Below are 272,122 nucleotides of genomic sequence, written 5' to 3'. Positions count from 1 at the left end.
TTGGTGCCAGAAGGGCTGGTCTGAGTATTTCAGAAACTGCTGATCTACTGGGATTTTCACGCACAACCATCTCTAGGGTTTACAGAGAATGGTCCGAAAAAGAAAAAAAATCCAGTGAGCGGCAGTTCTGTGGGCGGAAATGCCTTGTTGATGCCAGAGGTCAGAGGAGAATGGGCAGACTGGTTCGAGCTGATAGAAAGGCAACAGTGACTCAAATCGCCACCCGTTACAACCAAGGTAGGCCTAAGAGCATCTCTGAACGCACAGTGCGTCGAACTTTGAGGCAGATGGGCTACAGCAGCAGAAGACCACACCGGGTACCACTCCTTTCAGCTAAGAACAGGAAACTGAGGCTACAATTTGTACAAGCTCATCGAAATTGGACAGTAGAAGATTGGAAAAACGTTGCTTGGTCTGATGAGTCTCGATTTCTGCTGCGACATTCGGATGGTAGGGTCAGAATTTGGCGTAAACAACATGAAAGCAGGGATCCATCCTGCCTTGTATGGAGCATCTTTGGGATGTGCAGCCGACAAATCTGCGGCAACTGTGTGATGCCATCATGTCAATATGGACCAAAATCTATGAGGAATGCTTCCAGCACCTTGTTGAATCTATGCCACGAAGAATTGAGGCAGTTCTGAAGGCAAAAGGGGGTCCAACCCGTTACTAGCATGGTGTACCTAATAAAGTGGCCGGTGAGTGTATATATTTTTATGGCAAAAGTTTCAGTATAAGGCCAGGGTCACACTTGCGAGTGCAATGCGAGAAACTCGCGCCTCAATACCCGACACTGCCCCCAGCACTCGGGACCGAAGTGTCGGCGGCAGTGCCGGGTATGACGCAAGAGTTTCTCCCATGGCACTCTAAGTGTGACCCTGGCCTTATCTGTATCTTATTCCAGTTTATTCTATGCTTACGGGTCCTAGGTTGTGATTAACAGCTGTGTCTTTATGCACAATTAAGCAGGGAAGACAGTCAGTTATTTGCTAGGACGACCAAATACACTTTGAAGCACATAAGAAGAAACTTAAGACAATAAAGTTCAAGTTAAACTACATATTTTCTCTTTAAAACAATATATCAACTAATCTCATCAGTTCCTCCTCTATAACATGAGTAACACAACATAGACACTGGAATCTATCTTCATCATAATAGGCTGCCTTCAACATACAGTTTAACACTTCAACGCACTACCTACACATACGAGAGCATCGGATGCGATATGCTAATGACACTCGGCTCCTGCTCGCAGCAGAGCAGGAGCCGAGTGTCATGCGTCTGTGCTCTGATTCTCTCGCACAGGGAGGATCGGAGCACAGCTGCGGAGGAGGCGGAGAAATGAATTTCTCCATCTCCTCCATTGCTGGGGTCCGCTTATAGCGCACATCACTCGGATGATATCCAAGTGATGTGTGTTGTCTCACTCGCACCCATAGGCTTATATGGGTGCGAGTGAGCAGAGAGTTTTCCTCGGTCCGAGACAATCGCAGCATGTTGCGATTGTCTCGGACCTAGGAAAACGGCCGACAAAAGGTCGGCTGGTGGGAGCTGCCCCATAGCTTAACCCCTTCCTGACATCAGACGTACTATCCCGTCGAGGTGGGGTGGGCCCGTATGACCGCCGACGGGATAGTACGTCATCATCGATCAGCGGCGCTCACGGGGGGGAGCGCGGCCGATCGCGGCCGGGTGTCAGCTGCATATCGCAGCTGACATCCGGCACTATGTGCCAGGAGCGGTCACGGACCGCCCCCGGCACATTAACCCCCGGCACACCGCGATCAAACATGATCGCAGTGTACCGGCGGTATAGGGAAGCATCGCGCAGGGAGGGGGCTCCCTGCGGGCTTCCCTGAGACCCCCGGAGCAACGCGATGTGATCGCGTTGCTCTGAGGGTCTCCTACCTCCCTCCTCGCCGCAGGTCCCGGATCCAAGATGGCCGCGGCATCCGGGTCCTGCAGGGAGGGAGGTGGCTTACCGAGTGTCTGCTCAGAGCAGACACTTCGTAAGCCTGCAGCCCTGCACAGCAGATCGTCGATCTGGCAGAGTGCTGTGCACACTGCCAGATCAATGATCTGTGATGTCCCCCCCTGGGACAAAGTAAAAAAGTAAAAAAAAAAATTTTCCACATGTGTAAAAAAAAAAAAAAAATTCCTAAATAAATAATGATAAAAAAATATATATTATTCCCATAAATACATTTCTTTATCTAAATAAAAAAAACAAAACAATAAAAGTACACATATTTAGCATCGCCGCGTCCGTAACGACCCAACCTATAAAACTGCCCCACTAGTTAACCCCTTCAGTAAACACCGTAAGAAAAAAAAAAAAAAAAACGAGGCAAAAAACAACGCTTTATTACCATACCGCCGAACAAAAAGTGGAATAACACGCGATCAAAAAGACTGATATAAATAACCATGGCACCGCTGAAAACGTCATCTTGTCCCGCAAAAAACAAGCCGCCATACAGCATCATCAGCAAAAAAATAAAAAAGTTATAGTCCTGAGAATAAAGCGATACCAAAATAATTATTTTTTCTATATTTTAGTTTTTATCGTATAAAAGCGCCAAAACATAAAAAAATGATATAAATGAGATATCGCTGTAATCGTACTGACCCGACGAATAAAACTGCTTTATCAATTTTACCAAACGCGGAACGGTATAAACGCCTCTCCCAAAAGAAATTCATGAATAGCAGGTTTTTGGTCATTCTGCCTCACAAAAATCGGAATAAAAAGCGATCAAAAATGGTCACGTGTCCGAAAATGTTACCAATAAAAACGTCAACTCGTCCCGCAAAAAAACAAGACCTCACATGACTCTGTGGAGCAAAATGTGGAAAAATTATAGGTCTCAAAATGTGGAGACGCAAAAACTTTTTTGCTATAAAAAGCGTCGCTGGTTTCACACTTGCGTTTTTGTCTGCAGCGTTTTTTGCACAAAAAAACACATGCGTTTTTTCCCTATATTTAACATTGAAAACGCATGCGGTTTTTTTGTACGCGTTTGGTCGCGTTTTCAAACGCATGCGGTTTTTTTCTGCATGCGTTCATTTTCAGAAATACAACCTGCAGTATTTTCTTGCGTTTTTAAGCACATGCGTTTGTTTGCGTTAAAAACGCATGCATTTTTATCGAAAAAAAACAGAAAACACACTGAAAAGCCACCCACCACCATCAAGGTGATAAAGGGATCCTAACCCTAACTCTACCCCTAACCTCACCCCTAACCGTTTAATGAACATTTTCTGACAGTCATAGTGCCACGTATTTCAGTGCCACGTATTTCAGTGCCACGTATTTCAGTGCCACGTATTTCAGTGCCACGTATTTCAGTGCCACGTATTTCAGTGCCACGTATCACGTATTTCAGTGCCACGTGTTTCAGTGCCACGTATTTCAGTGCCACGTATCATGTATTTCAGTGCCACGTATTTCAGTGCCACGTATTTCAGTGCCACGTGTTTCAGTGCCACGTATTTCAGTGCCACGTATTTAAGTGCCACGTATTTAAGTGCCACGTATCACATATTTCAGTGCCACGTATTTCAGTGCCACGTATTTCAGTGCCACGTATTTCAGTGCCACGTATTTCAGTGCCACGTATTTCAGTGCCACGTATCACGTATTTCAGTGCCACGTGTTTCAGTGCCACGTATCACGTATTTCAGTGCCACGTATTTCAGTGCCACGTATTTCAGTGCCACGTATTTCAGTGCCACGTATTTCAGTGCCACGTATCACATATTTCAGTGCCACGTATTTCAGTGCCACGTATCACGTATTTCAGTGCCACGTGTTTCAGTGCCACGTATTTCAGTGCCACGTATCACGTATTTCAGTGCCACGTATTTCAGTGCCACGTATTTCAGTGCCACGTATTTCAGTGCCACGTATTTCAGTGCCACGTATTTCAGTGCCACGTATTTCAGTGCCACGTATTTCAGTCACGTTTAGGGTTAGGGGTAGGGTTAGGGTTAGGGTTGGAGGTAAAGTTAGGGTTAGGGTTTGGATTACATTTACGTTTGGATTAGGGTTGGGATTAGAATTATGGGTGTGTCAGGGCTAGGGGTGTGGTTAGGGTTACCGTTGGGATTAGGGTTAGGGGTGTGTTTGGGTTAGGGTTTCAGGTAGAATTGGGAAGTTTCCACTGTCCAGGCACATCAGGGGCTCTCCAAGCGCGACATGGCGTCCAATCTCAATTCCAGCCAATTCTGCGTTGAAAAAGTAAAACAGTGCTCCTTCCCTTCCGAGCTCTCCCGTGCGCCCAAAAAGGGGTTTACCCCAACATATGTGTTATCAGCGTACTCGGGACAAATTGAACAACAACTTCTGGGGTCCAAGTTCTCTTGTTATCCTTAGGAAAATAAAAATTTGGGGGGCTAAAAATCATTTTTGTGGGAAAAAAAAGATGTTTTATTTTCACGGCTCTGCGTTATAAACTGTAGTGAAACACTTGGGGGTTCAAAGTTCTCACAACACATCTAGATAAGTTCCTTGGGAGGTCTAGTTTCCAATATGGGGTCACTTGTGGGGGGTTTGTACTGTTTGGGTACATCAGGGGCTCTGCAAATGCAACGTGACGCCTGCAGACCAATCCATTTAAGGCTGCATTCCAAATGGCGCTCCTTCCCTTCCGAGCTCTGTCATGCACCCAAACAGTGGTTCCCCCCCACATATGGGGTATCAGCGTACTCAGGACAAATTGGAAAACAAATTTTGGGGTCCAATTTATTCTGTTACCCTTGTAAAAATACAAAGCTGGGTGCTAAAAAATCATTTTTGAGAAAAAAAATAAAAATTATTTTCACGGCTCTGCGTTATAATCTGTAGTGAAACACTTGGGGGTTCAAAGCTCTCAAAACACATCTAGATAAGTTCCTTAGGGGGTCTACTTTCCAAAATGGTGTCACTTTTAGGGAGTTTCAATGTTTAGGCACATCAGGGGCTCTCCAAACGCAACATGGCGTCCCATCTCAATTCCAGTCAATTTTGCATTGAAAAGTCAAATGGCGCTCCTTCCCTTCCAAGCTCTGCCATGCGCCCAAACAATGGTTTACACCCACATATGGGGTATCAGCGTACTCAGGACAAATTGGCCAACATTTTTTGGGGTCCAATTTCTTCTCTTACCCTTGGGAAAATAAAAAATTGGGGGCGAAAAGATCATTTTTGTGAAAAAATATGATTTTTTATTTTTACGGCTCTGCATTATAAACTTCTGTGAAGCACTTGGTGGGTCAAAGTGCTCACCACACATCTAGATAAGTTCCTTAGGGGGTCTACTTTCCAAAATGGTGTCACTTGTAGGGAGTTTCAATGTTTAGGCACATCAGGGGCTCTCCAAACGCAACATGGCGTCCCATCTCAATTCCAGTCAATTTTGCATTGAAAAGTCAAATGGCGCTCCTTCCCTTCCAAGCTCTGCCATGCGCCCAAACAATGGTTTACACCCACATATGGGGTATCAGCGTACTCAGGACAAATTGGCCAACATTTTTTGGGGTCCAATTTCTTCTCTTACCCTTGGGAAAATAAAAAATTGGGGGCGAAAAGATCATTTTTGTGAAAAAATATGATTTTTTATTTTTACGGCTCTGCATTATAAACTTCTGTGAAGCACTTGGTGGGTCAAAGTGCTCACCACACATCAAGATAAGTTCCTTAGGGGGTCTACTTTCTAAAATGGTGTCACTTGTAGGGGGTTTCAGTGTTTAGGCACATCAGGGGCTCTCCAAACGCAACATGGCGTCCCATCTCAATTCCAGTCAATTTTGCATTGAAAAGTCAAATGGCGCTCCTTCCCTTCCAAGCTCTGCCATGCGCCCAAACAATGGTTTACACCCACATATGGGGTATCAGCGTACTCAGGACAAATTGGCCAACATTTTTTGGGGTCCAATTTCTTCTCTTACCCTTGGGAAAATAAAAAATTGGGGGCGAAAAGATCATTTTTGTGAAAAAATATGATTTTTTATTTTTACGGCTCTGCATTATAAACTTCTGTGAAGCACTTGGTGGGTCAAAGTGCTCACCACACATCAAGATAAGTTCCTTAGGGGGTCTACTTTCCAAAATGGTGTCACTTGTAGGGGGTTTCAGTGTTTAGGCACATCAGGGGCTCTCCAAACGCAACATGGCGTCCCATCTCAATTCCAGTCAATTTTGCATTGAAAAGTCAAATGGCGCTCCTTTCCTTCCGAGCTCTGCCATATGCCCAAACAGTGGTTTACCCCCACATATGGGGTATCAGCGTACTCAGGACAAATTGTACAACAACTTTGGGGGTCCATTTTCTCCTGTTACCCTTGGTAAAATAAAACAAATTGGAGCTGAAATAAATTTTGTGTGAAAAAAAGTTAAATGTTCATTTTTATTTAAACATTCCAAAAATTCCTGTGAAACACCTGAAGGGTTAATAAACTTCTTGAATGTGGTTTTGAGCACCTTGAGGGGTGCAGTTTTTAGAATGGTGTCACACTTGAGTATTTTCTATCATATAGACCCCTCAAAATGACTTCAAATGAGATGTGGTCCCTAAAAAAAAATGGTGTTGTAAAAATGAGAAATTGCTGGTCAACTTTTAACCCTTATAACTCCGTCACAAAAAAAAATTTTGGTTCCAAAATTGTACTGATGTAAAGTAGACATGTGGGAAATGTTACTTATTAAGTATTTTGCGTGACATATGTCTGTGATTTAAGGGCATAAAAATTCAAAGTTGGAAAATTGCAAAATTTTCAAAATTTTCGCCAAATTTCCATTTTTTTCACAAATAAACGCAAGTTATATCGAATAAATTTTACCACTAACATGAAGTACAATATGTCACGAGAAAACAATGTCAGAATCGCCAAGATCCGTCAAAGCGTTCCAGAGTTATAGCCTCATAAAGGGACAGTGGTCAGAATTGTAAAAATTGGCCCGGTCATTAACGTGCAAACCACCCTTGGGGGTGAAGGGGTTAACATTGGTCTGAGTGCAATTTTTTTTTTTTTTTAATCGCATTGCACTCGGCTGTTTAAAACGCCAGTGTGACGCCGGCCTTAAATCCATTGCTGCAATTGCCAGAAATGTGTTTTGTTTTTTGTTTGTTTTTTTTAAATATGCAAAGGAGGCGCTTGGTGCACCCTTAGCATTGCCAAGGAGTTCAGAGCACCTTTGTACCTCAATTATTTTTTTTTCCCCATCTAAAACCTTAATTCCCCCAAAGTTTTGAAATTGTAAAGGAAACAAGAATGCAATCAATTGTAAATCTCTTATTGCTATATTTTAGTCATAACAGAACATAGAAAGCTTTCAACTTCTGATATGCAATCAGTGGTTCACCAATCTGTGAACCGTTGTCTTAAAAACTTATAGAACTTTTTCAGAAAAATTTTCCTCAAAGTAAAATTGTAAAGACTTTCTAGAGAAATTCATGTGCACAAGGGATAGGGTTGATGGTTAGTATTGGATATCCATAATCTACAATCCCTCAGGCAGAACTGCATTAAAAAGAGGCATGATTACGTTGTGCAAATTTGCTGCATGGCCTCAGGAAATATTAACAGAACCCAGTTCACTGTACAATCCACAGATGCAAATTAAAGCTCTATGGTACAAAGAAGACCTACCGTATTTTTCGGACTATAAGACGCACCTAGGCTTTAGAGGAGGAAATTGGAAAAAAAAATTGAAGCAAAAAATTTGGTAAATTCTATACTTGATATCCCCCATCCTGTTATACATGCCCCCCCATATCTCTATCCTGGTATGCATAGCCCCCATCTGTCGTGCTATCCATGGCCCCCTCATCCCCATCCTGGTATGCAGAGCCCCCATCTCTGTCCTGGTATGAATGTCCCATCCTTATCCTGGTACGCTGGCCCCCTCATCCCCATCCTGGTATGCAAGGCCTCCCTCTCCTTCCTGGAATGCATATCCCCAATCCCTGTCCTGGTATGCAGGGACCCCATCTCCATCCTGGTATACATGGCCCCATCCTTATCCTGGTATGATTGGCCCCCCCATCCTGGTATGCATGGTCCCATCCTTATCCTGGTATAATTGGCCCCAATCCCTATCCTGGTATGCAGGCACCCCATCTCCATCCTGGTATGCATGGCCCCAACCTTATCCTGGTATGCATGGCCCCATCCTTATCCTGGTATGAATGGCCCCATCCTTATCTTGGTATGATTGTCCTTATCCTGTTATTATTGGCCCCAACATTATCATGGTATGCATGGCCCCATCCTTATTCTGGTATACATGGTGCCATCTTTATCTTGGTATGATTGGCCCCAATCCCTATCATGGTATGTAGGGACCCCATCTCCGTCCTGGTATGCATGGCCCCAGGCTTACCCTGGTATGCATGGCCCCAATCTTATCCTGGTATGCATGGCCCCAATCCCTATCCTGGTATGCATGGCCCCATCCTTATTCTGGTATGCATGGCGCCCTCCTTATCCTGGTATGATTGGCCCCAATCCCTATCGTGGTATGCATGGCCCCAATCCCTATCGTGGTATGCATGGCCCCATCCTTATCTTGGTATGGTTGTCCTTATCATTATCCTGTTATGATTGGCCCCAACATTATCCTGGTATGCATGGTCCCATCCTTATCCTGGTATGATTTACTCCAATCCCTATCGTGGTATGCAGAGCCCCCATCTTCATCCTGGTATGCATGGCCCCATCCTTATCCAGGTATGATTGTCCCCCTTCCCCATCCTGTTATGCATGGCCCCAGCAGAAAAAAAAAAATTCTTACCTTCCCTGCACGCCCTCACAGCGTCCTGCTCCGGTGCCAGCAGCAGATGTCATGCGCTGCTTACAAGCCGCCGAGGACAGCTGCCGGAATACTCACTGTTCTCCACGCCAGTACTGTGTGCGTGGAGTGCAGTGAGGATTAATTGCTCTTTAGCAAGCACAGTATCAGCTGCAGCCGCCGAGTTCCTGCAGCTTCCGGGCTTCCACTTCTGCAGCTACTAAAGGGATGGAATATTCATTGCATTCCACGCCTATGGGAGTGAAATGCAGTGAATATTAATTGCCTTAACCCCTTTCTGACAGTATACGTACTATCCCGTTCAAGTGCACATTGGCCCGCCTGACCATGGACAGGATAGTACGTCATAGCCGATAGGCTGCGCGCACGTGTGATGTAGGGCCGGGTGTCAGCTAATTCTCACAGCTGACACCTGGCACTAAGTGCCAGGAGCGGTCACGGACCGCTCCCGGCACTTTAACCCCTGGAACAATGTGATCAAACATGATTGAAGCGTTCCGGAGCAGGCACAGGGTCTGACAGCCCCTCTGCCTTAGGATCAGAGACCCCGCTGCATGCTGCGTGTTTCTGCTCACTGCCATGGAGACCCGATGTTGTCATGAAGACTTCCTGGTCTCCAGAGCTGACAGACTTCCTGTCATGCACAGTGCATGTCAGGAAATCTCTGAGTCAGTGTACAGAAGCTGCAGCGCTGACAGCTTCTGTAGCATGCAGATCTGCATGCTATAGAAACGATCAGCTGCACAAAATGAGTGTCCCATAGTGGGACACAGTGTAAAAGTAAGAATGAAATTATTTTTTTAAAATTAATTGTAAAGATACTTAAAATAATAAAAAAATCAATATTTATTCCATCAATAAATATTTTAAATAAAAAAATCTAAACAATAAAAGTACACAATAAAAGTACACATATTTGGTATCACTGCATCCGTAACGACCCGACCTATAAAACTGTCCTACTAGTTAACCCCTTTAGTGAACACCATTAAAAAAAAAAAAAAATGCTTTATCATCAGACCGCCGAACAAAAAGTGGAATAACACGCAATCAAAAACACATATAAATAAATGTGGTACCGCTAAAAACGTCATCTTGTGCCGCAAAAAACAAGCCACCATCACCGGAAAATTAAAAAAGTTATAGCTCTCAGAATAAAGCAATGCAAAAATTATTTTTTATGTAAAATAGTTTTTATTATATAAAAGCACCAAAACGTAAAAAAATATAAATGCGGTATCGCTGTCATCGTACTGACCCGAATAATAAAACTGCTTTATCAATTTTTACCACATGCGGAACGGTGTAAATACCATCCGCTCCCCAAAAAAGAAATTCATGAATTGCTGGTTTTTGTTCATTCATCCTCCCAAAAATCGGAAAAAAAAAAGCGATCAAAAAATGTCATGTGCCCGAAAATAGTACCAATAAAAAACGTCAACTCGTCCCGCAAACACCAAGACCTCACATGACTCTGTGGGCCAAAATATTGAAAAATTATAGCTCTCAAAATGTGGTGATGCAAAAACTATTTTTTTGCAATAAAAAAGCATCTTTTAGTGTGACAGCTGCCAAACATTAAAACCTGCTGTAAATAGTAAATCAAACACCCCTTTATCACCTCCTTAGGGAAAAATAATAAAATTTAAAAAAATGTATTTTTCCGGTTAGGGTTGGGCCTAAAGTTGGGGTTGGGATTAGGGTTAGGGGTGTGTTAGGGTTAGGATTAGGGATGTGTTGTTGTTAGGGTTGGAGTTAGAATTGGGGTTTTTTCACTGTTTAGGCACATCAGGGGCTCTCCAAATGCAACGTGGCGTCTGATCTCAATTCCAGTCAATTTTGCATTGAAAAGTCATACGGCGCTCCTTCCCTTCCAAGCTCTGCTATGCGCCCACACAGTGGTTTACCCTCACATATGGGGTATCGGCGTACTCAGGACAAATTGGACAACAACTTTTGGGGTCCAATTTCTACCGTTACCCTAGGAAAAATGAAAAAATGGGGGCAAAAATATTGTTGTGAAAAAAAGATTTTTTATTTTTACGGCTCTACATTATAAACTGTGAAGCACTGGTGGTTCAAAGTGATCACTACACATCTAGATAAGTTCCTTAGGGGGTTTATTTTCTAAAATGGGGTCACTTGTGGGGTGTTTCCACTGTTTAGGCACATCAGGGGCTCTCCAAACGCAACATGGCGTCCAATCCCAATTACAGCCAATTTTGCATTGAAAAAGTCAAACTGTGCTGCTTCCCTTCCGAGTTCTGCTATGCACTGAAACAGTGGTTTACCACCACATATGGGGTATCAGCATACTCAGGACAAATTGGACAATAACTTATGGGGTCCTGTAACCCTTGGGAAAATAAAAATTAGGGGTGAAAAGATCATTTTTGTGGAAAAAAATATGACTTTAATTTTACGGCTCTACATTATAAACTGTGAAGCCCTTGGGGGTTCAAAGTGCTCACCACACATCTAGATAAGCTAGATAAGTTTCTTGGGGGTCTAGTTTCCAAAATTGTCAGTTGTGGGGGTTTTCCACTGTTTTAGGCACATCAGGGGCCCTCCGAATGCGACATGGTGTCGGATCTTAATTCCAGCCAATTTTGCGTTGAAAAACTCAAACGGTGCTCCTTTCTTCCGAGATCTGCCATGCGCACAAACAGTGGTTCACCTGCACATATGGGGTATCTGCATACTCAGGACAAATTGCACAAAAACTCATGTGGTCCAATTTCTACGGTTACCCTTGGGAAAATAAATTGGGGGCAAAAAGATCATTTTGTATGATTTTTTTTTTTAATGGCTCTACGTTATAAACGTCTGTGAAGCACTTGGGGGTTCAAAGTGCTCACCACACATCTAGATAAGCTAGATAAGTTTCTTGGGGGTCTAGTTTCCAAAATTGTCACTTGTGGGGGTTTTCCACTGTTTTAGGCACATCAGGGGCCCTCCGAATGCGACATGGTGTCGGATCTTAATTCCAGCCAATTTTGCGTTGAAAAAGTCAAACTGCGCTCCTTCCCTTCCAAGCTCTGCTGTGCACCCAAACAGTGGTTTACCCCCATATATGCGGTATCAGGACAATAAGCACAACAACTTTTGGGGTCCAATTTCTTCTGTTGCCCTTAGCAAAATAATAAAATTGCATCTGAAGTAAAAAAAAATTTTTTAAACATTCCAAAAATTCCTGTGAAGCATCTGAAGGGTTAATAAACTTCTTGAATGTGGTTTTAAGCACCTTGACGGGTGCAGTTTTTAGAATGGTGTCACTTTTGGGTATTTTCTATCATAGAGACTCCTCAAAGTGACTTCAAATGTGATGTGGTCCCTAAGCAAAAAAAAAAGGTATTGTATAAATGAGAAATCGCTGGTCAAATTTTAACCCTTATAACTTCCTAACAAAAAAAACATTTTGGTTCAAAAATTGTGCTGACGCAAAGTAAACATGTGGGAAATGTTAAGTATTTTGTGTGACATCTCTGTGATTTAGGGGCATAAAAATTCAAAGTCGTTAAATTATCAAAATTTTTGCCAAATTTCCGTTTTTTTTTCACAAATAAACACACAAGTAATATGAAAGAAATTTTTACCACTATCATGAAGTACAATATGTCACGAGAAAACAGTTTCAGAATCACCGAGATCCATGGAAGCGTTCCAGAGTTATTACCTCATAAAGGGACAGTGGTCAGAATTGTAAAAATTGGTCTGGTCATTAAGGTGCAAACCACCCTCGAGGATCAAGAGGCTAATGGAGATTAAGTTTAGAGGGTGCATTCTAACGTCGTCTGGTATATCCCGCAGTACCGAGCCTACATAATGTCTAACTTGAGTAATAGTAAAGTTATCTCCTGCCAGGATTAAGTATTTAAAGACCGTGTCTTCCAAAGTAAGAGGACATTGATTGTCATAAACCAGTCTACATCCATTATTCCCAAGCACACGATAGATGGGAGGTGGTCTGCCCTGTAGAAAGGAGGGATTGTCTCGGAAGGGAAGAAACACCGAAATAAGGTGGTCAAGTCCACTAATTCGTCTAGCATGGCACCATCCCAAGATTACTGACCACAGTAGGGGGTTATCCGTAACTGGGACCTTGGTTTGTCATAGGTGGAGCAGAGCAGGGAGACTAAAAGGTCTACACATCGCCTCATCTATTGGAGTATCAGTGAAGTGGGTGAAGGCATAGATCCAGTCCAGGGAGTGGCAAAAGACATCCGCTAGCTATACTGTATAGACTTATATTAGGGAGATTTAGGCCACCTAAGGATTTAGTTTGTTGCAGCTTAAAAATACTAATTCTAAAGCCCCAAATAAATTGACGGAAGACTTGTTAAAAACCTGTTATCAGCTTTAGATAATAGAACCGGCAGTGTCTGTAAGGGAAAAAGTATTTTAGGGAAAGAGTTCATTTTACTCAGATGGGCCTTGCCCGCAAAGACAGTTTAGGCTACTTTCACACTAGTCCGTCGGTATGGGCCGTCGCAAACTGTCGGCCCGACAGACAGTGTGTTAAGTACCACAATGGGGGCAGCGGATGCAGTCTTTCAGCGCATCCGCTGCCCCATTGTAATGTTCGGGGAGGAGGGGGCGGAGTTCCGACACGACGCACAGAAAAAGTTACATGTAACTTTTTTGTGCCGACGGTCCACCAAAACACGACGCATCCGTCGCACGACGGATGCGACGTGTGGCTATACGTCGCAATGCGTCACTGATGCAAGCCTATGGAGAAAAAATGCATCCTGCGGGCAACTTTGCAGGATGCGTTTTTCTCCAAAACGACGCATAGCGACGTACAGTAAGCGACGCTAGTGTGAAAGTAGCCTTAAGGGATTTCCACAATTCTATTTCCTGTACAACTGCAGAATTGAGGGGTTGAACATTCAGTTTAGAAATATCATGGGGGGGTTTGAGGGTAGGTAGACCCCAAGATAACGCAGTGAGTCCCTCCTCCACTGAAAGGGAACAGCCACCGTTTCTAAGCAGTTTTGAAGATAGCCAAAGCATGAGATTTGTCGTAATGTATGCGAAATCCTGAAACTGCTCCAAACTCGTTTAAGGCATCCATTATAGAAGGTAATGGATTCCTTAGGGTTGGCTATCATGAGTAAAATATCATCAGCAAATGCCAATGTCTTAAGTGTATGGTGACTGATCCCAATGCCCCGAAAGGAAGGGATCATCTCCAGGTATCTCCGCAAAGGGTCCAGGGCAATATTAAATAAGAGAGGTAACAGGGGACATCCCTGCCTCGTACCCCCGAAGATGGAAAAAGTGGTTGATTGAATACCATTAAGCCAAATTGAAGATTGGAGGTTGGTACAAATTGTCCTTAAAAAGTTGAAAAAGGTAAAGCCAAACAATCGATACTTAAGGGTTTGAATGAGGTGAGACCAAGACACTCGATCAAAGGCTTTATCAGCATCAAGGCAGACCAGTATATGCAGCTTGGATTTAGCCTGGTAACTAGGTGTAATGGCAGCCAATGCCATCCTAATATTATAATTGATAGACTGACCATGGACAAAACCCATTTGAGATGAGTTGAGAATATCAGGAAGTATAGACTGAAGTCTATTAGCCATGAGTTTGGTAAGCAATTTAAAATCAACGTTTAGGAGGGAAATCGGACAGTACAAGGCAGGAAGAAGCGGGTCCTTGCCTGGCTTCAGCAACAAAGATAAACAAACTTTGTTGAATCGGTCAGACATAGAACTTGAGTCAATAATATGATTAAAAAGAAGTAAGGTGGGGAGTGAGTAAAGGTTGTAACATTTTATAGAATTCAAACGAAAACCCGTCCGGGCCAGGTGCTTTAAGCAACTTTGAAGACTTGATGACTGATCCCACCTCCCCAGGACAGATCGGCTGATTTAAAATTTCCCTTTGGGAAGCGGAAAGTTTTGGTGGATCAACCTTATGCAAAAATTTGTATCCATCCTCCCGAGAGTCTAGGGATGGGCCATAAAGAGCTGCGTAAAAATCTCTAAAAACCGCACAGATTTGAGTCAGGTCATGGGTGATAGAGCCATCCGGTAATGCAATATTAGAGACTCTAGTAGGTGCTTTGAATGTCTTCATTAGGGATGCCAAAAGATGGTTTGGTTTATAACCCCACCGAAAATATCGATTACGTTGATGAGCTAACTGATAGTGTGCCTATTCATGCAATCTGGTATTTAAGTTTTTTGTTTAGCCGTAAGGTAAGCCTCTCTGAAGGAGGGAGTATTATGTAATTTAAAATCTCTATATGATTGCATAAGTCAGTCTGAGAGGCTGCAAGGAGGACAATTTTTTTTTCTGGGACACAAAGGAGATATGTCCTCTAAGCACTGTCTTAGCAGTGGCCCAGAATAAGTTGATAATCGTCCAGGTGTTCCAGGTTATCCTCCATGAAAGTCTCCCACCAACCAGTCTTATAGTGTTTGAAGTCATCCAAAGTGTAAAGATATGAGGGGAAAACGCCAAAGAAAAGATACAGTTCTACTAGTGGGGAGTTCCAAAGTAAGTAAAACCGGAGAGTGGTCCGAAATAACCGATGGGAGGATATCAACTGTTTTTAAGAAGGAAAGAAGAGGGTCAGAGATTAACCAATAATCAATACAGGTATGAATGTCATGTACTCTTGAGATTAACCAATAATCAACATGAGTATGAATGTCATGAACTCTAGAATAAAAGGAGTTTTCTCTCTCCGTAGAGTGGCAGCATCACCAAACATCAACTAGATCAAGTCTATCTAATAGGATAGAAATAGCTACAGTTGAAGTATGAGATGCAGGCAGAGGTGTAGATCTATCAAGGACGATGTCTTGAAGGGTATTTAAATCTCCACATTAGTGGGATGCCACCCATGAACAACTTCCAAGAGTCTAGCAAAAAAGGAAAGATTGGCAGTGTTGGGTGCATAAACATTAATGAGACAATATTCCCGCTGTTCGATAAGGACTCTGACTAGTAAATATCGTCCTGCCTTATCTCTTACTACATCTTGTATAGAGTATTCAAGGTCCTTATAAAACAAAATGGCCACCCCCAAGCTTCTTCCGTGAAAAGGAAGCCTCCAAGCACTCCAAATAATGTCTATTACGGAGCGTTGTGTGACTTCTGCAAAGCCAGTGAGTTTCTAGTAAAAAGACGAGCAATGTGGTCTAATATCTTTTTGCACTTCAGCGCGAATTAAGACCAGCCACATTCCGGGATAAAAGTTTGAGAGAGTCTATATTAATATGAGAAGCTATATCATCGAAGGTAGCCATGTTAGCCTATCCCACGTGGAGGCCAAAAAGTAGAAATAGTAAAAAAAAGGACAAATGGGCAAAGGTCCGTCCCAGAGAGCAAACCTTAATACCCAAATTAACCAAAAAGATTGAATACAGTATGCCCAATGAAGGAAAACCCACCCCCAAACGAACTGAAAAACAACATAAACCACAATACTGAACATCAGGTTAAATTATCCCAACTAACAGCATCCCTTAGAAGGGAAATTTACAAGATAAGAACAAATATTGTGCAATACTAAAAATAAGCCTAGGTAATATTGTGCAAGACGACATCAACACCCAGATCCCAATACTCAAAGATAATAGAACATATGACCACAAATCAAAGTCAAGTAACCAGAGAGGATGCCTGAGTGGAATGCTCCATGTTCTCCAAGGCTTTATCAGGATCATCAAAAAAAACCGGCTTTCGGTGAAGCACCACCTGGAGGCGTGCAGGGTATAGAAGGACAAAACGTGTACCCTGTCATGTAAGTCTACAAACTGATGAGAAAGCACGGCTCTTGGCTGCCACCAAAGCAGAGAAGTCCTGAAACATGAGAAGGGAGTGACCCTCATACTTCAACGAGGAGGCGGCTCGAAACACCCGGAGCAGCTGCATTTTGTCCTTGTTGTTGAGCAACTTAAAAATAACGGTGTGGGCGGGCTTTTGGATCAGAACACTCAGGTCCAGTCCTGTGTTCTCGTTCCACTACCATGGAGCCAGGCAGGTCAGGCAATTGAGTGCCCGCAAGAGTCAGGAGGAAATAAAGTGAAGGTCTTTCACTGACTCATGGACGCCAATGATCCGGAGATTGTTTTTACAACTCTGATTCTCCAAGTCATCAAATTTTTCCTGGAGCTGCTCTATTGCATGGTCCTTTACTTGAGTAGCGTACGATTGTATAGTATCCTCCAAATCAGAAATCCACTGCTCTGCTGCAAGATTTTACTGGTGTGTTCAGTCAACTGGGATGTGATTGTTTCCCGCAAACATTGGAAAGACTGACGTCTAGGGTCAATCGCCGGCATGAGTTTCATCGTAATAGAAGCGGCAAAGGCTTGCAGAGATTCCTCAGACATGGCAGTATTAGAGTCCAGTGTTTTAGGAGATTTGGCAATCTGAGCTCTATTTTTAATTTAGATTTAGAGCTACCATGGTTCACAAATTTATCCATGGGAGATGGAGAGGAGTATGTAGTCACAAGGTATGCATATAAAGAGAGGGGATACTACAGCCGAGATTTCGCTGAAGTAGCTTACATAGTCTATATAATAGGTTTAGACATCAGAGAAAGCAAGGTAGGATTAGATCCAAATTGTTTAGTAAACAAGAACAATAGATTAGGGTACAGCAACAAACAGGCACACATACGCCCCAGGTAGGGCCGGGGTCAACCGCAATACAGAAGGCAAGCCCCAATGGAGGGGGGCTTTATCCGTTATTTATCCAAGAACTTGTAGGTGGGCACCGTTATAAAAAAGCAGTAATCACAGTAGCGTTGACCTCCAGAAATAGCAGATAGAAAGTTCATATCAGTAGTAGGCTCAGCAGCAGTGTTTGATGTTGGTTCAAGGTGTTATGGAGCCTCAGACAGATGAAGAAAATTTCAAATGGCAGCAGGGGCAGTAATGAGGTAGGAGAAATGCTATCCCAGGGGCTGTACTAACTTTGTGGATATTGAAGGTATATGGGCCAAAAAAGGGATTATATGAATCTCTGGTAGAAACTAGACCTTCTGCTAAGATCGTAGGAACAGATGCCGCTCTGGTGTGTCACCTTCAAGAAGGGTGGGAGTGAGCTGGTGACAATCCCACTAGTGATAAGTGAGTGGGGTATATTTTCGTCGCCACCATCGCCTGATGGCTGTGCTAGGAGCTGGGAATAGGGAACTATGTTAATGAGGCGCAGGGCTCCACTCACCAGCCTGCAGTGTCTGCTCCTGCTGGGTTTCAAAGCCAATTATCTCGGCTGTTCCAGCATATAGAGGGTCACAGGTAGTGTTGAGCGATACCTTCCGATATTTGAAAGTATCGGTATCGGATTGGATCGGCCGATATCCAAAAAATATCGGATATCGCCGATACCCATACAAGTCAATGGGACACAAATATCGGAAGTGATCGTGGATGGTTCCCAGGGTCTGAAGGAGAGGAAACTCTCCTTCAGGCCCCGGGATCCATATTCATGTAAAAAATAAAGAAAATAAAAAATATGGATATACTCACCCTCGGACGAGCCCTGGCTGTCACCGCTGGAAGCGTCTGCCTCCGTTCCTAAGAATGCAGTGAAGGACCTTCGATGACGTCGCGGCTTGTGATTGGTCGCGTGACCGCTCACGCGACCAATCACAAGCCGCGACGTCATCGCAGGTCCTACACTCACTGCATTCTTAGGAACGGAGGCTGCCGGTTGCACCGCTGAGGTCCAAGGTCTGTCGGAGGGGTGAGTATATCCATATTTTTTTTATTCTTTATTTTTTACATGAATATGGATCCCAGGGCCTGAAGGAGAGTCTCCTCTCCTCCAGACCCTGGGAACCATACGCACCGCACACGCCTGGGAACTTATAGGAACTTCCGATATCACAAAAATATCGGAACTCGGTATCGGAATTCCGATACAGCGAATATCGTCCGATACCCGATATTTGCAGTATCGGAATGCTCAACACTAGTCACAGGTGGTCTTTGATTGCTCCACAAGTAGTTCTAAATCCACCTAAACAGGGTCCAAATGAGACCAGCTTCTTTTTCTTGAGTTATAGGTCGCTTTCTCTGGTGTCCCCACGGAGCTCAGGAATCCTGCTTCCTACATGCCAGGACTCCAGGCCACGCCCCCATGGTATATTTATTGAAGGTGTGCAAACTTTTCTCATTATTGGTCTCATGTTGATTTTTCTATTTTTATCTATTTAAACTGTTATTCTGTATGCTACCTTGAGTGTTGTGGCACTTGTAATCACTTTCTCCTTATGAATAATCCACTCTATGGATTTTAATTATTGATTTTTAATAAAGATTTATTATATTTTATTTAGACACTTCTGCTTCCATTTTCTTGTTGGGTATTGTATTTGTTTGGAAGACCATTCATAATTTGACCATTTTTTCTTTTTGGGTACTCCAACAATTGGTCTCCTCACTTCTCAAGACATGTTCGGACTGTTGAAAATATAGAAGATGCTACACAATGGTGACACTGGGATTTATTCTTGCCTTATAAATGGTGTTGGGACCATCGGGTGTGTTGTGCAGAAGTCTGGTGGATACACAGCTGATAGTCCTACTGAATAGACTGTTAGCTGCTTTTTACTTGCCATAATACAAATTCTAAGTAAAGAAAAACGAGTGGCCATCATTACTTTAAGAAATGAAGGTCAGTCAGTCCGACAAATTGGGCAAACTTTGAAAATGTCCCTAAGTGCAGTGGCAAAAACAATCAAGCACTACAAAGAAACTGACTCACATGAGGACCGCCCCAGGAAAGGAAGACCAAGAGTCACCTCTGCTTCTGAGGATAAGTTTATCCGAGTCACCAGCCTCAGAAATCGCAGGTTAACAGCAGCTCGGATTAGAGACCAGGTGAATGCCACACAGAGTTCTAGCAGCAAACACATCTCTACAACAAATGTTAAGAGGAGACTTTGTACAGCAGGCCTTCATGGTAAAACAGTTGCTAGGAAACCACTGCTAAGGACAGGCAACAAGCAGAAGAGACTTGTTTGGGCTAAAGAACACGGAATGGACATTAGACAAGTGAAAATCTATGCTTTGGTCTGATGAGTCCAAATTTGAGATCTTTGGTTCCAATCACTGTGTTTTTGTGCGATGCAGAAAAGGTGAACGGATGGACTCTACATGCCTGGTTCCCACCGTGAAGCATGGAGGAGCTGTGATGGTGTGGGGGTGCTTTGCTGGTGACACTGTGGGGGATTTATTCAAAATTGAAGGCATACTGAACCAGCATGGCTACTACAGCATGTTGCAGTGGCATGCTATTATATCCGGTTTGCATTTAGTTGGACCATCATTTATTTTTCAACAGGACAATGACCCCAAACACACCTCCAGGCTGTGTAAGTGCTATTTGACCAAGAAGGAGAGTGATGGGGTGCTATGCCAGATGACCTGGCCTCCACAGTCACCAGACCTGAACCCAATCGAGATGGTTTGGGGTGAGCTGGACCACAGAGTGAAGGCAAAAGGGCCAAGTGCTAAGCATCTCTGGGATATAAGAGTTGATTCACACTTTTTTGTTAAGTATATAATTCCACATATGTTAATTCATAGTTTTGATGCCTTCAGTGTGAATGTACAATTTTCATAGTAAAGAAAATACTAAAAAATCTTTAAATGAGGTGTGTCCAAACTTTTGGTCTGTACTGTATACACTCACCGGCCACTTTATTAGGTACACCATGCTAGTAACGGGTTGGACCCCCTTTTGCCTTCAGAACTGCCTCAATTCTTCGTGGCATAGATTCAACAAGGTGCTGGAAGCATTCCTCAGAGATTTTGGTCCATATTGACATGATGGCATCACACAGTTGCCGCAGATTTGTCGGCTGCACATCCCAAAGATGCTCCATACAAGGCAGGATGGATCCATGCTTTCATGTTGTTTACGCCAAATTCTGACCCTACCATCCGAATGTCGCAGCAGAAATCGAGACTCATCAGACCAAGCAACGTTTTTCCAATCTTCTACTGTCCAATTTCGATGAGCTTGTACAAATTGTAGCCTCAGTTTCCTGTTCTTAGCTGAAAGGAGTGGTACCCGGTGTGGTCTTCTGCTGCTGTAGCCCATCTGCCTCAAAGTTCGACGCACTGTGCGTTCAGGGATGCTCTTAGGCCTACCTTGGTTGTAACGGGTGGCGATTTGAGTCACTGTTGCCTTTCTATCAGCTCGAACCAGTCTGCCCATTCTCCTCTGACCTCTGGCATCAACAAGGCATTTCCGCCCACAGAACTGCCGCTCACTGGATTTTTTTTCTTTTTCGGACCATTCTCTGTAAACCCTAGAGATGGTTGTGCGTGAAAATCCCAGTAGATCAGCAGTTTCTGAAATACTCAGACCAGCCCTTCTGGCACCAACAACCATGCCACGTTCAAAGGCACTCAAATCACCTTTCTTCCCCATACTGATGCTCGGTTTGAACTGCAGGAGATTGTCTTGACCATGTCTACATGCCTAAATGCACTGAGTTGCCGCCATGTGATTGGCTGATTAGAAATTAAGTGTTAACAAGAAGTTGGACAGGTGTACCTAATAAAGTGGCCGGTGAGTGTATATCCTGGCCCCTCCCCATATATGCATCCTGGCCCCCTGTCCTGATCTAACCCACTCAATAAATCTATCCTGGCCCCCCCATATATATGCGTCTTGGCTCTACCATATATATGCATCCTGGCTAACCATATATCCATTCTGGTCCCTTGTCCTGCATCCACTATATATGCATCCTGGTGCACCATATATATGTATCTTGGCCCCCATATATATCCATCCTGGTCCCTTATCCTGCCACCCCATATATCCATCCTGGCCCCCAATATGTATCCATCCTGGCTCCTTGACCTATCCCCCATTTGTATCCATCCTGCCCCCATGTGTATCCATCCTGGCCCCCCCATGTGTATACATCCAGGCCTCCCCATGTATATACATCCTGCCCCCATGTGACATCCTGGCCCCTTGTCCTGGCTTTATGCACAGAGAGGAGAAAAAAAATTCCTCTTACCTTCCTGCGCATCCAGGGCCGACCTCTTCTTCTGCAGGTCCGGAGCGCTCATAGTAACATGGTTTTTTAACCTATGCTTGGTTAAAAAAAGGACCATTACTGACTACCACATTTTTTGTTCTTGATTTATTTTAGTGTTTCTTAAAGCCAGAAAGTTGGCATTTGAAATGACTTTAGTTTTGTGCCATGTCTGTGATCTGCTTTTGTTCTACAAAATTAAACAACTGAATGAACATCCTCCAAGGCCGGTGATTCCATAATTTTTGCCAGGGGTTGTGTAAGAGCACGCCAAAGATGCTCTATTAGCACTCGAGCATGCTCGAATAACACCCTATCCAAGTATGCTTGCTCATAACTGTTATTTCACTTTTCTGTTTGTAAACCGATAAAAAATAAACTTTTTACAAGCATTCTTACTTTGCAGAATTTTTTCCACACTTGCTTAAAACATTTGCACAGTAGTATATACAGGTGTTTCTAACAAAATTAGAATATCATCAAAAAGTTAATTTATTTCAGTTCTTCAATACAAAACATGAAACTCGTATATTATATAGAGTCACTACAAACTGTCATTAAATACATGTTTATGATTATGGCTTACAGCCAATGAAAGCCCAAAAGTCATTATCTCAGTAAATTAGAATACTGTATAACACAGGCTTGAAAAATTATTTTAAAATACAAAATGTTGGCCTACTGAAATGTATGTTCAATAAATGCACTCAATACTTGGTCGGGGCTCCTTTTGCATCAATTACTGCATGAATGCGGAGTGGCATGGAGGCGATCAGCCTGTGGCACTGCTGAGGTGTTATGGAAGCCCAGGTTGCTTTGATAGCACCATTCAGCTCATCTGCATTGTTGGGTCTGGTGTCTCTCATCTTCCTCTTGACAATACCCCGGTCAGGCGCGTTTGCTAGCCAATCAAACACAGTGATACTGTTGTTTTTAAACCAGGTAGTGGTACTTTTGGCAGTGTGGACAGGTGCCAAGTCCTGCTGGAGAATGAAATGTCCATCTCCAAAAAGCTTGTTGGCAGAGGAAAGCATGAAGTGCTCTAAAATTTCCTGGTAGACTGCTGTGCTGACTTTGGTCTTGATAAAACACAGTGGACCTACACCAGCAGATGACATGGCTCCCCAAACCATCACTGATTGCTGAAACTTCACACTATACCTCAAACAGCTTGGATTGTGTGCCTCTCCACTCTTCCTCCAGACTATAGAACCTTGATTTCCAAATGAAATGCAAAATTTACCTTCATCTGAAAACAACACCTTGGACCACTGAGCAACAGTCCAGTTCTTTTTCTCCTTGGCCCAGGTAAGACGCTTCTGACATTGTCTATTGGTCATGAGTGGCTTGACACATGGAATGTGACACTTGTAGCCCATGTCCTGGATACATTTGTGTGTGGTGGCTCTTGAAGCAATGACTCCAGCAGCAGTCCACTCCCTTGTGAATCTCCCCCAAATTTTTGAATTGCCGTTTCTTAACAATCCTTTCAAGGCTGCGGTTATCCCGGTTGCTTGTGCACCTTTTTCTACCACACTTTTTCCTTCCACTCAACTTTCCATTAATATGCTTGGATTCAGCGCTCTGTGAACAGCCAGCTTCTTTAGCAATGACCTTTTGTGGCTGACCCTCCTAGTGGAATACGTCAATGACTGCCTTCTGGACATCAGTCAAGTCAGCAGTCTTCCCCATGATTGTAGAGCCTACTGAAACAGACTAAGGGACCTTTTTAAACACTTCTGAAGACTTTGCAGGTGTTTTTGTTAATTATTCTAATTTACTGGGATAATCACTTTTGGGCTGTCATTGGCTGTAAGCTATAATCATCAACATTAACACAATGATTCGGTATAATATATGAGTTTCACTTTTTGTATTGAGGAACTGAAATGAACTAACTTTTTGATGATATTCTAACTTTGTGAGAAGCACCTGTATGTGTGATGAGTTTAAAGAAACAAAAAAAAAAACTACAGAAAAATTGCACCGGCGCAAGCGCAGTAGCATTTATCGCTTGCTGATAAAAACTACTGCGCAAGGGCAATCGCCGTCTCCAATTTGCTGCAACCAAATGTTTTTACCTCCATCAACATGGTGCCGCCAGTGCAGCTTGAGCAGTAGTATCTATTGCTTGCCAGCGGCAGCTCATGCAAAGTAGCATCTATTGCTTGCTGATAGATGATACTGTGCAAGCGCCGCCGATGGCATAATTTTGCTGGAAGCAAAAAAAAATTTGACTGCAGCAAAATGGCGTGTGCACAGTATCATCTATCAGTAAGCAATAGATGCTACTGCACATGCGCCGCCGCTATTTTGCTCTACTTAAATTTTTTTTTCAAAGCCACCATACATATGTGCAGTATGTAAAACATGAGGCAGGTCACTGAAGGATCAGTGACCTGTCATAAACCCATAAGGATGAATATGAAAACAGAGCACAAAATAGAGCTCCGCCTGAGGTCACACCGAAGCACCAGAATCTCATTAACTGAAAACTGCAAATACAGATTAAACAAGCACATGATGGATTTCATCAACTCAGGCATCATTTTAATAAGAATAATGACGCCAACCTGACAGTGTCTGTAGTTTACTTAAAGCGAACCTGTCAGCAGGATTTTGCTAAGTATACCTAATGTCACAGGATTTTTTCTTTTACATAAATCAAAAGTGCAACTGAATGGGAACCCAAAATGTGAAGGTTACACAAAAATTTTCTGTTTCATATATGTATGAGAACACTTTAAGCATATTAGATTTCAGTGACACAATGCTCTAAGCCACAATAGAAATGAGGAGTCACGGAGACGAAATTAATTTTATTTAAAAGAAAATTTCATTGAAAGCAATTTTAATATTATCAAGATGGCATTTTTAGATATATACACTAATTCAGTAGAGCTACCAAGCATTGATTGGCACACTTTCTATGTATACATATTAATGCATTCCTTCTCTTTATTTCTTAGACTCTGATATGTATTAGCCATTAAAAATGTAGTAACTTTATGCTTAAAAAAAAGAAGTTAAGACTGCTGTGGTAAACATATATTAGAGACATCTGCACCCCTGTAAGGTTGGTTTATCCATTACATTTTGTTAGGACCATAAATCGATCTAGACCATAGACAACTATTATTTTCTTTGTCAAATTTATCCCACAGATGGTCAAACCGTACATAATACAAGAAATATTCTTAAGTTTTTAGTTACAAAAATAGAAATCTTTTATTTGCGTAGCCTTTCTATAGGACTTACTATGAAAATGTATCTAATCAATTTTCATTTTTCTTGGCAAGAAAAATCTGATATAATTTGTAATTATTTAAGAAATTACCATCATGTACTGTCTATTCATGATAATAGCAAATCAGATTGATTTATTTCCTGTAGAGAATAATAGTACTACCATGCAAATGAGATTTTAGTACATGATGCATTAAAAATTTAAGTTGCTGACTACCCCCTGCTTAGATTTTACGCTAAATTTCTTAGTCTTGCATATTAATATTTCAGATATTTAACCTCTGCTTTACTTGACAAAATAAGAACAAAATCGGAATCCTAGATAAATGTGCCAGTCATCAACTCCAAAGTGATATATAATATCCATTATATACAGTGGCAAGTAAAAGTTTGGGCACCCCCTGTCAAAATTACTGTTATTGTGAACAGTTAAGTTGAAGATGAAATGATCTCTAAAAGGCCTAAAGTTGAAGATGACATATTTCCTTTGTATTTTAGGCAAAAACAAAATATATTTTCATCTTTTACATTTTAAAAATTACAAAAAGGAAAATTGGCAGATGCAAAAGTTTGGGCACTCTGCGTGGTTAGTGCTAGAGATGAGCGAATATTTGAATATTCGGTTTGGCTCACGATCACCGAATTTGCAATATTTGCTGATTTAATCGCCGTCATGGAAGCAAGCGATAGCCGTATGGCAGGTGGAGGTTGCGGGCAGCCTGTATTTTCTCTACGCACACTTCACTTCTGGTCCCGCGCATTATGGCTTATGAATATTCATGATGTCACTGGAAGTGAAGCGTGCAGCACTGAAAATACAGGCCGCTTGCAACCTCCACCTGCTGTACGGCTACCGCTTGCCTCTACGACTGCTGCTCTATACATTACCAACACGCCACTACCTCCAGGACTCCATACATGACCGGATGGCGCTGCTCTGCCGCTACCGCTTGCTCCATAGGTTACCAGCACGCCGCTACCTCAGGGACTCAATACATGCCAGAATCGTGCTGCTACGCCGCTGCTGCTGTGATGGAGGGGGTAAGAAACCCCCCCCAGGGAAGAAAGACAGACAGGGGGAGAGGAGATGAGAGAACAGACAGGTGGGGGTGATGGGAGACAGAAAGCTGAGGGTGACTCGAGTATAAGCCGAGAGGGGCACTTTCAGTCAAAAAATGGGCTGAAAATCTCAGCTTATACTCGAGTATATACGGTTCATATAGATGTGTGTCACTGACATCTATATATGTATTCTATGTGTAAATATCTATTCTATTCTAACCTGTCACGCTGTGATTATACTGTATGCGGCACATGAATTGCTGACTTTTATTCTATTTATTTATCATCTACTTTAAAATACTTTAGTGGCAACACAATTATCGTCCTGCAGTTTTACCGAATGTTACCGACTTTTTCCGGTTTTAAGAAAAATGCTCGTGTTACCGATCACGAATCAGAATGTACCATATTCGTGCCGAATTTATGTTTGGCGATCGTTTTCCGAACATATTCGCTCATCTCTAGTTATTACCTAGTAGCACACCCTTTCGAAAATATCACAGCTTGTAAACGCTTTTTGTAGCCAGCAAGAGGGATTTTCATCCACACTTCCTAGGAAAATTCTTCCAGTGCTGTGAGATTCCTGGGTTGTTTTGCATGCACTGCTATTTTGAGGACTAGCCACAGATTTTCAATGATGTTCAGATCAGGAGACTGTTAAGACCATTGTAAAAGCTTCAGCTTGCGCCTTTTAAGGTAGTCTATTATGGGTTTTGATGTGTGTTTAGGATCATTATATATTTGTAGAAGCCATCCTCGTTTCATCCTCAGCTTTTTTACATTTACTTTTGAAATTTCACTGAATCCATTCTTTCCTCTACCAGTGAAATGTTCCTCATGCCATTGGCTGTAACACAACCCCGAAGCATGATTGATCCACCCCCTTGCTTAATGATGGCAACATGTTTTTCCTGAAATTCTGTGCCCTTTTTCTCCAAACATAGCTTTGACCAATGTGGCCAAAGAGTTCTATTTTAACTTCAAAGGTTCACAGGACTTGTTTCCAAAATGCCTCAGGGTGGTTTAGATGTTCTTTTGCATACTGAACATAACACCATCTGTAAAAAAAAAAAGCTGAAATTGAAAACAGAATGGCTTCTACAAATGGATAATGATCCTAAACACAACTCAAAATTTACAATAGACTACCTCAAATGGTGCAAGTTAAAGGTTTTACAATGACCCTCACAGTCCCCTGATCTGAACATCATTGAAAATCAGTAGCTGACCTCAAAATAGCAGTGCATGCAAGACGACTCAGGAATCTCACTGAACTGGAAGAATTTTCCAACGAAGAATGTCTGTAAATCCCCTAAAACAAGAATTGAAAGACTCTTGGCAGGCCACAAAAAGTGTTTACAAGCTGTGGTACTTTTGCATTAGCCCACTTTCCTTCCTTTTGTAATTTTTAAGATGTGTATGTATGTATGTATGTATGTATGTATGTATGTATGTGTGTGTGTATATATATATATATATATATATATATATATATATATATATATATGTGTGTGTGTGTTTTTTTTTTTTCCCAAAATGCAAAGGAAGTGTGTCATCTCTAATGTTAGGCCTTCCAGAGATCATTTCATCTTCAATTTTCTTAACTGTTCACAATAACAGTAATTTTGACCAGAGGTACACAAAATTTTACATGCCACTGTATTGAGGGGATGGTAAAATACAAGTTATTTCATTAATCTCTTCTTGTGATAGCATCACTATTCAACGAATATGTCAATATAATTTACAGGCTATTGAAACAGTACAAAGTTTACCTCTTTGTTAAAAACTATTTACATTACTACTTTGAGTATCTAAGAACACGGAACATCACCATATACAATTAAGGCTCCTTAAGTGAGAGTTCAACAAATGTTAGAATTTGGATATTTAAAAGAGCCTCTTTTCAAAATGTATGCAAAGTGTCTAAAAAGTAGAGTTGCTATTACACAATATATCATCTCAGAAATGTTTATTTCAATGATAAAGTTACCAAAAGGAAGTGTGTGTGTATATATACAATACCGGGCAAAAGTTTTGTGAAAAAAAATGCTGCAAAGGAAGAATGCTTCCAAAAATAGAAGTGTTAAAATATATATATATACACACACCGTAATTCTTTATTTTTGAAAATATAAAGGCAAATCCATAAATTAAAGATAACAGTAAACCAGTTAGAGTTTAAAGAAGGGAAATAAGAAAAAGTGGGACTATGTTCACAGGGGAGGAAAGGCCAAGGTTAATGGGGGTAAGGGAATCCTAACTGTTTACAAAGTGCAAAGAGAAATTTGGTGTGACCACCCTTAGCATTGAAACAGCATCAATTTTCCTAGGTACACTTTCATGAAGTCATAGATTTTGTAGAATCATAGTCAGGAGTAAGGGTATGTGCACACGTTGCGGATTTCTTGCAGAAAATTCCTGAAGAAAACCGGAAATTTTCTGCAAGAAATCCGCATTTTTTTTTTGCGTTTTTTTTCCGTTTTTTTCGCGTTTTTTTAGCATTCTGCAAGCGTAATTAGCTTGCAGAATGCTAAAGTTTTCCAAGCGATCTGTAGCATCGCTTGGAAAACTGACTGACAGGTTGGTCACACTTGTCAAACATAGCGTTTGACAAGTGTGACCAACTTTTTACTATAGATGCAGCTTATGCAGCATCTATAGTAAAAGATAGAATGTTTAAAAATAATAAAAAAAATAAAAAAATGCTTATACTCACCCAGACATCTCCTCAGCGGCCGTCCGGCTCCTCTTCTAGCTGGTCTGTGCGCACAGGACCTCCCGTGACGTCACGGTCACGTGAGCGGTCACATGACCGCTCACGACCAATCACAGGACAGTGACGTCATTCGGCGAGGTCCTTCAGCGCACACCAGCTACAGGAACCGAACGGCAGCGTGCGAGGAGGCGGGAATACATCGAGGGTGAGTATAGGACTGTTTATTATTTTATTTCTTATTTTTTGACCACTTATATGGTGCCCAGTGCGTGGAGGAGAGTCTCCTCTCCTCCACCCTGGGTACCAACCGCATATAATCTGCTTACTTCCCGCATGGTGTGCACAGCCCCGTGCGGGAAGTAAGCAGATCAATGGACCCCTAGGTGTGCGGAATCCCTGCAATTCCGCATTTTTAATGAACATGTTGCTTTTTTTTCCGCTATGCGATTTTTTCGCGGAAAAAATCGCAACATTTGCACAAAAAATGCGGAATACCCTGTAAATAATAGGAGGCTTATGTAAGCGTTTTTTTTCGCGTTTTTATCACGTTTTTATAGCGAAAAAACGCGAAAAAAACGCTAACAATCCTGAACGTGTGCACATGGCCTAACAGTAACGAATTATACCAAACAAGGTGATAATGATTATCACTTTCATATGTAAGTTGAGACACAGTCCACTGGAATTAGCTGTGAAAAAGGCTTAAAACTAGGTGAGGAATATCCACACTCAGTCATACAGCATTGTAAGAGCATAGCAACAAGACACGATGTAGTTATACTGCATCAGCAAGATCTCTCCCAGGCAAAGACTTCTAAGACTGAGGTTTCAAGATGAGCTGTTCAAGCTCTTTGGAATAAGCACCGATAAATGGGCAACATAGTGAACTGTAGAATCCGTGTATGACCTAGGAAATTTAGTGCAGCAAATAAAAAACAAATTATGCTAACTGCTCTTCAAAGCTGGAAAATGTCAGCAGTGCTATCAGCTCAGCACTAGCAGTGACAAGTGGGACCCATTTACTATTCAGAGAAGTCTGGCCCGAAGTGGTCTTCCTTGAAGAATTGTGTCCAAAACTAGCCAAAGTGACTCAATTATGCACAACGACATGGGAACTTGGGTGCAGAAAAATGGCAGAAGCTGCTCTGGACTGATGAGTCAAAATTTGAAAAATTTGTCTGTATCAGAAGACAGTTTTTTTTGCTGAAGACCAACCAGGAGAAGCATACAAGAGTGTGTGCAGGAAACAGTGAGACTTGGGGGATTTTGTCAGGGTTAAGGGTGTCCATAATGCTAATATAAGTAGATACTTATCCATCATGCAATACCATCATGAAGGTGTTGATTGGCTTCAAATTTATTCAGCAGCAGGACAATGACCCAAACATACAGTCAATATAATTTGGAAGTATCTTCAGTGTAAAGAAGAACAAGAAGTCCTGGAAGTGATGATATGGCCCCCACAAAGCCCTGATCTCAACATATACTCAGTATGAGATTACATGAAGAGAGAGAAGGATTTGCACAAGGCTATATCTGGACAAAATTGGTGTTTGGTTAGCCAAGATGTTTGGAACAACCTCCCTGCCAACTTCCTATAAGACTATGTGGACATGTACCTAGAAGAATTGATGCTGTTTTGAGGTTAAACAGTGGACACGCCAAATATTGATTTGATCTAGATTTCTCTTTTGGTCATTCAGTTCAATTTTGTTAATTGAAAAAAGAAACTATTAAGACTTCTATTTTAGATAACATTCTTACTTTGCAGCCTTTTTTTCCACACCTGCCTAAAACGTTTGCACAGTTTTTTAAAATATCTTGTATACATATCTGTATATATAATATATATTATATACATACACACGCACAATAAAATATTGAACACAACCAAAAAACTGTTCAGAATTCGATGGTTAATACTTACATGTAACAATCGTAGAGACAGTGATTTAATATATGCTCCTATTGGTTAATCTTGGTAAATCCATGTCTTCACATTTAGACTAGAGTAACATTCAAATAACCTGACAACTAATGCGCTAACACATACTGCCAAGTTGTTCATTGGTTAAGAACAAGGCAAGTTTCCTTATGAACAGAAACATTCAATCAATTGCCAATGACTAGGTAATAATTAAGGATGCAGGTTTCGTAAGTGAAGAGCTACTCACTTGGTCAAATACATTTTGTACAACTTTTCCACTTCTGTTAGATAAGCAAAGTGATTTTTGGCTCTAGTTCTAAATTGCCTTATGTTCACATGGCTCAAACTTTCCGCTCAGATATTCATGAAATTCATATGTGCGGAGGGGTACAGCATGTCCTGGAATAAGATATTTGCTGTATGGTATGCTAAATTATCTTTTAGGAACGTAGAACGTTTGGTGAGATATATTGTTCTATACAGTATTATTATTGGCAGTAGAAAGTGTTACATATATTTCCTTTGTGTCCATAGTTCTTACATCAGTAATAACTGGTTACAACTAATACAATCCTTTTAAAATGGTGGCACAGAACTGATATATTTTTGAAGATGTGATATACTGAGTGCAAACATGTTTTAATTGGCACGTAATGTACTTTATCTAATAAGTCCTAAAATATCTGCCAACAAAGACTTATCAGGACATTCTTGAACAGTTTTCACCTGTATATAAAATCTGCACTTTTTTACATGTAGTAATTGATACTTCCAGGCCATGATGTGCAATAGATTTTTTTTAGTAGGAAATGTATAATCTGAGGTCTACAAATGTATGCAAAATTTTATAGGACTTGCTACCTGTGTATGTTGCACACTGCCTACACACTGTCATGTAGTACAGTTATAGATCAGTACTTTTTGGACAGTTATTCAGAAATGTAGAGATGAGAATGATATACAGGGAACAATATTCTTCAACTTCTATTTTGGAAAAGTAACTTCTGAAACCTCCTTGTACACTGAAATCTCTTCTTACATAACGATGGCATACGGAATCATTTTCACGGGTTTTCACTTGTGCTTGTCAGTGAACATATTAACTCAGGAGACCTGCAGAAAGAAAGAAAAGTAAACATAAATGAATACTGAGATGGTATTAGCCAGCAAGGTAAAATAGGTTAAACATAGGTAATGCAGAAGGAAATAATTATTTTTTCGTTTATATGCAAATTGTCTCTTCTGAGAAAAAGAGGACTTAAACTCTATAGCACCACCTGTTGGAAGTAGCGATCCTACAAGTCTGTCAGTAGCAGTGGCGTAACTACCAAGTTATGGGCCCCGATGCGAACTTTCAAATGGGCCCACCCGGCCAAAATATTTTCCACCCAAATCCACATTCTGCCCCATCTGTCTCCACATTCTGCCCCATCTGACTCCACATTCTGCCCCATCTGACTCCACATTCTGCCCCATCTGACTCCACATTCTGCCCCATCTGACTCCACATTCTGCCCCATCTGACTCCACATTCTGCCCCATCTGACTCCACATTCTGCCTCATCTGACTCCACATTCTGCCCCATCTGACTCCACATTCTGCCCCATCTGACTCCACACTCTGCCCCACCTGACTCCACATTCTGCCTCATCTGACTCCACATTCTGCCTCATCTGACTCCACATTCTTCCCCATCTGACTCCACATTCTGCCATATCTGAACACACACTCTGCCCCATCTGAATACACACTCTGCCCCATCTGACTCCACATTCTTCCCCATCTGACTCCACATTCTGCCATATCTGAACACACACTCTGCCCCATCTGAATACACATTCTGCCCCATCTGACTCCACATTCTGCCCCACCTGACTCCACACTCTGCCCCACCTGACTCCACATTCTGCCTCATCTGACTCCACATTCTGCCTCATCTGACTCCACATTCTTCCCCATCTGACTCCACATTCTGCCATATCTGAACACACACTCTGCCCCATCTGAATACACACTCTGCCCCATCTGACTCCACATTCTGCCTCATCTGACTCCACATTCTTCCCCATCTGACTCCACATTCTGCCATATCTGAACACACACTCTGCCCCATCTGAATACACACTCTGCCCCATCTGACTCCACATTCTGCCCCATCTGACTCCACATTCTGCCCCATCTGACTCCACATTCTGCCCCATCTGAATACACATTCTGAATACACATTCTTCCCAATCTGTCTCCACATTCTGCCTCATCTGTCTCCACATTCTGCCTCATCTGTCTCCACATTCTGCCTCATCTGTCTCCACATTCTGCCTCATCTGTCTCCACATTCTGCCTCATCTGTCTCCACATTCTGCCTCATCTGTCTCCACATTCTGCCCCATCTGACTCCACATTCTGCCCCATCTGACTCCACATTCTGCCCCATCTGACTCCACATTCTGCCCCATCTGACTCCACATTCTGCCCCATCTGACTCCACATTCTGCCCCATCTGATGCCACATCTCTACGGAACAGCAGGAACCGGAAATCTGCTACTGGCTGATACCAGAGAACCCGAGCTGCACACAACCAGGACTGAGCTGCTGCTGAGAGCTAAAGGACCTGTGGTGACGTCATCGTCATGTGATCAGGAGGCAGAGCTGATAAATGGTGAAGGACCTATGATAATGATGACGTCACCACAGGCCCTTCAGCCCTTCCTAACTGTTCAGGTGTCGGCTGCTGATCTGATGTGTGCGCCCGGCAGGTCAGGTGGAGGGCAGGTCTGTCTGTTGTAGTGCGGGAGAAATCACCTGCACGGCAACAGTTTTTAACTTTTTGCTGGTGTCGGCGTGCATCTGTCCTGCCGGGCCCGACTCCCCCGGGCCCGGTCGCAGTGGCGACTGCTGCGACCGTGGTAGTTACGCCCCTGGTCAGTAGGCTAAATCCACCTGAGATGCTTATATGGGCATGTAGGTCATAGAAAGCTGAATAAAATGATATCTTAATATCTGCAATCCAATGTATTACTCCAGAAAAATCCACATTTTTATTAATCTGTAAATAAGCTGTTAAGATCTATGGGCAGGACACAGATCTCCCTGAGAATCTGCCTCCAGAGATTATTTTGAATGCAAGTGTGAGACATATAACGATTGACAGTCTTCCTTCTTGCTCTACATATCTAACACTGCTAACTCCACCTATGACCTACGGGCCCATATAGACTGCTTAGAAGGGTTGATCCTACTGACAGATTACATTTCAAAGAAATCTGTCACCAGGTTTTTTTCTACCTTATTTGTGAACAGCATAATGTAGGGACAGAGACCCTGTGTAACGCTCACGCCGACTGGTTGGCGCGGGCAGGAAGGGGTGTAACTAAGTAGCTTCCTACGTGTTCGCTGGAGCCTCTGATGGTGAGGTCAGACTTGTGCGGCAGGTAGCTGCCAGGTACCACTCCAGGGTGGTGTCTGGCTGTGGCTTCTGTGACACAGGCAGGCACGGCTGTGACACTGGCAGACGGGCATGGCAGAGACACTGGCAGGCAGGGGGGCACAGCTGAGACACTGGCAAGCAGGCGGGCATCGCTGGCACTCTGGCAGACAGAAGGGCACGGCAGAGACACTGGCAGGGAGGGGGGCACGTCTGGCACTCTGGCAGAACAGGCGGACAGGGCTGATACTCTGGTAGGACAGATCGGAACTGGTATACAGGTAGGTGTATGGAAACAGGTAAGAACCTGTTCAGACTGGAGGGTATATGGGAACAGGTAGAGACCTGTACGACTAGTTGCAGAACGGAGGTAGAGCAAGACCGCAAGAGCGGATACAAAGCAGAACAACAGGAGGAGCCAAGAGCAGAAACAAAGGCGGAGCCAAGAGCAGAGAAGGAGGTGGAGCTAAGAGCAGAGAAGGAGGCAGAACTAAGAGCATAAAAGGAAGAGCTGGAGCCAAGAGCAGAGGAGGAGGCAGAGCCAAAAGCTGATCATCTGGAGGCGGAGCAAAGAGTGGACCCACTGGAGGCGGAGCCAAGAATGGAGCCACTGGAGGTGGAGCCAAGAGCGGAGCCACTGGAGGTGGAGCTAAGAGCCAGAAGGCGCAGAGCCACAGGTTGTGGCGAGCAGAGCAGAGAAGCACAGAGCCACGGGTTGTGGCGAGCAGAGCAGAGAAGCACAGAGCCACGGGTGTGGCAAGTGGAGCAGAGAAGCGCAGAGCCACAGGTTGTGGCGAGCAGAGCAGAGAGGTGCAGAGCCACAGGTTGTGGTGAGCAGAGCTGAGAGGTGCAGAACGACTAGTAGTGGCGAGCAGAGAGGGAACACAGAAATACACACAGCAGAGTGGGAATGGCAAACAAAGAAGGAACAGGAACGGACATAGACCAGAGTTCAGACAGGAACAGACACAGATACTAGAACTGCACATGGATATAGGCCTGTGGATTGCAGGCCTCAGAGTCAGACACTGAAGTAACGGAACACAGATTCAGACCAGGGTATGACGCCCCACTGGGTGGCGGACAGAGACGTGACCTGGCACCTCAGTAGCAAGATGCTAAGAGATAATATGCTCAGGCATCCTCTAATGGGTGGGGATGCCTTAAGTATCAAAGGCCTCTAGACAATTGGCCAGGGACACCTTAGGGAGGTGCACACAGTCTCAATAAGAATCTGGATTTGCCAGCGCCGCCCCCCTATGCACAAGGCAGGAAGTGTACACAGAGCAAGCAGCCATGAAGCACACCGCATGGAGCCGGCAGCAGACAGAACTCACAGCATGGCTTGGGGTGAGTAGATGTATCAGGCAGGTGGGGGATGGAAGGCCATGCAGTGATGCCGACAGGGTTGTTACACCCTGATTCAAGCGATGTGTCACTTACTGGGTTGCTTGCTGTAGTTTTTATAAAATTATTGTTTTATCAGCAGAATATTGTCGCTAGGGGACTAGCAAACCTGCTGTCATGTAATCCAACCCCGCCACCAAAGCTTACAGTATACAAAAAAAAGTGACACACGGCCATTCTCCAGCCATATACAGTGAAAAAAACAGAGTTGGAGGCCCATTCATATGTGTTCCAACCCCTCTCCCTTCCCCATGCTGAACCACTAGCTATGCCTCTATTATCTACAATTGACTTATATGGTCTCCTTCTCTCAGGGGAAGTCATGGTCTATTATGGTTAAGTATGTCAGGATTAAAAAATGTCTAGATGACTTGCCTCATATATAGGTATCATACATTTATTATTCCAAATAGGCTTTGAACAAGTTAATAAATTGAAGTGCGATTATACATCTGCACTTGTCACTGATGCATTTAACCCCATAGATAATAAATTACCAATTAAAAGTAAAATTAAAGACATCGCAGATTAGTGTATTTGCATATTATTATGGTACGCTTATGACTTGATTAAGGACTGAAAACATGTTTACCTTCTAATTAACAACAAAAATATTAGGCTAAAACACCCGTGGTCATGGCTTACTCATTATTCGAAAAGGTTCCAGCTACAGTATGTTATTTAGACAGCAATATACACTTTCTACTCCTTTACACATTTTATAATTCAATATGGTTATTCCTTTAGAGCAGAGCTACAATTTTTAGAATTCAAAGTGCTTTAACCCCTTAGTGACAGAGCCAATTTGGTACTTAATGACCGAGCCAATTTTTACAATTCTGACCACTGTCACTTTATGAGGTTATAACTCTGGAACGCTTTATCGGATCCCGCTGATTCTGAGATTGTTTTTTCGTGACATATTGTACTTCAAGTTAGTGGTAACATTTCTTCGATATTACTTGCGATTATTTATGAAAAAAACGGAAATATGGCGAAAATTTTAAAATTTTGCAATTTTCAAACTTTGTATTTTTATGCCCTTAAATCAGAGAGATATGTCACGAAAAATAGTTAATAAATAACATTTCCCACATGTCCACTTTACATCAGCACAATTTTGGAAACAAAATTTTTTTTTGTTAGGGAGTTATAAGGGTTAATAGTTGACCAGCAATTTCTCATTTTTACAACACCATGTTTTTTTTAGGGACCACATCACCTTTGAAGTCATTTTGAGGGGTCTATATGATAGAAAATAACCAAGTGTGACACCATTCTAAAAACTGCACCCCTCAAGGTGCTCAAAACCACATTCAAGAAGTTTATTAACCCTTTACGTACTTCACAGGAACTGAAACAATGTGGAAGAAAAAAATGAACATTTAACTTTTTTTTGCAAACATTTTACTTCAGAACCATTTTTTTTAATTTTCACAAGTGTAAAAACAGAAATTTAACCACAAATTTTGTTGTGCAATTTCTCCTGAGTACGCCGATACCCCATATGTGGAGGTAAACCACTGTTTGGGCGCACCGCAGAGCTTGGAAGTGAAGGAGCGCCGTTTGACTGTTTCAATGCAGAATTGTCTGGAACTGAGATCGGACGCCATGTCGCGTTTGGAGAGCCCCTAATGTGCCTAAACAGTGGAAACCCCCCACAAGTGACACCATTTTGGAAACGAGACCCCTTAAGGAACTTATCTAGATGTGTGGTGAGACTTTGATCCCCCAAGTGCTTCACAGAAGTTTATAACGTAGAGCCGTGAAAATAAAAAATCGCATTTGTTTTCACAAAAATGATTTTTTCGCCCACAAATTCTTATTTTCACAAGGGTAACAGGAGAAATTAGACCACAAAAGTTGTTGTGCAATTTCTCCTGAGTACGTCGATACCCCATATGTGGGGGTAAACCACTGTTTGGGCGCACCGCAGAGCTTGGAAGTGAAGGAGCACCGTTTGACTTTTTCAATGCAGAATTGGCTGGAATTGAGATCGGATGCCATGTCGCGTTTGGAGAGCCCCTGATGTGCCTAAACAGTGGAAACCCCCCACAAGTGATACCATTTTGGAAACTAGACCCCTTAAGGAACTTATCTAGATGTGTGGTGAGCACTTTGAACCCCCAAGTGCTTCACAGAAGTTTATAACGTAGAGCCGTGAAAATAAAAAATCGCATTTTTTCTACAAAAATGATCTTTTTGCCCCGAAATTTTTATTTTCACAAGGGTAACAGGAGAAATTAGACCACAATAGTTGTTGTGCAATTTCTCCTGAGTACGTCGATACCCCATATGTGGGGGTAAACCACTGTTTGGGCGCACCGCAGAGCTTGGAGGAGAAGGAGTGTCGTTTTATTTTTTCAATGTAGAATTGGCTGGAATTGAGATCGGACGCCATGTCACGTTTGGAGAGCCCCTGATGTGCCTAAACAGTGGAAACCCCCCACAAATGACACCATTTTGGAAACTAGACCCCTTAAGGAACTTATCTAGTTGTGTGGTGAGCACTTTAAACCCCCAGGTGCTTCACAGAAGTTTATAACGCAGAGCCGTGAAAATAAAAAATCGCATTTGTTTTCACAAAAATGATTTTTTCGCCCACAAATTCTTATTTTCACAAGGGTAACAGGAGAAATTAGACCACAAAAGTTGTTGTGCAATTTCTCCTGAGTACGTCGATACCCCATATGTGGGGGTAAACCACTGTTTGGGCGCACCGCAGAGCTTGGAAGTGAAGGAGCACCGTTTGACTTTTTCAATGCAGAATTGGCTGGAATTGAGATCGGATGCCATGTCGCGTTTGGAGAGCCCCTGATGTGCCTAAACAGTGGAAACCCCCCACAAGTGATACCATTTTGGAAACTAGACCCCTTAAGGAACTTATCTAGATGTGTGGTGAGCACTTTGAACCCCCAAGTGCTTCACAGAAGTTTATAACGTAGAGCCGTGAAAATAAAAAATCGCATTTTTTCTACAAAAATGATCTTTTTGCCCCGAAATTTTTATTTTCACAAGGGTAACAGGAGAAATTAGACCACAATAGTTGTTGTGCAATTTCTCCTGAGTACGTCGATACCCCATATGTGGGGGTAAACCACTGTTTGGGCGCACCGCAGAGCTTGGAGGAGAAGGAGTGTCGTTTTATTTTTTCAATGTAGAATTGGCTGGAATTGAGATCGGACGCCATGTCACGTTTGGAGAGCCCCTGATGTGCCTAAACAGTGGAAACCCCCCACAAATGACACCATTTTGGAAACTAGACCCCTTAAGGAACTTATCTAGTTGTGTGGTGAGCACTTTAAACCCCCAGGTGCTTCACAGAAGTTTATAACGTAGAGCCATGAAAATTAAAAAATTGCATTTTTTCTACAAAAATGATCTTTTTGCCTCCAAATTTTTATTTTACCAAGGGTAACAGGAGAAAATGGACCCCAGAAGTTGTTGTACAATTTGTCCTGAGTACGCCGACACCCCATATGTGGGGGTAAACCACTGTTTGGGTGCATGGCTGAGCTCGGAAGCAAAGGAGCGCCATTTGACTTTTCAATGCAAAATTGACTGGAATTGAGATCGGACGCCATGTCGCGTTTGGAGAGCCCCTGATGTGCCTAAACAGTAGAAACCCCCCAAAAGTGACCCCATTTTGGAAACTAGACCCCCCATGGAACTTATCTAGATGTGTAGTGAGAACTTTGAATGTCCAAGTGCATCACAGAAGTTTATAATGCAGTCGTGAAAATAAAAAATATATTTTTTTTTTAACAAAAAAGATTTTTTAGCCCCCAAGTTTTTATTTTCATAAGGGTAACAAGAGAAATTGGACCCCAAAAGTTGTTGTCCAATTTGTCCTGAGTATGCTGGTACCCCATATGTGGGGGTAAACCACTGTTTGGGCGCATGGCTGAGCTCGGAAGGGAAGGAGCGCCGTTTTGGAATGCAGACTTTGATAGAATTGTCTGCTGGCGTTATGTTGCGTTTGCAGACCCCTAATGTACCTAAACAGTAGAAACCCCAAACAAGTGACCCCATTTTGGAAAATAGACCCCCCAAGGAACTTATCTAGATATGTGGTGAGAACTTTGAATGCCCAAGTGCGTCACAGAAGTTTATAATGCAGAGTAGTGAAAATAAAAAATATATTTTTTTCCCACAAAAAATATTTTTTAGCCCCCAAGTTTTTATTTTCACAAGGGTAACAAGAGAAATTGGACACCAATATTTGTTCTCCAATTTGTCCTGAGTATGCTGGTACCCCATATGTGGGGGTAAACCACTGTTTGGGCACACGGCAGAGCTCGGAAGAGAAGGAGCGCCATTTTGGAATTCAGACTTTGATAGAATTGTCTGTGGGTGTTATGTTGCGTTTGCAGAGCCCCTGATGTACCTAAACAGTAGAAACCCCCCACAAGTGACCAAATTTTGGAAACTAGACCCCCTAAGGAACTTATCTAGATATGTGGTGAGAACTTTGAATGCTCAAATGCTTCACAGAAGTTTATAATGCAGAGTAGTGAAAATAAAAAAATATATTTTTTCCCACAAAAAAGATTTTTAGCCCCCAAGTTTTTATTTTCACAAGGGTAACAGGAGAAATTGGACCCCATAAGTTGTTGTCCAATTTATCCTGAGTACGCTGATGCCCCATATGTGGGGGTAAACCACTGTTTGGGCGCACGGCAGAGCTCAGAAGGGTGGGAGCACCATTTGACTTTTTTAGCGCAAAATTGTCTGTCGTGTTTGGAGACCCCCTGATGTACCTAAACAGTGGAAACCCCCCAATTCTAACTCCAACCCTAACTCCAACACACCCCTAACCCTAATCTCAACCCGATCCATAATCCTAATCACAACCCTAACGATAATCACAACCCTAACCCCAAAACAGCCCTAATCTCAACTCTAACCATAACCCTAATCAAAACCCTAAATCCAACACACCCCTAACCCTAATCTCAACCCTAACCTTAAACCTAACCCTAATCCCAACCCTAACCTTAACCCTAATCCCAACCCTAACCCTAATCCCAACCCTAATCCCAAACGTAACCCTAATCCCAACCGTAACCCTAATACCAACCCTAATCCAAACCCTAACCCTAATCCCAACTCTATCCCTAACTTTAGCCCCAACCCTAACCCTAACCCTAATTTTAGCCCCAACCCTAGCCCTAACCTAACTTTAGCCCCAATCCTAACCCTAAATTTAACCCTAACCCTAACTTTAGCCCCAACCCTAACCCTAAGGCTACTTTCACACTTGCGTCGTGTGGCATCCGTCACAATCCGTCGTTTTGGACAAAAAATGGATCCTGCAAATGTGCCCACAGGATGCCTTTTTTGCCCATAGACTTGTATTACCGATGGATGGCCACACGTCGCGTCCATCGTGCACTGGATCCGTTGTGTTTTGGCGGACCGTCGTCACAAAAAAAGTTCAATGTAACCTTTTTTTTGTACGTCGCGTCCGCCATTTCCGCGCATGCTTGGCCGTAACTCTGCCCCCTCCTCCCCAAGACATAGACTGGGCAGCGGATGCGTTGAAAAACTGCATCCACTGCCCACGTTGTGCACAATTTTCACAACGTGCGTCGGTACGTCGGGCTGACGCATTGCGACCGCCCCGTACCGACGCAAGTGTGAAAGAAGCCTAAGGCTACTTTCACACTAGCGTCGTACTCGGCCCATCGCAGTGTGTCGGGCCGACGTACCGAGGCTAGCGTAAGCGCCGCACAACGGGTGCAGAGGATGCTGTTTTTTCAACGTATCCGCTGCCCCATTGTGAAGTGCGGGGAGGCGGGGGCGGAGTTCCGGCCACGCATGTGCGGTCGCAAATGGCGGACACGTCGCACAAAAAAAGTTACATGTAGCGTTTTTTTGTGCCGACGGTCCGCCAAAGCACGACGCATCTGTCGCACGACGGATGCGACGTGTGGCAATCCGTCGCAATGTGTCACTAATGCAAGTCAATGGAGAAAAAACGCATCCTGCAAGCACTTTTGCAGGATGCGTTTTTTTCTCCAACGACGCATTGCGGCGGAAGCCAAAAAACGCTAGTGTGAAAGTAGCCTAACCCTAACCCTAGCCCTAGCCCTAACCCTAGCCATAACCCTAACCCTAACCCTAGCCCTAACCCTAACCCTAATTTTAGCCCCAACTCGTCTCTCCTGCCGGCCGGCAGATGGCAGCAGATGGCGGGCGCACTGCGCATGCGCCCGCCATTTTCTTTGCAGAGGAAGAAGCCGGCCGGCAAGAGGAGACGCAGGAGGACCCGGGTGAGTATGATAGGGTCCCCGAATCCCCCTATTTCTCTGTCCTCTGATGTGCGATCACATCAGAGGACAGAGAATTACAGATCGCTTTTTTTTTTTTTTGCGGTCGCCGGTAAACAGTTAATTACCGGCGATCGCAAAACAGGGGTCGGTAAAAACCGACCCCGATCATGTTCTTTGGGGTCTCGGCTACCCCCGGCAGCCGAGACCCCAAAAATCTTCCGGGTGCCGGGCGGCGGGCGCACTGCGTATGCGCCCGCCATTTTTTCCCGGAAAAAAGATGGCGGCGCCCATCGGGAGCCACGAGGAGCACCGGGGGAGATGGGTGAGTATTGGGGGCCATCGGGGACACTATTTCTCTGTCCTCTCATGTGATCGCACATCGGAGGACAGAGAAATTAAATGGCAAATCGTGTTTTTTTTTTGTTGTTGCGACCGCCGGTAAACGGTTAATTACCGGCGATCGCAACTCGGGGGTCGGTAAAACCCCCCGAATCATGTTCTCTGGGGTCTCGGCTACCCTCGGCAACCGAGACCCCAGAGAAAATCCGACTCTGGGGGGCGCTATTCACTTTTTCCACAGCGCCGTTAATTAACGGCGCTGTGGTTTAAGTACCCTTAGCGGCCGCCGTTAAAAGGCGTATCGGCGGTCGTTAAGGGGTTAAATATGAAAATGTGCTGTAAATAATGTGTTAGGACAGAAAGAAAGTGTACTGTAGTATTAATATATTAAAAAAACCACGTCATCTGAATGTTTTTTTCTTCATGATATGCCAACTTTTGCCTAATATTCATAACAATTCACTTTTTATATTAAGGAGAACGTCTGGTGTCCTGGGCATCCATTATCCTCCACCACGACTGATGGCAGCATTCTTTTTATGCACAGTGCACCATTATTATTATTTATTATAGCGCCATTTATTCCATAGTGCTTTACAAGTGAAAAGAGGTGTGAGTCACACTAAAGCTGTCACACTAAAACTTTTGCCTGTTGCCAAATTGCATATCAGAGAGATTTACGTGCACACGGAGAAAACCCATTTGTGATTGACCACACAGTCACAAGCAGAAAATCTTATTTATTCTGGAAAAGGTACATCCTTATGTAGATTATGACTTATCATATTGATCATTGGTAACACCTTCTAATTTCTCTCTCTTCCCTCAGGAGGGGTTTAATCAATGTTCATTAGCTTTTATGATTGTTTTTCTCCTAAACATTACTTCATTTGTTATTAATAAAAAGTGAACATGCTATCCAGGGCTGTGGAGTTGGTAAGCCAAACCTCAGACTCCTCAATTTCTATGACACCGACTCCCTCATACATGGCTCATGTTTAAGTTATGAATTTACTATAGTAAAAAGGTAACATCAGGCTTTTAATCTTTATTATGATACAATAATCAAGCCAATTAGAACATAAAATATATTTATTGGAATACACCTTTAGAACAAGAAAAGTTTGCATATTTACAATTTATCATACACTATGCAGTAAGTGGAGAAAAAAAAAAGTTTTCAACAAAAAGGTGCTGAATAACATTTGTGCAGTCTATGAATTTGTTCTGAGAAATCGCATAGCCTCTATCAGGTCCTCCTTCATAGATGACCACAAATCTGACCTAATTATTTTAAGGCTAGAGAACAACCTCTCTACACTAACTTGGGTTGGTGGCAAAGCAGTAACCACATGGGCAACATCTCTAACAATTTCAGGGTATAAAGGAATTGCCTCGTGCACAGTTTTGATGAACGATTGAACTCTTCTATTTCTTTGAGAGCAAGTTAAATATTTGTTTTCTATGGGAGTGGAATCTTTTTCCCTGCAGCAACTCTTTGCCTGCTCCATGTCGTCCAAATACTTTTCAAAATCAAACTCCTCATCTGAGGATGAAGAAACAGCAGCAGCAGCACTGGCAGGACCCGAGTCCTCTTGCTCTTGGCCGTCCTGTAGCCTTCTCATCCTAACTGCTACCTCAATCAGAGCTTCTTTTCCTTTAGTAAGCTGTTGATCACCCAGCAATATACGATGACTCAGGTCCACATAAACAGCTGCCAGAAGAATTTTATTTTCTAACAGCAGTGTCTCTCTCTATTTCATTGAAGCAGCAATGCCAACTGCGATTAAACTTCCTCTTTGGGACAGGCAAAACAACAAGTTCTTCCACTCCTTTATAAAAATGGCAGGAGTTAAATACTCAGCTTGTAACTTTTTAGTCACTGTAAACGGGTGATGAAGCAATTCCTTCATTTCAGCCACCTGTGTCCATTGACCTTCATGTAGTGTTACCTGAGGGTTGGCCATATCTACAAGGAAGCGTTTCAGCTCAAGCAATCGCTCAATCATTAAATAGGTGCTGCCCGAATGTCCCAAATTTTCATTATCAACACAGTATATAAGACACCTAATATATTGTTTAAAATTGAGGCTCGGACTGAAGACTCATGTCCGAGATGCGGTACGACTGGGGCCCATCTGATGCATATGCTATGGGAATGTGTTGATATAGGCCATTACTAGGTGGGAGCGACCTCCCTGATTAAACAAGTATTTGGCATACACATACAACTTGATCCTAGGGTGTACCTTCTGGGGATGGGGGTAGATTTAAGATCTGCTGTGACTAGAGAATACTGTTTCTGGCCAGAAAATAGTTAACATTGCACTGGTTAGACCATAATCCCCCAACATTGGAGGAATTGAAAGCTAAAATTAATAATACCATATGCCTGGAGAGAGGTACTTACATTAAAAGGAACTCAATAAAAAAGTTTATAAATATATAGGTGGCTGGTCACCCCTGGGGTGGCATCTGTGGACCTACTCAGAATAACTGTACTAGACCGGTTGGCTATTTCGGCTTTTTAAATATTGTATGTTGAGAACATATAGATACCAATTATTTTCTGTTCGTATACTTGTTGTTAGTGAATATACATCCAATACTAGCTTTGGTATAATCCCTGTATTCAATAACGTGTCATCAGTCTTTGGGAAAATCTTCATTTGGACAAAATTGATAACTTTGTTTGGCATGGAATACCTTGGCAGGTATAGGACTATATAAACTTTAAGGGTTACACTTGTTTATTAAGTTTATTGTGTTTGTACTATAGTGTATGTAATTATTTATAAAATCAAATAATCAATAAAAATGATCTGATTTTAAAAAAATAGGTGCTGCCCAATGGAGTGGCTTGATCCAAAATTGCCCTTTTTCCACCACGTCTCTTCAAGATGGAATCAATTTTAAGGGTTCTGGCAGCAATAGCCAATTTCCTCACTTTGCTAGTCAGAGTTCCAGCATGTCCCTCTTGCAGACTATCTCTTATGGCCAGCTGCAGCGTGTGCACAAAACAGCACATGTGATGAATAGGAAAGAGGTGTGAAGCAGTTTCAACATCTAATTGTAAAGAATCATTTTGCTGTTCTTCTATAGTAATATCTCTTTGTTCCTCAGTTATGGGAACAGGACTGTGGCCTTCCATCTCCAACATACTGAATGTGAAATGTTCTTCTAGCTGTTGTTCACCTTCATTCTCATTCATCAGTTTAATTATACTTATCATGTTTGAAGCATTATCAGTTACAATAACAAAAACCTGTTCTTTTTTGAGTTCATAATCTTGCAGAACTTTTTCCACTAAGGTCTGGAGAAACTGGCTGCTGTGATGAGCTTTAGTATCTTTTACTGCCAGCGTCTTAGTAACAATCCAAACAAAAGTAGCATCCATTTTAAGAAACACAAAGCGTCTCGAGAGTCTTTTTAAGATCTTCCTTTTGGTTAAGGGCTTCTTCAATCACTAATTTTCAAACACTTTCACTTTCCAGATAAACACCAAGTTTGCAGGCCATTTCTCCATTAAGAGCTGTAAAAACTGGTCGTGTAAATAATGATAATTGTACACTCATTCACAACAAGCTTGATGAGCTCTCTTTTAAACACATCTGCTATCATTGTTACAGTAACTTTGTCACTTACAAAATATCTTGTAACTGATGTTTGAGATGCTGTTTCCTGCTCCTTTGCCTGGCGGGAAGTGCTGGTCTCTGGTTTCTTGGTGCTGCTGTGATCTTTTTCAATCACAGCTTTGTAAACTTCAGGGTGGCAGCGCTGTAAATTTATTTTTAGATTGGAAGCTCTTGAAGGAGCATTTTTATCACTGCCTGAGTATGCACTGATTTTGGCATCACAGCATTTGTTTTCATCTGGGTCACTTATACACTGACACACAAATTTTTTTTTATCTTGAGTCACTGTGAAATGCTCAAATACAGCGGACTTCATAAGATGCTTCATAGACATTTTGTAATTATGTAAATTCGCTCTCAAAATAATTTTGTCCTGTAAAAAAAATAAGGTATATTGTAATTCTTGCATGAATAGGGAATTATGCACTGTATAATTTAGGATAGAAATAAAACAATCTTTGCATAAATCAATAGGACAGATGATAAGTATAAAGTTTGTAAAACATGCTTTTAGATAGCTTTACTCTGAACTTTCAACGTCAGGCTTGTCTCAGGGTACAGCTCACTAAATGCTTCACATCATATTTCTTCACAGTCTATGAAGAGGGAGGAGGGAGGGAGCATGTTTGCGCTGAATCGTATTTCAGAACACACACACAAAAATATATAAGTCCTCATCGATCCTGTTACTGTATTTCCGATTTTGAGATGGTAGAAAACAGTTTTTCGCATTTTATTCTCAGTATAGCGTATATAAGTCATCAGTGCAGCTAATTTCTCCAAACATGAGCTAAGAGGAAACACAAACTAAAACATCAAGCATACAGAGACAACATATACTGGATTATTGATTTATGCACAGTTTATTGAAAGATCAGATATGCTTTAAGAAGTACTTACTTTAATCCTGCTTTCCTGTTCACTCCAGAAGTTCTGAGGCGAATGAAGGCATTCCTTTCCTGTGTGTTTGCAATTTTTTCCCCTTATCCGTAGAGGAGCTTTACTACTTATCATAAGCATAAACTGCAGCACAGATTCATCTCAGCTAAAAGTCTAGACCTTAGATCAGGAATAGGACAGACATTTATAGGACAGTTCATAACTTTCCCAAATTCTTATGAAAAAAATATTCCCCACAAACTGCATTGAACTACTGTACCCAATTTATTATATACTAGATGGTGGCCCGATTCTAATGCATCGGGTATTCTAGAATATGCATGTCCATGTTGTATATTGCCCAGCCACGAAGTATATTGCCCAGCCACGTAGTATATTGCCCTGCCACGAAGTATATTGCCCAGCCACGTAGTATATTGCCCAGTCACGTAGTATATTGCCCAGCCACGTAGTATATTGCCCAGTCACGTAGTATATTGCCCAGCCACGTAGTATATTGCCCAGTCACGTAGTATATTGCCCAGCCACGTAGTATATTGCCCAGTCATGTAGTATATTGCCCAGCCACATAGTATATTGCCCAGCCACGAAGTATATTGCCCAGTCACGTAGTATATTGCCCAGCCACGTAGTATATTGCCCAGCGACGGAGTATACAGCACAGAGCCACGTAGTATACAGACTTAAAATAAAAAATTAACATATACTCACCTTCCGAAGGCCCCTTGAAGTCCTGGCCCTGTGTGCGGTGCACGCGGCAGCTTCCGGTCCCAGGGTTGGTATGAGCGCAGGACCTGTGATGACATCGCGGTCACATGACCGTGACGTCATGGCAGGTCCTTCTCGCAGGACCTGTGATGACGTCGCGGTCACATGACCGTGACGTCATGGCAGGTCCTTGTCGCATACCATCCTTAGCACCGCAACCTGCCGCTTGCATGGAGCGGTCACCGAAGCGTCGCGAGGAGCGGGAAAGGCGGCGGAAGGAGAGTATATAATGATTTTTTATTTTTCTATTTTTAACATTAGATCTTTTTACTATTGATGTTGCATAGGCAGCATCAATAGTAAAAATTTGATCATACAGGGTTAATAGCAGCGTTAATGGAGTGCGTTACACCGCTGCATAACGCAGTTCATTTGCGCTGCCATTAACCCTGTGTGAGCGCTGACTGGAGGGGATAATGGAGCGGGCACTGACTGCGGGGAGGAAGGAGCGGCCATTTTGGCGCTGGACTGTGCCCGTCGCTGATTGGTCGTGGCTGTTTTGCCACGACCAATCAGCGAGTTGGATTTCCGTGACAGACAGAGGTCGCGACCAATGAATATCCGAGACAGACAGACAGACAGACGGAAGTACCCCTTAGACAATTATATAGTAGATTTTAGGAGTCGCAGTTGGTCCATTTTATAGAAGAAAGAAAGCTTCCAATCAGTGGTATGAGCAGAGTAATACATAGCATTCATAGAACTGTTGATCTGTAGTAGATAAAACAGTTTTTAATCAAAACTGCAGCACCCAGTAAAGTGATACAATGCTGGATTCAGGGCCTCTGCCCCTACATAATTCTGCTATAGAGTGAAAAAAAACCTGGTGACAAATTCTCTTTAAATTCAAATTAGCCTTAGTATATCTTTCAGGTTAATTGTAGGCTGCACTTTAAAAAAAAAAAAAAACTACTTTCACTATGGGCAGCGTAATTCAGTGTAGTTCTACTGATCATAGGGCTTTCTGTTTTTCTTACATAGAGAGAACTCGGTATCATAATGAGCAAAGTGAAGGAAGCAGGAAGGAGGATGACAAGAAGACATTTCTCCAAGAGCACAAAACACTGGGTGCAATGCTCTATTATACAGCCCGACATACAGTACAGACCAAAAGTTTGGACACACCTTCTCATTTAAAGATTTTTCTATATTTTCATGACTATGAAAATTGTAAATTCACACTGAAGGCATCAAAACTATGAATTAACACATGTGGAATTATATACTTAACAAAAAAGTGTGAAACAACTAAAAATATGTCTTATATTCTAGGTTCTTCAAAGTAGCCACCTTTTGGTTTGATGACTGCTTTGCACACTCTTGGCATTCTCTTGATGAGCTTCAAGACGTAGTCACCAGAAATGGTTTTCGCGTCACAGGTGTGCCCTGTCAGGTTTAATAAGTGGGATTTCTTGCCTTATAAATGGGGTTGGGACCAGCAGTTGTGTTGAGCAGAAGTCTGGTGGATACACATCTGATAGTCCTACTGAATAGACTGTTAGAATTTGTATTATGGCAAGAAAAACGAGTGGCCATCATTACTTTAAGAAATGAAGTCCAAAAAATTGGGAAAACTTTGAAAGTGTCCCCAAGTGCAGTGGCAAAAACCATCAAGCGCTACAAAGAAACTGGCTCACATGAGGACCGCCCCAGGAAAGGAAGACCAAGAGTCACCTCTGCTTCTGAGGATAAGTTTATCCTAGTTACCAGCCTCAGAAATCGCAGGCTAACAGCAGCTCAGATTAGAGAACAGGTCAATGGCTGTGTTATACCACCATCATCTGCCTCTAACAGCAGCGTGTGGAGCTGAGCTCTTCCCACTGCTATCACTATCAATCTTGGACATCATCATTTAACGCATGTTAACCAGGAGATGTGGTGTTACATGCACCCGTCCCCTGTATGATGAGATTGCAGGGTGCCAATGGGTTGCTATCACAGTTGGGGGTCTTCTGAAGGCCCCTGTGCCTACCATGATGGTGTTATTATGATGACCAGACTGTGGCTGATGTTCATAAGAGACTGTTTTTACTTTATACTGCAATATTGCAGCATATAATACAAGCAAATCACAAGTCCTTAAAGGGTTTACAAAACAAATAAAAAAAAATTTTAAAAGTAGAAATACTCTAATCACCCCTCTTTTCCCTCATTAAAAATAAGGAAATAAAATATAAACATATTTGGTTATCACTGCTTCTGTAAAAGTCTGGTCTATTAAAATATAAAATTAATCTCCGCAACTCATGAAAAATGCAATAAGAAGCTATTGGAATGTTGGTATCAATAAAAACATTAGTCTCATACATCCCTATTGACTGACAAATGAAGATGTTATGTGCCTCAAAAAGTGGCAACACAACCAACATTTATTTTTTTTATGAATTTGATTTTTTTTGCACCACTGAAATAAGAAAAAACTACACAAGTTTGGTATCGCTGTATTCATACTGATTGAAGAATCATATTTACAAGCCATTTTTACTATATAATTAATACCGTACACACCCTGACTGCCCCTCCCCCCAAAAAAACGGAAAACAGGAACAATAACTATAACAAAAAGGCAGCTATCTTTCTTACTTTAGGATTACATTGGGCCCCCTAGAACTTTTCAACCTTTTCCCACATATTATACTTCAAACATAAAGATACCAAATGTAAAGAATCAACAACAAGTGGAACACAATTGTGAAGTTGAATGAAATTTATTGGTTATTTTAAATTTTTGTGGAAATTCAGAAACTGAAAAGTGGGGTGGGCAATATTATTCGGCCCCTTTACTTTCAGTGCAGCAAACTCACTCCACAAGTTCATTGTGGATCTCTGAATGATCCAATGTTGTCCTAAATGCCTAATGATGATAAATATAATCCACCTGTGTGTAATCAAGTCTCCGTATAAATGCACCTGCTCTGTGATAGTCTCAGGGTTCTATATGAAGCACAGAGAGCATCATGAAGACCAAGTAACACAACAGGCAGGTCCGTGATACTGTTGTGGAGAAGTTTAAAGCCGGATTTGGATACAAAATGATTTCCAAAACTAAACATCCCAAGGAGCACTGTGCATGCGATCATATTGAAATGGAAGGAGTATCATACCACTGCAAATCTGCCAAGACCCGGCCGTCCCTCTAAACTTTCATCTCAAACAAGGAGAAGACTGATCAGTAGGGTTGAGCGACTTTTCCTTTTTTGAGGTCGAATCGGGTTTCACGAAACCCGACTTTCTCAAAAGTCAAGTCGAGTGAAATCGGCCGATCTTCTTGAAAAGTCGGGGTCGGGGATTGGCCGAAACACGAAACCCAATGCAAGGTAATGGAAAATCTATATATTTTTATATTTACTTCAGCGCGATATATGTGAAAAGCCGGTAATTCAATTGCCGGCTTTTCATTTCTCCTGCCTAAACCCGACATGATATGAGACATGGTTTACATACAGTAAACCATGTCATATCCCCCTTTTTTTTGCATATTCCACACTACTAATGTTAGTAGTGTGTATGTGCAAAATTTCGGCGCTGTAGCTATTAAATTTACGGGTTAAATTGCGGAAAAAATTGGCGTGGGCTCCCGCGCAATTTTCTCCGCCAGAGTGGTAAAGCCAGTGACTGAGGGCAGATATTAATAGCCTAGAGAGGGTCCATGGTTATTGGCCCCCCTGGCTACAAACATCTGCCCCCAGCCACCCCAGAAAAGGCACATCTGGAAGATGCGCCTATTCTGGCACTTGGCCACTCTCTTCCCACTCCCGTGTAGCGGTGGGATATGGGGTAATGAAGGGTTAATGCCACCTTGCTATTGTAAGGTGACATTAAGCCAGATTAATAATGGAGAGGCGTCAATTATGACACCTATCCATTATTAATCCAATTGTATGAAATGGTTAAAAAAACACACACACAATATTGCAAAGTATTTTAATGAAATAAACACACAGGTTGTTGTAATATTTTATTGTTCTCTCAATCCACCTGAAGACTCTCGCTCTGTAACAAAGGAAACATAATAAACCAACAATATACATACCATCCGTAGATCTGTAGCGTCCCACGATGTAAATCCATCTGAAAGGGTTAAAATATTTTACAGGCAGGAGCTCTGCTAATGCAGCTGTGCTCGTGCCTGTAAACCCTGGGGAATGAAGGAAATGTAGGTCAATGACCTATAGTTACCTTCAGTCGCGGTGATGCGCCCTCTGCTGGATGTTCTCATATGACGTCGAGCGTGGGAAAAAGTTCCCAGGCTGCAGTTCATGAGGAAATCCAGCAGAGGGCGCATCACCGCGACTGAAGGTAACTATAGGTCATTGACCTACATTTCCTTCATTCCCCGGGGTTTACAGGCACGAGCACAGCTGCATTAGCAGAGCTCCTGCCTGTAAAATATTTTAACCCTTTCAGATGGATTTACATCGTGGGACGTTACAGATCTACGGATGGTATGTATATTGTTGGTTTATTATGTTTCCTTTGTTACAGAGCGAGGGTCTTCAGGTGGATTGAGAGAACAATAAAATATTACAACAACCTGTGTGTTTATTTCATTAAAATACTTTGCAATATTGTGTGTGTGTTTTTTTTTAACCATTTCATACAATTGGATTAATAATGGATAGGTGTCATAATTGACGCCTCTCCATTATTAATCTGGCTTAATGTCACCTTACAATAGCAAGGTGGCATTAACCCTTCATTACCCCATATCCCACCGCTACACGGGAGTGGGAAGAGAGTGGCCAAGTGCCAGAATAGGCGCATCTTCCAGATGTGCCTTTTCTGGGGTGGCTGGGGGCAGATGTTTGTAGCCAGGGGGGGGCAATAACCATGGACCCTCTCTAGGCTATTAATATCTGCCCTCAGTCACTGGCTTTACCACTCTGGCGGAGAAAATTGCGCGGGAGCCCACGCCAATTTTTCCGCGATTTAACCCTTAAATTTAATAGCTACAGCGCCGAAATTTTGCACATACACACTACTAACATTAGTAGTGTGGAATATGCAAAAAAAGGGGGATATGACATGGTTTACTGTATGTAAACCATGTCTCATATCATGTCGGATTTAGGCAGGAGAAATGAAAAGCCGGCAATTGAATTACCGGCTTTTCACATATATCGCGCTGAAGTAAATATAAATATATATATATGCATATATATATGTGTCTCAATGACATATATATATGTATGTATATATATATATATATATATATATATATATATATATATATATATATATGTATAACGAAACCCGACTTTGGAGCGAAGATCGCCGACGGCCGACCCGATCCCACAGTGAGATCGGGTCGGGTTTCACGAAACCCGACTTTCCCAAAAGTCGGCGACTTTTGAAATTGGCCGATCTGTTTTGCTCAACCCTACTGATCAAAGATGCAGCCAAGAGGCCCATGATCACTCTGGATGAACTGCAGAGATCTACAGCTGAGGTGGGACAGTCTGTCCATAGGACAACAATCAGTCATATAGTGCACAAATCTGGCCTTTATGGAAGAGTGGCAAGAAGAAAGCCATTTCTCAAAGATATCCATAAAAAGTGTTGTTTAAAGTTTGCAACAAGCCACATGGGAGACACACCAAACATGTGGAAGAAGGTGCTCTGATCAAATTGAACTTTTTGGCAACAATGCCAAACGATATGTTTGGCGTAAAGGCAACACAGCTCATCACCATGAACACACCATCCCCACTGTCAAACATGGTGGTGGTAGTATGGTTTGGGCCTGGTTTTCTTCAGCAGGGACAGGGAAGCTGGTTAAGATTGATGGGAAGATGGATGGAGCCAAATACAGAACAATTCTTGAAGAAAACCTGTTGGAGTTTGCAAAAGACCTGAGACTGGGACGTCGATTTGTCTTCCAACAAGACAATGATCCCAAACATAAAGCAAAATCTACAATGGAATGGTTCACAAATAAACGTATCCAGGTGTTAGAATGGCCGAGTCAAAGTCCAGACCTCAATCCAATCGAGAATCTGTGGAAAGAGCTGAAAACTGCTGTTCACAAACGATCTCCATCAAACCTCACTGAGCTCGAGCTGTTTGCCAAGGAAGCATGGGCAAGAATTTCAGTCTCTCGATGTACAAAACTGATAGAGACATACCCCAAGCGACTTGCAGCTGTAATCGCAGCAAAAGGTGGAGCAATAAAGTATTAAGTTAAAGGGGCCGAATAATATTGCACGCCCCACTTTTCAGTTTTTGAATTTCCAAAAAATTTAAACTAAGCAATACATTTCGTTAAACTTCACAATTGTGTTCCACTTGTTCTTGAATCTACACCAAAAATTTACATTTGGTATCTTTATATTTGAAGCATGATATGTGGGAAAAGGTTGAAAAGTTTCAGGGGGCCGAATACTTTCGCAAGGCACTGTATAAAGGATACCAAACCCTTTCTTAAATATTAGACAGTAAATCTTCCCCTTTATGTTTACTTTTTACTCAATAAGAATAGAAGCAAATAGAGATGGGAGAATCAATTTGCAAGACTCCAGTCCATCAGCCAGGTAAGTAACCTGAGACTGCTGGACAGGAGGCCTGCAAATCTCCTTACCTCCCAACATTCCTGGCTCTTCTTTGGATTAGCCCAACTGGCACAATGTCGAGTGCGTCACGTCGTTATGATGACGTCTAACAAGCCCAGCTAATCAAATGAAGAGCCAGTTCCTATCCAGCGGCCACAGATTACTGACCTGACCTATGGAACAGAGTCATGCGAATCTATTCCCGTCTCTAGAAGCAAATATACACTAGGTTTGGTGATGATGGTCCGACTGATGAGCATGTGTATAGTCTTAGGCTACTGTCACACATAGCAACATTTGTCTGCAAAACATTTTACTGCAAATGTTTTGCATGTGTTCCATGAGGATTATGTTACGGAGTTTTATAAATCAATGCACATAAATGACATGCCAATAACTTTGTAAAACCCCACATGCTCAATGCACAAAAACAGGAAAATTGCAACATATCTGTCTAAATGTGACCTTAAATTTTCTTTTCTGAGTCCACAATTTGAATTAAAAAAAAGCTTGTATTTGACTGAGTCACGTAAATTTGGCATTTACTGCCTAATTGTTTACAGAATAGGGTACATCTTGTTCGCGATTTCCTGCTTTTGATTTCCAATGGTGTTCTCATATTCAACAAATGTAAACCTAAATGAATATCTATGATAAATACTGAGATGGTTATACATCAAGGCGTAATATATTAAAAATCAATAGTTAATGCAACATAATGGATAGAATTCAACACTGTGATGTCTTGTATTAAGTATTCAAACAAAATTTTATCTTTAAAATTCGGGGCGGCCCCCCGAAGAAGCCTACGCGAAACGCGCGTAGGGGCTGGTATTCCACTTCCACACTACGACCATGACGGGTGAGGATCAGTCTTATACATATGTGTGTGATTAGATGTCTGTTGGGACTTATAGTGCCTGTTACTATACGGCCTATACACTTTAAGAACCTGGTACCTCGGGTCGGATTTTTTGATATTAGTGTGGAGTTGTGGATGTGTTACCTGTGTCCTTCCTTTTTGTAGTTACCCTGAAATGATTATACGCTTTTTACATTGTTGTACCTGGTGACTTTAATATTTCATTTTGTTATTGAATAAATATTACATTTTTATCATCAAAAAGACAGTAGTTTTGACTCACTTGTTCTAATTCTATATGATGTTGGGAGTTTCTGTCATGGTTTATATTTGATTTTGAATATTTTTGTTGCTCTGACCTATATACTGTAATTATACGGTCAGCCACAGCCATTACACAGTACACAGCAGGGGCACATTTATAAGATTATCTCAGCACAGGAACATTTTATTTAACCCCTTAATCCCATATGACATACTATCCCATCGAGGTGACCTGGGACTTAATTCCCAGGGACGGGATAGTACGTCATAGGCGATCGGCCGCGCTCACGGGGGGAGCGCGGCCAATAGGCGCCGAGTGTCACATGATTATTACAGCTGACATCCGGCACTATGTGCCAGGAGCGGTCACGGACCGCTCCCGGCACATTAACCCCCGGAACACTGCAATCAAACATAATCGCAGCGTTACGACGGCATAGGGAAGCATCGCGCAGGGAGGGGGCTCCCTGCATGCTTCCCTGAGACCCTCGGAACAAGGCGATGTGATCGCGTTGTTCAGAGGGTCTCCTGCGTCCTCCTCCCTGCAGGCTCTGGATCCAAAATGGCCGCGGGGCTCCTTCCGGGTCCTGCAGGGAGGCTGGCTTGCAAGCGCCTGCTCAGAGCAGGCGCCGGCAAGCCTGGAGCACTGCCTGTCAGTTCGCTGATCTGACACAGTGCTTTGCAAAGTGTGAGATCAGCGATCTGACACTATACTGTGATGTCCCACACTGGGACAAAGTAAAAAAGTTGAAAAAAAAAAAAATTACATGTGTAAAAAAAAAAATAATTCCTAAATAATGAAAAAAAAAAACTTGTTCCAATAAATACATTTCTTTATCTAAATAAAAAAATTAAAGTACACATATTTAGTATTGCCGCGTCCGTAATGGACCGACCTATAAAACTGTCCCACTAGCTAACCCCTTCAGTGAAAAAAAAGAGGCAAAAAACAACGCTTTATTATCATACCGCCAAACAAAAAGTGAAATAACACACGATCAAAAAGACTGATATAAATAACCATGGTACCGCTGAAAACGTCATCTTGTCCCGCAAAAAACGAGCCGCCATACAGCATCATCAGGGAAAAAATAAAAAAGTTATAGTCCTCAGAATAAAGCGATGCAAAAATAATTACTTTTTATATAAAATACTTTTTATCGTATAAAAGCGCCAAAACATAAAAAAATGATATAAATGAGCTATCGCTGTAATCGTACTGACCCGAAGAATAAAGCTGCTTTATGAATTTTATCAAACGTGGAACGGTATAACCCCCCCCTACCCCAAAAGAAATTCATGAATAGCTGGTTTTTGGTCATTCTGCCTCACAAAAATAAGAATAAAAAGCGATCAAAAAATGTCACATGCCCGAAAATGGTACCAATAAAAACGTCAACTCGTCCAGCAAAAAACAAGACCTCACATGACTCTGTGGACCAAAATATGGAAAAATTATAGCTCTCAAAAAAACTATTTTTTGCAATAAAAATCGTCTTTTAGTATGTGACAGCTGCCAATCATAAAAATCTGCTAAAAACACGCTATAAAAGTAAATCGAACCCCCTTCATCACCCCTTAGTTAGGGAAAAATAATAAAATGTAAAAAATGTATTTCCATTTTCCCATTAGGGGTAGGGTTAGGGTTGGGGATAAAGTTAGGGATAAAGTTAGGGTTAGGGTTGGGGCTAAAGTTAGGGTTAGGGCTACAGTTAGGGTTGTGGCTACAGTTAGGGTTGGGGCTACAGTTAGGGTTAGGGTTGGGGCTAAAGTTAGGGTTGGGGTAAAGTTAGGGTTGGAGCTAAAGTTAGGGTTGGAGCTAAAGTTAGGGTTAGGGTTGGGGCTAAAGTTAGGGTTGGGGGTAAAGTTAGGGTTGGGGCTAAAGTTAAGGTTAGGGCTACAGTTAGGGTTGGGGCTACAGTTATGGTTGGGGCTAAAGTTAATGTTAGGGTTGGGGCTAAAGTTAGAGTTAGGATTACATTTACTGTTGGATTAGGGGTGTGTCAGGGTTAGGGGTGTGGTTAGGGTTATGGTTGGGATTAGGGGTGTGTTGGGGTTAGGGGTGTGGTTGGGATTAGGGGCATGTTCGGGTTATGGTTGGGATTAGGGTTAGGGGTGTGTTTGGGTTAGGGTTTCAGTTACAATTGGGGAGTTTCCACTGTTTAGGCACATCAGGGGCTCTCCAAACGCGACATGGCGTCCGATCTCAATTCCAGCCAATTCTGCGTTAAAAAAGTAAAACAGTGCTCCTTCCCTTCCGAGCTCTGCCATGCGCCCAAACGGTGGTTCCCCCCACATATGGGGTATCAGCGTACTCAGGACAAATTGGACAACAACTTTTGGGGTCCAATTTCTCCTGTTATCCTTGGGAAAATACAAAACTGGGGGCTAAAAAATAATTTTTGTGGAAAAAAAAGAATTTTTATTTTCACGGCTATGCGTTATAAACTGTAGTGAAACACTTGGGGGTTCAAGGTTCTCACAACACATCTAGATAAGTTCCTTGGGGGGTCTAGTTTCCAATATGGGGGTCACTTGTGGGGGGGTTTCTACTGTTTAGTAGGTACATCAGGGTGGTTCCCCCCACATATGGGGTATCAGCGTACTCAGGACAAATTGGACAACAACTTTTGGGGTCCAATTTCTCCTGTTACCCTTGGTAAAATAAAACAAATTGGAGCTGAAGTAAATTTTTTGTGAAAAAAAGTTAAATGTTCATTTTTTTTTTTTTTAAACATTCCAAAAATTCCTGTGAAATACCTGAAGGGTTAACTTCTTGAATGTGGTTTTGAGCACCTTGAGGGTGAAGTTTTTAGAATGGTATCACACTTGGGTATTTTCTATCATATAGACCCCTCAAAGTGATTTCAAATGTGATGTAGTCCCTAAAAACAAAAATGGTGTTGTAAAAATGAGAAATTGCTGGTCAACTTTTAACCCTTAAAACTCCCTAACAAAAAAAAATTTTGGTTCCAAAATTGTGCTGATGTAAAGTAGACATATGGGAAATGTTACCTATTAAGTATTTTGTGTGACATATCACTGTGATTTAAGGGCATAAAAATCAAAGTTGGAAAATTGCATAATGTTCAAAATTTCTGCCAAATTTCCACTTTTTTCAAATAAACAAACAAATAAACGCAGGTAATATCAAAGAAATTTTACCACTATCATGAAGTACAATATGTCAAGAGAAAACAATTTCAGAATCATCAGGATCCGTTGAAGCGCTCCAGAGTTATAACCTCATAAAGGGACAGTGGTCAGAATTGTAAAAATTGGCCCGGTCATTAACGTGCAAACCACCCTTGGGGGTTAAGGGGTTAAACATATCCAATTGTGGAAATTATTATCATTCCTAGATCTATTGATTAAAATGAACTTCAGTTCATGGGAAAACCCCTTTATGAGACACATAAATAGTGGTAAGCTGATAAATGAATAATGGTGCAAATCAGGAGACTACAGCATTAAACAACAGTTGGACAATAGCAATTGAGACACTCCTATAGTGTGACTTCTTGTGTACTGTGACTCAACTAGGGAAATGTATGCAACTTGAGGAGTTGTACTTCAGTTAGAACATATGATTTTATTTGCTGAATAAGCCCTAACAGAGAAGAAAAGGGTAATTCTACTGTATGTAACTTTGTAAATTGTCAGAAGTTTTGTCAGCGGATTCTTACAAAGTCTATACATCTATGTCCTCACATTCCCCCTGGATGGCAGATGTCTGGGGAACACAGGATCGAGTATGTAGGATTTTAACAAGACTAATCCTTTGTTCTCTAGGGAGATAAGCCGCCGCAGCTACCATATTTCTTTCCTGTTTAATAATCAGCATAAATGATCACACAAAATAAAAATGGAAAACACAATAGCTGTACAAAAGTCACTATATGACAATATAATAAGCTGAGCACGATTTTTAACAAGATACTTACTAGCGGCTTTTGGCATGAAGTCATAAAAGAGTAATGCCATCATTAACAGATATAGCATTTCTACAGCGCTGCTTGTTGAACTCTTTCCATAACTCATAAGCATCAACACTGATTTTCAAGCCCAAACATTATAACCTCTTCAGTGGCTGATCTACTCTGATGACTACTTTACATCTCTGTGATATTCTATCAAGCAGCTGCTTCAATAAGTCACCTGGAATGGCTTTCAATGAACAGGTATGCCGGTTAGTGATGAGCGAGTGTACTCGCTGCTCGGGTGTCCTCCGAGTATTTGTTAGTGTTCGGAGATTAAGTTTTCATCGCCTCAGCTGAATGATTTACAGCTACTACCCAGCCTGAGTACATGTGGGGGTTGCCTGGTTGCTAGGGAATTCCCACATGTAATAAAGCTGGCTAATAGTTGTAAATCATTCAGCTGCGGTGATGAAAACGTAATCTCCGAACACTAACAATTACTCGGAGATCACCCGAGTGTGCTCGGGAAAACCCGAGCAACAAGTACACTCGCTCATCACTAATGCCGGTCAATAGTTAATTTGTGGAATCACCTGCCTTCAGAAAGTGTTTGTGGCCATCAGGTGTTTTGCAGAGGCAGTGTTGGAACACAGTTCCCTACAATGCTGAGCACTAGTTTACAACTGTTCAAAGCCAAAATAAGGCAATAACCATCTAAGAGAAACAACAATCCATCATTATTTTAAAGGGAACCTGTCACATGAAAAAACGCTATTAATCTGCAGATATAGGGTTAATCTGCAGGGTAATAGCGTTCTGAACCTGCCTAGCGCCCGCACTTAGAGCCAGGAGGAAATTAACTTTATTCTATTTATTCTTTTTTAACCCATTTATTCTTTATTTTCAGTCATGTAGGAGGCACACGTAGTTTCACTCACCACTCAGTGTTTAGCGTGGAGCTGTAACTGTGCCCCCTTCACTGACTCACAGCTGGCCCTAACGATGAGCCAGTTGTCAGTCCATGTAAGGGGCGCAGTTACAGCCACCACTCTCTATACACTGAGCGGTACTGTCCGATCCTCAGAGCTGCCTCTTCTTTTCTCCAGAGTCAGGTACATTTTCTGGCCTGTTCCCTCTAGGCTGTTCCGGCCATGTCTAGGCCTAGGAGGTCACGGTTTGTCACACACTTGGATGATACAATGATACAAATGTTCAATGGGCAGTGACTTCTGAGGGCTGGTCACAGCCATAAGCCCTGACCTAAAGTGAAACGATCGAAGATGCAATAGCGGAAAGAAGAGAACCGGATGGCAAGCAGGGCAGCATGGTGGCTCAGCGGTTAGCACTGCAGCCTTGCAGAGCTGGAGTCCTGGGTTCAAATCCCACCAAGGACAACATCTGCAAGGAGTTTGTATGTTCTCCCCGTGTTTGCGTGGGTTTCCTCCCACATTGCAAAAACATACTGATATTGTGAGCCCCATTGGGGACAGCGATGATAATGTGTGCAATACTGTAAAGCGCTGTGGAATATGTTGGCGCTATATAAAAATGAAGATTATTATTATTTTTATAAGCAGCGCTGTTTGGTCTTCAGGTCTCTTTTTTTGCCATCATAGCTGTGGCCTGTTAAATTTATGTTGGGGCTTCCAGTCGCGAACAGGCCTCAGAGGTTATTGCGCATTGCACGTCCATGACATCACGACATGCAACATGCAGGGACCAGTGAGGCCTGGTCAATGAGTAAATTACGGCCTACAGCAAATAGGCCTAGAAAAGTTGGTTAGAGCAGGGGAAAGAAAAGGCGCTTCTAAGCCCTGTTTGGCAAGGAGAGGAGGGGCAAGACAAGTGACATGAGTAAAAGTTTTCTTTTTTTATGTCTTTAGCATTTATTATGCTCTGGAGTCTCTCGAGACATCAGAGCATAATAACGGATATTCAATTTGCAGAGAATAACTTCGCTCCAAATTGAATTTGCTGGGAAATTTGATTTAGCAAATTCAAATTATATCAGATCTGTTCATCTCAATTTAACACATTTTCTGACTTGTTTTACACATTTTTCTCCTTTCATATGTGTTCCTCTGTGGTTTTGCTGTCTTGAGTCTGAATTTACAAAATGCAGATTCCAATAATAACAAAGAAAAACATTCCATCAACAGGTATGTTTAGGCTATGTGTTAGGGCTGGCGGAACACACCGAGTATATATAGAGATGTTATTTGGTGCGTTCGCAGCCCGGGGTCCACCGTGCAAGAAAATAACCTGCTGCTGGCAAACGGCAGCACTATATGGCGGTAGAAGCGATCTCTGTTGCTTCACAGAGTCGCTATAAAGAAAGGACTGTGTCCTGTTAAACTCCACAGGAATACACAGTAACTGCTGAGCAGATAGCAGCTTGTGGTCACGCAGTCAAGGAGGCAAACATACAATCTCCTCACCGGAAGAGCCGGTATTCTAGGTGGCTTATTTCAGCCGGGGCCCTGAAACCATACACACAATCTCCTCACCGGAGGTGCTGGTATTCTAAGTGGCTTATTTCAGCCGGGTCCCTGAATCCACACAAGCGTGACCACATTGGCGCAAAACTCATAACATGCATTGATACTAGCGCATGGCCGTGCGGCCATGCGAACCTTATAGAGCTGCAGCAAGTACAAGACCTTCCTAGAAGGACTAATGAGAGGCTGCCACAGAGCCTGAGCACCTTCAGGACCTTCCTGGAGAACCAATGGGCTTTGCTGCAGTATCCAAGCATGTGACCCTCGATCTGCAATGAGAGATCTTACCCTGGGCATGCTCAGAAGGAGAAAAGCAGGACCTAGTCCCAAAAGCGTCTGCTCGCCGCTGTCCAGCACTGGCTTCAATGGCAGAAGCTGGAGAAGCAGCAGTAACCCTTTGCACAGAGTCAGACTGAGAGAGACGCTGGGACCGACGTCTCCGCTGAGCAGACTCCACTGCAGCAGGAGAAGAATGGGAGACCGCAGCGGAGATGGCCCGAGATTCCCCCTGTGCAGAGGCGGGAACTCGACCCCTAACACTATGTGCACACGTTATGGATCCGCAGTGTTTTTTCCAGGCAGATTTGCACTAAATCCGCATAGAGTGCTCAGGCAATGTTAATCAATGGGAATCCAGAATTGGTGTGCACATGCTGGGGAAAATTCCGCACTGATTCTCAGCGTTTTATTTTCTGCAGCATGTCAATTCTTTTTGCGAATCTGCAGCGTTTCTGCACCCATTGACTTACATTGAGTCAGTCAAATCCGCAGCTAAACAGCAGGTGTAAAAAGGTATGCAGATTAGCGTGCCAAAAACACTGCAGAAAGGAAAAAGGTGGAGAATATGTGTGTGGACGGAGACTATGTGTGAGCGGAGAAGATGTGCGTGTCTGTCTGCGGGTGTCTGTGTCTGCTTGCGGGTGTCTGCGTGTGTGGGGGTGTGTGTGTAGCCAGGTATCATCTGATGGGACTACTACTCCAATCCGGCTATGTCTAGTGTCACATATAACAGTGACAACATGAGCCGATGATTGGACAGCAGTAGTCCCATCATCCGGCGACTGTGTTCAATTAAAAAGCACATTCATACTCACCAAACACCTAATTCCCCGACGCCCTCGATCTCATGCAATATAAATAAAATAATAAACCAACATATACTTACCTTTCTGCCGTAGTCCATTTAATAAAAAGTGTCCAACGGTGATCTCACGTGTAGAACAGTCACATCAAGAGATGTGACCGCTCTACACGGCTCCGGTGATACAGTGGCAGAAGGTATCCTCCCGCACTGTGTCATTGTGCTGCCGACAGAGGTCACCGGAGTTTGTGCTGTCACTTGCAGCACCGCTGTGTGAGAAAATTCTCAAACAGCGGTATAAGTGAGAGCACGAACTCTGGTGAACTCTCAGTGTATCACCGGAGAAAGTGTAGAGCGGTCACATCTCCCGATGTGACTGTTCTACATGTGAGATCGTCGTGCAACACTCGGTAATTGGAGTACGTCGGACAGGGAATATTTGTGTTGGTTTATTTTTATTACAGGAGATCGAGGGATTCGGGGATTAGGCGATGCAGTAAGTATGGTAAATTAAGATCAATAAAGGAGTCTGTGTGATTATTTCAAATAAAGGACTTTATTCTAGCTGTGTCTTTATTGACCATGTCGCTATAGGATTAGTAATGGATAGGTGTCTTGATGCTTCTCCATTACTAATCCATGGGCTTGATGTCACCGGACAATACACAGGTGACATCAACCCCACAAATATTACCCCACTTGCCACCGCTACAGGGCTAAGAGTGAGGCTAAGTGCCAAAATTGGCGCATCTATAAGATGCGCCATTTCTGGGCGGCTGAGAGCTGATGTTTTTAGCCTGGGGGGTGCCAATATACGTGGCCCCTTCCCAGGCTATTAATATCAGCCCGCAGCTGTCTGCCTAGCCTTTGCTAGTTCAATTTTATAGGGGGACCCCATGTCAATCTTTTTTGGGTTCCCCTGTAAACTAGCCAGTAAATGCTAAGCAAACATCTGTGAGCTGACATTAATAACCTGGGAAGGGGCCTTGTATATTGGCTCCTACCCAGAATATTATCATCAGCTCTCAGCCATCGGCTTTCCCTCTGCTGGTTATGGAAATTATGAGGGAGCCCACACAATTTTTTTTAAAAAATTTTTGAAAACTAAACAGATATTGCAATTCACGCAAATTTTGTGTGTGTGTCTTTCATTTAACTTTTTATGCACCATTTTATTGATGAGGGTATCTAGCTGACACATACATACATATATACAGTATATATAAATATATATATATATTTGCATATATATATATTATATTCACTTACATTTGTTTTGTGTTTGTAAACATTATATTTGAATATGGTAGCTGGCTGACATATACACAGCTCTGGCAAAAATTAAGAGACCACTGCAAATTTTTCAGTTTGTCTGATTTTTCTCTTTATAAGTATATTTTTGAGTAAAATGTAAATTGCTCTTTTATTCTATAAACTACTGACAACATGTTTCCGAAGTTCCAAGCAATAAATTTTTGTATTTATTTTCTGAAAATGAGAAATGGTCAAAATAACAAAAAAATGCATTGCTTGCAGACCTCAAATAATGCAAAAAAAAATATAAAGTTCATAATCATTTAGAAACAACAATACTAATCTTTTAACTCAGGAAGAGTTCAGAAATCAATATTTTGTGGAATAACCATGATTTTTAATCACAGCTTTCATGCGTCTTGGCATGCTTTCCACCAGTCTTTTACACTGCTTTTGGGTGACCTTATGTCACTCCTGGTACAAAAATTTAAGCAGTTCTTCTTTGCCTGATGGCTTGTGACTATCCATCTTCCTCTTGATTACATTCCAGAGGTTTTCAATGGGGTTCAGGTCTGGAGATTGGGCTGGCCATGACAGGAATTTGATGTGGTGGACCTTCATCTAAACCTTGATTGACTTAGCTGTGCAGTATGGCGCATTGTCTTGCTGGAAAAACCAGTCATCAGAGATGGGGAACATTGCCTGAGCAGAAGTAATCAACTGTTTTTCCAGTATAACCTTGTATGCGGCTTGATCCATACGTCCTTCGCAAAGATTAACCTGCCCAATGCAAGCCTTGCTGAAGCATCCCCAGATCAACACCTGATCGTCTAATGGTTAGACAGAGACCTGGAGAGGTGTACAAGCCACAGTGTTTTGCACCCACTGTGAAATTTGGTGGAGGATCGGTGTTGATCTGGGGATGCATCAGCAAGGCTGGAATCGGGCAACAAAATTTACATATTTTTATTGACTGCATCACATTTGAAGTGACTTTGAGGGGTCTATATGACAGAAAGTACCCAAAAGTGACAACATTCTAAAAATTGCACCCCTCAAGGTGCTGAAAACCACATTCGATGCATTTATTAACCCTTCAGGTGCTTGACAGGAACTGAAGCAATGTGGAAGGAAAAAACAACATTTAACTTTTTTCACAAAAAAATTTATTTTAGACCCAAACTTTTTTTTATTTTCACAAGGGTAACAGAAGAAAATGGATGACAAAAGGTGTTGTGCAATTTCTCCTCATTACGCCAATACATCATATGTGGGGGAATACTACTATTTGGGCACACGGCAGAGCTGGAAAGGGAAGGAGCACTGTTTGACTTTTTGAAAGCAAAATTAGGTAGAAGTGATAGCTGGCACCATGTTTCGTTTGGAGAGCCCCTGATATGCCTAAACAGTGGAAACCCCTGCACAAGGGACCCCATTTTGGAAACCACACCCCTCAAAGATTTTATCCAGGGGCATAGTGAGCATTTTGAACCCACAGGTACGTCACTGAATTTGATAACATTAGGTCATCATATTGAATATGTTGTCATTAGTGTTGAGCGCAAGTCCTCGCTACACTCAGGTATGCATCAAATATCGTGGGTGCTCGAGTGACATGGTCGAGTCCCTGCCCCATGCGGGGATTTGCAATACTCGGTGCATACCAGAGCACCTGATGCAAGCTCTAGTAGCAAACACTTGCACTCAACACTAGACATCATATCGTCATCACTTTTTTGTCTTTACTTTTGAAAAAAAAAACAATTGTAACTCAAACCCTAACACAACTCTACCCACTGCCCTAACCCCAACTGCAAAGAACGGAAAAAATTTCAGTATTTTTATTTTATCATTTTTATGTTCGAGGGGCGATCATTAAAGATTTCCCCTGACCCACTTCTATTTATCACAGGATGCTGAAACTGCACATGTGTAATGATATAAGTCTCTATAGGTTACATGCCAATTTGCAACTCAGAACTGATAACGGTCTTAATTTTACAGGTGTTGAAGTTGTGTGAGGTTTGATAATGGCCCAGTGGCCCAAGTGCCTTAACACAAAAGGCCACACACCAAAGGAGACGTTGGATAAAAGAGGTTAATGGTGACAATTCCCCATCATATGATGTAGTCAAGAACTGGCATTTTCAATTTAAATGTGGTCAGACTTCGGTGCAAACAGCTCCAATTCTTGGCCGACCCCACTGTGCTATTGATGAACACACCATCCAGCAACTGGAGGTTGCCATTTTGGAAAATCGCCACGTAACCATTCACCACCTAGCCCAAAATGTCAAGATTAGTGTGGAGTCCGTGGAAAAAATCACCCAAGACCATCTTCACACGCATAAGGTATCTGCTCGCTGGGTTCTCTGGCTGCTCACACCTTTGCAGAAGCAGGAATAAGTCGAATGCTCTCAGGCTCTATTGACAATGTGCCATGGAAACCAGGAGGACTTTTTCAACAGACCGATCACACAGGATGAAAGCTGGGTCCATCACTATGATCCTGAGACTTAAGTCCAGTCGATGCGACGGAAGCATCATGACTCACCTTCTCCAAAGAAGGCACGTGCCCAACCCTCGGCAGGCAAGGTCATACTCACAGTATTTTGGGACCAGCACAGAGTAGTATTGATGGATTTCCTAGCAAAGGGTACCAAGATCACTGGAGCATACTGTGCTTCACTGCTGCGGAAATTGCCGGAGGCCATCAAAACCAAGAAACATGGCATGCTCACCAAAGGTGTCCACCTTTTGCAAGACAATGCACCAGTTCACAACTCATATGTTGGCCAAATGGAAGTATGCTCCTGTGGCTTTGAAATTCTAAAGCATCCCCCTTATTCACCCGACCTCGCACCATCGGACTTCTACCTCTTTCCAACAATGACGTTATTTTTGAAGGGCAAGCATTTTCCAGATGATGAGACTCTGATTTCTGAAGTCGCAATGTGGCTTTTGGAGCAACCTGTCGACTTCTACAAGCGAGGTGTTTACAGTTGCTTAAAGAGATGGGAGAAGTGTGTGTCCCTAGGTGGCTCCTATGTGGAGAAAGGACTAATAACTGTGCCAAGTTTCATTGCTCTCAGTCCACAGGAAGTGGGTCAGGAGAAATATTTAATGAACGCCCTTCGTAACTAAGGGGATGACAAAGAGGGGTTTGTTATACTTTTTTATTTTATTTTGATCACTGTGATAGGGTCTATCACAGTGATCAAAATTAACCAATAGGAAAAATTTCCTATTGTTGCCGGGTATCGGCAGGCAGATCTCGGTAAGCGCACTAAACATGCACTTGCCATTCTTTTGCAGGAAGATTATGTGGAGGGCCGGGGGATGACGCAGGAGGGCCCGGGGATGGTAGAGGTTCCCGGGGGTGATCAGGGGACACAGTTGCTCTTCTATGATATGCTAGATCATATCACAGGAGAAATTCATTGTAAATCGGACTTTTTTATGTGATCTCCGGTACATGGTGAATAACAGTGATCACGTGGCAGGGGACCATAAAAATCGGTCCCATTCTCCAGAGTCTCAGCTCCCAAGGTAGCCGAGACCCCAGAGATTTTCCGACACTGGCGGGGGGAGGGACTATACCCTTATTTCTCAGTGACGTTATAAAGCCTGCGCTGAGGAATAAGTACCCTTAACTGCCGCCGTTAAAAAGCGTATCGGTGGTCATTAAGGGGGTAAAAATAGGGTTGCTCGAATAGCTTCGGATAAGTGCTTATCCGAATAGCTATAGTACTTACCGAATAGATGCATTGGTAACCTGGGTACCTGCAGAGCTCCCGATAATCAGCTGTTGGGCGCCGTGATAAAAAAAATGCAAAAGAGACCAAAACAGCAACCAAAAAGGATGAGAACAGAGAAATGGTCTATGGTCACCACCTGCAGAACCAACGCTGCAATAGAGGTTGTCTTGCTAATTGCCTATAATTTCTACCTGTTTTCTGTTAGAATTGCACAACAGCAGAAATTGATTCACAATCAGTGTTGCATCATAACTGGACAGGTTTATTTCACAGAAGTGTGATTGACTTGAAGTTACCCTGTGTTGTTTAAGTGTTCACTTTATTTTTTTGAGCAGTGTAATTTTGCCAGTGTAATATATTTTTTTATTTTAGCAAAATATAAAGGGGTATTTACATCTTCAATATCATTTTTCAATACTTAATACACTATGTCGCGAAAAGTACATGGAAGCTAAAGTCGAGCAAAAAGATTCACAGGACCCTAGTGATGCTGTCAAGTCAGCAGTCTGTGACTGCAGGACCAAAACCTTGTGGACCACTTCTTATCAACCTCCACATTCCTGTCCATCATTTAATAATGATAATTGTAATATGGAGATGGGAACCCATATTTTGTAATGTGCCTGTGTGAATTGGTGCCAATTCAGTTACAAGCATTTATGACATCAAACATTGATGCTAAACGACCCCACAGTGTTTAAAGGGAACCTGTCACCACGTTTTTGGAAGATGGGATAAAAATAGCGTTAAATAGGGGCAGAGGTGGGCGTTACATTAGTGTGTGTGTTATGCGTTTATTACCCACCTAAGTTGCCGAAATAACTTTGCAAAGTCTCCGTTTTCGCCTGTCAATCAGGCTGGTCAGGTCACATGGGCGTGGTGTCTTCACCCAGATTTGGCGTAGTTTTCCGTTGGTGGCGTAGTGGTGTGCGCATGCCCAAAGTCCGGAATCCTCTTCCAGGGGATTTAAAATAGCGCGGTGTTCGTTATTACATTGGTGATCGGTGGGCGCGGCCATCTTCCTTTGGCCGCGCGTGCGCAGAAGCGGCGCTCTGCTGGCCGCGGCTTCAGGAAAATGGCCGCGGGATGCCGCGCGTGCGCAGATGGATATCGCGGCGGCCATTTTCCTGAAGCCGCGGCCAGCAGAGCGCCGCTTCTGCGCACGCGCGGCCAAAGGAAGATGGCCGCGCCCACCGATCACCAATGCAATAACGAACACCGCGCTATTTTAAATCCCCTGGAAGAGGATTCCGGACTTTGGGCATGCGCACACCACTACGCCACCAACGGAAAACTACGCCAAATCTGGGGGAAGACAACGCCCATGCGACCTGACCAGCCTGATTGACAGGCGAAAACGGAGACTTTGCAAAGTTATTTCGGCAACTTAGGTGGGTAATAAACGCATAACACACACACTAATGTAACGCCCACCTCTGCCCCTATTTAACGCTATTTTTATCCCATCTTCCAAAAACGTGGTGACAGGTTCCCTTTAACAGCCAATCTGGCGCAGTGGAAATGCAGCACTACTGAGCAATGTATGTATTAAATACACTCCTCAACATTGAAACTGCAACACCAAGAAAGAAAAGTCTTAGAAATATGGAAATCAAAGGATTAATAGACATGTTAATGGTATCTAAATGATTAAAACATTTTTTCAAAACATCTCGATTTATTCATTATTGTGTATGAGTCTCACAAGCAAAAATACATGCACTTACACGCCTTGGCATATGCTATCAATGAGGTTATTAATGGTTTTCTGTGGAATGTTTTGCAGCTCTTTTTGCAATCGTTGACCAGTGATTTTCCAGATGTGCTAGATGGAAGACAAGTCTGGAGATGTTGTAGGTCATGGTAGAACATTTAGGCCAAGCAGGATGCTCACAGAAACACCAACAATATGTGGCCTCTTAATGGCATTTCTCCCGTGGTCTGCAGAGCAACATCTGGCTATCAATACATGAATGATAGATAAAGACGATAGCTCTCCATTTCAGCCTTTATTGCTGTTCTGCTCTGCACCATGGTAGTCCTTTTAAAGGTATGGTGTGAAGTCAATGGTACACCTGTAGCTGGATGTCTGTCTCAAGGTGTTGTGCAAATGCCTTCTGATGGTTTCTGTACACATAGTTTGACTCATTAAGCTGAATGTGACATCTAATTTCACTTGAGGTACAGAATCGATCACCACGGGCTATTCTTTGAATTCGATAGGACCATTTGGGCATTTCAATGAAGAGGCCTTCACAAGAGAACGCAACATCGTTCCATCTGCTGGAATAACTGATGAGGGGCATACTGCATGATAGCTGGTCTCCTATAGTCTTCATTTCAGGTACACTAATAGTTTGACGTTACAGTGGTATGGCCATTTCTTTAAAGCGTCTCAGGAGCCATTTTTCAACACAACACCAAGCTGCATATTGTTCATGCTACTGTGAACAGCCTGCGTGGCCTAACCTTGCTGCCATGGCCTGTAGCATTTCCGGACTTGTCTCCCATCGAGCACATCTGGGTTGTTATTGGTCAGCGATGGCAAAATGAATGAACTGCCAGCAAATCTTGATCATTTGTGTGCTCAAGTGCATTGATCTTGGTAACATTCCTCAGACAACAATTAACAACCTCACTAATAAATAGCATGCCATGGCTTGTAAGTGCCTGTATTTCTGTGCATGGTGCTTGTATTTTACACTGAATATATCGAGATGTTTTGAAAATTCTGTTTCCATCTTTTCATCAATTGTGTATCATTAACATCTTTATCGATTCTGTGATATTATTATTCATATTTATTATTATAAATTTAAATATTATTATTGTTCATTATTCCATGAATTTTCCGTTTGGAATGCAATTTCAATGTTTAGGAGTGTAGTTAAATGAGTATCCTAGAGCTACTCTTTCCAAGACCTTTTTACTGTGGCTTATTGGAAGGGAACGGGAGTTCCAAGCCTTCAACCCCATCTCTTCAAAGGGCATATTGAAAGGGGTTTATCAGATAACTTTAAAGTAATTTTCTTTATAACGATATATTAATACTTTCCATTAGGGCCAGGCGTTTATAAAAGCTGTGACACGTAAAATGTACAAATTAGCTAACACTGTCAAACCACAGGATTTCAACAACAAGCCATGCAAATATAGAAGCAGAAGCACATAGAAACATTTCACAGCATGTGCCATGCTTGGACATTAAATATCCGCATGTTGTACATACCTCAGAAATTTTAGGCATTTCCATCATCTGTGAAGAAGGGAAAATATGCTTGTTAGGGAGTAACTCTGTTAGCAAACCAAATGATTGGAAAATGTATTTTGTGAAAGTAGAGATTTTGTATGTATAGTTACTGGTGCAATTATGTACGGTATTTGATTCCACAGAACATGTATAAGTAACAAAGATATCTAGATACGAAAATGTGAACTTTTCTATTAAATAAAGATTACCTACCAATATTTTAAGATTCTCTTGAGAATTTCCCAAGTGAATTCACAACTAAAATCATTTTTCAACAGCTCTATTGTACTGCTGGAAGCCTAGATAAAGCAGAATGTCAACCCTGCACATAGATAAGGCCCTGCGTGCATCTCCCCTGTCACTTCCTAGGATCTGGTGGAGGCGGCTGTACTCTGTTTTGCAATCTATTCCTGGAGACTGAAATAATCTATTACATTTCTCTATCATATGACTTCTATTCATTTCAGCTGCCATAAAATGTACATACTCTGCTGTATTGTCTACACACGAAAAAAGTATGTATGTATCTCGAAATTAGCTGCCCTCAGAAAAGCATAAACGAAAAGAGAATTAACACATTATTTCTATTCTACAGCTTTACTTTTAATTATTAAAACCAAAAATCAAATACATGAAAAATTCAATTGCTATTGCAGGTAAAAACAGGATAAATGCTACTTATCTCTCCTGCCCTGTTTATTTCACTTTCTGTGACAATGATAACCATTATATTGCACAACATACTCCATAGCACTTAATAATTCAAGGGGTTCAAGTACAGACAAAAACACAATAGATAACGTTTTTTTTATATTATTATGCTTTGCTTATATCCATCATATTCCACAGCACTTTACATACATTATCATAGCTGTCTCTATTGGAGCTTACAATCTAAATTCCCTATCAGTATGTCTATGGCGTGTGGCAAGAAACCGCAGTACATTAAGAAACCCATGCAAACATGGGGAAAACATACAAACTCCCTTGCAGATGTTGTCCTTCATGGGATTTGAACCTAAGGCAACAGTGATAACCACTGAGCTACCATGCTGTCCATATATACTAAACACAGATAAGACCATAAAGGATGCGGGCAATGTGAGACATATTGCTGGACTAAAGGAACACACGTGAAGAATAATATCTAAATTGGTCATAAAAGAAAAGTTGGGGGGGCATAGGCTGGATATGGAGGAGTAGAGTCACACGTCTCTCTGTTCCCATCCCTGGACAGGCTCCAAATCCTGTATGACTCATCAAGACTGGCCAAAACATTGCCAATGCCTGCAGAGGAAAGATTCATTGCAAACTAATTTCTGCCCCTCTACAGCGAGTATTACCAGCTTTTTCAGTAGTTCAGCTTCTTCGCCTCCTACTCCAGAGAGATCCAAAATGGCGTTGGCTCTTCCTATCCAGGACTCGCTCATCCTGACGACCAACGATGGGAGCATCACTTCTTTCCTTCACCTCCTGCAGGTCAGGTACTGTCTCCACTGGGGAAGAACAAACGCCTAGATGTTGGGGCTTCGGATACCCCAGGTACCTCACTGGCTGCGCAGGACAGTCTTCCTCCTCCTAAGATGGCAGATGAAAGACACACATCCCCAACACTTAGATGTGTCTCCTGTGATTAGGAAGGGTCCCAGTGCTGTTCATCCGGCTCAGATATCACTCAACTTTCCCTGCATAAGCTGGCATTAGAGCCACCTGCAGACACTCTCAGCTCCCCAGAAAGGGGATCTTTCTCTGCAGTACTGCGCCCTTCTTCCCCTGGGCACTCAGGGGGAGTTTACAAGAAGAACCCCTAGAGTGTAAGAAAGTGTAGGTGGATCGCAGAGACCGCATACAAGCTATCCCAACCAGGGAAGACATGGAGAACTATGTCTCCTGAATTCTCATATAAGGCTAAATCTGCTTCCATAAGAGTGGAGAAGCAACAATTACCAGAGGGTAACTTCTACTGAAACACAGCTGCTACTGCACAACAATTGAATGCTCATGTTTGTTCATGACATACCCAGGGATGCATTGCGCGAAAGACCTAGGATGATGTCGCGGTCACGCGACCGTGACCTCGCAAAGATCCTTTGCTCAAAGCATCCCTGGGAACGGAACGTACCGGGAGTGCCCCTGAGGAGATCGGGGGCTGTCAGAAAGTGAGATTAAACATATTTTTTATTTTTTTTATTATTTTTAACATTCTATGTTTTACTATTGATGCAGCATCAATAGTAAAAAGTTGGTCACACTTGTCAAGCACTCTGCTTGACAAGTGTGACCAACCTGTCAATCACTTTTCCAAGCGATGCTTCAAATCACTGGGAAAGCGCAAGCATTCTGCAAGCTAAAAACGCTTGCAAAACGCTTGTGTTTTGCGGGAAAATGCATGCGAATTCGGCATGCGTTTTACCCGCGGCGGGGAGTTGCGGAAATGCTGCGGACATTTCCGCAGCATTTCTGCAACGTGGGCACATAGCCAAAGAAAGCATTCTAATCAAGGCTCGTAAGATGGACACTATACTCTACCAGGAGTCTCATGTCCAGCTTATGCCAGCTCTAACGCGTCACATGCTATAACAACAGAAGGTTCTGAGACCACTTCTAGAGGTGTTAAGACAATGCAACATTCTATACTCCTGGATATTTCTGTTTTGTGTCCAAGTTCGTCACTCTGGATCATTGCATGTCTTTCACTACTCTAGCAACATAGCAGCCTTCACCTCGGAAATAGGGATCCCTGCTATTTTCATCTAATCAACTGACTGGTTGGACCTTCCTGGAGGTCCTAAATTAGATAACACCCCGCAACCACAAGGAGAACAAGGTGTTAATCCAGAGGAGAATTCAGAAGATGGAGTGACAGAGATTCTGCTCCTCCTCCCCAGGGCTGAACTTTTTTCTCCCTTTATTTCTCACTGTTCATTTTATCAGTTTGTAAAGCTGATTAATTTATTTAGGGATGCTGACTTACTGTCACCCTAGAGTTGTACATCAGTGGCAGTTCTGGTTAAAAATACTGCTGTTAGTAAACTCATATAGATAATATACTCAAATGTGTTTTTTTCTTTATCTTAAATTAAGGCTAGGGTTTGGTTGTTGGTCTGGAGGGGGGGGGAGGGTGGTCCTCTGTATAAAGCCTGCCTCCTTCTATGTGATTTACACACTGCAGATCAGGTGTAGAATATATCTATACCCTTTTTTCCCTCCTGCTCCTTTTTTCTTTCTTTCTCTACACTTCTCAATTCTGTGATTGGAGGTGCACCCTGGTCCCTGAATTTTTAGGGGTGGAGGGATTACCACTGGTTTAAACCTTTCTTTCTTCCTCTCCCTTTTCACCCTTTGTTACATAGTTATAGTTTCAATTAAAATTGGGATTTGGATTATTTGGATGAGTGGACATTTTATTGCTGGTCATGAACATAATGCATAAATATTATATGAAACAGAAGTTTACCCCTTTCACCGCAAAGTATGTTTCCACTTTCCTGACCAGGACAATTTTTTAAATTCTGACCACTGTCATTTTATGAGGTCATACCTCTGGCATGCTTAAATGGATCCCACTGATTTTGAGATTGTTTTTGCAACATATACTTCATGATAATTGTATAATTTCTTTGGTATGACTTACGTTTATTTGTGAAAAAAATTTGAAATTTGGCAACAATTTTGCAATTTTCAAAAATTTAAATTTTTTATGCCCTTAAATCAGAGAGCCATGTCACACAAAATGGTTTATGAATAACATTTACCACGTCTACTTTACATCAGCACAATTTTTATAACAATTTTTTTATTAGGAACTTACAGGTGGTTCTCACAAAAATTAGAATAGTATCAAAAAGTTAATTTATTTCAGTTCTTCAACACAAAAAGTGAAAGTCATATATTATATAGAATCATTACAAACAGAGTGATCTACTTCAAGTTTTTATATCTGTTAATGTTTGTGATTATGCTTTACAGCAAATGAAAATCCAAAAGTCTTTATCTCAGTAAATTAGAATAATTAACACAAAACACCTGCAAAGGCTTCCTAAGTGTTTAAAAAGGTCATATAGTCTGTTTTAGTATTGTCCACAATCATGGGGAAGACTGCTGACTTGACTGATGTCCAGAAGGCAGTCATTGACAAACTGCACAAGGAGGGTAAGCCATAAAGGGTCATTGCTGAAGAAGCTGGCTGTTCACAAAGTGATGTATCCAAGCATGACCTTAATGACCTGGCCGTTTTTGCAATTCTGACCAGTGTCCCTTTATGAGGTAATAACTCAGGAACGCTTCAACGGATCCTAGCGGTTCTGAGAAGGTGTTTTCGTGACGTATTGGGCTTCATGTTAGTGGTAAATATAGGTCGATAATTTTTGCGTTTATTTGTGAAAAAAATTGAAATTTGGAGAAAAATTTAGAAAATTTCGCAATTTTCAAATTTTGAATTTTTATTCTGTTAAACGAGACAGTTATGTGACACAAACTAGTTAATAAATAACATTACCCACATGTCTACTTTACATCAGCACAATCTTGGAAACAAAATTTTTTTTTGCTAGGAAGTTATAAGGGTTAAAATTTGACCAGCGATTTCTCATTTTTACAACGAAATTTACAAAACCATTTTTTTAGGGACCACCTCACATTTGAAGTCAGTTTGAGGGGTCTAAATGGCTGAAAATACCCAAAAGTGACACCATTCTAAAAACTGCACCCCTCAAGGTGCTCAAAACCACATTCAAAAAGTTTATTAACCCTTCAGGTGCTTCACAGCAGCAGAAGCAACATGGAAGAAAAAAATGAACATTTAACTTTTTAGTCACGAAAAAGATCTTTTAGCAACAAATGTTTTATTTTCCGAAGGGTAAAAAGAGAAACTGGACACCAAAAATTATTGTACAATTTGTCCTGAGTACGCCGATACCCCGTATGGGGGCTGAAACCACTGTTTGGGCACATGACAGGGCTCGGAAGGGAAGGAGCGCCATTTGACTTTTTCAATGAAAAATTGGCTCCAATCTTTAGCGGACACCATGTCGCGTTTGGAGAGCCCCTGTGTGCCTAAACATTGGAGCTCCCCCACAAGTGACCCCATTTTGGAAACTAGACCCCCCAAGGAGCTTATCTAGATGCATAGTGAGCACTTTGAACCCCCAGGTGCTTCACAAATTGATCCGTAAAAATGAAAAAGTACTTTTTTTTAACAAAAAATTTCTTTTAGCCTCAATTTTTTCATTTTCACATGGGCAACAGGATAAAATGGATCCTCAAATGTGTTGGGCAATTTCTCCTGAGTACAATGATACCTCATATGTGGTCACAAACCACTGTTTATGCACACGGCAAGGCTCAGAAGGGAAGGAGCGCCATTTGACTTTTTGAATGAAAAATCAGCTCCAATCGTCAGCAGACACCATGTCGCGTTTGGAGAGCCCCTGTGTGCTTAAACATTGGAGCTCCCCCACATGTGACCCCATTTTGGAAACTAGATCTCCCATGGAACTAATCTAGATGTGCGGTGACCACTTTAAACCCCCAAGTGCTTCACAGAAGTTTATAACGCAGAGCCGTGAAAATAAAAAAATAATTTTTCTTTCCTCAAAAATTATTTTTTAGCCCTCAATTTTTTATTTTCACAAGAGTAACAGGAGAAATTGGACCCCAAAAGTTGTTGTCCAGTTTGTCTTGAGTTCTCTGATACCCCATATGTGGGGGGGAACCACTGTTTGGGCACACGTCGGGGCTCGGAAGGGAAGTAGTGACGTTTTGGAATGCAGACTTTGATGGAATGGTCTGCGGGCATCATGTTACGTTTGCAGAGCCCCTGATGTGCCTAAACAGTAGAAACCCCCCACAAGTGACCCCATTTTAGAAACTAGACCCCCCAATGAACTTATCTAGATGTGTGGTGAGCACTTTGAACCCCCAAGTGCTTCACAGAAGTTTATAACGCACAGCCGTGAAAATAAAAAATAATTTTTCTTTCCTCAAAAATTATGTTTTAGCAAGCAATTTTTTATTTTCACAAGGGTAATAGGAGAAATTGGACCCCTAAAGGTGCTGCCCAGTTTGTCCTGAGTATGCTGGTACCCCATATGTGGGGGTAAACCAATGTTTGGCCACACTTCGGGGCTCAGAAGGGAAGTAGTGATGTTTTGAAATGCAGACTTTGATGGAATGGTCGGGGGCGTCACTTTGCGTTTGCAGACCCCCTGATGTGCCTAAACAGTAGAAACCCCCCACAAGTGACCCCATTTTGGAAGCTAGACCCCCCAAGGAACTTATCTAGATGTATGGTGAGCACTTTGAACCCCCAAATGCTTCACAGAAGTTTATAACGCAGAGCCGTGAAAATAAAAAATCATTTTTCTTTCCTCAAAAATTATGTTTTAGCAAGCAATTTTTCGCAAGGGTAACAGGAGAAATTGGACCCCAATTGTTGTTGCCCAGTTTGTCCTGAGTATGCTGGTACCCATTATGTGGGGGTAAACCACTGTTTGGGCGCACGTCAGGGCTCGGAAGGGAGGGAGCACCATTTGACGTTTTGAACGCAAGATTGGCTGGAATCAATGGTGGCGCCATGCTGCGTTTGGAGACCCCTCATGTGCCTAAACAGTGGAAACCCCTCAATTCTAACTCCAACACTAACCCCCCATCACACCTAACCCTAATCCCAACTCTAGCCATAACCCTAATCACAACCCTAACCCCAACACACCCCTAACCACAACCCTAACCCCAACACACCCCTAACCCTAACCACAACCCTAACCCCAACACACCCCTATCCCTAACCATAACCCTAACCACAAGCCTAATCTTAACCCTATTTCCAACCCTAGCCCTAATTTCAACCCTAACTCTAATTCCAACCCTAACCCTAAGTCTATGTGCCCACGTTGCGGATTCGTGTGAGAATTTTTTGAAAAATACGCAGGTAAAATGCACTGCGTTTTACCTGCGGATTTACCGCGGATTTCCAGTGTTTTTTGTGTGGATTTCACCTGAGGATTCCTATTGAGGAACAGGTGTAAAACACTGTGGAATCCGCACAAAGAATTGACATGCTGCGGAAAATACAATGCAGCGTTTCCGCGCTGTATTTTCCGCACTATGGGCACAGCGGATTTGGTTTTCCATAGGTTTAAATGGTACTGTAAATCTGATGGAAAACTGCTACGAATCCGCAGCGGCCAATCCGCTGCGGATCCGCAGCCAAATACGCACCGTGTGCACATAGCCTAATTCTAACCCTAATTCTAACCCTAGCCCTAACCCTAGCCCTAACCCTAGTTCTAACCCTAGTGGAAAAATAAAAGTAAATATATTTTCTTTATTTTATTATTGTCCCTACCTATGGGGGTGATAAAGGGGGGTTCATTTACTATTTTTTTTTATTTTGATCACTGTGATAGGTTTTATCACAGTGATCAAAATGTATTTGGAACGAATCTCCCGCCCGGCAGATTCAGCGGGTGCACTGCGCATGCGCCCGCCATTTTGGAGGATGGCGGCGCCCATGGAGCAGACGGACGGACACCGGGAAGTCGGTAAGTATGAGGGGGGGATCAGGGATCGGAACACGGGGGGAATCGGAGCACAGGGGGATGGGATCGGAGCACGGGGGAGCGGACAGGAGGACGGGAGAGCGGACACGTGGACGGAGGGGAGCGGAGCACAGGACTGGGGAGGCGATCGATGGCGGTGGGGGGGCAGATCAGGGTTTCCAGCCATGGCCGATGATATTGCAGCATCGGCCATGGCAGGATTGTAATATTTCACCAGTTTTCATAAGAGAAATATTACAAATCGCTCTGATTGGCTGTTTCACTTTCAACAGCCAATCAGAGCCACAGGGGGTGAAGCCACTCCCCCTGGACTGAAGTACCACTCCCCCTGTCCCTGCAGATCGGGTGAAATTTGAGTTAACCCTTTCACCCGATCTGCAGGGACGCGATCCCTCCATGACGCCACATAGGCGTCACAGGCACCGACTTTCATGACGCCTACGTGGCGTCACAGGTCGGGAAGGGGTTAATGGAAAGTTGAGTGGAAGGAAAAGTGTGGTAGAAAAAGGTGCACAAGCAATCGGGATAACCACAGCCTTGCAATCGGGATAACCGCAGCCTTGAAAAGATTGTTAAGAAAAGGCCATTGAAAAATTTGGGGGAGATTCCCAAGGAGTGGACAGCAGTCCACTGGAGTCATTGCTTCAAGAGCCACCACACACAGACGTATCCAGGATATGGGCTACAAGTGTCGCATTTCTTGTGTCAAGCCACTCATGACCAATAGACAACAACAGAAGCGTCTTATCTGGGCCAAGGAGAAAAAGAACTGGACTGTTGCTCATTGGTTCAAGGTGTTGTTTCAGATGAAAATAAATTTTGCATTTAATTTGGAAATCAAGGTCCCAGAGTCTGGAATAAGAGTGGAGAGGCACACAATCCAAGCTGCATGAGGTTTAATGTGAAGTTTTCATAATCAGTGATGATTTGGGGAGCCATGTCATCTGCTGGTGTAGGTCCACTATGTTTTATCAAGACAAAACTCAGAGCAGCTGTCTACCAGGAAATTTTAGAGCACTTCATGCTTCCCTCTGCTGACAAGCTTTTTGGAGATGGAAATTTCATTCTCCAGCAGGACTTGGCACCTGTCCACACTGCCAAAAGTACCAATACACGGTTTATAAACAACAGTATCACTGTGCTTGATTGGCCAGCAAACGTGCCTAACCTTAACCCCATAGAGAATCTATGGGGTATTGTCAAGAGGAAGATGAGAGACACCAGACCCAACAATGCAGACGATCTGAAGGCTGCTATCAAAGAATCTGGGCTTCCATAACATCTCAGAAGTGCCACAGGCTGATCGCCTCCATGTCACACCGCATTGAAGCAGTAATTGATGCAAAAGGAGCCCCGACCAAGTATTGAGTGCATTTACTGAACATACATTTTAGTAGGACAACATTTCGGATTTTAAAATAATTTTTCAAGCTGGTGTTATAAAGTATTCTAATTTACCGTACTGAGATAATGACTTTCGGGTTTTCATTGGCTGTAAGTCATAATCATCACCATTAACAGAAATAAACACTTGAATTAGATCACTCTGTAATAACTCTATATACACTAGTGACCAAAATTGTGGATACACTTGAAGTTTTTAATAATTTTCGAGGCTTCTGAAACTATCAACGATCTTACTTGCTTGATTACGTAATTATATTTATAGCCTAGGCATGCAATCTGACTTGTTTTTGATATTTTGTCGGTAGTTTTTATAATTTTGACAAGAAATACTGGACTTCGTTCTCTGTGAGTAAAAGTCATACATTTTTAGTTATATGTTAACTTTTCTTTATGTCCGCATTAAATTAAAAATAGTGTTTTAAAGCTACAGTCGTCACTTGATCCTTTCAGTAGAGGTCCTACAAGATTTAATTTCTTTACAAACTATTGAGAATTTTTGTTTCTTGTATTTTATTAATATTTAAATTTATTTTTTTAACTGAATAATCATAAATGTCTATTTTGAGCTCACAAACTCCTGAATGATTTTTTTTTAGACTTTAATCATGCCAGCCACAAAGAGGTCTGATTGGTCTCCCAAAAAGAGAGCTACGGCAATTGTTTTGAGGAAGGAGGGATAGAGTTTCAGAGAAATTGCTAGGAAGATGGGTGGTGGAGTCACTGCTTCTGGAGTGCAAAAGCTGTGTTCACGTTTTGCTGATAGTTGCAGCATCAAAACTAAGAGTGGAAGAGGAAGGAAAAAGGCAGTAACTCCAAAAACAGACAGAAGAATTGTTAGGTTAGCCTTGCAAAACAGAAGAGCATTAGCCAAGGAACTCAACCAGTTCTTTCACGATGGAGGAGTTTCGGTGTCGGATAGAACAATACATCGCCGATTACTTAATGCTGGACTGAAAGCACAAGCATCAAGGAAAAAGCCATTCCTAAATCTTAAACAGGGAAGTAAGAGAATTTCCTGGGCCAAAGAACATCTTAGCTGGACAACTGGAGATTGGAAGAAAGTAATCTGGAGCGATGAAACAAGAATATCAATTTTTGGTAGTGACGGAGTGCGTTATGTTCAGAGAAAGTCAAAGGAAGACTGTCTTTCAGAGTGTATTACAGCTACAAGAAACATCCTGAGAGTGTTATGATATGGGGCTGTATGTCCTGGCATGGAATTGGGAGAATACAGGTCCTTGAGGGAACTGTAAATGCTTTGAAATATATTCACGATGTCATTGAACCAAAGCTCATCCCATTAATTTGTGACCTTGGCAAGGAACAGATCGAAATTATTTTTCAACAGGATGGAGCACCATGTCACACTGCAAGGCAATGTCTAAAATGGTTTGAAAGCAAACAACTTTCTGTGCTTTCATGGCCAGGAAACAGTCCTGATCTGAACCCTATCGAAAATCTGTGGTCAAGATTAAATCGATTGGTTTCTAGTAAGTTATATACAAAAAAGGTTTCACTCTATCATGTTAAAGCATGTCAATGTGAAATATATGAAATATGAATAGCAATATGGATTTGAATATTAGGAAAAAAAATGGGACGCTTAGCATAGAATTTGGCCAAATGATATCTGCCCATCAACCACCGTCAAGGTTGTCTCAAAGACTGATGGGTCCCTACTAGTGAGGAGCGAGTATACTCGTTGCCCGGGTGGTCTCTGAGTATTTGTGAGTGCTTGGAGATTTAGTTTTTGTCCACGTAGCTGCATGATTTATGGCTGCTAGCCAGCCTTAGTACATGTGAGGGTTGCGTGGTTGCTAGGGAATCCCCACATGTATTCAAGATGTCTAAAAGCTGCAAATCATGCAGCTGCATCAACAAAAACTAAATCACGAAAGAACTCACAAACACTCGGAGACCACTCAAGTGTGCTCACGAAAACCCGAGCAATGAGTATACTCGCTCATCATTAGTCACTACATGTGTGAATACCTCTCTTAGGCTGATGTCTGAATTCCTGGATGAATGTGGACACCTCTGTCAGCAATGCCTGCATTTATTGGTAAGTAGGAACCTACTATAATTAAAATCACCACATGTTGAAGGGCGGAGTGCTCGGTCAGTAAGCTAAAAAAAACTGACTGGCCCATCCAGACTAGTGTGAATAGGTGCATACCAGGAGGAGCTACCTCCATATACAATATACAAAAAAAGGTTGCACTCTATCATGCTAAAGCATATCAATGTGAAATATATGAAATATGTATGAATAGCATAAGAGAGGTATTCACACACATAGGGACCCATTAGTCTTTGAGACCACCTTGACGACGGTTGATGGCAGATATAATATGGCCAAATTCTATGCTAAGCGTCCCATTTTTTCTTCCCAATAGTCAAAAGCCGTATTGCTATTCATATTTCATGTATTTCACATTGACATGCTTTATCATGATAGAGTGCAGCCTTTTTTGTATATAACTTACTAGAAACCAATCGCTTTAATCTTGACCACAGAATACAGTGCAACCTTTTTTGTATATTGTATATGGAGGTAGTTCCTCCTGGTATGCACCTATTTATACTAGTCTGGATGGGCCAGTCAGTTTTTTTTGTCATTGGTTTCTAGTAAGCGACCGAGCAACAAACAGGTATTGATTGCAGCTGTTATCAGTTCCTGGTACCATGTTATAACCACAGAGAACCTGAGAAGTCTTGTTGAATCAATGCCAAGGAGATGCAAAGCTGTTACCAATGCTAAAGGATACCCTACACCAGGGGTCTCAAACTGCATTCCTCGAGGGCCTCAGACCTTGCGTGTTTTCAAGATTTTCTTAGCATTGCACAAGGTGCTAGAATCATTCTGTGCAGGTGATTAAATTATCACCTGTGCAATACAAGGAAATCCTGAAAACATGACCTGTTTGCGGCCCTTGAGGAATGCAGTTTGAGACCTCTGCCCTACACGCTAGTAAAGAAAAAATAAATAGGGATAGAATTAAATTAACATATTAGGACGTGATATTTTGTTTCGGCCATGCCACCGTTCTTACAGAAGTAATGAGATATTTTATGTTATGGTGACATTTTTTCTCTGTAGAGGTGTTCTAATCTACCTTAGGCTACTTGAGGCATTATTGTTATAAACACTTTGTATGACTGCATGCTAAAAACTTTCAAAAATGACAAAAATTTGAAGTGCATCCACAATTTTGGCCACTAGTGTAATATATGAGTTTCACTTTTTGTATTGAAGAAATGAAATAAATTAACATCCTGATGATATTCTAATTTTGTGAGAAGCACCTGTATAAGGGTTAAAAGTTGACTTGAGATTTCTCATTTATTCAAAATGTACAAAACCATTTTTTTAGGGACCACATCACATCTGAAGTGTCTTTGAGGGGCCTATATGAAAGAAAATACTCAAAAATGACATCATTCTAAAAACTGCACCCCTCAAGATACTGAAAATCACTTTCAAAAAGTGTATTAACCCTTCAGGTGCTTCACAGCAATTAATGGAATGTGGAAGGAAAAAATAAACATTTAACTTTTTTTCACAAAAATTTTCCTTTAGACCCAATTTTTTTTACTTTCACAATGGTAACAGGAGAAAATGGATCACACAATTTGTTGTGCAATTTCTCCTGACCATGCCAATATACCATAAGTGGAGGAAAACCACTGTTTAGGAGCACGGCAGAGCTCGGAAGGGAAGGTGCGCCATTTGCCTTTTTAATGTAAAATTTGCTGGAATAATTAGCGGACGCCATGTCGCGTTTCGAGAGCCCATGATGTGCCTAAACAGTGGAAGCCCACCACAAGTGATACCATTTTGGAAACAAGACTCCTAACAGAACTTATCTAGATGTTTACAAGCACCCTGAACCCCAGATGATAAAGAAGTTTATAACGTTGGGCCTTGAAAATAAAAAAATAAATCACATTTTTCCCACAAAAATGTTTTTTAGCTACAAATTTTGCATTTTCATAAGGGTAACAGGAGAAAAAGAACCTCAAAATTTGTTCTGAAATTTCTTCTGAGTTCACCGATACCCCATATGTGGTTGAAAACTACTTTTGAGGCACAGTGCAAAGCTCAGAAAGAAAGGAGCGCCATATTATAGTGCAGATTTTGCTGCACTGGTTTGAGGGTGCCATGACACATTGTGAGAGCCCCTGAGGAGCCAGAACAGCAGAACCCCCCATAAGTGACCCCATTTTACAAACTATACTCCCCCAATGAATTCATCTAGGGGTGCAGTGATCATACTGACACCACAGGTGTCTCACAGACTTTTATACCATTGCATGGAGAGCCCAACAAACAGGCTATCCATGCATGTGTTGTGACTGTGACACAGGCGCGACTGTGCAGCTGCGGCGCCGGTCAGCTGACTGGCCAGTGCGATCCACGAAGCCTGGTTCCCTCTGCAGCTTGCCGAATAAGAGGGAACCCGAGCAAATTCGTTCATCTCTAATTGGCAGCTACGAAGTTTAGAAACACGTAAAAGTTCACAAGTCAAATAACCTTTTAACTGATACATTTTCACTGTATAACAAAAACAATTCCACCTAGATGTATTCTATTTCCATGAGGTCGAGCAGTTTTATACTTATGGAAGAATCATTGCTTAGTTCAAGAATCTAATTTGTTTCTGCAGAAATTGTGCATTTCTGTAAATAAATAGCTATATAAAATACATACATGCGCTAGAATATTCAATAGACTGGAAAGTGCAAACTAGTTTTGCTTATTAATTGCAAACGGAATCTTCCTAGTAAATCAAAATAATTTGCTCACAAATGAATAATGGTTAAATGGTCAGAAAAAAATTAAATGTAAATGTAATAACAGATGAAATGAAGATGTAGGAGCTATCACATTTTCGGATTAATATCACATATTTTGCCTGATCCTTCACAAATAGTGCCTCAGTTTTATTTTGCAAATTGTGTAAAAGCTTCTTATTTAAGTGTCAAATTGTTGTTACGACAGTCTCATAAAAGACTTAGATTCAGCATTAGGAAAGGGTAACACAACTACAAATTTTCTCATCCAAGATAATCAGGCCGATTATGATAATTGCACTTTGATCGAACTCTGATCAGAGTTTGAACATAGCGCGATCCGACTTTCTCAGATGCAGAGATGGAAATCTTCTACGCTCTGTCAGTCCGTGAAAATCAGATAGCTTTCACATTTCATCCAAGTGCGTTCTGATTTGTTTGATGGGCCCATTGGTTTGCATCATGGCCGAGTGTGATCCGATTTATGGATGCAAATCGTGCATGCAGCAATTTGTTCTTCGTACAGACTCGGTCCAAGGAAAAAAACGGACATGTGCACAGCCTCATAAAATAAAATTGGTCCAAGTGCGATCCGATGTTTTGTAAGATGACACTTGGACTGAAAAAGCGGTCATCTGTATGAGCTCTTAGGGTATGTGCACACGTAGATGGAACCTCTGCGGATTTTTCCGCACCTGTTTTGAGAAATCGACAGGTAGAAAGCACTGCGTTTTACCTGCGGATTTACTGGGGATTTTATGCATTTTTTGTGCGGATTCCACCTGCAGTTTTACACTTGCGGATTCCTATTATGGAGCAGGTGTAAACCGCTGCGGAATCCGCACAAATAATGAACATGCTGCGGAATAAACAACGCAGCGTTTACACATGTTTTTTTTCCGCAGCATGCGCACTGCGGATTTTGCTTTCCATAGGTTTACATGGTACTGTAAACTCAGGGAGAACGCATGGATCCGCAGCAAGATCCGCAACGTGTGCACATACCCTCAAGATGAGTGTAGTGGGAACTTTTTCTTATTTAAAAAGAGATAATAAGTAAAGTGGCCATAGCAAGAGCATTGGTTATCTACAGTAGTATCCCCTGTACTTTAGCTAAGGTTTTGTTTGTCGACTGAGTTTATAAAAAAATGGGAGAGTTTTCACAGCTTATGGAAATTTCACAAGTTATGGAACAGATGGATAAAGGGTCAAATTAACCTTGCTGAAGGAAGATGTATTTTGCTTTTTCTCCCTTTTTTGTGACCTACAAATAGGGAATGTGCACATGTGAAGTATTTGCAGCAGAAACGTCTGCACCAAAACTGCTGCACCAAGCTGAATTTTAAAGTAGCAGCAAAAAGAATAAGATTTCTGAAATCTCATGCACATGCTGCTTATTTTTTCCTTGCAGATTGGAAGCAGTTTCAAATTTGCCTCACGTCAATTCTTTCAGAGTCTTTGCAGCGATTTTCACTCATTCAAATAAAGAGGGAAAAAAACTAGTAAAAATTGCATGCAGAAAAAAGTGTCAAATAAGTGCGCATTTTACATAGCATTTTCCTGCCATGTGTTTTTGCTTCAGAAATGTTTGCTACTAATACTTTTGCTGCAAATACTATTGATTCATTAAATAATAATTAAAACGACGGTTGCACTTTAATATGCACACCCCCATGAGCAGGATTTGGGAGTTCAGTAGTTTTCTTTCTTTGAACTGCAAATCATCACAATGTAACAACACACTTGCACTTGATATAATCTAAAAAAACAATTAATAAAAAAATGTATATTTTAATTAACTTCCATTCAATTTTTGTTCCATTCATTTCTATAAGAAATGTTGTCTTTTCCCATTTTATTCCCAAGAGCATAAAGTACCTATAGGGAGCAGCTCTAAATTTGGGTAGTGCCAATGCAGATATAATTTGGGTAATGCCAATGCAGATATTACCCTTATTAGTAATAATGAGTTATGACTAAGAACCTAGGAGCTAGGATTGGAAACCGACTCCAAACATGTTTTTGTTATTGTTTTTTTTTTTATTGTTGGATTTTAATACTATGGATTAAATATTACTCCGCCAAATGTTAGGGTTTTGTTTTGTTTTTTTAAATCTGTCACACAGTTTCAGAGATATAGGCCTTTTTAGGCCGGCGTCACACTGGCGAGTTTTACGGACGTAAGAGCGCAGAAACTACGTCCGTAAAACTCGCATTACATACGGCACAATTATTCTCAATGGGGCTGCTCCTATTAGCCGTATATTACGGTTCAGTATTATACGGCTTTCTACGGCCGTACAAAATCGCAGCATGCTGCGTTTGTCAGCGTATTGCGCAAATAATACGCCAATGAAAGTCTATGGGGGCGAGAAAAATAGGGATTCCACACGGACCTGCAGTGTGACTTGCGAGAAATACGCAGCGGTGTTAGTGAAAAGTCGGTAATTCAATTGCCGGCTTTTTCCTTCTCCTTCACAAACCCGACATGATATGAGACATGGTTTACATACAGTAAACCATCTCATATCCCCATTTTTTTTGCATATTCCACACTACTAATGTTAGTAGTGTGTGTATGCAAAATTTGGGCGCTGTAGCTGCTAAAATAAAGGGTTAAATGGCGGAAAAAATTGGCGTGGGCTCCCGCGCAATTTTCTCCGCCAGAGTGGTAAAGCCAGTGACTGAGGGCAGATATTAATAGCCTAGAGAGGGTCCATGGTTATTGGCCCCCCCGTGGCTAAAAACATCTGCCCCCAGCCACCCCAGAAAAGGCACATCTGGAAGATGTGCCTATTCTGGCACTTGGCCACTCTCTTCCCACTCCCTGTAGCGGTGGGATATGGGGTAATGAAGGGTTAATGCCACCTTGCTATTGTAAGGTGACATTAAGCCAGATTAATAATGGAGAGGCGTCAATTATGTCACCTATCCATTATTAATCCAATTGTAGGAAAGGGTTAAAAAACACACACACACATGATTAAAAAGGATTTTAATGAAATAAACACAGCGGTTGTTGTAATAATTTATTGTTCTCGCAATCCATTTGCAGACCCTCGCTTGGAAAAATAATAAACGCACAAGATACATACCTTCTGGTGAACCGTCTCGTCCCACGAGGTAATCCATCTGAAGGGGTTAATTAATATTACAGGCAGGAGCCCTGCAAATGCAGCTGTGCTCCGTGCCTGTAATCCCCGGCGAATGAATGAAATGTAGGTCATTGACCTACATTTCCTTCAGTCGCGGTGATGCGCCCCCTGGTGGATGTCCTCATATGACCTGGAGCGTGGGAAAAAGTTCCCAGGCTGCAGTTCATGAGAACATCCAGCAGGGGCGCATCACCGCGACTCAATGTAAGTACAGATCCAGCTTTCCTTTCAGCACCCGGGGATTACAGGCACGAGCGAGTGGTTTATCCCAGCTCTGCCTGTAATATTAGTTAACCCCTTCAGATGGATTACTTCGTGGGACGTGATCTGACATCAGAAGGTATGTATCTTGTGCGTTAATTATTTTGCCAAGTGAGGGCCTGCAAATGGATTGCGAGAACAATAAATTATTACAACAACCGCTGTGTTTATTTCATTAAAATCCTTTTTAATCATGTGTGTGTGTGTGTGTGTTTTTTAACCCTTTCCTACAATTGGATTAATAATGGATAGGTGACATAATTGACGCCTCTCCATTATTAATCTGGCTTAATGTCACCTTCCAATAGCAAGGTGGCATTAACCCTTCATTACCCCATATCCCACCGCTACAGGGAGTGGGAAGAGAGTGGCCAAGTGCCAGAATAGGCGCATCTTCCAGATGTGCCTTTTCTGGGGTGGCTGGGGGCAGATGTTTGTAGCCAGGGGGGGGCAATAACCATGGACCCTCTCCTGGCTATTAATATCTGCCCTCAGTCACTGGCTTTACCACTCTGGCGGAGAAAATTGCGCGGGAGCCCACGCCAATTTTTTCCGCGATTTAACCCTTTATTTTAGCAGCTACAGCGCTGAAATTTTGCACATACACACTACTAACATTAGTAGTGTGGAATATGCAAAAAAAAAGGGGATATGAGATGGTTTAATGTATGTAAACCATGTCTCATATCCTGTCGGGTTTGTGCAGGAGAAATGAAAAGCCGGCAATTGAATTACCGGCTGTTCACAGATATCGCGCTGAATGAAATATAAATACAGAATATATATATATATGTGTCTCAATGACATATATATATACATACTGTATATATGTTTTAATGAACATTTGAGCACATAAATCCATTAGATGTCGGTTTTGCAAGCCTGCGCGAAAATCTCGCAGTACGGATGCCATACGGATTACATACGGAGGATGCCATGCGCAAAATACGCTGACACACCCTGACTACGGGTCACTATTTTGGGAACATTTCACCGTATTTCGGCCGTATTACGGCCGTAAAATACGGACCGTATTGTCTTACGCCGAGTGTGACGCCGGCCTTACTTAGTGATAATTTATATGGACTTTACTAGGGGGGCGTTACTCACAGGATAATAATAAAAAGCAGCTTAGTAACACAACCTAAAAGAATCTCATCAGTAGCACCCAAATGTAACTAAATAAAAAGGGCCGCATCTCTGGAACTCTATGATGGATTTAAAAACAAATAAAAAATAGTACAGTCAGTGGAGCTGTGGAAGTTACTAAGAGCTAAAGCTGGCCACTTTTCACCTGGTGGTGACGTCCTTTTTGATAGCTTAGATTTTTCCCAAAGCAAATAAACTCATCTAATACCTAGAACAGTCACAGAAAATTTTTCATGCACTTTTACAATATACTCTGTTGCATTATTGATTCCAAAAATACATCACTTATGCAATTTAGTTCAGTTGAGCTGTACTTCGTGAAATAACTGTAAGGCTATCATAGAATTTCATTCACAATTGAAAAAAATCTATTCTGGTGTGGAAAATAACAGACTGCACTGTGTTGCATTGTCTCTTGGTACATGTTAGATGTTCCTATTTTGTATAAAGAAATGACACTTACCTTTTGTTTCAAGTTTAAGCTGCTCAGCCATTAAGGTGTCTAATCTGTTACCGAGCACAAAGGCCAGAAATGATAAGATGAGAGCGTCCAAAATTCCAATGATAGCCAAAATGTATGCCCAGCGCACTGAACATGCACCAAGGGAGTACTTATCGGTCTTTTCACCACACATGCGCCTGACTTCATCTGCATCCCAACCATCAGGAAATATCATACAACCAAGTACAAGGCAAGCAGCTGGGAACAAAAGAAATAATCACATTATTAAGGCATTGCAACAAGAGAAAAAAATACTCATGCCGTTAAAATATTACAATTTTAACATTTAAAGAGTTTTTCCCATCTTCATACTATTGGATCGTACTTGTAAAAACAAGCCCTTTTGTAATTTACTGTTTATTAAAATACTGTTTATTAAAAATGTTATCAATTCTCAAAATAATAACACTTTTCTTTTCAGCACATTGTCTAGGACACCGACCAAGACTGAACATGCATAGTGCTTACAAGCTCTCTTCTATTGATCCTGTAAGCACTGCTTTGAAGCTGTCCAGAATCACTGAAGCTCCAAGGCCGGGGTCACACTTGCGTGTGCAATGCGAGAAACTCGATTGAGTCTCTCGCATCAATTCCTGGCGCTGCTGCCGGCGGTTCAGACCGGAGAATTCAGCCTCATAGAAATACATGCAGCCGCACGCTCCGGTCCCGAGTGCCGGCGGCAGTCCAAGGTATTGATGCGAGTGTCTCGCATTGCACACGCAAGTGTGATACCAGCCTATATCTTGGCCATCTTCTATCTCCTTGGCAATGAGCTTTAAACAAAAGAAAAGTATTAATGAAACTTTTATTAAAGCGATCCCGTCACCAGGCTTGGCCGCTATAAGATACGGCCGCTGACTTTGACTTTCAGGGCTTATCTACACCATTCTATAATGCTGTAGATAAGCCCCTGATCCAACCTGAAAGACAAGAAAAATAAGTTTTATTATTCCCCCCCCGGGGGGGCAGTCCAGTCCGATGGGTGTCGCAGGCCTGGGTCTGGCGCCTACCATCTTCTTGCGATGCCGCCCTCCTGCTTGCTTATGGCTCCCTGACATCGCGCTCCTGCACAGGTGTACTTATCTGCCCTGTTGAGGGAAGAGCAAAGTACTGCAGTGCCCAGGGGTCAGGAAAGGTCACAGAGGCCCAGCGCCTGCGCACTGCATACTTTGCTTTGCCCTCAACAGGGCAGATAAGTACGCCTGCGCAGGAGCGCGATGAAGCAACAGGAGGGCAGAGATCATATGAAGATGGAAGGCGCCGGACCAGAACCTGCGACACCCATCGGACCGGAACGCGCCCCCTGGGTGAGTATAATGAAACTTATTTTTCTTATCTTTCAGGTCAGATAGGGGGCTTATCTACAGCATTATAGTCCCAGTCCTTTTGTCTGCCCTTATTCACACTGATGTCAACATTGACACATGGTAATGTATTAATATTAGACAGTGTAGGACTGTCCGGATCAGAGTTACCTTGAGGTGGTGGAATGGCTTTTGTGCTATTTTTTGATCAAAAACAGTATTACTAAAAACTCTGTGTTATTTAAATGCACTTTTGCTTTTTTACTTATTTACAGCAAGGTTTTTTTGCTCACTTTTTCTATTGTAGGTTTTATGTGCTTTGTGGCCAATGTTAAAATGCGTTTGACTTCTGCATGTGTACTAATTCAAGTTAAGCTCAATTTTTTTTTGTTTTAAACATTGTAATGCATAGAAGAACCATTGCAATTGATTTCTTTTTTCATATTAGAAAATCACTTAGGGTAAAAAATGAAAAACTGACAAAACAGTGATGAAAATTGGATCAAAAATACTAATGAAAATCAAAAAAATTTTTGCACTGCAGAAAATCTCTGAAGTCTTAATGAGGAGTAATTTTGTGATTTTCCACTATTTACTTTACATTTTAAGTTAGGTTCACACTTGAGCTGGCCTTAATTAGTTCTGCCATTTTTACTGGAAGAAAAAAAAACACTGCATGCTGTTTAAAGGTACCTTCACACTAAGCGACTTTGCAGCGAGAACGACGACGATCCGTGACGTTGCAGCGTCCTGGATAGCGATCTCGTTGTGTTTGACACGCAGCAGCGATCTGGATCCCGTTGTGATATCGCTGGTCGGAGCTAGAAGTCCAGAACTTTATTTCGTCGCTAGATCACCCGCTGTCATCGCTGGATCGGCGTGTGTGACGCCGATCCAGCGATGTGTTCACTTGTAACCAGGGTAAATATCGGGTTACTAAGCGCAGGGCCGCGCTTAGTAACCCGATATTTACCCTGGTTACCATTGTAAAAGTAAAAAAAAAAACAGTACATACTCACATTCTGATGTCTGTCACTTCCCCCGGTGTCCACAGGGTTACGTGCTGCTGCTCAGAGCTTCCTGCACTGACTATGTCAGCGCCGGCCGTAAAGCAGAGCACAGCGGTGACGTCACCGCTGTGCTCTGCTTTCCGGCCGCGCTGACACATTCAGTGAGTGCAGGAAGCTCTGAGCAGCAGCGCATAACCCTGCGGACGCCGGGGGACGTGACAGACATCAGAATGTGAGTATGTACTGTTTTTTTTTTTTTACTTTTACAATGGTAACCAGGGTAAATATCGGGTTACTAAGCGCGGCCCTGCTTACCCGGGTGCTGCAGGGGGACTTCGGCATCGTTGAAGACAGTTTCAACGATGCCGAAGTCGTTCCTCTGATCGTTGGTCGCTGGAGAGAGTTGTCTGTGTGACAGCTCCCCAGCGACCACACAACGACTTACCAACGATCACGGCCAGGTCGTATCACTGGTCGTGATCGTTGGTAAGCCGTTTAGTGTAACGGTACCTTTAAAATGGAACTCCAAACCATAGTGTGAACGTTGTTTGCTAATAGTCAGCCTTTTCTGGATTGAAAAATTAGATGTAGGATGATCATGAAGTAATATGATCTGGATACAGTTAAAATTTATTGGACTATTTTTCAACACTCCTCATCGAACAAAGTCCTTGCTCTCAAATTATCATTCATGGTTTGAATTTGATTGCATTTTAAACCAACAGCTTAACTTTAAAAAGGTAATTGGATTCATTCTGCAAGCCACTGAAAGATTGAGATTTACCGCCTCATGGAATGTGTGTATTATCAGCATTTTACAGCAAACTCGATTGGAATGATAAACAGAAGAAATGAGGACCTAGCAAATGGGACAAATGTGCTGTTCGTCAAAATGCCTCAAAGAATAAGCTCATGAGTACTGATTAAACCTCCCGTTATACTGCATTAAAGTGTAAATATAAAACATTTATAAATTCTTTCATCAGCTCAAAGACACAGACGGTCAAGTCTTTTTCCAGCTATGTAAAAAAAAAAAAAAAAGTTTAAAAAAAATCTGCTCAAGTTACATGTCTCATGATGTATAATGAAAAACCTACATTTGACGATCCTTTTTTCCTCTAGATATGTCCCAGCCCAACAGCTAAATTAATTTCTATTTAAACACAAGTATATTTCTACAAAGATCTACCAAAAATGTATTGTCTCTACTGTCTGTCCAGTGTTCTCCTGGCAGCAGAGGAAGGACAGAGTACGTTTTTATCTGCTAAAAATTTTGTAACTCTTAGGCCATGTTCACACGTTGCGTTTTTTACCGCGGATCCACAGCGTTTTTGACGCTGCGGATCTGCAGCAGTTTTCCATGCGGTCTACAGTACCATGTAAACCTATGGAAAACCAAATCCGCTGTGCACATGCTGCGGAAAAAAACGCGTGGAAACGCAGCGTTGTTTTTTCCGCAGCATGTCAATTCTTTGTGCGGAACTGCAGCGTTTCTGCACCCATTGACTTGCATTGAGTCGGGCACTTCCGCAGCAAAACCGCAGATGTTAAAAAGATCTGTGGTTTAGCTGAGGAGGAAACGTTGCAGTTCGGGAGGGGGGGAAGAGTGTGGGCGGTGACTGTGTGCGTGTGTGTGTGCGGGCAGGGTCTGCAAGCTCTCCGAGCCGGGTCTGCGGGCTGTCCGGGTGGTGTGCGGGCTGTCTGGGGGTCTGCTTTCTCTCTGTGCCGGGTCTGCGGGCTGTCTGGGTGGTCTGCGGGCTGTCTGGGGGTCTGCCGTCTCTCCGTGCCGGGTCTGCGGGCTGTCCGGGTGGTCTGCGGGCTGTCCGGGGGTCTGCGGGCTCTCCGTGCCGGGTCTGCGGGCTGTCCGGGTGGTCTGGGGGCTGTCCGGGGGGTCTGCTGGCTGTGTGTGGCACTGTGTGTGTGTGTGCGCATGTGTGTGTGTGCAGGCATCGTCCAATGGGACTACAAGTCCCATCCGGCTATGCCTGCTACAGTGACAGTGATTGACACATTAGCCAATGATGGCACAGTAGTAGTCCCATCATCCGACTAATGTGTTGAATGTATAAAAAAAACACAAACATACAACATATTACATACACCATGCATACTATATACATCCAACATGCATACTACATACATTCAACATACTACATACATCCAACATACTACATACATCCAACATACTACATACTGCATACATACTACATACATACTACATACATACTACATACATACAACATGCAACATACATACAACATGCAACATACATACAACATACTACATACAACATGCAACATACATACAACATGCAACATACATACAACATACATACAACATACTACATACATCCAACATACTACATACATAATACATACAACATATTACATACTTACAACATACTACATACATACTACATATAGGCATACAGTACATACAACATAGAGTACATACTCACCATCACTTGTCACTTTGATCCCCGAAGCCAGTGTCACCTGTAAAAAATATTAAAATAATAAACAAACACTATACTCCCTGATCCGCAGAAATCCAATTAAAACGAGTGTCCCTCAATGATCTCCCATGGAGAGCAGCAGCATCAGCTGATGCGACCGCTCTCCAGGGGCAATACAATGACAGAAGGTATCCTTCCGCACTGTATTCCTCCGCCACTGTAAAAAATAGTCCCTAGTCTCACTTGTGGCACTGCTGTGTGAGAAAGTTCCCATGCAGTAATGCCATAAAGTGAGACCCTGAATTAAGGTAACCTCTTCAGTGATGCACTGCAGGAGCCATTGTCTCCTGACAGTGTGTCACTGAAGGTCTATAGAGCAGTGGCATCACCCAATGTCACTGTTTTATAGGGGAGATCGTCATGGGACACTCGTTATTAATTGGACTGCTTCGGACAGGGAGTATACGGTTGGTTTATTATTTTTAATTTTTTACAGGCAATCGAGTATGGTAAGTATGGTTAAATTAAGAATATTAAAATACTTTTTTCTGGCTGTGTCTTCATTTTTTTTAACTCTTTCACTACTCTAGGATTAATAATGGATAGGCGTCTTATTGACGCCTCTCCATTATTAACCCGGCTTAATGTCACCTTACAATAGCAAGGAGACATTAACCCCTTATTACCCCATATCCCACCGCTACTCGGGAGTGGGAAGAGAGGGACTAAGTGCCGGAATTGGCGCATCTTATAGATGCGCCATTTCTGGGGCAGCTGGTATTTGTAGAGGGGGGGGGGCAATATCCATGGCCCCTCTCTAGGCTATGAATATCAGCCCGCAGCTGTCTGCGTAGCCTTTCTGGCTATAAAAAATAGGGGGACCCCACGTCATTTTTTTTTTTGGGGGGGGGTCCCCTATTTTAATAGCCAGTAAAGGCTATGCAGACAGCTGTGGGCTGATATTCATAGCCTGGGAGGAGCCATGGGTATTACCCCCTTCCCAGGCTACAAATATTGGCCCCTGGCCATCGGCTTTCCCCCTCTGGTGCAGAAAATTGTGCGGGAGCCCACGCCATTTTTTCCTTTTTTTTTAATTAAACGTTCAGTAAGAAACATAGGTCTTGCTATTATATATCTATGGATATATCTATAGATATATCCATAGATAAATCTATATATCTATACATGGATATCTATGGATATATGTATAGATATATCTATAGATATAACTATGGCTATATCGATCTATAGATATATTTATAGATAGATAGATAGATAGATAGATAGATAGATAGATAGATAGATAGATATATCTGTAGATACATAGATATATCTATCCATGTATCTATCTGGCTACTTTCACACATCAGGTTTTTGCCGTCAGGCACAATCCGGCGAGTTTTGAAAAAACAGATCCGTGGGTTTTTTCTGAGGGATCCGTTTTTTTCTCATAGAGTTGCATTAGCGCCAGATTGCGCCTGATGGCCACACGTTTCATCCGTTTTTTGCCGGATCCGTCAGAATAGCTGTTTCCAGCGGACGGAGAAAACGTACAGAAAAACTTTTTTTTATGTCCAGTGAAAAAACGCCCCGCGACGGATCCGGCGAAAAACGTATGAAACTGAGATGTGAAATGATGAATCCGGCCTCCGAATCCGAATCATTGAAATCATGTAGATTTTCCATTGTCTCTCTCAAAAAAACCCGGATCAGTTGCATCAGTTTTTCACTATTTGCAACGGATCTGTTTTTACAAAAATTCGCCGGATCCTGCCTGATGGATAGATGTAGACAGATATATGGATAGTTAGGCTACTTTCACATATCAGTTTGTTTCCGTCAGGCAGGATCGAGTGAATTTTTGAAAAAACGGATCCGTTGCAAATATTGAAAAACTGATGCAACTGATCCGTTTGTTTTTTTAGAGAGAGAGAACGGAAAATGTGCATGATTTCAATGGAAAAAATGCATGAAAAATCGGATTCGGAGGCCGGATTAATCATTTCACATCTCAGATTCATATGTTTTTCGCTGGATCTGTCACTGTGCGTTTTTTCGCCGGACAGAAAAAACTTTCCTTTGTACGTCTTCTCTGTCCGCCGGAAACAGTTTCTTTTGACAGATCCGGCAAAAAACGGATGAAACGTGAAGCCATCAGGCGCAATCCGGCGCTAATACAACTCTATGAGAAAAAAGACGGATCCGGCGAAAAAAAAACGGATCCGTTTTTTTCAAAACTCGCCAGATTATGCCTGACGGCAAAAACCTGATGTGTGAAAGTAACCTAACTATCCATATATCTATCTACATCTATCTATCTCATTCCATCTATCTGTCTATCTATCTATCTGTCTATCTGTGTAATGGAGTGTGGGTAGGACAAATGTAAAAGAGGAGGTTGGACAAGACATGACATCACAAATCTTTTTTTTTTTTTGTTCAATAATACATCTTTATTTAGCTTTCAAAAACGCATACAAAACCGCATCAAAAAACGCAACAAAACCGTGCAAAAAACGCATCAAAAACGCATCTGCGTTTTCTGCCAAGAGCTGCTGATTTAGTGCAGAAAAATCCGCAGGCAAATCTGCAACGTGTGCACATACCCTTAGGCTATGTGCCCACGTTGCAGAAAGTTTGCAGAATTTTCTTGATCAAATCCGGACTCCCTTGGCAGGAAATCCACTTGCGGTTTTTTTGCGTTTTTATCGTGTATTTGACGTGTTTTTTTCACATTTTTTTTGCAGATTTTTAGGTTTTTTTTCCAATGGTCCAAATACAATTCTATAGCGACAAAACCGTCGATTTTCCGCAAAATTAATGAACATGCTGCATTTTTTTCCGCAATGCTTTTCCGCGGTGGGAAAAAAACGCAGCATGGGCACAAAAATTGCGGAATGCATTAAAAGAATGGGATGCTTTATGTAAGCGTTTTTTAAGCATTTCTGTAGCGGAAGACCGCCGCAAAAACGCTTAAAAATCTGCAACATGGGCACATAGCCTTACCGATCTGTATCCGCTTATCCCATGTCTCTCTGACACAAAAAAATCATTAGATAGAAAAATAAACATGGCTGACAGCGGTAAAAGAAAGCTACCTCCTCTCCGATAAACTGAAGCAGGGCAAGCCTTCAACGGCAAAAGGTGAATTAATACGAGAAAGTCTATTTTCAGTTATTAACCCCTTGATAACCCATGCATCATAGTACGATAAAGAGAGGAGTCAGAGGACGCGTGCCATACTGTTGTGGGGCTCACTATATATTGCAATACTGTAGCATTGCAGTATAAAGTACAAATGATCAAATGATCAGGGTCAAGTACCCTTTGGAGAACACAAAAAGATAGACATTAGAGGAAAAAAATATTTTAAAAAATAGAAAAGAAAATGAAAGTGTAAATCACTACCCTTTTTCAATTAAAAAATAAATTAAAAAAACACAGTTGGTATCGTCATGTCAATAAAAGTCAGATCTATCAAAATTTAAATATTTAACCTGCATATTAAACATGGAAAAAAAATCTAAATTCCAGAATTGCCATTCTTGGTCATCGCACTTCTACGAAAAAAAATAAAACAAGCAGTCAAAATGTTATAGGTACCCAAAATAAGTCATATTAATAAAATCTAGCTGTAGAAAGAGTGAAGAAGCCTAAAGCCACTTGGAGATGCTTCACACAGGATTTATTGTCAGTATTTCATATCCAATGGTTATACCGTGGTAAGTACAGTATTACACAATGATTACAGTTAAATTTTGCTTTCGTAGGCACTAGGATTTGCACACTACAAGTACCGTATTTTCCGGCGTATAAGACGACTGGGCGTATAAGACGACCCCCCAACTTTACCAGTTAAAAAATAAAATCTTCTTAAAAGTTGGGGGTCTTCTTATACACCGTGTGTCATCTTATAGGGCCGGTGAATATGTGCCTTTTGGGGGGGGGGAGTGATCCTGATGAGGACGAGGGGGCGTCTCACAGGAAAGTGAGTATCCCCCATTACCTTATCATAGCGCTGCAGCGTGGGGTCTCTGTGCTGGGAGCGGCGGCTGCTGTGCTGTGCTGTGCTGTGGCGGCTCCTCTTCTGCAGTGTGGGGCCTCTGGTGCTGTGGGGCAGTGGCAGCGGCGTATCTTCATGCAGTCGGGGCTCCTCCGGCATCTCAAAGACTGGAAGCCCCGCCGGCAACTCCATCGGTACAATGCGGTCAGGTGGCCTCCGGGAAAATGGCCGCTGCTCAGATTCAGATCTCGTCCCGAGATCTCGGGAGACGAGATCTGAATCTGAGCAGCGGCCATTTTCCCGGAGGCAGCTCAATAGGTGCGATGCGGTGGCCCGGCCGCTGGGGGCTGCGCATGCTCAGATTCAGATCTCGTCCCGAAATCTCGGGACACGAGATCTGAATCTAAGCAGCGGCCATTTTCCCGGAGGCCAGCGCATTACACCGATGGAGTTGCCGGCGGGGCTTCCAGGCTGAGATGCCAGAGGAGCCCCGACTGCATGAAGATACGCCGCCGCCGCCACCGCCCCACAGCACCAGAGGCCCCACACTGCAGAAGAGGAGCCGCCACAGCACAGCACAGCAGCCGCCGCTCCCAGCACAGAGACCCCACGCTGCAGCGCTATGATAAGGTAATGGGGGATACTCACTTTCCTGTGAGACGCCCCCTCGTCGTCATCAGGATCACTCCCCCCCCCACCCACCATATACACCCGGCGTACAAGGCGATTCCCGGCGTACAAGACGACCCCCGACTTTTAAGAAGATTTTCAGGGGTTAAAAAGTCGTCTTGTACGCCGGAAAATACGGTAGTCTACCTTTGAACTGTACAAGACTTCATATGGTTGTTGTCATAATACAGCTACATATTGTTACTTTTATTATATGGTTGTTATAACAATCTTGTTCACCTGCCCTTTTGTTTAGATGATTGGTCCATTAGGGACTACCAGGGACAGTTCTCGATCAGCACGGGCGTCATTGTGCCCGTGACAAACTCTGCTAACAGGTAGGGAATCTAACAGGGGCATACTTTTGAACCCTAGATTTTGGGTCATTCCATATCAAGTGATCCAAATATGAATACCGTATTTGTTTTACCTGACGTCTTTAGATTTATTTATTTTTTGTTTTTATGAAGTACAACTTTAATTAATTACAAATTAAAAGTTTTGAATTTTTTTCTTCATCAGTTACATTTTTACAGATTTCTAAAGTTTCAAAAAAGCACTAATTTTGGCCTGGTATGGCTTTACATTTTTTATCATATCTCGGGCTAGAATTAAGATAAAGAGTTGGGAGAGGCATGATTTTTCTCAGAACGGTACCAGCTTTCATTTGATATGTCACAAGACTATGTTTCTTTATATTTTGTTTTGGAGAAATCAAATGAAAAATTTTGATGCGCAATTCTGAAAAAACGTATGTTTTAAAATTGTGAAAGCATGCATGTGTGTTACTTGTGTCCTTGTTTATATTTGTACAGGGATTCAATTTGGGATCTATCAAATTTGTATTTTTTTTTAAGCCTTGAATCATCTGATTTTATGTTTGTGAGTTTCTTCCTTTTTTCTTTTCAAATTACAACTTATTGAATTCAACATTTATATGTAACAATAAAGAAACACAAAAAACAAATACCGAAGTGCCAGAATAAATACATCTCAATCATCATAACAACTTGCTCAGCATTTTCAACCTGAATTCATTGAACAAACCAAAAGATAAAAGGTGATCACATCCTCAAGTGTGATTTTCTAGATACAGTCTCATCCTAATTATGTTAAAAACAAGATTAAAAGAACCAATATTTTTACCACCTATTTATACTTGTAACAATTTTTTTCTATTATATCACTAAACATGTCATTTATGAAGTGTTTAAGAAGAATAGTACAGTAGTTAAATCCTCGTTCTATAAAATATTAACTAATCAAACAATTACTAGTAGGTTTTTACACTGGCCTGTTATCATCAATGTGTCCCTTCTAGTGGGTGAAATGTCATCTTGTCCATAAGACCTCACTAGCAATGGCCAATTCCTTCTGTGTCAGAGTATGGACGGCCTGTCATGTTGCTCGGCTCCACATGAGTTAATATCTGATTTTTGTTCACTTTTACAATGTCTGGTTTTCTTGGATACACAAAGGACGGCGCTGGACCAGAAGGTGCAGAAAAGTCACTTCTTCATTTTCACAATCTTTGGAGAGTCCAGTAGCCACCAGCGCCAATCATATTTACAGGTCACATAGCCAGTTGTGTCATCCATTGCCGATCTTGTGCCGCTACCACTTCATGGACGTCACTGTCTTTATTTCCACTACATGGGATGACAGTGCAGTATTGCTGAGTCCCTGTGCCTGTAACCGATGTTATAACAATCTCTCCTCCTCCCCGTAGTCCTGGTTTGTACACTACATGTGCTGGATGTTAGGAATATTTTTCTCCCTCCATTTGAGGAGTTGCATCGGTGTTAAGATTTGGTGTGAATATGGCCTCTGGAGACCCGAGCTGCCGGCCTGTCATCTGCTCTGCAGTCACCGTCTACCCCTGGTCATTCTCAGCCCTAACAAAGCTTCTCCTCCGTCGTCTCATGCTTCTAAGCTGTAACATAATAAAATAATACCGTAACATATAAATATCATGTATTGTTTAGTAAATCTAGACCCCACACTGTTAGACCACAGGCTGAACAGATCTGAATTTGAGATTTTCGAACTGACACTGTAATAGTTTCATTTTTTAAAATATGATCCCATCACGATCCCAGCTTGTAGATTGGTATAGATGTGGCTAGGAGCATAGCCGGTACATATGCTGCTTTTGAATTTTTTTAAATTAAACGTTTGTTTCGGAAATGCATTTTAAAGTTTTGCGTTTGCTTTCGCATGGGTAAAATATTATTAAAGATACTCTTGTGACATATCTGGTGAAAGCCTGTACAGTTCTAAGTAGAATGGTGTTTATTTGGTTTCTCTATCTTTTTTCTAGCCTGAGTTATGAGGAGAAATGTAAAGGCAGGCAACACCGAAATTCGCACTTTTTCCAAACGTTGAAAATCAATAAAAAAAAAAATATCTAGAATTTTTTTCCTTCACATTTTGCATTCTCTGACACACTATTACCAAATAACAAACTCTCAAAAGAATTAAAAATATAGAGGTAAAAATCATTGGTTCACTTGACATGGAATGACCCTTTTTTGTTATTTTGGCTGTTAAGTTTTTCTATTTAAGACTGGCTGCTCAGCCTCTAGTACACTTTTATGTTGTTTGATTAAAGGGAATCTGTCACCCCAAAAATCGTATATGAGCTAAGGCCACCGGCATCAGGGGCTTATCTACAGCATGCTGCGGACCGAAACGCAGCGGGACCGCCCCTTGGTGAGTATAATATACCCTGTTTTTCTTACCTTTCAGGATACATCGGGGGCTTATCTACAGCATTACAGAATGCTGTAGATAAACCCCCGATGCTGGTGGCCTTAGGTCATATACGATTTTTGGGGTGACTCCCTTTAATGGCTCAGGAATTGGAAGAAGCGTTTGGGGTTTCTGAAGAACTAGGCTGACTTCTTGGCTATCTTCTCCACGCAAGGGATGTACTGCAACTGAATGGGGAGGGTGAAGCTGTGCTGGGGAAAAAAATGGCTAGAAGGTTGGAGGCGTATTTAGGCTATGTGCACACATTGCGGATTTGTTGTGATTCTGCAGCGTTTCTTCTGCGCGGAAATGCTATAAATCCGCACTGGATTATTAAAGCAATGTTAATCCATGGCATTCCTGAATGGTTGTGCACATGCTGCGGAAATTTCCGACCTTATTCACAGCATTTTATTTTCCACAGCATGTCAATTCTTTTAGCAGATCTGCAGCGTTTCTGCACCCATTGACTTCCATTGAGTCAGTCAAATCCGCAGCAAAACGGCTTGCGGATTGGCTGCAGATGTGCTGGCAAAAACGCTGCAGAAAAGGATATGATGTCAGAAGGAGGAAGAGCGTGTGGTCGGAGAATATGTGTGGGGGCGGAAAATATGTGCGTGTCTGTCTGTGTGTGCGGGTGTCTGTGTGTGTGCGGATGTCTGTGTGTGCAGATGTCTGTGTGTGTGTGCAGCTGTGTTCGATAACACTACCACCGGTACCATCGGTCACAGCGCTGCGGGATCATGCTGGCAGATGTCAGCGTGATTCCGCAGCTGACTGTGACCTGCAGCGGTGACCAGCAGTAAAAAAACATGCATGGGCCGATGAGACTACTGCTCCCATCCGGCTATGTCTGCTGTCACTGATAACAGTGACAGCAGGTGCCGCTGATGGGAGAGTACTATCATCTGCCAGCGCCTGAGCTCACAGTTAAAACAAAAGAGTAAAATTATATACATATTCACATAAAAATAAAAACCCATTATACTCACCTCACACCAAATCCGACACCCTTGTCTCCTAGAAATAATGTAAAATAATAAACCAACATATACTCCCTGTCTGCCGTAGTCCAGGTAATCCGAGTGTCCCACGGCAATCTCAAGATTAGAACAGTCACATCGGGAGATGTGACCGCTCTACCCGGCCTCCGGTGATCATTGACAGGAGGTAATATCTCCCGCAGTGTATCAGTCAATCAGCTCCGGTGCTGTCACTTACATCACTACCGCTGTGTTAGAACTTTCCCACGCATCGGTGCCGTAAGTGAGAGCACGGAGCTGATCAGCTGATGAACTCCAGTGAACTCTCACTGCGGCTCAGTGATACACTGCGGGAGGGATTACCTCCTGTCAGTTTATCGCCGGAGGCCGGACAGAGTGGTCACATCTCCCGTCTGGACTACGGCAGACAAGGAGTATTATATGTTGGTTTACTATTTCATTTTTGTTGCAGGAGACAAGGGTGTCGGGGATTAGGCATTCAGTAAGTATGGTTAATTAAAATTCAATAAGGGAGTATGTGTGATTATTTCAAATAAAGGACTTTATTCTGGATGTGTCTTTATTTACCATGTAACTATAGGATCAGTAATGGATAGGTGTCTTATAGACGCTTCTCCATTATCCATTATCCAATTATCACCCCACTTGCCACCACTACAGGGCAAGTGGGAAGAGCGAGGCTTTGTGGCAGAATTGGCACATCTTAGAGTTGCGCCTTTTCTGGGGCGGCTGAGAGCTGATGTTTTTAGCCTAGGTGGGTGCCAATATTCATGGCCCCTTCCCAGGCTATTAATATCAGCCTGCAGCTGTCTGCCTAGCCTTTGCTGGTTCGATTTTGTACAGGGACCCCATGTCAGTTTTTTTGACGGTTCCCTTGTAAACTAGCCAGTAAAGGCTAATCAAACAGCTGTGAGCTGATATTAATAGCCTGGGAACCTTTATGGCTATTGGCTCCTTCCCAGAATACTAACATCCGCTCTCAGCCGTCGGTTTCTCTCTGCTGGTTATTAAAATTACGAGGGAGCCCAGACAATTTTTTAAAAAATGTTTTTTGAAAAATATACAGATATTGCATATCACGCAGATTTCTGAGAGTATGTTCCCACAGTCAGCAAACGCTGCAGGTTGGACGCTACGTACATCCACAGCATCCAACCCGCAGCGGCCAGATGTTACAGCATAGTGGATGGGATTTCAAGAAATCCCATGTCTACACTGTAACGGTGTAGAGAAATATCACAGGCCCAATGTATAAGGCGCGGTGATTCTGCACGGTTCAATGAACACCTGCGTTCAAAAGCCAGCAGAACTTTGGACATAGCGGATATGTGCTGCGTCCAAAGCGCTGCCGACTAGTGACCGTGGGGACATAATAACACTTGCTGTTTTGTTACAGCATATGTAGGTTAATTATGTTAATGTTCCTACATAGGCTGGTGACTGTGTGTGTCTATTTAATGTTAATGAGGGTATCTGGCTGAAGAGGTTGAACAAGGAAATGACATCCCTCTTTTTTTAAATAATATATCTTTATTTAGCTTACAAATGCATGAAAATCCGCATCAAATCCGTGCGGAATTTACACTTTTTGGTGCCTTAATTTTTCAATATGTTTTTCATTGTATTAGCTCTGGTTGTCTAATTTTAGTGCAGCCTCTTGTTCCCCTATTTCTATGAATGGAATGAAGGGTTTGATTAATTACATGGTCTGAACCTGTAGAATTCAGAGCATTCACTATGCTGTTCCCTCTGTCTACATTATGGCCGTATCAACTAATGGCATTATTGTCCCTCATATGTACGATGTGTCAGCACTAATTTAGGTGTGTTGCATCCGAAGTTATATATGTTTCTATTGTGATCTTTTCTGTTATATCAGATGGACTGACCGTCTTTGGACATACGTGGTTGGCATCTATGGCATCACTCTGTGCACAAGTGCACAGTGAGAAGCTTTCTGGTTCCCAGGTTTCTCATCGGCGTTACCTCACTTCCGATGCAGCGCAATCAACACATTCTTGGAGCTCCAGACTTTGAGTTAAGGTACCGTCACACTTAGGCTACTTTCACACTAGCGTTAACTGCAATACGTCGCAAATGCGTCGTTTTTCCGAAAAAACGCATCCTGCAAAAGTTCTTGCAGGATGCGTTTTTTGAGCATTGACTAACATTAGCGACGCATTTGCGACGCATTGCCACACGTCGCAACCGTCGCGCCGTGTTGTGGCGGACCATCGGGACCAAAAAACGTTACATGTAACGTTTTTTGCTCCCGACGGTCCGCTTTTTCCGACCGCGCATGCGCGGCCGGAACTCCGCCCCCACCTCCCCGCACTTCCCCGCACCTCACAATGGGGCAGCGGATGCGCTGGAAAAATGCATCCGCTGCCCCCGTTGTGCGGCGGAGACAGCGCTAGCGTCGGGGACCTCGGCCCGACGCACTGCGACGGACCGAGCCCGACGCTAGTGTGAAAGTAGCCTCTGCGACGCTGCAGCGATATAGACAAACGAGACGATCGCTGCAGTGTCGCTGTTTAGGTCGCTGTAGAGACGTCAAACACAGCAGCTCCAGAACGATGCAGGAGCGATCATGTGACGTAGCGGTGGCTCACGTATCGTTCTCGCAGGTCGTTAGCTCCATGTAAAACATTGCTAACATCGTTGCTTTTGCTGTCAAACACGACGATACATGCCGACCTGACGACCAAATAAAGTTCTGGACTTCTAGCTCCGACCAGCGATATCACAGCGGGATCCAGATCGCTGCTGCGTGTCAAACACAACGAGATCGCTAACCAGGACGCTGCAACGTCACGGATCATTGTCGTTCTCGTTGTAAAGTTGCTCAGTGTGAAGGTACCTTAAGTCTCTCAGCTGTTCAGCATTTGTTTGATCAAGTTGTGTGTATTGTGGTGTGGCGACTGGTTATGTGGTATGTGTCACAGAGGTGGGTGTCCCTGTAATGGAAGCCTGAGCTTGTTTTCTCAGCAGATCTACTGCTGAAGGTTTACTATACATTGGGAAGGCTTCCAGGTCACTCGGAGAGATGGGTGGGTCCAGTCACCTACATACCCCACCCAAGGGGGTGTGTCTCAAGACCCAAGATGGAATCTGTGTGTTTGTGCACGGGCGGCAGTGCTTGATAGTGTGAGCCAGAGAGAGACGTGTTGGAAGGATGCCTCTGAGAGTAAGAGGGCAATAATCCGTATCAGGCATACCGGGGCCTAGCGAGGACCGTAGGAGAGGCTTATGCTGTGTACTAACAAACCGAATGGACTTTTTAACCCTGAGGGTCCCGGTACATTCCTCAACAACCAGCCAAGTGAGTACTCCCCAGCCACCGATGGTGGAGGCACGTCCCAGTATATATACCGGCAGACCTGAATCCCACCATAAGACCCTGAAGAAGTCACTGGGTGGCGACATGCAGCTGGCAAGTGGTGTCTTGCCTCCTCGTTTTTACCTTTCGGATGCATTGTGCCTCCTATCTTTCTTTCATTTTTTTTCTCTTAAATGATATTTTCTTGATCCACTGAGGTAATATACCGTATATACTCGAGTATAAGTCGACCTAAGTATAAGCCAAGGCACCTAATTTTGCCATGAAAAACTGGGAAAACTTATTGGCTCGAGTATAAGCCGGGTATGCATTGTCCCCTCATCCCTATCCTGGTATGCATGGCTCATCATCCCTGTCCTTGTACGCATGGCTTCTCATCCCTGTCCTTGTATGCATGGCTCCTCGTCCCGTCCTTGTATGCATGGCTCCTTATCCCCGTCCTGGTATGCATGTCTCCCCAAGCCTATCCTTGTATGTATGGTTCCTATAAAAAAAAAAAAAAAAAAACATATCCTACTTACCTTCCCTGCCTGCGCGCCCTCACTGCATCTCCTTCCGGCGCCAGCAGCTCTTCCGGCCGAGCGATCACGTGTCCCCGTTCATTAAGATAATGAATATTCATCTCTCTTCACTCCCATAGCCGTGCAGTGAATATTCATTACCTTAATGAGCGGGGACACATGATCGCTTGGCCAGAAGAGCTGCTGGCACTGGAACGAGATGCAGCAAGGGGGGGCAGGGAAGGTAAGTAGGATGTGTGCTGGAAGCCGGTGTCTGCAGATGTAACTGTGCGCGCTATAAGAGAAATGAATATTCACTGCCAGCACAGTGAATATTAATTTTTCTTTAGCAGCTGGCACAGGCCTTAGCCGCAGCTCCTGCCTCTTTGACCCGCTGCTCCAATGCTCCCCCTACCCCACCGGCTTTCTGGGACAATGACTGTACACTTGTTTACTGAATTACACATCTTTTTATCCACTTCCCTGGAGTATGCTGCACACATTTTTCTATTGATTGATACCTGTCTATATATGCTTTGATAATTATCAAGAGGTTTATAGTTTATATGTAGAACTTTTATTCCACTATATATATATATACTCATCATTTTGATCTGACATGAATAACTTATTAGATTATCAACTTAATTTTGGGATACATTCTTGTGTGCCCTATTTTTAGCTCTACTGTATATTTGGAAGCTTCGTGTATGGTTATTGCTTATGTCTGACATTCTCCTTTTAAATATTTTATATTTCTTGTCTTCATATTTGTGTAATAAAGAAAAACTTTTAATTACCCTTGGCCAGTGCTCCTATATCTTTATAAGTTTTCTATGTTAGGCTTAGGTCTACCTTCAACCTTATAACTATGAAACTATAATAATAATAGTTTTACTGCATATCTAACAAGGAATCAGTTTTTAATGGTTTAATATTTTCTGTGAATGCCTACATATTTCATATACTAGTCACTATCAATACTCATACCATGTGAGTTAGTGATGTATGTACATCAGCCTAAATGTCTCCTATATGATATATACACAGCAATCTCAGTGTCTCCGATGTGATCTATATACAGCAGGGTGAGTGTATCCAATGTGATGTAGACTTCAGACCTCCCACTGCTTGAGTAAGCAGTGACGAATTTCATTCTTTGAGGAGACATGCAGTGCAATATGCATCTGTGTTTTCAGAATAACTAACTTACTGCTGCAAGCCATTCTTTACAAAACAAATAATCGCAAAGAGTCTACTGCGCTCCAAACCGACGCAAATCTGGAAAAGCAGTTGCGTGTATCAACATAATCAATACCACCTAACATCATAGCCTCACCAAAGAGAAGAAGCTCCAACCATCACACTAGGTGTGATGTAATTACATGTTTAACCAAATATAGCAGGGAAAATGTAAAGTTGATAATTTTGTGCAGCCCCCGAAAGATGTTATACGTAAATATCCAAATGTTTAAATTTTTTATATACCGTATTTTTCGCTTTGTAAGACGCTCCGGATTATAAGACGCACCCCAAAGTTTGAGGAGAAAAATAGGAAAAAACTTTTTTTAATAAATTGGTGGGGCGTCTTATAATCCATGCGTCTTATTACTTACCAGGGGTTGTGGCTGCGGTGGATCAGGGTCCCAGGGTCGTTGCTGGAGGCAGGAGTGGATCATTGCTGCAGGCTGGGACGAGGAGGTCTGCAGGGGGGCTCCTATGCAGCAGGCTGGGATGAGGGGGTCTGCAGGGGGGCTCCTGTGCAGCAGGCTGGGATGAGGGGGTCTGCAGGGAGGCTCCTGTGCTGCAGGGGGGCTCCTGTGCTGCAGGCTGGGATGAGGCAGTCTGCAGGGGGGCTCCTGTGCTGCAGGCTGGGATGAGGCGGTCTGCGGGGGGGCTCCTGTGCTGCAGGGGGGCTTCGGGGCTGCAGGGCTGTTTCCGGTGCTGCGGGGGCTCTGCCGACATATTGTGAAAGGCCAGAGCCCCCTGGCAGTTCGTCCATGTATTCCTGCATGACTGACTCCGGGAAAATGGCCGCCGGAATCTCGAGAGATGAGATCTCAGCGCTGAAACCTCATCTCCCGAGATTTCAGCGGCCATTTTCCCGGAGTCAGTCATACAGGAAGGAACGCATGGACGAACTGCCGGGGGGCTCTGGACTTTCACAAAATGTCGCCAGAGCCCCCGCAGCACCGGAGTAGCAGCGGACAACCGCGGTGGCGGGCGACAGCGGTGGCGGGCGGCAGCAGAAGCGGTGGCGGGCGGCAGCAGCAGCGGTGGTGGGCGGCAGCAGCAGCGGGCGGCAGCGGACACCCCCTCATCCCAGCCTGTAACGGTAAGCGGTATATCTGCTTTGTAAGACGCACCCCCATTTCCCCCCCAAATTTGGGGGAAATAAAGTGCGTCTTACAAAGCGGAAAATACGGTATGTCTTAATAAAAAGTACTTGATTAAAAAAAAAAAATATCCAAATGTCTCTTGACAGAAAAAAGGATCTCCACCCCCGCTCTACGACAACAACTACATCGCCTCTTTGCTTATACTAACTTATCCTATTGTCGAAAACGTAGAAGAAACGACTTAATTAACAGGAACTCTACAGGGCATTAAAAAAAGAGTACAAGATCCACTATTTTTGAGAATACTGTATTACCATCTCTCTACTGCCTTTCTAATTTCCCACAAATCGGCTTGGTGTTCATCCTGAATATTTTGGAATCCCTCATGTGCTGATGAAAAGTTTTCCCTTCCTTTTTGTTTCACAAGATCTAAGTGCTCCTCCTATTGCATGGGTAACCATAGCTCCACCCTCCTTCGTTGCTTCCTGTAATCTGTACCAGCTTCTCTGCTGATAGAGAAGGATATACTTAAAGCACCATTCTAGTGCTTTGCTTTTTACTTCAGCACTTTTAATATAAACCCTCTGCCTCAGTTCTTATACTCACCTATTACAGGCGCCACTCATGTCCCACGGCACTATCTTGTGCCCGTAACTCCTGACTGGCTGGAAGTCAGAAGATACGTCACAAGAGCTCAATGCAACTCTATGAGAGCTAGAACGAGGCTCTCAAAGAGATTGTCATGGTATAGGACATGGTTCATGTCCTGCTTTCTCAGGGTTAATATTGCTGGCCTCTCTTTGGATCTGGGAGGGGTATTTATACACACTCCAGACTAGGATTACCTGTCAGCTATACTTTCGTTTAGTCTGTGTGTCTGACCCCTTGAATGTGTGCTCGGTTTGCATTTGCTTGTTTTGCTCTCCGTGCTTTACTCTGCTTGTGTTATGACCTGGTGGTTAAGAGGCCACACCGATATGACCTGGTGGCTAAAACGCAACATGGGACGAGCTCTGAGGAGGTGGTATCTCTACTGACCGCAATCCCTAATCCTAACAACAACACTAGTAATAGCCGTGGGATGTTCCTGACTCTCCCTAGACACCTCTTCACAGCCTAAGAATTAACTACCCCTAAAGAAGGAAATAGAAAGCTATCTTGCCTCAGAGAAAACCCCAAAAGGAAAGATAGCCCCCCACAAATATTGGCTGTGAGTGGAGAGGGAAATGACATACACAGAAATGAAATCAGTTTTCAGCAAAGGAGGCCAATACTAAACTTGATAGACAGAGAGAAAAGGATACTGTGCGGTCAGTATTAAAAACTACAAAAATCCACGCAGAGTTCACAAAAAAAGAACTCCACACCGACTCACGGTGTGGAGGGGCAAATCTGCTTCCCAGAGCTTCCAGCTAGCCTGAATATGACATAGTGACAAGCTGGACAAAAAGAGACATATTTGCAAAGCAATAATATCCAAAGCAAATGGACGAACAAGAACTAGCAGAACTTATCTTTTGCTGACAAGGACAGGCCATATGAGAAATGCAAGGAGAGAACCAAATCCAACCTAAGACATTGACAGCTGGCATGAACTAAAGCCCAGAGCAGGTTTAAATAACAAACCCAGGCAAGGCGATCAGTGATGGCAGCTGCTACAGCTACCTAACGGAGCAGCAGTTCCACTCGAAACCACCATAGGGAGCCCAAGGGCAGAACTCACAAAAATACCATTATCAACCACAGGAGGGAGCTCCAGAATGGAATTCACAACAGCTTGTTTGTTCTGTTGGCTTTCTGACCTTTGGCTCCCTCTCTGACTATGTCTCCACCTCACCCCTCTGTTACCTCGTTATCTCCTGGTTTCAATCTTGGCACATTTAACTACTCTCCAGTGTATATTGTCTCCCCTGCACCCCAGAGTCTGGCGCAACCCTCGACCACCTCCTACCCTGTCACGTGGTTCAGGTCCTGTTTGCTACTCGGTGAACTACCCACCGCTCTGCTCTCAGCTCCCTTCCTGCGCCGCGCAGTTCTCCCTGCAGCAGTAATACCCGGGAGTCGTGACAGAAATGTATTGAAAAGTGACCTCCGGCTTGCTCCATGAAACAGTTATGCATACTGTGCTATTTTGTCCTGTAAAACGGTGGACACCCTTGTAGAAACCCAAAGGAACTTATTATAGTCAGTGTGTTCTATTTGTCACAAGATGAAAGAAAGAAATTCTGTTATAACGGGAGTAACTAAATCTCAGCTTGGAGTAGCAGGCTGTCACTCTAGTCAAGTGTAATACGTCTCTAGCAGCCCAAAAACCTAGATAGATTACAGGGAGCAGGGACAGGACTGTGTCTCTCTGCTCCTGCTCTCCTGTCTACTATCAAACTGTGACACCATTAGCAATGGCAGAATGAAATAAGTAACAGAGCATGAAAACTGAAGCAGTCATGGACATATTAGGGGGTGTGCTCTAGAGGCAATTTTAAATTGTTTTGGGGGGATGAGGTCAGCAAAGAAGGGATACTGTCAGTTTTTAGTGGGACATTTTTCCCAAAGTGCCAACCATTTAATTAGCCTCTCAATGATAGCACATTATTGTTTTGTCAGCACGTTGACTCAAAAACACAGTGGGCATTTTTTCAATTGATTACTGGGACTTTCCCTTGTTTTCTAGACTATATACGGTACATTTATTTTAAAAAATTGTAGAATAATACTTTTTGTCTTATTTCAGTCACAAACCTCTTGTGTACATTTAAAGCACAGCCCACTAATAAAGGCTAGCATCCATGAATCTGGAAAAAACATTCTGAATGATGACAATCTGTTCACAAAGATGAAGGCCAAGAGAAAACATAAAACTAACAAAAATGAATAGATCTCAAATGCTCATGCTTGTAATGTAGGCTGCTAGTTCCCTTGTAACAGATGTCTTGCTTTTTTAACATGCTGATCAATTTGAGAATAATTAACTTAAAGGTTAACCCCTCCCCAATTAAAATCAATAATTTAGAGGGTAGCAAGATACAATAAGTAAAACAAATATTACGTATTTTAAACATTCCATATCTCCTTATGTTCTTTACTATCACCATTTCAAGACAGAATGAAACACAAGCAAATGCTACTACATAATTACCGTATACCTAAATTAACCCCTTTAGCTCCCAAGCCTGCTTGCACCTTCATGACCATTGAAATTTTACAATTCTGACCAGTGTCACTTTATTGGCTCGTGCCCATCACTGTGAAAAAAGACATTCCGATTTTAGTCCAGAAAACTAGGACTAGTGTCATGCAAGTGCCACGTGATTTTCATGCGAATATAATCCAATTTTTGACACTTAGCATCCGAATGACATCCGAATACTATGCGATTGCAATGCAGTTTTAACATGAGGTTTTACATAGAGCAATTCTCTGTCATTTATACATATTTTTCCAAGAAAATATTCATCAATATGTATGTACAGTCACATGAAAAAGTTTGGGCACCCCTATTAATCTTAAGCTTAATGTTTTATAAAAATGTTTTTTTTTGCAACATTTATTTCAGTTTCATATATCTAATAACTGTTGAACACAGTAATGTTTCTGCCTTGAAATGAGGTTTATTGTACTAACAGAAAATGTGCAATCTGCATTCAAACAAAATTTGACAGGTGCATAAGTATGGGCACCCTTATCATTTTCTTGTTTTAAATACTCCTACCTACTTTTTACTGACTTACTAAAGCACTTTTTTTGGTTTTGTAACCTCATTGAGCTTTGAACTTCATAGCTAGGTGTATGCAATCATGAGAAAAGCTACTTAAAGTGGCCACTTGCAAGTTGTTCTCCTGTTTGAATCTCCTCCGAAGAGTGGCATCATGGGCTCCTCAAAACAACTGTCAAATGATCTGAAAACAAAGATTATTCAACATAGTTGTTCAGGGGAAGGATACAAAAAGCTGTCTCAGAGATTTAACCTGTCAATTTCCACTGTGAGGAACATAGTAAGGAAATGGAAGAACACAGGTACAGTTCTTGTTAAGGCCAGAAGTGGCAGGCCAAGAAAAACATCAGAAAGGCAGAGAAGAAGAATGGGGAGATCAGTCAAGGACAATCCTCAGGCCACCTCCAGAGATCTGCAGCATCAACTTGCTGCAGATGGTGTCACTGTGCATCGGTCAACTATACAACGCACTTTGCACAAGGAGAAGCTGTATGGGAGAGTGATGCGAAAGAAGCTGTTTCTGCAAGCACGCCACAAACAGAGTCGGCTGAGGTATGCAAAAGCACATTTGGAGAAGCCAATTTCTTTTTGGAAGAAGGTCCTGTGGACTCATGAAACCAAGATTGAGTTGTTTGGTAATGCAAAAAGGCGTTATGCATGGCGGCAAAAAAACAGTGCGTTGTATAGTTGACCGATGCACAGTGACACCATCTGCAGCAAGTTGATGCTGCAGCTCTCTGGAGGTGGTCTGAGGATTGTCCTTGACTGATCTCCCCATTTTTCTTCTCTGCCTTTCTGATGTTTTTCTTGGCCTGCCACTTCTGGCCTTAACAAGAACTGTACCTGTGTTCTTCCATTTCCTTACTATGTTCCTCACAGTGGAAATTGACAGGTTAAATCTCTGAGACAGCTTTTTGTATCCTTCCCCTGAACAACTATGTTGAATAATCTTTGTTTTCAGATCATTTGACAGTTGTTTTGAGGAGCCCATGATGCCACTCTTCAGAGGAGATTCAAACAGGAGAACAACTTGCAAGTGGCCACTTTAAGTAGCTTTTCTCATGATTGCATACACCTAGCTATGAAGTTCAAAACTCAATGAGGTTACAAAACCAAAAAAAGTGCTTTAGTAAGTCAGTAAAAAGTAGGTAGGAGTATTTAAAACAAGAAAATGATAAGGGTGCCCATACTTATGCACCTGTCAAATTTTGATTGAATGCAGATTGCACATTTTCTGTGATATATGAAACTGAAATAGCTGTTGCAAAATAAACCACTTTTATAAAACATTAAAGGGAACCTATCACCCCGTTTTTTTCGGTATGAGATAAAAATACTGTTAAATATGGCCTGAGCTGTGCATTACAATAGTGTAGTTTGTGGACCCCGATTCCCCACCTATGCTGCCGAAATACGTTACCAAAGTAGTCATTTTCGCCTGTCAATCAGGCTGGTCAGGTCGGATGGGCGTGGCTTCTTCCCCCAGATATTGCGTAGTTTTCCGTTGGTGGCGTAGTGGTGTGCGCATGTCCAACGTCCCCAATCCTGCACGGGGGGGTGAAAATAGCAGCGATGTCCGTTATTCCATTGGTGGTCGGTGGGCGCGGCCATCTTCCTTTGGCCGCGCGTGCGCAGAAGCGGCGCTCTGCTGGCCGCGGCTTCAGGAAAATGGCCGCCGCGATCTCCATCTGCGCACGCGCGGCATCCCGCGGCCATTTTCCTGAAGCCGCGGCCAGCAGAGCGCCGCTTCTGCGCACGCGCGGCCAAAGGAAGATGGCCGCGCCCACCGACCACCAATGGAATAACGGACATCGCTGCTATTTTCACCCCCCCGTGCAGGATTGGGGACGTTGGACATGCGCACACCACTACGCCACCAACGGAAAACTACGCAATATCTGGGGGAAGAAGCCACGCCCATCCGACCTGACCAGCCTGATTGACAGGCGAAAATGACTACTTTGGTAACGTATTTCGGCAGCATAGGTGGGGAATCGGGGTCCACAAACTACACTATTGTAATGCACAGCTCAGGCCCTATTTAACAGTATTTTTATCTCATACCGAAAAAAACGGGGTGATAGGTTCCCTTTAAGCTTAAAGGGAACCTATCACCCCGTTTTTTAAAGATTAGATAAAAATAGTGTGAAATAGGGGCAGAGCTGGGCTTTACATTAGTGCCTCTTTGGTGCCTTTACACCCCCGTTAGGCTGCCGAAATACCTTAGTGAAGTGTCCGTTTTGTCCTGTCACTCAAGCTGGTCAGGTCGGATGGGCGTGGTCACAGCGCTGTTTGTCCCCCAGGATCCTGCTCATCATTACGTTGGTGGCGTAGTGGTGTGCGCATGTCCAGCAGATGAATCCACTGCCCAGGAGATGAATAACGGCGCGGTCTTCGCTATTCAGCCGTTTACCGGTGGGCGCGGCCATCTTTCCTGTGGCCGCGCCTGCGCAGATGGAGCGCTCTGCTGCCCGGGGCTTCAGGAAAATGGCCGCGGGATTCCGCGCGTGCGCAGATGGAGATCGCGGCGGCCATTTTCCTGAAGCCCCGGGCAGCAGAGCGCTCCATCTGCGCAGGCGCGGCCACAGGAAAGATGGCCGCGCCCACCGGTAAACGGCTGAATAGCGAAGACCGCGCCGTTATTCATCTCCTGGGCAGTGGATTCATCTGCTGGACATGCGCACACCACTACGCCACCAACGTAATGATGAGCAGGATCCTGGGGGACAAACAGCGCTGTGACCACGCCCATCCGACCTGACCAGCTTGAGTGACAGGACAAAACGGACACTTCACTAAGGTATTTCGGCAGCCTAACGGGGGTGTAAAGGCACCAAAGAGGCACTAATGTAAAGCCCAGCTCTGCCCCTATTTCACACTATTTTTATCTAATCTTTAAAAAACGGGGTGATAGGTTCCCTTTAAGATTAATAGGGGTGCCCAAACTTTTTCATATGACTGTATATATATATATATATATATATATATATATATATATATATATATATATACATACATACAGTACAGACCAAAAGTTTGGACACACCTTCTCATTTAAAGATTTTTTCGTATTTTCATGACTATGAAAATTGTACATTCACACTGAAGGCATCAAAACTATGAATTAACACATGTGGAATTATATACTTAACAAAAAAGTGTGAAACAACTGAAATTATGTCTTATATTCTAGGTTCTTCAAAGTAGCCACCTTTTGCTTTGATGACTGCTTTGCACACTCTTGGCATTCTCTTGATGAACTTCAAGAGGTAGTCACCGGAAATGGTTTTCACTTCACAGGTGTGCCCTGTCAGGTTTAATAAGTGGGATTTCTTGCCTTATAAATGGGGTTGGGACCATCAGTTGTGTTGTGCAGAAATCTGGAAAGCTTCCAAGAGCTTCCTCTCAACTGAACCTGCACCGTTTAATATGAAGGTGAAGTGCTCACCTTCCGATGATGGCTCCGTGCTCCCAGCTCCCCCTGGCTCTTCCTGTATGTGCTGACATCCGATCATGCGATGTCATCACTGAGTGCCCAGGTCACATGATCAGATGCCTAGGAAACAGGAAGCACAACCGAGGAGCTGGGAGCACAGAGCAATCATCGGAAGGTGAGTTAAGGGTTTGTTATTTTATCATATGCATGCCAGCAGGGGGGCATATAGTGAGAGGGGGGCCATGTGCATGCCAGCAGGGGGGCATATCGTGACCAGGGGGCCATGTGCATGCCAGAAGGGGCTCATATAGTGGCCGGGGGAGGGGCATATTCAGGATGGGATGGGGGGCTATGTGCCAGCACAAGGGGGCATGTGCCAATGCACCAGCAGCACAGGGGGGCAATGTACCAGCACAGGGGGCAGTGTACCAGCACCAGAGGGCCATGTGCCAGAGGGGGCAATGTGCCAGCACAAGGGGGCAGTCTGCCAGCAGCACAGGTGGGCAATGTGCCAGCAGCACAGGGAGAATGTGCCAGTACAGGGGGGCAATGTACCAGCACGGGGGGGGGGGGGGGCGCATGTGCCAGGATGGGGGCTATATAGATACCAGGATGAGGGACATATATATGATTTGTAAGACGGACACTGGCATTATAAAACAGACCCCCATTTAACATAAAAAATACGGTATGTGTGTCACTGACATATATACAGTGTATATATATATATATATATATATATATATATATATATACAGTGTATATATATATATATATATATATACAGTGTATATATATATATATATATATATACAGTGTATATATATATATATATATATATATATATATATATATATATATATATACACACACACACATCTATTCTACGTGTATATATCTTTTCTATTATAACCTGTCAGTGTGACTTTACAGTAGCCGCATATGAATTGCTGGCTTTTCAAGGAACACAGGTGCATAAAAATTGGACAGCGCTCACATGGTGCGAGTACTGTGCGATTTTTTTTTCTCACATCCATTGACTTGTATTGGTGAGTCACAGCCGATAGGTGCAGCAAATCGCAGCATGCTGCGATTTCAATAGCACGTATAATATGGCCAAGAAAAAAAACGGTGATGGGAGCTGTCCCATAGATTAACAGTGGTCCGAGTGCTATGTGATTTTTTCTCGCATAGCACTCATCTGTATTCCTCGCTAGTGCGATTCCAGCCTTAAAGGAAATCTGTCACCAGGTTTCTGCTACCTCATCAAAGAGCACCCTAATGTAGGCAAAGAGAAGCTTAATCCAACAATGTAGCACTTAGATTACTGAGTGCAGCCATTCTGACACAATCAGTGAGCTTAGATTTAGAAATGAAGCTGAGCTGAGAAAGCTAACCCCGCCCACACCAGGCTCTCCATTTACAATGTCCATAGACAGTGAGCTGCTGATGATAGGAGGGGTGGAGTCGTGCCAGGAGGCTCGCACAACTGAGCCACAGCAATGATAATCTACTGTCGCTAAAACAATAATTGCAGGTAAACAAAACCACAGAGGTTGATAAAAGGCATCGCTGAAATCCGTGTTTTAACCTCTACTGCATGCTGTCTTCAGGTTACATAGCAAAAACCTGCAGACCAATTCCCTTTTATACTGTGAACTTACAAGTGTTTTTTTGATAAGGTACTGAAACTTCCCTTTTTCTTTGAGTAAAATAAAAAACCCTGCTTTTGTGTACGGAATAGAAGGGCTTTGTAGACTGACTGAGACTTCTGTGTATGCTCTAGTTGCTGATACTTTGCTCCTTAATTTGACCAGCGACCTCAGATCTGGAGATCCCTTGAATCTCTCCCCAAATTCTCTCTCCCTGGAAAGGGGTTTCCAAAACACTAGATAGGTAGGTAGAAGAAATCCAAAAATCAAGCATTTATGTGAGGAGGGGAATAAGCTGCCACTAAAGAAAAAGCAGGTTCTTTGCTGGCGAGCGCTACAATAATGAGCATCTGCAGGCAACAGTGAAGCATGACGGAGGCTCCTTGCAAGTTTAGAGGCAAATTTCTTCAATTTGAGTTGGAGATTTTGTCACAATTAATGTTGTCCTCAATTATGAGAAATACAGGCAAATACATATCCAATGTGCAATACCATCAGATTGGCTCCATATTTATTCTGCAACAGAACAATGACCCCAAACATACAGCCAATGTCATTAAGAGTTATCATCCGCTTAACCCCTTAACGTCCAATGACGGACACACAGAGTAGGTGTTGGCTGTGTTAAAGAGCCAGCATCTGCTTCCAAGCAGCAAGCAGAGTTAGTTCCTATAGCATAAGTTTTTCCCCTTAAATGTTGGTGTCAATCAAACAGCTGCATTTAAATGGAATCTGTCACCCCCCTGGACAATTTTAAGCTATTACTATGGGCATACAGTTACTAGACTGGTTAAAATAGTCTTACCTGTATGCCTCATAGCTGCAGTGTACAGTAGTTGTGGAGAAACAGAGTTTTAATGTTTTATGTTAATAATTTCTTCTAGGCTCCGGGGCGTGCGGTGTCTGTAAGAAATCTCAGCCTCTTGATTTCATTATAAGGCTGTGTGCACACGTAGCACATTTTTCGCGTTTTTTTCACGGTTTTTCGCTATAAAAACGCTATAAAACCGTGAAAAAACGCTCTCATTAACATCCTATTTAATAGAATGCAATCCGCATTTTTTGTGCACATGCTGCATTTTTTTCCTGAGCGGAATCGCATTCCAGAAAAAAATGCAGCATGTTCATTAAATTTGCGGAATCGCGGGGATTCCGCACACATAGGAATGCATTGATCTGCTTACTTCCCGCATGGGGCTATGCCCACCATGCGGGAAGTAAGCAGATTATGTGCGGTTGGCACCCAGGGTGGAGGAGAGGAGACTCTCCTCCACGGACTGGGCACCACATAATTGTTAAAAAAAAAAGAATTAAAATAAAAGATCTTGATATACTCACCCTCTGATGGCCCCGGAGCCTTCCCGCCTCTCAGCGCTGCACGTGGCCGCTTCCGTTCCTATAGATGGTGTGTGTGAAGGACCTGCGATGACATCGCGGTCACATGACCGCGATGACGTCCCGGTCACGTGACCGCGACGTCATCGAAGGTCCTGCACACACACCATCTATAGGAACGGAAGCCGCTGAGATCAGCTGTCTGCAGGTGAGTATAACCATTTTTTTTTAACATTCTATCTTTTACTATTGATGATGCATAGGCAGCATCAATAGTAAAAAGTTGGTCACACTTGTCAAACACTAGGTTTGGCAAGTGTGACCAACCTGGCAATCAGTTTTCCAAGCGATGCTATAGATCGCTTGGAAAACGCTAGCATTCTGCAAGCTAATTATGCTTGCAAAACGCTAGTTTTCTGCGGGAATATGCATGCCAATTCCGCATGCGATATACCCGCGGCAGGAGCTGCAGAATTGCCGTGGAAATTTCCGCGGCAATTCTGCAACGTGTGCACTTAGCCTAATACTACCCTCCTCCCATGCACGTCACATTGTCCTGTGATGTGCAGTTGTGGTGCCGTAATCTCGCACCTGCTCCCTGCGCTCACGCAGTTCTGGATGGGGGGTGGTATTATAATGAAGTCAATAGGCCGAGATTTCTTCCAGACACCGCACGCCCCGTACTAGACGCAGCTATGAAGCATACAGGTAGGACTATTTTAACCATTCTATTAACTGTATGCCCATAGTAATAGCTTAAAAGTGTCCAGGGGGGTAACAGATTAAGTCACTTCATCCAGCTGTTGCACCTGTTTGGGCACCCATCGCCCGCCCCTTACACTCTCTGCAACATGATTAGTAAGGTGCTGATTTGTTATTGAAGGCTTCTGTCGTTCCCATGTTGGCACTCCTTTGAAGCCATGATACAGGCTGGGCTTCATAAAAGATTGACATTCCTGCATGCTTCAGTGCCGAAGTATTACAGTAAATAGAACAAGGGACCTAAGGATTGTGGGATTAAGTCCCCTATGTAGACTAAAAAATGGAGTGAAATAAAAAAATAAAATAAAAAAAAATAACAATCCTAATGACCGTACTTTCCCAGTTAAAAATAAAAATATAAAATACGCAAAATAGATAGTGCAGCATTAAAGTCTGAGCTATGAAATTAAAATAGAATTTAAACCAAACAGTAAACGTTTTTAACCCCTTAAGCCCCGAGGGTGGTTTGCACGTTAATGACCGGGCCAATTTTTACAATTCTGACCACTGTCCCTTTATGAGGTTATAACTCTGGAACGCTTCAACGGATCTTGGCGATTCTGACATTGTTTTCTCGTGACATATTGTACTTCATGTTAGTGGTAAAATTTCTTCGATATAACTTGCGTTTATTTGTGAAAAAAACGAATATTTGGCGAAAATTTTGAAAATTTCGCAATTTTCCAACTTTGAATTTTTATGCCCTTAAATCACAGACATATGTCACACAAAATAATTAATAAATAACATTTCCCACATGTCTACTTTACATCAGCACAATTTTGGAACCAAAATGTTTTTTTGTGACGGAGTTATAAGGATTAAAAGTTGACCAGCAATTTCTCATTTTTACAACACCATTTTTTTTTAGGGACCACATCTCATTTGAAGTCATTTTGACGGGTCTATATGATAGAAAATACCCAAGTGTGACACCATTCTAAAAACTGCACCCCTCAAGGTGCTCAAAACCACTTTCAAGAAGTTTATTAACCCTTCAGGTGTTTCACAGGAATTTTTGGAATGTTTAAATAAAAATGAACATTTAACTTTTTTTCACACAAAATTTATTTCAGCTCCAATTTGTTTTATTTTACCAAGGGTAACAGGAGACAATAGACCCCAAAAGTTGTTGTACAATTTGTCCTGAGTACGCTGATACCCCATATGTGGGGGTAAACCACAGTTTGGGCGCATGGCAGAGCTTGGAAGCAAAGGAGCGCCATTTGACTTTTCAATGCAAAATTGACTGGAATTGAGATGGGACGCCATGTTGCATTTGGAGAGCCCCTGATGTGCCTAAACATTGAAACCCCCCACAAGTGACACCATTTTGGAAAGTAGACCCCCTAAGGAACTTATCTAGATGTGTGGTGAGCACTTTGACCCAACAAGTGCTTTACAGAAGTTTATAATGCAGAGCCGTAAAAATAAAAAATCATATTTTTTCACAAAAATGATCTTTTCACCCCCAATTTTTTATTTTCCCAAGGGTAAGAGAAGAAATTGGACCCCAAAAATTGTTGTGCAATTTGTCCTGAGTACACTGATACCCCATATGTGGGTGTAAACCATTGTTTGGGCGCAGGGCAGAGCTCAGAAGGGAAGGAGCGCCATTTGACTTTTCAATGCAAAATTGACTTAAATTGAGATGGGACGCCATGTTGCGTTTGGAGAGCCCCTAATGTGCCTAAACATTGAAACCCCCCACGAGTGACACCATTTTGGAAAGTAGACCCCTTAAGGAACTTATCTAGATGTGTGTTGAGCACTTTGACCCAACAAGTGCTTCACAGAAGTTTATAATGCAGAGCCGTAAAAATAAAAAATCATATTTTTTCACAAAAATGATCTTTTCACCCCCATTTTTTTATTTCCCCAAGGGTAAGAGAAGAAATTAGACCACAAAAGTTGTTGTGCAATTTGTCCTGAGTACGACGATACCCCATATGTGGGTGTAAACCATTGTTTGGGCGCATAGCAGAGCTCAGAAGGGAAGAAGCGCTATTTTACTTTTCAATGCAAAATTGACTGGAATTAAGATGGGATGCCATGTTGCGTTTGGAGAGCCCCTGATGTGCCTAAACATTAAACCCCCCCACAAGTGACACCATTTTGGAAAGTAGACCCCCTAAGGAACTTATCTAGATGTGTTTTGAGAGCTTTGAACCCCCAAGTGTTTCACTACAGTTTATAACGCAGAGCCGTGAAAATAAAAATTATTTTTTTTTTCACAAAAATGAAATTTAGCCCCCAGTTTTGTATTTTCACAAGGGTATCAGGATAAATTGGACCCTAAAAGTTGTTGTCCAATTTGTCCTGAGTACGCTGATACCCCCTATGTGGGGGGGAACCACTGTTTGGGCGCATGACAGAGCTCGGAAGGGAAGGAGCGCCATTTGGAATGCAGACTTAAATGGATTGGTCTGCAGGCGTCACGTTGCATTTGCAGAGCCCCTGATGTACCCAAATAGTACAAACCCCCCACAAGTGACCCCATATTGGAAACTAGACCTCCCAAGGAACTTATCTAGATGTGTTGTGAGAACTTTGAACCCCCAAGTGTTTCACTACAGTTTACAACGCAGAGCCGTGAAAATAAAACATATTTTTTTTCCCACAAAAATGATTTTTAGCCCCCCAAATTTTTATTTTCCCAAGGATAACAAGAGAACTTGGACCCCAGAAGTTGTTGTTCAATTTGTCCCTAGTACGCTGATACCCCATATGTTGGGGTAAACCCCTTTTTGGACGCACGGGAGAGCTCGGAAGGGAAGGAGCACTGTTTTACTTTTTCAACGCAGAATTGGCTGGAATTGAGATTGGACGCCATGTCGCGTTTGGAGAGCCCCTGATGTGCCTGAACAGTGGAAACTCCCCAATTCTACCTGAAACCCTACCCCTAACTGTTTACTGAACATTTTCTGACAGTCATAAGTGCCACGTATATAAGTGCCACGTATATAAGTGCCACGTATATAAGTGCCACGTATTTAAGTGCCACGTATTTAAGTGCCACGTATTTAAGTGCCACGATATTTCAGTGCCACAATATTTCAGTGCCACGTATTTCAGTGCCACGTATTTCAGTGCCACGTATTTCAGTGCCACGTATTTCAGTGCCACGTATTTCAGGCACTGAAAAATACGTGGCACGTAAATACTTCAGTGCCACGATATTTCAGTGCCACGATATTTCAGTGCCACGATATTTCAGTGCCACGATATTTCAGTGCCACGTATTTCAGTGCCACGTATTTCAGGCACTGAAAAATACGTGGCACGTAAATACGTGGCACGTAAATACGTGGCACTTAAATACGTGGCACTTAAATACGTGGCACTTAAATACGTGGCACTTAAATACGTGGCACTTATATACGTGGCACTTATATACGTGGCACTTATATACGTGGCACTTATATACGTGGCCACTGAAATATCGTGGCACTTATATACGTATATACGTATATAAACGTATATTTCAGTGCCACGTATTTCAGTGCCACGTATTTCAGGTTAGGGGTAGGGTTAGGGGTAGGGTTAGGGTTTTTTGTTTTTTTCTTGTTTTCTTGTGTTTTTCTATAAAAACGCATGCGTTTTACCGCGTTTACATGCATTTTTCACACATGCGGTTTTTTTAAAAAACGCATGCAGATAAAAACGCAAGTGTGAAACCAGACTAAAAGACATCTCCACATTTTGAGACCTATAATTTTTCCACATTTTGGTCCACAGAGTCATGTGAGGTCTTGTTTTTTGCGGGACGAGTTGACGTTTTTATTGGTAACATTTTCGGACACGTGACCATTTTTTATCACTTTTTATTCCGATTTTTGTGAGGCAGAATAACCAAAAACCAGCTATTCATGAATTTCTTTTGGGAGAGGCGTTTATACCGTTCTGCGCTTGGTAAAATTGATAAAGCAGTTTTATTCGTCGGGTCAGTACGATTACAGCGATACCTCATTTATATCATTTTTTTATGTTTTGACGCTTTTATACGATAAAAACTATTTTATAGAAAAAATAATTATTTTGACATCGCTTTATTCTGAGGACTATAACTTTTTTATTTTTTTGCTGATGATGCTGTATGGCGGCTCGTTTTTTGCAGGACAAGATGACGTTTTCAGCGGTAACATGGTTATTTATATCCGTCTTTTTGATCGCGTGTTATTCCACTTTTTGTTCGGCGGTATGGTAATAAAGCGTTGTTTTTTGCCTCGTTTTTTTTTTTTTTTTCTTACGGTGTTTACTGAAGGGGTTAACTAGTGGGCCAGTTTTATAGGTTGGGTCGTTACGGACGCGGCGATACTAAATATGTGTACTTTTATTGTTTTTGTTTGGTTTTTTTAGATAAAGAAATGTATTTATGGGAATAATATTTTTTTTTTTATTATTATTTATTTAGGAATTATTTATTTTTTTTTTTTACACATGTGGAAATTTTTTTTTTTACTTTTTTACTTTGTCCCAGGGGGGGACATCACAGATCGCAGATCTGATAGTGTGCACAGCACTCTATCAGATCTGCGATCATACTTTCATCGGAGCAGGCTGCAGCTTTCATCTGCAGCCTGCTCCGACCCGGAAGTGCTCCCTGCAGGACCCGGATACAGCCCCTCGGCCATTTTGGATCCGGGGTCTGCAGGGAGAAGACGTTCGGTACGAGGTGAGTACATCACCTTGTACCGATCGTCTCAGGGAAGCCCGCAGGGAGCCCCCTCCCTGCGCGATGCTTCCCTGTACCGCCGGTACACCGCGATCATGTTTGATCGCGGTGTGCCGGGGGTTAATGTGCCGGGGGCGGTCCGTGACCGCTCCTGGCACATAGTGCCGGATGTCAGCTGCGATATGCAGCCGACACCCGGCCGCGATCGGCCGCGCTCCCCCCGTGAGCGCGGCCGATCGCGTATGACGTACTATACCGTCACCGGGAATTAAGGCCCACCCCACCTCGACGGTATAGTACGTCATATGGGATTAAGGGGTTAAGAAAAAAAAAATGAAAACTACAAAATTTCTGAGTTTTTTGTTTCTGCACCTTCCCCTCAAAATTCAATTAAAAGCAATCAAAGCGTCGTATCTACCCCCAAATTTAACTATTAAAACTGACCGCTCGGTACTCAAACAATTCTTCACTCTCTCCATCTATAAAATAAAAAAAAGATATGGGTCTCGGAAAACAGAAACACAAACTAAAATATTTTTTTTCATAACATTTTTACAAAATTTTTTGACCCCTTACCAATATTTAACGTATCGGTATGTCATATGCTGGCTCCCTGACTTTGAAGAGAGCTCTTTCCTTTTACAAGATGGCTGATTTAATGAGCAATCATGTGACTCCAACAACAACGGGTGGATCGGAGCACCAACCGTGGCTGTTACATAGTTACAATCTCTGACAGCGACATTTTGCACCCGCCGACAGAGGCATGCGTCGTTCCATGCTCCTATTGGTGCGCCCGTGACGTGATCACGGGGTACCGATGGGTTGCCATGGCAACCGGGAGTCAGCTGAAGACCATGTACCTGTCATTATGATACTCCTGTGAGAGCCATGATATGCTACTATGTATAACACAAGCGATTGGATGATCGCAGCTTCAAGTCCCCTAAGGTGACTAATAAATACAGTAAAAATTAAACAGAAAAAAGTTTTAAAAATATGAAAAAAATAAAAAAAGCATAAAAGTTCAAATCAACCCCTTTTTGCCCATTAAAAATAAAACAATTAAATATTTATTTTAAATACACATATGTAATATCGCTGTGATATTAAAAGTCCAATCTATCAAAATATAAAGTAAATTAATCCAATCGGTAAATGGCATAATGAAAACAAAAATGAAATGCCAGAATTGCGTTTTTTCAGCTGTCTCAACCTCGGAAGAAAATGCAGCAAGAGGCGATCAAAAGATCGTATATGCCCCAACATGGAATCAGTCAAAATGTCAAATCAGGGTGCAAAAAACCAAGCCCTCACAGAGCCCCATATCCCCCCAAAAATAAAATGTGGAGCGTATTGGAAAATGGCGACAAAAGAAACTTTTTTTTTTGTTACAAATTTCCGAATTTGTTTTCATCACTTAAATGAAAAAAAAACTCTACATGTCTGATATGTGCGTACTAGTACTGACCTGGTGAATTATATTGCCTCTTCAGATTTCCATATCGTAAATAAAAAAACCCTCACAAGCCCTCATACAGCAGAAAAATGAGGACAGAAAACAGGGGAAGAAAGAAAAACCAAAAAACGGAAAATGGCCATGGCGTGTAGAAATTAAGCTACTAAAAAAAATATATATATATGCAGCGCCCCAGAGTCCTGGTCGTTGCAGTATTGTCGCTCTGCCGCTAAGGGGAGTGATGGTACGTCTGATGGCACTAAAGGAGTTCACCTGACCAGGTATCACAGACACCAATACACTTCACAGTCTGGCCTCCAGGGGGAGCTAAAGGTTCTATGTATTAGGCCACTCCTCACACTCTGGTAAAACTGGGGGTTGGATAGGAAGTTAGAGAGAAGCTGACTGGGTTTTGCCCAGGTAACATCTAGTGAGAGGGAGCGTTGCTTGGGAAGATCCAGGGGGGTCCCTGTCAGGGGTGGGATCCTGACAGTGGCCTAGCACAGGACAGATCGTTACGGAGCCGTGCCTGCACCTCATTGCGGCGGCATCTTAAGAAAGGACACGAAGCAAAGTATATTGTGGAGAAGTGAGAAACGAGATCACAGCACAAAGGAGATAGAACCAGGAGGAGTCGTGCCCCGAGATCGGCAACATCCTACTGAGGCGCGTAGCCGGCGGCCGGAACGCCGAGGAAGTAATAGGCTCTACGCATTACTTTGAACCAACGGCAGGGCAGTTAACTCTAGGTTGGCTGTCTCACCTTTTTCACCTAATGAAGACAACGGAGGTAATTGTGGGAGAGGGGCGTCTCTAGGGTCCCTATAAAATAACTCCAGGCCTACCCCGTCATATGGGTGCGTCCTATCCATATCATCTGGGGGACGGAGAGAAAGAACAGAAACATACACGACAGTTGTGAGGACTATCCCGTGGTGCTCAGCAGGGAGGTACTACAACACCCAGGCGCTAGTAGGAAGGCTACTGATTTCCACCTGCAAAGGGAACTCTGGATGTGCCTTCGGACCGGCCGGTCTCAGCCAGCCCTGTTAGCAGTGCTCTGGATTGTGGATGCCGAAGCCTTCAGTAAAGAGGTAAAGAGACTGCAACCCTGTGTCCTCGTTATTTACTGCAAATAGATAATGGCTGCACTCAAGTTTATTGTGCTAAAGCAAGGAAATGTGCAATACATGAAATGTGAACAGCATAATGGCTTGTGAAATTTATGAAAAAACACATGAGATTTTTAGCACAAAATTTGGCCAAATATTGTGAGCCCATTCACCAAACGTCAATGAATGGTGAATGGGCTCACAATATTTGGCCAAATTTTGTGCTAAAAATCTCATGTGTTTTTTCATAAATTTCACAAGCCATTATGCTGTTCACATTTCATGTATTGCACATTTCCTTGCTTTAGCACAATAAACTTGAGTGCAGCCATTATCTATTTGCTATGTAAGACTTTTTGGTTATGCACCAGTTCAGACTAGATGGCTGTTCAGTCAGTTTTTCTATATTTACTCGTTATTTACTGCGACCTACACCGTCACCTACATCTTTAATTGGGCGCCACTTAGCAGGGCCACGCGGACCGGGTCAGGCCACCATGACATCCCCAGAACCGAGAGAGACCCGGTACCGAGTACCCCGCTGCCCTGCGCTTGGGGGCCGCTCCATATACACACATACAGGGTTGATAAAGCTGTAATCATTCTGGCCTGAAGAATCGTGTTGCCAGGTCATTTTTGCCATTCAATAAAATCCGAAAAACTAAACCCCAAAAAACGATGGTAGAATTGGTTTTTTTCCCTGCTGATTTAATCTCACTTTGAATTTTGTTTTATGCTTTTCAGTACATTATATGGTGACGTGAATGTGTCATTCAAAACTACAACTCTTCCCATTGAACAAGCTCTCATACAGCTATTTCATATAAAAGAAAAGTTATGGCTCCTGGAAGAGGAAACGAAAAACAAAATGCAAAAATGAACAATGGCTGCATCCTTACAATTATGGAATATGTTAATTAAAGGGGTTGTGTCAAGCAGGACTGTGGAGTCGGTATAAAATGGACAGACTCAGACTCCTAGAATATATAATAAATTCGGTACAGTAGTGCAATGCAGGATGTGCTGTAAATGTTTTCATAAGAATTTGGGAAAGTTATGAAATGTCCTATAAATGTCTGTTCTGTTCCTGATCTAAGGATCTAGGCTGTTAGCTGAGATGAATCTGTGCTGCACTTTATGCACATGCTCAGTAGTGACCAGAGCTGTGGGGTCAGGGAAATTGAGAAGTTAGTGGTTTGGGTTACCAACTCCACAGCCCTGGGTCAAGATCAACGGGATGTCTAGTTGCCACAGTATTCCTGCTTTGCTGGGGGTGGTGCACTCCTCAAGATTCACAATTTTGACAAGTGCATGGTCGCACTGCTGGTCATTACTGTCCTCTCCTAGGCTGCGAGCAGAGAGCTTGGCCTCTACTGCACCAGAGCAGTGCGGGGACTGAGGCTAGATCGAATGATCCGCTAGCTTCAGAGTGGAGTGTACAGGCCCTAAGGCACAGTGTCGGCCTGCCCTGCACACTCTGTGCCTAGGTAATCTGCCACTCTGAGACTGCAGGGTGGCCGGTAACCTAGGTAACAGCTTGGCCCCTGCAGCACCAGAGAAGTGCAGGACTGAGGCTAGATCGAATGATCCGCTAGCTTCAGAGTGGAGTGTACAGGCCCTAAGGCACAGTGTCGGCCTGCCCTGCACACTCTGTGCCTAGGTAATCTGCCACTCTGAGACTGCAGGGTGGCCGGTAACCTAGGTAACGAGCTGTACACTATCAAATGAAAAATCTCTTGGTTCTTCATAACAGAGCAGATTTTTAATATGGTGTAAATCACAAGTTGCTTGTTTTTGCAAGCACTTTTCAATGTTTACCCATTCATGAGCTTGAGACTACACCTGTAAAAGTGCACTAGCCTCCTGAGGGTAAAGTGCCAATGACATAGGAGAGGCACAGGCAGAGCCCCCCATGTGGCAGAGCCCCCCATGTGTGCACAGATCGCACTCACCTGATGACAGCTGCATCCAGGCGCAGATCTTGTACACCGTGGCTGTGTTACAGAAGAAGAACAGGACGAAGGACACGATGCAGCCGATGATGAGCGTCATGGACAGGCCGATGAAGAAGGAGGCGGCTTTAAAGGCTCCGGAGGGAATGGAGGAGAAATCGGTGAAGCTGCCAGTGCATGTGAGCTCTTTGGAGAAGCCGCTACCGATGCAATAGTGGAATAGTCCGAAATAGCCGGCCTGGGGGGTGTCCACGCCGTCTCCGATCCAGTAGGGCTGGATGAAGCACACGATGTTGACGATGGCGAAGCAGATGGTGAAGATCGCCCACAGCACCCCGATGGCCCGCGAGTTGCGGATGTAATTGGCGTGGTAGATCTTGGCCGCCTCCTGCGGGGACAGCATCGCTAAGCTTGGGTCTGGCATCCTGGACTCCCAGAGAAGGGGACGCCGCGGCGGGGGACGCTGCTGACCGAGGAGACAAATCACAGCAGCATCAGCGGCGGCATGGGGCGAGACTGCTGGAGCGCGGCACAGCGCCTCATGGAGAGTCCTCTCCTGCACACACCTTAGCCCTGTCTGCAGACCGAGAACGGTCACTGCGACCTGCTGCAGAGCTGCATCCCAATGTGAATGTGTCAGGAGCAGACGGTACCACAGGAGCTGCTGGGAGGGGAGCGGCCAACACAGCAACGTATGCTGGATGTCTCGGCAGAGATGACAGGAGGGTACCAATCACGGTGTGCACATGACATCCCTCCTCATCCCCCCTCATCGGTGCCGCGCGTGAGCGAGTCCAAGGCACGTGCTGGTGACGAGGGGGCGCGGGAAGTGTGAGGTGAAAACGGGCTGCCGCTAAATATAGCAGTGTGCCACATAGTTATGGTCTGTGGCAAAACATGCAGCCAGTCATGATGGCATATTGGCACCGTCACAGGCCTGCCCGCCACTCACTGATACAGTCGCTGAGGGGTAGTTGCCATCTTGTTGTTTTACTATCTCGAGAGCCAGGGACCACTGTGTGCGCTCAGGAGCAGGGGCGGACATATTATTGGTACAACCTGTGCGCTCGCACAGGGGCCCAAGAGGTAAGAGGGCCCATTTTTACCTCCAAAGCAAGTGTAATGTTGCATATTTAGGAGTTTTTGGTCTGGAAGGGGCCCGTATGTTGTTCTTGCACAGGGGCCCTTTCTGTCTGTGTCCACCAGTGCTCAGGAGGTCACTGCGCGCTCAGGAGGTCACTGCATTCAGGAGATCACTGCTCAGGAGATCACTGCGTTCAGGAGATCACTGCTCAGGAGATCACTGCGTTCAGGAGATCACTGCTCAGGAGATCACTGCGTTCAGGAGGTCACTGCGTTCAGGAGATCACTGCTCAGGAGATCACTGCGTTCAGGAGATCACTGCGTTCAGGAGATCACTGTTCAGGAGATCACTGCGTTCAGGAGATCACTGCTCAGGAGGTCACTGCGTTCAGGAGATCACTGCTCAGGAGATCACTGCGTTCAGGAGATCACTGCTCAGGAGATCACTGCGTTCAGGAGATCACTGCTCAGGAGGTCACTGCGTGCACTCGGGAGGTCATTGTGTGCTCAGGATGTCACTGTGCTCAGGAGGTTACTGTGTGCGCTCAGGAGGTCCTGCCCCTCATTGGTCACAGTCAGGTGGTGCTCCGAGCAAGGGCGTACATAGAAATCATGGGGCCCCATAGCAAAAGTTCTAATTGCCCAGCCCCAAAAAAAGTATATGTTTGGTGAGGTCATAGAAGAGCATAGCTCACAATTTTTTAGTACTCATAAAGTATGCCAAAGTGCCAAACAAGCACTAAGATACCCCAACAGTGAATTCCACGCACAGTATCATGGCCTTACTGTACCCCACCTCTCAACTACCACGGAAAAGTATGGTGACCCCAACACAGTGTGAACCCCCAACTGTGACAAATGTGACAAAAGAGAAAAAGATCATGTCCATACAATTGGGAGCTCCACAGAAAAATATATAAGAAGAGTTTCAAAAAATGAACTTTAATTGGTAAATAGCACAGCAAAATACAATTCACACAAGAAACAAGGTTAAAAACATTTAAAAATACAACACAACTGCACAAAAGTCATCTCCTAGTATAGGGAAAATGACAGACCACATCCCTGCTCTCTCCAATTAATAAATATAAAGTGCATTAACCTGATCTAAGGTGTTATAAACAAGAGAACACCTAATGATTATTAGATCCAGAGGTATGAATAAACACTATTAAACTCTAAAACTCTAAACACATGACTGGAAGAGAACCAAATAAGCATATGTGCAAACCCTTAAGTATCACAGTACCACTTAGCTAAAAAATGTGCCAAGGGAAGGGGTATAGCTTCAGGCATATGGTAAACCCCTGAACAATTAATAGTCAGTGCCTCAGTGGAGATATATACATACGCCCTGTAGATGCCAGACAAGCATAGCAAATTCCAATCATGCGGAGACAGATCAGGAAGAAAAAGATGATGGAGGAGAGGGGAAGGGATGTGGGTTGCGAACCCACGCGTATCGCCGCGACTATGGCGGCTTCCTCAGGGAAAAGAATGGCATAATGTGAGAATCGCTGTGCACAGTTATATACATCTTTGTAATGGAGTTAATGAAATTCACCTGGTTGAAGCGTCGGATGAAGAACACGAGGAGCGAGATGGCGGCGGCCATGTTGTTAAGTGCCCTGTTCGGGGCGTTACACATAAAGTTATATTTGTTGATCCGAGCTGCGCATGTGCGATTGAGACAAAGCCAAACTCCAGAGACAAACCCGTAGTTCGTTCAAATAGAGTGATACACAAATGCGCCTGTGCGCAGAATCTAAGGCAGTGTGGAGGAATTATACCATACAAAACAGAAATGGTAATAGTAAACATAAAAATTATAATGATAAACAGCACTAATACCAACCCTTTTCAAGTATATTATGGATAGATCAAAATGTATTGATGACGGTATATGCGCAAGCGCAATGGAAACGAACATATTGCAGAGATATACCTGTAATAGGTCAACGAAAGGACCGAAAGGTAAACAGGTGCACCCCCGCTGTCAGCACCAAACAGCCCAGTGAGATCTTTACCACTGGTGGTCAAGGGCAATAAACCTTTGGACGATATCCCCTCCAATAAGAGGTCTGCCCTTGCTCGACAGAATGATGGAGTGCAAATACACTGCGTCAATCTAAAATAAGTTAGACGACACACATATAAGCAGGAAACGCACGCTATCCTACTAGAGGTGCATGCATAACCCAAAGGTAGTGATAAGCAGACCATATAATAATTAAACAAAAAATTAATAAAAGATACAGATATATTTTGAACTACATATTTATTTGGGGAAAAGGTACGGTAATGTCGGGTAGTACTATATAAAAGTCCAAAAGGTGCTGAAAATATATGTATGTACACAGTCCGAAGATAACCAGACTTAATAATAGGTATAATAATGAAACAGTACTGCGCAAGATCAATGCATGTATCGTACCTGGTGTTTTTTGTAAGACCAAAACACGTAGAGAACTGCTCAATAGATGTGCATATATCCGTATGACTATTGCAAACATAGAAGCGGACTTGCAGCATGTAGTGGCCCCAAGGTATCAAAAAGGGGGGCCCAAAAAGGGGGGGCTCCCCTCCAGAGTGGTAACTCAGGGGCAACTCATAGGCTAAGGAAAAACGTGCCTGGGCCATATAGTGCCACAAACCAGGATATGACAGAAGTCAAGAATCGCAGGGCATCTGTGACGGCCAAGTCCACAGGAAATGGAAAATAGGACTAGATACCAAAGTCTGTAGATGTAAAAATGTTAACCTCTCACAAAAGCACACCAAAGGGGCCAAAAATAGGAGAGAATAGACCGTGAATTACATGGCCCTGTGGCAGTCCAAAACCAAACCGTGGTGGAGGTAGCTATAGTGGAGGGGCAACAATTTGATGCCAGAACATAAACACCCAATTGAGCTTGCCTAGGGGAGAAAAAGAAGGTAGCCATGTGGTACTGTGATACATGCCCTACTGGCGTATATGCATAGAAGACAACAGTATAGGTAAGGGAAACAGAAGAAATACTGTTTATGCAGAGACGCTAAAAAATAAACCTATATGAGCCACATATATATAAACATTGTAGAGCAAGAGGCACCAGGTCACCAAATCAAAAACAAAGTCCAGCCCATGGTGACTCGGGAGCCATGGGTCAGGCATAAAAGCCCGAAAACAAAAGCTCCTCGTTGAGTCCATTTGGTGACATGCTCTTTAGATCGAAGATCCAGCGTGACTCTCGCCGCAGAAGTTCCTTTGTTAGATCCCCTCCACGGATGTTACTCAAAACCTGGTCAACCACCATTAACCGCATGTTCTGATATCTGCCGTTATGGTGTGTCAAAAAGTGGGATGCAACGGATGAGATGGTTTTGGCTTTCTCTCTGTCTGTCTTTGCATTGGCAATGTTCGACATGTGCTGTTGAGCTCTCCGTCTTACTTCTTGGGTTGTCTGACCGACGTGTAGCTTTGGGCATGGGCAAATCAAGATGTAGATTACATTTCTTGACTTGCAGTTGGAAGTATTTTTTCGCCTTCAGTTCTCCTGGGAAAATTGTCAAGATTAAAGAGTCAGTGGCAGTCATATATGGACACACATTACAATTTCCACACGGAAAAGAGCCCTTCAACCTCTGTCCTGTCCCCAGGCTCACAGTGGGCCTTTTAAAATGGCTGGTGGTGAGAACATCCTTGAAATTTCTGGCCCTCCTAGCAGTGATCCTTGGACTCTCTGACAGAAAAGGCTGCAGCCTTGGCTCGTTCAACAAAATCCCCCAGTGCCTACCCAAGATGTTGTACACATCCCTCCATTGATTATTATATGCCATAATCAAGTTTATCATTGGAATATTCTTATGGGCCTGAGGTTCCAAAAGACTCCGTCTGTCCCTTTGTCGCGAGTGCTCAAAGGCACGTGCTATAGTCTTTTTTGGATATCCACGTTTTGACAACCGAGTGGTAAGATCATGTGCCCCCTCTCGAAAATCTGAGTCCAAACTACAGTTGCATCTTACCCTCAAAAATTGGCCTTTCGGAAGGTTATTTCGTAAATGTTGAGGGTGAAAACTGGAGAAATGGAGAAGGTTATTCGTGGCTGTCATCTTACGAAAGATCTTTGTTTGAATTTGGTTGCCGACCTTCATCACCTTTAAGTCCAGAAAATCCACCGACGTCGTGGATAAGGAAGCTGTGAGAGATATGTTAAACTCATTAGCATTAAGCATGGAAATGAAGTTCCTGCAATCAACTTCAGAGCCCGTCCACAGGACCAACAAATCGTCGATGTAGCGAAACCAACGAAAGACGTTGGCTTCGAAGTCCCGCAAAGGGCGCACCTGTGTCTCCTCCCACCAACCCATGAAGAGGTTGGCGTAGGAGGGTGCACAGCGAGCGCCCATTGGTGTCCCAGCAACTTGCTTGTAAAATACTCTATCAAAAACAAAATAACTGTTTGACAGAACAAAGGACAGAAGATCCAAAATAAAGGAATGGTGTCTACGGTCACCTGTAATCTGTTGATTCAAGAAGAATGCAACTGCCTCGATACCCAGCGCATGTCTGATGCATGTATACAGAGACGTGACATCCATCGTCACTAAGATAGTGTTTTCTGGAACTGTCAAATCCTGTAGTTGTCGTATCAGATGGGAAGTGTCCTGAATGTAAGAGTCTAAATGGATGACAAATGGTTGCAAAAAATGATCTAAATAAATGCAAGGCCTCTCATACAAACTACCAATACCAGCCACAATCGGCCTACCGGGTGGTTCATGAATCGATTTGTGAATCTTCGGAAGAAGGTATAAGGTGGGAACAATCGGAGACGCTGTTGTCAGAAACTTGAATTCTCTGTTGTCCAGAATGTTATTAAGTTTGGCGGATGTTAGAAGGCGATCCAGCTTCTTTTTGAAAATACCTGTGGGATCAGAAGGTAAGACTTGGTAGCACTGAGTGTCACTAAGCTGACGCCGGGCTTCTCTTAAATGCATATCAATGGGCCAGAGGACTATATTCCCGCCCTTGTCCGCCTCTTTTATGATAAAGGACGGATTTGCTCTAAGCCTGGTCAAAATTTGTCTCTCTCTTGTCCCCAGGTTTTCACCCTGGTGTTTGTTAAGCTGAAGTATGGCTACATCCTGGCTTACCATGTCATAAAAGATTTGTATAGTTGGAGATACAGAAAACGATGGAGTGGCTTGTGAGGGCAAATGCCAAAGCCTCCGACCATCCCCGGAACCTTCATTTTCTTCCAAAAGTTGTACAAGGTCATTGAAGACCTGCCTTTCGTCCTGCGGTAGTGAGTCCATAATGGAGGACTGATGATATATGAGTTTGAAGACCAGTTTTCTGCAAAATAGATAAACATCTTTTATAAGGGTAAATTTGTCCAACCTATTCATGGGGGAGAAAGATAAACTCAATGCCAAGACACGCCTTTCTTCATCTGTAAGAACATAGTCGGATAAATTCACAATTTGTAAGTTACCTGTGTCATTGGTGTATGTCCTTAGGGTTACTTCCTCCTGCTCTGCCTCAATGGTCTCCTGTTGGTTGGGGACCATGCTCGATACCTCCGTCCTTTCTTCCTCATGTTGGATTGGTTTTCGGCGACCTCTTCTATTGCGCTTCCTTGATCGCTTGCGCTTGAAGATAAAAAATCACTGGTAGAGGAGTCACCAATGCCCACAGGAATGGAGGACTTTCTCTGATGGTCTGGGCCATTGAATTTCCTAAATCGACCATTGCCTTGGTGTGTCCATCTAAAGATCTGCTGGTTGTCAAAGTCACTTTTATCCCGAAGGAATTTCCTCTTTTTCTTTTGTATAATATCCTTCTCCAAAGTCTCAATTACCTCTTTAAGCTTAAGCTGAAATGGTAAAACCACACTATGTGCGTCTAGGGTACTCAACTGTGTCTCTTTATCCTTAATGCTTTCTTTCAGTTTACCCATAAGCTTACGATCATGGTCAATCAACAGATTGATCAAGATAGAGGAGCATTTCAAAAGGCCAGCCTCCCAGGTGCTCTTGAAATCTTTATCTGCCTCCCATGCTGGAAAAATTTTTACTCTCAAGCCCCTGGGGACGATGCCTAGTTTGTTATACTCTTCTAGGCTCTTGATGTTTAACCACGTTTTTGTTAGTGATTTATGAAGATCAGTGATTTCAGAACATAAACTATTGACAGTCATGTCCGTGGTATGTACAATACTAGTAGGGCCAAAAATGTCCTCAGTTTGGCCCCTCCATGCCAACTCCCTTGACTCCAAATTCATGATGAATACCAAAACAAACTACAGGTACAGATGACAAGTACAAGTAAACAAAGACCAAGACCAATGACAATATCAAAGCTATATTAACTGACTAATCATAAAACCCCCAACTGTGACCACACAGCCCTTCATGCAGCATAATGGACCTACATACAATATAATGTATGGGCACTACAATAGCAAGGGTATGTGCACACGTTGTAGATTTGCCTGTGGAATTTCCTTTGCAGATTCTTCACTCTCTTGCCAGAAAACGCAAGTGCGTTTTTGCTGCGTTTTTTTATGCGTTTTTTCCATTCGGATTTGTATGCGTTTTTGAAAGCTAAATAAAGATTTATTATTGAAAAAAATGTGTGATGTCATTTCTTGTCCAACCTCCTCTTTAAAGGGAACCTGTCACCTCGTTTTTTCAGTATGAGATAAAAATACTGTTAAATAGGGCCTGAGCTGTGCATTACAATAGTGTAGTTTGTGGACCCCGATTCCCCACCTATGCTGCCGAAATACGTTACCAAAGTAGTCGTTTTCGCCTGTCAATCAGGCTGGTCAGGTCGGATGAGCGTGGTGTCTTCCCCCAGATCTTGCGTAGTTTTCCGTTGGTGGCGTAGTGGTGTGCGCATGTCCAAGGTCCCGAATCCTGCACAGGGGTGTGAAAATAGCAGCGATGTCCGTTATTCCATTGGTGATCGGTGGGCGCGGCCATCTTGCTTTGGCCGCGCGTGCGCAGAAGCGGCGCTCTGCTGGCCGCGGCTTCAGGAAAATGGCCGCGGGCATCCGCGCGTGCGCAGATGGCTATCGCGGCGGCCATTTTCGTGAAGCCGAGATGCGAACTCTGCTTCACGAAAATTGCCGCCGCGCTAGCCTTCTGCGCACGCGCGGATGCCCGCGGCCATTTTCCTGAAGCCGCGGCCAGCAGAGCGCCGCTTCTGCGCACGTGCGGCCAAAGCAAGATGGCCGCGCCCACCGACCACCAATGGAATAACGGACATCGCTGCTATTTTCACACCCCTGTGCAGGATTCGGGACCTTGGACATGCGCACACCACTACGCCACCAACGGAAAACTACGCAAGATCTGGGGGAAGACACCACGCCCATCCGACCTGACCAGCCTGATTGACAGGCGAAAACTACTACTTTGGTAACGTATTTCGGCAGCATAGGTGGGGAATCGGGGTCCACAAACTACACTATTGTAATGCACAGCTCAGGCCCTATTTAACAGTATTTTTATCTCATACCGAAAAAACGGGGTGACAGGTTCCCTTTAACATTTGTCCAACCCACACTCCATTACACACAGATAGATAGATACAGATAGAAAAATATTTAGAATTGAGAGTCCTCAGTGGTTGATACCTTTTAATGGCTAACTGAAAAAATGGTAACAAATTGCAAGCTTTCGAGACTACACAGGTCTCTTCATCAGGCAAAGACTAAAATAAATTCTGAAGAATCACATATTTTTGCACAACACAGCACAGAAAAAAAAAACATGGATAAGACCGTTGAAAAGAGGCAGAATTACCATGAGTGATAAACAGTTATGTCCATAAATATTGGACCAGTTCTTAGCTAAGGAATGTTTTATTGTCCTTTGGGGTCTGGTTCTGTTGTGATGACCCCATATGGTCTGAGGGGCAAGTTCCTTAGTTGATGTAAAAAGACATAAATCCATGCGACACATTCATTCCTGCACTAAGACTGTCAAAGGTCGTCATCTCGCTATTCCCGCCCCCTGCACAGCAGCTCCGCCCCACCACATCACCACACATAATCCCGCCCCTGTATTGCCAAGTTTTTAACACTAAGGTTCGGATACGGCTTTAAAAAAGGCTACTACTTGCGATATAACTTTATAACAAAAACCGACCTTGCGGATATCATCATAAATGTGACAAACCCTTCTACAGAAAGTGCCCATTGCACTTCAACGGGGAAGAAAAGAGGGGCAAAACTCCCTCATACATATAATCCTAGAAATCAACTGAGAGCATAATGCCCCATAGATAATTAGAACATAAACCGTTTCATTATAAACGTACAAATTTTATTAACAAAATTCAAAGAAAAAGAGTAAAATTCAACTGATGCTAGTGATGAGGAAAAGGTTAATGACTAAAAGACACACCTATAAGGAGACACATACATTAACATGTGAAGGTGCCAACTGGCAGCATATGGAGCAAATGCTCCACTGAGTGGGGCAGAAATATTGTTGGAACTACTAGGGTAGGAGATGATGTAAAAACCATAAGCTAAGTAGCAAAAAGGCCCATCCATATAACTCAGCCAAGTCTCTACTGCCCCAACCCAAATTGCACTAACCCGTAAAGTGCAACAAAAAACTAAGTGGGCTGCTGCCAGTTGTGCTTACCCATGATGTGGTCTCCCGCTAGAGGTGTCAAAGAGATAGGGCTGTTCCCACTTCTCTTGCCCGGGTTTCATAACTATCAGCACATTATTTGCTCCACGAGCAATTACTTCTCCATGTTCTGGAGGACCTTTGTCCCACAGATTTTTTACACCATCATTGGTAGGATGTAAGAATCCAAATACTTTAGCAAATCTAACCTGATGGGCACCCCTCTGGTCAGTGCCCATTGGTAAGTAGCTTTTTCTCCCAGGTGTCCATATTTCTGATGTGCCCAAAGAGTCAATCTGAGCAGTCCCTCAGTCAGTCTTTGAACTGGATTCAGCGACATATTTTGGAATATTCATCTGCTATTGAGTTGAAAAGTCTTTCCAGTGTATCTGAAGCACAATAATCATCAACATTAAACACAGTCACTTTAATTCTTTGTACAATTACCCAGATATCTTGCCACAACTTTCCCCACACTACAGGATTGTTCCATTCAGTAGTAGTAAGCACAAGCACACGGGTCTAATAAATTCTGTAATTATAACCTTGCGCCCACTGAACTGTTTTGGATTTACATAAATCAAACTGGCCTCCACCCTTGTATCTACCAAAGCTTTAACATGTTGCCTGTTTTTATTTTTCTAGTTAATCACTAAATCTACATGAGGGCGTCTATCCTTTTATAGGGCGTGGCCAGCTAGTTAATCACTCTAATTTCTCCTCCCCATTGATCCTCCATTTTAGATGAAGGCATCTAGGAAGGAGAAAATGACAGCCCCCTCAGTTGGGCTTTGAATGCCTGTATCAAGGATTTCACTTCAGCATAAAGATCCTCAATCTCCGGTGCTGTGGGCTTTGACGGAGACAAAAAGGGAGTGGGCCCTCTCTCTCCCCGTGTCCTGTCTGGCCCCTGCTGTGGAGATTCAGAATCTTTTACTGTAACCTTTTTATTTTGTGAAACAGCTGACTTTTTATTAATTCCTCTCTTTTGATACAATTTCCACATCTCGTCAGTACCAATCCCATCTAGTTTATCCCTGTGGACCCCATCCTTTATTAAGGCCCTAAACATATATTTTTGGGTAATACGGGTCCTAGGATTATAATTACTTTTTACATCATCATGCTGCTCTTCAGTGGGAAAATTACCCTTTTGTTTGGGACCCCAATCTCCCAGATCCCTTAACTGTCAAATTGCCTCCAATGTACTGGCAATTGTTTCCCAGTCTGATTTACCATTAGCGTCATCATGACATGTTTATAAGCTGGAGGGGCATTTCTAATGATACGATTTCTAACAGATACACTTACAACAACTTGCATATAATCATAGGTGCTTGCTGAAATAGCATTTTTCATGACCTCCTCCTTCAACCTCTGAGCACAATCTTTCACCGTAAACCATGGTTTTTCATTGGGCGGCCAGTCCGCCTCAGATGGGTATTTATGCTGCAATGCCATAGCCACAACATCAAGCATACTACACACCACATGTGGTTGCTGGATTATCAAAGTACGAAATGCCTCCTTCAGTATAGACTCATGACTGAGTTGGACAAATTTGGGGCCATCCACAGCGTCCACCTGTACTCCATGAGCCCCCATCTCCCATAATCTGACTGCCCAAGCTACCAGGGATTCATTTGACTTTTGAGAAAAACAATCATGAAGGTCATTAACCCCTTCCCGACATTTGACGTACTATCCCGTCGAGGTGGGGTGGGCCCGTATGACCGCCGACGGGATAGTACGTCATCACCGATCAGCGGCGCTCACGGGGGGAGCGCGGCCGATCGCGGCCGGGTGTCAGCTGCATATCGCAGCTGACATCCGGCACTATGTGCCAGGAGCGGTCACGGACCGCCCCCGGCACATTAACCCCCGGCACACCGCGATCAAACATGATCGCAGTGTACCGGCGGTATAGGGAAGCATCGCGCAGGGAGGGGGCTCCCTGCGGGCTTCCCTGAGACCCCCGGAGCAACGCGATGTGATCGCGTTGCTGCGAGGGTCTCCTACCTCCTTCCTGGCTGCAGGTCCCGGATCCAAGATGGCCGCGGCATCCGGGTCCTGCAGGGAAGGAGGTGGCTTACCGAGTGTCTGCTCAGAGCAGACACTTGGTAAGCCTGCAGCCCTGCACAGCAGATCGTCGATCTGGCAGAGTGCTGTGCACACTGCCAGATCAATGATCTGTGATGTCCCCCCCTGGGACAAAGTAAAAAAGTTAAAAAAAAAATTTTCCACATGTGTAAAAAAAAAAAAAAAAAAAATCCTAAATAAATAATAATAAAAAAAAATATATTATTCCCATAAATACATTTCTTTATCTAAATAAAAAAAACAAAACTATAAAAGTACACATATTTAGTATCGCCGCGTCCGTAACGACCCAACCTATAAAACTGCCCCACTAGTTAACCCCTTCAGTAAACACCGTAAGAAAAAAAAAAAAAAAACGAGGCAAAAAACAACGCTTTATTACCATACCGCCGAACAAAAAGTGGAATAACACGCGATCAAAAAGACTGATATAAATATCCATGGTACCGCTGAAAACGTCATCTTGTCCCGCAAAAAACAAGCCGCCATACAACATTATCAGCAAAAAAATAAAAAAGTTATAGTCCTGAGAATAAAGCGATACGAAAATAATTATTTTTTCTATATTTTAGTTTTTATCGTATAAAAGCGCCAAAACATAAAAAAATGATATAAATGAGATATCGCTGTAATCGTACTGACCCGAAGAATAAAACTGCTTTATCAATTTAACCAAACGCGGAACGGTATAAACGCCTCCCCCAAAAGAAATTCATGAATAGCTGGTTTTTGGTCATTCTGCCTCACAAAAATCGGAATAAAAAGCGATCAAAAACGGTCACGTGTCCGAAAATGTTACCAATAAAAACGTCAACTCGTCCCGCAAAAAACAAGACCTCACATGACTCTGTGGAGCAAAATGTGGAAAAATTATAGGTCTCAAAATGTGGAGACGCAAAAACTTTTTTGCTATAAAAAGCGTCGCTGGTTTCACACTTGCGTTTTTGTCTGCAGCGTTTTTTGCACAAAAAAACGCATGCGTTTTTTCCCTATATTTAACATTGAAAACGCATGCGGTTTTTTTGTACGCGTTTGGTCGCGTTTTCAAACGCATGCGTTTTTTTTCTGCATGCGTTCATTTTCAGAAATACAACCTGCAGTATTTTCTTGCGTTTTTAAGCACATGCGTTTGTTTGCTTTAAAAACGCATGCATTTAAACACACTGAAAAGCCACCCACCACCATCAAGGTGATAAAGGGATCCAAACCCTAACCCTAACTCTACCCCTAACCTCACCCCTAACCGTTTAATGAACATTTTCTGACAGTCATAGTGCCACGTATTTCAGTGCCACGTATTTCAGTGCCACGTATTTCAGTGCCACGTGTTTCAGTGCCACGTATTTCAGTGCCACGTATCACATATTTCAGTGCCACGTATCACGTATTTCAGTGCCACGTATCACGTATTTCAGTGCCACATATTTTAGTACCACGTATTTCAGTGCCACGTATTTCAGTGCCACGTATTTCAGTGCCACGTATTTCAGTGCCACGTATCACGTATTTCAGTGCCACGTATTTCAGTGCCACGTATCACGTATTTCAGTGCCACGTATTTCAGTGCCACGTATCACGTATTTCAGTGCCACGTATTTCAGTGCCACGTATTTCAGTGCCACGTATTTCAGTGCCACGTATCACGTATTTCAGTGCCACGTGTTTCAGTGCCACGTATTTAAGTGCCACGTATCACGTATTTCAGTGCCACGTATTTCAGTGCCACGTATTTCAGTGCCACGTATCACGTATTTCAGTGCCACGTATTTCAGTGCCACGTATTTCAGTGCCACGTATTTCAGTGCCACGTATTTCAGTGCCACGTATTTCAGTGCCACGTATTTCAGTGCCACGTATTTCAGTGCCACGTATCACATATTTCAGTGCCACGTATTTCAGTGCCACGTATTTCAGTGCCACGTATTTCAGTGCCACGTATTTCAGTGCCACGTATTTCAGTGCCACGTATTTCAGTGCCACGTATTTCAGTGCCACGTATCACGTATTTCAGTGCCACGTGTTTCAGTGCCACGTATTTAAGTGCCACGTATCACGTATTTCAGTGCCACGTATTTCAGTGCCACGTATTTCAGTGCCACGTATTTCAGTGCCACGTATTTCAGTGCCACGTATTTCAGTGCCACGTATTTCAGTCACGTTTAGGGTTAGGGTTAGGGGTAGGGTTAGGGTTAGGGCTAGGGTTGGAGGTAAAGTTAGGGTTGGGGCTAAAGTTAGGGTTGGGGCTAAAGTTAGGGTTAGGGTTTGGATTACATTTACGTTTGGATTAGGGTTGGGATTAGAATTATGGGTGTGTCAGGGCTAGGGGTGTGGTTAGGGTTACCGTTGGGATTAGGGTTAGGGGTGTGTTTGGGTTAGGGTTTCAGGTAGAATTGGGGAGTTTCCACTGTCCAGGCACATCAGGGGCTCTACAAGCGCGACATGGCGTCCAATCTCAATTCCAGCCAATTCTGCGTTGAAAAAGTAAAACAGTGCTCCTTCCCTTCCGAGCTCTCCCGTGCGCCCAAAAAGGGGTTTACCCCAACATATGTGTTATCAGCGTACTCGGGACAAATTGAACAACAACTTCTGGGGTCCAAGTTCTCTTGTTATCCTTAGGAAAATAAAAATTTGGGGGGCTAAAAATCATTTTTGTGGGAAAAAAAAGATGTTTTATTTTCACGGCTCTGCGTTATAAACTGTAGTGAAACACTTGGGGGTTCAAAGTTCTCACAACACATCTAGATAAGTTCCTTGGGAGGTCTAGTTTCCAATATGGGGTCACTTGTGGGGGGTTTGTACTGTTTGGGTACATCAGGGGCTCTGCAAATGCAACGTGACGCCTGCAGACCAATCCATTTAAGGCTGCATTCCAAATGGCGCTCCTTCCCTTCCGAGCTCTGTCATGCACCCAAACAGTGGTTCCCCCCCACATATGGGGTATCAGCGTACTCAGGACAAATTGGACAACAACTTTTGGGGTCTAATTTATCCTGTTACCCTTGTGAAAATACAAAACTGGGGGCTAAAAAATCATTTTTGTGAAAAAAAAAAAGAATTTTTATTTTCACGGCTTTGCGCTATAAACTTTAGTGAAACACTTGGGGGTTCAAAGTTCTCAAAACACATCTAGATAAGTTCTTTGGGAGGTCTAGTTTCCAATATGGGGTCACTTGTGGGGGGTTTGTACTGTTTGGGTACATCAGGGGCTCTGCAAATGCAACGTGACGGCTGCTGACCAATCCATTTAAGTCTGCATTCCAAATGGCGCTCCTTCCCTTCCGAGCTCTGTCATGCGCCCAAACAGTGGTTCCCCCCCACATATGGGGTATCAGCGTACTCAGGACAAATTGGAAAACAAATTTTGGGGTCCAATTTATTCTGTTACCCTTGTAAAAATACAAAGCTGGGTGCTAAAAAATCATTTTTGAGAAAAAAAATAAAAATTATTTTCACGGCTCTGCGTTATAATCTGTAGTGAAACACTTGGGGGTTCAAAGCTCTCAAAACACATCTAGATAAGTTCCTTAGGGGGTCTACTTTCCAAAATGGTGTCACTTGTAGGGAGTTTCAATGTTTAGGCACATCAGGGGCTCTCCAAACGCAACATGGCGTCCCATCTCAATTCCAGTCAATTTTGCATTGAAAAGTCAAATGGCGCTCCTTCCCTTCCAAGCTCTGCCATGCGCCCAAACAATGGTTTACACCCACATATGGGGTATCAGCGTACTCAGGACAAATTGCACAACATTTTTTGGGGTCCAATTTCTTCTCTTACCCTTGGGAAAATAAAAAATTGGGGGCGAAAAGATCATTTTTGTGAAAAAATATGATTTTTTATTTTTACGGCTCTGCATTATAAACTTCTGTGAAGCACTTGGTGGGTCAAAGTGCTCACCACACATCAAGATAAGTTCCTTAGGGGGTCTACTTTCCAAAATGGTGTCACTTGTAGGGGGTTTCAGTGTTTAGGCACATCAGGGGCTCTCCAAACGCAACATGGCGTCCCATCTCAATTCCAGTCAATTTTGCATTGAAAAGTCAAATGGCGCTCCTTCCCTTCCAAGCTCTGCCATGCGCCCAAACAATGGTTTACACCCACATATGGGGTATCAGCGTACTCAGGACAAATTGCACAACATTTTTTGGGGTCCAATTTCTTCTCTTACCCTTGGGAAAATAAAAAATTGGGGGCAAAAAGATCATTTTTGTGAAAAAATATGATTTTTTATTTTTACGGCTCTGCATTATAAACTTCTGTGAAGCACTTGGTGGGTCAAAGTGCTCACCACACATCTAGATAAGTTCCTTAGGGGGTCTACTTTCCAAAATGGTGTCACTTGTAGGGAGTTTCAATGTTTAGGCACATCAGGGGCTCTCCAAACGCAACATGGCGTCCCATCTCAATTCCAGTCAATTTTGCATTGAAAAGTCAAATGGCGCTCCTTCCCTTCCAAGCTCTGCCATGCGCCCAAACAATGGTTTACACCCACATATGGGGTATCAGCGTACTCAGGACAAATTGCACAACATTTTTTGGGGTCCAATTTCTTCTCTTACCCTTGGGAAAATAAAAAATTGGGGGCAAAAAGATCATTTTTGTGAAAAAATATGATTTTTTATTTTTACGGCTCTGCATTATAAACTTCTGTGAAGCACTTGGTGGGTCAAAGTGCTCACCACACATCTAGATAAGTTCCTTAGGGGGTCTACTTTCCAAAATGGTGTCACTTGTAGGGAGTTTCAATGTTTAGGCACATCAGGGGCTCTCCAAACGCAACATGGCGTCCCATCTCAATTCCAGTCAATTTTGCATTGAAAAGTCAAATGGCGCTCCTTCCCTTCCAAGCTCTGCCATGCGCCCAAACAATGGTTTACACCCACATATGGGGTATCATCGTACTCAGGACAAATTGCACAACATTTTTTGGGGTCCAATTTCTTCTCTTACCCTTGGGAAAATAAAAAATTGGGGGCAAAAAGATCATTTTTGTGAAAAAATATGATTTTTTATTTTTACGGCTCTGCATTATAAACTTCTGTGAAGCACTTGGTGGGTCAAAGTGCTCACCACACATCAAGATAAGTTCCTTAGGGGGTCTACTTTCCAAAATGGTGTCACTTGTAGGGGGTTTCAGTGTTTAGGCACATCAGGGGCTCTCCAAACGCAACATGGCGTCCCATCTCAATTCCAGTCAATTTTGCATTGAAAAGTCAAATGGCGCTCCTTTCCTTCCGAGCTCTGCCATACGCCCAAACAGTGGTTTACCCTCACATATGGGGTATCAGCGTACTCAGGACAAATTGTACAACAACTTTGGGGGTCCATTTTCTCCTGTTACCCTTGGTAAAATAAAACAAATTGGAGCTGAAATAAATTGTGTGTGAAAAAAAGTTAAATGCTCATTTTTATTTAAACATTCAAAAAATTCCTGTGAAACACCTGAAGGGTTAATAAACTTCTTGAATGTGGTTTTGAGCACCTTGAGGGGTGCAGTTTTTAGAATGGTGTCACACTTGAGTATTTTCTATCATATAGACCCCTCAAAATGACTTCAAATGAGATGTGGTCCCTAAAAAAAAATGGTGTTGTAAAAATGAGAAATTGCTGGTTAACTTTTAACCCTTATAACTCCGTCACAAAAAAAAATTTTGGTTCCAAAATTGTACTGATGTAAAGTAGACATGTGGGAAATGTTACTTATTAAGTATTTTGCGTGACATATGTCTGTGATTTAAGGGCATAAAAATTCAAAGTTGGAAAATTGCGAAATTTTCAAAATTTTCGCCAAATATTCGTTTTTTTCACAAATAAATGCAAGTTATATCGAATAAATTTTACCACTAACATGAAGTACAATATGTCACGAGAAAACAATGTCAGAATCGCCAAGATCCGTCAAAGCGTTCCAGAGTTATAGCCTCATAAAGGGACAGTGGTCAGAATTGTAAAAATTGGCCCGGTCATTAACGTGCAAACCACCCTTGGGGGTGAAGGGGTTAAGCTCCTTCTGACTGTAATCCTCTACTGCATTCTCATTCCGTCTACCTGTCGCTGTCTCTACAATCCGTCTCCGATATATAGGATGGACTTTCAAAAGGTTAAGAGGAGGATTAATTTCCCTCTTCCCATGGAAATGTTCATCCTCAGACTCGGGATCGGTCATGTTTTCCGTGTCAGTTGAATTCCAAATATCACCATCCCACTGATCAGGGTTCCACTCTATCCCTGCTTTGGCTATGGCCAAAGCTACTTTGTTTTTATTCACCTTCCCTCGCCTCTTTCTATACTTATACTCTGCTACACGTACGGCAGCCTTTTCTGCAACATTTTGATATCCATCACATCTGTCCATTAATAACTTATTCTGACATTGTGCTCTAACCAATGCATTCTGGGCCTCACACAACTGTTTTTCCAATTTCTGTACTTTTGTTAACATACGTATTTTTTCCTCATGCTGTTTTCTATATGCAGACAACAATATCCATCCGCGCCTAGCAATAGCGCCAAACTCTTTACCTTTCTCCATTTTCACTTTCTCTAAGCATGCAATAACATCAGCAGGTTCAGCATCCTTCAAACATTTGTCCCATGCTTCACCCAAACCAGCACTGTGCGACCACTTAGTTGCCAAAATGTCATAGGGAGCCTGTTCCCAACCTGGAATCTCAATAGGCTCACTTACAATCACCTTTTTCTTAAAGAGAGGCATGTATTACGCAATATCACACTATCACACAGAGTCCTGTGATTAGATCACAAAAAACAAAACAAAAACAGCCTTCTGCGTATCCTGCCGACTACGCCAAATTATGTATTGCCAAGTTTTTAACACTAAGGTTCGGATACGGCTTTAAAAAAGGCTACTACTTGCGATATAACACAATTTTATTTCAAAGTACAGAACTAAAGGAATAGTATGATTGAATAGTATGATTGTTTACACATTTGTATATTTTAAGATACAAAGGTTAACCCCTTAGTGACAGAGCCAATTTGGTACTTAATGACCGAGCCAATTTTTACAATTCTGACCAGTGTCACTTTATGAGGTTATAACTCTGGAACGCTTTATCGGATCCCGCTGATTCTGAGATTGTTTTTTCGTGACATGTTGTACTTCAAGTTAGTGGTAACATTTCTTCGATATTACTTGCGATTATTTATGAAAAAAATGGAAATATGGCGAAAATTTTTAAAATTTTGCAATTTTCAAACTTTGTATTTTTATGCCCTTAAATCAGAGAGATATGTCACAAAAAATAGTTAATAAATAACATTTCTCACATGTCTACTTTACATCAGCACAATTTTGGAAACAATTTTTTTTTTTGTTAGGGAGTTATAAGGGTTAAAAGTTGACCAGCAATTTCTCATTTTTACAACACCATGTTTTTTTTAGGGACCACATCACCTTTGAAGTGATTTTGAGGGGTCTATATGATAGAAAATAACCAAGTGTGACACCATTCTAAAAACTGCACCCCTCAAGCTGCTCAAAACCACATTCAAGAAGTTTATTAACCCTTTACGTACTTCACAGGAACTAAAACAATGTGGAAGAAAAAAATTAACATTTTACTTTTTTTTGCAAACATTTTACTTCAGAACCATTTTTTTTAATTTTCACAAGTGTAAAAACAGAAATTTAACCACAAATTTTGTTGTGCAATTTTTCCTGAGTACGCCGATACCCCATATGTGGAGGTAAACCACTGTTTGGGCGCACCGCAGAGCTTGGAAGTGAAGGAGCACCGTTTGACTGTTTCAATGCAGAATTGGCTGGAATTGAGATCGGACGCCATGTCGCGTTTGGAGAGCCCCTAATGTGCCTAAACAGTGGAAACCCCCCACAAGTGACACCATTTTGGAAACTAGACCCCCCAAGGAACTTATCTAGATGTGTGGTGAGCACTTTGAACCCCCAAGTGCTTCACAGAAGTTTATAACGTAGAGCCGTGAAAATAAAAAATCGCATTTGTTTTCACAAAAATGATTTTTTCGCCCACAAATTCTTATTTTCACAAGGGTAACAGGAGAAATTAGACCACAAAAGTTGTTGTGCAATTTCTCCTGAGTACGTCGATACCCCATATGTGGAGGTAAACCACTGTTTGGGCGCACCGCAGAGCTTGGAAGTGAAGGAGCACCGTTTGACTTTTTCAATGCAGAATTGGCTGGAATTGAGATCGGATGCCATGTCGCGTTTGGAGAGTCCCTGATGTGCCTAAACAGTGGAAACCCCCCACAAGTGATACCATTTTGGAAACTAGACCCCCCAAGGAACTTATCTAGATGTGTGGTGAGCACTTTGAACCCCCAAGTGCTTCACAGAAGTTTATAACGTAGAGCCGTGAAAATAAAAAATCTCATTTTTTCTACAAAAATGATCTTTTTGCCCCCAAATTTTTATTTTCACAAGGGTAACGGGAGAAATTAGACCACAAAAGTTGTTGTGCAATTTCTCCTGAGTACGTCGATACCCCATATATGGGGGTAAACCACTGTTTGGGCGCACCGCAGAGCTTGGAAGTGAAGGAGCACCGTTTGACTTTTTCAATGCAGAATTGGCTGGAATTGAGATCGGATGCCATGTCGCGTTTGGAGAGTCCCTGATGTGCCTAAACAGTGGAAACCCCCCACAAGTGATACCATTTTGGAAACTAGACCCCCCAAGGAACTTATCTAGATGTGTGGTGAGCACTTTGAACCCCCAAGTGCTTCACAGAAGTTTATAACGTAGAGCCGTGAAAATAAAAAATCTCATTTTTTCTACAAAAATGATCTTTTTGCCCCCAAATTTTTATTTTCACAAGGGTAACAGGAGAAATTAGACCACAAAAGTTGTTTTGCAATTTCTCCTGAGTACGTCGATACCCCATATATGGGGGTAAACCACTGTTTGGGCGCACCGCAGAGCTTGGAAGAGAAGGAGTGTCGTTTTACTTTTTCAATGTAGAATTGGCTGGAATTGAGATCGGACGCCATGTCACATTTGGAGAGCCGCTGATGTGCCTAAACAGTAGAGACCCCCCACATATGACACCATTTTGGAAACTAGACCCCTTAAGGAACTTATCTAGATGTGTGGTGAGCACTTTAAACCCCCAGGTGCTTCACAGAAGTTTATAACGTAGAGCCGTGAAAATAAAAAAATCGCATTTTTTCTACAAAAATGATCTTTTTGCCTCCAAATTTTTATTTTACCAAGGGTAACAGGAGAAAATGGACCCCAGAAGCTGTTGTACAATTTGTCTTGAGTACGCCGACACCCCATATGTGGGGGTAAACCACTGTTTGGGCGCATGGCTGAGCTCGGAAGCAAAGGAGCGCCATTTGACTTTTCAATGCAAAATTGACTGGAATTGAGATCGGACGCCATGTCGCGTTTGGAGAGCCCCTGATGTGCCTAAACAGCAGAAACCCCCCAAAAGTGACCCCATTTTGGAAACTAGACCCCCCATGGAACTTATCTAGATGTGTAGTGAGAACTTTGAATGCCCAAGTGCATCACAGAAGTTTATAATGCAGAGTCGTGAAAATAAAAAATATATATTTTTTAACAATAAAGATTTTTTAGCCCCCAAGTTTTTATTTTCACAAGGGTAACAAGAGAAATTGGACCCCAAAAGTTGTTGTCCAATTTGTCCTGAGTATGCTGGTACCCCATATGTGGGGGTAAACCACTGTTTGGGCGCATGGCAGAGCTCGGAAGGGAAGGAGTGCCATTTTGGAATGCAGACTTTGATAGAATTGTCTGCGGGCGTTATGTTGCCTTTGCAGACCCCTAATGTACCTAAACAGTAGAAACCCCCAACAAGTGACCCCATTTTGGAAAATAGACCCCCCAAGGAACTTATCTAGATATGTGGTGAGAACTTTGAATGCCCAAGTGCTTCACAGAAGTTTATAATGCAGAGTAGTGAAAATAAAAAATATTTTTTTTCCCACAAAAAAGATTTTTTTAGCCCCCAAATTTTTATTTTCACAAGGGTAACAAGAGAAATTGGACCCCAAAAGTTGTTGTCCAATTTGTCCTGAGTATGCTGGTACCCCATATGTGGGGGTAAACCACTGTTTGGGCGCATGGCAGAGCTCGGAAGGGAAGGAGTGCCATTTTGGAATGCAGACTTTGATAGAATTGTCTGCGGGCGTTATGTTGCCTTTGCAGACCCCTAATGTACCTAAACAGTAGAAACCCCCAACAAGTGACCCCATTTTGGAAAATAGACCCCCCAAGGAACTTATCTAGATATGTGGTGAGAACTTTGAATGCCCAAGTGCTTCACAGAAGTTTATAATGCAGAGTAGTGAAAATAAAAAATATTTTTTTTCCCACAAAAAAGATTTTTTTAGCCCCCAAATTTTTATTTTCACAAGGGTAACAAGAGAAATTGGACCCCAAAAGTTGTTGTCCAATTTGTCCTGAGTATGCTGGTACCCCATATGTGGGGGTAAACCACTGTTTGGGCGCACGGCAGAGCTCGGAAGGGAAGGAGCGCCATTTTGCAATGCAGACTTTGATAGAATTGTCTGCGGGCGTTATGTTGCGTTTGCAGACCCCTAATGTACCTAAACAGTAGAAACCCCCACAAGTGACCAAATTTTGGAAACTAGACCCCCTAAGGAACTTATCTAGATATGTGGTGAGAACTTTGAAAGCTCAAGTGCTTCACAGAAATTTATAATGCAGAGTAGTGAAAATAAAAAAATATATTTTTTTCCAACAAAAAAGATTTTTAGCCCCCAAGTTTTTATTTTCACAAGGGTAACAGGAGAAATTGGACCCCAAAAGTTGTTGTCCAATTTATCCCGAGTACGCTGATCCCCCATATGTGGGGGTAAACCACTGTTTGGGCGCACGGCAGAGCTCAGAAGGGAGGGAGTACCATTTGACTTTTTTAGCGCAAAATTGGCTGTCGTGTTTGGAGACCCCCTGATGTACCTAAACAGTGGAAACCCCCCAATTCTAACTCCAACCCTAACCCCAACACAGCCCTAACCCTAATCTCAACCCGATCCATAATCCTAATCACAACCCTAACGATAATCACAACCCTAACCCCAAAACAGCCCTAATCTCAACCCTAACCATAACCCTAATCAAAACCCTAAATCCAACACACCCCTAACCCTAATCCCAACCGACGCAAGTGTGAAAGAAGCCTTAGGCTACTTTCAGACATAGCGCATTTTTGAGCGCTATTTTGCGGGCGCTTTTCAAAAATGTGCAATGTCATTTTCGTCTGCCGGCAAAGTGAATGAGAAATTCACTTTGCCGTTCAGACACACCGCAAAAAAACGCGGCGCTTTTGTCTGCAAACACGCCGGCGTAAAAAGAATTGACATGTCAATTCTTTACGCAGCGGCGTGTCTGCGTATCCCCCTAGGGCCCCATATTACCTTCCACACACAGCGCCTTTGTCCTGGGTGTCGGCGTCTTTGTACGGAGGGGTTGACACCCAGGACCGGACGTGACGTCGGACAGGAAGAGGGAAGCCCCCGCCCCCCAGTGAAGCAGCATGGAGTCCTTCTGTGTGTGTGTGTGTGCGTGTGTGTGCGTGTGTGTGCGTGTGTGTCCCCATGCGACGCTAGTGCCACCATTGTGCTAAGTCGCCGTATGGGACTACTACTCCCATCCGGTATTAGGATGGGAGAGTTGTCCCTGTGTCCGGCGACTTAGCACAATTGTAAAGTTACACAAAACACCTACACACAATACACATACATGACACACAGTACATACAACATATAACACAGAGTATATACTCACCAACAGCACACTGGTAGGCGAAGCCTTCGATCCTCCAGGAAAAAATCCAAAAATAATAAACCAAATTCATACTCCCTGTCCGCAGAATCCATAAAACGAGTGTCCCACGCCGATCGGCTGCTCTCCGGCGATACACTGCCAGGAGCGAAGCTCCTAGCAGTGTATCGCGTACTGTTCCGGAGTTCAATGACTCCGGCGTCTCGGTTAACAGCAGTACAGCTGCGTTGAACTTTCCCACGCAGCACTGCCGTTAAGCGAGAGTGCCGGGGTCAATGACCGCCGGTAAACTCGCTCGCGCATGCGCAGTGACACACCGACAGGAACTATGGCTCCTGTCAGTGTGTTGCTGCAGCCGTGGAGAGCAGACATATCTCTGGATGTGTCTGTTCTCCATGGAAAATCTTGATACGTGGCACTTAAATATGTGGCAATTAAATACGTGACACGTGGCACTTATACGTGATACGTGTCACTTAAATACGTGGCACTGAAATACGTGATACGTGGCACTTTGATACGTGGCACGTGTCTCTTAAATACGTGGCACGTGAAACTGAAAGATGTGGCACGTGGCACTTTGATACGTGGCACGTGGCACTTTGATACGTGGCACGTGGCACTGAAATATGTGGCACGTGGCACTTTGATACGTGGCACGTGGCACTTTGATACGTGGCACGTGGCACTTTGATACGTGGCACTGAAATGTGTGGCACGTGGCACTTTGATACGTGGCACGTGGCACTTAAATACGTGGCACGTGGCACTGAAATATGTGGCACGTGGCACTTTGATACGTGGCACGTGTCTCTTAAATACGTGGCACGTGGCACTGAAAGATGTGGCACTTTGATACGTGGCACGTGGCACTTTGATACGTGGCACGTGGCACTGAAATATGTGGCACGTGGCACTTTGATACGTGGCACGTGGCACTTTGATACGTGGCACGTGGCACTTTGATACGTGGCACGTGGCACTTTGATACGTGGCACGTGGCACTTTGATACGTGGCACTGAAATATGTGGCACGTGGCACTTTGATACGTGGCACGTGTCACTTAAATACGTGGCACGTGGCACTGAAATATGTGGGACACGTTGCACAAAAAAGTTACATGTAGTTTTTTTTGTGTCGACGGTCCGCCGAAGCACGACGCATCCGTCGCACGACGGATGCGACATGTGGCAATCCGTCGCAATGCGTCGCTAATGCAAGCCAATGGAGAAAAAACGCATCCTGCAAGCACTTTTGCAGGATGCGTTTTTTCTCCAACGACGCATTGCGACGGAAGCCAAAAAACGCTAGTGTGAAAGTAGCCTAACCCTAGCCCTAACCCTAACCCTAAATTTAGCCCCAACCCTAACCCTAACTCTAACCCTAACCCTAACTCTAACCCTAACCCTAACCCTAACCCTAATTTTAGCCCCAACTTGTCTTCTCCTGCCGGCCGGCAGATGGCAGCAGATGGCGGGCGCACTGCGCATGCGCCCGCCATGATGAAAAAGCCGGCCGGCAGGAGAAGACAGAAGAGGACCCAGGGACCCCGGGTGAGTATGATAGGGTCCCCGAATCCCCCTATTTCTCTGTCCTCTGATGTGCGATCACATCAGAGGACAGAGAAATAACTGATCGCTTTTTTTTTTTTTTTTTTTTTTGCGGTCGCCGGTAAACTGTTAATTACCGGCGATCGCAAAGCAGGGGTCGGTGCAAATCGACCCCGATCATGTTCTTTGGGGTCTCGGCTACCCCCGGCAGCCGAGACCCCAAAGAACATCCGGGTGCCGGGCGGCGGGCGTACTGCGCGTGCGCCCGCCATTTTTTCCCGGAAAAAAGATGGCGGCGCCCATGGGGAGACACGAGGAGCACCGGGGGAGGTAGGTAAGTATTGGGGGGCTATTGGGGGCCATCGGGGACCACATTTCTCTGTCCTCCGATGTGCGATCACATCGGAGGACAGAGAAATTAAACGGCAAATCGCGTTTTTTTTTTTTTTGTTGCGACCGCCGGTAAACGGTTAATTACCGGCGATCGCAACTCGGGGGTCGGTAAAAACCCCCCGAATCATGTTCTCTGGGGTCTCGGCTACCCTCGGCAACCGAGACCCCAGAGAAAATCCGACTCTGGGGGGCGCTATTCACTTTTTCCACAGCGCCGTTAATTAACGGCGCTGTGGTTTAAGTACCCTTAGCGGCCGCCGTTAAAAGGCGTATCGGCGGTCGTTAAGGGGTTAAATAAATATAAAGATTAAATACATATAAGGATTAAGTACATATGCTCACATCATCCGTCACCAAGAGGCTTTTAAACATCATCCGTCTGGAAAATCAGAGAAGCAACACCAAGACAGAGAACCCCTGGAAAATTCACAACACTGCACGGGTGTCCCCACTTATGCAGGTATCTCAACACTGTACACATGTAAGTACAGATACACCAGTTTATGCTTCTGTCTTAGGGTACTGTCTCACAGTGCAATTTTGATCGCTACGACGGTACGATTCGTGACGTTCTAGCGATATCGTTACGATATCGCAGTGTCTGACACGCAGCAGCGATCAGGGACCCTGCTGAGAATCGTACGTCGTAGCAAATCGTTTGGAACTTTCTTTCGTCGCTTGATCACCCGCTGACATCGCTGGATCGTTGTGTGTGACAGCGATCCAGCGATGTGTTCGCTTGTAACCAGGGTAAACATCGGGTAACTAAGCGCAGGGCCGCGCTTAGTAACCCGATGTTTACTTTGGTTACCAGCGTAAACGTAAAAAAAACAAACAGTACATACTCACATTCCGGTGTCTGTCCTCCGGCGTCTCAGCTTCTCTGCACTGTGAGCGCCTGCCGGCCGGAAAGCGAGCACAGCGGTGACGTCTGACGTCACCGCTCTGCTTTCCGGCCGCTGTGCTTACACAGTGGAGAGAAGCAGAACGCCGGAGGACAGACACCGGAATGTAAGTATGTACTGTTTGGTTTTTTTACGTTTACGCTGGTAACCAGGGTAAACATCGGGTTACTAAGCGCGGCCCTGCGCTTAGTAACCCGATGTTTACCCTGGTTACCCGGGGACTTCGGCATCGCTCCAGCGCCGTGATTGCACCGTGTGACCGCAGTCTACGACGCTGGAGCGATAATCATACGACGCTGCGACGTCACGGATCGTGCCGTCGTAGCGATAAAAATGGCATTGTGTGACGGTACCCTTACTCATGTTTTTCTGGTCTTATATAGTGATTTGCACTATGTGTAACTCTGGTTTCATCCCACCCTTCAAGTGGCCAGCTTTGAAGGTGGGATGAGACTGAGATACCATGGAATCATCGGACAATGGGCCATAAACCCATAGATACATAAAAGCCCACAAGGGTTAGATAAAACTACCATAGACAGAGGTTAAATAAACCTTAATGTTTTACAATAACAAACTCAAAGGTCTTCAGACAATAAATAAACAGCTCTCAAGATTGTGTCACAATGAGCATTGTCTGTCTGTAAATGTATGACAAGAAATGCTGCTCTGTGATAGTCTGCGTTCAGTATATTTCAAAATGGACTCAAAATGGCCATTTTTATATTCACATTACAGCCCCCCACCCCATTACCACACACAATCCCGCCCCCACCCCATTACCACACACAATCCCGCCCCCATCACACTACCACACACAATCCCACCCCCAGCACATCACCACATATAATCCCGCCCACCACATCACCACACATAATCCCGCCCCCCACCACATCACCACACATAATCCCGCCCCCAACACATCACACATAATCCCGCCCCCAACACATCACCACATATAATCTCGTCCCCCCACCCCATTACCACACATAATCCTGCCCCCCCACCACATCACCACAGAATCCCACCCCTCCACCACATCACCACACATAATCCCGCCCCCCACCACATTACCACACATAATCCCGCCCCCCACCACATCACCACACATAATCCCGCCCCCCCACCACATTACCACAGATAATCCCGCCCCCCACCACATTACCACACAATCCCGCCACCCCACTACATTACCACACATAATCCCGCCCCCCCACATTACCACGCGAGGCTCTGTCCCCACACATTACCACACGAGGCTCCGTCCCCATACATTACCACACGAGGCTCCGTCCCCACACATTACCACACGAGGCTCCGTCCCTACACATTACCACACGAGGCTCCATCCCCACACATTACCACACAAGGCTCCGACCCCCACATTACCACATGAGGCTCTGTCCCCACACATTACCACACGAGGCTCCGTCCCCACACATTACCACACAAGGCTCCGTCCTCACACATTACCACACGAGCCTGCGTCCCCACACATTACCACACGAGGCTCTGTCCCAACACATTACCATACGAGGCTCCGTCCTCACACATTAACACACGAGGCTCCGTCCCTCCACATTACCACATGAGGCTTCGTCCCCACACATTACCACACGAGGCTCCATCCTCACACATTACCACACGAGGCTCCATTCCCCCACATTACCACACGAGGGTCCGTCCCCCCACATTACCACACGAGGCTCCGTCCCCACACATTACCACACAAGGCTCCGTCCCCACACATTATCACACGAGGCTCCGCCCCCACATTACCACACAAGGCCCCGTCCCCACACATTACCACACGAGGCTCCGCCCCCCACATTACTACATGCAGCACTTCCTTTCTATGTAATTCAATCACTTCAGCCAAGGTAAATGTACATTTAATTGTATCCGCATTCTCCCAAACAAAATGAGCCAAGAAGAGTCTCCAGGTCCATCTCACCGGCCGCAGGAAAATACGGACAAGGATGCAGTAGCTGATCGACAACAACAATATCGACAAAATCGTAGGATTGGTTATAAACAACGAACACCTGAGCAGATTGATAAGGACAGAGAGAGATATCACAAGGTTTATATCAACTGAGTGACAGAAAGAAGGGAAGCTGATATATATAACCAGCATCAACGAAGAAGCAATTTGACACCTGTGGAAGTTGAAAACAACAATGCCCGTCTAGGTAAACTGCCACCACCTTCGAGGTATGCAGCAAGAAATCCTGAGAATATACCCAGTGAGCACCACGTGGGAAAGTGAGATGTTACGTGTAGTGATTGCGGTGCATCTCACTTTTGGAAAGAAAAATTCACAGTGCAAAGTTTCCGTCCTGCGGAAGTGGTACTATACACTTACGTGAAGTAAATTAATATCCTCAGCAGTTTCAAGCATGGTTAACTGACGATACGAACAAGGCAAAACATTTTAGAAAGAACATCAGAAAGTACAACAGTGCTTTTGCCTTTGCATCCTTTGGATTTCAGTCAATGAAATTTTCCGGTGGCCCACCCGTTTTAGTCATTCATGGACCAGTGTACCACTGTACATCAACTTCTCTAAGGTAAAAGACCTGAATACAATTAAATGTACGTTTTTAATACATTTCTTCTCTTTTTTAATAATTAAAAATATATTTGTGCTTTCTTTAGATCTGATACTCCTTCATATTCACAACTCTACATATTGGATCCTGAGTATGCAAACATTCAACAATTAAATAACGAGCAAAATGAAGGATGCAAGAGGGACATAATGAATACTATTGACTGTTTACTCGGAGATATCAACCCATTTGCTCAGGCTTTCAAAATGATGAAGGATTTGGTTGATCAGCGTGGCTACGACCAGCATAAAATCGAAATGTGGTAACCAAGGATAGACAACACGACTCTCGCCGATACAACTTGCCGACAGCGAATGAAGTTGCAGCTGTGTTTGTCTCCAATGATGGAGAGCCGCCGATCAAAAGAGACATTGCCATTCATCCCATTGGGCAGCGAGGACTACAGAATATTGTGTACCATAGCCCAAACTGTGATCCAATGGTGTATCCACTCCTCTTTCCATATGGTGAACACGGATGGCAACCTGGAATACGGAAGCAAGGGAGAACTGCAAAAAGGAAAAGTCATGAAATGGAGGAAGGTGACGATGAAGAACAGGAAGATATCAGTCACGATGCAGGAGAACAAGAAAAAAAAAAAAAAAAATGTGTCGAGAGAATTCTATGCATACCGCCTTCAGGATCGACAATCCTTCAACCCGCTGTTACATTCTGGCCAGCTGACACAACAATACATAATTGATGCCTACCTAAAGGTTGAAGCGCAGCGACTGGACTGGAACAGACAAAACCAAAAGAAACTCAGAGTAGAATTGTATGTCGGGCTTATGGATTATATCAACAGTAGGGCTGAACAACAAGATCTGAGACCGGGTCGCATCGTCATACTTCCCTCTTCTTTTACAGGTGCAAAATGTGCCATGACACAGAATTACCAAAATGTGATGACTTTGGTAGCAAAATTTGGAAAGCCGGATTTATTTATTACGTTCACTTGCAACCCAAAGTGGGAAGAAATTCAGTCCGGCCTTTTACAACATGAAACAGCAATAGACTGCCCAGTTTGGTATCTACCATATTCCACTTAAAGCTACAAGAGTTACTAAACGACTTGACTGCAAAAAAATGTGGAGTGATGGGACAAGTAAAGGCAAACACCTACGTTATTGAATTTCAAAAAAGAGGTATTACATACATTCATCTGAATGTTCGTAACAGTAATGTTAAGAATGGAATGATTAATAATGCACATTTAATACATCCTTTTATTGTTTCACGTCTTCCTCATTGCCATATGCTCTTAATTCTGGACGACGAAGACAAGTTTCGAGAAGCTATCGATTGTGACAATGCTGTTTGTGCAGAAATTCCTGACCCGGATATTAACAAGCAACTTTACGATGTTGTCACCAGCTGCATGATTCATGGGCCCTGTGGAGAACACAATAGAAATTCACCGTGTATGGAAGATGTAAAAGGAATCTGGACATGTTCCAAAAAGTTTCCCAAAGACTTCAGCGAAGAAACAAATATTAATGTGGATGGTTATCCAGTATACCGCAGATGAAAAGATGGCATTAAACTCAAGATTAGGGATGTGGAAGTTGACAGCCGCTGGGTTGTACCATACAACCCCTACCTCGCTCAGAAATACAGCGCACACATAAATGTGGAAATCTGCTCTTCTATCCAGACCATCAAATATATTTTCAAGTACGTGTACAAAGGACATGATGCAGCCATTGTTCAAGTGAACGAAGTCAGCAACACCGGCATCCACCACTGGGACGAGATTAAGACTTACATCGACACTCGCGATATTTGGCATCGCCTAAAGCAATGTGGCGGCTGCGAAAATTTGAGATGTCTGCACGTTCCCATGCTGTAGAAAGACTTCCGGTACACCTACCTTTAAAACAATAAGTTTACTTTGAGGATGGAACAGAGCAGCTTTCTGTGGAAAAAGCTCAGCGTGATGGCACAAAACTTACGAAATGGTTTGTTCTAAACCGAACTGATCCATCAGCACGTCAGTATTTATATTGTGAAATACCCTACCATTATGTCTGGACAAATAAGTTTTGGAAGACAAGAAAAAGAGGTGCTGACAAGATCCTTCCAAGAATGTACTCTGTCTCTCCACAAGATATGGAAAGATTTTCCCTGCGCCTACTCCTGATGCATATCAAGGATACCGTAAGTCATATTCATCTAATTGTACGTTATTAGATCATCCTCAGTTTTTTATAATTTTTAATTATTTTCTTTATTTTGTTTACAGGTGCTACATCATTCGAAGATCTGAGAACAGTGGAAGGACACACATATGAAACTTATATTCTGGCAGCAAAGGCCATGGGATTATTGCATGACGATTCAGAGTGGGACAAAACAATGGAAGAAGCATCTTTATTTAGAATGCCCGGTGAGCTTCCACAGCTATTTGCTGCAATCCTGAACCACGCTAACATCACAAGTGGACTTGATTTATACAACAAATATAAAAATAACATGATGGAAGACTTCCTCCTCACTCATACATGGCTGAGCAGCAAACACTTGCCGATATCCAAGACCACTTACGACAGTTTGCTAAAGATTGCAAAAGTTGTGGACTACCTTCCCCATCAGATGCATATAAAATGTGTGACATTGTTGATGTGGAAAGGGATAAACAAGAATCTGAATGACTGCAGTTTCTAATGAACCTAGAACAACGAGGCGCCTTTGAAACAATCATGAATGCAGTTAATAATCCAACTACATCACAAAAATGTTTTTTTTATCTGATGCTGGAGGTTGTGGAAAGACTTCCGTGTACAAGGCTTTGACATCTACTATACTTGGGAATGGTGGCATTGTAAAAACAGTTGCTCCTACCGGTTTGGCAGCTACATTACTAAAAGGTAATTTTAATTACGATTAAAGAATACTGAAAAACGTAAATTAAAGATATCTGTATTGAAGATTTTTTTTTGTTTTACACAGGCAGTAAAACAGTCCACTCCGGATTTGGAATTTCAATTCATTTGAATGAGAGAACTGTATCAAGTATTAAAGAAGTAACCTCAGTCTGCCGAGAGCTTCGGGATACTAAACTTATTATATGGGATGAAATTTCAATGTCTCACGTTCATCTTTTCAATGCCATTGATAGAAGCTTACGTATTCTCCTTCACAATGAAGAACCTTTTGGTGGGATCCCGATTGTTGTTGAAGGAGATTTTTGTCAGCTAGCTCCAGTTGTACTTCATGGAAATCGCGTTAGTATTGTAGAGGCGTGTGTCAAGAGCAGTCCAGTCTGGAAAACCTTCAAGGAACTGAAATTAATCAGGAACATGCAAGTCAATCCTGATGAGGTTGAATTTTGTGAGTGGCTGCTAACTGTTGGATCAGGAGTTGAAGATGGGAATCTGGTGGATTTTGTGAAGCTGAGCAAAGACATTCTGACTCATGACGTCATGACGAGCATATTTGGGAATGACCTGAACTCTCTCACTCCTGCTGATCTTGCTTCCAGAGCAGTACTATGTCCTAAAAACTGTGACACGCTGACAGTCAATGAAGAAGTGTTAAACATGCTTAGAGGTCAGACTAAATCATACTTCAGTGTCGACAATATTTCATCCTGTGAGACAGAAGAAGAAAGAGCTCAGTACCCCATCGAATTTGTACATTCCCTAACTCATATGGGCTTCCCTCCTCATATGCTGAACCTTAAGAAAGGCTGCTGTGTCATGCTACTCCGCAATCTAAATCCAAAGAAAGGACTGTGCAATGGTACTCGATTAATTGTAGAAACTCTTGGCACAAATCTCATCGACTGCAGCATTTTTTCTGGGGAGCTTCGTGGTCAAAAGGTTCTCATTCCAAGAATACCATTGGACACTAGCGAAAATTGCGATATCCCATTTAAGTTAACAAGAAAACAATTCCCACTTCGTCTAGCTTATTCCATGACAATTACAAAATCGTAAGGACAAACATTCGATAAGATTGGCGTTCTCCTACCTGATCCTGTATTCACACATGGTCAATTATACACTGCATTCTCTAGAGTAACAAGTTGTAAAGGTCTTTCAGTTCAAATTGTACCTGGTGGAAGTCAAGGAAAGATCTTTGAAAATGACTATACATTTAATTGTGTTTACAGAGAAATTTTAACTTAATTTATGTTTCGTTATGAAATTTGTTTAGATGCTGGAATGAATAAAAACGCACAACTTACTGAATCCAGTTTGTTTTTGATTTTACACTGTGAATAAAATGTATTATTAGTATTATTCAGATTTTTAATGATTATTCTTGTTATTAACTTCATTTTAAGTTAATTTACCACCTGCATAAGTGCTATTGAATGTTGTCATTATTTACTTTAGTTTAATCATCAGCAGCTTTAATTAGATAGCAATGAGCGTGCCGAGCGTTGGCTGGAAACAGCTAGTCAGTTTATATTCCCATACTCTTCTGTCTCTCTTAGATTTGAAGTTACTTTTTAAAACAAGTAATTTCATGTCCACAATGTTATGATTTGGGAGACAAAAATGTATTGCCACAGGTAGATCCATTCTTTTTTCTCTTATTGTGTGGCAGTGAGAATTCATTCTTGTTCTAAGCTTTTGCCCTGTCTCCCCCACATACAGACCCCCAGTTGGACATTTAGTACAAATAATTAGGTACACCACATTAGAAGTGACGCAGCTGAAAGTACCTGGTTTCTTGTAGTCCTGATGTGAATTGGGGATCTTTATCTTGTCTGTGGTCATTATAAATGGACAGGTTTTACATTTTTTGTGATTGCAAGGAAAGGTACCTGCAGCTGTTGGAGAGGACAGGGAGCTCTTGACAATGATGCTTCTTAGATTTGGGGGCTGCCTAAAACACAGTAGTGGGGGGTCTAGAAAAATAAATTGTAAGCGGGCATCTTTTTGTAGTAAAGGTTGTAATTTCCGTGCAGCTCCCCTTAGCACTTCCAGATTTGGATTGTAGGTAACTGCTAGAGGTAACCGGTTATTTTCTTCTTTAGCTTTGTAATGTAGCAGGTGATTCCTTGATATTCTCGTGGCTCTTGTAATCTGGTTTTCAATTGTTCTTAAATTGTAGCCTTGATTCAAAAATGTATTTCTGAGGCAACTGAGGTGTTCATCCCTATCCATTGGGTTGGAACATATACAATTGTATCTGATGGCTTGGCTGTAGACAATAGTTTTTTATGTGTTTTGGATGGAAACTATCCCATTTAAGGTATGTTGGACGGTTGATTGGCTTCTGATACAGGGGTGTCTCTATTTTATTCTGCAGCTTAATGATGGTGTCGAAAAAGTTAATTTCAGTACAGGAGTAGTTGAGTGTCAAGTTGATAGTACGATGAAATTGATTAAACTGTTCATGGAACGTCTTTAGCTGTGGCTCAGACTCCATCCAGGTGATTAAAATATCATCAATGTAGCAGTAGTAGGCCAGAGGCCTGATGGGGCATGAGGACAAAAAGCCGCTTTCAAGCTTGGCCATGAAAAGATTTGCATACTGTGGGGCCATTTTACTTCCCATTGCTGTGCCAGTCTCCTGTAGATAGATCTTGTTGTCAAATTCAAAGTAATTGTGGGTGAGGATGATTTTTTTTAAGTTTCACCACAGAATCCGCATCAGTCCCTGTGTTTTCCAGGAAGAATTTGCAGGCATTTAATCCATCCTGGTGTGGTACATTGGAGTACAAAGATTCTACATCTATGGTGGCCAGGATGGTTCCTTCTGGTAGAGGATCTATTGCTGATAGTTTATTCAATAGGTCAGTTGTGTCCTGAATGAAGCTGGGTGTATCCTTTACCAGGGGTTTAAGAATACCCTCTACCCATCCAGATACCTGCTCAGTAAGGGTGCCCACACATGAAATAATTGGTCTTCCTGGATTTCCAGATTTGTGGATTTTGGGAAGCATGTAGAATGTCCCTGTTCTTGGACTTTCTGGTATCAGGTCATCGGCTCTTATGGATTCAACAGGCAGACAAGATACCATCTTGTTTAGTTCCTTGTAATAGTCCTGTGTAGGATCTGACTCCAATTTTTTGTAGTAGCATGTGTCCATAAGTTGTCTGTTTGCTTCCAAAAAGATGCCCGCTTACAATCCATTTTTCCAGACCCCCCACTACTCTGTTTTAGGCAGCCCCCAAATCTAAGAAGCATCATTGTCAAGAGCTCCCTGTCCTCTCCACCAGCTGCAGGTATCTTTCCTTGCAATCACAAAAAATGTAAAACCTGTCCATTTATAATGACCACAGACAAGATAAAGATCCCCAATTCACATCAGGACTACAAGATACCTTGTACTTTCAGCTGCGTCACTTCTAATGTGGTGTACCTAATTATTTGTAATAAATGTCCAACTGGGGGTCTGTATGTGGGGGAGACAGGTCAAAAGCTTAGAACAAGAATGAATTCTCACCGCCACATAAGAGAAAAAAGAATGGATCTACCTGTGGCAATACATTTTTGCCTCCCAAATCATAACATTATGGACATGAAATTACTTGTTTTAAAAGGTAGCTTCAAATCTCAGAGAGACAGAAGAGTATGGGAATATAAACTGATGACGACCTTTGACAGTCTCGGGACGAGATCTGAATCTGAGCATGCGCCGCCCCCAGCGGCCATTTTCCCGGAGGCCACCGTATCGCAAAAATGGAGCTGCCGGTGCCTCCGGGCCTTGAGGAGATGCCGGAGGAGCCCGACGCTGCAAGAAGATGCATTGCCCCACAGCACCCACGGCACGAAGAGGAACTGCAGCTCCCAGCACAGAAACCCTATGCTGCCACAATGAGGAGCCGCCGCTCCCCAGCACAGAGACCCCCACGCTGCCGCAATGAGGTAATAGGGGGCTACTCCACTCACCCCTTCCTGTGAGACGCCCCCTCTCCGTCATCGGGACCACTCCCCCCCACCCACCATATGCACATTTGTCTGTACCCGGCGTATAAGACGACCCCCGACTTTTAAGAAGATTTTGAGGGGTTAAAAAGTCGTCTTATACGCCGGAAAATACGGTATATCAAAACCAAAGCCTTTATTTTCTATTTTCTGTCTCTATATGTCCTAATTGCTGCCATTTTTTTCTTTCTGCATGCATCAGAATGTCATCTTCTGAGGAGCAACGTCCTGGGCCTTCACAAGCCGAACATGTCAGGGAAGTGAGTACTCACCTCCTCAGATTGGTAAGTATTCACTGTCACATCTACACATGTGACAATTTTGTTTTCCTTTTTTTAGAGCACTTCTTCCACTGCGGCAGAGGCTGAGCAGGAGCAGCGGGTTCATGGTCGGGTGGCAAGGCGGCAGCGTGTAAGTATACCTGGCTGACTGTTGTATCCTCACTGTACTATTCTTGAATGTTCATTTCTTTACTTTCCTATTTCTTTACCTTTTTCTTCTTGACTCCTTTTTTTCTTGACTTTCAATATTCAATGCCAGTTTTCTGTCTCTGTTTTCTTTCTTTTTCCTTATGTTAATCTCTCCAACATTAATGTCTTTTTTTATTTTTCAGGTTCCAGAACGGGATGAGGACCTCATTGAAAATGACCTCCTAATCTCCCTGGTCCATGAGCGAGTCCCGTTGTGGGACACCCAAGTTCCGCAGCACTCGGACAACATGACGATCCGGCGGCTATGGAATGAGGTGGCCAAAGCGATGTGGGATGGCTGGGACAACGCCCCGACTCGGGTCCGAAATGCATTTTGTAAGTATTGCAATGCGGTGTGCTGCAGCAGTGACCTTGGCCGGGATCACACAACTGTGTGTGATAGGAGAAACTCCCAGGAGTTTCTTTCATCACACACAGTTGTGTGATCACGGCCAAAAGTCCATTGTCTAACCATTCTTTTTTGTTTTTTCAGCAGTGCTTAACGTCAAAACACGTTGGCGTTTGATGAAGGATCGCTTCAACATGGACTTTTGTCAAGAGAGCCGGCTTCCTAGTGGTTCGGGTGCAAGGATCCGAAAATATAAATACCACCACATTTTGGCATTTTTGAGACCGGTCCTTACCCAGAGAACGTAAGTATTTTTTTGGTGTATTAGGTTGTGTTGTATTGCCATAATCTGTATGTTTCTATTCCACAGGAGTTGGCGTCTTGTAAATGTTTGGTATTAATTTTTTTTTCTTCTTTTTTTACAGCACATGGAGCAGCACTCTTGACCCTGGTTCGGGAGCGGTCCTTCATCAGACAGCCACGGACCCGTCCCAGCCATCCAGCAGCGCTGCAGCAAGTTGGCGTGCCACACAATCTGGAGACCAGGAAGCTGGTCCATCAGGTGTTCCCCTTTCCCAGTCCTCTGCCTCTGCCCCTTTTTTTTGGGCTCTTCCCAGCAGTGGCAGAGGGCCTCGGACAGGTCACTCATGCCTGAGTTTTTGCACTTGAACTCGGTCTTTCGTGATGGACTCAAGGCGACCGACTGGATACTGCCATTAGCCATATGAATACACGTATCCAGGATGTCACCAAAAGCCTTGACCAAGTGAAAGCCAACCTCCAGAGGCCAGCACATCATTTTTTTAATCAAATTGAACAGGGCATGTCAGAACACCTTATTCCTGATCTCCAGCTTAGTGTCATGCAGGCCTGCAATGCTGCTTACATGCAGGCTATGCAGCAGAGTCGGTATTTTTAGCACACAGTGGTAGCATATCCACCTGTGCCAACACTGTCACGCTTGACCTCAATGCCGAGCTCTGCTGCATACCACTGCACGGCCACCTCCATTCCAAGCACTGCCGGACACCACTACATCACCACCACCATGCCGAGTGCTGTTGGACAGCCCACTGCCACCACCATGACAACTGCTGCTCCAGCTTGGACCTCCTCCACTGCCACCACCATGCAGCAGCAGGACCCTGGCATGACTTTCCGCTCCACCACCACGATGCAGCAGGACCCAGGCATAGCCTTCCCCACCACCATGCAGCAGCAGGACCCTGGCATGGCCTTCCGCTCCACCACCACCAAGAATGCAGCAGGATCCTGGCATGGCTTTCCGCTCCACCACCACCACGATGCAGCAGGACCCTGGCATGGCCTTTCGCTCTACGAGCACAATGGACCCTGGCATGGCCTTTCACTCTACGAGCACAATGGACTCTGGCATGGCCTCCTGCTCTACGAGCACAATGAACTCTGGCATGGCTGTACGCTCTACGAGCACAATGGACTCTGGCATGGCTGTACGCTCTATGAGCACAATGGACTCTGGCATGGCTGTACGCTCTACGAGCACAATGCAGCAGCCGGACCCTGACAGGTCGCCCACCACGACCAGGCCGCAACAAATGAGCCCACCGAGGCTCCCCAGACCATGTAGATCCAAAAAAGGGAAAAAAAAATAAAAAACAGCGTACTATCTGTATTCCTCCCACATCACCTCCCAATGTGTCTGTAATGTCAAGTTTGTCTCACCCTTCCAGTCAGGCCTCTCATGTGTCAAGCCCCATCCCCGAACTCCCAGACCCCACTACTTTAATTGCCCCTTCTCCTGCCACCACTGTGTCGTCCACACTTAGCCAGGCCTCACAGCTACCACCCCCCAGTTCCATCACTCTACCCCAAGCAGGCGCAGTTATTTTTTTTTTTTGTTATAAACTAATAATGTTTTTTGCACCCAATAATGTTTAGTTATTTGTGTATTTCACCGCCGGCAACACACACCGTGCACCTAATAAAACACTGCGCCGCACACTATGTTTTTTTTTCCAACTCATAGGTCCAGTAGTTATTAAGTACAGCACTGCAGCTTTGTGTGTTTGGGTATAGAGCTATGAGGTGGCAAAAAAAATATAACTTGTATTTTCTCCATAGTCTCTTCAGTCTGATTAATCTGTGTCGCAGACTGAAGAGAAACTGGCAGTAATACAAAGCGGAACTATACTCAACAGGTCATGTGTCATAAGTAGTGAGTTTATGATGCACAAAACTCTGCGTCATGAACTCATTATATATGACACCTGACCTGGTGATCAGTGAACTGCCTTGTGTACGTAATCTATTTCACACAAACCGAAGAGACGATGTAGGTCATACAAGGCATATCTATACTCACCTAGACAGGTGTCAGAAATAGTGAATTCATGAGGCTGTTATTTTTGCCTCATGAATTAATTATTTCTGACACCTGACTTGATGAGTGTAGAACTGCTTTTTATTATACCTCCATCTTCTCTTCAGTCTGCGTCCAATAGATACTGCAGAACAGAATCTGGATGTATTGACGTCAACTACCTTTCCACTATCAACATAAGTGGTTTTTAGAGGAAATACATAGGAGACTCGGTCAAGATAGCAAAACACGAATTCTATTAACAAAAAATATTATTAACATTTAAAACATAACTGGTACAGGCCAAAACCCAACAGGAAATTTGACACAATATTGTCTTGCCATGCAACACGTCCAATATCAGGAATCAAAATAGGCAGCAAATTGGTTCCTCATGTGGCCAACTTCAACTGTTGACCGCAGCGGGTGATGCTGGTAATCTGGCAATGGGTTTGCAACAGGTTCATCCAGTTCAATGTTGGGTCGCTCCTTAGCCATTATGTAATTGTGGAGAACCACACAGGCTTTGACCACCTCATCGACTGTCTCCATTTTTAGATTAATGGCTGTCGCAAGAATGTGCCATTTTAAGACAAGAATCCCAAAGGTGCACTCCACTGTTCTTTGGGCCCTGATCAGTCTGTAGTTATAAATCCTTTTAGTGTGGTTCAAGTCCCGACTGGAATATGGCTTCAGTAGGTTATCACACATCTGAAAGGCCTCATCCCCAACCATAACAAATGGCATCGGTTGGCCTTGAGTATTGGGGAGAGGTCGTAGCAGTGGAAAATTAAAATTTCTTCCATACACACGTCGGCCCATAGCCGAGTTCTTGAAAGTCTGTGAGTCATTCCCACGGCCAAAAGCTCTAATGTCCACGGCGATGAAGCGACAGTCCGCATCTGCTATTGCCGTGAGCACAACTGAAAAATATTTTTTGTAGTTGAAGTACTCCGATCCAGTTCTGGCGGGTTCGATAATGTGTATGTGCTTTCCATCCTCCGCTCCCAAACAGTTGGGGAAATCACACATACTCCAGAATTTTTCAGCAATTTCAATCCACATATCCTCTGTGGGTAGGGGTATAAACTCATCCCGGAGAGCATTCTACAAAGAACGGCAGGTGTCCACAACTTTTCCAGACAGGGTGGAAATTCCAAGCCGGTACTGAAAGTGGAGGGATGATAAGCTCTCTCCGGTTGCCAGAAATCTGAAATAAGAATAAAAAAATAAATTTGCAATTAATTCCATTTATGGTGGTGTTTAGCTAAAGACCTAAAGGAAAATACAAATACATGGCAGACCAACAATAATTATGACTGGCATTTGATTAGAATTATTACATACCGTATATACTCGAGTATAAGCCGACCCGAGTATAAGCCGATCCCCCTAATTTTGCCACAAAAAACTGGGAAAACTTATTGACTCGAGTATAAGCCTAGGGTGGAAAATGCAGCAGGTACCGGTGAATTTCAAAATTAGAAATACAGCTATAGGAAAAAAAATGGAGACACAAAGCGCAAAATAGGGTCTTATCCTTTAGATAACCAAGAGAGCTTTCTTAGAATTGCTCACCTGATTTTGTTGAATGAAGAGCATGTAACGATTTCGGCTGCTGCAGATCCACAAGCCGATCAACGGCCGTGTGACAATATAAACTGTGCAGGAGGTGTGGGTTAAATCCGCGCTGCCTTAATGATGAAGTTCCAAGGATAATAAATTTAAAAGGTGGTTTATTCAACGCGTTTCAAGGTCAGTGCGACCTCTTCTTCAGGAAATTCCACATACAACATGATGTTGTATGTGGAATTTCCTGAAGAAGAGGTCGCACTGACCTTGAAACGCGTTGAATAAACCACCTTTTAAATTTATTATCCTTGGAACTTCATCATTAAGGCAGCGCGGATTTAACCCACACCTCCTGCAAAATTAGAAATAGATACTCCATACCATTCATTATGGCCCCATATATGCTCCACATAAAGCTGTGCCATATATAATGCTCTGCACCGTTGCCCCATAGCTGTGCCATATATATAATGCTCTGCACCGTTGCCCCATAGCTGTGCCATATAGTGCTCTGCACCGTTGCCTCATAGCTGTGCCATATAGTGCTCTGCACCGTTGCCCCATAGCTGTGCCATATAGTGCTCTGCACCGTTGTCCCATAGCTGTGCCATATAGTGCTCTGCACTGTTGCCTCATAGCTGTGCCATATAGTGCTCTGCACTGTTGCCCCATAGCTGTGCCATATAGTGCTCTGCACCGTTGCCCCATAGCTATGCCATATAGTGCTCTGCACCGTTGCCCCATAGCTGTGCCATATAGTGCTCTGCACCGTTGCCCCATAGCTCTGCCATATAGTGCTCTGCACCGTTGCCCCATAGCTGTGCCATATAGTGCTCTGCACCGTTGCCCCATAGCTCTGCCATATAGTGCTCTGCACCGTTGCCCCATAGATAGCTGTGCCATATAGTGCTCTGCACCGTTGCCCCATAGCTGTGCCATATAGTGCTCTGCACCGTTGCCCCATAGCTGTGCCATATAGTGCTCTGCACTGTTGCCCCATAGCTGTGCCATATAGTGCTCTGCACCGTTGCCCCATAGCTGTGCCATACAGTGCTCTGCACCTTTCCCCCATAGCTGTGCCATATAGTGCTCTGCACCATTGCCCCATAGATGCTCCACATAAATCTGTGCTGCTGCTGCTGCTGCAATAAAAAAAAAAAAAAAACACATACTCGCCTGTCTTGGTTGCAGCTCCTCGGCGCCATCTTCCCGGCGTCTCTCCGCACTGACTGATCAGGCAGAGGGCGGCGCGCACACTATATGCGTCATCGCGCCCTCTGCCTGAACAGTCAGTGCAGAGAGACGCCGGGAAGATGGAGACAGCGCCCGGCGTGTGGAACGCGGACAGGTGAATATGCGATACTTACCTGCTCCCGGCGTCCCGCTCCTTCCCCCTGCCTGTCTTCGGTGCCGCAGCCTCTTCCTCTATCAGCGGTCACCGGCACCGCTTCATTAGAGAAATGAATAGGCGGCTCCGCCCCTATGGGGGGTGGAGCAGCCTATTCATTTCTCTAATGAGCGGTCCCACGTGACCGCTCAGGGGAAGATGCTGCGGCACCCGGAGACAGTGGGACGGGCAGGGGGGGCGCCAGGAGCCCCGGAAGCAGGTAAGTATATGACAGTGCTCACCCGCCGACCCCACCACCGATCATGACTCGAGTATAAGCCGAGAGGGGCACTTTCAGCCCAAAAATTTGGGCTGAAAATCTCGGCTTATACTCGAGTATATACGGTACCTTAATGTAACCAGGAGAAGTTCCTCTGCTGGAATCGCTCTACGGAGCTGGGTGTCCTGTGTCCGGATGGCTCCTTGGACACGACCAAGCAATTCCAGGAAAGAGTCTTGAGACATCCTGGTATATTCGGGGAATTTGTCCGGGTTGGCATTAAGCTCACCATATAGCGTCTGGTAGGCTCCATGGCTCTCCCGGAGTTCAATAATGGGGTGTCTCCAAAAACGCCTACTCCGTGTCCTTTGTCGTTCTCTATTTCTTTGTTGCTCCCAAGCAAACGCACAGGCAAGAAACAGCTTGATGCTTAAATCCAGGTTGAAATAAAAGCTCTCCATGCGAAGATCCATCATGACACAGGATACAGTAGCAGATGAAGATTTCAGCAGTCCAAGGGTCTATATATAGATATCCCATAATACACGCCCACTGTAGTCCCATTGGCGGTGTCTGGTTATCTAGATTTTTCCCCTGTTAAATTTTTCACCATGCATACAAAAAACGCAAACGCATGCAAAACGCATGGAGAAGCTTGAAAACGCGGCTTTTTTTAACGTATGCGTCTAAAAAACGCTACGTTTGTACGCGTTTCAAAGCGGTTTTTCCTTCATTTGCGGTTGGGGATTAAACGCTGCGGATTCTAACGCAAATGTGAAACTAGCCCGAGTCCAATATTTATGGACATAACTGTTTATCACTCATGGTAATTCTGCCTCATGTCACCTGTCTTATCCATGGTTTTTTTTTGTTCTGTGCTATGTTGCGCATAAATATGTGATTCTTCAGAATTTCTTTTAGTCTTTGCCTGTTGAAGAGACCTGTGTAGTCTCGAAAGCTTGCAATTTGTTACCATCTTTTCAGTTAGTCATTAAAAGGTATCAACCACTGAGGACTCTCAATTCTAAATATATTTCCATCTACTGGCTAACACGGTACCAAGATATATATCTTTCCTGTAGATACAGACAGACAGATTGATAGATAGACACATAGATAGACAGATAGAAGGAATGAGATAGATAGATAGATAGATAGATAGATAGATAGATAGATAGATAGATAGACAGATAGAAGGAATGAGATAGATAGAAGTAATGAGATAGATAGACAGATAGATAGATATAAGGAATGAGATAGATAGATATATCTATGGATAGATGTAGATAGATATATGGATAGTTAGGCTACTTTCACACATCAGTTTTTTCCGTCAGGCAGGATCCAGCAAATTTTTGAAAAAACGGATCCGTTGCAAATAGTGAAAAATTGATGCAACTGATCCGTTTTTTTGAGAGAAAGAGAGAGAGAACGGAAAATGTGCATGATTTGAATGGAAAAATGCATGAAAAACATGATGCATGAAAAACCAGATTCGGAGGCCGGATTCATCATTTCACATCTCAGTTTCATACGTTTTTCGCCGGATCCGTCGCTGTGCATTTTTTCGCCGGACAGAAAAACCGTTCTTCTGTACGTTTTCTCCATCCCCCGGAAACAGCTTTTTTTACGGATCCGGCAAAAAATGGATGAATCATGTGGCCATCAGTCGCAATCTGGCGCTAATACAACTCTATGAAAAAGAAAAAAAACGGATCCGGCGGGAAAAAAACGGATCCTTTTTCTTCAAAACTCGCAGAAATTGTGCCTGACGACAAGAACCTGATGTGTGAAAGTAGCCAGATACATATATGGATAGATATATCTATGTATCTATAGATATATCTATAAATATATCTATAGATAGATATATCCATAGTTACATCCATAGATTATCCATAGATATATAATAGCAAGGCCGATGTTGATTAATGAACATGTTTAATTAAAAAAAGGAAAAAAATGGCGTGAGCTCCCTCACAATTTTCTACTCTAGAGGGGGAAAGCTGATAGCTGTGAGCCAATATTTGTAGCCTGGGAAGGGGGTAATACCCATAGCCCCTCCCCAGGCTTTGAATATCAGCCCGCAGCTGTCTGCATAGCCTTTACTGGCTGTTAAAATAGGGGACCCCCCCAAAAAAATGACGTGGGTTCCCCCTATATTTTATAGCCAGAAAGGCTACGCAGACAGCTGATATTCATAGCCTAGAGAGGGGCCATAGATATTTGCCCCCCCGGGTGCTCTATAGGCCTCCAATGACACACTGACAGGAGACAATGGCTCCTGCAGTGCATCACTGAAGAGGTTACCTGAGTTCAGGGTCTCACTTTATGGCAAAGCTGCATGGGAATTTTCCCACACAGCAGTGCCACAAGTGAGAGTAGGGACTATTTCTCACAGGGGCGGAGGAATACATTGCGGAAGGATACCTTCCGTCATTGTATTCCTGGAGCCCCTGGAGAGTGGTCGCATCAGCTGATATGGCTGCTCTCCATGGGAGATCGTGGTGGGACACTCGTTTTAATTGGATATCTGCGGATCAGAGAGTATATTGTTTGTTTATTTTAATATTTTTTACAGGTGAAAATGGCTTCGGGGATCAAGGTGATGGTGAGTATGTACTCTATGTTGCATGTACTTTATGTCTATATGTACAGTTACATGTAGACATACAGTACATACAGTTAAGTCCATATATATTTGGACAGAGACAACATTTTTCTAATTTTGGTTATAGACATTACCACAATGAATTTTAAACAAAACAATTCAGATGCAGTTGAAGTTCAGACTTTTCGCTTTCATTTGAGGGTATCCACATTAAAATTGGATGAAGGGTTTAGGAGTTTCAGCTCCTTAACATGTGCCACCCTGTTTTTAAAGGGACCAAAAGTAATTGGACAGATTAAATAATTTGAAATAAAATTTTCATTTCTAGTACTTGGTTGAAAACCCTTTGTTGGCAATGACTGCCTGAAGTCTTGAACTTATGGACATCACCAGACGCTGTATTTCCTCCTTTTTGATGCTCTGCCTGGCCTTCACTGTGGTGGTTTTCAGTTGCTGTTTGTTTGTGGGCCTTTCTGTCTGAAGTTTAGTCTTTAACAAGTGAAATGCATGCTCAATTCGGTTGAGATCAGGTGACTGACTTGGCCATTGAAGAATATTCCACTTCTTTGCTTTAATAATCTCCTGGGTTGCTTTGGCTTTATGTTTTGGGTCATTGTCCATCTGTAGTATGAAACGACGACCAATCATTTTGGCTGGATCTGAGCATACAGTATGTCTCTGAATAGCTCAGAATTCATTCGGCTGCTTCTGTCCTGTGTCACATCGCCAATAAACACTAGTGACCCAGTGCCGCTGGCAGCCATGCATGCCCAAGCCATCACACTGCCTCCGCCGTGTTTTACAGATTATGTGGTATGCTTTGGATCATGAGCTGTACCACGCCTTCGCCATATTTTTCTCTTTCCATCATTCTGGTAGAGGTTGATCTTGGTTTCATCTGTCCAAAGAATGTTCTTCCAGAACTGTGCTGGCTTTTTTAGATGTTTTTTTAGCAAAGTCCAGTCTAGCCTTTTTATTCTTGTTGCTTATGAGTGGCTTGCTCCGTGCAGTGAACCCTCTGTATTTACTTTCATGCAGTCTTCTCTTTATGGTAGATTTGGATATTGATACGTCTACCTCCTGGAGAGTGTTGTTCACTTGGTTGGCTGAGGTGAAGGGGTTTCTCTTCGCCATGGATATTATTCGGCGATCATCCACCACTGTTGTCTTCCGTGGGCGCCCAGGTCTTTTTGCATTGATGAGTTCACCAGTGCTTTCTTTCTTTCTCAGGATGTACCAAACTGTAGATTTTGCCACTCCTAATATTGTAGCAATTTCTCGGATGGGTTTTTTCTGTTTTCGCAGCTTAAGGATGGCTTGTTTCACCTGCATGGAGAGATAATTTGACCACAAGTTTACTTCACAGCAAAACATTCCAAATGCAAGCACCACACCTCAAATCAACTCCAGGCCTTTTATCTGCTTAATTGAGAATGACATAACGAAGGGATTGCCCACACCTGTCCATGAAATAGCCTTGGAGTCAATTGTCCTATTACTTTTGGTCCCTTTAAAAACAGGGTGGCACATGTTAAGGAGCTGAAACTCCTAAACCCTTCATCCAATTTTAATGTGGATACCCTCAAATGAAAGCTGAAAGTCTGAACTTCAACGGCATCTGAATTGTTTTGTTTAAAATGCATTGTGGTAATGTTTATAACTAAAATTAGAAAATTGTTGTCTCTGTCCAAATATATATGGACTTAACTGTATGTACTGTATGTCTGTATGTATGTGTTGTATGTACTGTATGTATGTACTGTATGTTATATGCTGTATGTACTGTTGCATGTTCTGTTGTATGTTGTATGTACTGTAATATGTTGTATGTACTGTTCTATGTTGTATGTACTGTGGTATATTGTATGTACTGTTGTATGTACTGTTATATGTTGTATGTACTGTTATATGTTGTATGTACTGTTATATGTTGTATGTTCTGTTGTATGTACTGTTGTATGTTCTGTTGTATGTTGTATGTACTGTTATATGTTGTACTAGATGGTAGCCCGATTCTAACGCATCGGATATTCTAGAATATGTATGAAGTTTATTTATGAAGATTTTAGAATAATGCACTGAATACACAGGATTCGGCCGGCCGCGACCAATTAGTTCGCATCTGGCCATGTAGTATATAACAGCCCACGTAGTAAATAGCACAGCCACATAGTATATTGCACAGCCACGTAGTATATAGCACAGCCACGTAGTATATAGCACAGTCCACAGAGTATATAGCACAGCCCACGGAGTATATAGCACAGCCACGTAGTATATAACACAGCCCACAGAGTATATAGCACAGCCCACAGAGTGTATAACAGCCCACATAGCTTACAACACAGCCACGTAGTTTATAACAGCCCACGTAGCATATTACACAGCTCACGTAGTATATAACCTGCCCTAGGCTTTGTTTGATTGTGCACCTGTGTCCAAGCCGGTCTCACCCTTCATCTGTGGTGCTGGTTAGGCAGTGTGGAGGTTGGACCTGAAATGTCTATATCCAGACCTGATCAACCTTTATCTGTGCTGTCCTCTCTGGTGCCATGGAAGTGATTCAGAAATGCTTCAGGTACAGCTTGCTGTCAGGACTCTGAACATTTTTTACCTTTTGTGCATTACTGCCCTTTTCCAAGATGGCGTCTTTGGTCTCATGTGCACTGTGTCTTCCTGCTATAAAACTCCATCCCAGCCTTCAGTCTGTGCTAGAGTATTCTGCCTTGCATCCAGCTCCTGACCTCTGATTACTCCCTGGCTCTACACCTGCTCCTGTGAACCTGTGTGGTGATCCTGCTACTCAGCTCTGAGTTCCTGCTGCATACACAAGTTTCCAGTAATCCTCCTTCATCTGCTGTTCGTGTTTACTTCCATCTGCATTTGCTGGACATGTAAGCTGTTTCTGCTTTGCAATAACCTGAGACTATTAACCAGGCCTCCCTGGTTGAGCTAAGATATGATTTGAACTGCCAAATAAGCATATCTATCTGTGCCTGGACTAAGACAAGGATTTATTCGTGTCAAGTATCCTCAAGAATAACTGTGCTTCATAGACTTTCTGCTTGATTGCATTTTCCTCTGAAGTTTCCTATAGACTGCTGTCATGTTCTCAATGGCAAGAGAACATAGCATCAGCATATATAGGAACTAGCTCTTGGAAGATGGGAACTGAGCTGACCATGAACTAAACCTAACGCACAACTAGCAGTGGCCGGGTAGCATGCCTACGTTGATTCTAGATGCCCAGCACCAGCCGGAGAACTAAATAATGCTAGCAGAGGAAAATATTAGTCCTAGCTCACCTCTAGAGAAATACCCCGAAAGGAGACAGAGGCCCCCCACATGTATTGGCGGTGAATTAAGATGAAATTACAAACGTAGTATGAAAATAGGTTTAGCAAATTTGAGGTCCACTTACTACATAGCAGAAGACAGAAAGGACACTTTCATGGTCAGCTGAAAACCCTATCAAAACACCATCCAGGAATTACTTTAAAACTCTGGCATTAACTCATAACACCAGAGTGGCAATTCCTGTTCACAAGAGCTTTCCAGACACAGTAACGAAACTTCAGCTGTGAACTGGAACAAAAATGCAAAAACAAACATGGACAAGAGTCCAACTTATCTAGTAGTTGTCTAGGAGCAGGAACAAGCACAGAGAGGCTTCTGATAACATTGTTGACCGGCAAGCAACTAACAGAGCAGCAAGGTTATATAGCGACTCCCACATCTTGATGGGAACAGGTGAACAGAGAAGATGACAACACCAGTTCAATTCCACCAGTAGCCACCGGGGGAGCCCAGAATCCAAATTCACAACAGTACCCCCCCCTTAAGGAGGGGGCACCGAACCCTCACCAGAACCACCAGGGCGATCAGGATGGGCCCTATGAAAGGCACGAACCAGATCAGAGGCATGAACATCAGATGCATTCACCCAAGAATTATCCTCCTGGCCGTATCCCTTCCACTTGACCAGATACTGGAGTCTCCGTCTGGAAACACGAGAGTCTAAGATTTTCTCCACAACGTACTCCAACTCACCCTCAACCAACACCGGAGCAGGAGGCTCAACGGAAGGCACAACCGGTACCTCATACCTGCGCAATAATGACCGATGAAAAACGTTATGAATAGAAAAGGATGCAGGGAGGTCCAAACGGAAGGAAACAGGGTTAAGAATCTCCAATATCTTATACGGGCCGATGAACCGAGGCTTAAACTTAGGAGAAGAGACCCTCATAGGGACAAAACGAGAAGACAACCACACCAAATCCCCAACACAAAGCCGAGGACCAACACGACGGTGGCGGTTGGCAAAAAGCTGAGTCTTCTCCTGGGACAACCTCAAATTGTCCACCACCTGTCCCCAGATCTGATGCAATCTCTCCACCACAGCATCCACTCCAGGACAATCCGAAGTTTCCACCTGACCAGAGGAAAATCGAGGATGAAACCCCGAATTACAGAAAAACGGGGACACCAAAGTGGCAGAGCTGGCCCGATTATTGAGAGCGAACTCCGCCAATGGCAAAAAAGCAACCCAATCATCCTGGTCAGCAGACACAAAACACCTCAGATATGTCTCCAGGGTCTGATTAGTCCGCTCGGTCTGGCCATTAGTCTGAGGATGGAAAGCGGACGAAAAAGACAAATCTATGCCCATCCTAGCACAGAATGCCCGCCAAAATCTAGACACGAATTGGGTCCCTCTGTCAGAAATGATATTCTCAGGAATGCCATGCAAACGAACAACATTTTGAAAAAACAGAGGAACCAACTCGGAAGAAGAAGGCAACTTGGGCAGAGGAACCAAATGGACCATCTTAGAGAAACGGTCACACACCACCCAGATGACAGACATCTTCTGAGAAACAGGCAGATCTGAAATAAAATCCATCGAGATGTGCGTCCAAGGCCTCTTAGGAATAGGCAAGGGCAACAATAATCCACTAGCCCGAGAGCAACAAGGCTTGGCCCGAGCACAAACGTCACAAGACTGCACAAAGCCTCGCACATCTCGTGACAGGGAAGGCCACCAGAAGGACCTTGCCACCAAATCCCTGGTTCCAAAAATGCCAGGATGACCTGCCAACGCAGAAGAATGAACCTCAGAGATGACTCTACTGGTCCAATCATCAGGAACAAACAGTTTATCAGGTGGGCAACGATCCGGTCTATCCGCCTGAAACTCCTGCAAGGCCCGCCGCAAGTCTGGAGAAACGGCTGACAATACCACTCCATCCTTAAGGATACCTGTGGGCTCAGAGTTACCAGGCGAGTCAGGCTCAAAACTCCTAGAAAGGGCATCCGCCTTAACATTCTTAGAACCCGGTAGGTATGACACCACAAAATTAAACCGAGAGAAAAATAATGACCAGCGCGCCTGTCTAGGATTCAGGCGCCTGGCGGTCTCAAGATAAATCAAGTTTTTGTGGTCAGTCAATACCACCACCTGATGTCTGGCCCCCTCAAGCCAATGGCGCCACTCCTCAAAAGCCCACTTCATGGCCAAAAGCTCCCGATTCCCAACATCATAATTCCGCTCAGCGGGCGAAAATTTACGGGAAAAGAAGGCACAAGGCCTCATCACGGAGCAGTCAGAACTTTTCTGCGACAACACTGCCCCAGCTCCGATCTCAGAAGCGTCGACCTCAACCTGAAAAGGTAGAGCAACATCAGGCTGACGCAACACAGGGGCAGAGGAAAAACGGCGCTTAAGCTCCCGAAAGGCCTCCACAGCGTCAGGGGACCAATCAGCAACATCAGCACCCTTCTTAGTCAAATCGGTCAATGGTTTAGCAATATCCGAAAAACCAGCAATAAATCGACGATAAAAGTTAGCAAAGCCAAAAAATTTCTGAAGACTCTTAAGAGAAGAGGGCTGCGTCCAATCACAAATAGCTTGAACCTTGACAGGATCCATTTCAATGGAAGAGGGAGAAAAAATATATCCCAAAAAGGAAATCCTCTGTACCCCAAAAACACACTTAGAACCCTTCACACACAAAGAATTAGACCGCAAAACCTGGAAAACCCTCCTGACTTGCTGGACATGAGAGTCCCAGTCATCCGAAAAAATCAGAATATCATCCAGATACACAATCATAAATTTATCCAAATAATCGCGAAAAATATCATGCATAAAGGACTGGAAAACTGACGGAGCATTTGAAAGACCAAAAGGCATCACTAAATACTCAAAGTGGCCCTCGGGCGTATTAAATGCGGTTTTCCACTCATCCCCCTGCCTGATACGCACCAAATTATACGCCCCACGAAGGTCAATCTTAGAGAACCACTTGGCCCCCTTTATGCGAGCAAACAAATCAGTCAGCAACGGCAATGGGTATTGATATTTTACAGTGATTTTATTCAAAAGCCGATAATCGATACATGGTCTCAAAGAGCCGTCTTTTTTTGACACAAAGAAAAAACCGGCTCCTAAGGGAGATGACGATGGACGAATATGTCCCTTTTCCAAGGACTCCTTTATATATTCTCGCATAGCAGAATGTTCAGGCACAGACAGATTAAATAAACGACCCTTTGGGTATTTACTACCCGGGATTAAATCTATGGCACAATCGCACTCTCGGTGCGGAGGTAATGAACCAAGCTTGGATTCTTCAAAGACGTCACGATAGTCAGACAGGAACTCAGGAATTTCAGAGGGAATAGATGATGAAATGGAAACCACAGGTACATCCCCATGAGCCCCCTTACATCCCCAGCTCAATACAGACATAGCTTTCCAGTCGAGGACTGGGTTGTGAGATTGCAGCCAAGGCAATCCTAGCACCAAATCATCATGTAGATTATGCAGTACCAGAAAGCGAATAATCTCCTGGTGATCCGGATTAATACGCATAGATACTTGGGTCCAGAATTGTGGTTTATTATTAGCCAATGGGGTGGAGTCAATCCCCTTCAGAGGAATAAGAGTCTCCAAAGGCTCTAAATCATACCCACAGCGTTTAGCAAAGGACCAATCCATAAGACTCAAAGCGGCGCCAGAGTCGACATAGGCGTCCGTAGTAATAGATGACAAAGAGCAAATCAGGGTCACAGATAGAATAAACTTAGACGGTAAGGTGCAAATGGAAACAGATTTATCAAGCTTTTTAGTGCGCTTAGAGCATGCTGATATAACATGAGTAGAATCACCACAATAGAAACACAACCCATTTTTCCGTCTAAAATTCTGCCGCTCGCTTCGGGACAGAATTCTATCACACTGCATACTCTCTGGCGACTTCTCAGTGGACACCGCCAGATGGTGCACTGGTTTGCGCTCCCGCAAACGCCTATCGGTCTGAATAGCCATTGTCATGGACTCATTCAGACCCGCAGGCACAGGGAACCCCACCATAACATCCTTAATGGCATCAGAGAGACCCTCTCTGAAAGTCGCCGCCAGGGCGCACTCATTCCACTGAGTAAGCACAGACCACTTACGGAATCTTTGACAGTAAATTTCCGCTTCATCTTGCCCCTGAGATAGGGACATCAAAGTTTTTTCTGCCTGAAGCTCCAAATGAGGTTCGTCATAAAGCAACCCCAAGGCCAGAAAAAATGCATCCACATTGAGCAACGCAGGATCCCCTGGTGTCAATGAAAAAGCCCAGTCTTGAGGGTCGCCCCGGAGCAAGGAAATCACAATCCTGACCTGCTGTGCAGGGTCTCCGGCAGAGCGAAATTTCAGGGACAAAAATAATTTGCAATTATTTCGAAAATTCTGAAACCCAGATCTATTCCCCGAGAAAAATTCCGGCAAAGGAATTCTCGGCTCAGATACAGGTGCATGACAAACAAAGTCTTGCAAATTTTGTACCTTCGTGGCGAGATTATTCAAACCTGCAGTCACACTCTGAAGATCCATTACAAACAGGTGGACACAGAGCCATTCAAAGATTAGAAGGAGAAAAAAAAAAAAAATTCTCAGCAGACTTCTTATTTCTCTCCTTTCGCAGCCAAGGATTTTAACCCTTTAGTGGGCCGGTCAAACTGTCATGTTCTCAATGGCAAGAGAACATAGCATCAGCATATATAGGAACTAGCTCTTGGAAGATGGGAACTGAGCTGACCATGAACTAAACCTAACGCACAACTAGCAGTGGCCGGGTAGCATGCCTACGTTGATTCTAGATGCCCAGCACCAGCCGGAGAACTAAATAATGCTAGCAGAGGAAAATATTAGTCCTAGCTCACCTCTAGAGAAATACCCCGAAAGGAGACAGAGGCCCCCCACATGTATTGGCGGTGAATTAAGATGAAATTACAAACGTAGTATGAAAATAGGTTTAGCAAATTTGAGGTCCACTTACTACATAGCAGAAGACAGAAAGGACACTTTCATGGTCAGCTGAAAACCCTATCAAAACACCATCCAGGAATTACTTTAAAACTCTGGCATTAACTCATAACACCAGAGTGGCAATTCCTGTTCACAAGAGCTTTCCAGACACAGTAACGAAACTTCAGCTGTGAACTGGAACAAAAATGCAAAAACAAACATGGACAAGAGTCCAACTTATCTAGTAGTTGTCTAGGAGCAGGAACAAGCACAGAGAGGCTTCTGATAACATTGTTGACCGGCAAGCAACTAACAGAGCAGCAAGGTTATATAGCGACTCCCACATCTTGATGGGAACAGGTGAACAGAGAAGATGACAACACCAGTTCAATTCCACCAGTAGCCACCGGGGGAGCCCAGAATCCAAATTCACAACAGACTGCTAAGCTGCGTTTATTATTTGCACCAAGTGTGGACTTGAGTTTCTCTCTGCACCTGTTTGAATCACCGTGTGATAATATAGACTTTACCACTTATAAAACTGTGTCCTGTAGTTGTCTTGTTCCACGCAAAGAGTCTCCTGAGTTATCCCCTATAATTATTACAGGATACTCTAGCCTAAAAAAAAAGGAGACTGCTGGAACAATGACTGCAGAAAGAAAATTAGAGCAGGTGTTTTCCATAATTAGATCACTGCAGAAAGATGTGGAAGGTCTGCAAAAGAAGTTTGGAAGCTTTGAACACAATCAACAAGTGTTTGGTCAAACTTTGCAGGACTTGAGCAACCGCATGGCAGCCCAGGAAAACAAACTTGCTGGCATAGAGTCCCAGTATGGATGGGCTTTTCAGGACATAAGCACGCAAATAGCTGCACAAGTGACTTTACCCTCTGGGCAACCGCCACCAGCTGGCCCACCTAAGTTGCCCCCATTCAGATTTAATGGTGATCGCAAAAAAATTTCGTGGCTTTGTGAATCAATGTATGCTATATTTTGATGTGCATGCTGACCATTTTCCTACTGATAGATCCAAAGTATTGTGTGTAATAATGCTACTGACCTCACGAGCGCTCGCCTGGGCGAATCCGATGATTGAGTCTCGTGACCCACGGTTAAATGACTTGGATGATTTCTTGGCCGCTATGGCATTATTGTTTGATGACCCTAATCGCCATGCAACCGCTTAATCTGCTTTGTTGTCTTTACGCCAGGCTAAACGTTCTGTTATTGAGTATGCCACTGAATTCAGGAGATTGGCGGTAGATACCAATTGGGACAGTTATGCACAATTGCCTATTTTTAAAAGAGGTCTGTCTAGTATTGTAAAAGATGAACTAGCCCGCTCTGAGTCACCACAAGAGCTAGAGACATTTATACAGCATTGTGTGCGCATAGACATTCGCCTTACTGAGCGTAGGCAGGAGAAATTTGCTGCATATAACCGTGTTTCTAACTTTTCCCTTCCTTCCAAACAGCCTGCAGGTAAAACCTCTCGGGAGGTGGAGGAGGTGCCCATGCATTCAGAGGCGCGAGATCAATGAGCTCCGGGAGCATCGCCTTCGTGAAAGTCTATGTTTCTACTGCGGCCAGTCTGACCACTTCTTGATCAATTGTCCTAAGTGTCCTAGACGGCCTAACAAGGTGCTAGCAGTAATAGGGGAGTATGACAACTGTGATGATGAATGTGACATCTCTGAATGTAGCCTGCCTTTAAACGCTGTATTCCATTCACTTTCTATGACTTCACCCCCCAAGGAGCTGAAGGAAAAGAACTCTCACTGTTCTCTCCCTATTAAGATCCTGTGTTCAGGACAGTGGATTTCCAGTTCAGCTATGATTGACTCTGGTGCAGGTGGCAATTTTATGGATATCACATTTGCCAAGGAACATGGTATTAAAATTCAGCAAAGAGCCTCTCCAATTACCATGGAAACAGTGGATGGGTCACCTTTAATCTCTGGGCCTGTGGATCAGGAGACCGTACCCCTTGAAATTTTGTTGGAGCCTAATCATCAGGAGCAACTTTCTTTCTTGCTAATTTCTTCTCATTTTCCTGTGATTTTAGGCATTCCTTGGTTGCGTTCTCAGAACCCAATTATCAACTGGGAGACCAAGGAGATTATCTTCCCAACAAGGAGCAACTCAGCGTTAACAGAAGCTGTCCCTGAGTCCACGGCTACGGAACCACATGTACAGGTATTTTCTTTACCTCCAGCTTATAAAGAGTTCTCTGACATCTGTGACAAGAAGAATGCAGATCAGCTTCCTCCACACAGGCATTATGACTGTCCCATTGAGCTGCTTCCTGGGGCAGCCATTCCTTTTGGTAACGTATACCCTTTGGCGGCACCTGAGCTTCAAGCCTTAAAAGAGTATATTGATGAAAATCTGGCCAAAGGCTTCATACGTCCTTCTTCCTCACCAGCAGGGGCACCTATCTTTTTTGTAAAGAAGAAGGATGGGATCCTGAGACCCTGTGTTGACTATCGAGAACTCAATAAGGTAACCGTATGAAACCGTTACCCTTTGCCTCTGATCCCCGAATTGTTGGACCAGTTTGTAGTGATCTATTTGGACGATATACTAATCTTTTCTGACTCTCTAAAGGAACATGAAGAACATGTCAAAACTGTTTTAAGACGTCTGAAAGAGAACCATCTGTATATTAAGCCGGAGAAATGCGAGTTCCATCATTCTGAGATACAGTTCTTAGGTTATATCATCTCTCCCCAGGGGCTGAACATGGAATCTGGTAAGATTCAGGCTATCCTTGACTGGCCGGTACTCAAGAACATTAAGGAGGTCCAACGTTTTATTGGTTTTGCAAATTTCTACAGACGCTTCATTCGAAATTTTTCTGATATTGTCCGTCCCATTACTTCTTTGACAAAGAAGGAAAAGCCCTTTAAGTGGTCATCACAGGCTCAAGAAGCTTTTGATCGGCTTAAGATCTGTTTCACATCAGCACCGCTGTTGATACACCCAGATCCAACACTTCCTTTCATTGTGGAGGTGGACGCTTCTGATAATGCTTTGGGGTCTATTCTCTCCCAAAGAACTGGAGAGAAGGGTCTGCTACATCCTTGTGCTTTCTTTTCCCATAGACTAACCTCAGCAGATAAGAATTACGACGTGGGAGACAAGGAATTGCTGGCTATTATTGCGGCTTTCAAAGAATGGAGGCATCATCTGCAAAGAGCTGCACAACAGATCATAATGCTAACTGACCATCACAATCTAGAGTTCCTTAGATCCGCTAGATGTCTTTCTCCTCGTCAGGCTCATTGGAACTTATTTTTAAATCAATTTAACTTTGTTATCTCGTACCGTCCAGGTTCTCGTAATGGGAAGGCTGATGCTTTATCCCGAATCCATGCTGCGGATTCCATACCTGGAGCCCCGACCAAGACCATTCTATCTGATGCCAATTTCATCGGAGTTATCCACGATCAGGACTTGTGAAAGGAGTGCAGGGAGGCCTATGAAGGTGATGTATTTCTGGGCAACCCACCTGTGGATATTAATCTTGTCTTTAAGGGTGGCATGTGGTTCAGAGATCGACGTATCTACGTCCCGGAGGTCGTCCATCTGCAGATCCTCAAGTTGGTACATGACTCCAAGTTGGCTGGTCACAGGGGGGTACAGAAGACACAAGAGTTCCTGAGCCAATTCTTCTGGTGGCCAACTTGCCTGAAGGATACCAAGGACTATGTTCTCTCTTGCGAGGTATGTGCCCGTTACAAGACTCCTCATGTGGCACCTACGGGCCTTATACAACCATTACCTGTTCCGTCCCGCCCTTGGGGGTCTATGTCAATGGACTTTATTGTGGAGCTGCCTACATCGAGGGCATGAATACAATCATGGTGGTAGTTGATCGCCTGACTAAAGCTGCTCATTTTGTTCCGTGCACCGGCCTCCCCTCAGCTAAAGATACAGTGAACTTGGTTATACAGAATGTCTTTCGGTTGCACGGGGTTCCGGATGAGATCATCTCTGACCGTGGAGTACAGTTCACTTCAAGATTCTGGAAGGGGTTTTGCGCTGCACTCAATATTAATGTCTGTCTCTCTTCTGCTTACCATCCCCAGACAAATGGTCAGACTGAGCGTACCAACCAGACGCTGGAACAATATCTAAGATGTTATGTCAGCCATCTCCAGGATGATTGGTTGGAGTTGTTGCCGCTAGCCGAATTTTCATATAATAATTCTCAGAGCGCCTCCACTAAATTTACACCTTTCTTTGCCAATCTGGGTTATCATCCATGTATTTTACCTAGGTCTCCAATTAATTCTCCAGTTCCGGCAGTGGAGGAAAGGCTGACTGCGATGAGACAGAATCTTGAGGTTCTGAAGGAATCCCTGACCACAGCTCAAGAACGTTATAAGAGATCGGCTGATAGATTCCGTAAACCTGCACCCATGTTCAAGGTAGGAGATTCCGTGTGGTTAGCAACTAAGAATCTGAAGTTAAACGTTCCTTCACTTGGACAGAAATTAATTGGCCCTTTCAAGATCAACGGTATTGTGAACTCTGTGGCCTGCCGGCTGAAGCTGCCTAGGACAATGAAGGTACATCCAGTTTTTCATGTATCTTTACTAAAGCCTGTATCTCCTAATACCTTCCAGGGACGTGTTGTGCCACTTCCGCAGCCTGTGGTGATTGATGGGCAAGAACAATTCGTGGTGGAGGAAATTATTGATTACAGGATTCGCAGGAATCGGCTCCAATATCTGATAAGATGGCAGGGGTATATCCCCCTGAAGAAGACTCTTGGGAACCTGTGGAAAACATCAATGCCCAACAGAAGATTTTTCGTTTTCATCAGAGATTCCCTGAGAAACCAGGTCCAAGATCGTCCTGAGGCCGCTTCTATGGAGGGAGTAATGTCAGGACTCTGAACATTTTTTACCTTTTGTGCATTACTGCCCTTTTCCAAGATGGCATCTTTGGTGTCATGTGCACTGTGTCTTCCTGCTATAAAACTCCACCCCAGCCTTCAGTCTGTGCTAGAGTATTCTGCCTTGCATCCAGCTCCTGACCTCTGATTACTCCCTGGCTCTACACCTGCTCCTGTGAACCTGTGTGGTGATCCTGCTGCTCAGCTCTGAGTTCCTGCTGCATACACAAGTTTCCAGTAATCCTCCTTCATCTGCTGTTCGTGTTTACTTCCATCTGCATTTGTTGGACATGTAAGCTGTTTCTGCTTTGCAATAACCTGAGACTATTAACCAGGCCTCCCTGGTTGAGCTAAGATATGATTTGAACTGCCTAATAAGCATATCTATCTGTGCCTGGACTAAGACAAGGATTTATTCGTGTCAAGTATCCTCAAGAATAACTGTGCTTCATAGACTTTCTGCTTGATTGCATTTTCCTCTGAAGTTTCCTATAGACTGCTAAGCTGCGTTTATTATTTGCACCAAGTGTTGTGGACTTGAGTTTCTCTCTGCACCTGTTTGAATCACCATGTGATAATATAGACTTTACCACTTATAAAACTTTGTCCTGTAGTTGTTTTGTTCCATGCAAAGAGTCTCCTGAGTTATCCCCTATAATTATTACACTTGCATTTAATGTGGTCTTGCTTTTTAGAGGCCGTAATGGCAGAGCGAATATAAAAAACGTAGAGTAGGACTGCCCCATTATGAGAATGCCATGAAGTGGCGGGGTGGCTCAAAGAATTGATCAATTGTTTGCTAAATGTCTCATTTTTGAAACTCAGTTAGAAATCAATATGTGCATGTGCACTTTATGTTTTGCGTTCTGACCACAAGCAGCGCTGGCTTCTCCCCCTTTTTTACTTTGATATTGGTTTGTGGTTGACCACCACTGTTGCCGTGCGCGCTGGGTTATGTACGCCATTCTTTCTGGGTTTTTTTGTGATTGACCTAGGCTGCTGTACACACATAGAGCAGCCCTGCCCTGCCCTTGGCTTTGTTTGATTGTGCACCTGTGTCCAAGCCTGTCTCACCCTTCATCTGTTATGCTGGTTAGGCAGTGTGGAGGGTGGACCTGAAATGTCTATGTCCAGACCTGGTCAACCTTTATCTGTGCTGTCCTCTCTGGTGCCATGGGAGTGATTCAGAAATGCTTCAGGTACAGCTTCCATTTAATGTGGTCTTGCTTTTTAGAGGCCGTAAGGGCACAACGAATATAAAAAACGTGGAGTAGGACTGCCCCATTATGAGAATGCCGTGAAGTGGCGGGGTGGCTCAAAGAACTGATCAATTGTTTGCTAAATGTCTCATTTTTGAAACTCAGTTAGAAATCAATATGTGCATGTGCACTTTATGTTTTGCGTTCTGACCACAAGCAGCGCTGGCTTCTCCCCCTTTTTTACTAGTATATAACAGTCCACGCACGCAGTATATAACACAGCCCACGTTGTGTATAACACAGCCCACGTAGTGTATAGCACAGCCCACGTAGTGTATAACACATCCCACGTTGTGTATAACACAGGCCACGTAGTGTATAACACAGGCCATGTAGTGAATAACACAGGCCATGTAGTGTATAACACAGCCCACGTAGTGTATAACACAGGCCATGCAGTGTATAACACAGGCCATGTAGTGTATAACACAGGCCACGTAGTGTATAACACAGCCCACGTAGTACATTGCACAGCCCACATAGTATATAGCACAGCCCATGTATTATATTGCACAGACTGTTGTGAATTCTGCTCTTGGGCTCCCTCCGGTGGTTGTTGGTGTTAGTGCAGTTGTCTTGGGGTTGTAATCCTGGCAGGTGTTTCTGCTGATTGCAGCTCTATTAGGTATTTAGGTGTGCAGGATCCATGAGTCTGTGCCAGTTGTCCATTGTACTTGGAGGGATTGCATCTCTCTCTGGCTCCTCATGCCCTGCTGCCAATTCATCTAAGATAAGTGTCTGTTTTTTATTCTCTGTGCACACATGCAGTGTGCTTTGCAATTCAGTGCAATTTATTGTGTTTTTGTCCAGCTTAGACTTTGTTTGGATTTTTCAGTCATGCTGGATTCTCAGGAGATGCAGATATACTTTCTATGTCTTTAGTTAGATGTGGAATATTTGTATTATCTGCTGTGGATATTTTTAGGATTTTAATACTGACCGCTTAGAAATCTGTCCTATCCTTTTCTATTTAGCTAGAAGTGCCTCTTTTGCTAAATCCTGTTTTTCTGCCTGCGTGTGTCTTTTCTCTTATACTCACAGTCAATATTTGTGGGGGGCTGCCTATCCTTTGGGGTTCTGCTCTAAGGCAAGATAGAATTCCCATTTCCATCTATAGGGGTATTTAGTCCTCCGGCTGTGTCGAGGTGTCTAGGATGTGTTAGGTACACCCCACGGCTACTTCTAGTTGCGGTGTTAGTTTAGGGTTTGCGGTCAGTACAGGTACCACCTACTCCTGAGAAAGTCTCTCATGCGGCTCCAAGGTCACCAGATCATAACAACAGACCATGTAGTATATTGCACAGCCCACGTAGTATATAGCACAGCCCACGTAGTATATAGCACAGCCCACGTAGTATATTGCACAGCCCACACAGTACATTGCACAGCCAACGTAGTACATTGCACAGCCCACGTAGTATATTGCACAGCCCACGTATTATATTGCACAGCCCATATAGTATATTGCACAGCCCACGCAGTATATAGCAATGTGGGCATCATATCCCTGTTAAAAGAAAGAATTAAAATAAAAAATAGTTATATACTCACCTTCCGTTGGCCCCGGATCCAGGCGAAGCGGTTACTGATGCTTCTCGCGCGCTCCGGTCCCAAGAGTGCATTGCGGTCTCGCGAGATGATGACGTAGCGGTCTCGCGAGACCACTATGTCATCATCTCGCGAGACCGCAATGCATGGAGTGGTCATCGGGGCATCGCGAGGAGCGGGAAAGGCTGGTTCTGGATTTGAGGGGCCGACTGGTGGTGAGTATATAACGATTTTTTTTTAATTATTATTTTTAACATTAGATCTTTTAACTATTGATGCCGCATAGGCAGCATCAATAGTAAAAAGTTGGTCACACAGGGTTAATAGCAGCGGTAACGGAGTGCATGACACAACCGCATAACGCGGTCCGTAACCGCTGCCATTAACCCTGTGTGAGCGCTGACTGGAGGGGATTATGGAGCGGACGCCGGTCACTGACTGGGGGGAGTAAGGAGTGGCCATTTTGCCGCCGGACTGTGACCGTTGCTGATTGGTCGTGGCCGTTTTGCCGCGACCAATCAGCGTCTTGGATTTCCATGACAGACAGAGGCCGCGACCAATGAATATCTGTGACAGACAGACAGACAGTAGGACAGACAGACGGAAGTGACCCTTAGGCAATTATATATTGTATGTACTGTTATATGTTGTATGTTGTATATACTGTTATATGTTGTATGTACTGTTATATGTTGTATGTTGTATGTACTGTTATATGTTCTATGTACTGTTATATGTTGCATGTTGTATGTACTGTTATATGTTGTATGTAGTGTTGTATGTTGTATGTACCGTTGTAGGTTGTATGTTCTGTTGTATGTTGTATGTACTGTTATATGTTGTATGTACTGTTATATGTTGTATGTACTGTCATATGTTGTATGTTTTATGTTGTATGTACTGTTATATGCTGTATGTACTGTTGTATGTTGTATATACTGTTGTATGTACTGTTTTATGTATGCTATATGTTTTATGTACTGTTGTATGTACTGTTGTATGTTCGTGGGTTTTTTTTTTTTACATTCAACACATTAGCCGGATGATGGGACTACTATTGTCCCATCAATGGCTAATGTGTCAATCACTGTCACTGTAGCAGGCATAGCCCGATGGGACTTGTAGACCCACTGAACGATGCCGCCCCGACAGCCCCGGCAGACCCACACAGACCCCCGGCAGAGCCGCACAGCCCCGCGATCCCTGCACAGCCCCGCTATCGCCGCACAGCCCCTCAATCCCCGCAGACCCCCGCGATCGTCGCACAGCCCCTCGATCTTCGCACAGCCCGGCGATCGCTGCAGAGCCCCGCGATCCCCGCACAGCCCCTAGATCGCCGCACAGCCCCTCGATCCCCACAGACCCCCGCGATCGCCGCACAGCCCCTCGATCCCTGCACAGCCCGGCGATCGCTGCACAGCCCCGCGATCCCCGCACACAGCCCCGCAGACACACACAAACACCAGCACACAGACACGCACATCTCCACACACACACAGTCTCCGCCCACACACAGTCTCCGCCCACACACTTTTCCCCCTCCTGATCCGCAGCGTTTCTTGCACCCAACTCCACAGCAAAACCGCAGATCTTTTTTTCATCTGCAGTTTTGCTGCGGATATGCCCAACTCAATGCAAGTTAATGGGTGCAGAAACGCTGCAGATCCGCACAAATAAATGACATGCTCCTTCTTTTAATCTGCAGTGTTTTCACGGCGGGATTTTCAGCACCATTAGCATAGCATTTTTTTCCCATTGATTTACATTGTACTGTAAATCACTTGCGGATCTGCAGCATTTCCGCGCAAAAAAAACGCTGCAGATCCGCAGGAAATCCGCAACTTATGCACATAGCCCAAATTAGCAATTTTCACTCAGCAACATCCACTGCTTGTTTCTGGAACATTTTTTTTGTTTGTGTGAACATTTTCCTACAGACTTGTTCACTGTGAGAACCAGAAACACATGGGCCACTTGCACATTGAACAAGTCTATAGGAACCTGTTCACACCACCAGAAAACTTGAAGACAAAAGAGCACAGTGAGGTCAAAAATACGCTGTTGTAAAAAAAAAAAAAAATCACAGTAATCAGCAAGTGCTAGTCAAAAGATGTAAAGAAAACAGGGTATTTAGTTGATACGTTTTTTTGCAAAAAAATGTATACTAAGCTGCTCCACCAAATCGTCAAGGTATACCCTTATAGAGCAGTCCTAACTAATGTATAAAATCCCTATCTGATATATTTAAAACCTGATCATCTGTATAGTACCTGTATAAGCAGGGTTCAGAGAAGGACTATCCATGTGGACATGCAGGATGGAACAGCTTAAATGCAAATGACCCACAGAGGAGTGGTGGACTCCCCAGTCTTGTAGAAACAAGAGAACAATTAGAGAACCAGAAACACATGGGCCACTTGCACATTGAACAAGTCTATAGGAACCTGTTCACACCACCAGAAAACTTGAAGACAAAAGAGCACAGTGAGGTCAAAAATACGCTGTTGTAAAAAAAAAAAAAAAATCACAGTAATCAGCAAGTGCTAGTCAAAAGATGTAAAGAAAACAGGGTATTTAGTTGATACGTTTTTTTGCAAAAAAATGTATACTAAGCTGCTCCACCAAATCGTCAAGGTATACCCTTATAGAGCAGTCCTAACTAATGTATAAAATCCCTATCTGATATATTTAAAACCTGATCATCTGTATAGTACCTGTATAAGCAGGGTTCAGAGAAGGACTATCCATGTGGACATGCAGGATGGAACAGCTTAAATGCAAATGACCCACAGAGGAGTGGTGGACTCCCCAGTCTTGTAGAAACAAGAGAACAATTAGAGAACCAGAAACACATGGGCCACTTGCACATTGAACAAGTCTATAGGAACCTGTTCACACCACCAGAAAACTTGAAGACAAAAGAGCACAGTGAGGTCAAAAATACGCTGTTGTAAAAAAACATTTGCATTTAAGCTGTTCCATCCTGCATGTCCACATGGATAGTCCTTCTCTGAACCCTGCTTATACAGGTACTATACAGATGATCAGGTTTTAAATATATCAGATAGGGATTTTATACATTAGTTAGGACTGCTCTATAAGGGTATACCTTGACGATTTGGTGGAGCAGCTTAGTATACATTTTTTTGCAAAAAAACGTATCAACTAAATACCCTGTTTTCTTTACATCTTTTGACTAGCACTTGCTGATTACTGTGATTTTTTTTTTTTTTTTACAACAGCGTATTTTTGACCTCACTGTGCTCTTTTGTCTTCAAGTTTTCTGGTGGTGTGAACAGGTTCCTATAGACTTGTTCAATGTGCAAGTGGCCCATGTGTTTCTGGTTCTCTAATTGTTCTCTTGTTTCTACAAGACTGGGGAGTCCACCACTCCTCTGTGGGTCATTTGCATTTAAGCTGTTCCATCCTGCATGTCCACATGGATAGTCCTTCTCTGAACCCTGCTTGTACAGGTACTATACAGATGATCAGGTTTTAAATATATCAGATAGGGATTTTATACATTAGTTAGGACTGCTCTATAAGGGTATACCTTGACGATTTGGTGGAGCAGCTTAGTATACATTTTTTTGCAAAAAAACGTATCAACTAAATACCCTGTTTTCTTTACATCTTTTGACTAGCACTTGCTGATTACTGTGATTTTTTTTTTTTTTTTTTACAACAGCGTATTTTTGACCTCACTGTGCTCTTTTGTCTTCAAGTTTTCTGGTGGTGTGAACAGGTTCCTATAGACTTGTTCAATGTGCAAGTGGCCCATGTGTTTCTGGTTCTCTAATTGTTCTCTTGTTTCTACAAGACTGGGGAGTCCACCACTCCTCTGTGGGTCATTTGCATTTAAGCTGTTCCATCCTGCATGTCCACATGGATAGTCCTTCTCTGAACCCTGCTTATACAGGTACTATACAGATGATCAGGTTTTAAATATATCAGATAGGGATTTTATACATTAGTTAGGACTGCTCTATAAGGGTATACCTTGACGATTTGGTGGAGCAGCTTAGTATACATTTTTTTTGCAAAAAAACGTATCAACTAAATACCCTGTTTTCTTTACATCTTTTGACGAGCACTTGCTGATTACTGTGATCTTTTTTTTTTACAACAGCGTATTTTTGACCTCACTGTGCTCTTTTGTCTTCAAGTTTTCTGGTGGTGTGAACAGGTTCCTATAGACTTGTTCAATGTGCAAGTGGCCCATGTGTTTCTGGTTCTCTAATTGTTCTCTTGTTTCTACAAGACTGGGGAGTCCACCACTCCTCTGTGGGTCATTTGCATTTAAGCTGTTCCATCCTGCATGTCCACATGGATAGTCCTTCTCTGAACCCTGCTTATACAGGTACTATACAGATGATCAGGTTTTAAATATATCAGATAGGGATTTTATACATTAGTTAGGACTGCTCTATAAGGGTATACCTTGACGATTTGGTGGAGCAGCTTAGTATACATTTTTTTGCAAAAAAACGTATCAACTAAATACCCTGTTTTCTTTACATCTTTTGACTAGCACTTGCTGATTACTGTGATTTTTTTTTTTTACAACAGCGTATTTTTGACCTCACTGTGCTCTTTTGTCTTCAAGTTTTCTGGTGGTGTGAACAGGTTCCTATAGACTTGTTCAATGTGCAAGTGGCCCATGTGTTTCTGGTTCTCTAATTGTTCTCTTGTTTCTACAAGACTGGGGAGTCCACCACTCCTCTGTGGGTCATTTGCATTTAAGCTGTTCCATCCTGCATGTCCACATGGATAGTCCTTCTCTGAACCCTGCTTATACAGGTACTATACAGATGATCAGGTTTTAAATATATCAGATAGGGATTTTATACATTAGTTAGGACTGCTCTATAAGGGTATACCTTGACGATTTGGTGGAGCAGCTTAGTATACATTTTTTTGCAAAAAAACGTATCAACTAAATACCCTGTTTTCTTTACATCTTTTGACTAGCACTTGCTGATTACTGTGATTTTTTTACAACAGCGTATTTTTGACCTCACTGTGCTCTTTTGTCTTCAAGTTTTCTGGTGGTGTGAACAGGTTCCTATAGACTTGTTCAATGTGCAAGTGGCCCATGTGTTTCTGGTTCTCTAATTGTTCTCTTGTTTCTACAAGACTGGGGAGTCCACCACTCCTCTGTGGGTCATTTGCATTTAAGCTGTTCAATCCTGCATGTCCACATGGATAGTCCTTCTCTGAACCCTGCTTATACAGGTACTATACAGATGATCAGGTTTTAAATATATCAGATAGGGATTTTATACATTAGTTAGGACTGCTCTATAAGGGTATACCTTGACGATTTGGTGGAGCAGCTTAGTATACATTTTTTTGCAAAAAAACGTATCAACTAAATACCCTGTTTTCTTTACATCTTTTGACTAGCACTTGCTGATTACTGTGATTTTTTTTTTTTTTTTACAACAGCGTATTTTTGACCTCACTGTGCTCTTTTGTCTTCAAGTTTTCTGGTGGTGTGAACAGGTTCCTATAGACTTGTTCAATGTGCAAGTGGCCCATGTGTTTCTGGTTCTCTAATTGTTCTCTTGTTTCTACAAGACTGGGGAGTCCACCACTCCTCTGTGGGTCATTTGCATTTAAGCTGTTCCATCCTGCATGTCCACATGGATAGTCCTTCTCTGAACCCTGCTTATACAGGTACTATACAGATGATCAGGTTTTAAATATATCAGATAGGGATTTTATACATTAGTTAGGACTGCTCTATAAGGGTATACCTTGACGATTTGGTGGAGCAGCTTAGTATACATTTTTTTGCAAAAAAACGTATCAACTAAATACCCTGTTTTCTTTACATCTTTTGACGAGCACTTGCTGATTACTGTGATCTTTTTTTTTTACAACAGCGTATTTTTGACCTCACTGTGCTCTTTTGTCTTCAAGTTTTCTGGTGGTGTGAACAGGTTCCTATAGACTTGTTCAATGTGCAAGTGGCCCATGTGTTTCTGGTTCTCTAATTGTTCTCTTGTTTCTACAAGACTGGGGAGTCCACCACTCCTCTGTGGGTCATTTGCATTTAAGCTGTTCCATCCTGCATGTCCACATGGATAGTCCTTCTCTGAACCCTGCTTATACAGGTACTATACAGATGATCAGGTTTTAAATATATCAGATAGGGATTTTATACATTAGTTAGGACTGCTCTATAAGGGTATACCTTGACGATTTGGTGGAGCAGCTTAGTATACATTTTTTTGCAAAAAAACGTATCAACTAAATACCCTGTTTTCTTTACATCTTTTGACTAGCACTTGCTGATTACTGTGATTTTTTTTTTTTACAACAGCGTATTTTTGACCTCACTGTGCTCTTTTGTCTTCAAGTTTTCTGGTATTGTGAACAGGTTCCTATAGACTTGTTCAATGTGCAAGTGGCCCATGTGTTTCTGGTTCTCTAATTGTTCTCTTGTTTCTACAAGACTGGGGAGTCCACCACTCCTCTGTGGGTCATTTGCATTTAAGCTGTTCCATCCTGCATGTCCACATGGATAGTCCTTCTCTGAACCCTGCTTATACAGGTACTATACAGATGATCAGGTTTTAAATATATCAGATAGGGATTTTATACATTAGTTAGGACTGCTCTATAAGGGTATACCTTGACGATTTGGTGGAGCAGCTTAGTATACATTTTTTTGCAAAAAAACGTATCAACTAAATACCCTGTTTTCTTTACATCTTTTGACTAGCACTTGCTGATTACTGTGATTTTTTTACAACAGCGTATTTTTGACCTCACTGTGCTCTTTTGTCTTCAAGTTTTCTGGTGGTGTGAACAGGTTCCTATAGACTTGTTCAATGTGCAAGTGGCCCATGTGTTTCTGGTTCTCTAATTGTTCTCTTGTTTCTACAAGACTGGGGAGTCCACCACTCCTCTGTGGGTCATTTGCATTTAAGCTGTTCAATCCTGCATGTCCACATGGATAGTCCTTCTCTGAACCCTGCTTATACAGGTACTATACAGATGATCAGGTTTTAAATATATCAGATAGGGATTTTATACATTAGTTAGGACTGCTCTATAAGGGTATACCTTGACGATTTGGTGGAGCAGCTTAGTATACATTTTTTTGCAAAAAAACGTATCAACTAAATACCCTGTTTTCTTTACATCTTTTGACTAGCACTTGCTGATTACTGTGATTTTTTTTTTACAACAGCGTATTTTTGACCTCACTGTGCTCTTTTGTCTTCAAGTTTTCTGGTGGTGTGAACAGGTTCCTATAGACTTGTTCAATGTGCAAGTGGCCCATGTGTTTCTGGTTCTCTAATTGTTCTCTTGTTTCTACAAGACTGGGGAGTCCACCACTCCTCTGTGGGTCTTTTGCATTTAAGCTGTTCCATCCTGCATGTCCACATGGATAGTCCTTCTCTGAACCCTGCTTATACAGGTACTATACAGATGATCAGGTTTTAAATATATCAGATAGGGATTTTATACAATAGTTAGGACTGCTCTATAAGGGTATACCTTGACGATTTGGTGGAGCAGCTTAGTATACATTTTTTTGCAAAAAAACGTATCAACTAAATACCCTGTTTTCTTTACATCTTTTGACTAGCACTTGCTGATTACTGTGATTTTTTTTTTACAACAGCGTATTTTTGACCTCACTGTGCTCTTTTGTCTTCAAGTTTTCTGGTGGTGTGAACAGGTTCCTATAGACTTGTTCAATGTGCAAGTGGCCCATGTGTTTCTGGTTCTCTAATTGTTCTCTTGTTTCTACAAGACTGGGGAGTCCACCACTCCTCTGTGGGTCATTTGCATTTAAGCTGTTCCATCCTGCATGTCCACATGGATAGTCCTTCTCTGAACCCTGCTTATACAGGTACTATACAGATGATCAGGTTTTAAATATATCAGATAGGGATTTTATACATTAGTTAGGACTGCTCTATAAGGGTATACCTTGACGATTTGGTGGAGCAGCTTAGTATACATTTTTTTGCAAAAAAACGTATCAACTAAATACCCTGTTTTCTTTACATCTTTTGACTAGCACTTGCTGATTACTGTGATTTTTTTTTTTTTTTTTTACAACAGCGTATTTTTGACCTCACTGTGCTCTTTTGTCTTCAAGTTTTCTGGTGGTGTGAACAGGTTCCTATAGACTTGTTCAATGTGCAAGTGGCCCATGTGTTTCTGGTTCTCTAATTGTTCTCTTGATTCTACAAGACTGGGGAGTCCACCACTCCTCTGTGGGTCATTTGCATTTAAGCTGTTCTATCCTGCATGTCCACATGGATAGTCCTTCTCTGAACCCTGCTTATACAGGTACTATACAGATGATCAGGTTTTAAATATATCAGATAGGGATTTTATACATTAGTTAGGACTGCTCTATAAGGGTATACCTTGACGATTTGGTGGAGCAGCTTAGTATACATTTTTTTGCAAAAAAACGTATCATCTAAATACCCTGTTTTCTTTACATCTTTTGACTAGCACTTGCTGATTACTGTGATTTTTTTTTACAACAGCGTATTTTGACCTCACTGTGCTCTTTTGTTCACTGTGCAAGTAGCCCATGTGTTCCTGTTTCCATAATTGTTCTCTTGTGTCTGCAAGACTAGGGAGTTACACACCACTCCTTTGGGGCTATCTGCACAAAAGCTGTTCCACTCAGCGTGTCCACATGGACATTTCCTCTCTGAACCCTGTTCACACAGGTAATATACAGATTACGTATCAACCAAATACCCTGTTTTTTACATCTTTTTACTAGCACTTGCGGATTAGGCTACTTTCACACTAGCGTCGGGAACAACCCGTCGCTGTGCGTCGGGCCGACGTTCCCGACGCTAGCGTGGTCTCCGCCGCACAACGGGGGCAGCGGATGCATTTTTCCCACGCATCCGCTGCCCCATTGTGAGGTGCGGGGAAGTGCGGGGAGGTGGGGGCGGAGTTCCGGCCGCGCATGCGCGGTCGGAAAAAGCGGACCGTCGGGAGCAAAAAACGTTACATGTAACGTTTTTTTCTCCCGACGGTCCGCTACCACACGCCCAAGCGTCTCAAAACGGACGCAACGTTTGGCAATGCTTCGCAAATGCGTCGCTAATGTTAGTCTATGACAAAAAAACGTATCCAGCAAGAACTTTTGCTGGATGCGTATTTTCGGCAAAACGACGCATTTGCGACGTATTGCAGTTAACGCTAGTGTGAAAGTAGCCTTACTGTGATTTTTTTAAACAGAGTGTTTTTGGTTTTACTATGCTCTTTTGTGTCTTCAAGTTTCTGGAAAACACCCATGAAGTAAAAATTGTCAAAAGTCCCAAAGGGTATAATTTCCAAAATTGGATCCCTTGAGGGGGGATTCTGCTCTTCTAGTAATTAGGGGCTCTATATATGGAGTCCGCAAACTATTCTAGGAAAATCTGCGCTTCAGGAGGCAAATAGCGCTCCGTCCCTCCCGAGTCTCTTCATATGGCTAAGCAGTACTGTACAGCCACATATGGGATATTTCTACATTCAGCAGAAATTGTGGGACAAATTTTGGTGCCATTTTTACCCATTTCACAGTATGAAAATGTAAAATCTGGTGATAACACACAACCTTGGTGGTAAAAATGTAATAATTTTTCTTCACTGCCACATGGTATAACATTTTGTGACACAACTGTGGTGTTGATATAATCACTGCACTCCTAGATGAATTCATTAAGAAGTGTAGTTTGTAAAATGGCACCTCAGGGGCTCTCCCAATGTGACATGGCACCGTCAATCTAGTCCAGCAAAATCTGACCTCCAATATGGCACTGTGCCTCAAAAGTAGTTTTCAACCACATATGGGGTATTAGTGTACTTAGGAGAAATTGCAAAACAAATTTTGTGGTCCATTATTTTACCCTGTTACCCTTGTGAAAATGCTAAATTTGGGGCTAAAAAACATTTTTGTTGGAAAAATGTAATTTTTTTTATTTTCCCGGCTCAATTTTGTAAACTTCTTAGAAGCACCTGGGAGTTCAAGGTGCTCACCACACATCTAGCTAAGTTCCCTGAGGGTCTAGTTTCTAAAATGTTGTCACTTGTTGGGGGTTTCCACTATTTAGATACATTAGGGGCTGTCCAAACGCAACATGGCATCCACTAATTATTCCAGCAAATTTTGCATTCAAAAAGTCAAATGGCGCTCCTTCCCTTCCAAACCATGCCATGCGCCCAAACAGTGGTTTTCCTCAACATGTTGGATATCGGCATACTCAGGAGAAATTGCTCAACAAATTGTGTTGTGCAGTTTCTCCTATTACCATTTTGAAAGTAAAAAAAATTTGCTCTAAAGGAACATTTTTGTGAGAAAAAATTAAATGTTTATTTTTTCCTTACACAATTCATTAATTACTGTGAAGCACCTGAAGGGTTAATAAACTTCCTGAATGTGGTTTTGATCATGATGAGGGGTATTTTTTTTTAGAATGGTGTCACTTTTGGGTATTTTCTGTCATATAGGCCCTTTAAAGTCAATTCAAATGTGATGTAGTCCCTAAAAAAACGGTGTTGTAAGGCCGGCCTCACACTCAGCGTATAAAAATACGGTCCGTTTTTTACGGCCGTAATACGCAGAAAAGTCCCCAAAATAGTGATCCGTATGTCATCCGTAGGCAGGGTGTGTCAGCGTATTTTGCGCATGGCATCCTCCGTATGTAATCCGTATTGCATCCGTACTGCGATATTTTCTCGCAGGCTTGCAAAACCGACATCTAATGGATTTATGGCCTCAAATGTTCGTTAAAACATATATACAGTATATTTATATATATATATATATATATATATGTCATTGAGACACATATATATATATTCTGTATGTATATTTAATTCAGCGCGAGATATGTGAAAAGCCAGTAATTCAATTATCGGCTTTTCACTAACACCGCTGCGTATTTCTCGCAAGTCACACTGCTGGTCCGTGTGGAATCCGTATTTTTCGCGCCCCCATAGACTTTCATTGGCGATTTTTTTTGCGCAATACGGTGACAAACGCAGCATGCTGCGATTTTCTACGGCCGTACAAGACCGTATATTACGGATGCGTAATATACGGCAGATAGGAGCGGGGACATAGGGAATCATTTGGCCGTGTGTAATGCGAATTTTACGGATGTAGTTTATGCGCTCATACGTCCGTAAAACTCGCTAGTGTGAGGCCGGCCTAAAAATGAGAAATCGCTCAACTTTTAACCTTTCTAACTTCCTAACATAAAAAAATTATGTTTAAAAAATTGTGCTTATGTAAAGTAGACGTGGGAAATGTCGTTTATTAACTATTTTGTGTGACATGACATTCTGATTGAAGGGCATGAAAATTAAAAGTTTGAAAATTGCAAAGTGTTCCAAATTTTCACAAAATTTCCGATTTTTTCAAAATTAAATGTAAGTCATATCAAATAAATTTTAACGCTATCATGAAGTTTAGTATGTCATGAAAAAAAAAATCTCAGAATCAGTGGGATCCATTAAAGTGTTCCAGAGTTATTACCTCATAACGTGACAGTGGTCATAATTGAAAAATCTGGCCTAGTCAAGATTGTGAAAATAGGCCGCGGGATGAAGTGGTTAGGGGAGAAAGAAATCCAAACCTACAGGACCATGTGTGAAAAAGTGATTGTCCCCCCTCCCTTAAAACATAAATGAACTGTGCTTCATCACATCTTTGGGAAGCTGAGTTCAAGTTCTGTAGCCACATTCAGGCCTCATTACTGCCATGCCTGTTCTCAAGAAGTCAAACAGGATCTGCCTGACAAAGTGAAGTAGACCAAAAGATTTTTCAAAAGGTAGACATCATGCCATAATGCAAAGAAATTCTGGAACAAATGAGAAACAAAGTAATTGAGATCGATCAGTCTGGAAAAAATTATAAAGCCATTTCTAAAGCTTTGGGACACAGTGAGAGCCATTTTCCCATAATGGCAAGAAAAACCCTTCCCAAGAGTGGCCTGCCAACCAAAATTAACCTAAGAGTGCAGCAAAGACTCATCCAAGAGGTCACATAAAAAACCACAACATCGAAAGAACTACAGATCTCACTTGCATCAGTCAAGGTCAGTGTCATGCGGGTACTGGGTAGACTACAGCTGATTACCCGGGCCCCTGCGATATTCCTCAGACTAGGGAAAACCCTGTCTGTCCCTCTCCCAGAATTTACACTGATGGTGTGCTTGTCTGGGCCGCCAGGCCTGACCCTGACTTTCAGTCCTATGCTGAAACCTCCACCCGCCACCCAGTGATTAGACCACACACCAACCCCTACAGAAAGCACAAACAGGGAAAACTAAAAACGCACCACGCCGCAGACACACAGGAAAACACTATAATGTGCACAGGGCAAAACAAATACAAATTTAGGAAGGAGAAATATGACAAAGGATAATACACCACAAGATACGATATTTCTTCTCCTAGACCACCACTCCAGCCCGAGATCACCAGGCACAAGACACAAGCTATAATCGGCGACGCCCAAAGTCCAGAATGACTATTTAAAGGCCACAGGCATGACCTGGATAAAGTCTAGCTGGCACCACTGAGCGTATAGTGGATGAATGTGGAATTACCGCTGTCTGTCGGACGCCCTAGTGTGAATAGCGTCCAACATGACAGTCAGTGGCTCCACCATAAGAAAGAGACTTGGCAAAATGGCCTGCATACCAGAGTTCCAAGACAAAAACCACTGTTGTGCCATAAGAACATAAAGGCTTTCCTCGGTTTTGCCAGAAAACATCTTGATAATCCCCAAGACTTTTGGGAGAATACTCTGTGGACTGACGAAACAAAAGTTGAAATTTTTTGAAGGTGTATGTCCCATTACATCTGGTGTAGAAGTAACACACTATGTTAGAAAAGGAACATCATTCCAACAGTAAAATGTGGTGGCAGTATGATGGTCTGGGGCTGTTTTTCTGCTTCTGGACTTGGAAAACTTGTCCCGTCATATGTTCATGACCTCAAGCTGAAGCGCACTTAGGTTATGCAACAGGACACTAATCCAAAACAAACCAGCAAGTCCACCTCTGAATGTCTTAAGAAAAACAAAATTTAGACTTTGGAATGGTTGTCAAGCTGGGTGAATGATAAGTGTACAAAAGAGGGAAGGGTGAGCCCAAACACTATGGAAGAGGAGAGTTGAGGGGAAAAACTTAGCTTGAGAAGACAACCACTTCACGCCAGCATTCCTCCAAGGGTCCTCAGGGAAGACACTAACCGACTGCTGGAACTTCCAACAAGACTGAGGTAAGTATAAGCTAACAACTGTACCATGCTGCAGCAATTGAATGTATTTAAACCTTCAGCACATGTGTGTGATTAGCAGCAGAAGGTGGAGGTATCTATTGTGTCCTAGAGGGAGAAGGATATCACTCCATAACAGAGATGCAGAAATCAAGAAGGTGCTTGAGCTAAACGCAAAGACCTTCTAAAGCCAGATCCTGGATGACTGTCTGTCACACCTAACACACCTGTGACAGTACCCCCAACTTCTATGAGTGGCCTCAGCACACTCAGGACCAGGTTTCTCAGGATTAGAGTCATGGATCGAATTAACCAGTCTAGGGGCATTCACCTCTGATGCTGAAACCCAGATCCTCTCTTCTTGACCATAACCCCTCCAGTGCACCAAGTACTGCAGGGAATGATGCTGAAGACGAGAATTAACAATCCATGAAATCTGGAACTCCAAATTACCATCAGCAATAATTGGGGCGGCTGCAGGGGAGAGCACTCAAAGAGGTTCAACATACAGTACAGACCAAAAGTTTGGACACACCACATTTAAAGATTTTTCTGTATTTTCATGACTATGAAAATTGTACATTCACACTAAAGGCATCAAAACTATGAATTAACACGTGGAATTATATACGTAGCAAAAAAGTGTCAAACAACTGAAATTATGTCTTATATTCTAGGTTCTTCAAAGTAGCCACCTTTTGCTTTGATGACTGCTTTGCACACTCATGGCATTCTCTTGATGAGCTTCAAGAGGTAGTCACCGGGAATGGTTTTCACTTCACAGGTGTGCCGGGTCAGGTTTAATAAGTGGGATTTCTTGCCTTATAAATGGGGTTGGGACCATCAGTTGTGTTGTGTAGAAGTCTGGTGGATACACAGCTGATAGTCCTACTGAATAGACTGTTAGAATTTGTATTATGGCAAGAAAAAAGCAGCTAAGTAAAGAAAAACGAGTGGTCATCATTACTTTAAGAAATGAAGGTCAGTCAGTCCGAAAAATTGGGAAAACTTTGAAAGTGTCCCCAAGTGCAGTGGCAAAAACCATCATGCGCTACAAAGAAACTGGCTCACATGAGGACCTCCCCAAGAAAGGAAGACCAAGAGTCACCTCTACTTCTGAGGATAAGTTTATCTGAGTTACCAGCCTCAGAAATCGCAGGTTAACAGCAGCTCAGATTAGAGACCAGGTCAATGCCACACAGAGTTCTAGCAGCAGACACATCTCTACAACAACTGTTAAGAGGAGACTTTGTGCAGCAGGCCTTCATGGTAAAATAGCTGCTTGGAAACCACTGCTAAGGACAGGCAACAAGCAGAAGAGACTTGTTTGGGCTAAAGAACACAAGGAATGGACATTAGACCAGTGGAAATCTGTGCTTTGGTCTGATGAGTCCAAATTTGAGATCTTTGGTTCCAACCACCGTGTCTTTGTGCGACGCAGAACAGGTGAACGGATGGACTCTACATGCCTGGTTCCTACCGTGAAGCATGGAGGAGGAGGTGTGATGGTGTGGGGGTGCTTTGCTGGTGACACTGTTGGGGATTTATTCAAAATTGAAGGCATACTGAACCAGCATGGCTACCACAGCATCATGAACTGGCATGCTATTCCATCCAGTTTGCGTATAGTTGGACCATCATTTATTTTTCAACAGGACAATGACCCTAAACACACCTCCAGGCTGTGTAAGGGCTATTTGACCAAGAAGGAGAGTGATGGGGTGCTACGCCAGATGACCTGGCCACCACAGTCACCAGACCTGAACCCAATCGAGAAGGTTTGCGGTGAGCTGGACCGCAGAGTGAAGGCAAAAGGTCCAACAAGTGCTAAGCATCTCTGGGAACTCCTTCAAGATTGTTGGAAGATCATTCCCGGTGACTCCCTCTTGAAGCTTATCAAGAGAATGCCAAGAGTGTGCAAAGCAGTCATCAAAGCAAAAGGTGGCTGCTTTGAAGAACCTAGAATATAAGACATAATTTCAGTTGTTTCACACTTTTTTTGTTAAGTATATAATTCCACATGTGTTGATTCATAGTTTTGATGCCTTCAGTGTCAATGTACAATTTTCATAGTCATGAAAATACAGAAAAATCTTTAAATGAGAAGGTGTGTCCAAACTTTTGGTCTGTACTGTACATCATAATTTCTCTTGGCACAGGATCATTTTTTGTAAAAGAAGGTGCATTGACACCATTTACTAGGGGATAGACCCTGAGACAACACAGCCCCAACACCCACCTCTGACGCATCCACTTCTACAATAAAAGGTTGAGAAACATGGGGCGCATGCGCAGACCTTGACGGAGACAGTCATGCTCTGCTGAGCTCCGCTACCCGATCAGCCTGATACCACCCCATAGAGAACCGGAATCGCGGTAATTTTATCTCCGGCGGATTTCTCCTACCTCCGGGAACCTCGCGGTTTGCAATGCCAAAGAGGGAGGCGCAGGTCAGCCGGTAAGCCGCACAATAGCCAATCTCCTTGTGAGCGGCAATATACTCAAGATGGCCACCGCAACAATCTCCTCCTGCCTCCTCCTCACATCTAGACAGCGAGGCAGACTCTGATGAGATGACAACACCAGCAGACAAGGTTATCTCTACTGCAGCGCTAACAAAAAAGCCTCCAAGAGACTTTTCGCTCTGAACTCACCTCAGCTATGCAAAACATCTCTTCTCAGTTGCAAGACATCATCCAACGTACCTCTAGTTTAGAGGAAAAAATGGACGCCAGAGCAGATTCGTTAGAAGAGAATCAAGAGATCCTTAAACATCACACTGAGCATATTACTGAGCTTGAATTAAAATGCGAAGATTATGAAAATAGATCTCGTAGGAGCAATGTACGTATTCGTGGTTTACCCGAATCTATTGTGGCACTTAAAGATACAGCTGCTACTCTTTTCGCTGCACTCCTTCCTGATATAGACCCCTCTTTGCTGCACATCACTAGAATACACAGAGCCTTAGGCAAACTGCTTTCTGCAGATCTCCCCAGAGATGTAGTACTTAAGATGCACCATGAGGAGTCCCGGGATCTAATTCTCACCGCAGCAAGGGAACTTTCTTCTCTACCTGGACAACCAAGTTCAGTACGTCTCTTTCAAGATATTGCCCCAGCTACACTTACTAGGAGAAGAGCCCTCAAATCTGTCACTACGGCTCTGCAAGCTGTGCAAGTTAAATATCGTTGGGGCTTCCCTTTTGCGCTCTCATTCTCCTATGGTAATAAACTCTTTATATGCCGCTCTCTGGAGGAAGGTAAGCAGGCCCTCGAACGAGCTGAAATCCCAAATCTGGATGCTGTACCACCTCTGCCACAGCGATCGTCACATCCAATAAGGGAATGGAAATCTGCCCCTAAAACCAGGAGTCAGAACACACAAGTCACCTGATTGCTTATTGACAGATTATCTGCGTTGAATTTCTCCTCTACACTGGCGTACGCCATAAATAAGACTTGTTGTTGATACTTCTAGCAATACTCCTTTTATAGATTATCGTATGATCTTCAGTCCATAGATCTAGCTGGACACTGGTTTTTGTTATATCTCGTTTTCCGGTTTCGTTCACAAGGGCATGATGTTATAGGGGTTTGGCTCTCGAGTCTATTGCATGTTGCCTAACCTTGGTGATGCCTGGTCTCTCCTCTAATATGGATCTCCAGGTCACCATACAGTTTGGGTATTTAGCCCAATTGATTTTCTTTTAGTAGTGGAGCGTCGGGTGGTTTCGTCAAACTCAATTTGACAGGTGGACACGCCCCTATCAAAGTGTGTAACCCCATCCCTCCCTGTCTTCTAACAGCAGCTGTGTGCCTGCTCCCCCTCCCTTTTTATATAGTTTAATATTATTATCACTGTATTTGATACAGTGAATGTTATCCCCGTAATTGTTTTATATTAGAGTTTTATATCTCATTTATATGTGATTTATAATGTTATCACTGAACACATTCTAATTGCAGAAACGACAGGCAAGGACTGTCTCCTACATAATTACACTAACAGCTGTAGAATTCCCACTAGCTGACCAAACACAGAATTTGCTAGCAGCTGTCGCCCTTGAACGTCCTCTAACTAGATGTCAGGGTGTGTGTGTTAAGAGGTGTTTACCAAATATGTGAAACTTCTTACAAAATAATATGTTGTTACAAGTCATTTATCCGCTATAAGATGTGCTTCTGACATTTTCATAAACCTATAGTCCCAATAATATTTATTTGACCAGCAGATAATTAATTAAAATCGCATAAAGCGTGTTAAATAGACATTACACCAAAATCATAGCGAATCAAAATGTATTAAATTGATTACTGATACGCTTCCAACAAGTTGATAATAATATCAAAAGTGTATAAAATCGCATAAAGCGTGTTAAATAGACACTACACCAAAATCATAGCGAATCAAAATGTATTAAATTGATTACTGATACGCTTCCAACAAGTTGATAATAATATCAAAAGTGTATAAAATCGCATAAAGCGTGTTAAATAGACATTACACCCAAATCATAGCGAATCAAAATGTATTAAATTGATTACTGATACGCTTCCAACAAGTTGATAATAATATCAAAAGTGTATAAAATCGCATAAAGCGTGTTAAATAGACATTACACCAAAATCATAGCGAATCAAAATGTATTAAATTGATTACTGATACGCTTCCAACAAGTTGATAATAATATCAAAAGTGTACCAATAATATTTATTCTCTTTTTATTGACATTTTCATAAACCTATAGCCCCAATAATATTTATTTGACCAGCAGATAATTAATTAAAATCGCATAAAGCGTGTTAAATAGACATTACACCAAAATCATAGCGAATCAAAATGTATTAAATTGGTTACTGATACTCTTCCAACAAATTGATAATAATATCAAAAGTGTACCAATAATATTTATTCTCTTTTTATTGACATTTTCATAAACCTATAGCCCCAATAATATTTATTTGACCACCAGATAATTAATTAAAATCGCATAAAGCGTGTTAAATAGACATTACACCAAAATCATAGCGAATCAAAATGTATTAAATTGGTTACTGATACTCTTCCAACAAATTGATAATAATATCAAAAGTGTACCAATAATATTTATTCTCTTTTTATTGACATTTTCATAAACCTATAGTCCCAATAATATTTATCTGACCAGCAGATAATTAATTAAAATCGCATAAAGCGTGTTAAATAGACATTACACCAAAATCATAGCGAATCAAAATGTATTAAATTGATTACTGATACGCTTCCAACAAGTTGATAATAATATCAAAAGTGTATAAAATCGCATAAAGCGTGTTAAATAGACATTACACCAAAATCATAGCGAATCAAAATGTATTAAATTGATTACTGATACGCTTCCAACAAGTTGATAATAATATCAAAAGTGTATAAAAACGCATAAAGCGTGTTAAATAGACATTACACCAAAATCATAGCGAATCAAAATGTATTAAATTGATTACTGATACGCTTCCAACAAGTTGATAATAATATCAAAAGTGTACCAATAATATTTATTCTCTTTTTATTGACATTTTCATAAACCTATAGCCCCAATAATATTTATTTGACCAGCAGATAATTAATTAAAATCGCATAAAGCGTGTTAAATAGACATTACACCAAAATCATAGCGAATCAAAATGTATTAAATTGGTTACTGATACTCTTCCAACAAATTGATAATAATATCAAAAGTGTACCAATAATATTTATTCTCTTTTTATTGACATTTTCATAAACCTATAGTCCCAATAATATTCATCTGACCAGCAGATAATTAATTAAAATCGCATAAAGCGTGTTAAATAGACATTACACCAAAATCATAGTGAATCAAAATGTATTAAATTGGTTACTGATACTCTTCCAACAAATTGATAATAATATCAAAAGTGTACCAATAATATTTATTCTCTTTTTATTGACATTTTCATAAACCTATAGTCCCAATAATATTTATCTGACCAGCAGATAATTAATTAAAACCGCATAAAGCGTGTTAAATAGACATTACACCAAAATCATAGCGAATCAAAATGTATTAAATTGATTACTGATACGCTTCCAACAAGTTGATAATAATATCAAAAGTGTATAAAATCGCATAAAGCGTGTTAAATAGACATTACACCAAAATCATAGCGAATCAAAATGTATTAAATTGATTACTGATACGCTTCCAACAAGTTGATAATAATATCAAAAGTGTATAAAATCTCATAAAGCGTGTTAAATAGACATTACACCAAAATCATAGCGAATCAAAATGTATTAAATTGATTACTGATACGCTTCCAACAAGTTGATAATAATATCAAAAGTGTACCAATAATATTTATTCTCTTTTTATTGACATTTTCATAAACCTATAGCCCCAATAATATTTATTTGACCAGCAGATAATTAATTAAAATCGCATAAAGCGTGTTAAATAGACATTACACCAAAATCATAGCGAATCAAAATGTATTAAATTGGTTACTGATACTCTTCCAACAAACTGATAATAATATCAAAAGTGTACCAATAATATTTATTCTCTTTTTATTGACATTTTCATAAACCTATAGTCCCAATAATATTTATTTGACCAGCAGATAATTAATTAAAATCGCATAAAGCGTGTTAAATAGACATTACACCAAAATCATAGCGAATCAAAATGTATTAAATTGATTACTGATACGCTTCCAACAAGTTGATAATAATATCAACAGTGTACCAACAATATTTATTCTCTTTTATTGACATCGGATATCGTAGTGACTGTGCCGTCTATTTGCACACAACCATTTTGAATCCATGTTTTGCTGACCTTAAACATTTTGTATAACAGCTGTGTTTCTCCTGATTTTTCTAGCGCGGCTCGCTGAGCGTTACCACTGCACTCATTTCTCTTCGCGGCTTCTGAATGTACACTATTCTCACCCATAGACAGTTTTCCTTAAAAAATACGAATATTATTGAATATAATGTTTTACATATGTTACAGTATTTTATTTTTCCTGGTGCTACTTTAATAATAATAATGATAATAATAATAAAAATATGAATATTATTGAATATAATGTTTTACATATGTTACAGTGTTTTATTTTTCCTGGTGTTACTTTAATAATAATGATAATAATAAAAATATGAATATTATTGAATATAATGTTTTACATATGTTACAGTGTTTTATTTTCCTGGTGTTACTTTAATAATAATGATAATAATAATAAAAATATGAATATTATTGAATATAATGTTTTACATATGTTACAGTATTTTATTTTTTCCTGGTGTTACTTTAATAATAATAATGATAATAATAATAAAAATATGAATATTATTGAATATAATGTTTTACATATGTTACAGTATTTTATTTTTCCTGGTGTTACTTTAATAATAATAATGGTAATAATAATAAAAATATGAATATTATTGAATATAATGTTTTACATATGTTACAGTATTTTATTTTTCCTGGTGTTACTTTAATAATAATAATGGTAATAATAATAAAAATATGAATATTATTGAATATAATGTATATTATTCCATCTTTCTTTAATTCAACATTATTTTATCACATATTAATTTCACAGATGTCTGTGCCGTCTATTTGCACACAACCATTTTGAAACCATGTTTTGCTGACCTTAAACATTTTGTATAACAGATGTGTTTCTCCTCGCTGAGCGTTACCACTGCACTCATTTCTCTTCGCTGCTTCTGAATGTACACTATTCCCACCCATGGACAGTTTTCCTTTAAAAAATATGAGTATTATTGAATATAATGTTTTACATATGTTACAGTATTTTATTTTTATTAATAGTTACTTTTAACTATTCTTTTAGAGTGTCTAGTAGATTTATATTCTTTGCCTGATATATTTCTACACAAAGCTTCAAACTATTTTGTAATTTATAATGTATCACAGTAGTTTCATATGAAGTTACATCTTAGGCCCCATTCAGACTATTGTAATATCTGTAGCTTAAAATAGAGCCAAATAGCTACTTTCAAATCCGGACATACACCATTGATTTTAATGGGGTCTAAGGGGGTTCTATCAAGGTTTCCACATAATAGTTATGGAAAGAATAATGCTACAGAATTGGCCACTCCAGTTATAAAACAAAAATGATGAAAATTATCCATGATGATAATGTGAAAAAGGCTTATGCAGTGGGTTTATGGATCTCTACAATAAACACCATGTGTAGAAATTTGGTTCTAGAACTTGTTGGATTAGTGAATATAATAACGTTTGTCATATTCTATAACATGCAGCTAATGATTCTTGCTTTCAACTTGTATGTAACTGGATTAAAATAAAGAATAATGACCTAGCTGATTTGGGTGATATTGTAAAACCATTTAATGTTTCTACTACTTGGCAATTGTTACATTCAGTTATTTTTATTTATTTATTTATTTATTTTTATTTTTATTTATTTATTTATTTTTCCTTGGAATTTGTTAGTACAATTATTTTTGCTACCAAGATAGGTTTTTAGAGCCACCAAGCTACATAAATGTGCAGGCTCCTGAATATTACAATTACAAAACATTCAAAGTTTGTTTCTCCACTTTTTGCAGATAATAAATCTTAATTTCTTTATAATTTGACTTTTAGTTATAGTTTGTTTCAGTTCTTTGGCGTTCTATGTATACCGTAAATTTTGCTTCCTTTCAGTGGATAATATAAGACAAATTATTTTTATTCAAAAACATCTAACTTATGTATACTTTTAAAGCTTTGTTACATTTCTAGCCAGTCTACACCATGCTGTGTAACATAAATACATGCGGCCTTGTAGTGATTTAATATAGTGCACCAAACATGATATGGTTTTTGGTTTCTCTGAACTGGCGCAAACAAAACATATAAGGTAGTACGGCACAAGGCGTGAGCGTACCCGCAGCTCACTGAGCATTACCACGGTACTCACTTCTCTTTGCTGCTTCTGAATGTACAGTATTCTCATCCATGGAGAGTTCTCCTTTAAAATATGGATATTATTGAATATAATGTTTTACTTATGTTACAGTATTTTATTTTCCTGGTGTTACTTTTGTTCATGTATTACTGGTCTCTTCTGCAGTTGTGATTTGTACCTTTTCTATAAAAATATGGATAAATGAATTGTCCATTATAGAACCATTTTGAATCCATGTTTTGTAGACCTTAAACATTTTGTATAACAGATGTGTTTCTCTTGATTTTTTTTTTTTATTTTTTTTTTTTTTATTTTATTTATTTTTTTTTCTTGGTTAAGGGATCACTGATGTTTTAATAAACTTTGAATAAATAACTGTGCATACATAAGAAACCTTGCAATATATCTTTATAGAAATAATACTTCTGCACTCATGGCCACTTCTCCTACACCTTTGCCTCCTGAACTCATCATTCACTGTGAAATAATGCAAAAGTCCATCTTTGTGTTTCTTGTGTGTGTTGCATGTGTTGTGTGTGTTCTGTATGTTGTGTGTGTATGTTTGTTGTGTGTGTTGTATGTGTTGTGTGTGTTTGTTGTGTGTGTGTTGCATGTGTTGTGTGTGTTCTGTATGTTGTGTGTGTGTATGTTTGTTGTTTGTGTTGTATGTGTTGTGTGTGTTCTGTATGTTATGTGTGTTTGCTGTGCGTGTGTTCTGTGTGTTTGTTGTGCGTGTGTTCTGTGTGTTGTGTGTGTCTGCCTCCAGCTCCTTTCGATAATTCTCATCTCTCTTTACAGAGCCATAAACTTATAATGGCAAAATGTTGATGCCTCCATCAGCACAAAGATGGATTTTTGCATTATTTCACAGTGAATGATGAGTTCAGGAGGCAAAGGTGTAGGAGAAGTGGCCATGAGTGCAGAAGTATTATTTCTATAAAGATATATTGCAAGGTTTCTTATGTATGCACAGTTATTTATTCAAAGTTTATTAAAACATCAGTGATCCCTTAACCAAGAAAAAAAATAAAAAAATAAAAAAAAATAAAAAAATCAAGAGAAACACATCTGTTATACAAAATGTTTAAGGTCTACAAAACATGGATTCAAAATGGTTCTATAATGGACAATTCATTTATCCATATTTTTATAGAAAAGGTACGAATCACAACTGCAGAAGAGACCAGTAATACATGAACAAAAGTAACACCAGGAAAATAAAATACTGTAACATAAGTAAAACATTATATTCAATAATATCCATATTTTAAAGGAGAACTCGCCATGGATGAGAATACTGTACATTCAGAAGCAGCAAAGAGAAGTGAGTACCGTGGTAATGCTCAGTGAGCTGCGGGTACGCTCACGCCTTGTGCCGTACTACCTTATATGTTTTGCTTGCGCCAGTTCAGAGAAACCAAAAACCATATCATGTTTGGTGCACTATATTAAATCACTACAAGGCCGCATGTATTTATGTTACACAGCATGGTGTAGACTGGCTAGAAATGTAACAAAGCTTTAAAAGTATACATAAGTTAGATGTTTTTGAATAAAAATAATTTGTCTTATATTATCCACTGAAAGGAAGCAAAATTTACGGTATACATAGAACGCCAAAGAACTGAAACAAACTATAACTAAAAGTCAAATTATAAAGAAATTAAGATTTATTATCTGCAAAAAGTGGAGAAACAAACTTTGAATGTTTTGTAATTGTAATATTCAGGAGCCTGCACATTTATGTAGCTTGGTGGCTCTAAAAACCTATCTTGGTAGCAAAAATAATTGTACTAACAAATTCCAAGGAAAAATAAATAAATAAATAAATAAAAATAAAAATAAATAAATAAATAAAAATAACTGAATGTAACAATTGCCAAGTAGTAGAAACAATAAATGGTTTTACAATATCACCCAAATCAGCTAGGTCATTATTCTTTATTTTAATCCAGTTACATACAAGTTGAAAGCAAGAATCATTAGCTGCATGTTATAAAATATGACAAACGTTATTATATTCACTAATCCAACAAGTTCTAGAACCAAATTTCTACACATGGTGTTTATTGTAGAGATCCATAAACCCACTGCATAAGCCTTTTTCACATTATCATCATGGATAATTTTCATCATTTTTGTTTTATAACTGGAGCGGCCAATTCTGTAGCATTATTCTTTCCATAACAATCATGTGGAAACCTTGATAGAACCCCCTTAGACCCCATTAAAATCAATGGTGTATGTCCGGATTTGAAAGTAGCTATTTGGCTCTATTTTAAGCTACAGATATTACAATAGTCTGAATGGGGCCTAAGATGTAACTTCATATGAAACTACTGTGATACATTATAAATTACAAAATAGTTTGAAGCTTTGTGTAGAAATATATCAGGCAAAGAATATAAATCTACTAGACACTCTAAAAGAATAGTTAAAAGTAACTATTAATAAAAATAAAATACTGTAACATGTAAAACATTATATTCAATAATACTCATATTTTTTAAAGGAAAACTGTCCATGGGTGGGAATAGTGTACATTCAGAAGCAGCGAAGAGAAATGAGTGCAGTGGTAACGCTCAGCGAGGAGAAACACATCTGTTATACAAAATGTTTAAGGTCAGCAAAACATGGTTTCAAAATGGTTGTGTGCAAATAGACGGCACAGACATCTGTGAAATTAATATGTGATAAAATAATGTTGAATTAAAGAAAGATGGAATAATATACATTATATTCAATAATATTCATATTTTTATTATTATTATCATTATTATTAAAGTAACACCAGGAAAAATAAAATACTGTAACATATGTAAAACATTATATTCAATAATATTCATATTTTTATTATTATTACCATTATTATTATTAAAGTAACACCAGGAAAAATAAAATACTGTAACATATGTAAAACATTATATTCAATAATATTCATATTTTTATTATTATTATCATTATTATTATTAAAGTAACACCAGGAAAAAATAAAATACTGTAACATATGTAAAACATTATATTCAATAATATTCATATTTTTATTATTATTATCATTATTATTAAAGTAACACCAGGAAAATAAAACACTGTAACATATGTAAAACATTATATTCAATAATATTCATATTTTTATTATTATTATCATTATTATTAAAGTAACACCAGGAAAAATAAAACACTGTAACATATGTAAAACATTATATTCAATAATATTCATATTTTTATTATTATTATCATTATTATTATTAAAGTAGCACCAGGAAAAATAAAATACTGTAACATATGTAAAACATTATATTCAATAATATTCGTATTTTTTAAGGAAAACTGTCTATGGGTGAGAATAGTGTACATTCAGAAGCCGCGAAGAGAAATGAGTGCAGTGGTAACGCTCAGCGAGCCGCGCTAGAAAAATCAGGAGAAACACAGCTGTTATACAAAATGTTTAAGGTCAGCAAAACATGGATTCAAAATGGTTGTGTGCAAATAGACGGCACAGTCACTACGATATCCGATGTCAATAAAAGAGAATAAATATTGTTGGTACACTGTTGATATTATTATCAACTTGTTGGAAGCGTATCAGTAATCAATTTAATACATTTTGATTCGCTATGATTTTGGTGTAATGTCTATTTAACACGCTTTATGCGATTTTAATTAATTATCTGCTGGTCAAATAAATATTATTGGGACTATAGGTTTATGAAAATGTCAATAAAAAGAGAATAAATATTATTGGTACACTTTTGATATTATTATCAGTTTGTTGGAAGAGTATCAGTAACCAATTTAATACATTTTGATTCGCTATGATTTTGGTGTAATGTCTATTTAACACGCTTTATGCGATTTTATACACTTTTGATATTATTATCAACTTGTTGGAAGCGTATCAGTAATCAATTTAATACATTTTGATTCGCTATGATTTTGGTGTAATGTCTATTTAACACGCTTTATGCGATTTTATACACTTTTGATATTATTATCAACTTGTTGGAAGCGTATCAGTAATCAATTTATTACATTTTGATTCGCTATGATTTTGGTGTAATGTCTATTTAACACGCTTTATGCGGTTTTAATTAATTATCTGCTGGTCAGATAAATATTATTGGGACTATAGGTTTATGAAAATGTCAATAAAAAGAGAATAAATATTATTGGTACACTTTTGATATTATTATCAATTTGTTGGAAGAGTATCAGTAACCAATTTAATACATTTTGATTCGCTATGATTTTGGTGTAATGTCTATTTAACACGCTTTATGCGATTTTAATTAATTATCTGCTGGTCAGATAAATATTATTGGGACTATAGGTTTATGAAAATGTCAATAAAAAGAGAATAAATATTATTGGTACACTTTTGATATTATTATCAATTTGTTGGAAGAGTATCAGTAACCAATTTAATACATTTTGATTCGCTATGATTTTGGTGTAATGTCTATTTAACACGCTTTATGCAATTTTAATTAATTATCTGCTGGTCAAATAAATATTATTGGGGCTATAGGTTTATGAAAATGTCAATAAAAAGAGAATAAATATTATTGGTACACTTTTGATATTATCAACTTGTTGGAAGCGTATCAGTAATCAATTTAATACATTTTGATTCGCTATGATTTTGGTGTAATGTCTATTTAACACGCTTTATGCGTTTTTATACACTTTTGATATTATTATCAACTTGTTGGAAGCGTATCAGTAATCAATTTAATACATTTTGATTCGCTATGATTTTGGTGTAATGTCTATTTAACACGCTTTATGCGATTTTATACACTTTTGATATTATTATCAACTTGTTGGAAGCGTATCAGTAATCAATTTAATACATTTTGATTCGCTATGATTTTGGTGTAATGTCTATTTAACACGCTTTATGCGATTTTATACACTTTTGATATTATTATCAACTTGTTGGAAGCGTATCAGTAATCAATTTAATACATTTTGATTCGCTATGATTTTGGTGTAATGTCTATTTAACACGCTTTATGCGATTTTAATTAATTATCTGCTGGTCAGATAAATATTATTGGGACTATAGGTTTATGAAAATGTCAATAAAAAGAGAATAAATATTATTGGTACACTTTTGATATTATTATCAATTTGTTTGATGAGTATCAGTAACCAATTTAATACATTTTGATTCGCTATGATTTTGGTGTAATGTCTATTTAACACGCTTTATGCGATTTTAATTAATTATCTGGTGGTCAAATAAATATTATTGGGGCTATAGGTTTATGAAAATGTCAATAAAAAGAGAATAAATATTATTGGTACACTTTTGATATTATTATCAATTTGTTGGAAGAGTATCAGTAACCAATTTAATACATTTTGATTCGCTATGATTTTGGTGTAATGTCTATTTAACACGCTTTATGCGATTTTAATTAATTATCTGCTGGTCAAATAAATATTATTGGGGCTATAGGTTTATGAAAATGTCAATAAAAAGAGAATAAATATTATTGGTACACTTTTGATATTATTATCAACTTGTTGGAAGCGTATCAGTAATCAATTTAATACATTTTGATTCGCTATGATTTTGGTGTAATGTCTATTTAACACGCTTTATGCGATTTTATACACTTTTGATATTATTATCAACTTGTTGGAAGCGTATCAGTAATCAATTTAATACATTTTGATTCGCTATGATTTTGGTGTAATGTCTATTTAACACGCTTTATGCGATTTTATACACTTTTGATATTATTATCAACTTGTTGGAAGCGTATCAGTAATCAATTTAATACATTTTGATTCGCTATGATTTTGGTGTAGTGTCTATTTAACACGCTTTATGCGATTTTATACACTTTTGATATTATTATCAACTTGTTGGAAGTGTATCAGTAATCAATTTAATACATTTTGATTCGCTATGATTTTGGTGTAATGTCTATTTAACACGCTTTATGCGATTTTAATTAATTATCTGCTGGTCAAATAAATATTATTGGGACTATAGGTTTATGAAAATGTCAGAAGCACATCTTATAGCGGATAAATGACTTGTAACAACATATTATTTTGTAAGAAGTTTCACATATTTGGTAAACACCTCTTAACACACACACCCTGACATCTAGTTAGAGGACGTTCAAGGGCGACAGCTGCTAGCAAATTCTGTGTTTGGTCAGCTAGTGGGAATTCTACAGCTGTTAGTGTAATTATGTAGGAGACAGTCCTTGCCTGTCGTTTCTGCAATTAGAATGTGTTCAGTGATAACATTATAAATCACATATAAATGAGATATAAAACTCTAATATAAAACAATTACGGGGATAACATTCACTGTATCAAATACAGTGATAATAATATTAAACTATATAAAAAGGGAGGGGGAGCAGGCACACAGCTGCTGTTAGAAGACAGGGAGGGATGGGGTTACACAGTTTGATACACTTTGATAGGGGCGTGTCCACCTGTCAAATTGAGTTTGACGAAACCACCCGACGCTCCACTACTTCTTTTATTTGTTATGTGTCTTTCTCTTCCCCTGTCTTGTCTCTTCCCCATTGTTTATCCGCAGAATTGTACATCTTCTTCTATATCTTCTATGCCAGTACTACCTCTACTATGAAGCGTATCGAAAGAAAATCTGGGATATCTCATTTATTGGCGGTAAATATATTTTTAACCATGTGTAGAGTCATATCTCACAATGTCCGGGGGTTTAACTCGCCCCTAAAACGGAAAAAGGCTTCTTTGGATTACCATAAACAGAAACCTGATTTTATATGTCTACAGGAGACTCATTTCTCCAATTCCTCATACCCCAAATACTTCGACTCCAATTATTCCTGCTACTTTCTGGCTTCCTGGGATCGTAAAACGAGGAGTGTGGCCATCCTTATTAAAAATAACTTCCCATTTCAATTAGTTAATTCATATTCAGACTCTGAGGGTAGATTTATTATTTTAAATGGTTCCTTACAGGGTCAAAATATTTGCATCGTAAATTGCTACCTCCCAGCATCTACTCAAACTTCGGTCTTCAAATTAATCCTATCTAAATTTTCCTCAATTTCTTATCACCATTTGATCTGGTGCAGCAACTTTAATTTTTTTTTTTTTTTTGTTTATTAATTGCAAAATAAATCATACAATACACACATTTGCATTTGTGTCCATCATTATCAGTTATAACATAACACAACAAATAATTACAATGCATCTTCACATCTGGAATATTACAAAAGTAACAAATGGTGCATGTCGATCATTAGTATCTTATAAATCTTCTATGGTATAACTTAACTACATTAACTACCAATAGGACGCCGCCAAAAAGAGAATTTCGCATATATTTCACCCTGTAAGCAATGCCCCCGAAGCCATAGACCCTGCTTCTCACATGGATATTGAATTGTTGCAGACTATAAAGTGTGATAGGAGGAGTTCCATCTACCCCATATTTTCTCAAATTTATCAGGACATCCTCTATTCTGATATAATGTTCGCTCATACAGGATAATTGAGTTTACTAGATCAACCCAAGCTCTAAGAGATGGGCAAGAACCACCCATCCATCGCAGCGCCAGTACCTTTTGCGCCATGAACAGTGTCTCTCGCAAGAAAATCCCAGTGTAGTGGTCCCAGGCTTCCGCATCCCACACCCCAAATAAACAGATCAATGGCTCAAGTGGGACAGGAATCGACAACAAGGACGTCAATAATGTCGTCACCTCTTTCCAATAATGAAAAATAACAGGACACCTCCAAATCATATGAATGAAATCTGCATCACTGGAATGACATCTCAGACAATCTGACGAATGGAGACGGCCCATTTTAAAAAGACGAGTCGGGGTCAGATAAGACTAGTATATGATGTATAATTGGGTCATCCTATTGTTAATTGATGGGGAAACCTTAGTTGGAGATTCCAAAATATCGTCCCATTCTTCCCCCAGTGTATTAGGAAGAAGTCCCTCCCATTTCCCTTTAATAGAGTTTATAATAGACCACCCTCCTATGGATAACAGATAGGTGTATAAAGAGGAAATAAGACCTTGAGGACCTTGCGATTTGAGAATTCCTATTAAAGGTAAAGATGAAATGGCTCGACCTGTACCCATATTCCGCATGTGCGATTGAAAGGCTGATCTTAATTGTAGATAACGGAAAAATTGAGACCTCGGGATATTATAAGTATTTTGTAATTGTTCAAAGGAGATAAAGATCCCCTGGTTATGTATATTGCCTACCGAGAGAACACCATGCGATATCCAAAATTCCGTGGACGGGTGGCCCAACAATCCCGGGAAATAACTGTTATTCCACAATGGCATTTCCACTACTATATCTACAGATTTAGTAATTTTTTTGATTTGCCTCCATGTTAATCGTGCCAGCTGGAGTAGAGGCAGCAGACGAGGAACACCAACCTTCTCCATCTCCAGAAACCCTAGTGGGAAATCAACCCGGGCAGAATAGAGCAAATGGCTCTCAGAATTAGGAAGAGAGTTATTGGGCATCCATTTATTTATCATTTTAGCCTGCCCGGCAAGATAATATAAATAGAAGTCCGGCAAAGCCGCCCCGCCCCCTTGTTTCGGTCTCTGCAGAGCAAACAGCTTAAGTTTGGGCCTAGTCTTCCCCCATATGAAAGACGTAATTAGGGAGTTTAGAGTCGCAAATAGGGATTTAGGTATTGGCACAGCACTGTGTTGAAAGCAATAACTCAATTTGGGGAGCAGTATCATTTTAATCAGATTGATACGACCAGCCACAGAGAGCGGTAGTTTATCGCAGGTAGCAAACTTGGATTTAACCAAGTCCAATAATGGGTAAATATTAAATTGTAAATCAAATTGACTACGGTGAGACATATGGATTCCCAGATATTTAAAATTGGAGATGATGGGCAACGACGAGAGAGTTTCGAGACATGACATTGGGGTGTAAGAAAGGGGCATCAGGGCAGACTTATCCCAGTTTATATAAAGACCGGAGAATTTGCTAAATTTATCTATAATCGTTAACACTTTCGGCAACGTATCCTCTGTTTGATCCATAAACATCACCATATCATCAGCATAAAGACCAATGATGTCCACTCGATCCGCAATGTGTATTCCCTTAATGTCAATGGAGGACCTTATCCATATTGCCAAAGCCTCTATCGCCAGGGCAAAGAGAGCTGGGGAAAGAGGGCATCCCTGGCGGGTTCCCCTGTGTAAGGAAAAAGGTTCAGAGATAGAGTTATTTACAATCATACGCGCCCTGGGTTTCATATATAATGTACCTACCCCTCTCAAAAATTTGTCCCCAAAAACCGTACTTCCGCAAACATGCAGAGAGGAAGGACCACTCAAGGGAATCAAAAGCCTTAGCTGCGTCCAGCGATGCTAATGCCCATTTATTATCTGGTTCTAGAGAGCTATATTGGATGACCGACTGAACCCGTCTAATATTAATGGAAGTTCTTTTTCCCGGCATAAAGCCAGTTTGGTCCGGGTGTATAAGATCTAATATGATCGTATTCAGCCTGGTAGCCAGAACTTTAGTAAAGATTTTATAGTCTACGTTTACCAGACATATAGGGCGATACGATCCACAATCCAGAGGATCCTTCCCCGCCTTCCTGAGTACAATAATGTTGGCATCATAAAACGTTTCAGGCACAGACTCTCCCTCCCATATTCCCCTTAGTACCTTCAATAAAAGTGGTGCCAACTTATCTCGGTATTTTCTGTACGGCTCAATGGGAAACCCATCAGGTCCCGGGGCCTTCCCAGTAGCCATATCCGCTATAGCGTGTTCTACTTCCTCCAAAGTAAACTCGGCATCCATAAAGGCTTGTTGAAATGGGCTCAATGAAGGGAATGTTATATCTGATAAGTAATCTAAACATTCATGGACATCATGACCGCTGCTAGATTTATACTGAGATTTATAATAATCATAAAAACATTGAAGTATTTCATCAGTAGAGGATACTAATGAGCCATCAAGTGCACAAATCTGCAATATTGTGTTAGAGGTGTTGTGTTGGCGTACTAAGAAAGCCAGGAGTGTACTGGCCTGTTTCCCCAGCTCAAAGTAGGACTGACGGGTGAAAAATAATTTGCGTTTTGACTTAACGTCTGCATGCTGGGTATACAACCTTTGGGAAGTGAGCCATTCAACCCTGTTACTGCTAGTTTGATTAGCTATACAGTGCCTACAAGTAGTATTCAACCCCCTGCAGATTTAGCAGGTTTACACATTTGGAATTAACTTGGCATTGTGACATTTGGACTGTAGATCAGCCTGGAAGTGTGAAATGCACTGCAGCAAAAAAGAATGTTATTTCTTTGTTTATTTATTTTTTTAAATTGTGAAAAGTCTTTTCAGAGGATCATTTATTATTCAACCCCTCAACCCCCCAGAATTCTGTTTGGTTCCCCTAAAGTATTAAGAAGTAGTTCAGGCACAAAGAACAATGAGCTTCACATGTTTGGATTAATTATCTTTTTCCAGCCTTTTCTGACTATTTAAGACCCTCCCCAAACTTGTGAACAGCACTCAAACATGGTCAACATGGGAAAGACAAAGGAGCATTCCAAGACCATCAGAGACAAGATCGTGGAGGGTCACAAGGCTGGCAAGGGGTACAAAACCCTTTCCAAGGAGTTGGGCCTACCTGTCTCCACTGTTGGGAGCATCATCCGGAAGTGGAAGGCTTATGGAACTACTGTTAGCCTTCCACGGCCTGGACAGCCTTTGAAAGTTTCCTCCCGTGCCGAGGCCAGACTTGTCCGAAGAGTCAAGGCTAACCCAAGGACAACAAGGAAGGAGCTCCGGGAAGATCTTATGGCAGTGGGGACATTGGTTTCAGTCAATACCATAAGTAACGTACTCCACCGCAATGGTCTCCGTTCCAGACGAGCCCGTAAGGTACCTTTACTTTCAAAGCGTCATGTCAAGGCTCGTCTACAGATTGCTCATGATCACTTGGAGGACTCTGAGACTGACTGGTTCAAGGTTCTCTGGTCTGATGAGATCGAGATCTTTGGTGCCAACCACACACGTGACGTTTGGAGACTGGATGGCACTGCATACGACCCCAAGAATACCATCCTTACAGTCAAGAATGGTGGTGGCAGCATCATGCTGTGGGGCTGTTTCTCAGCCAAGGGGCCTGGCCATCTGGTCCGCATCCATGGGAAGATGGATAGCACGGCCTACCTGGAGATTTTGGCCAAGAACCTCCGCTCCTCCATCAAGGATCTTAAGATGGGTCGTCATTTCATCTTCCAACAAGACAACGACCCAAAGCACACAGCCAAGAAAACCAAGGCCTGGTTCAAGAGGCAAAAAATCAAGGTGTTGCAGTGGCCTAGTCAGTCTCCTGACCTTAACCCAATTGAAAACTTGTGGAAGGAGCTCAAGATTAAAGTCCACATGAGACACCCAAAGAACCTAGATAACTTGGAGAAGATCTGCATGGAGGAGTGGGCCAAGATAACTCCAGAGACCTGTGCCGGCCTGATCAGGTCTTATAAAAGACGATTATTAGCTGTAATTGCAAACAAAGGTTATTCCACAAAATATTAAACCTAGGGGTTGAATAATAATTGACCCACACTTTTATGTTTAAAATTTATAAAAATTTAACTGAGCAACAAAACTTTTTGGTTTGTAAGATTTATGCATCTGTTAATAAATCCTGCTCTTGTTTGAAGTTTGAAGGCTCTAAATTATTTGCATCTTATTAAACCTGCTAAATCTGCTGGGGGTTGAATACTACTTTTAGGCACTGTATATGTGGCCTCCAAGTCTTTTAACCGCTGTTCTATCTCATCATCCTCCCCCGCCATTACCCTTTTAATGTAAGAGATTGTAGAGGACAAGCACCCCCTTAAGTATGCTTTTAGGGTATCCCAAAATAAACCAAGATTCTGAGGTTTCGGATGAGTGAAAATGAAACAATTTAACTGGTCGATCGTCCTATCGCTAGAATCTATTAATTTTAACCAGAAGGGATTCAATTTCCAGGATCTATTATTATTGGGCTGCCCATATTTAAGTTTAAGAATAACTGGACTATGGTCTGAGATCACCCTATTGCCATGTTCAACACTATCCACCCACAATGCCAAACCACCAGATCCAAATATATAATCTATACGAGATAAAGATCGCTTAGTAGATGAGTGACAAGTGTACCCCCGAACCTACAGGTGATTCATTCTCCATAGGTCTAGCCAACCTCTGCCATCCATAAACAGTGCCATTTGGGAAGGGGGCTGAGACAAAGACTCCCCAGATACTGCGTCATCCAGTCTCAATCTGTCCATGGAGTGATCCATGACTAAATTAAAGTCACCCATACAAATAACATTAGCGTCCGGATATTTTAAGGAGAAGCCCATTGCCATACGGAGAACCGATGTTAGCGGGGGGAGGGTTATAAACACATAATATCACATATTCACGCGAATTAATGAATGCATGTACAAAGACAAAACGGCCCTCAGGATCTCGCCGTGCCTCCCTGGCCTCCTATCTAACCTCTCTGTGTATCAACAAAGAAACCCCTCGTGAGTAGCTGGTATGAAATGCATGAAGAGACCATTGTACCCACGGCTTTTGCACACACCGAGCCGTATCCCTAGTCACGTGCATCTCCACTAGCGCTACAACATGAGGGTGATATCTTTTAATCTGCGAGAAAACCTTGATCTTCTTCCGAGGAGTCTTGATACCCCGTATATTCCAGGTCATACATACAGATCCCATATTTATATGCAAAAGAAAGAATATTATGTATCATTGTTATTCGGGCAAGGTTCAGAGACATCACACAGAGCAAAAATTAGTATTGGCGGCGACCGTACACATCAAACAATCAAAACTGGTATACAAAACCAAACCAAGCAAAACTTAACAATAGAGGAGCATAATTCTATACTCCTACAGTCAGATTGAAAAGGGGATACCCTCACTGAATCCAGTGTCCGGTATTGTTGACATCTTTCGCACCCATACAAAGAGCTCCATTTATATTGCCGTTAGATAAAGAACCCAAATTAGGAGTCTTTCACATTGGACCCCTTGTGAGACTGCAACCATTCGGCTACCTCTGCTGGATCCGTAAAGAATAAAGAAGAGCCCTCATGGACAATGCGGAGCCGGGCTGGATAAAGCTTGGAGTAGATGATATTCTTATCTCTAAGTTGTTTCTTGATCTCCATAAATCGTGCCCGCTGCTTTTGGAGTTCCATAGAGAAGTCTGGAAAAATCGATATGGAAGCATTGTTGAATTTGATAAGGCCCTTCTGCCGCGCCAGACGAAGAATAGTGTCCCTATAATTGAGGAGACGTGCCAGAAAAGGTCGAGGCGGAGTTCCAGAGGGGAGAGTTCTCGTTGGGACCCTATGGGCCCTCTCCACTGCGAATGTTGAGGAGAATCCGTCCCCCAGGGAGGTCTTAAGCCAGTCTTCCAGAAATTGCTCGGGTTGCTGACCCTCCGAACGCTCCGGGAGACCGATAATTCAAACATTATTGCGACGCAGTCTGTTTTCCAAATCATCTGCCTTTTGTTTCCAAGCGTTTACGGAGCCAGCAGCTTTTGTCAGTTTAGCCTCCATAGGAGTGATAGTATCTTCAATATGAGACACTCTTGTTTCAACCTCCGAAATACGCCCTCTCATAGCTTGCATGTCATGCCGCAAATGGCCCACTTCAATATGCACATCCTCTATTTTTTCCGTAAGGGTACCGTCACACAGTGCCATTTTGATCGCTACGACGGCACGATCCGTGACGTCGCAGCGATCGTATGATTATCGCTCCAGCGTCGTAGACTGCGGTCACACGTTGCAATCACGGCGCTGGAGCGATGCCGAAGTCCCCGGGTAACCAGGGTAAACATCGGGTTACTAAGCGCAGGGCCGCGCTTAGTAACCCGATGTTTACCCTGGTTACCAGCGTAAACGTAAAAAAAACAAACAGTACATACTTACATTCCGGTGTCTGTCCTCCGGCGTTCTGCTTCTCTCCACTGTGTAAGCACCATAGCCGGAAAGCAGAGCGGTGACGTCAGACGTCACCGCTGTGCTCGCTTTCTGGCTGGCCGGCGCTCACAGTGCAGAGAAGCTGAGACGCAGGGGACAGACACCGGAATGTGAGTATGTACTGTTTGTTTTTTTTACGTTTACGCTGGTAACCACGGTAAACATCGGGTTACTAAGCGCGGCCCTGCGCTTAGTTACCCGATGTTTACCCTGGTTACAAGCGAACACATCGCTGGATCGCTGTCACACACAACGATCCAGCGATGTCAGCGGGTGATCAAGCGACGAAAGAAAGTTCCATACGATCTGCTACGACGTACGATTCTCAGCAGGATCCCTGATCGCTGCTGCGTGTCAGACACTGCGATATCGTATGGATATCGCTGGAACATCACGAATCGTACCGTCGTAGCGATCAAAGTGTGACTGTGTGACGGTACCCTAAGAGATGATCTAGTGAGGGAGATAGCCTGCATTAATTGCTCGGAAGCCTGTTTAAGAGTCAATTCATCCTGTTCTCCCTCTTCATTACTATAAGAAGGACGGCCTTTGCGCTGGACCTGTGCAGGGTTATTTCTGAGAGTGCGCACATTATCAGGGGGATCATCCCTGGCATATTTCCTTAATTTATCAGCAGCCCCTGTTCCTTTAGAGTGTTGCATGGTAGGCAGCAAAAAGGACTCCACAACGTAATCACAGTTGTAATTATAGATAGACAGTGCCCCAATTTCAGACCCCGTAGAGTTAAATACTGGATTGTATTCCAAAGAGGCCACTGGTCAGGCAGCAGGAGTATTGAGAGTCACAAAGGCAGTAGCTGTAATATTCACCTGGGCTCTATATATCTGAGCGAGTTCACAGTCTCCACAGGGGGAACAGCAGGGAGGGGTTAATCCCTCTAATATCTGATAGGGGGGTCGCAGGGCCCAATTTCTCAGGGCACACACTGCACCACCCCTTTATTATCTCAGGTTATGCGCTCACCTTCCAATCGGCAAATGTGACAAGAAGCACCGCTTCCCTTGCTGTTAGGGCGTGTGCTGTAATAATGGCCGCTGTCCCCCGCAGGCACCACTGTCCACCTCAGGTCCCCGGGGTCCTGCACACAAATCTTCCACAGCGCTCACCGCTAAGGTCCGGCGACCGCTGATTCCCGGGAAGTGAAAGCCCGGCTCTAAGAGAAGTCGGCGCTGCGTCCTGTATCCTGGAGCGCACACCTCAAAAATGGCCGCCGCTGCACGTGTAGTCCTCTGAGCGACCCGGCCACCGCAGCTCCCGACGTCTCAGATCCTTATAGCAGCCGTTTGGAGGGCTCACCAGGCTCCTAGGGGTATAGGATTCCAGCCCCAGCTATCACAGCTCGTTAACAAGAAGTCCAAGAGGCAGGATAGGATCAGGATACTTGGAGCTCACATTAGGTGCGTCTTCCTTCTTCGGCTACATAGCCACGCCCCGGCAACTTTAATTTTACCCTAAATCCGAGCCTATATAGTAGCGCTCTGAAATGGTCAGATATTACTAAAACTAACAGGAAAAAAATTCTCCGCTTGATGGGTGAGGGCCGTCTGGTAGACATTTGGAGAGAGATAAATGGATCCGCAAGAGGATATACATACTTCTCTTCAGTCCATAAGTCATATTCTCGAATTGACCTCCATTTAACCATGGCTAATTCACTTCCAGTAGTACTATTCTCCCACCACACTCCGTCCTCATGGTCGGACCATGATGTTGTTCTCTCTTTTTTCAAATTTAACATTACCACCTCTAAACTGTTCAGATGGCAGTTAAATGAATCTCTACTTGTTGACCCCACGGTCTCTGCTCAAATTAGCAGAGAATTAAAGCATTATTTTCAATCCAATGTTACAGAAGATTCTTCTCCTGGAGTTGGCACACAAAAAATATATTACTGGTTCCTTAACCAAACTAGCCACTAACAGGAAGAAAAACAGATCCAAACTCCAAACTAATCTAGAAAATAAACTGTTAAAACTTGAACAAGCAAACCAGTTATCTAATCAAACAGATACACGACACTAAATTGCTCTTGTATACCACCGTTACAACTAGAACGGAAAGGGCATTGGCTTGGACCAGAGCTACCTTTTATAAACAGGGAAATAAGCCCAATAGAATGCTTGCACGTAAACTCAGACTGACAGAACTCTCAATATACCTATAATTAAGGACGCTGCGGGTCGTATCCCGGCCCACCCTGATACAATCTATAACGCGCTCCATGATTACTATCAGAAATTATATTCTTCCCCGCAATCTCCCCCCCGCATCTCTTTCAGTCTTTCTTACAAGACCTACCGCTTCCCAAAATTTCCGATCCCCTATCTCAACAAGTCCAATTAGATATTTCAGATGAGAAAATAAACTTAGTAATCAAAAATCTAAAAAAAAGGCAAAGCCCCCGGGCCTGATGGCCTTACGGCACTCTATTACAAAAAATTTACTTACTTATGCCCCACGTCAAAAAATTTTGTAATGCACTTTTACATGGCTCCCAGATGCCCCCTGAGTTTTGCGTGGCACATGTGCCTGTGATACCTAAACCAAAAAGAGACCATGTTAGGGCTAGCGGAACGCACCAGATAATTAGAATAGATAGAGTAAGGTGCGTTCGCAGCCCGGGGTCCACCGTGCAGAGATGGAACCTGCTGCTAAGTAATGACAGACTATATGGCGGTACAATGTGGATACACACATGGGTTAACCTCACCCTGTGTGAAGGAAGCGAACCCTGTTGCGTCACAGGGCCTCGGTACCGCACCAAGAGCGCAAGCAAGGAGTCTCAGAACTCAATCCCAAGACACAGGATTTGAGTTCATATAGACCTCTTGCGCTCGACACCGCAACTGAGGTGTCAGAGTGAAGGAAACAATATTAATAAAGATGCACGAGAGTGCATGCGGTGCCGCACTGGCGGTCGCCACTAACCACCCAGGCTTGGGTCAGGAAAGTGCTTTGAAAGCGCAAGGCGCCGCACTGGCGGACACAGCAATAGACGCTGTATTGTGTGTTACGTGCTGATGGCTAGTCGGGCGCTAGAACGCAAACATCCACCTTATGCGAGCAGTCATACCATAGGGATGGGATATTTAAGGATGACTTGCACTCATCAACACACACACATATACAAATGTACACTAGCGCATGGCCGTGCGGTCATGCGAACCCTTTATAGCTGCAGCATGTACAGGACCTTCCCAGAAGGACCAATGGGAAGCTTCCACAGAAGTTAAGCACCTTCAGGACCTTCCTGGAGGACCAATGGAATCTGCTGCAGTATCTGAGCATGTGACCCTCGATCTCCAATGGGAGATCTTGCCCTGGGCATGCTCAGAAGGGGAAAAGCAGGACTTAGTCCCGAAAGCGTCTGCTCACCGCTGCCCAATGGCAGAAGCTGGAAAAGCAGCAGTAACCCTATGCACAGAGTGAGACTGAGCAAGACGCTAGGACCGACATCTCCGCTGAGTAGACTCCACTGCGGCTGGAGAAGAATGGGAGACCGCAGCAGAGATGGTTCAAGATTCCCCCTGTGTAGAGGCGGGAACTCGACACCTAACAGACCATCTATTAACTAAGAATTTTAGGCCCATCTCACTGCTAAACGTAGACCTCAAAATTTTCACTTCAATTATCATGGACAGGCTTAATAAATTTTTACCATCCCTTATACATCGAGACCAAGTGGGTTTTATACCCATGAGGCAAGGACCGGATACTATATATAGAGGAACCTAAATATCATCCACTCAGCTAATAATCACCAAAAACCACTCGTAATGCTAGCTTTAGATATTGAAAAAGCTTTTGATACATTGTCCTGGCCTTATCTCTTTAAGGTCCTTTCCAAATTTGGCATTCCCCATAAACTTATCTCATGTCTTAAAATGCTATATGATAATTCTACTGCCTACCTTAAACTTCCATCAACTCACCCTATTCCAATAAATATACAACGGGGAACAAGGCAGGGTTGTCCACTATCGCCAGCCCTATTTGCCCTAGCCATGGAACCTCTAGCGGAAGCCATAAGGAATAATCCTAATATACTAGGACCCACTGCTCTTGGAGACCAATATAAGCTTAGTCTCTTCACAGATGACCTTCTCTTGGCTCTAACCAGTCCCTATACCACTCTTCCCAACTTATTCTCTCTTCTCCACAATTTCAAATTAATTTCTGGCCTTAAAGTCAATATTGAAAAATTGGAAGTTTTATTTATAAACACCCCTAAAGAAGTCCAAGCTAGTTTAATCTCTCAGTTTGGGTTTAGGAGAAAAGAGCATTTTTTGACATATCTTGGGATTAATCTCACGTCTAATAAGTCTACTTTGTTCAAATGGAATTTTAACCCCTCAATTCAAAATCTCCAGGCTGACATAATTAGATGGTCTTCTATGACACTATCCTGGCTGGGAAGACTACATGCCATAAAGATCGTATCACTCCCACGCTTTCTATATTTATTCCGTTCTCTTCCTATTGCGATACCTTCTAAAGTCTTGACATCCACTCCATAATTTCTAAGTTTATTTCGCAGGGAAAAAACCTAGAATTCCACAAAGAATTATGTTCCTACATACAAAAATAGGAGGGATGTCTCTGCCAAACTTTGCATTATATTTTAAATCTGCTCAGATAGCGCAACTAACTAATATTTGCTCTAATAATAATAAACCTAGATGGGTTATCTTAGAATCACATCTCCTAAGACCATTCTCATTACCAGGTCTACTATGGACCACGGAGAGACTTCCACAAAATCTCTCCCTCACAGCACCCTTTACTGCTCACTCACTAATCCTCTGGAGAAAAGAGAGATTTAAATATAATTTACAATCTAAGTCCTCTTCGCTAATCTCCCTATTTAATAATGGCCCTGTTTATACCGGGCCTTGACTCTCGCCTTTTTTCCTGGTGGATATTAAAAGGAATCACTACGTTAAAGCATCTTTGTTCCCCATTTAACATTTTGCTTACTAAACAAGAATTCATCCAAAAACATGAGCCGCCAGTTAGAGAGGCCTTACGTATGAATCAAGTCTTTCACTTCGCAAAACACGTTCTATCACATAGGACCCCGTTTTCCATATCTGGGTTCGAACAAAAATGTGTAAATGACCCACTGGGTAGAGGGACAATCTCTCTGTTATAATCAACCCTTAATGTTCCCCAAGGAGAGAGAAAATTAAAATACATGACTCAGTGGAAAGAAGATCTGGGCTCTGTTATGTCGGTTGATGCATGGCTACGGTGCTGGCAAGACTCCATATTATTTATCCACACTTATCGGACAAATGCTTTAGAGGTTGTAACACTCCCGGTGATATGAAACATATATGGTGGAGTTGTCCAGCCGCTTCAGCCCTATGGCAAGAAGTAAAACTTATAGTGGAACAAATGTTTGGTAGAGTAATCCAACTTGATCCTCTTGTCTTTTTACTAGGGGCAAAATATCCGTGTTTTCTAAGAATTTTCATAGATTGGTGGGTATACTTTGTATGTAAAATTCACATTGCAGTTAAGTGGAGAACACCTTCACTTTCTATATCCCTGGATAGAGATAGAATGAATGCAATTTTACTATATGAACGTATTCAAGCAAGCAGGAATGATGACTGGAATGCCTTTTTTCAAATGTGGAATCCCTGGCTGGCTTTGGACCACAATGCTCAACTGGCTCAAGCCCCATGATAATCTCTATACCTCAGAAGAAGAAGACTTGGATATTCATGCCTTTACTAAGATGGATTGCTTTAAGACCTGTGGATAATCTCCTATTTCCATTAATATTATTTAACTTTATACCTCCTGTACAACATTGTACAAATATAATTTCTGTCATCATAAGAGTTGGCTTAGATGAATAATATTGTCTTATTTATAGCAAATTTTTGTATTACAATGTGGAAACCCTCTATGTTCCCCCTTGGTGTTTTGACCCTTTGTTGCTGTCTTGTCCTTGTTTGTATTAGTCAGGTTCCCTCTGTCTTTCCTTTGTTTTCCTGTCTCTAAAAATTGCATCCCCTGTGTGGGAGTTTATTTCTGATTTGTTATATATTATAAAATACCAAATAAAATTCATTGAAACTAAAATGTTGAGAAACATACGGTTGACTGAGTATAGGTGCAATGTAAAAACAACTCTTTAAGGAGCAAAAAGCCTGCTGAGCAGCATCCGACCATTTAGAAAAATCAGACCCATTCCTTGTCATGTCAGTAAGAGGTTTCACCATTACCAAATTTTGAGTAAACTTCTGGTAAAAATTAGTAAAACACAAAAATGCCTGTAATGCCTTCTGATTCTTGGGATGGTTCAAGTCAAGTACAGCCCAAATCATTTCTGGATCGATCCAAAAACCTGAAGATGACAACAGGTATCCCAAAAACTGCACCCCCTGAGCGGCGAAAACACATTTCTCTGGTTTGGCATTAAGCTTGTTATCCCTTCATATCTGAAGCACTTGTCTCACATGCCCCCCGATGTGTCTCCAAAACAGGCGAATAAATCAAAATATCATCCAGATAGGCCACCTCAAACCTGCCCACCAAATGATGGAAAATATAATTAATGAAATGCTGGAACACCTCTGGTGCATTGGTCAGGCCGAAAGGCATAACCAGACTCTTGAAATGTCTTTAAGGGGTATTGAACATCGTTTTCCATTCATCCCCCTCCCTGATTCTAACCAGGTTATAGGAGTCCATTAAATCCAACTTGGTGAAAACCTTAGCTCCCACCACCTGGTTGAATAAATCAAACAGGGACGAAGACTGCCATCTTTCTTTTTCATGAAAAAGAACCCTGCCGCCATGGGCAAAGATGAAAGTCAGATATGTCCCTTCTCAAGAATCTCAGCAGTAAAATATTTCATGGCTTGTCTTTCAGGACTGGGCAGATTGTACAGACTGGGCTTGGCTTTTTTAGCACCAGAAGTCAGGTTAATAGGACACTCATTATCCCGATGGGGGGCAAATCCTAACACCCCTTCTCAGTACATACGTCCTCAAAGCCAGACAAAAACACAGGTGAGGTCCCCGTAGATACTGCACAAAAGGAAATGTTTAGGCAGTTATCATGACAGTAATCTCCGCACTCCACAATTTCTTTGGATTGTCAATCCACCATCAGATTATGTTTCACCAACCAGAAAACCCATAACAATTGGAGTGGGGAGACCCTCCAAGACATAATAAGGAATTACCTCATAATGGAAAGGCCCCACCCTTAGTCTTATGTACAATTTGTGTCAGTGCTCTCTGTGAAAGTGGTGCTGAATTGATGGCATAAATTGGAATGCACTTAGCTACGGTAGAGCAAGCAAGCCCATGAGTTCTAGCAAACTTAGTATACACCATACTGACTCCAGCTCCACTGTCTACAAACACAGAAATTTTCTCAGTCATGCTCTCTAGCACCACCTCTGCTGTCAGAAGAAACCAAGAACTACAGGTTGAAGATGAACCTACCACTTGATTATCAAACTCCAGGCTCCCAAGGGTTAATCAAGTATCTTTTTGTTTGGGAATCAAAGGACAGGCCTCAATAAAATGTCTCTTCCTCGCACAAAAAATCCACGCCCTTTTTCTTGCAAATGTCGAGGGACACATACGAACCGGACTCAACTCCTAACTGCATGGGTTCCTCTAACTCCACAAGTATAGGTTCACCCCTGGACCTTCTCCCCGACACAGGGGTAATGTCCTGGAAATAGGGCTCAGGAGAAGGTGGTCTTACCCAACTATCCCACAAGCGCCTATCCACCCATATAGCAAATGACAAGACAGCCTCCAATGACTCAGGAGTTTCATACACTGCCAAAGCATCTTTAATCTTTCAGTAAGACCTTGACAAATTTGGCTTCTAAGAGCCGGGTCATTTCAATTGGTATCGGTTGTCCACCTTTGGAATTTTGAGCTATAATTCTCCACTGAATAATTCTCTTGCTGAAGGCGACTGAGCCTGGATTTAGCCAAGGAAATACAGTCAGGATCATCACAGACAAAGGCTAAAGCCCTGAAAAACTGTTCTACGGACTGGAGACACATAGTATCCTGTGGCAGAGAAAAAGCCCCGGATTGAGGATCCCCTTGCAACATTGAAATCACAGTTAGCACCCGTTGCTCCTCATCCCCAGAGGAGTAAGGACAAAGTTTAAAATACAATTTCCATGCTTCTTTAAATACAAAAAACCTGTCCCCATCTCCTGAAAACCTGTTCAGGAGGGCAATTTTGTGTTCAATCTGGACCGGCTTACCCGCAGATTCCCCCACAGTAGGAATCTGCAGCCGCTGAGCCTCAGAACGAATGTCAGCCACCTTCAGTGACAACTGCTGCAGCTGCTCTGCCAGCAAAGAAATGGAATCCATGAACCCGGAAAAAGAAAAAACACACACTGAAAAAACACAAAAAAGTGTCAGTCTTTTTTCTTTTAAAATAGTGTACAGCAGGTGTTAATGTCATGCTGGGTGAAAGATAAGTGAGTGCACAACAATGGGAAGAGGAAAGTTGGAGCTCAAACACTAGTGAAGAAGGAAGTGGAGACCCCTTGGCAGATCTCAAATCTCCCTGTCTACCCTAAACGTCCCTATATAGGTTCTGAACCTATTGCCGAGCAGGAACCTAATCTCTGGCTGACCCTAGCGATAGGCCCTACATAGGGGAGGGGAACAGGGTAGCACTAGTCAGTTCCCACTAAAACTAAAGACAGAGAGGGAAGAGGGATGGGGGAAACAATTAGCTTGAGAAGACAATCGAGATGTCACACCAGCAATCCTCCAAGGGTCCTCAGTGAAGACATTAATCGACTGATAGAACAATTGAATGTATTTAAACCTTCAGCACAGGTGTGTGATTAGCAGCAGAAGGTGGTGGTAACTATTGGGTCCCAGATAAAGAAGGATATTGCTCCATAACAGAGATCCAAAAATCAAGAAAGTGCTTGAGCTAAATGCAAATACCTTCTACAGCAAGATCCAGGATGACTGTCTGTCACACCTGACACACCCGTGACAGTGGTCTAGTCAAAGTCCCAACCATAGTCCGATTGAGATGCTGTGCCATGACCTTAAAAAGGCGGTTCATGCTCGGAAAGTCTCTAATGTGGCTGAATTACAACAATTCTGCAAAAAATGAATGGGCCAAAATACCTCCAGAGCCTTGTAAAGAACTCATTGCCAGTTATTGCAAATGCTTTATTGCAGTTGTTGCTGCTAGAGGTGGCACAACCAGTTATTAGGTTTAGAGGGCAATCACTTTTTCACTCAGGACCCTGTAGGTTTGGATTTATTTTTCCCTTAATAATAAAGACCTTAATTTAAAAGCTGTATTTGTTTACTTATGTTACCTTTATCTAATATTTAAATTTGGTGATCTGAAACATTTAAGTATGGCAAACATGCAAAAAAATAGGAAATCCGGAAGGGGTAAATACTTTTTCATATAACTGTACTTGAATCACTATGTACAGTCAAAGGTAGCATCTTACTCATTTAACAATCTACTGTACCTAGTACATTGTTATGTAAATTTGTGATTGAGGATAATGTCACATTTGCATGTAGGTGAAAAGTGGGAACAGGGCTGCCTTCAGGACGTTATTACCCTTACCAGTGTATGGGGCCCGTGAGCTGGGGGGGCCCGGCGTCAGGGTTTTCATAAACCGGAGCGGTGTGTGGAGGGAGAAGGAGGAGCGTCATTGTGACAGCAAGCTGGGAGAGGCAGCCATTGCTTAGCCACAGGAGGGCGGGGCCCCACCATCCAATCCCTGCTAAGCACGGGCTCAGTGCAGTATTCTCCCCAGTCATCACTGAGCAGCGCAGCGCCGGGTGAGTGTCTGAGCCTGTGCTGGTGTAGGGTATGGATGGTGTACTGACAGGCTCCAGTCCAGACCTGCAGAGTCAGTGAGAGTCGGCTGGTATGCTCACTGACTGCATCAGACATTCTATCAGCACAGCACATGGCTCACCGAGGACATTATGTCCTGACCCCTGTTTGTGTGCTACACATGCTGATAAGAGCAGAGCGCAGTGACCCATCCCCACGCACCTGCTGCAGAGAAAGATAAGACTGCTGAGCCAAATCTGCCCCCTGACATGACACAGCAGCCCCCTCTCAAGATCTGCACAGGTGTCATTTCCACTTCCAAAAACCTTCAGTCTTCAGAATTGAGCTGCAGTGTCCTGTCAGTGGCAAATGGGTCACCACCAGCCTTATCCTTCTCTGGAGGTTGGGAGGGGGTCACCAAGACACTGCTCATGAGGATTTATAGCTGAGGAATAGATTCACTTTCCAGAGATGTCATATCACATAAACACTCATTATACTGTATCTTTTTTTATATATACTGTACAATTATAACATTAAAAATTGAGAATTGCATAGAGAATAAAGGCTCTTAGGCCCCGCTCTAATGAGCGTATAACATGGACGATTGATGGTTTTATCTCACAGCACTCGGATCAATGTTACAGTATACTATGGGGTCAAAGTCAGTTGCCAAACTGTGGGGTGACGGCGAACAGTAATAGGGTTGAACGCATGCGTTCCAGTCAAGAATTCTTTCATCTAAGCAAAGAATCGGAAGGTCCGATTTGATAAAGAACACAGCCAATGGAAAGAGACAGTTTGGTCTAAGGTGTTGTGCTTGGATGAATCCAAGTTCAATCTGCTTGGTAGTGATGGCAAACACTATATATACCGCTCAATTGGAAAACATAACGATGTGAGGTACCAGTGAAACATGGTGGTGACAATATCATGGTTTATGTGGAAGATAGCCGTAGGCACTACTATAAATTGTGGTGCACAAGTAGGTGCCCAAACCGTACTTATGTTGTGGATAAACTTGGCACACACGTGGTCAAATGAAAGTGAGATTTAATTGAAATCATGGTTTAGGGCTGCTTTTCTGCATCTGCCATTGGCTCTCTGCATAGAATTTATGGAAATATGAATGTTACCACATTCATGTTACGTACAAGAATATACTGCAGAATGTAATGCTGCCGCATTGCAAAACCAAAGTAGGCAGGCACTGGAAATTCCAGCAATTCAATGATCCTAAGCACACATCCAGTTTACTAAAAAATTGGTTAGCAAAGAAAAATGTTCACCCATTGCAATGGTCAAGCCAATCACCTGATTTAAACCCTTTGGGATGAGTTAGGGCTATGAGTTGGGGCACGTACCCATAGCAATAAAGATGAATTGTTTGCAAATGGAATGGAGCAAGATCCCTCTTGAATACTCTAGTGGCTTCAATGCACCATTGGTGTTGTGCAGCAATTAAAGCAAGAGATTATGCTACAAAATACTAAGTTATGGCATTGTAAACAATGAATTACTGTCTATGTTGTGATCAATAAAAAGTATATGCAAAACATTTGGCAGTCTATTTTCTTAAATTAAATGATCATAATTATATTCTAAAGCATTTTGGTTAAAATTAAGGTCTTGATGATGACAACTTCATGCACTTTAATTTCATCACCATTAAAGTGGCATCACAACAACTAGAGAAATGTAATCACACTTAACCTCTTAGTGACCGAGCCAATTTTGATCTTAATGACCAAGCCAATTCTGGCCAGTGTCAATTTATGTGGTAATAACTTTGGAATGCTTCAACGGATCCCACTAGTTCTGAGAATGTTTTTTTTTTAGGAAATATTGTACTTGATGATAGTGGTAATATTTCTTTGATATGACTTGTGTTTATTTATGAAAAAAAAAAGAAATTTGGCAAAAACGTATGAAAATTTTGAAACTTTTAATTTTTATGCCCTTAAACCGGAGAGTTATGGGACACAAATAGTTTTAGGAAGTTAGAAGGGTTAAAAGTTGACCAACGATTTCTAATTTTTCCAACAAAATTTACAAAACCGTTTATTAGGGACCACATCACATTTAAAGTCACTTTGGGGGGCTTATATGACAGCAAATACCCATAAGTGACACCAATCTAAAAACTGCACCCATCATAGTAATCAAAACCACATACAAGAAGTTTATTAACCCTTTAGGTGCTTCACGGGAACTAAGGCAATGTGGAAGGAAAAAATGAACATTTAACTTTTTTCACAAAAATTTTACTTTAGTGTCAAATTTGTTATTTTCACAAGGGTAACAGGAGAAAATGGACCCTAAAATGTGTTGTGAAATTTCTCTTGAGTACGCCGATAACCCATATGTGGGTAAATACTACTACTGCACGCCAGGTCTCGTAAGGGAAGGAGCACTGTTTGACTTTTTGAACGCAAAAATGACTGGAATCGAGAGCAGATGCTATGTTGCGTTTGGAGATCTCCTGATGTGCCCAAACAGTAGAACCCCCCAACAAGTGACCCCATTTTGCAAACTAAAGCCTTTACGGAATGTATCTAGATGTGTAGTGAGCAGCTTGAACACCCGGATGCTTCACAGAAGTTTATAACGTAGAGCTGTGAAAATAAAAAAAATCACTTTTTACCCACAAAAATGTACTTTTAGCTCAATTTGTTTTTACTTTCATAAGTGTAACAGGTGAAAATGGGTCCAAAATGTGTTGTACAATTTCTCCTAAGTACGCCGATACCCCATATGTGGAGGAAAACTACTGCTTGGGTTCACAGCAGGGCTCAGAAAGGAAGGAGTGACGTTTTAGAATGGAGACTTTGATGAAATGGTCTGCGGGCGTCATGTCATGTTTGGAGAGCCCCTGATATATCTAAACAGTGGAAAAAAACACAAGTTTCCCCATTTTGGGAACTACACCGGTCAAGGATTTTTATCCAGGGGTATATTGAGCATTTTGAACCCACAGGTACGACACAGAATTTGATAACATTAGGTCATCATATTGAAAATTGTCATTTTTTTTAAGAAAATATTTTCTTACCAAATTTGTAATTTTCACAATGGATAATAGGAAAAAATGTACCCCTTAATTTGTTGTGCAATTTGTCTCAAACATTGCTATACCCCATATGTGGTCAAAAATTTCTGCTTGGGCACATGGCAGGGCTAGGAAAATAAAGAGCACTATTTTCCCGGGATAGATTGTGAATGCCATGTTGCATTTGAAGAGCCCCTGACATGTGAAAGCAGCAAAAACTCCACACAAGAGACCACATTTTGGAAACTAGACCCCTAAGGGAATTCATCTAGGGGTATAAGTGAGTATTTTGAACCCATAGGTGCCTTACAGAATTTTATAACATTGAGACTCGCAAAAAAATGCATGCAGATTTCTTGCAGAAAATCTCAGGATTTTCTCAGGAATTTTCTGCAAGGAATCCTGAACGTGTGCACATAGCCTTAGTGGTAAAAATGTAAGTTTTGTATTTGCTGCAAACTTGTCAGGTACACAATATTATAATCGGTAAAACCAGACTCCACAATTTATTAAGCAATTTCTCCCGAAGACGGATATGCGCCACATGTTGTCAGAAATTACTGTTAGGCCACACGTCAGGGCTGAGAAGCAAGGAGCGCTATTTGGCTTTTGGAGCACAGATTTTGCTAGAATAGTTTGTGGGTGACATTTGCAGAGTCCTCAATGTGCCAGAACAGCAGAAAAAAAACTAAAGTTACTCCATTGTAGAAACTGCACCTCTCAATGAATTAATCTACAGCTACAGTCACTTTTTTGTAACAAACATGCGAGGCTTTTTTTCTGGAGAATTGCAAATCTGTCATTCTAGTGCCAATACATTGTATCCCCATACAGTGCAAATATTGTAGCACACCCATACATTCTGCCAAGCTTGTTCTTTTGGCAACTGTAAATTAAGTGCCTTCTCTCCATTACAGTAATGCCAAACATGTGGCCGGTTACTGTGGTTTAGGCACAGTGGGGCTCAGAAGGAAGGGGGTATTTTGATTTAGGAATTAATAATTCACTGGATTTTATTTGAGGGGGTGGAAGCTATGTCACTTTTCCAGTCTTTGTTCTACTAGCAATGTGGGAACCCCCTATAGTTCCATTGACAGATGACGGACCTGAGTGGGGGCTGGTTTTGTTCTGGGATAAATTAGGGATTTTATTGGTAACATTTTGAGGTACATAGCATTTTTTGATCACTTCCAGTATAAGGCTGGGATTACATTCTTGTGTTCTACATTGAGCACTTACGTCTGGGTGTCCATTTAAATCCCACAAAAATGAGCTTCAGAGAAAAACCCCAATGGAACTACCCACCATGAGGTAGATGGAGACACTTCTTACTCCGTTGTGTGCTCAGGTGGTATCTCTCTATTTAGGAATGCACAGATGTGTGGTCGCCCACACTTGTATGCTAAAAAGATGTCTAAAATGACACTGCCAGAACACAAACCAGTCCAAAGTGGCTCCATCTGCCTCATAAGTGAGTGTTTCCGTCCAGGGTTTTGTATGAAGAGCAGTTTTGGGGAATTTACATGGAAATGCTCAGCGGAGAGTGCAGGACAAATGTGAGTCGAGCCTTATTCCGATTTTTGGGAGGCAGAATGAACAAATGGACAGAAGCACAAGAATAGTTCTTATTTTTATTTTTTTCCTGGTTCACCGTGTGGTATCTAATATATAAAGATGAATGTGTGTATGTGTGTGTGCATGTATGTGTGTATGTCCGGGATTGGCATCTGCAGCGTCGCAGCTACAGCCACAAAATTTTGCACAGTCACACGTCTGGACCCCGAGAGCGTCTTAGGCTATGTTGTGAGGCAAAATTTTAAACCCGCGTGTTCTAATTCTCCAAACAATTTTGCCCCTATCTACATAATAGGGAAAAAGTGAAAGGAAAAGTGTTGGAGGCAAATTGACAGCTGCCAGATGTGAACAAGGGGGACTTAAAGAATGAGAGCGATGGCGCCAAAGAGTATATACCGTACAGTTGCTAAGGTGGGGCCCCGACATGGGATACTCACCACACACGGGGATATGAACACACACACAAAATGCGCCACACACTACCACGTGCTTAAACACATATACCACCCTCAGCACACATTTCACCACACATACACCAACCTCGACACATAAAAGTCGAAACACAAAAGTCACCACTCAAAACTCGCCAGGCGCAAAATTCACCACATGCAAATCTCGCCACATGCAAAACTAGGCTCACGCAAAACTTGCACACGCGGAAAAATTGCCACATGCACAAAAGGTGCAACACATGCAAAAGTTGCCTCACACAAAACTTGCATGCACTCAAAACGCACCACACATAAAACTCGCCACGCGCAAAACTCGCCATGCGAAAAACTTGCTGCACACAACTTCCTACATTAGCCTGTCACATGCAACTCGACACACAAAAAGTTGCTACACGCATGTCGCCACAGAAAACTCATCTCACAAAAGTTGCTACATGCATGACGCCACACGCAACTCAACACACACAACTTGACGCATGAAACTCGCCCTAAAACACACACAAGTCTGGTATTATTCTTCAAAAATAAAAATCTGATTAATAAGCAGACAAACTACAAGAGCAACAAATGTACCATATAGGAAATACGGCAGCTGTCAGTCACATGACCTGTCTATTATGTGCATGTGTGAGAAAATATATACTGCCAGGGGGGAGGGATTCCTGTTGGCTGGGGATTTATCAGGCTGTCAATTTAGCTTACAAATACTGAGGTAAAAATACTGACCAAATAACGTGTGAACGAGGTCTAATGCAGGAGGAGATGACATACAGGTACATACTATATACAGGAGGAGATGATATACAGGTATATACTATATACAGGAAGAGATGACATACAGGTATATACTATATGTAGGAGGAGATGACATACAGGTATACTGTATACTATATACAGGAGGAGATGACACAGGTATATACTATATACAGGAGCAGAGAATAGCAATTGGATATGTAAAACTTAACTTTTACTCAATAATATAAAAAATGCAATACAAAAAGAAAAGAGAAAACACCTTAGTGCCACGGTGAATCCTATACCAACACAAAAATGGGAAAGACAAAAGTACCACAACAAATATAAAAGTACTGACGCTGCTAGGAGGTCACCACCTGTGACCTATGTGAAGTTCAACTGGCAGACTTATGTAGCGATATCACACTTTTTATAAAAATAATTATTAGAGTACACACTTGCCACAAAGTGCGGAAGGGCTATGCATACGGTACCCGTTATAGTCATATGCAGATTTGTCCTTGTCTGCGCTATGCCCTTTGCCCCTATGGTCCCATAGAGGTGTACCCATATAAAAATATATGTCAGTTCTTGCCCTCTAGAGTTATAGCTATATTTGACAGATCCTTGAGATGTATGATTGTTGGTTAAAGGTAACCGGCATCTGTCAAAACGGACAACCCAACAAGTAACCAATGCCAGGGACTACTTGTTATCATGGATTGTGTACAAATCGCTTGTTGTCAGTACACGTAATAGCGTGCTGTAGAGGCTTAAACTAAGAGACCAGACCACCAAGATGCAACCATAAAAAATGGGATCATGTTGCCTCATCAAATATATCATGAGCATCCCTTATGGCCATGTTGCGTGGTAATGGTCTATTATACACCCAACATTTTCTAGAGCCGCTGGCGTATGTAGATTAGCGTCATATTTGTAACCATTTAGTATGGAGAGATCTCACCCCGTTTGTCACTGGAATCCCCAGGAACTGTGGAGTGGCGATGAAGCCTCTGTATAAATACGGCATCTCCCGACGCGTTTCATCTTAGTAGACTCATCAGGGGAGTATTGTAACCTGTATTAGCCGCTTACCGGCTTCCCGACCTATGTGATTTTAAAGACTAACTCGGCGGCGCGTTCACCAGGCTCCACCCTTGGCGTGTGACGCACTTCCGGTATCTGACGCGTGCTTCCGGTGTTGTAAGGCGCATGTCCGGACTGTGGAGCGCAGGACGCCGATCGGATGGAACGCAAGCGCCAAACAGAGACCGCACGCCACACCGGAACTAGAATTCTGTATGCTATACACCGGAGACTCAGCATGGCATAGTGCCTGACATGTCAAACTCGTTTGAGTATGTCAGAATAACGTGCTGCACCTATTAAAAGAAGCATATCTGAATATCCCTAACAGACATGTAAACAAGGCGCAGCCCATAGATTAGACAGATAGTTCTAATTCCTACTGTCATATCACCCATTAGGTATGGTTCAGTGTTTCCTCCAAATGTTTTTCATACACCAAAAATGAAATCTGATTGCTTGACATGTAAATAGACTTATGGGTACGCAGATAGAGAATACAAAACAATCTGAGAGAGCCTCAGGAGATGTAGAGAGTGGCATAATTGGAGAATATCTTATTGTGGTATTCAGGCAAGGAGAGGGATTAATAGAGGTATGTGTTAGTACGTGACACCACCCATCAGTATAAGGAAAAGAGCAAAACCGTGACCCTGTTATGCCCTATACTGAGAAAATCCTACTCTCCTATACCCTACCTATCGTGGAGGTTGGCACCCTAAAGAGAACCTGCGCAAGTGGCGCCTCCACTCAACGTGGACTGTCCCAATCTGACTATCCCTCTAGTCCCTATATTGCAACAGAAAAGTTGTAAAGTAGGATTGGAAAAAGGAAAAGAGCGCCCAAAGAGGTTGCTCCATATATATGGGCGCATAAGAAAAACCCGAATAATCATGTATGGTATAATACCAAGATATGTTGAGCTAATATTATCTTAAACTAGCTTTAAAAGATTACAATACTACCTATCGCGGGGGTTGGCACCCTATTGTCCTGTGCAAATGGCGCCCCCACTCCTCGACGGCTGTCCCTCCCTAGAAAATATATCTGACATGTAACGTATAGAGTACAGGATGAGGATAATGTATTTGGTAAAGAAACTGTATAGGGGTGCATGTAAAAGGGTATAGACAGAGACCTATAGGAAACAGCTATAAGGCTGAAGTTCATTCATCCCTGATGAATGAACTGTCTTTAAGTTAAATATCCATCTACTTTCTTTTTGTGTATCTGCTTGTCCCAGTCTCCTCCTCTTAACCCCTTAAGCCCCGAGGGTGGTTTGCACGTTAATGACCGGGCCAATTTTTAGAATTCTGACCACTGTCCATTTATGAGGTTATAACTCTGGAACGCTTCAACGGATCTTGGTGATTCTGACATTGTTTTCTCGTGACATATTGTACTTCATGATAGTGGTAAAATTTCTTTGATATTACCTGCATTTATTTGTGAAAAAAACGGAAATTTGGCGAAAATTTTGAAAATTTCACAATTTTCCAACTTTGAATTTTTATGCAATTAAATCACAGAGATATGTCACATAAATATTTAATAAGTAACATTTCCCACATGTCTACTTTACATCAGCACAATTTTGGAACAAATTTTTGTTTTGTTAGGGAGTTATAAGGGTTAAAAGTTGACCAGCAATTTCTCATTTTTACAACACCATTTTTTTTAGGGACCACATCTCATTTGAAGTAATTTTGAGGGGTCTATATGATAGAAAATAACCAAGTGTGACACCATCCTAAAAACTACACCCCTCAAGGTGCTCAAAACCACATTCAAGAAGTTTATTAACCCTTCAGGTGTTACACAGGAATTTTTGGAATGTTTAAATAAAAATGAACATTTAACTTTTTTTCACAAAAAATTTATTCAGCTCCAATTTGTTTTATTTTACCAAGGGTAACAGGAGAAAATGGACCCCCAAAGTTGTTGTACAATTTGTCCTGAGTACGCCGATACCCAATATGTGGGGGTAAACCACTGTTTTGGTGCATTGCAGAGTTCGGAAGCGAAGGAGCGCCATTTGACTTTTCAATGCAAAATTGACTGGAATTGAGATGGGACGCCATGTTGCGTTTGGAGAGCCCCTGATGTGCCTAAACATTGAAAAAAAAACCACAAGTAACACCATTTTGGAAAGTAGACCCCCTTAGGAACTTATCTAGATGTGTGGTGATCACTTTGACTCATTAAGTGAGTCACAGAAGTTTATAATGCAGAACCGTAAAAATAAAAAATCATATTTTTTCACAAAAATGATCTTTTCGCCCCCAATTTGTCCAATTTGTCCTAAGTACGCTGATACCCCATATGTGGGGTTAAACCACTGTTTGGGCGCATGGGAGAGCTCGGAGGGAAGGAGCGCCGTTTGACTTTTCAATGCAAAATTGACAAGAATTGAGATGGGAAGCCATATTGCGTTTGGAGAGCCACTGATGTGCCTAAACATTGAAACTCCCCACAAGTGACACCATTTTGGGAAGTAGACCCCCTAAGGAACTTTTATACAAAAACACAATCCAATAGTGGACTCACCACCTCAAAAACTAATAATAACCAACAAACACCATACTAGTAATAGGTGAAAAAGAGGCATAGGCAATTATAAAATCATATGTACTTTATTAACACCCAATAAAAACACAAGACAAGAATCTTCATATAAAACTGATTTACAAGCAGGGCAGAACAATGTGATATTATACTCCTGAGTGACTTACGCCGTAACAAAAACGCACCAGCTGTATCAAACAAAATGCTTCGTGTAATTTAAATAAATAATCCTACTATATTTGATCAGGCTGATTAGAAAAAAAAATTGCACAGTTTATAATATATTGCACGCAAGCGTTTCTCTAAGCTGCTCATAAGCAGTATGACAGAGCTAGAAAAGCATTAACTATCCCAAACAGCACATAAAAAAAGGTGTCTAGTGCATATAGGGTAAAGTATTATAGCATGACTCTACCTATAATAGAGAAATAAAGTGCCTAGTGCAAATCACATAAATTAATATACCATATTTAATCAGCCGAAAAAAAGGATTGCACAGTTTTTATTATAATGTACACAAGCGTTTCTCTAAACTGCTCATAAGCAGCATAACAGGGCTAAAAAAAGGTGTCCAGTGCACCTAAGTATATGTCGTATCATATCCTTATTACTAATGGCAGCATTAACTGTCCCAAGCAGCACATAATACAAAAAAGTGTCTGGTGCATTTAGGGTAAAGTGCTGTAGCATAACTCTACCTCTAATAACAAAACGCAAACATTGCTAGTCACTGAAACTTTAAACGGCATATCACTTACATATATATAATTTTTTCCGACCTGCGTGCTCCTCAGTCACCCCGACAGCGCCGTTTCGCCTTTGTGGCTTCCTCAAAATAGGGGCATTTTGAGGAAGCCACAAAGGCGAAACGGCGCTGTCGGGGTGACTGAGGAGCACGCAGGTCGGAAAAAATTATATATATGTAAGTGATATGCCGTTTAAAGTTTCAGTGACTAGCAATGTTTGCGTTTTGTTATTAGAGGTAGAGTTATGCTACAGCACTTTACCCTAAATGCACCAGACACTTTTTTGTATTATGTGCTGCTTGGGACAGTTAATGCTGCCATTAGTAATAAGGATATGATACGACATATACTTAGGTGCACTGGACACCTTTTTTTAGCCCTGTTATGCTGCTTATGAGCAGTTTAGAGAAACGCTTGTGTACATTATAATAAAAACTGTGCAATCCTTTTTTTCGGCTGATTAAATATGGTATATTAATTTATGTGATTTGCACTAGGCACTTTATTTCTCTATTATAGGTAGAGTCATGCTATAATACTTTACCCTATATGCACTAGACACCTTTTTTTATGTGCTGTTTGGGATAGTTAATGCTTTTCTAGCTCTGTCATACTGCTTATGAGCAGCTTAGAGAAACGCTTGCGTGCAATATATTATAAACTGTGCAATTTTTTTTTTCTAATCAGCCTGATCAAATATAGTAGGATTATTTATTTAAATTACACGAAGCATTTTGTTTGATACAGCTGGTGCGTTTTTGTTACGGCGTAAGTCACTCAGGAGTATAATATCACATTGTTCTGCCCTGCTTGTAAATCAGTTTTATATGAAGATTCTTGTCTTGTGTTTTTATTGGGTGTTAATAAAGTACATATGATTTTATAATTGCCTATGCCTCTTTTTCACCTATTACTAGTATGGTGTTTGTTGGTTACCCCTAAGGAACTTATCTAGATGTGTGGTGAGCACTTTGACCCATTAAAGGGACACTGTCACCCCCTCCAGGGGTTATAAACTAAAAGAGCCACCTTGTGCAGCAGTAATGCTGTAGTCTAACATGGTGGCTCTTTTAGTTTTTGCTTCTGTTATTCCCTCAATAAAGCGTTTTATAATTTTCCCCAAATACCTGTCTTTGTACCGGAGGCGGGTCTGAAGCCTCCTCTGTGAAGCGCCCAACTGCCGTCACTCATCTCTTCTGGGGCGATGGTCGCCGCCCCCTGCGTGCTGGTCTTCTTAAATCCGGCGCCTGCGCTGTACGTGCCTGCCTGGGGCAGGCGCAGTGTTTATTGGCCATCATCGCTCAGATGCCGGGTGCCTGACTGCGCCTGTGCGGGCAGTGCGGCCACCCTGTTACTGAATCCCCGCCCCACACTGTGTTATGCATTATGCACAGTGCGGGGCTGGGATTCCTTAATCAGACCTTAATCAGGCACATACTAATCACCCCCTATTAATTGAAATACGCAGAGAAAGATCTATCGCAAATCTGGCACAATAGCCTGCATAGAATTGAATGAAAAAAGGGAGAAAAGGGAGAAGGAATGTGCCAGAAGAAACAGCACCAATGCTAAGTAATGGTATACCATGAAGCAGGATGCCTGGAAAAAGCAGGAGACCGGCTCAGGGGTGAGGCGAGAGGCCTTTTTAAATGGTTTTATTGTGTACTTGTCCTTTTGATGTGTAATAAAAGTTTTTGATATTTTGTATATTCTATGGGTGTGCATACCGTTATTGGTCTAAGTCTTTTTCTTCCTTGTTTACCTATCCATCAACAGAACCTGGTCTCTTAGTTTAAGCCTCTACAGCACGCTATCACGTGTATTGACAACAAGCGATTTGTACACACTCCATGATAACAAGTAGTCCCTGGCATTGGTTACTTGTTAGGTTGTCCGTTTTGACAGATGCCGGTTACCTTTAACCAACAATCACACATCTCAAGGATCTGTCAAATATAGCTATAACTCTAGAGGGCAAAAACTGACATATATTTTTATATGGGTACACCTCTATGGGACCATAGGGGCAAAGGGCATAGAGCAGACAAGGACGAATCTGCATATGACTATAACGGTACCGTATGCATAGCCCTTCCGCACTTTGTGGCAAGTGTGTACTCTAATAATTATTTTTATAAAAAGTGTGATATCGCTACATAAGTCTGCCAGTTGAACTTCACATAGGTCACAGGTGGTAACCTCCTAGCAGCGTCAGTACTTTTATATCTGTTGTGGTACTTTTGTCTTTCCCATTTTTGTGTTGGTATAGGGTTCACCGTGGCACTTAGGTGTTTTCTCTTTTCTTTTTGTATTGTATTTTTTATATTATTGAGTAAAAGTTAAGTTTTACATATCCAATTGCTATTCTCTACTTGATTAAGGTTGGATTTTCTACCCTGCTATATATATACAGGAGCAGATGACACACAGGTGTATACTATATACAGGGGAGATGACACACAGGTATATACTATATACAGGAGGACATGACATCCAGGTATATATTATATATAGGAGGAGATGACATACAGGTATATACTATATACATGAGGAGATGACATACAGGTATATACTATATACAGGAGGAGATGACATACAGGTATATACTGTTGTGAATTCTGCTTTTGGGCTCCCTCCGGTGGTTGTAGGTGGTAATGCAGTTGCCCCTGAGTTGCAGTCCTGGTCAGGTGTATCAGCTGATTGCAGTTCTGACTGGGGTATTTAGGTGTGCAGGATTCATTAGTCCTTGCCAGTTGTCAATTGTTGTTGGGAGGTGTAGGACCTCTGCCTGGTTCCTCCTGCCTTTCTGCCAAATCAGCAAAGATAAGTGTCTGGTTTCTTTTCCCTGTGGCACACATGCTGTGTGCTTCACAATTCAGTGCTATTCTTTGTGTTTTCTTGTCCAGCTTAGATTGTGTCAGTATTTTCTCAGTCTTGCTGGATTCTCTGGAGTGGCAGATATACATTCCATGTCTTTAGTTAGATTGTGGAACTTTTTGTATTATCTGCTGTGGATATTTTTGGAAGGGTTTTAATACTGACCGCCTAGTAATCTGTCCTATCCTTTCCTATTTAGCTAGAGTGGCCTCTTTTGCTAAATCCTGTTTTCTACCAGCGTGTGTCTATTCTTCTCCTACTCACAGTCATTATTCGTGGGGGGGCTGCCTATCCTTTGGGGGTCTGCTCTGAGGCAAGATAGCATTCCTATTTCCATCTATAGGGGTATTTAGTCCTCCGGCTGTGTTGAGGTGTCTAGGGCATGTTAGGCACACCCCACGGCTACTTCTAGTTGCGGTGTTAGTTCAGGATTTGCGGTCAGTACAGGTTCCACCGACTCCAGAGATAGATTCATGCGGCTCCAAGGTCACCAGATCATAACAGTACAACTGGCCCATAATGAGTTAAATGCATCTCAGAAGAAGGGAAGAAAGGTGTTGAGCCATTTTTTTTTCTGCAGTCTGTTTTGTCTTTTTTTTCCCCTCTTTATTTATGGGTGGCTGAGGAGTCTTGTGCCAGCATGGATGTTCAGGAATTAGCTTCTCGTGTAGACCAGCTTGCTGCTAGGGTACAGGGTATTTCTGATTATATTGTTCAGACTCCAGCTTTAGAGCCGAAGATTCCTACTCCTGATTTGTTTTTTGGTGATAGGTCCAAATTTTGGGGGTTTAAAAATAATTATAAATTGTTTTTTGCTCTGAGACCGCGATCCTCCGGTGATTCCATTCAGCAGGTTAAATTTGTCATCTCCCTGCTGCGTGGCGATCCACAGGATTGGGCATTTTCCCTGGAATCTGGGAATCCGGCCTTGCTTAATGTAGATTCCTTTTTTCAGGCTTTAGGATTATTATATCATGAACCTAATTCTGTGGAACAAGCGGAGAAAACCTTGTTGCCCTGTCTCAGGGTCAAGAGGCGGCAGAATTGTTTTGTCAGAAATTTAGAAAATGGTCTGTGTTGACTAAATGGAATGATGATGCTTTCTACCTGCGTGTGTCTATTCTTCTCCTACTCACAGTCATTATTCGTGGGGGGCTGCCTATCCTTTGGGGGTCTGCTCTGAGGCAAGATAGCATTCCTATTTCCATCTATAGGGGTATTTAGTCCTCCGTCTGTGTCGAGGTGTCTAGGGCATGTTAGGCACACCCCACGGCTACTTCTAGTTGCGGTGTTAGTTCAGGATTTGCGGTCAGTACAGGTTCCACCGACTCCAGAGAAAGATTCATGTGGCTCCAAGGTCACCAGATCATAACAATATACTATATAAAAGAGGAGATGACACATAGCTATATACTATATACAGGGGTGATGGCACACAGGTATATACTATATACAGGAGGAGATGACATACAGCAGGTATATACTATATACAGGGGAGATGACATACAAGTATATACTATATACAGGAGATGACATACAGGTATATACTATATATAGGAGGAGATGACATACAGGTATATACTATATACAGGGGAGATGACACACAGGTATATACTATATACAGGAGGACATGACATCCAGGTATATATTATATATGGGAGGAGATGACATACAGGTATATACTATATACAGGAGGAGAGGACATACAGGTATATACGGGCAGCAAAGTGGCGCAGTGGTTAGCATAGCAGCCTTGTAGCGCTGGAGTCCTGGGTTCTAATCCCACTCAGGACAACATCTGCAAAGAGTTTGTATGTTCTCTCTGTGTTTGCGTGGGTTTCCTCCGGGTACTCCGGTTTCCTCCCACATTCAAAAGACATACTGATAGGGAATTTAGATTGTGAGCCCCATCAGGGACAGCGATGATAATGTGTGCAAAATTGTAAAGCGCTGCGGGATATGTTAGCGCTATATAAGAATAAAGATTATTATTATTATTATTATATACTATATACAGGAGGAGATGACATACAGGTATATACTATATAAAAGAGGAGATGACACATAGCTATATACTATGATGATACCAGCTAGACTCAAATCTCGGAGGAACCAAAAAAGACTGGAATAGTATAAGCGGATTCCCATATAATATAAAATATAACTTTTATTTCCTTCTAGTTAAAAAAGTGCAGACATAGTGCTAACAAAAAGTGCAAGGTGCATACGTACAACAAAAAGTCGAATATAAAAACGCATAAGCATATCACCGCCAAGAGATAATATCCTGTCCCAAAATTAGACAAACTGGTATCTCATACAAATCCACAATGCGCCAGAGTCTATAGAACCATGACCCTAAATATATAGACGCTCCAGATCTGCACAAATATGGTAAGGTGGGGTAGCGTACTAAAATTAATTGAGGTTTAAATGCCTCTAGATACACACCGTAACATTATGTACATATTCTTACCAAAAAAGGTGGTGTATTCCTATTTTAATGCTCATATACAGGCAGTGACAATATGGCCATGTAAATTCCCTTAGTATGCAGACATTTCATGCCTAAATCTATATTTGTCACATGCGTATATTCAAATGTTTTACTCATCTGTCTTCTGCCGGTCATCATCTGGACCCGGTGCAGTTCTGAGTTATAGTGGCCCGTCAGGGCGGCTTACTACTTTCAACCGCATCATTCCCTCTGGGTGCACCTTGCTGAAAAGTGCCTCCCAACACGTTTCATATGGATAATAATCATCAGGGGATTGTGTCAACTTTACGCATACTAGATGAGCATATCGCTAAGGCGGTCCATCTACTGCCTCTTTTTATATGTTACTCACCGGCGTTTGCAACCTCGTGCTTCCGGACGCCGAGAGCCTCACTTCCGGTGTACCCATATTAATGCACCCTAGATTCATGGAACGCACCTTCGTTCCGGACACTTAGACGTCGGCACAACATGCCGTAACGTCATATCAGGTGGGCGGGCATTGCCCTTGTATGACACCCACTCAGTCGTGCGTCCCAGCGCTTTGCGCTCTCTTCAGTACAAGGAAGGGGACAACTGTCACTCAAACCTATCCTTTACTGCTATGGATACAGGGAGCATCTCGTTATCTCCTAAGTCCTAACAAAGGCATATGCAAATGAAACTACCACATTAAAATCACAATACCACCATGGTCTGAGGCTCACAGAGAAATCAACCATAAAGGATGTTTTCACGCACACCTCAAAAAACGGCCCTACACAAAAAAAATATATATTATATTTGAAAAGATGGTGAGGATATATGTAAGCGACACGGCGGACCCTCAATAGTGGGAATGATAGACAAGGGTGCAACTATTGGAATCCCTAAGGAACCCTCTCTATATTCATCCCTACCCACCGCGGAGGTTGGCACCCTATTCCTGTGCAGTGGCGCCCCCACTCAACGGCGGCTATCCCTATTTCTGGGATACCCTATTGCTCCCTATCTCTACAGGAAAGAAGAAAAGCTAAGGTGGTCGTTAAGACCATGTGGTGTTGTAGTTTGGAGGTGAAAAATCCACCTGCTTTCTCTCTGTAAAATGTTCCTGTCCCAATCCCCACCTCTCTGGGACTGGTACACTCTATCGATGCCCATAAATCTAACCATCTTTAAATCGCCTTGATGGACCCTATTGATATGATTAGCAACAGGGGTGTCTCTTTTGTTAATAGTATCACATTGATGCTCTCCAACTCTTCTCCTGAGCTCCCTGCTAGTTTTTCCGATATATTCGAGCCCGCAATCACACGTCATTTTGTAGATCACCCCCTTGGTTTTGCAATTTATAAAGTGGTTAATATGGGAAGTCTTTCCTGTTACATTGCTCGAAAACACTCTACCTTGCTGTATGGACTGGCAGTATTTGCAGTTCCCACATCTATAGCATCCCCTAGTTTGATTACCTAACCAAGTAGGTTGTGTTTGGGGAGGGGCAAAGTGGCTGTGGACTACCCTGTCTTTTATTGAGCGGCCTTTCCTGAATGTGATCTGTGGAGCTGGGGTCAGGATATCCTTGAGATCATGGTCCATTTGCAGAATAGACCAGTGTTTTTTAATGATCTCACGTAAATCATCTGCCCCATTCGTGCATTTTGTAATCAGTCTTAAAATGTTGTCATTTTCTTTTTCTTTTTTAGGGGTGGGGGTCAATAGGTCCCTTCTTTGTTTAGTGAGAGATGATTTATATGCTTCTTTCAAAATTTTGTTGGTGTACCCCCTCTCCAGAAAACGTTCCCTTAGGTCCTTGGCTTGTTTTTGATAAAGGGTATTATCGGAGCAGTTCCTCCGTACTCGTAAGTATTGACCTTTAGGGATTCCTCTCTTGAGTGGTGTTGGATGATTAGATTCCCATCTCAAGAGAGAATTTATTGCCGTAGGTTTTCTGAAGGTACTTGTGACCAATTGGCCATCTCTCCCCCTCTCAATCAGAACATCCAAGAAAGGCAATTTTGACGGGTTTACCTCGAAGGTAAAGTGGAGACCCAGCTCATTGCGGTTCAAGCCCGCCACGAAAGCAATAAAACTGGATTCATTCCCCCTCCAGATAACGAAAACGTCATCAATATACCTTAGCCATAGTATGACGCTCTCAGTCGAAGTGGTATCATTGAAGACGATGTTCTCCTCCCACCAGCCCAGGAGCAGATTTGCATACGAGGGGGCACAAGGGCTCCCCATCGCAGTACCCCTGAGCTGGTGGAAGTATTTACCGTCATACAGGAAGTAATTTCTGGTGAGACAAAATTCTAAGACCTGCTTAACAAAGTGATTATGTTCAGCATACTGCCGCCCTCTCATACCCAGGTAGTAGTCCACTGCCGCAATGCCCCTATTGTGTGGGATTGAAGAGTAGAGTGCTTCTACATCTATGGAACATAGTAGCATGTCCTCGTCCAATTCGATGTTATCCAGTTTGAGAAGGAGATCCGCCGTGTCACGTACATAAGAACTCAAAGAGGTCACAAAAGGCCTCATGATTTGATCCAGGTATAGACCCAAATTCTGAGTAAGGCTCCCAATACCGGACACTATCGGTCTACCTTTCAACGGGTTGGTGCCTTTATGTACTTTGGGTAAGCAATAAAAAGTAGCAGTTACCGGATGCGTTGGTACAAGGAAGTCTCTCAATCAATAAGTTTGTTGTTAAATGCTTTTGTTACCAATTTTTTAAGTTGTCCTAAATACATCGTAGTGGGATTAGTCTCCAGCCTCTCATACCCCATTTCTTCTTGGAGGAGGGAGTAACATAGTGCCCTATATTGAGCCACATCCATGACCACCACGTTACCCCCTTTGTCTGAGGGTTTTATCACTCGTTCGTGGTCCTTTTCAAGTTCACACAAACCTTCCATTTCTGTCTTAGTCAGGTTGTGTGATATTCTCTTGTGGCTTTTGGATTCTAATTCCCTTAAATCCCGGGTGACCACATTCAGAAATACATCAATAGGGCCTACATCTTTTGTGAATGGGGGCATGCGTTTACTTTTATTTTTCAAAGTTGTAAACGGTCCCTCTCCTAGATCGTTAGGGTCGATATCCCCTAAGTGGAAAAGGAATCTGACGTCACTTAAAAGATCCCCATCTATGCCCAGTTCAGTACAATGTTTTTTGTCATCATTAATGAAGAACTTTCTCCATTTTAGTTGTCGGACAAATAGATTAATATCTTTTATAACTTCGAAACTATCATAGTCCGTTGTAGGAACAAAGGACAGACCTTTGCCAAGGACCGCCATTTGTGCCTCACTAAGGGGTTTAGAGGATAAATTGATGATATTTTGGCCTATACAGGATTTCGGGAATTGAAACGGTTCCTTAGGGGATAACTGAGGTCTAAAAAACAGTCCCCCTGAGGTGAACTTCTATTGGCCCCTCCGCCTCCCCGTGTACCTCCTCTACCTCTGGACTTCCCCCTTGAGTTTTTGAATCTCACTTCCGAGTCCAAAAATTCAGCGTCAGAGGATGACAAATCTGTTTCTTGGGGTCTGGTTTGTTTGGGGTTCACTGGCAGGCTACGGCTATCATAGGCCTTGTTATCTCGAAAATCCTGCAAATCTCTTATGAAAAATTTATGTTTCTTTACTTTAAGATGAAACTGATATTTTTCTATAGTGTTTTGTAAACTCTTCTCCTTAGCGCTAAATTCTGGTTCGGTGGAGAAATTTTTCGTAATGACTATTTGTTCTTTCAAACTATCATTAAGTTTGATGATCAACAGTTTCTCTTCTTCCAGAAGTAATCTCATTAATTTAAGTGAACTATCAGTCACTCCCTTTTCCCACCTTTTCAGGAGTTCTGTGTTTTTATATCTGTATCCTGGAGAGATGGGGATTCTTAGATGTCTCGGTACAATCCCTGCCTTGATATAGTTATCGAGACTTTGCACCTCCCACCATGATGTAATCTGCTCTTTATACAGTTTTGTAAGTTCTCTAAAGGCCGAATTAAAAGAAGGTGTGTACTTCTTCTGGGTGAAAGTGCCTTCTGAAAAAACGCTCTTAGCCTCGTTCATCCATACGCTGGTATCTATGCCCGTGGTTAGGAACCCTGCCATGCCCGCAATCAAGACAATACAAGCTAGACTCAAATCTCGGAGGAACCAAAAAAGACTGGAATAGTATAAGCGGATTCCCATATAATATAAAATATAACTTTTATTTCCTTCTAGTTAAAAAAGTGCAGACATAGTGCTAACAAAAAGTGCAAGGTGCATACGTACAACAAAAAGTCGAATATAAAAACGCATAAGTATATCACCGCCAAGAGATAATATCCTGTCCCAAAATTAGACAAACTGGTATCTCATACAAATCCACAATGCGCCAGAGTCTATATAACCATGACCCTAAATATATAGACGCTCCAGATCTGCACAAATATGGTAAGGTGGGGTAGCGTACCAAAATTAATTGAGGTTTAAATGCCTCTAGATACACACTGTAACATTATGTACATATTCTTACCAAAAAAGGCGGTGTATTCCTATTTTAATGCTCATATACAGGCAGTGACAATATGGCCATGTAAATTCCCTTAGTATGCAGACATTTCATGCCTAAATCTATATTTGTCACATGCGTATATTCAAATGTTTTACTCATCTGTCTTCTGCCGGTCATCATCTGGACCCGGTGCAGTTCTGAGTTATAGTGGCCCGTCAGGGTGGCTTACTACTTTCAACCGCATCATTCCCTCTGGGTCCACCTTGCTGAAAAGTGCCTCCAAACGCGTTGCACCTTGCACTTTTTGTTAGCACTATGTCTGCACTTTTTTAACTAGAAGGAAATAAAAGTTATATTTTATATTATATGGGAATCCGCTTATACTATATACAGGAGATGACATACAGGTATATACTATATATAGGAGGAGATGACATACAGGTATATACTATATACAGGGGAGATGACATACAGGTATATGCTGTATACAGGAGATGACATACAGGTATATACTATATATAGGAGGACATGACATACAGGTATATACTATATACAGAAGAGATGACATACAGGTATATACTATATACAGGAGAAGATGACACATAGGTATATACAATATACAGGAGGAGATGACATACAGCAGGTATATACTATTTACAGGGGAGATGACATACAGGTATATATATATACAGGGGAGATGACATACAGGTATATACTATATACAGGAGATGTATACTATATATAAGGGAGATGACAAACATGTTAATACTGAGGGGAAAAAGAGGTGTGAGGTGAAAATGAAAAGGTATGAGTGCAAAATGAGAGGAGTGAGGCAAAACAGTGGAGTGATAGGGAAATGACAGATGTGAGGTCGAAATGACAAGTGTTAGGGGGGAATGAGAGGAGTGAGGGGAAAATAAGAGGAGTGAGGGGAAAAATGATAGGTGTGAGGGGGAAAATGAGAGGCGTGATGGGAAAATGAGAGAAGTGAGGTGCTATAACTAACCACAGATATTTACTATCCCATAGCAAGGCCGGGCTCTTCAGCTAGTAAGTGATAAAGTAGAAATTCACCGCACACTCTGAGGATTTTCAAGTGATGCAAGAAAAAAACATTTATTGGTGAGAACAAAAAAAAGTAAAAAGTGGCAGAGCGCAGGAAAAGTCTCCGAGCGATTATATAATTGAGTGACGTTTCAACCTATCCCAGGTCTTATTCAATATGTCGTCAATGTTGTCTTGGTGGTGGAGGTACACTGTATAGGGAAGCCTCCCTGGTTGTGGTGATGTGTACAAAGGGCTGTATAGTTCACAGAGAGAAAGTGATATGCTTTAAGGTTGTGGGTAGTGGTGGCGCTCCCGTGCCTTGCCTCTTGCCTGCTGCCGGTTTCACTTGAAAATCCTAAGAGTGTGTGGTGAATTTCTACTTTATGGACTCAGGGTCATCCGGCCCATTACACCAGCACCTCGAATTAAGACAGAGTGCAGGCCATTATCTTTCATTATTGGTATAAATGATAAGGCGGATTTATTCTTCGGGTCGATGCGATTACAGCGAAACCAGATTTCTATAGTTTTTTTTTCTATATATTTTTGGTGTTTTGCTTCTTACAGAGTTTGCCACATGGAATAAATAACGCACCAATTTTATAGAACGGGTCGTTCTGGATAAGGCGATACCAATTATGTGTACTTTTTAAGTTTATTTTTGTTTTATCACAAACGTTGCGTTTTGAGTGTCAAAACAGATTTTAGTGATTTGTGTGTGCTTTTTGTGTTGTTTTAAAAACTTTTTTACATATTTTAGTTTACTTTTTTTTCACTTTTTACTTAGTCACTCTGTGGGACATGTATAATTTTTATTTTGATCATTTGCACAGCAGTTCATGAGACTGTCAATGACTCACTGACTGTGCCTGTGAGAGCCAGCTTATTGCTGAATCTCACAGGCCACCATACCTTAGGGTCATCACATGACCTCAGGGAACCATGGTAACCATTGGGACCCAAGTTTCTCATTGTGGCGGTCTGATGGCTACTAAAGGGGTCTTGTGACCCCCTTGTAAAAACTTAAATACCGTTGTCACGATTAACAGTGGTATTTAGGGGGTTGGTCGGTCGCAAAACTGGCCGGGGCCAATACAGCAGAGTATCAGCTATCATGTACAGCTAACACCCTTGGCTGTGTAATAGAGTGCAGGGCAGAGTTTGTCACCACGGAACAGACAGACCAACTGTTGGGGGGAATTTATTAACAGGGACAATATTCTCCTCGCAGGGAGAAAACAGTAGAAAATGAACTGAAAAGATAACGGTGCAAAATATGGGAGTCAAACAGTGTAACAGAATGAAGCGGGATTTCTTGAGGAAAAGATATCAGTCTGATGAGGACTTGCTTGAAGGCCCATCTTCTCCAAAGTAGGTGCCGAGAAACAGCGGCACTTGTCGTCCCTCTGTTGTCCGTAGGCTGAGTAGTCTCTAGGAGTCCGCTGGCTGGGGTTTCGGGAGTTAATGTGATAAGCACAGGCTCTGAGTCTTTAGCTTTTACAGCACAGCCTATCCAGGGAAAACGATGCTCAGTCTATTACTAAGTCTCTTAACAGGAATCAGGGGCTCTGCACTGATATCGTGGGTACCAGGGGTCATAGTCTCTGCACGGCCACTGTCTCTGCATGGGTGTCAAGGCGCTCCTCTCCAGTCACAGCAGAGTCTGCTTTCAAGTACTCAGAAGATGCAGTCTTTCTGGGCAATCTCCCTGCATTTGTCCTCTGACCGGGAGCCCTCTCTCCTCCCCGGAGTGCAGCTGCGTCCTGCCCTGACCGCTGCACATGCTGCTCTGCCACTTGCGCGCGCCTTTCCCGCTCTCTGCCTGGCTTCCTTCCTTTCCCAGTCTCCCAGTCTGCCCCCCAGGGAGCCTATAGCACAGCTCAATGGTTCCAGGCACAGAGCAGAGAAGGTAACCGCCCCCGGACTCTTCTTGTGTTCCACCTCCTTACATCTGCGCTATTCTCTTATTCCCCATTGCCGCTTTAAAATGTTATGAGGGGATAAGTACCCTTAACGAAACGACCGACTTTATGATGCATATTGGTGGTCGTTAACCCCTTTCTGACATTAGATGTACTATCCCGTCGAGGTGGGGTGGGCCCGTATGACCACCGACGGGCTAGTACGTGATAGCGATCGGCCGCACTCACGGGGGGAGCACGGCCGATCGTGGCCGGGTGTCAGCTGACTATCACAGCTGACATCCGGCACTATGTGCCAGGAGTGGTCACGGACCGCCCCCAGCACATTAACCCCCGGCACACTGCGATCAAACATGATCGCAGTGTTCCGGCGGTATAGGGAAGCATCGTGCAGGGAGGGGGCTCCCTGGGGCTTCCCTGAGACCCCCGGAGCAACGTGATGTGATCGCGTTGCTCCGAGGGTCTCCTACCTTCTTCTTCCTGCAGGCCCCGGATCCCGAGGGGCTGCATCCGGGTCCTGCAGGGAGGTGGCTTACCAGCGCCCGCTCAGAGCAGGCGCTGGGAAGCCTCCAGGAGTGCACGTCAGATCGCTAATCTGACACAGTGCAAAGTACACATATTTAGTAACGCCGCGTCCGTAACGACCCGACCTATAAAACTGTCCCACTAGTTAACACCTTCAATGAACACCGTAAAAAAAAAAAAAAAACAAGGCAAAAAAAAGCTTTATTATCATACTGCCGAACAAAAAGTGGAATAACACGCAATCAAAAAGACGGATATAAATAACCATGGTACCGCTGAAAATGTCATCTTGTCCCGCAAAAAAAGAGCCACTATACAGCATCATCAGCGAAAAAATAAAAAAGTTATAGTCCTCAGAATAAAGCGATGCAAAAGTAATTTTTTTTTCTATAAAATAGTTTTTATCGTATAAAAGCGCCAAAACATAAAAAAATGATATAAATGAGGTAGCTCTGTAATCGTACTGACCCAAAGAATAAAACTGCTTTATCAATTTTACCAAACGCGGAACGGTATAAACGCCCCCCCAAAAGAAATTCATGAATAGCTGGTTTTTGGTCATTCTGCCTCACAAAAATCGGAATAAAAAGCGATCAAAAAATGTCACATGCCCGAAAATGTTACCAATAAAAACGTCAACTTGTCCCGCAAAAAACAAGACCTCATATGACTCTATGGACCAAAATATGGAAAAATTATAGCTCTCAAAATGTGGTAACGCAAAAAATATTATTTGCAATAAAGTAAATCTTTTAGTGTGTGACGGCTGCCAATCATAAAAATACGCTATAAATCCCACTATAAATAGTAAATCAAAACCCCCTTCATCACCCCCTTAGTTAGGGAAAAATTTAAAAATTAAAAAAATGTATTTATTTCCATTTTCCCATTAGGGTTAGGGCTAGGGTTAGGGCTAGGGTTAGGGCTAGGGTTAGGGTTAGGGCTAGTGTTATGGCTAGGGTTAGGGTTAGGTTTAGGGCTAAGGTTAGGGCTATTGTTAGGGCTACTGTTAGGGTTGGGGCTAAAGTTAGGGTTAGGCTTAAAGTTAGGGTTAGGGTTGAGGCTAAAGTTAGGGTTAGGGTTGGGGCTAAAGATAGGGTTAAGGTTTGGATTACATTTACGGTTGGGAATAGGGTTGGGATTAGGGTTAGGGGTGTGTCAGGGTTAGGGGTGTGGTTAGGGTTATCATTGGGATTAGGGTTAGGGGTGTGTTTGGATTAGGGTTTCAGTTATAATTGGGGGGGGTTTCACTGTTTAGGCACATCAGGGGCTCTCCAAGCGCGACATGGCATCCGACCTCAATTCCAGCCAATTCTGCGTTGAAAATTTAAAACAGTGCTCCTTCCCTTCCGAGCTCTCCCGTGCGCCCAAACAGGGGTTTACCCCAACATATGGGGTATCAGCGAACACAGGACACATTGGACAACAACTTTCGGTGTCCAATTTCTCCTGTTACCCTTGGGAAAATACAAAACTGGTGGCTAAAAAATAATTTTTGTGGAAAAAAAGATTTTTTATTTTCACGGCTCTGCGTTATAAACTGTAGTGAAACACTTGGGGATTCAAAGTTCTCACAACACATCTAGATAAGTTCCTTGGTGGGTCTAGTTTCCAATATGGGGTCACTTTTCGGGGGTTTCTACTGTTTAGTTACATCAGGGGCTCTGCAAATACAGCGTGAAGCCTGCAGACCAATCCATCTAAGCCTGCATTCCAAATTGCGATCCTTCCCTTCCGAGCTCTACCATGCGCTCAAACGGTGGTTCCCCCCACATATGGGGTATCAGTGTACTCAGGACAAATTGGACAACAACTATTGGGGTCCAATTTCAACTGTTACCCTTGGAAAAATACAAAACTGGTGGCTTAAAAATAATTTTTGTGGAAAAAAAAAGAATTTTTATTTTCACGGCTCTGCGTTATAAACTGTAGTGAAACACTTGGGGGTTCAACGCTCTCACAACACATCTAGATGAGTTCCTTAGGGGGTCTACTTTCCAAAATGGTTTCACTTATAGGGGTTTCAATGTTTAGGCACATCAGTGGCTCTCCAAACGCAACATGGCGTCCCATCTAAATTCCAGTCAATTTTGCATTGAAAAGTCAAATGGCGCTCCTTCCCTTCCGAGCTCTGTCATGCCCCCAAACAGTGGATTACCCCCACATATGGGGTATCAGCATAATCAGGACAAATTGTACAACAACTCTTGGGGTCCAATTTCTTGTCTTACCCTTGGAAAAATAAAAAATTGGGGGTGAAAAAATCATTTTTGTGAAAAAATATGATTTTTTATTTTTACGGCTCTGCATTATAAACTTCTGTGAAGCACTTGGTGGGTCAAAGTGCTCACCACACATCTATATAAGTTCCTTAGGGGGTCTACTTTCCAAAATGGTGTCACTTGTGGGGTGTTGTGAACTCTATTTTTAGGCTCCCTCTAGTGGTCACAAGCGGTACTGTGTAGTGTTGTCTTTCTGCAGGTTGGCTGCATCAGCTGGTTCGTTATCCTGGTTGGTTTCCTATTTAGCTCACCTGCATACTCAGTTCCTTGCCTGCTATCAATGTATTCAGTGCTCTTCAGATTCCTTGTGATTACCTTGCTCCCAGCCTCTCCAAGACAAGCTAAGTTTTTGTCCGTTCATTTTTTGATTATCAGCATTCATCATGTTTCTTGTCCAGCTTGCTAAGATGTGATCTCCTCGCTTGCTGGTTGCTCTAGGGGACTGAGTTTCTCCCCCCACACCGTTAGTTGGTGCGGGGGTTCTTGAAATCTCAGTGTGGATATTTTGTAAGGGTTTTTACTGACCGCACAGACCCCTTTACTATTTTCTGCTATCTAGTATTAGTGGGCCTCATTTGCTGAATCTGTTTTCACCCCTGTGTATGTGCCTTCCTCTTACCTCACCGTTATTATTTGTTGGGGGCTTCTATATCTTTGGGGATTATTTCTCTGGAGGCAAGAGAGGTCTTTCTTTCTCTCTAGGGGTAGTTAGTTCCTCAGGCTGGCTCGATACGTCTAGGATTTTTAGGCACGTTCACCGGCTACTTCTAGTGTGTTTGGATAGGTTCAGATTTGCGGTCAGTCCAGTTTGCCACCTCCCTAGAGCTTGTCCTATGTTTGTTACTTAGCTGGAGTAATTCGTGATCCTCAACCACTAAGGATCATAACAGTATAGCAGGCCAAAAAAGTGTTTAATGCATCGCAGAAGTGGGATAAAAAGAAGACCTGAGTACATTTTTTTTTTTTTTTTTCCCTCCCGCTTTTCCTTTGCTGCAGTCTGTTTAGCTTCTTTCATCCCCTTGAACTCTGGGTGGTTTTGAGCTCAGCTGCAGACATGAATGTTCAGACTCTGACTTCTAGTGTGGATCATCTTACTGCACGGGTGCAAAGTATTCAGGATTTTGTTATTCATAGCCCTATGTCAGAACCAAAGATACCCATTCCTGAGTTGTTTTCTGGAGATAGATCTAGGTTTCAGAATTTTAAGAATAATTGTAAGTTGTTTCTGTCTCTGAGACCTCGTTCCTCTGGTGATTCCGCTCAGCAAGTTAAAATTGTTATCTCCTTGTTGCGTGGCGACCCTCAAGATTGGGCCTTCTCTCTGGCGCCAGGAGATCCTGCATTGCTTAATGTAGATGCATTTTTTCTGGCTCTTGGACTGCTTTATGAGGAGCCTAATCTTGAGAATCAGGCAGAAAAAGCGTTGCTGGCTATCTCTCAAGGTCAGGATGAAAAAGAACTTTAATAAGCTTGAGAATTTGTTGAAAGATGAATTACATTATCAATTGGATGCTCGCTTTTTATCTATTTATATGGATGAGAAAATATGTCCGAGGGGCCTGAGGGTGGAAAGAAGTTCCCCCTTTCCTCATGATATAGTGTTCACTGAAGAGTGGGACACTATTCTTAAAGAATGCATGTTTAATTTATTAGGATGTCTGTTCCATAAAAGGATTACTCTGGTTGAGAAATTTGTTGAAAGGATCAATGCTACCTCTAAGGAGCTACTAGAGTTCAGTACTCACCCTGAATTTAGTAGGATAAATTCTGATATTACAACTAGAATATTGAGATTAGAACAAGATATCATAGGCAGAAAATCGAAGAAATTACAACGAGACAGAGAGGATTATAAAAAATTGAAAAAGCCAACCAAATATTCCTCCGTTCACAGAATCAACCACCGCATGATGTGGGAATAGCCCCTACTGCCGCATCGGAGGCAAGTTTGATTGTGGAGGGAAATGTAAGAGTTTTTGAAAAAGAGCCTAGCCATGGAGTGAATTCCAATGGTGGCACCATGGATTTCGTTGATGCTTCCAGTTTTACACAGGCTGTCACTCCGGATGGTGTGAGTTCTATGACCGACCCGGTTGTGGAACCACATGGAGGGGATTTTGAGAGTGGCACACTAAATAAAGAAAAAAAGACTAAAAAGAACAAGATCAAAAGAAAGAATAAAATGTCACACCCACATGATCCCAGGGAGGATCAGGTGAGTGAAAATATAGTAAGGAGTACAGTTGATGGAAATGATAAAGATATCTCCGTTAATCTGGAGCAGATCAAGCTCCAAATGGAAAGGATAAGGAAGGATAATTTATTGGATTTGAACTCCATGGGCCAGATAAGTCCGTTGGGTGTGTTGGTCTCGCTTGCCAATGAGGCCACTGGAGGTGAGGCCAACATACTTGACTGCCTGCTACATGAGGAAATCTACCATGGGGTACCTCCCCCAATATTAACACCTAGAGTAGGGAATAATTCTAACTTAATAGATATTCAGGAGAACGAGACACAAGTTAATAAAACAAAGAAGAGATTATTTGTGGATAATTCCAGGTCTGGATCTTCCTCTGTTTGTTTTTTACCAAGGGTTGTAGAAAACAACAACAGTATAACGAAATACTTTCTTCCGATATCACAAAAAAGAAAAAACTTAGAAGAGGAACCCGAGGAAAGAAAAAGAACAAAAAAGTACATAACACCGAGACCAATCTAAACAATATGGAGCAACAAGTGCAGGTTTTTGTGAATAAGAATGGATGTAAGCTGGAAAGAAGAGGTAATATTTTTAATCTTTCTAAACACAAACTGACCATAGGTGAAATAAAGGTTTTAAACAGGGGCCTGTCTTTTTGCCCAAATAATAAATCTAAAGATGTGGAGCTTTTTATGGACCTTCAACATTTCATCCGGAAATTAACTTTAAAAAGACATTTCTGCATAAAAGATGATAGAAAAGAGACGGTCGAGATGGATGGTGATAACATCAAACATTGTCAACTAAAGGACAAATCTAAATTCTACCCCATCCATAGTCAGGGCCACCATCTAAAAACCTACATAGATTTGGTTTTGAATGACTTCGAGTCCTTGAATTTTAAGCGAGGGTCGATTAATAATCTGACGACAATTGAAATTGAGGGCATTAAGACTCTCAAAAATGATGCAAATTTGGTAATAAAATCTGCTGATAAGGGTGGAGGAGTGGTATTACAAGATTTAGATGCTTATATCTTAGAGGCCAATAGGATTTTGTCAGATGAGGGGACTTATAATATCTCTAATAGGGCTGAATACGAGAATGCGGTAACAAAATATAAAGAGTTAGTTAAAACAGCCGATGAGATGGGAATTCTGAATAAGAGCGAGAAAGAATTCCTTGGGGTAAAAAACCCAAAGATGGCAGTATATTACCATCTTCCTAAGGTTCATAAGGATGAGTTTAACCCACCTGGATGACCCATTATAGCGGGGATTAATTCTTTAACATCAAATCTAGCAGCATTTGTGGACTCCTTTATGAATGAGTCTGTCAGAAATTTGGGTTCTTATCTCAGGGACTCCACCCACTTAATACAGGAATTGCAGAAAATTACATGGGGTGGTGATTTTTTGTTTATATCTATTGACGTGACTGGTTTATATTCTAATATTGACCACACTATTGGCCTTCAATGTTTCAAACTTTATATTGATAGACTATCTAATGTGACCATGGCCCAAAGAGAGTTTTTGATGAAAAGTATGACTTTTATTCTAGAGAACAACTTTTTCACATTCGGGGAGACCATTTATCACCAGATACGGGGGACCGCCATGGGTTCGAAGGCAGCGCCTACGTGTGCTAACTTATTTATGGCTGCCTTTGAGTCCTGGTATGTCCTCCATTGCAAACACAAACAGAATCTGGTCCTATACAAACGTTTTATAGATGATATATTTATCATCTATGATAATGCAGATAATACGGTTTTTGATTTCCTTGATGCTTTAAGGGATAATCATTGGGGTATAGAGCTCACTCCCTGTGTGGAAAGTAAAAATGTCACCTTTTTAGACTTGAACATCTATATTGATGACGCTGGAGAGATCATGAACAAAAACCATTTTAAAAATGTGGATGCCAATGGGTATGTTCATTATGATAGTAACCATCACAGACCATGGCTTAGAAACATCCCAAGGAACCAGTATTATAGGATTAGAAAAAACTGTACTTCTGATGCAGCATTCAGGGAACAAAGTAAAATTCTGAGAGAGATTTCAAGAAAAAGAATATCCTGTGAAGCTTGTCAAAAAGGCTTATAACTCTGTTAAGGGTTGTTCCCAAAATGAGCTTATACATCTTGACAAAAATAAGGGCGCTAAGAAAAACCTTTTTGAAACAAATTTTATCACTACTTTTTCGTCACAAAATGTACAAATACGGAATATATTAGAAAAACATTGGAGTGTGATCTTAAATGATCCTATCCTTAACAAGGTGGTTCCTAGGAAACCAACAGTAACATTTAAAAGGGCCCCCACCATCAAAAACGTCTTGGCACCCAGTGTAGTAAAGATTTCCACCTCTGGATGCACTTTAGTAGGTAATGAATGGATCAGCCGTAACGGGTCTTACCGATGTAATGGACGTGGGTGTAAATGTTGTAGATCTATTAATAACAATGTTGACAGTTTCATGTCGTTTGTAAAGAAAGGGAAGGCTTTTAATATCAATTCTAGAATGACGTGCCAGACAGATTACGTAATCTACTTAATTCAGTGCAACTGTGGTAAACAGTACGTAGGAAGGACTTCTCAACCTCTTCACAAACGTGTCAACTCCCATAGGTTTAATATCCTTAGAGGTTTTTCTAAACATGGATTGTCGCGACATTGTACCATAGTTCATCATGGTAACGTTAAATTATCTGTTACCCCCATTGACCATGTGCCTGTGAATACACCTAGGAGATTGGAGATCCTGGCTAAAAAAGAAACATATTGGATATTTAAGTTGGGCACTTTAAGCCCCAGTGGATTGAATGAGGTAAGTGACCTCTTCTAGAAACCAATAACTAATATCATGAATTTTCATCACTTTGACATTCCTCTGTGATGGTTTTTTTTGATGGTTTGAGTTCCTCCGTGTGACGATGTGGCGAGAGACTATTGACTATAATGGCCCCCATTTTCCATGAATCCAGGTGGTTGACTGGTCTAGGGTGCTGCTTATTTCTTTGCAATGTTTGTAGACCTCTAGATCAAATGGGTTCAATTCCTAAATGAACCGTTGAAATTGAGTATATGGGAATTTACCCTCCCCTTTACTTCATGTGATTCTTGTTCAAATAATCCTATTGATATTGAAGTATACTACAGACACGCTATGTAGTGTTAGTTATCTCATATTGGCCCTTGGTTTCCTTTGCTATGGGTCAATATATGATGTTTTAAGTGTTTTGAATGGGTTTAACTGGTGAATCAAGATAAATAGTTGCCCTCACCTAAGACCACTTGGTGGTTTAGTGGTATTAGACGGAGGTTTAATCTCTGGAGGATAGTTTTTAGGTTTCTTCCAGCGTGAGTTCTAATCCTGGTTTATCTGGATACCAGAAATGTTTACATTTGTTTTTATTATTTATTGATGAATATAATGTTTTAAAGATCGATCATTGTGTTTCAATGTATTTTAATGTTTTGTATCCAATATTATGGGTGTATTTACAAATTTTTGATTTAAAGTGGGCGTTCCCACCAGAAGTGATGTCGTAAGAGGGTGGGGCTTATACATGTTTTGTGTTTTTTTGATTGTATTTGTGGGTATATATACCTGGTTTTACTGATGAATCTTGATGCCCTGATGAAGTGGCCTGTTTGCCACGAAACGCGTAGGCTAATAAACAGAGTGTGTGTGTAACTCTGTTACCTTTATTGTGGTCTGCGCGGCTTCTATCCTCCGGTTCTATCTTTTTCCATGTGAAGGTCAGGATGAAGCAGAGGTGTATTGTCAAAAATTTCGGAAATGGTCGGTGCTTACTCAATGGAATGAGTGTGCCCTGGCTGAAAATTTCAGAGAAGGTCTTTCTGAGGCCGTTAAGAATGTTATGGTGGGGTTTCCCACCCCTACAAGTCTGAGTGATTCTATGGCTTTAGCCATTCAGGTTGATCGGCGTTTGCGGGAGCGCAAATCTGCTCATCCTTTGGCGGTATTTTCTGAACAGAGACCTGAGTCTATGCAATGTGACCGAACTCTGACCAGAATTGAGCGACAAAATCATAGACGTCAAAATGGGTTGTGCTTTTACTGTGGTGATTCTACTCATGTTATCTCAGCATGCTCTAAACGTTTAAAAAAAATCGCTAAACCTGTCACCATTGGTACGATACAGCCTAAATTTATTTTGTCTGTTACTTTGATTTGTTCTTTGTCGTCCTACCCGGTTATGGCTTTTGTGGATTCGGGTGCTGCCCTGAATCTGATGGATTTGTCGTTTGCCAGGCGCTGTGGTTTTGTCCTGGAGCCTTTGGAATTTCCTATTCCTCTGAGGGGAATTGATGCTACGCCATTGGCTGACAATAAGCCTCAGTATTGGACGCAAATGACTATGTGCATGACTCCCGTACATCAGGAGGTGATTCGCTTTCTTGTTTTGCATAATTTGCATGATGTTGTTGTTTTGGGTCTGCCATGGCTGCAGACTCATAATCCAGTTTTAGATTGGAAAGCTATGTCTGTGTCAAGTTGGGGTTGTCAGGGAATTCATGGCGATACTCCGTTGGTGTCTATTGCTTCTTCCACTCCTTCTGAGGTCCCTGAGTTTTTGTCTGACTACCAGGATGTATTTGATGAGCCCAGGTCCAGTGCCCTGCCCCCTCATAGGGATTGTGACTGTGCTATAAATTTAATTCCTGGTAGTAAATTCCCTAAGGGACGACTTTTTAATTTGTCTATACCAGAGCATGCCGCGATGCGGAGTTATATAAAGGAGTCTTTGGAGAAGGGACATATTCGCCCATCCTCTTCCCCTCTTGGTGCAGGATTTTTTTTTGTGGCCAAGAAGGATGGTTCTTTGAGACCTTGTATAGATTATCGTCTTCTGAATAAAATCACAGTCAAATTTCAGTATCCTTTGCCACTATTGTCTGATTTGTTTGCTCGGATTAAGGGGGCCAGTTGGTTCACTAAGATAGATCTCCGTGGTGCGTATAACCTTGTGCGCATTAAGCAGGGAGATGAATGGAAAACAGCATTTAATACGCCCGAAGGCCATTTTGAGTACTTGGTGATGCCTTTTGGACTCTCTAATGCTCCTTCTGTGTTTCAGTCCTTCATGCATGACATCTTCCGAGAATATCTGGATAAATTTATGATTGTTTATCTGGATGACATTTTGGTCTTTTCTGATGATTGGGAGTCCCATGAGAAGCAGGTCAGGATGGTGTTTCAGGTCCTGCGTGCTAATGCTTTATTTGTGAAGGACTCAAAATGCCTCTTCGGAGTACAGAAGGTCTCCTTTTTGGGTTTTATTTTTTCTCCTTCTACTGTGGAGATGGACCCAGTCAAGGTCCAGGCTATTCATGACTGGACTCAGCCTACGTCTGTTAAGAGTCTTCAGAAGTTCTTGGGTTTTGCTAATTTTTATCGTCGTTTCATCGCTAATTTTTCTAGCGTGGTTAAACCTTTGACGGATTTGACCAAGAAGGGTTCTGATGTGACTAATTGGTCTCCTGCGGCCGTGGAGGCCTTTCGGGAACTGAAGCACCGGTTTTCTTCTGCTCCAGTCTTATGTCAACCAGATGTCTCTCTCCCCTTCCAGGTCGAGGTTGATGCTTCTGAGATTGGAGCAGGGGCTGTTTTGTCGCAGAGAAGCTCTGATGGCTCTGTGATGAAGCCATGTGCTTTCTTTTCAAGAAAGTTTTCGCCTGCCGAGCGGAATTATGATGTTGGTAATCGGGAGTTGTTGGCTATGAAGTGGGCATTTGAGGAGTGGCGACATTGGCTCGAAGGAGCTAAACATCGTGTGGTGGTCTTGACTGATCACAAAAACCTGATTTACCTCGAATCTGCCAAGCGCCTGAATCCTAGACAGGCTCGTTGGTCGCTGTTTTTCTCCCGTTTCAACTTCGTGGTCTCATACCTGCCTGGTTCGAAGAACGTGAAGGCTGATGCACTTTCTAGGAGTTTTGTGCCTGACTCTCCGGGAGTTTCTGAGCCGGCTGGTATTCTCAGAGAGGGAGTGATTTTGTCTGCCATTTCCCCAGATTTGCGACGAGTGCTGCAGAAATTTCAGGCGGATAGACCTGACCGTTGTCCACCAGAGAGACTGTTTGTCCCGGATAGATGGACCAGCAGAGTTATTTCCGAGGTTCATTCTTCGGTGTTGGTGGGTCATCCTGGGATTTTTGGTACCAGAGATTTGGTGGCTAGGTCCTTCTGGTGGCCTTCCTTGTCGCGGGATGTGCGTTCCTTTGTGCAGTCTTGTGGGATTTGTGCTCGGGCTAAGCCTTGCTGTTCTCGTGCCAGCGGTTTGCTTTTGCCTTTGCCTGTCCCGAAAAGGCCTTGGACGCACATTTCCATGGATTTTATTTCGGATCTTCCAGTATCTCAGAAAATGTCTGTCATCTGGGTGGTGTGTGATCGTTTTTCCAAGATGGTCCATTTGGTGCCCTTGCCTAAGTTGCCTTCCTCCTCCGATTTGGTTCCTCTATTTTTTCAGAATGTGGTTCGCTTGCACGGCATTCCTGAAAATATTGTGTCTGATAGAGGATCCCAGTTTGTGTCCAGGTTTTGGCGGACTTTTTGTGCTAAGATGGGCATTGATTTATCTTTTTCGTCGGCCTTCCATCCTCAGACTAATGGCCAAACCGAGCGAACTAATCAGACGTTGGAAACTTATTTGAGATGTTTTGTTTCTGCTGATCAGGATGATTGGGTGACTTTTTTGCCATTGGCCGAGTTTGCCCTTAATAATCGGGCTAGTTCTGCTACTTTAGTTTCGCCTTTTTTCTGCAATTCTGGTTTCCATTCTCGTTTTTCCTCGGGTCAGGTTGAGTCTTCTGACTGTCCTGGGGTGGATTCTGTGGTGGATAGGTTGCAGCAGATTTGGAACCATGTGGTGGACAATTTGAGGTTGTCACAGGAGAAGGCTCAGCGCTTTGCCAACCGCCGCCGCGGTGTGGGTCCCCGACTTCGTGTTGGGGATTTGGTGTGGCTGTCTTCTCGGTATGTTCCTATGAAGGTCTCCTCTCCTAAATTCAAGCCTCGCTTGAAATCCTTAACCCGGTGTCTTTTCGTTTGGATCTCCCAGCATCGTTTGCCATTCATAATGTGTTCCATAGGTCTTTGTTGCGGAGGTATGTGGTACCTGTGGTTCCTTCTGTTGAGCCTCCTGCTCCGGTGCTGGTCGAGGGAGAATTGGAGTACGTGGTGGAGAAGATTTTGGATTCTCGTATCTCTAGACGGAGGCTTCAGTATTTGGTGAAGTGGAAGGGCTATGGTCAGGAGGATAATTCCTGGGTTGTTGCCTCTGATGTTCATGCGGCCGATTTGGTTCGTGCCTTCCACGCGGCTCATCCTGATCGCCCTGGGGGTCTTGATGAGGGTTCGGTGACCCCTCCTCAAGGGGGGGTACTGTTGTGAACTCTATTTTTAGGCTCCCTCTAGTGGTCACAAGCGGTACTGTGTAGTGTTGTCTTTCTGCAGGTTGGCTGCATCAGCTGGTTCGTTATCCTGGTTGGTTTCCTATTTAGCTCACCTGCATACTCAGTTCCTTGCCTGCTATCAATGTATTCAGTGCTCTTCAGATTCCTTGTGATTACCTTGCTCCCAGCCTCTCCAAGACAAGCTAAGTTTTTGTCCGTTCATTTTTTGATTATCAGCATTCATCATGTTTCTTGTCCAGCTTGCTAAGATGTGATCTCCTCGCTTGCTGGTTGCTCTAGGGGACTGAGTTTCTCCCCCCACACCGTTAGTTGGTGCGGGGGTTCTTGAAATCTCAGTGTGGATA

The 272,122-nt window shown here is 42.4% G+C and overlaps 2 protein-coding genes and 1 pseudogene across 4 annotated transcripts; 2 read left to right on the top strand and 1 right to left on the bottom strand.

The window, feature by feature from the left end:
* Positions 1-31,585: 31,585 nt before the first annotated feature.
* On the bottom strand, positions 31,586-130,059 carry LHFPL3 (LHFPL tetraspan subfamily member 3). 3 transcript variants are annotated; one of them, XM_077264745.1, is made up of 4 exons: positions 129,270-129,993; positions 89,761-89,997; positions 70,949-70,975; positions 31,586-31,897 (listed from the first exon to the last, which is right to left on the bottom strand). In XM_077264745.1, exons 1-3 carry the CDS (start codon positions 129,691-129,693, stop codon positions 70,959-70,961), a joined length of 678 nt encoding a protein of 225 aa, XP_077120860.1. In that variant the 5' UTR covers positions 129,694-129,993; the 3' UTR covers positions 31,586-31,897; positions 70,949-70,958. The 3 variants fall into 3 exon arrangements, with proteins under 3 accessions (XP_077120860.1, XP_077120859.1, XP_077120858.1); XM_077264743.1 differs by lacking the exon at positions 31,586-31,897 and adding an exon at positions 43,306-46,239 and having other exon boundaries at positions 129,270-129,929; XM_077264744.1 differs by lacking the exon at positions 70,949-70,975 and having other exon boundaries at positions 129,270-130,059.
* A 28,600-nt stretch (positions 130,060-158,659) lies between these two features.
* LOC143775007 (uncharacterized) lies at positions 158,660-160,199 on the top strand (annotated as a pseudogene).
* An 850-nt stretch (positions 160,200-161,049) lies between these two features.
* Positions 161,050-162,253, top strand: LOC143775006 (ATP-dependent DNA helicase Pif1-like). The gene is made up of 2 exons (XM_077262824.1): positions 161,050-161,182; positions 161,265-162,253. Exons 1-2 carry the CDS (start codon positions 161,050-161,052, stop codon positions 162,251-162,253), a joined length of 1,122 nt encoding a protein of 373 aa, XP_077118939.1.
* Positions 162,254-272,122: the final 109,869 nt, after the last annotated feature.

Source organism: Ranitomeya variabilis, chromosome 5, assembly GCF_051348905.1.
Source record: "Ranitomeya variabilis isolate aRanVar5 chromosome 5, aRanVar5.hap1, whole genome shotgun sequence".
Classification (NCBI taxonomy): domain Eukaryota; kingdom Metazoa; phylum Chordata; class Amphibia; order Anura; family Dendrobatidae; genus Ranitomeya; species Ranitomeya variabilis.
The sequence above is the reverse complement of the archived record's forward strand: the minus strand, read 5'-3'. Positions and strand labels throughout refer to the sequence as shown.

Bases quoted from the DNA above. Each gene is read 5' to 3' on its own strand.
- LHFPL3 (XM_077264745.1), bottom strand. From the start codon at position 129,693: ATGCCAGACCCAAGCTTAGCGATGCTGTCCCCGCAGGAGGCGGCCAAG. The intron at 89,998-129,269 runs GTGAGTGCGATC...TTTTGTTCCCAG, and splicing joins CTGGATGCAGCTGTCATCAG to CTGCTTGCCTTGTACTTGGT.
- LOC143775006 (XM_077262824.1), top strand. From the start codon at position 161,050: ATGTTTTTTTTATCTGATGCTGGAGGTTGTGGAAAGACTTCCGTGTAC. The intron at 161,183-161,264 runs GTAATTTTAATT...TGTTTTACACAG, and splicing joins GGCAGCTACATTACTAAAAG to GCAGTAAAACAGTCCACTCC.